The sequence below is a fragment of the Triturus cristatus genome, chromosome 9 (genome assembly GCF_964204655.1).
Source record: "Triturus cristatus chromosome 9, aTriCri1.1, whole genome shotgun sequence".
Taxonomy (NCBI): domain Eukaryota; kingdom Metazoa; phylum Chordata; class Amphibia; order Caudata; family Salamandridae; genus Triturus; species Triturus cristatus.
In genome coordinates this window covers 1,290,130,260-1,290,418,617 of record NC_140592.1, presented here as the reverse complement: position 1 = coordinate 1,290,418,617, position 288,358 = coordinate 1,290,130,260, and the positions used below count along the sequence as shown (strand labels likewise).

At 49.1% G+C, this 288,358-nt stretch overlaps 2 long non-coding RNA genes across 5 annotated transcripts; one reads left to right on the top strand and one right to left on the bottom strand.

Moving 5' to 3' along the window:
• Positions 1–69,396: 69,396 nt before the first annotated feature.
• LOC146799793 (uncharacterized) lies at positions 69,397–210,392 on the bottom strand. Of its 4 annotated transcripts, XR_014969315.1 has the most exons (7): positions 210,280–210,392; positions 210,074–210,185; positions 209,846–209,979; positions 205,885–205,914; positions 205,722–205,783; positions 200,124–200,153; positions 199,800–200,013 (listed from the first exon to the last, which is right to left on the bottom strand). It is a non-coding gene; the product is annotated as an uncharacterized LOC146799793 (long non-coding RNA). The 4 variants fall into 4 exon arrangements; XR_014969317.1 differs by lacking the exons at positions 199,800–200,013; positions 200,124–200,153; positions 205,722–205,783; positions 205,885–205,914 and adding exons at positions 69,397–69,735; positions 104,050–104,136; XR_014969316.1 differs by lacking the exons at positions 199,800–200,013; positions 200,124–200,153; positions 205,722–205,783; positions 205,885–205,914 and adding an exon at positions 69,397–69,735.
• A 5,082-nt stretch (positions 210,393–215,474) lies between these two features.
• On the top strand, positions 215,475–215,889 carry LOC146799792 (uncharacterized). The gene is made up of 3 exons (XR_014969314.1): positions 215,475–215,536; positions 215,631–215,743; positions 215,838–215,889. It is a non-coding gene; the product is annotated as an uncharacterized LOC146799792 (long non-coding RNA).
• The last annotated feature ends 72,469 nt before the right edge of the window (positions 215,890–288,358 follow it).

The window sequence follows — 288,358 nt, the reverse complement described above, 5'->3', positions numbered from 1 at the left end:
CACTCATGTGTGCCTGACACCTTACACGTACCATGTGCCAGGCAGTGCATGTACCAGTAAGAAGGCATCTGTCATGTGCACCTGGCACCTTACACAAACCACGTGCCAGGCAGTGTATGTACCAGTAAGAAGACATCCCTCATGTGTGCCTGACACCTTACACATGCCAGGCAGTGCATCTACCAGTAAGAAGACACCCGTCATGTGTGCCTGACACCTTACACGTACCACGTAGCAGGCAGTGCATGCACCAGTAAGAAGACACCCCTCATGTGTGCCTGACACCTTACACTTACCTCGTGCCAGGCAGTGCACGTACCAGTAAGAAGACATCCCTCATGCACCTGGCACCTTATACGTACTTCGTGCCAGGCAGTGCACGTACCAGTAAGAAGCCATCCCTCGCGCACCTGGCACCTTACACGTACCGCGTGCCAGGCAGTGCATGTACCAGTAAGAAGACATCCCTCGTGCACCTGGAACCTTACACGTACCTCGTGTCAGGCAGTGATTGTACCAGTGAGAAGACGTCATTCATGTGCACCTGGCTCCTTACATGTACTTTAAGCTCCCAGTGCATGTACCAGCTTGAAGACTTCCATCCTGTGGGTGAGGCACCTTGTGCGTACTGTAAGAAGTTGGATTATGGGGTCCGATTCACAAAGGTAAACTGAGACGAAGTCTAACTTTACAACTTTCAGAATTCACAAAGGGCATTTAAGAGTAGAGACGTTACACTTTTGTCTCACTTAAACTTAAGTTTTGGTCTTAAGTTTAACTGAGACCATAAATGTAACTTTACTACTTGTAAATGTCTTTTGTAAATACCAAAAGTCATGACTTTCGTCTTAGTTTAACTTTGTGAATGGGCCCTTAGGGCCCGAATTACAAAGGTAAACTTAGACGTTTGCTCTAAACTTAAACCAAACATCTAAGTTTACGTCTTTGGGAATTCATAAAGGGCATTTCCCAGTACTATCTTTACGTCCACACTCAGGGTGGAGACCTCCCCCGAGTGTGGACGTAAAAATACTACTCATAAATGCCCTTTGTGAAGTCCCAAAATCATAAACTTAGGCGTTTGGTCTAATTTTAAACCAAACATCTATGTTTACCTTTGTGATTCGGGCCCTAAGGACTTTTGGTCTCGGTTAAACTTAAGACTAATACTTAAGTTTAACTGAGACCAACACCTAACTTTACTTGTCGTAAATACCTTTTGTGAATATCGAAAGTCATAAAGTTAGACTTTCATCTCAGTTTGCCTTTGTGAATCGGGCCCATTATTTGGGGTGGGTGACTGCCCAGCTCAAGTTATGATCACCACCCTTGTCAAAGCAAACCCTTGAAGTCACTACTTTAATCTGAGCTCAACCCTCTGATAGCTGTAGCATGGAGCAGACAGCCTTGGCTTAGGGCAATGTGGAAAGTATGTATGAAGCACCAAGCAGTAATAAAGTCGAAAGCCACAAAAAAAGTCCAAAACGAATTAGAAAAGAATAGAGTTAAATGAAACAAACCAAATTACACCATAATGACAACAAATCCAATGAGAGGTACCTTAGACATGATTTTTTTAAGTTTTAATTAGGAATAGAGCAAAGAAGCATACAGTGCCATTGATAGTCAATGCTTGCGGTTCACTGGGACCTAAGTTAGATGTGACGCTGACTGAGATGGCGTGCGGGTGGGATTCACCAATCAGGTTCGTTCGTGTTTAAGATTTTACTTTCCACCTTAGGGCCTGATTAGGATGGCGGGAGGAACCTAACGGAGATGGGGACCGCCCGACATAGTGTCGGGGGTCCCACAGGCCATATTACAATGTGACCGCCACTGTCACGGTCCATGCGGTGCCTGTCACTTGGTACAGGGATCTGTTGGGGGGCACCCTAGTTGCCCCCCACTTCAAAAGAGAAGGGCCCAGGCTGAAGGGGGGCCCGCTACAGTCCCCCAATGTCCATTTTTATGCAGATGAACCAGCATGAAAAGGCTGGCGGGGAGGGACCATCCTAATCCCTACAGCGTGCCTGGTAGGCACCACCACAATTGTAGGAATAGGAAGGCCTCCGACAAACCGGCGGGCTCTAGGAGCCAGTCGGATGCTTGGTGGTCAGGCTTTCGCCCACCTGCACACTACCTGCCATCAAGATCTGGCGAGTGGAAAAGCTGCTTAGGATGGAGCGGAGACCGCTCTGACAGCCTGTCGGTGGCGATCTCCCCGCCATCCTAATCAGTGCCTTAGTCCTTTGAAGCCTCCAGCACCCAGGGAAGGCACTTGGGGAGAAATTTACTAAGATTTTACGCCTTGTTTGCGTCACGAAAGTTACGCAAATAGGCGCAAAATCTTTCTTTTCCGATTAACTTTCCAGCTCTAAACTTGTTTAGCATTGGAAATAACTTAAAAGTAACGCAAAGTAGCGCATAATGCTGCTTTGCATTACTTAGCACCAAGGGGGCATACCATGGGTGGAGCACATGCGCTCCCATGCAACCCCCCAAGGTTTGTCACCCTAAACCCAACGTACTACATAAAGTAGACAGGGTTTAGTGTCAGAAAACTGTGCCCTTTTGAAGTAGGCACAAGGAGGGAGAAATGCTTTCATTTCTCGTTTCTTTTCCGGCTTTGCATATGCGCTGCACTGCACAGCACACGTACACAGAGGTGAAATGGTTTAAGTCAGTCTATGCATAGTATTTAGTACTGGAAGGCGATCTTTCCAGTACTAAACCTATGCTAGACTCACAGAGACACCCTTGCACCGTGCCTTTGTGGCGCACGGCAGCTGATTTCGCGCTAGGGAAAGGGGAGGAGAGTGCAGTATTTCAGTAAATTCTGTGCTCACGTCTCTCTTTTTCACTCAACGCAGTGCAGCATTTGAGGGTGCTGCACTGCGCTGCATACAAAAGTGGTAAATCAGCCCCTAAGAGACTCGCAGGGTGTTAGGATGAGCCTAAACGGTAGCATCATTTCCAGTGCCAATGGTCAGCTGGGCAGTGGTAGGAAAGGCCTCTTGTGGCTTGTTGTATCCCTGTAGCTTGAGCAGGAGGGCAGCCTTATGACCCCTGGAGTTCACTTATTTGTCCTCAGTTCGAGAGGGAGAGCAGGTCCAGCCCTTTAGGGCTCTTCTCAGTTGTGAGACAGCAGCTTCAGACCGGTCCTGATCTTCCACAGATACAATAGTGTTCTGAAGTGGCTGCCTAGAGATGCCACATTTATCCCTGGCATGAGCTGGTGCGTGGACATAATTCCTGGATACCCCCTGACCTATTGGATAAAAGTTCCCACTTTGGGCATTTCCAAAATGGTGAAAGACTTCGCCCACACTAAACTTGGGTTGCGAGGGCTGGGGTGTGAATTTGAAGTATACTATGGTAAACCTAGTGTCCTCCCACACCTAACACTAAAATCCAGTTTGGGGCGATCTCTGGCCCTTCACTAAACCCAGAGGCAGATATTTGTTAGAACGAAGCAGGGTTTTCCAGTAACCAGATAATGGATGCACAAGAATTGTTTTGGTATCCTGTTCCCTGCCTTTCAAGTGCAGTTCCTTTTTTAGATGCATACTCTAGCAAACCTGTCGAGTCGGATTTGATACTCCAGCAAGATTTGACACTGTAATGCCAAGAAGAGGCTGATTCTGATTGGACCCTGTCTGACTGGAGGGGAGGGGAAAATGGAAGGATCCAGGTGTCAGCTAACCTTTGCCTTTAATGGGAGAGGCCTCTTTGAAGTTAATACATTTCCTGGACCCAACCCCGCTAGTCATACTGTTAAAGGAACAACAACACTGCCCCACACTGCAGCCTTTGTTCTCCGCTCTTGGGTCAGTTGTCAGACCTCTTCAAGAGCTAATTATTGGATGGCAGTGGGAGATCAAATGTCAATTTCACCTCCTGGAACTTCTGGTAGGGAAAAGCTAACTTTCTGAAAGTTACATTTCCTTAATATTTATTAAAAGATCCAACTTCTCCATTGAACTGAATTTTTAATAACTACTAAAAATAGTTGTTTAATTATTTTTCTAGCTAGTCCCATTCTTGAGATACCATTTTAGGATTTTTGATCTGTACTCCGGTTTTCTTCATTGAACAGGAAGGCCTGCCACAGTGATAAAAAGCTTTTGGGTGATAGTCACTGTAAGGACATGCTAACATTACATTTCTACATGTCCTATTTTTCAATACCATTCTCCATGCCTTTATGGGCAACAGGGCCTACATAGTGAGGAGTTACTAATGTTTAAGAGGGAGGTTTTGACCTTTTAAAAGGGTTTATTTTGACAGTTCGAACTGCAGTATTTAAACTTGTTCCGTCCAAACGCAACCTACTTATAGTTGAATGGTTACGCTAATAAATCTTGTAGAAGTGAGATGAGTCTTCAGAAGCCAATTTCCAGTGTCTCCCAAATCCCAAACCCTGCTGTCACCAAGAGAACATATATTACACTCTAAGTCACAACTACCCTCAGGAGAAAGGGGAACTGAAGAGGACAAAAGACACATATGAAAAAGCCTGGTCTGTGTAGGGGATCCAGAGACTTTGGATAGATTCACAATCACCTAAGCATCAGTGATCTAAAAGGAAATATATAGTTAACAGTATTATTCTTCCTTGTTATACCTGACTTCAACTATCAAATAGTTCACACATGATTATGCATTCTTATCCAGAATTCCCTCAATCCCGGCTGACACTCAGTGCACCCTTTTTTTCATAGTTTTATATAGCGCGAGCTTGACCCAAATCCAATCAGGTATCAGAGCACTTTACATAGCACCAGTTACGTTACATTAGGACACACATTCATTCTTTGTTAGGCACGGGGAGATTAAGGGCCATATATAGGTAGCAACACATTTACCGATTCATAAATACCGAATTTTACCGATTCGGTATTTATGAATCGGTAAATGTGATGTAGGTAATGATTCGGTAAATTTTACAGAATCGGAAAAATTCGGTAAATATGAATCGGTATTTACCGATTCGGTAATGAGGCATACCTTCCCATTGATTCCTATGGGCCTGGAGGCCCATAGGAATCAATGGGAAGGCAGTCACCATTACCGATTCGGTAAATACCGATTCGGTAATGGGGAAGCATATACAAGGGTGGCAGGGTGTCACATTGACACCCTGTTGCACCCCTGATTCTTGCATGTGTGCACATGTGGCGCACATACATGCCCTAAGGGCATGTATGTCTGCCACATGGCACTCTTACATCTGCAAAATATTGCGTTTTGCAAGGTATTCGTTATTTATCACCAACCTGTATTTGGTGGTAAATAACGAATTCTTAATTCTAATTTGCACTCTTGAGAGTGCTCCCTACATTCAGGATTCGGTATTTACCGATTCGGTATTTTACCGATTCGGTATTTTACCGATTCGGTAATTTACCGAATCCTGAATTATGCCTCCTACATCCCAAATAGCTAAATACCGATCGGTAACGGGATATTTACCGAATTTCATCCGTTACCGACCGGTATTTAGCTACCTACATGAGGCCCTAAGTGATTTGCCCAGAATCAAAGGATGTTCAGCGTCATTACCGAGACTCAAACCCAGTTCCCCAGGTCTGAGGTCGAGCGCCATAGCCGTTAGGCCAACTCCTCTCCCCTGTGTCCGGGGATTCAAGAGCGAGGACCCTGGGGGACAAAAGTGAACGTCAGCCATATTATATGTTGGAAATGCACATCCCTTTTTACCAAACCTCCCCTTGCAAAACCACAATACCTTGAATGGTCGCCTTTCACAAGGAATTACATCATTCCTAAAGAACAAATAAAGACAAACCAACAAAAATAATTAACAAATATGAACTCATGTGAGTATCCAAGAAGTCCATATGTAAAGTCTCTTAGAATTACTCAATTTTATAACAGCCTCGGTATTTACATAAAGTTTATTTTTTGTGTGTCAGTTTCCTTAAGGTTTTCAAATACAAATATCCGGGGAGGAATTTAATTACCAAAGAATTCCAAACAAAGCTGTACAAAGGACTATAAATAAATTTTAATAATAATAATAATAATAATAATAATATGTGTCTTAACAGGATTGGGGGAATTGTTTGCTGCTGGTGAATATTCTCTTTTCTCTTAAGAGGATTGGGGGAATCGTTTGCTGCTGGTAAATATGCTCTTTTGTCTTAACAGGATTGGGGGAATCGTTTTCTGCTGGTGAATGTGCTATTTTGTCTTAACTGGATTGGGTGAATCGTTTGCTGCTGGGGAATGTACTCTTTTGTCGTAACAGGTTTGGGTGAATCGTTTGCTGCTGGTGAATATTCTCTTTTGTCTTAACAGGATTGGAGGAATCGTTTGCTGCTGGTGAATGTTCTCTTTTGTCTTAACAGAATTGGGGGAGTTGTTTGCTGCTTTTGAATATTCTCTTTTGTCTTAACAGGATTGGGGGAATCATTTGCTGCTGGTGAATATTCTCTTTTGTCTGAAGAGGATTGGGGGAATCGTTTGCTGCTGGTGAATGTGCTCTTTTCTCCTAACAGGATTGGGTGAATCGTTTGCTGCTGTCGAATGTACTCTTTTGTTTTAACAGGATTGGGTGAATCGTTTGCTGCTGGTGAATATTCTCTTTTGTCTTAACAGGATTGGGGGAATCGTTTGCTGCTGGTGAATGTTCTCTTTTGTCTTAACAGAATTGAGGGAGTCGTTTTCTGCTGTTGAATGTTCTCTTTTGCCTTAACAGGATTGAGGGAATCGTTTGCTGCTGGTGAATGTTCTCTTTTGTCTTAACAGGATTGGGGGAATCTTTGCTGCTGGTGAATGTTCTCTTTTGTCTAAACAGAATTGGGGGAATCATTTGCTGCTGGTGAATGTTCTCTTTTATCTTAACAGGACTGGTGAAATTGTTTGCTGCTGGTGAATGTTCTCTTTTGTCTTAACAGGTCTGGTTTGCTACTAGTGAATGTTCTCTTTTTTGTCTTAACAGGATTGGGGGAATCGTTTGCTGCTGGTGAATATTCTCTTTTGTCTTAACAGGACTGGTGGAATCGTTTGCTGCTGGTGAATATTCTGTTTAGACTTACAGGATTGGGGGAATCGTTTGCTGCTGGTGAATATGCACTTTTGTCTTAACAGGATTGGGTGAGTCGTTTACTGCTGGTGAATATTCTCATTTGTCTTAAGAGGATTGGGGGAATCGTTTGCTGCTGGTGAATGTGCTCTTTTGTCTTAAAAGGATTGGGTGAATCGTTTGCTGCTGGGGAATGTACTCTTTTGTCTTAACAGGATTGGGTGAATCGTTTGCTGCTGGTGAATATTCTCTTTTGTCTTAACAGGATTGAAGGAATCGTTTGCTGCTGATGAATGTTTACTTTTGTCTTAACAGAATTGGGGGAGTTGTTTGCTGCTGTTGAATATTCTCTTTTGTCTTAACAGGATTGGGGGAATCGTTTGCTGCTGGTGAATATTCTCTTTTGTCTGAAGAGGATTAGGGGAATCGTTTGCTACTGGTGAATGTGCTCTTTTCTCTTAACAGGATTGGGTGAATCGTTTGCTGCTGGGGAATGTGCTCTTTTGTCTTAACAGGATTGGGGGAATCGTTTGCTGCTGGTGAATGTTCTCTTTTGTCTTAACAGAATTAGGGGAGTCATTTTCTGCTGTTGAATGTTCTCTTTTGTCTTAACAGGATTGAGGGAATCATTTGCTGCTGGTGAATGTTCTCTTTTGTCTTAACAGGATTGGGGGAATCATTTGCTGCTGGTGAATGTTCTCTTTTGTCTTAACAGGACTGGTGAAATCGTTTGCTGCTGGTGAATGTTCTCTTTTGTCTTAACAGGACTGGTTTGCTGCTGGTGAATGTTCTCTAATGTCTTAACAGGATTGGGGGAATCGTTTGCTGCTGGTGAAGGTTCTCTTTTGTCTTAACAGGATTGGGGGAATCGTTTGCTGCTGGTGAATATTCTCTTTTGTCTTAAAAGGACTGGTGGAATCGCTTACTGCTGGTGAATATTCTCTTTTGACTTACAGGATTGGGGGAATCGTTAGCTGCTGGTCAATATGCTCTTTTGTCTTAACAGGATCGATGGATTTGTTTGCTGCCGGTGAATAATCTCTTTTGTTTTAACAGGATCGATGGATTCGTTTGCTGCTGGTGAATAATCCCTTTTGTCTTAACAGGACTGGGGGAATCGTTTGCTGCTGGTGAATGTGCTCTTTTGTCTTAACAGGACTGGGGGAATCGTTTGCAGCTGGTGAATGTGCTCTTTTGTCTTACCAGGACTGGGGGAATCGTTTGCTGCTGGTGAATATTCTCTTTTGTCTTCACAGGACAAGCTGTACAAAAGCACATGAGCCAGGAGGAGGAGCTGCCTGAAGCCCCCGTCAGCATGAGGGACGTTCAGAGATATAAAATGGGCCTCAGGTACCAAGGGAGGATACAGGAAAAAGAGAAAAAGCCTCTTGAATAAACCGCGCCCGAATGCATCCCAAAAATAGCAGAACGCCTTGCTAATTTTTTAATTGCAGTCAAAAGGTGCGGGCTCCCCAGCGCACTCTTTATCCTAAACCTTGGGAGCCCGTAATGCAGCCAATGTGGTCTTTAGGAAGGGGGAGGGGTCAACACGGGAGGCCGGGGAGCATTAGACGCGTCCCCAGCATACCAGCCGCACATGCTGACAGCCATTTCTGCTGTGTCCCCAGTGTCCGAGCGGCACATGCTGGCAGCCATGTCTGCTGGTCCTCAGCATCCCAGCGGCACATGTTGGCAGCCATTTCTGCTGCGTCCCCAGTGTCCCAGTGGCACATGCTGGGAGCCATGTCTGCTGCATCCCCAGCGTCCCAGCCGCACATACTGGCAGCCATGTCTGCTGCGTCCCCAGCGTCCCAGCCGCACATGCTGGCAGCCATGTCTGCTGCGTCCCCAGCGTCCCAGCAAAACATGCTGACAGCCATGTCTGCTGCGTCCCCAACATCCCAGCCGCACATGCTGGTAGCCATGTCTGCTGCGTCCCCCGCGTCCCAGCCTCACATGCTGGCAGCCATGTCTGCTGGACCCCCAGCATCCCAGCGGCACACGCTGGCAGCCATGTCTGCTGCGTCCCCAGCATCCCAGCGGCACATGCTGGCAGCCATGTCTGCTGGTCCCCAGCGTCCTAGCGGCATATGCTGGCAGCAATGTCTGCTGCGTCCCCAGCAACCCAGCCGCACATCCTGGCAGCCATGCCTGCTGGTCCCCAGCATCCCAGCGGCACATGATGGGAGCCATGTCTGCTGCGTCCCCAGCTTCTTAGCGGTACATGCTGGCAGCCATGTCTGCTACGTCCCCTGCCGCACATGCTGGGAACCATGTCTACTGCGTCCCCAGCTTCCCAGCGGCACAAGCTGGGAGCCATGTCTGCTGCGTCCCCAGCGTACCAGTGGCACATGCTGGGAGGCATGTCTGCTGCATCCCCAGCATCCCAGCCGCACATGCTGGCAGCCATGCTAGGGCTGAAGTCATGTTTTGTATCGTCACTGTAGTGGTTGGCACCACAGGTGATGCAGTCTACTAGCGTCTTTTATCATAGAGGCCCAGGGTACATCTCGTACCATAGACTCAGCACTTGTAGGTAAGTTAAACATACCAATTCAATCATGTTTGAGGGGGAGAGCAGGCCCTTTATTTTTGTAGCTTGTAGAGCGCGACAGCTACCCCAAACAGGGGTGTCCCGGCGCTGACTGTAGCGGGAGCTAGATAGCATACAAAAGTGAGATGGCCGGCCTCCAAGGGAAACCGGTTAAGCAGAGCCAGAGAGCCAAGTTTTCAGGGCTTTCCGAAAACAGGATTCTGAAATTGCCAGTCGAAGATGGCTGGGCAAGTGATTCCAGAGTGAGGTCGTATTGACCGTGAAGGATCTTCCGCCCCGTCGAGATTTTCTAAACCGGGATGGATGAAGTAAGTTGAGCAAGTTGGAGCGTAGCGACCGCTCCTGCTTGTAGGGACATAATCTGTCCTTCAGATATCGTGGACAGTTTCCATGTAGGGCCCTGTAGGCCAAGGTCAGGGCCTTAAAGATAATTCCCTTTTCCACCGGCAGCCAATGGAGCAGACGGAGGTGCGGAGAGACATGATGTCGGAAAGGAATCCGGCGGACCAGTCTCGCAGCCGCATTCTGAACCAGCTGCAGGCGTTGTATAGCATATTTAGGGAGGCCCAGTTTACTGCTGGTTAGCAGGCGTAAGGTGCAGAGAATTATAAAACCAGAAAAAATGTAGGGTCCGGCAAAAGCTGAAAAATAGGAGGTGACCAACCAGACTTGTGAAGCTTTCTCATTAAGTGTTCGTATTTCCCGTCATGACACTTTCAAAGCTATTCTCCTGTACCACCCTCCAGGTGTCAGAGGCGCGCTTCTAGAGTCGGCGGGAATGCTTCTAGAGGAGGAGCTCTGCGCTAAGTCTTCCACGATTTTAGGAGATTTTAATTTCTACCTTGAGGACCCGACTGATCCGACAATATAAAGTTACAACAAACTTTAAGTGGGGGGACCTTAAGCAACTCGTTGTAGATCCCACTCACACTGCAGGTCATACCTTAGATGGCATCTTTTCAAATCACCCCAATATTCATTACTTAGGGGCACTGCCACTTTCCTGGTCTGATCATGCCGCCGTTTTCTTCGAAATTATACAAGCTAGGCATCACAGACCCAAACCTGAGCCCAAATCCAAGGTGGAAACAAGAGCCTGGAAAAACATCAACAGTTCAGAGTTAGATAATCGTTTGAAAGCAACTGCTCGCGCCCTGCCTGCTTCCGCAGGAGAGGCTTTGGCGGGATACACTGAATGGCTAGATTCAGCTTGTAGGACCTTAGCCCCTGTTAAAATGCGGGCCCCTAAGAGGGCACTCCCACCAGCCCCCTGGTACTCTGACAGCCTAAAATTGCTCAAACTTGAATGCAAACGGCTGGAACGAGTCTGGAGGAGAGGCTGCACCAATATCACCAACGAGGCCTATAAAGAAAGTCTCTCCTGCTATAAAAAAGTGCTTCTTGATACAAAAAAGAAGTGCTTCGGGGAACAGATTAGCAAAGCTAAATCCTCCACAAAGGAACTTTTCAAAACCATATCAAAACTTGCGACTCCTATTAGCCCCAAAACACAGAGTGGCCCCGAAATTTGTGACACCCTCGCCTCCTTTTTTCGGCAAAAATTGGACACTATTTTCTCCTCCTTTTGCAATCTGCGCAAAGAGGGCTTCAAGATTGGAGCCTGGGGGCCGTCGATGGACACCAAATCAATTCCTACTGTAGACAGCTTCACGACACTGGAGGCTCAAGATGTCATCAAGCTCCTGTCGGCAATTCAATCTGGTTCCCCTTTAGACCCGTATCCAGTATCAGTGGTCAAACTTGTCTCGAACACTATCGGATTTACTCTTGCCCCAGTGTTTAACACTATCTTTAACTCGGGTCATTTTCCCAAATCCAGGAAAAGAGCTTCAATTCTTCCACTCCTGAAGAAATCCAACTTAGACCCCAAAGAGCCAAACAACTACAGACCCATATCTCATCTTCCGCTGCCGGCTAAGATGATTGAAAAGGAAATGAACTCTCAATTAAGTTCCTTTCTGCAGACAAATTGCCTACTAGATTCAACGCAATTTGGCTTCCGTGCTGAACACAGCACCGAGCTAGCTCTGATTAAATCAACAGAAGAGGTCAGAGAGGCATTAGATCAGGGAGGTGCAGCAATACTGATTATGCTAGATCTCTCGGCGGCCTTCGACACGGTCCACCACGAAGTGTTGATGGACCGGATAGTCGAAAGGGGGGTTGAAGGCAAGGCCTACGACCTCCTAAAATCTTCTCTTACTGACAGGACTCAACGGTGGACCTGGGCAAAGATCGATCAAGGCCCTTCTCCCTGCCTTGCGGGGTACCACAGGGGTCTGCGCTTAGCCCTACACTGTTTAATATGTACGTGTCTCTGCTGGCATCCCTTATAAGATCATTTGGGCTCCGGCTGACCTCTTATGCCGACGACACGCAAATTGTGCTGTCAATCGAGAAGGGCAAAGAGGCTGAGATAGGACAAGGCTGCCATGACTGCATGCAAGCCATCGCGAGCTGGATGCCAGCAAACTGCCTTAAGCTAAACGCAGGGAAAACTGAGGTTATCATCTGTGGTAACTCCACTAATCTCTGGACACCCGACTGGTGGCCTGATGCCATGGGCATGCCCCCAGCCCCCACTGATAAGGTGAAGAATTTGGGGGTGATCGTGGACTCAAAACTTTCCTTTGGGGACCAGATTAGCTGGGTCGTATCCTCTTGCTTCCATCTCCTTAGGATCCTGAAAAAAATAAAATTTATTCTTCCTGAATATAGCCTCAGGACAGTAGTCACAGCTCTCATTTTGTCTCGACTGGATTACTGCAACAGCCTCTATCGTACCATCCAAAAGAAACATCTCAATCGACTCCAGGCCGTACAAAATGCAGCAGCCAGGGTGCTCTTGGTCACCCCAAGGTTCGTTTCAGTGAGGAAGGGACTCCGAAAACTTCACTGGCTTCCGGTGAAACAACGCATAGAATTCAAGGCTCTCTGTTGGTTTTTAAGGTCCGTGAGGGGTCGGGTCCGGCTTACATGAGACAACACCTACAATGGTATGTTCCTGGCAGAGCACTGCGCTCGGCCGAGGCAAAACAAATAATAATTCCATGCGTCAAAAAGGCCAGCTGGGGGGGTAGGAGTTTCTTCAGCTCTGCCGCAAAGGCCTGGAACGGCCTACCCATCCACCTCAGAAGTTCAAGTGAGCTCCTCTCATTCCGAAGGGGGCTGAAAACCTGGCCTTTTCCCTGTCAGTCATCTCTTCGCAGCAGCCAAGCAGGCAGCTTTCCAGCCCCAGGACACCCTCGGGCAGCAGTGCGCTTTACAAGCATCATTAACATAACATAACCAAGCAGTTAAGGTGGATTTCCTACACCTACCTCAAGCCGGGCAATGCATGTACCAGTCTGAAGACATGTGCCATGTGGTCCAGGCAGCTTGCATGTACCTCAAGCCGTGCATGGCATGTACTAGTAAGAAGACATTCGTGATGCGGACCTGGAACCTCACCCATTCCTCATGCAAGGCAGAGCATGTACCAGTCCTTCAGATGGCACGCGGCAACTCAGAGGGGAGAGGTGTGGCGCAGCAGCCAGGGCGGCTGACTCCAGAGCACGGGACTCATGGTTCAAGCACCAGCACCAGCGGCAGCCCAGCTCAGCACCATGTGACTCTGAGCAATAGCTCACTTCGGGGCATATCAGCAACAACCGGCGATAATTATCGCTCAGCGCTCTTAGCGTGAGGATAATTATCGCCGGGTAACGTGGATTTTTATCGCTGAGATAGTGTGCTATTAGCAACGCTTATCTCCTCAGCGATAAAAATCCTAGCGCTAACTGCCTAACGTGAGATTATCGCTGGAAACCCAGCGATAATCTCACGTAGTGTGGCGTTAGCTTGCTGATAGGGACTCACAAACTTAGCCATGATATCCACCTTCCATAGGAAATCATGGCTAAGTCAGTCCTGAAGCAGGCGTAAGGAAAGTAGCGTTAACAGGGGTTATCGCAACTTTTCCTGCCGCTATGCTTCATAGCGTGGGGCTTGATGATAGGAGAAATGTCGCTTAGCAACATTTCTCCTGTCATGTTAGGTCAGGAACGCCCACTTTGCATCTCATTAGAGATGCAAAGCTGGGCGTTAGGAATCCCGACGCTAAAGCAAGGTTTCACGCGTTAGCGTGGCCTTGCTAATTAGACGATAAAATTATCGCCTCTTTTCGGCCGAAAACGGCCGCAAAAGCGGCGATAATTTTTTATCGCCAGCTTGTAAATATGCCCCTTAATCTCTCCGACGCCTACCAGTGCCTTGAGACCCTTAATGGTGATAAGTTTGTGCTTTATGAATACCGGGTTTATCAGTGCGATGCCACTCAGACCAGACACCTCTCCCAGCGTCTCTTCCACTGGGACAGGGAGGAGGTATCACCGAGTACTTGTCAGACTTTGGGCTTTTCCTAGAATGACGGGCAGGCTTTGAGACCCCTTGTTTCATATGGACAGGAGTTTTTGTACTCAACCCCCCTCTAGGGCAGTATTTCTCAAACTGTGGAGTCACAAGCCCATTTTTGGAAGGTCACAAAAGTCTGAGCAATAACTAAAGATGCTTTTAAATTCTGAACGCTGCGTGTCAAAGACAATCAATCAATCAATCATGGCACTTATAAAGCACACTACTTACCTGTGAGGGTGTTGGACAGGCCACATGAAGGGCTTGCTCCCTCCCCACATGACAGGGCCCAAGCCCCGGACTCCCAGGTGTTACCCACAAGAGCAACCCGCACCCCGTCTCCCGACGGAACTCCTGCCCCCAGACATCCATGTATCATGGGGCCGAACCACTACCGGCTCCCCCGGCCGGATCAGCCGCCATCTTGGACACTGCACCACGAGGCCGAGTGGCCTCAGCTCGACCCTAACCCTGGGCCTGGCCCGGCCCCGACATCCCGGCATCACCATCCACCCAGGAGGTGAACGGACCACTTGGCAGGTCAATGGGAGAAAGAAGTGTCGATGGCTCTCCCCCGCCAGGTGCCGATCGCCCTCCAGCTCCCCCGGGCGCTGGCTCCACCCCCCTGCTGGGTGTCTGGACTCCCTCATCCCGGACCCCCCGACCTCCAAGTGCGAGGGTCCGGACATCAAAGGGCGCTAGACCTATAACTAGGGCAGCTCCAGAGCAGGAAGGCAGTTGTATCCTGGAGTCGAGAGACACCGAGAAGAACTCAGCCTTGACGGACTACCGGCGCTGCCGTAGCCCTGCCTTGTGAACTATCGTCCTGCCTGCTGGCGCTGCCGCGGCCTTCTGCATCCTCCATCCTCGTCGGGACCTGCTGGCGCTGCCGCGGACCGTTGTAACAACACCTTCATCGGGACCTGCTGGCGCTGCCGCGGACCGTGTAACGACCACCTTCACCGGGACCTGCTGGCGCTGCCGCGGACCGTGTAACGACCACCTTCACCGGGACCTGCTGGCGCTGCCGCGGCCCGTCCAAGCTAGAACACCGAGCTCGAGGATTGTGAGCTATCCACCATACCATCTCAGCTACCAGATTGGTAACCAGACTGTCCCGCTACCTCCTTTCCCAAACCAAGAGACTAGAATCGAGGGGACCCCTGAGTCCAGACCTCCTTGTACCATTCCATCGTACCTTAAGAAATCGCTTATAAAGAACGTTAAATCCTATCCTTGTGTGGTGTATATCTGTGGGGGGGAAGTTACTCATCTGTACGATCGCTGGAGATGGCTCTCCCCGGAGACCTCTCCCCTTGTCCTCGGCCGACCCTCCCGGCCCGTCTAACAGAGGGTCTCAAGGCGCTGGGGGGGTGCTGCTACTGCTCGAATAGCCAGGTCTTGAGTAGCCTCCTGAAGGTTAGTAGCTCCTGGGTCTGCCGTAGTAGGATGGGGAGGGTGTTCCAGGTCTTGGTGGCGAGGTGGGAGAACGATTTACTGCCGGAGGTTGTTCTTCGGATGTGTGGGACGGTGGCGAGAGCGAGGTCGGCGGAGCGGAGTTGGAGGTTCGGGGTGTAGAAGGTGAGTTGACTGTTGAGGTATGCTGGTCCTGTGTCGTGAAGTGCCTTGAGCGCATGGGTGAGGAGCTTGAAGGTGATCCTCTTGTTGACGGGGAGCCAGTGCAGGTGGGGTGTGATGTGGCTGTGCAGAGGGATGTTGAGGATCAGGTGGGTGGAGGCGTTCTGTATGCGTTGTAGTCGTTTCAGCAGTTTGGTCGGTGCTCCCGTGTAGAGGGTGTTTCTGTAGTCCAGCCTGCTGCTGACGAGGACCTGGGTGACCGTTCTTCTTGTGTTGGTGGGGATCCACTTGAAGATCCTGCCAAGCATGCGGAGGGTGTTGAAGCAGGAGGAGGAGATGGCGTTGACTTGCTTGGTCATGGAGAGTGTTGAGTCGAGGATGAACCCCAGGTTCCGAGCATGGTCGGTGGGTGTCGGTGCAGCTCCCAGGGCGGTCGGCCACCAGGAGTCGTCCCAGGCTGAGGGGGTGCAGCCGAGGATGAGTACCTCCGACTTGTCTGAGTTCAGCTTCAGACGGCTGTTCTTCATCCATTCGGCGACGGCTTTCATCCCTTCGTGGAGGTTAGTTTGGGCGGTGAGGGGGTCCTTGGTGAGGGAGAGGATCAGCTGTGTGTCATTGGCCTAGGAGATGATGTTGAGGTCGTGCAGTCTGGTGACGTGGGTGAGCGGGGCCATGTAGATTTTGAACAGTGTCGGGCTGAGGGATGATCCTTGGGGTACGCCGCAGATGATCTCGGTGGCTTCGGAGCGGAAGGGGGGAAGGCGGATGCTCTGGGTTCTGCCGGAGAGGAAGGAGGTGGTCCAGTCCAGAGCCTTGTCTCGGATCCCTGCGTTGTGGAGGCACAGGTCATATGTCAAGCTATGAATTCTGACCAATTGCTGCTTATGTTTTAACATGTGATTGGTGTTTACAAACTCCTCTCACTCTGCAATCACAGACAGAAGAGTAAAGTGAATTATGTGACAATCTTTCTGCAGTACAGGGAGTGTTAGAAGAATTACCTCTAAATGAACCGTTCACATTCAGCAGAAATGAAACACATTTCTTGTAATTCTGAAGTGTGATGGATACAAATATTGTAACAGGATCAAAACAAATCAAGACACGTTACTTTGTGCTGCACAAATGACAAACATTCGCTGAAGGCCCGCTCCACACATGATCTTTTATGTGTAGTGTCCATTGCAATAGAATACGTGCTGGTGGTAAATGCAGAGCTCTACCACTCCATGCTTTATTTAGCACGTTGCTCATTAAAACGAGGTGGGTCGCGAACGTTTGCCATTGTAACAATCGAGTGTGCTTTTTCAAAGTTTGGGGCGCAGTGGCCTGGGAGGAGCAAGCTTTCATCCTCTCAGAAAAGCCCGATGAACCCTCCTGTCAGCCGGATCCAAGCGGGTCCCCAGATCCCTTCTCCTCCCAGGGACAAGGAGATCCCTGGAACCCCTGATGTGAGGGGCCCCAGCCTTCAAGGGGCCCCATGCAGTCTGAGGGTACAGGATCCCGCGGGTCCCCTGCTCCCTTCTCCTCCCAGGGACAAGGAGATCCTGGAACCCCTGATGTGAGGGACCCTAGCCTTCAAGGGGCCCCATGCAGTCTGAGGGTACAGGAACCCGCGGGTCCCCTGCTCCCTTCTCCTCCCAGGGACAAGGAGATCCCTGGAACCCCTGATGTGAGGGGCCCCAGCCTTCAAGGGGCCCCATGCAGTCTGAGGGTACAGGATCCCACGGGTCCCCTGCTCCCTTCTCCTCCCAGGGACAAGGAGATCCCTGGAACCCCTGATGTGAGGGGCCCCAGCCTTCAAGGGGCCCCATGCAGTCTGAGTGTACAGGATCCAGAGGGTCCCCAGCTCCCTTCTCCTCCCAGGGACAAGGAGATCCTGGAACCCCTGATGTGAGGGACCCTAGCCTTCAAGGGGCCCCATGCAGTCTGAGGGTACAGGAACCTGCGGGTCCCCTGCTCCCTTCTCCTCCCAGGGACAAGGAGATCCCTGGAACCCCTGATGTGAGGGGCCCCAGCCTTCAAGGGGCCCCATGCAGCCTGAGTGTACAGGATCCAGAGGGTCCCCAGCTCCCTTCTCCTCCCAGGGACAATGGTGATCCCTGGCGTCGACCGCCTCACCATGGACACGTAATGTACCTCATTTATGGATGTAGTACCTCTGGTTTGTACAGTGCTCAGACCTCTCACAGCTCTACTACACTTTAGAAAGACCTGAAATGAACCCAAATAGACATCAATTCGGACCAGAGTTTACTGAATATTTCAATTGGCTGCCTTATTGCACCTGCAAATTTGATCAGCGGGACCACCAGAATTATGCGGCAGGGAGGACAGTATCATGAAGTAGGATTCAATAAATTACGTGGCTAGAAAAAGAACAAGCATTGACATGGCCAATAGGTCTCGCCTTTGGGACCTTATAAGTGTTTAGCCAGTTTAGTTTCGACTAGAATTTATTTTTGAATTTTTCATGTAGTGCACACTCGACCCGAATGTATTGCAGCGCTTTACATGAGCACCAGTTACATTACACAAAGTCACATATATACAGGAACGGGGCAAGTAAGTGATTTGCCCTGGATCACAGGATGTTGACCTGACGCCGAGACTGGAACCTCGTACAAGCGCCTTGAGACCTTTGCGGGTGAGTAGTGCGCTATACAAGTATCAAATTTACATTTACCTCGTTCCCCAGGTCCAAAGTACCAGCTCTGACCGTTATGCCACATCCTCTCATTTCCAACAGCAAAAAGTGCCTGAGACGTGCCTTTTTCACAACCCATGACTGCCCCCTCGTCTGCCGAAAGCGCCTTGAGTCGGCCAGTACGCTAGCGGTTTATGAATCAATTAATTCCATGGCAATACTGTTTAATGTGGCAGTGCATTAACCCACTGAGTTATCGCTCTTTTTTAGCTGGTCGGGGGAAAGTTGGTCTCAAAATTAGTTTTTTTCACACACACATATGCACAAGGGGAAACCTGATCACTTGGTTACAAGGAGTGCCATGACAGACAGACCTATACCCACAAAGCATACCAGACCTACGAGCGGGTCAGCACGAAGCCTCTAAGCGCTAGACGAATTTAGCTCTGATTTATACAGAGGGTTGCGCTGGCGATATCTAGTAGAAGTGCTCAACACGCACAAGGCACCCCGCCTCTTATCTTTCCATTATGTAAGAATCGTGAGTGAATGAAGACAATGCAGGGAACAGATACCTTCGGGTCGAGTTCACGCTATATAAGTGTGCAAAAAAAACAAAAAACAGAGGCAAATCTTGAATTACACGTACTATTTGCAGCCAAAGATGATTTCCAGATCCTTGTTAATTAATGTTTATGTTCGTGAGTGTTGTAAAGCTCTTTACCGCCATTTGAGGCTTCTTGGTGCTACTAGGAAACAACTTGCATAGTGCAAAAGCAGATAGACGGATCACCCGAACAGGAGAGTTGTAAATCTTTTATCAAAGTCAGTTACCTTCTGCTTCTATAGTGTCACTCCTAATTTATTTTCATCAACAGCAAAGGGCGCACAATTATTAGAATGAAAAAAACATATGTTTTGTGAATTCTGCTAAAAGTGAAAGGTTGAGGAGAGGTCACACAACAGAAAGAGTACAGTGAGCACATATTTTCCCTAGCTGCAGAAATCCCCGGGCCGCGAGTTTACAGAAGCATGCTGCAGAGTGTGAGAAATGCGCGCGCCTCGGCCCTGGGACGGCAGCTCTCAGCCCGGGACTGGGTGCGAGTTGTGGAGGTCACCAGCGTCACTCAGCGTGAACTCTGCGTGAACCCGAGATTAGACAGGGGCTTCGCTGACGAGCAGTTTATTGTTAGCTGCCTTTTTAACAGCCCTATCAGACTGAGTAAATATTGATCGCTTTCAATCTGATCGCCCCCGAGGAGAACAGCCGAACACCTCAATGGGCCGAAAGAGTGAAGTTTGAAGGTGAGCAGACACAGTAAGCGCTCAGGGAGCACAGGAGACGAAAGTGTAGCAAAAATTTGGAGCCTGTCTATGAAAGCACAACTTTTTAAAGGAGGCAGACAGCCGGTGAAAAGCATGACTACTCAATATCTAAGAAGCCAGTCCTGCATTGTCACTAAAATAAAATTCCAGAATTAAACAAGCGCTGAAACACACCCGCAACGGCCACAAAAGAACACATGGTCCCTGCGCGCCTGCGCCTGTAACGCTCGGTAAACAAGTGGGTGGGGTGGAGGGAGTGCGGCCGAGAGCACACACAGCGTTTCCCTTGCAGGAGCGAGCAATGGGCATCATCTGTTTGAAAGTTAATTACAAACAGATGTCGCCAATGCTTGCTCCCGCAAGGGAATCGCCAAACGTGCACACGTTGCCATTGAAAGCAATGCAAAGCGCGTACTTTTTTGGGCGAAAAAACGAATCGATTTTAAGAGGTCTCCTCCTATTCAGCGCATGCGCGCTACGTAGGCGAGACCTAAAAACATGCGGCTTAATAGTTTGTAATAGTATTGAATAGAAAGAAGGCCGTAGATAACTCCTAACTATGATCGCTAGACTGCGAGTAAAACTTAAATGGCTGTCGAGTGTCCGCCTCCTCCTTTTTACACCCGGGATATTGACTGATGCTGTATTTCTACAGAACTGTGTTTAGATTGACATATGAATGTGTTGTATATTTATAATAGGACTTCCTTTCTTCTTAGACTGTTTGTTGTACAGGAGGATACATTCTCATTTTTATAAGGAAAAAGAATTATCACATAGCAACGACGTGGCCAAGATCGACTGCATTAAGGATGATGCGTTAGCCGCTGTATTTTCTTTTTAAGATGGTTTTATCTGTATCTCCCCGCATCCAATAATTCTGTATGTGTGATGAACTTTTATTATTGTTGTTATTCATGCCAACTTTTTATGGCTTGGTGCCGAAATAAAAGATATCTATCTATCTATCTATCTATCTATCTATCTATCTATCTATCTATCTATCTATCTATCTATCTATCTATCTATCTATCTTTCTATCTATCTTTCTATCTATCATTATTTTGTTATTTTTACACGTTAACACTGTCTGGCAAAGTTTTCACCTCATTAGTGACAGTTTAACACCCAGATAGAGCTCTAAGCAACTAAAAGGGCCGTCAACCGTTCCATAGGCCTTGAACTGAGCAGCAACAGTTATCACTGAGTTTATATTAACTTTTGATCTGTTGGAGCTACAAACAAAAATAGTTTTCGTTAAAATCTGCAGATTATGCAACAGATGATGGATTATGTGGCATATATAGAAAATCCATAATGATGCGGAGAACGCGGCAGCCGCAAAATTACATAATTGCAGTGGCCCTGATTATCATTTCAACATATAGAGCATCTCGGCGAGGAGATGGACCCCCCTATCAGTATGAAAGGTGAAAGCACAAGCCCCGCCCACTGCTCCGGACCAGGCCTGTGCCTGAGGTGGGAAGGCACCTCCAAAGCCTCCATCGCTCTTCTTGGAGCTAGACCGAACTCATGGAATGTGGCGAGAAGGAGGGGTCTGACACTACTATAGAAGTCCACAATCTGAGGGGCACATCCGTACATGCAGTGCAGCAAGCCTGGAGAGGAGGGGTGGACTGCGTCTCCAGCCCCAACCATGTGGGATGTTCAGTGTATGTTTCGGGGTGATGGCCGGATCCACGGTCCGCGGTTAGTTCGCGGTGCCCGGACTGGAGATCACTTGGGGTGACTGTCCACGCTTCGCAGAGTGGTGTGGGTTCCTGCTCCTCATCCATTCAGGTGAATGACATTCTCTCCAGAGCTGCACTGAAGTCCGAGTGACGGAGAGCTACAAAGAATAGCTAGCTCTCCTGTCCGGCGTACAGTGACCTGCCCTGGAAGAAGAGCTGGCTGTACTGCCCGGTGTACACTGACCTGTACTGGAGGAGGAGCTAGCTGTACTGCCCAGTGTACAGTGACCTGCCCTGGAAGAGGTGTTAGCTGTACTGCCCGGTGTACAATGCCCTCCCCTGGAAGAACAGATAATGGTGCTGCCCAGTGGACAGTGACCTGCCCTGGAAGAAGAGTTGACTGTACTGCCCGGCGTACAGTGAGCTACCATGGAAGAAGACCTGGCTGTACTGCCCGGTGTACAGTGAGCTGCCCTGGAAGAAGAGCTGGCTGTACTGCCCGGCGTACAGTGACCTGCCCTGGAAGAAGAGATAGCTGTACTGCCCAGTGTACAGTGACCTGCCCTGGAAGAGGTGTTAGCTGTACTGCCCGGTGTACAATGACCTCCCCTGGAAGAACAGTTAATGGTATTGCCCAGTGGACAGTGCCCTGCCCTGGAAGAAGAGCTGACTGTACTGCCCGGCGTACAGTGACCTGCTCTGAAAGAATAGCTAGCTCTCCTGCCCGGTGTACAGTGAGCTGCCCTGGAAGAATAGCTAACTGTACTGCCCGGTGTACAGTGGCCTGCCCTGGAAGAAGAGCTGGCTGTACTGCCCGGCGTACAGTGATCTGCCCTGGAAGAATAGCTAACTGTACTGCCCGGTGTACAGTGAGCTGCCCTGGAAGGATAGCTAACTGTACTGCCCGGTGTACAGTGGCCTGCCCTAGAAGAAGAGCTGGCTGTACTGCCCGGTGTACAGTGATCTGCCCTGGAAGAAGAGCTGGCTGTACTGCCCGGTGTACATTGACCTGCCCTGGAAGAAGAGCTGGCTGTACTGCCCGGCGTACAGTGAGCTGCCCTGGAAGAAGAGATAGCTCTCCTGTCCGGCGTACAGTGACCTGCCCTGGAAGAAGAGCTGGCTGTACTGCCCGGTGTACACTGACCTGTACTGGAGGAGGAGCTAGCTGTACTGCCCAGTGTACAGTGACCTGCCCTGGAAGAGGTGTTAGCTGTACTGCCCGGTGTACAATACCCTCCCCTGGAAGAACAGATAATGGTGCTGCCCAGTGGACAGTGACCTGCCCTGGAAGAACAACTAGCTGTACTGCCCAGTGGACAGTGCCCTGCCCTGGAAGAAGAGCTGACTGTACTTCCCAGTGTACAGTGAGCTGCCCTGGAAGAAGAGCTGGCTGTACTGCCCGGCGTACAGTGATCTGCCCTGGAAGAATAGCTAACTGTACTGCCCGGTGTACAGTGAGCTGCCCTGGAAGAATAGCTAACTGTACTGCCCGGTGTACAGTGGCCTGCCCTAGAAGAAGAGCTGGCTGTACTGTCCGGTGTACAGTGATCTGCCCTGGAAGAATAGCTAACTGTACTGCCCGGTGTACAGTGATCTGCCCTGGAAGAATAGCTAACTGTACTGTCCGGTGTACAGTGGCCTGCCTTAGAAGAATAGCTAACTGTACTGCCCAGTGTACAGTGACCTGCTCTGAAAGAATAGCTAGCTCTCCTGTCCGGTGTACAGTGACCTGCCCTGGAAGAAGACCTGGCTGTGCTGCCCGGTGTACAGTGACCTGCCCTGGAAGAATAGCTAACTGTACTGCCCGGTGTACAGTGACCTGCCCTGGAAGAGGAGCTAGCTCTCCTGTCCGGCGTACAGTGACCTGCCCTGGAAGTGGAGCTAGCTGTACTGCCCGGTGTACAGTGACCTGCCCTGGAAGAATAGCTAACTGTACTGCCCGGTGTACAGTGACCTGCCCTGGAAGAAGAGCTGGCTGTACTGCCCGGTGTACAGTGACCTGCCCTGGAAGAGGAGCTAGCTGTACTGCCCGGTGTACAGTGACCTGCCCTGGAAGAATAGCTAACTCTACTGCCCGGTGTACAGTGACCTGCCCTGGAAGAAGAGCTGGCTGTACTGCCCGGTGTACAGTGACCTGCCCTAGAAGAAGAGCTGGCTGTACTGCCCGGTGTACAGTGACCTGCCCTGGAAGAGGAGCTAGCTGTACTGCCCGGTGTACAGTGACCTGCCCTGGAAGAGGAGCTAGCTCTCCTGTCCGGCGTACAGTGACCTGCCCTGGAAGTGGAGCTAGCTGTACGGCCTGGTGTACACTGACCTGTACTGGAGGAGGAGCTAGCTGTACTGCCCAGTGTACAGTGACCTGCCCTGGAAGAGGAGCTAGCTGTACTGCCCAGTGTACAGTGACCTGCCCTGGAAGAGGAGCTAGCTGTACTGCCCGGCGTACAGTGATCTGCCCTGGAAGAATAGCTAACTGTACTGCCCGGTGTACAGTGATCTGCCCTGGAAGAATAGCTAACTGTACTGCCCGGTGTACAGTGATCTGCCCTGGAAGAATAGCTAACTGTACTGTCCGGTGTACAGTGGCCTGCCTTAGAAGAATAGCTAACTGTACTGCCCAGTGTACAGTGACCTGCTCTGAAAGAATAGCTAGCTCTCCTGTCCGGTGTACAGTGACCTGCCCTGGAAGAAGACCTGGCTGTACTGCCCGGTGTACAGTGACCTGCCCTGGAAGAATAGCTAACTGTACTGCCCGGTGTACAGTGACCTGCCCTGGAAGAAGAGCTGGCTGTACTGCCCGGTGTACAGTGACCTGCCCTAGAAGAAGAGCTGGCTGTACTGCCCGGTGTACAGTGACCTGCCCTGGAAGAGGAGCTAGCTGTACTGCCCGGTGTACAGTGACCTGCCCTGGAAGAGGAGCTAGCTCTCCTGTCCGGCGTACAGTGACCTGCCCTGGAAGTGGAGCTAGCTGTACTGCCCGGTGTACAGTGACCTGCCCTAGAAGAAGAGCTGGCTGTACTGCCCGGTGTACAGTGACCTGCCCTGGAAGAGGAGCTAGCTGTACTGCCCGGTGTACAGTGACCTGCCCTGGAAGAGGAGCTAGCTCTCCTGTCCGGCGTACAGTGACCTGCCCTGGAAGTGGAGCTAGCTGTACGGCCCGGTGTACACTGACCTGTACTGGAGGAGGAGCTAGCTGTACTGCCCAGTGTACAGTGACCTGCCCTGGAAGAGGAGCTAGCTGTACTGCCCAGTGTACAGTGGCCTGCCCTGGAAGAAGAGCTGGCTGTACTGCCCAGGGTACAGTGACTTGCCCTGGAAGAGGAGCTAGCTCTCCTGTCCGGCGTACAGTGACCTGCCCTGGAAGTGGAGCTAGCTGTACGGCCTGGTGTACACTGACCTGTACTGGAGGAGGAGCTAGCTGTACTGCCCAGTGTACAGTGACCTGCCCTGGAAGAAGAGCTGGCTGTACTGCCCGGTGTACAGTGACCTGCCCTAGAAGAAGAGCTGGCTGTACTGCCCGGTGTACAGTGACCTGCCCTGGAAGAGGAGCTAGCTGTACTGCCCGGTGTACAGTGACCTGCCCTGGAAGAGGAGCTAGCTCTCCTGTCCGGCGTACAGTGACCTGCCCTGGAAGTGGAGCTAGCTGTACTGCCCGGTGTACAGTGACCTGCCCTAGAAGAAGAGCTGGCTGTACTGCCCGGTGTACAGTGACCTGCCCTGGAAGAGGAGCTAACTGTACTGCCCGGTGTACAGTGACCTGCCCTGGAAGAGGAGCTAGCTCTCCTGTCCGGCGTACAGTGACCTGCCCTGGAAGTGGAGCTAGCTGTACGGCCCGGTGTACACTGACCTGTACTGGAGGAGGAGCTAGCTGTACTGCCCAGTGTACAGTGACCTGCCCTGGAAGAGGAGCTAGCTGTACTGCCCAGTGTACAGTGGCCTGCCCTGGAAGAAGAGCTGGCTGTACTGCCCAGGGTACAGTGACTTGCCCTGGAAGAAGAGCTGGCTGTACTGCCCAGTGTACAGTGACCTGCCCTGGAAGAGGAGCTAGCTGTACTGCCCAGTGTACAGTGACTTGCCCTGGAAGAGGTGGAAGTTGTACTGTCCAGTGAGGACCTGTCTCCTAACTAGGAATATGTTCATATCTCACAAGACACATTCAGCACTTTCTCTGCAATCTTAAAATGTTTGCAGCCCCTGGCAGGCAGCCCAAATCTCCGAAGTACAGCTCGTCATGCAGTTATACTTTTCTCAAGGTTGTGATAGATTAATTTCCTGCCAAGCATAGTTTCCTCAGCAAATAGGCGCATTCTAATCTTCATTGAAGTTTTTTCATGTCATGTCAGTACAAAACCGTTCCCTCATGCAATAACATCAGTCCCATGAGAGTCGGTGAGAACAGAGGGATGGGAGGATGTGGGGAGGCCTACTCCGAGGAGCAGCGCCCCCTACTGGTGCAGGTGCAGCCTTTGTCGTTTCTGGGACCCCTGGTGGCAGCCCTCCCTCTGGGGGATGTCAGTCTTTCTAGAGCAGTGTTTGTGGATCTGCTGTTTGTGAATGAGTTGGCCGCTCAGTAGCCGGTGGCCATCCCCTTCCTTTCTACCGTCTCCAGCTGGCTGCTGAATTCGCCCCATTGTCAAGGAGTTCCCCTGGGTATTTGTAGCTTGTTGTTGCCATAACATATTTACTTCCAAGAAGTTATCTTTTGAGTATTTATGGAGCGTATTTAGGAGCCGCTGCATTGCCACGTGCGTGTAGCTGATTAGCGCTACATCCTCGGCGTAAAAGATACTCGATGGCGTCTTCCCGCCAGTCCCTGGGACATGTGCAGTGCATGAGTCGAGTCCGCATCCGGTCAGCCATGTAGAGATTGAACAGCGTGCAGTGGAAAGGGGTCTCCTGCGCCCTGCTAGCCTGATAACGTGATGCCCCATGCCTTAAAGGTATCTTGATTGCCCAGTGCCGGTGAACCCCACGTGGCCTTGGTAATCTCCCGCTCAGAAGGCGGGTCTGGCTGGATGAACTCTGGAGAGCGGGTCAGTTGTGCTTCTGTCCCTTAACTGCAGAATGTTCCTTCTGTTCAGGGCGTCATAAGACCCCTTAGACTTCAATTCAGGCTTCAGGAGCGCGATGCATTTGTCAGCATGGGAGCCGGTGGGATTTTCCCCTAAGCTCAGCGATGACCCTCCTCCGGGGTGACAGTTTCTTGCCCCATCGCCGAAGTTAGTTGGGAGTGTCAGATCCGGTAAGGGTCGCTGCGGTAGCGCCCGGCGTCCACTGGCCGGTGACATAAAGGTGTTCCTGTTGCTTCCATTTTTGGGGTTTGCTCCCTTGGGCCGGTTTGCCGGTCTGAGGCATCACAGGTTGACACATAGTTGTCCGTATGCCCTATGACACCGCTCCTGTGAATGACCTGTGCTATTGTGGTGACCATGCTGCCCCTGTTTCCATCTGTTACTGGTGCTCTCGGTTCTTCTAAACCTCTTATAAGGTCTCCCCGCGTAATAAGAGCTGGAGCCTTGAATAGGCTGCTGGGAGAGGTGTGTAGGGTTCTGAGCGGTGTGGCTTGCGCTCTGGTCCTGCTGGGAGAGGTGTGTAGGGTTCTGAGCGGTGTGGCTTGCGCTCTGGTCCTGCTGGGAGAGGTGTGTAGGGTTCTGAGCGGTGAGGCTTGCGCTCTGGTCCTGCTGGGAGAGCTGTGTAGGGTTCTGAGTGGTGTGGCATGCGCTCTGGTCCTGCTGGGAGAGGTGTGTAGGGTTCTGAGCGGTGTGGCGTGCGCTCTGGTCCTGCTGGGAGAGGTGTGTAGGGTTCTGAGCGGTGTGGCGTGCGCTCTGGTCCTGCTGGGAGAGGTGTGTAGGGTTCTGAGCGGTGAGGCTTGCGCTCTGGTCCTGCTGGGAGAGCTGTGTAGGGTTCTGAGCGGTGTGGCGTGCGCTCTGGTCCTGCTGGGAGAGGTGTGTAGGGTTCTGAGCGGTGTGGCGTGCGCTCTGGTCCTGCTGGGAGAGGTGTGTAGGGTTCTGAGTGGTGAGGCTTGCGCTCTGGTCCTGCTGGGAGAGGTGTGTAGGGTTCTGAGCGGTGTGGCGTGCGCTCTGGTCCTGCTGGGAGAGCTGTGTAGGGTGCTGAGCGGTGAGGCTTGCGCTCTGGTCCTGCTGGGAGAGGTGTGTAGGGTTCTGAGCGGTGTGGCGTGCGCTCTGGTCCTGCTGGGAGAGGTGTGTAGGGTTGTGAGTGGTGTGGCTTGCGCTCTGGTCCTGCTGGGAGAGGTGTGTAGGGTTCTGAGCGGTGTGGCTTGCGCTCTGGTCCTGCTGGGAGAGGTGTGTAGGGTTCTGAGCGGTGTGGCTTGCGCTCTGGTCCTGCTGGGAGAGGTGTGTAGGGTTCTGAGCGGTGTGGCTTGCGCTCTGGTCCTGCTGGGAGAGCTGTGTAGGGTTCTGAGCGGTGTGGCGTGCGCTCTGGTCCTGCTGGGAGAGGTGTGTAGGGTTGTGAGTGGTGTGGCTTGCGCTCTGGTCCTGCTGGGAGAGGTGTGTAGGGTTCTGAGTGGTGAGGCTTGCGCTCTGGTCCTGCTGGGAGAGCTGTGTAGGGTTCTGAGCGGTGTGGCTTGCGCTCTGGTCCTGCTGGGAGAGGTGTGTAGGGTTCTGAGTGGTGAGGCTTGCGCTCTGGTCCTGCTGGGAGAGGTGTGTAGGGTTCTGAGCGGTGTGGCGTGCGCTCTGGTCCTGCTGGGAGAGCTGTGTAGGGTGCTGAGCGGTGTGGCTTGCGCTCTGGTCCTGCTGGGAGAGCTGTGTAGGGTTCTGAGCGGTGTGGCTGGCGCTCTGGTCCTGCTGGGAGAGGTGTGTAGGGTTCTGAGTGGTGTGGCGTGCGCTCTGGTCCTGCTGGGAGAGCTGTGTAGGGTTCTGAGCGGTGTGGCGTGCGCTCTGGTCCTGCTGGGAGAGGTGTGTAGGGTTCTGAGTGGTGTGGCGTGCGCTCTGGTCCTGCTGGGAGAGGTGTGTAGGGTTCTGAGCGGTGAGGCTTGCTCTCTGGTCCTGCTGGGAGAGCTGTGTAGGGTTCTGAGCGGTGTGGCGTGCGCTCTGGTCCTGCTGGGAGAGGTGTGTAGGGTTCTGAGCGGTGTGGCGTGCGCTCTGGTCCTGCTGGGAGAGGTGTGTAGGGTTCTGAGTGGTGAGGCTTGCGCTCTGGTCCTGCTGGGAGAGGTGTGTAGGGTTCTGAGCGGTGTGGCGTGCGCTCTGGTCCTGCTGGGAGAGCTGTGTAGGGTGCTGAGCGGTGAGGCTTGCGCTCTGGTCCTGCTGGGAGAGGTGTGTAGGGTTCTGAGCGGTGTGGCGTGCGCTCTGGTCCTGCTGGGAGAGGTGTGTAGGGTTGTGAGTGGTGTGGCTTGCGCTCTGGTCCTGCTGGGAGAGGTGTGTAGGGTTCTGAGCGGTGTGGCTTGCGCTCTGGTCCTGCTGGGAGAGGTGTGTAGGGTTCTGAGCGGTGTGGCTTGCGCTCTGGTCCTGCTGGGAGAGGTGTGTAGGGTTCTGAGCGGTGTGGCTTGCGCTCTGGTCCTGCTGGGAGAGCTGTGTAGGGTTCTGAGCGGTGTGGCGTGCGCTCTGGTCCTGCTGGGAGAGGTGTGTAGGGTTGTGAGTGGTGTGGCTTGCGCTCTGGTCCTGCTGGGAGAGGTGTGTAGGGTTCTGAGTGGTGAGGCTTGCGCTCTGGTCCTGCTGGGAGAGCTGTGTAGGGTTCTGAGCGGTGTGGCTTGCGCTCTGGTCCTGCTGGGAGAGGTGTGTAGGGTTCTGAGTGGTGAGGCTTGCGCTCTGGTCCTGCTGGGAGAGGTGTGTAGGGTTCTGAGCGGTGTGGCGTGCGCTCTGGTCCTGCTGGGAGAGCTGTGTAGGGTGCTGAGCGGTGTGGCTTGCGCTCTGGTCCTGCTGGGAGAGCTGTGTAGGGTTCTGAGCGGTGTGGCTGGCGCTCTGGTCCTGCTGGGAGAGGTGTGTAGGGTTCTGAGTGGTGTGGCGTGCGCTCTGGTCCTGCTGGGAGAGGTGTGTAGGGTTGTGAGTGGTGTGGCTTGCGCTCTGGTCCTGCTGGGAGAGGTGTGTAGGGTTCTGAGCGGTGTGGCGTGCGCTCTGGTCCTGCTGGGAGAGGTGTGTAGGGTTCTGAGCGGTGTGGCGTGCGCTCTGGTCCTGCTGGGAGAGGTGTGTAGGGTTCTGAGTGGTGAGGCTTGCGCTCTGTTCCTGCTGGGAGAGGTGTGTAGGGTTCTGAGCGGTGTGGCTTGTGCTCTGGTCCTGCTGGGAGAGCTGTGTAGGGTGCTGAGCGGTGTGGCTTGCGCTCTGGTCCTGCTGGGAGAGGTGTGTAGGGTTCTGAGCGGTGTGGCTGGCGCTCTGGTCCTGCTGTGAGAGGTGTGTAGGGTTCTGAGCGGTGTGGCGTGCGCTCTGGTCCTGCTGGGAGAGGTGTGTAGGGTTCTGAGCGGTGTGGCTTGCGCTCTGGTCCTGCTGGGAGAGCTGTGTAGGGTTCTGAGCGGTGTGGCTTGCGCTCTGGTCCTGCTGGGAGAGGTGTGTAGGGTTCTGAGCGGTGTGGCTTGCGCTCTGGTCCTGCTGGGAGAGGTGTGTAGGGTTCTGAGCGGTGTGGCGTGCGCTCTGGTCCTGCTGGGAGAGGTGTGTAGGGTTCTGAGCGGTGAGGCTTGCGCTCTGGTCCTGCTGGGAGAGCTGTGTAGAGTTCTGAGTGGTGAGGCTTGCGCTCTGGTCCTGCTGGGAGAGGTGTGTAAGGTTCTGAGTGGTGAGGCTTGCGCTCTGGTCCTGCTGGGAGAGGTGTGTAGGGTTCTGAGCGGTGTGGTTTGCGCTCTGGTCCTGCTGGCAGAGGTGTGTAGGGTTCTGAGTGGTGAGGCTTGCGCTCTGGTCCTGCTGGGGGAGCTGTGTAGGGTTCTGAGCGGTGTGGCTTGCACTCTGGTCCTGCTGGGAGAGGTGTGTAGGGTTCTGAGCGGTGTGGCTTGCGCTCTGGTCCTGCTGGGAGAGGTGTGTAGGGTTCTGAGTGGTGAGGCTTGCGCTCTGGTCCTGCTGGGAGGGGTGTGTATGGTTCTGAGCGGTGTGGCTTGCACTCTGGTCCTGCTGGGAGAGGTGTGTAGGGTGCTGAGCGGTGTGGCTTGCGCTCTGGTCCTGCTGGGAGAGGTGTGTAGGGTTCTGAGTGGTGTGGCGTGCGCTCTGGTCCTGCTGGGAGAGGTGTGTAGGGTTCTGAGCGGTGTGGCTTGCGCTCTGGTCCTGCTGGGAGAGCTGTGTAGGGTTCTGAGCGGTGTGGCGTGCGCTCTGGTCCTGCTGGGAGAGGTGTGTAGGGTTCTGAGTGGTGAGGCTTGCGCTCTGGTCCTGCTGGGAGAGGTGTGTAGGGTTCTGAGCGGTGTGGCGTGCGCTCTGGTCCTGCTGGGAGAGGTGTGTAGAGTTCTGAGTGGTGTGGCGTGCGCTCTGGTCCTGCTGGGAGAGGTGTGTAGGGTTGTGAGTGGTGTGGCTTGCGCTCTGGTCCTGCTGGGAGAGGTGTGTAGGGTTCTGAGCGGTGTGGCGTGCGCTCTGGCCCTGCTGGGAGAGGTGTGTAGGGTTCTGAGCGGTGTGGCGTGCGCTCTGGTCCTGCTGGGAGAGGTGTGTAGGGTTCTGAGTGGTGAGGCTTGCGCTCTGGTCCTGCTGGGAGAGGTGTGTAGGGTTCTGAGCGGTGTGGCTTGCGCTTTGGTCCTGCTGGGAGAGGTGTGTAGGGTGCTGAGCGGTGTGGCTTGCGCTCTGGTCCTGCTGGGAGAGGTGTGTAGGGTTCTGAGTGGTGTGGCGTGCGCTCTGGTCCTGCTGGGAGAGGTGTGTAGGGTTGTGAGTGGTGTGGCTTGCGCTCTGGTCCTGCTGGGAGAGGTGTGTAGGGTTCTGAGCGGTGTGGCGTGCGCTCTGGTCCTGCTGGGAGAGGTGTGTAGGGTTCTGAGCGGTGTGGCGTGCGCTCTGGTCCTGCTGGGAGAGGTGTGTAGGGTTCTGAGCGGTGTGGCTTGCGCTCTGGTCCTGCTGGGAGAGGTGTGTAGGGTTGTGAGTGGTGTGGCTTGCGCTCTGGTCCTGCTGGGAGAGGTGTGTAGGGTGCTGAGCGGTGTGGCTTGCGCTCTGGTCCTGCTGGGAGAGGTGTGTAGGGTTCTGAGTGGTGTGGCGTGCGCTCTGGTCCTGCTGGGAGAGGTGTGTAGGGTTGTGAGTGGTGTGGCTTGCGCTCTGGTCCTGCTGGGAGAGGTGTGTAGGGTTCTGAGCGGTGTGGCTTGCGCTCTGGTCCTGCTGGGAGAGGTGTGTAGGGTTGTGAGTGGTGTGGCTTGCGCTCTGGTCCTGCTGGGAGAGCTGTGTAGGGCTGTGAGTGGTGTGGCTTGCGCTCTGGTCAGGGGGGTTGGGTCCTCTTGGTGAATATCTTTGATTGGGCAGTTTGCTTCAGTGTTTGCTGTACTTTGTGTAGTGATCTCCATTGGGTCTCTGTTCATGCAGTTGGCCCCCTGACTCAGGATTGTTTGGCTGCTCGTCGTTTGAGGAGATCAGCTTGGATGCTTCCGGGCATGTCTTTTCCTTGGGCCAAAAAGAAGTATCTGGTTGGTTGTGTTGATTCTGATCTTGTACGGTGACCCTTCCTCCTGAGTGGTCTCTTTTGTTTGGCGTTCAGGGCAGTCACGTCTCCGGCTTGAGATTGCCTGGTTTCTCGCTTATGCTTCCAACGCATAGGGCTAAGGTGTTTAAAAGGGTCAGTGGTATGTCCGTCTTCTCAGATTGCTACTCAAGTGCTTCTACTGGTCGTTGCATGGTGCTTAACATGAAGGCGTACACGCTTTCCCTTTGCGACAGGGCTGGATTGCTCGGATGGACTCTGCTGTCCCTTTCTGATTCGCCTTCGCTGTCTCTGTTGGAGCCGGTTGAGGGTGATCTGGGCAAGGGGCTTTTTGGCGAGTCCAGCGAGTACGAAGCCAGCCTATCAGTCCATTCCTGGGTGCTGAGGTAGGAGAGGCCTTCCTGCTCGTCGTCCTGTTTCTCTTTTGGACTCGGCTTCTTGAAGGGACGTGATGCTTTTAACTGGCAGTGTGGTGAGTGAAGAGGGGCCTGTGATGGACCGGGCCGTGTGTTTGTGGTTCTTTCTTGTGCCGTGGCTCCCACCTCTACCTCCTTGTTGCTATCATTCACTGAGGCCACACAAATGGATTCTAGGTTGTGGGGAAGAAGCTGTGGTTGTTGGAGAGATTCGAATGACTGGTCCATCTCGTGGTCAGCTGCTGTCTTCTCAGATGGTAACAGGCTGTGGCTGTGGAGGTGCTTTGGTGATGGTGTTACGTAGGGTCCCTCTGCCCTTGGATCTGCTGAGCTCGCCCCTGTGGTATGATTCATGGAGTCCTGAACCGTCGCGTTGGCCGGCTCCGCTATAGTTGGAGTTTGTAAAAGGTACTCCTCAGGTGGCTTGAGATGTTATAGACTACAGGCTAATGGGTTCCTGAAGTCCATGTATTCCGCTGCAGGAAGAAAATATGGTGGAAGCTGCGTCCTTTAAAAAGAAAAATGTAGAATAGATTTTGGGTTGCAAAAGGGTCTCCCCTCTTGGTCCTCTTGGCTCTTTAATAGTGAATCCTGTGTGGATGGGTCGGATAGGATTAGTGGTGTTTGCGTCTGTGCTCCCTCGCCTGTGTTTTTCAGTGCCTTCTTCTTGCCATTCCCCCCTCCAGGATCTATGGGGTGGCCCCCTTGTCTTCTCTGACCTCATGTCCTGGCCGCCCTTGGCTCGACCTTGTGCTTCCTTGGCTGCCCTGTAGCCTGGATTTATAGTTAATGTTTGTAGGAGAGGTGGATCTGCTTCTTATAGTTACCCCCACTTTTTGCAGATGTTTCACTGTTTGTCACTTAGTCTGGCTGGGATTCTGCTATCCAGGACCCCAGTCTAGCTGCTTCCTCTCTAAAGTGATTGCATGTACTTTAGGTGCACCACAGATAGGATTCTGGGGTACCCTTATAAGTCCCTAGTATATGGTATACTATATACCCAGGGCATAGGTACCCCAGAGGCGTCCCAGGGGCTGCAGCATGTGTTATTACAACAAACAAATGAAGGACGGAATGCTGACAATGCATACATTCTCCCCCAGTCAAGAGATCTGGGTTAAATCCATCGTTCTTTTGCCCACTACACCACCCCAGTTTAGACATGGCCATATGCAAATCAGTCTTGACCCTGTGCCTCATGGGACCAGTCCAGCCCGAACTGCCAAGCCATGTCTTCCCTGGACCGGAATCAAGCATCCTAGGACCGGTTTCTGGCTATCAGCCGTCATCAGCCAGGATAGCTTGACTCCAGTGGCGTAGTGAGCACGGGTCCCACGTCTGGGAATACCCATGCCACTTAGGGCGAAAAGCGTTACAACAAACAAATGATGGACGGAATGCTGACAATGCATACATTCTCCCCCAGTCAAGAGATCTGGGTTAAATCCATCGTTCTTTTGTCCACTACACCACCCCAGTTTAGACATGGCCATATGCAAATCCGTCTTGACCCTGTGCCTCATGGGAACAGTCCAGCCCGAACTGCCAAGCCATGTCTTCCCTGGACCGGAATCAAGCATCCTAGGACCGGTTTCTGGCTATCAGCCGTCATCAGCCAGGATAGCTTGACTCCAGTGGCATAGTGTTACAACAAACAAATGATGGACGGAATGCTGACAATGCATACATTCTCCCCCAGTCAAGAGATCTGGGTTAAATCCATCGTTCTTTTGCCCACTACACCACCCCAGTTTAGACATGGCCATATTCAAATCAGTCTTGACCCTGTGCCTCATGGGAACAATCCAGCCCGAACTGCCAAGCCATGTCTTCCCTGGACCGGAATAAAGCATCCTAGGACCGGTTTCTGGCTATCAGCCGTCATCAGCCAGGATAGCTTGACTCCAGTGGCGTAGTGAGCACGGGTCCCACGTCTCAGGCTATCCTGGCTGACGAGGGCTGAAAGCCCGTAACCGGTCCTAGGATGCTTGTTTCCAGTCCAGGGAGGACCTGGCTTGGCAGTTCGGGCTGGACTGTTCCCATGGGGCACAGGGTCAAGACTGATTTGCATATGGCTGGGTTCAAACTGGAATGGCATGGTGAGCAAAAAAACGATGGATTTAGGCCCAGATCTCTGTACTGGGGTGAATGTATGACATTGTTCTGCATTCTGTCCATCAATTGTTGTTTTTGCATTTGTCACCCCGAGTGGGAAGGGTATACTCAGACGTGAGTCACTTGCTCTTGCTGGAGCAGAGTTTTCATTTAGAAAATTCAGGGGCTTTTGAAGCTCTAGTATGTCTGTGTGTTTTATTAATTATTAATAAATAACAAATTAATTATTTGTCTTGTGCAAGTGTGTTTTAATTAATCAATTCGTTTGTCTTAACATAAGAGAAGGATTACACGAGGGTTAGCATGTGTGTGCTGTTTCTGTTTTCTAAAAAATAACGTGCAAGTTTTCATGTTTAAACGTTGCTGTGTGCTGTTTATTTTGAGCACAAAACGCTGTCCGAATTAATGCTTTTTTATGTCACGAGAGCTAGATAAATGCATACACATAAGGGTATTAGTGGGGTTAACACTGTTTAATCACTATGCTGTGGTAAATAAATTAATTACCGGGACTTAATTTGATACAGAAACATAATAAAACAGCTCAGTAAATAAGAGGCAGAATCCGTGGTATTAGAGGTTCGGAATGGGCTTTATTCCAATGGTCGATTATAATCGGTTGCTCCAAGTTCCGTCACCACGAAGGTTCAGGAAGTGAAGTACATACATTATTGACAAGAAATCGCTTTTATAGAACATACATTACAATGAAACAAATGCGGGAGGCGTAACAATTGATAAGGAAGATAATAATTCACATGCGTAACCGGAAATGGGCGTAATGAGGAGTAAAAAGGAACATAATTGGTTATGACGTCATATATAGGTGGATCTATAAGATTATACTTGGCATAGATGCGCGCGCAGCAGCATGACGTGTGATTGACGTGCAACTAGGGGGTGAAGGGGACTTGACATTTAGCTCTACATGTGGCGACAGAAGTCTGGAGGGTCAAGTCAACCTAATCCAAATCATATCTAACATCCTATGTTTAAAGAACTAAGTTATCCAAAAGAGAGGTCTTCTTCGAGTAGAATCTTATTCTATACTGACTATACTGACTGTTAGTGCGTGTACAAGCGTCTAAGTGTCTACACTAGATGCGAGGGCGGAAATCTTCCATAGCAATAGGGCTATGAATTACTTTCATAAAGACAGAGAAGCCGAGCCTTTGCTCGGTAGCTGGAAGAATGTTTACTTAAACTGCTAGACAGGAATGCATCGGGCAGGGAACGAAGCAGATAACTCGAAGGTGGAATACAGTTTTTGGCAGGCAGCAGGCTGATGTCATGCTTCGTGAGCCGCGCAGAGAATGAGACAAAGTTCATGGTCACGGATGCAGGCTCAGACTGGAGCTTTCAGAGGCAGAAGGCAAGAAGAGTTCGATGACAGGATCAGGGCCTACTTGTCTGGACTGTAAAAATGGCATAAGTGAACCATATAAAACCGGTGGCCTTTCATACTTAGGAATGGAATATCCGGCCTATTCATGGCGGATCTGACAGAGGACATGTTGACGGTGGACGCACAGGTGTTTGCGTCTTCATAACTGGAACTGGAGGGAACATACATGTATTTGTGATTCATACATGAAACCGTTGGGGTCCAAGATAGGGGACATAACTGATCAGAAAAATCCATATTTCCACATTCCCTCCTTGTCCCCTACTTGCCCGTTAAGAGATATCAATCTTCATCAATCCATTGATCTGTTCATATAACATCATTTGTTCTTCTTTCTTCTTCCGTGACGAATGAAATCTTGGTGGTGGAATACACGATGTGGCACACAGACCACAGATCGCTGGTCCACATTGTAGACATAGACAGCAACTGAATAATATGAGAAGGCCAATACCTAGGAAAGATAGGACCTTCCATCCAAAGGTAGATAATACACTCCAAAACCAACCGGACCAAGTCCAGGTGCCTGGGTTCTGGTGTATCTGGCTTACAATCTTATGAAGGCGAGTTATGGCTTTATATACAGATGGCGAATTTTCTGGTATGAAAATGCAACAGCTTGATCCGATGACCCTACAAGCTCCGCCCCTATCGGCTAGGATGACGTCAAGGACAAGACGATTTTGAAGCACAACAATCCGCATAGCAGACTGCTCTTCTGTTAAATTGCCTAAGGCGGAAATAGTTTCATTCACTACTGCTTCAAGGGTTCTAGTTAATCTACGTATCAGTTTACTATTAGTAACGGTACCTATATAGGGGAAGAGACCTTTATTGAAATCTGTGTATTTTTCCCATGCTGTTTCAGTGTAATCGACTATTGGGAGATCTCTCCTTACTCTATTATTTACTAAATGAGTGTTTCTGTGATAATCAGGAGGAGCTAGAAAAACAGGTGGCAAAAGGAATCCAATATAGCAAGTACCATCCCAATCTAGAGGCAAACGTACATATGCCGTCTGACCACATATGAAATAAGAATGGCGGAAAGCTCTAAATGTAGACTTGCCTTGATCACTAAATTCTACTACAGTGGTGCATTTACTATGGTAATTACTAGAAGGCACTGTTCCAGGGTCGGTATGGTTGAAAGTCAACCAAGACCGTACCTCAACAAGGCGTCTGGACAGGGCAGGTTTCCAGTGCCGTCACCTGAGCAACCCCCCTAGATGGTGTGGGCCTCCTACGCCGCTTTTTAACTCAAGGAGCAATTCCAGCTCTTATCTTAGGTCTAACATAAAGGGGGCACAACAGACTCCTCTCTGCACACACTACCTGTTTAGGAGACACTTTACCTCCCCCCCCCTTTATCTGCCGAGTGAGAGGGTAATATCTTTACCCCCCCACTACACATAGTCTGGGCATCTCTCCCCACACTCTTCACCTCTGCTGGTCCTGATGAAGCGCCATGGATCACTCTGACCACTAATAGGCGCGAAACATGTCGACCATTTGACCTGTACTTTCAGTTACTATTAAACACATCACGTTTTGATTAGTAACATTTTTTCCACGTATTTTAGTGTACCAAGGGTGCCTTCTTATTAAATTAGTTCCCCAGGTAACCCTTAGGTATTTTTATTCCTGCACACACCACAGCCACCACCGACCCTTGTACTCCCCCTCCACATACCCGCATGCACCAATCGGCAGCTCTCTTAAAAGATCTCCGCTAAAGAGACCCTTTGGGGGACCCGTAGGGCATTGCACCGCCGGCCCGACGAGGAGCACCGCCCGATGATGAAGCATGACATCCCTCGGGGTGTGTGAGGGCAACAAGAGACACTTATGCTGTCTCCCCCCCATCCTGAGTACCCCATCCTAGACCTCTAACACATAGACCCTTCTCTTTACTTTCCCCTTGTTGAGGTACGGTCTTGGTTGACTTTCAACCATACCGACCCTGGAACAGTGCCTTCTAGTAATTACCCTATTGACTTCTCGGAGCACAGGCACTGGACCATTAACCAGCTCCTGGTCCCCCCCCTCCCTTTGTTTGGATACAGCATTTACTATGGCCCATATGTATGGAACCATTTTTTCTTACACATAGTTCACCCTTTACTGGAAATATTGACATAGCGGGCAAAATTGGAGTAGCTTCGGAGTCGACATTTAGGATCATAAGATTAAGTGTAAAATTACCTAATCCATACACTTCATTTTCTAGATCCGTTCCTGTTCTCTGGGGAAGTCCCTCCTTGTTAGGGTAGCAGACCTTAAGCAAAACTAGGTTCAAATTTCCCCATACCCAGTTATCTTGGTAAACTGCAGAATTCGAATCTAGAGAATTAATTAAACTAAACCATGCTCCACAGGAGCCGTTGTGTGTGAACGGGTATGGAAAGAGAGGTAGAATTCCTTTATAATTCTGATAGGGAGGGAGTCGGCCACATATCCAGCAATTTGTAGCATTGCTAACCTGATGGGAATGATGTAACATACTGATAAACGTGTTATTGCGCAGCGCAAATCTATAAGACAACTCAAGCGGAGGTAATTCACTAAAAGAATGTTCAGCAGTAACATTGTAAACATGTCTAGAAATAGGGTAATATATGTGCAACAATATACTTGCAGTAATTATTAAAAGATTTAAGAAAAACAAGATTAATAATGTCACTATGCAATGACTACGCAGTGATTTACAGTACGCCTGTCGTTTCAACATTTTCCGGGTGTTTTCTCTACTCAGGTCCAAGGGATACATGTCAGAGACAATTCAACCGCTTCACCTTGGAGAGGACTTAAACAATCAAATTGCTTGACTGATTGGGCCTAAGCTTTAGTTTATAGTGTTCGGAATTACTTTGTTCAACAAAAGGAAGTTTTGAGTCAATGGGTGAAGTCACACGAGGTGGGGTATTCACATCTGCTGGTAGTCCATGAAATTTCTTGATATGACTTGAATGAATCCATCCTTTTCTGCCCTCGATCTTTACGGCTGTTCTTGTGGTGAGCAACACCAGCTGAGGCGACTTCCACCTAGGTTCCAGCTGAGTCTTTCGATCAAAGTTCCTCACGAGGACCAAGTCTCCCGGAACTACGTCATGGGGTTTCACCTCAGTGTTGTCAGGAAAAGCTGCAGCTACCTGTGAACGACAAGATTGTAGTGCAGACATCAAGGAAGCCAAGTAATCTGTCAGCATATTACAGTCAATATCAGTTATTTTGCGTGGTATAGGCGTCCCCCACATATTTGGTGGTCTGCCGAAGATCACTTCATACGGGGATAGCCCTGTTCGAGAATGTGCTACCATTCTCATGTAAAAGAGTGCAACTGGTAATGCTACTACCCAGTCGACACCTTTCTCTTTTGGACAATCTGATTTTCAGTATCTGATTATGTCTTTCTACGAGACCTGCTGCCCCGGGGTGTCGAACACAGTGGAATTTCCACTGATAGCCTAACAAAAGTGAAACATGTTTCATTAATTCGGATGAGAACGGCTGGCCGTTATCTGAGTGAACAACACGTGGTAAACCGTATCGTGGGAAGAATTCTCGAACCAACTGTTTGGCAGTAGTCTGGGCAGTGTAATCTGAAACCGGGTATGCCTCCGTCCAACGGGAAAGAGCACAAATAACTACGAGAACATATTTGAATCCTCGACATCGTTCCATCTGGATATAATCCATCTGGAGGACTTCAAAAGGGTGATCAGGAGGATGAAATCCACCCTGTTCTACGGGAACGCTTTTTCCTGGGTTGAACTGGCAACAGATCATACAGGTACGAACTTTTTGTTTGGCTGCTGCTCGCAAATGTTTATTGAACCAAATGTGTTGAATGCTGTCTAGCATAGCTTTTTCTCCTAGATGTGCTGGACTATGTATAGTGTTGATTATAACTTGGACCATTGAATCAGGAAGGAACCACACAGACTTTTCCTTCATCATCCATCCTTGGTCCGTTTGGATCCCTCCTAATTCAGTCCATTTCTTTATTTCGTCTGGTGTAGCATGTGTCTGGATGTCAATTACGTCAAGAGTAGGATCTTTAACCGTCATACAATGTGTTGGCGTCGGGACTATTGTCTTTGTCATGTCGGGAGTTTGAGTTTGAGCAGTCTGTTTAGCTGTTCTGTCGGCTAGATCATTGCCTTGAGAAATGATATCAGTAACTTTCGTATGAGCTTTACATTTCATGATTGATATTGCAGTGGGTAGATGTATCGCATCTAATAAGGCATGAATGAGGGGTCCGTGCTGAATGTGGGCACCGTGGGAAGTTAAATAACCTCTCTCTCGCCACAGCACGCCGAAGTCATGTACAACTCCGAATGCATAACGTGAATCCGTGTATATGTTGACTTTTTTATTTGTGGCTTGAATACAGGCCTGTGTCAGAGCGATGAGCTCTGCGGCTTGAGCTGACAAGGTATTTATGCGATTTGTTTCAATGATTTCAGTGTCTGTTGTGACTGCGTAAGCGGCCACTAACTCTCCTGTACTTGTTCTCATACATGAACCATCTACATACAACGTCAGGTCTGGGTCTGATAATGGGACATCGGTTAAGTCTTGTCTGGGTTTCGTCGTGATTGTAATGACTTCAATACAGTCATGTGCTAGTGGGTCTGTTCCGTTTACTGGTAACAGTGTGGCAGGATTCAGTGTGTTACAACGTCTGATTTCTATATGTGGCTGAAACAATGTCAGTTCGTACCCAGTGAGTCGCGCAATAGTTAAGTGTTGTGTTTGTGTTCTATTCACAAGAACCTCTACTGCATGTGGTACTTGAACTGTCAATGGATGTCCTAACACTATGGCGTCGCTCTGTCTTATTGCTAAAGCTGTCGCTGCCACTGATTTCAGGCACGCAGGCAAAGCCTGAGCTACGGGATCTAATGTACTAGAAAAATAAGCACATGGTTTGTGTGCTCCTGCTTGTTCCTGTGTGAGTACTGACAAGGCAGTACCTTCGCGTTCTGTAACGAAAAGTGTAAACTGTTTACTGTAACATGGTGTTGCTAAAACAGGTGCCTGACATAAAGCTTTCTTTAGGCTTTCAAAAGCTTGTGTATGTTCCTGTGTCCAAGGGAGAACAGTCGATGTGGCTGCCTCCTGTGTTGTCAACTGAATGAGTGGTTTTGCTAGAAATGCATACTGAGGGATCCACTGCCTACAATATGAAGTGAGGCCTATGAAAGCTCGTACCTCCTTTTGTGTCTTGGGTATTGGCATGTTAGCTATTAACTGAATGCGGTCAGGTGTAAGCTGCCTTCCCTCCTTGGACAGCGAGTGTCCAAGATAAACAACTCGCTGGACACAGAATTGCAGCTTAGAAGGGGACACCTTGTGCCCCTTTTCGGCTAGAAATTGTAAAACTGTCAGTGATGCTTTCTCACATTCGGGTTTGCTTCTCGCGGTGATCAGCAGATCATCGACATATTGAAGCAAGGCAGTGTTAACTGGCATGTGGATACTGTCGAGTTCTCGTTTCAGTGCTTGGCTATAGATGCTGGGGCTTTCTGTAAATCCTTGAGGTGCGCGTGAGAATTTAAAGCTACGTCCATTTAAACTAAATCCGAACAAATATTGGCTTTCCGGATCTATTGGGACGCTGAAAAAGGCATTCTTGAGATCAATTACAGTAAAGAATGTTGCTTCGGAATCAATAGCTGTCAGTAATGACGAGATATCTGGGACCACAGGGAATTGTGGCACAATGCATTTGTTTAATTCGCGCAGATCAATAACCAGTCGATATACTGGCGGGGCCTTTGGATCTGTTCGTTTAAGAATCGGAATTATCGGTGAATTACATACATTGGAGTCTGTTTCCACAACCACTCCTTGGGCAATGAGCTCGTCAATGATTTGTAGTAAAGCCACTACAGCATCTGGTGGTAACTTGTATTGTTGCATTCGTGGTAGTACCACTCCTGCCTTTAGTGTGACTCGATATGGTGTAATGTTCATGCAACCAACATCCGTAGGGCCTTGTGCCCATAGATGTGTAGGTAAAGTCTGCAGTCGGGGATCCATGTCTCTAGACACATAGTGACCTTTAAAATCACGTAAAAACAATCTTACTCCTTCCGGAGAACAACATATTATAGCTCCTAGAGCTTTCAGTGTTTTTATTCCTAACAAGTTTTCTGGACATGATTTAGTAAGCAATAAATCTGTAGTTCTGGTCAAAGGTCCTATCGTAAGTGGAAGAGGCTGTGACACTTCATTAACAATAGGTTTTCCTGAAAAACCAAGGGAAATATTCTGTGAGCCTGAGAGGGGTGCCCCTGGAACTTCACTACGTTTTATGGTTGTTCGACTTGCCCCTGTATCGAGTAAAAATTTTCTGTCTTGGCCTAATAATTCACTATGTACGTAAGGTCCGTCTTGATCTACAGGGATCTCGATAAGGGGTAAGTCAACTTCCCTCTCTAGGCTGGTTCATGCGTATCGTTGGTAGTCAGGATAGTCGTACTGTGCGGTCTGGTACAGTTGTCGCGTCGTGGTTTGTGTGGCAGCAACAGGCAGCGCTGGTGCAGCCGGCACAAACTGTATAGACTGTGGTGGAGCTGGCATGGCCTGTGCATGCTGCGAGGCTCCTTGTTCATTCTGATCCTGTCTAGGTGGCCGCGGTCTTTCTTTAGTATTACCTATGGCGATATTATGTTTCAAAACTGGACAATCGTGTACGTAATGGCCTGGCTTTTTACAATAGTTGCATGTCCCTTTTACAGGTCCTGTTGAATCCCTGGAATGTGTCGTACCCTTTTTATGTCCTTCAGCTGGAACTGTCTGGGAAACTAGCATTTTCATTTTCGTGTCTTTCATACGCCTATGTTCATGTTCTTGTTCCTCTCTAATTCTATTGTGATGGTACTGTAACATTTGTAACATTTGTGATGGGGTGTTACCTTGCCAGGTACTCTCGAATTTTAATACTCTGTTCTTCACTTGAGGCAGGGCATTTTCTACTAATTTTGTTACAAACAGATGTGGGTATGATTCGCTACTTGCTTTTATGCCACTATTTATACCAAAACATTTTTCAAATCGGGCATAGTAATCGCTAGTGTCTTCATCTTGCTTCTGTTTACAGGCTGAAATTGTACCCCAGTCTTCCTTTTTCGTAGTTAATAAACGTGGCAGTACCTGTACTAATAAACCTGGTAGTGCTTTAGTTTTATCCCCAAGTCCTGCTCCTGCAGTTCGGGCCTTTTCTTCTGCTTCTAATACTGACCATTCTATCTTTTGGTCTCCTACCTCCCACTCTTTTTCCCTGAGTTTCTCATAAATGCCAGCAGGCATTAATACCTTTAATATTGTCATGATGTCGGGATAGGTATACTCTCCCATGAGTAACATGTCTTTAATTTCTCGGTGAAAACCCGCTGGATCTTTGTCATGACTGGGTACCACTTTCTTCATTTCTAACAATTCTATTTTCGATATGGGCGTATATACAAACACGCGTTTAAACTCATTGTCCTCGCCTTTTATTGGGTGTACTTCTCGTAAGGGATTCTGTCTGTCCATGTAATACGTGGTTCTTTCCTTGATGGGCAATGAGACATGTTCTGAACATACAAAAAGAATATACTGCTTTCTTGATTCTAGAATTTCTTTAATTAATTTAGTACCTGAACCTCTCCATCTATTCATGAGCAATTCAGTCAATATGTCAGGTAAGGGACCAGGGTCCGAATGCTGACTCTGATATAGTATAAGGAGTTGTTGAATCATATAAATCCCAGCTAAACGCTGTTCATCTGGGGTGAGATTCAAAAATGTGCGTGCTACTGTATCGTCACTATACTTTCCGGGACTGTCAACCCAATGAACGGCTGACCTGGCTAATTCTTGTTCATCCATAGAATCGAGAAAATGATAACCCCTTCGTTCTCGGAGTAATTTGTCAGCTGCTTGGAATGAATGCTCGTTAGACCTTATATCAATTATAGGTGTTTGGAAATTCCTGTTATTATCTGGACATATCGGACGTATCGGGTCAATAAGACATCTATTATTATTACAAGATCTTCCTCTACCTACATAGGCTATGGTGTCTGACTGTCCTGTGGACAGTCCTGATCCTTCTTCCTCGTTTTGTTCGGACTGGTCTACCGCTAATCTCTCTTCATGTGAACGTTCTATTTCTTTACGGATCTTTCGGCACATGGCTACTATACAATTTTGCTTATCATGTCTACCTTCTGATATATTCTGGCTCCATCTAGTAAGAATTTGCATTGCTTCCGGGTCTACCCCCGGTCGGTCTTGATTTCTGATCACACAATTTATGAGGAAACGTAACAGTTCCCCCTGTATCTCCACTTTCTGATATTCCATAGCTCTGTTAATACATTCAGAATCTCGCCCTGTTTGGACAAAATGGTATATATTATCTAGATGCGCAGTCATTCCTGGTAACTTCCCTAAATACACCGCGGCTCGTCTGATACGTAATGATGCCATGATCATTTCGTCCTCTTTGCCGGGCACAGGGTCATATCTACAATCTACAAGAAGTTCCTTAAGCGTACGGGCATTTATGAGTTTGGGGGTACGTGAATGTGCTGACTCTTGAAAGGTAAGTTTATTTATTCTGGGTGGCGTAGAAAAAATGTTGCTAGTACCTCCCGTAGCCCCGTCTGGGGTGTCGGGCGTGAAAGGATTCGTTGAACGCGACACAGCAACTATAGGTGTGGACACAGCTATAGAAGTAGCAGTAGGAACAGATGCAGAAACAGATGTGCTTGCCGGAATTTGTTGCTGTAGAGATACGGGTACTGGATCTTGGCGTTGAACCTCCCTGGCAGGCGGTCTATGTGGGGCGGAATTAGCATACTCGGGAGCTGCGTCATCTAAATATGAGGAAAGAAAAACATCTTCTGCGGTTCTAGGATGCCCCTTAGGATGTACCTTTATTGGAAACAATGGGGGTGGCAAGTCTTTTGGTATCTCTGGAGTAGCCTTAGGTAATCCTTCGGCCAGAAGGGGATACATACCATTCATAAGGGCATTTCTTTGTCTGTCTACTTGTTCTGATTTCACTCGGGTACCTTCTTCAATTAATAGATTTTCTCGAACTTTATTTGAATTCTCTCTATTTCTCTCTTCCTGTCGGAGTGCTTTTTCTGTACGTCTATGAGATTCTTTACGCCATAACTCAACGGCGTCTTTCTGTGACTGTCTGACTTTCCTTTTCCATAACTCTTCCTCGACTTTCATGATGCACTCTGCATCCCAGGTCCCCGCTGTGGGCCACCTCTGACTTTCTGGTAATTCCTTGGTGTAGTCTACCCATAAATCAAGAAATAATATAGCGTCTAAGCCATGTTTATGATACATGAAGTACCCTGGAGTGTCCCTAGGAGGAATAGGAACGGCTTCTTCGAGTACCCCTTTTCTTGTTGTGATCTGTCTTAATTTTGAAAAGAGCGGCATATTGAAAACTGATCTGATACTTGATTCTAAACAAACTTAATACAGTAAACACGATAATGAACAGTCATTCACTCCACAACATGCAGAACGTACTTAAAACATTTAACATTTAACATTTAACTGAGCAACGATGATGATGACGATCTTAGGAAAATTTAATCACTAAACATAATATTCGACATTAACTGAATCATTCTGAATTATATACTTGATATACTAGATATACTGCTAAACAGTACAGATACACTGCTAAAACAGTACAGATACACTGCTAAAACAGTGCAGACCGGATTTGTGTACCCAAACCCGTCTTGACCGGCACAACCTATGTGCACGTCAGAATGCCTCCCCAGTAATGGTACTCACCGGGTAGCTCGGAAACGGAAGGCCTCGGAAACTGAACTGAACTTGAACCGGACTGGACTCGACTCGAACACTGCGGAGACTGGACTCGACTTGGGACTTCGGAAACTGGTGGGCCTCTGTATACCTCGGATCTTGCTCTCTCAGCTAGGCTCTGGTCGGGATACTTCGCACTTCTCACCGCCTCGTCTGGGTGTTGATCGCAGCCTCAGTCGCCCCCGCTTGACCGGAGGGAGATACAGGAAATCCTGCTGGTACGCGTTATTGTCCGTCCAGCTGTGGCAGGAGACCGGGCCTGCAACTCACCGCCGGCGCGTGAGATGAGAAAGTGTCCCTGTTCGGGCGCCATTCATGTGGTAAATAAATTAATTACCGGGACTTAATTTGATACAGAAACATAATAAAACAGCTCAGTAAATAAGAGGCAGAATCCGTGGTATTAGAGGTTCGGAATGGGCTTTATTCCAATGGTCGATTATAATCGGTTGCTCCAAGTTCCGTCACCACGAAGGTTCAGGAAGTGAAGTACATACATTATTGACAAGAAATCGCTTTTATAGAACATACATTACAATGAAACAAATGCGGGAGGCGTAACAATTGATAAGGAAGATAATAATTCACATGCGTAACCGGAAATGGGCGTAATGAGGAGTAAAAAGGAACATAATTGGTTATGACGTCATATATAGGTGGATCTATAAGATTATACTTGGCATAGATGCGCGCGCAGCAGCATGACGTGTGATTGACGTGCAACTAGGGGGTGAAGGGGACTTGACATTTAGCTCTACATGTGGCGACAGAAGTCTGGAGGGTCAAGTCAACCTAATCCAAATCATATCTAACATCCTATGTTTAAAGAACTAAGTTATCCAAAAGAGAGGTCTTCTTCGAGTAGAATCTTATTCTATACTGACTATACTGACTGTTAGTGCGTGTACAAGCGTCTAAGTGTCTACACTAGATGCGAGGGCGGAAATCTTCCATAGCAATAGGGCTATGAATTACTTTCATAAAGACAGAGAAGCCGAGCCTTTGCTCGGTAGCTGGAAGAATGTTTACTTAAACTGCTAGACAGGAATGCATCGGGCAGGGAACGAAGCAGATAACTCGAAGGTGGAATACAGTTTTTGGCAGGCAGCAGGCTGATGTCATGCTTCGTGAGCCGCGCAGAGAATGAGACAAAGTTCATGGTCACGGATGCAGGCTCAGACTGGAGCTTTCAGAGGCAGAAGGCAAGAAGAGTTCGATGACAGGATCAGGGCCTACTTGTCTGGACTGTAAAAATGGCATAAGTGAACCATATAAAACCGGTGGCCTTTCATACTTAGGAATGGAATATCCAGCCTATTCATGGCGGATCTGACAGAGGACATGTTGACGGTGGACGCACAGGTGTTTGCGTCTTCATAACTGGAACTGGAGGGAACATACATGTATTTGTGATTCATACATGAAACCGTTGGGGTCCAAGATAGGGGACATAACTGATCAGAAAAATCCATATTTCCACAATGCTGTAGTAACGTTTATTTTGTCTCTTTAATTAAAGATGGTCTATTGTGGCCTATGGAGGCCTAGTCCATGATGGCTGATTTTGTGAGCCTGGCCTCGAGTGAATATGTGAAAGACGAGACGAGGGAGACCCCTGCTGGAAATGGTCTTGAAGCTAACTGACCATGGTCCTTGTTTGCTGATTTGAAAAACTTTCCATGAGGACAGCAGCAGTTTTGGGAGTTCTCCAAGAGAAGTGAAAGTGTCCTTGGCAATCTTGAAAAACAAAGGAGCCTTAGAGGAAAACTCTGAACTGTGGCTCGATGGCCGAGGAGAAGCCGGATTAAATGTGATACATGTTTTATTTTCTTGGTTCCTGTTCCGTAGTTCCGTCCTGTGACTTTCCCTGAGCGGAGATTTTCAGATGTAGCAATGTTACATTTCTTCCTTCTCGCTCTGCTCAGTGATTCAGTGTATTTTGCAAACTTTGTGTGTGTTTCCATTGTAATTTTTACTATAAAAATTGTTAGCTTAGGGAGGGCTTTGCCACTTGCCATTTTGCCTTTGCCGCGTGAGTTTGCGTTGCTGAGGATCGATGCTGAGGACTTCGTCTTGAGAGACTTTACCGAGAGACTTGTCCTGACCCGTTCTGACATTTAGTTAGAATAGGTAACTATGAGAAATGATTTATTCTGAGTGATTTACTTTGACTAATTTTAGATAAAGCAATATAATTTTAAACATGGTGTTGAATTTTCTTTCTTGTCAATTATTGGGTTTATATTTTTGATCATTATTGTATATGTTGTGTAGATTATGTTGTTGATTAGGACAGTCACAAAACCAGATCTGATCGACCTGATATCGATGCAGGGTGTTTAGGTGTTTTCTTTCCACAGGTTTATTGCTGGTAGAGTATTTGAGCGTGTGTTAGTGAAATGGGCCCTAGCGTATGATGAATGTATGTGCGTGTAACTGTGTGATTACTCTATCCATGGTAGTGGGCATATTTTAGATACCCTGATCTCTATCACTCGAGTGGGAAGGGTATGTTCATACGTGAGTCCCTTGCTCTCCATGCCACTGGAATCAGGCTATCCTGGCTGACGAGGGCTGAAAGCCCGAAACCGGTCCTAGAATGCTTGTTTCCAGTCCAGGGAGAACCTGACTTGGCAGTTTGGGCTGGACTGTTCCCATGGGGCACAGGGTCAAGACTGATTTGCATATGGCTGGGTTCAAACTGGAATGGCATGGTGAGCAAAAAAACGATGGATTTAGGCCCAGATCTCTGTACTGGGGTGAATGTATGACATTGTTCTGCATTCTGTCCATCAATTGTTGTTTTTGCATTTGTCACCCCGAGTGGGAAGGGTATGCTCAGACGTGAGTCCCTTGCTCTCCATGCCACTGGAATCAGGCTATCCTGGCTGACGAGGGCTGAAAGCCCGAAACCGGTCCTAGGATGCTTGTTTCCAGTCCAGGGAGGACCTGGCTTGGCAGTTCGGGCTGGACTGTTCCCATGGGGCACAGGGTCAAGACTGATTTGCATATGGCTGGGTTCAAACTGGAATGGCATGGTGAGCAAAAAAACGATGGATTTAGGCCCAGATCTCTGTACTGGGGTGAATGTATGACATTGTTCTGCATTCTGTCCATCAATTGTTGTTTTTGCATTTGTCACCCCGAGTGGGAAGGGTAGGCTCAGATGTGAGTCCCTTGCTCTCCATGCCACTGGAATCAGGCTATCCTGGCTGACGAGGGCTGAAAGCCCGAAACCGGTCCTAGGATGCTTGTTTCCAGTCCAGGGAGGACCTGGCTTGGCAGTTCGGGCTGGACTGTTCCCATGGGGCACAGGGTCAAGACTGATTTGCGTATGGCTGGGTTCAAACTGGAATGGCATGGTGAGCAAAAAAACGATGGATTTAGGCCCAGATCTCTGTACTGGGGTGAATGTATGACATTGTTCTGCATTCTGTCCATCAATTGTTGTTTTTGCAGCATGTATTATGCCATCCCTGGGAGACCAATCAAAATGACACCACAGGTCTGCTACAGCAACCTGTGTAAGGTGGTGCATGCACCCCTTACTTAGAAATAGGTTCACCATAGCTATCCTTATCACTGCACATATAAACCTATCAGTCACCCCTATTGCAGGCCTTATCAATCCTGAAGGCAGGGTGCTGGGTTTTATGTGAGAGGGTGCACCTGCATGAGCAGAACCCCTCTGCAGCTTTCGAAACCTTTATTCCGGGGTTGTTTGTGATGCAGCTAACCATATACTCTGAAGTGCATTATAACCTCGCGGTAAATGCTAACTTTAAAACGGCTGCATGGAAACATGTCGTGTTTGGTGTTAAATAACTTGGAATCATACACCCACACCAGTAACTGGTGTGGGAGATATGATTCCACCCTACTAGAGGGAGAAATATGACTACACCGGTACACCCGGTACCAGCTTTACACACCCTGGCATTACAAAATGGATGCTGCCAGCCACAGACACGGGTCTGCCCTCCTGCTGCTGGACGAAACTCCGGCAGGGTAGGCCTGGACAATAGGTTTCCTGTCACAGGGAGGTGTGACCACCTCCCAGACAGGCTTTAGTGTATTGGGGCTGGGTGGGTGCACTCCAAGAGTGCTTTGATGTCTGCACTGGGGGCACATTTGGTGTCCCTGTGCATAGTCCAGCTCAAACCGGTTGCAGGGGCTATCAGCCCCTGCTGTGTCATGAAACTGAACAAAGGACAAGGGTGTAGCCACCCCTCTGTCCTGACCCTCCCATAGGTGGGTCCCCAGAGTTTTTTCACCCCTTCCTTGGGTATAAAGTAGGAACCCCTGGCTACAGAACTTTAGATTTACCTGGACGAAACACTGCTACAGAAAGCAAGTACTTCAACTATCTACATTACGTTGGATGACCGAAGAATCTCCCTTGGAGTAAAGGAGTTACTCCCCTGCAAGGCAGGCACCAAAGACGCATCTGGCCGGTTTGCATCTACTCAGCTCCTGAAGGACTCCGAAGATTTTGCAACACAGGAGGTGGATTCTTAAGCTTCTCCGAGGCTGACCAGTGCTCTCAGCAAACCTGAGACCCGCAGCCCTCGTAGGGCCGTGCAACCTGTATCCCTGGACACCGTGCACATTTGCAGCAGCATATGCTTTTTGGCAATCCCTGAGGCTGTGCTTTGGGATACTGGTAGTCCAGACCCCAAGCAGTGATTCTACCAAAGATGTCTGGCCTACACTCCACGAGTGTTGTGTGGGCTGGTATTTTGTGATTCAGCTTGAGGTCCTTTCGCGATCCCTGGTCCGTCGACCTGTGGGTCACTGTGAATGTAACTTTAACTTTCAGTGGGCTTTCCTGGTTGCTCCAGATGTGCCCTTACTCTCCATCACATGGGGAGTCCCCAGGACCTTGCTGGTTCCCATCGAAGCATCTTTTCTCTGACAGCGTGGGTTGCAGTTGCCAAGGCTTGTTGGTCTCCAATCCAGACACTGACCCCCCAGCATTCGACATCCTTTGTGGGACAGCTCGCCTGCGGACTTTAGTCATCGTAGACGTCTCCTGGTCCCCGTGGCTGCAGATTCAAGCTTCACCTCATCTCACCTGAAACACCCGACATCGGTGGGCATTCATCTACTGAGCCCCTGGTCACCCTGAAGTGACCCAGACTCTGTCCCCTCTGCTTTCAGGTTCTTCTCAGCTGCAATCCAGGCTTGGATCACACCGGACACTTCTCATCTTCCCGGCAGCAGCTCTTTGCAGCATCACGCCATTGAAAACGACGAAGATTCCCGACACCATTTGACACCTATGCACTCTGCTTCCCTGGGTTAGGTAACACGAGTACTCCGGTGTTCTCATTGGTGCTGGCTTTAGAACCTTCTAAGTTTCAAAGCGTTTGCTCAAAGTCCTCTCCTAAGTGTCCTTAATCTTTAAAATTCCAACTGCGACTTTCCCATAGGATTGTACGGGGCTCGCAGCTGTGTTCTCACACTGCACGCGTCCCCCCTGGGTCCCCTGTGTCACTACCTTGGGTGGTTCCTTGGGGTCCCAGCGATTCTAAGTGCTCTAGGCACTGTGTCTAGTCAAGTCGTGGTTGCTATACCACTTTCTTAATATATGGTTTGGTCTCCCCCGGGGCCCACTGTGTATTGTGCTATTTACTGTCGTTCTAGTGCTTTAATGCTGTGTATCTTGTTCTCTAATCAAATAAAGAGGTTAGTAGAGAGTGTTTAGAAATAAATACATATATTTTATATATACCTTGTGTGGTTCTCTTTTCATTTGGTCATTCAGGAGGTTATAATCTGGTAAACCAAGCTGCTTTACATTCTTTCGGGACTTAGCCTGAAGGCTGCTCTCCATAGCTACCACTAGGATAGCTTTCAATAAAGGTTGTCTTTAACCTAATCATCAATAAGGGTAATTTGGACTGGTGCAAGGTGCCTACTATAACTAGTGGACAGCATATACCAGGCCAACGTCTCACATTGGTGTGCGGCGGTTGGGATTCAAGCTTGCTATTGCTTTACCAAATAAACTCATTGAGTGACTGACTGAAAACCACTATAGGTACATAGGGACATATAATCAAGACTAGAATAAAGTAAGTTCTACTGAACTTAGAGTTGGGTAAGTCAAGGGTCTAGCACACACTTTCTACAACTCAAGAGAGTTTAGTAGTTCCCACTAGGTTAGGTAGGTGCAACACCACATAACACTAGTATGTCTTCTAGGGCAGAAGCCAGTGGTGCTCTGACCACTAAGTATGACCATATCCCATTCCAAGAATTGAGGAGTATGTGTACTGCAAGGAAACTTAAGACAGGGAAAACCCCCAGAACTCAACGCCTCATAGAGGCTCTGCTTTTCGATTATCTCAAAAAGACCACAGGGTCTGATGAGGCAGGCAAGTTGGGTGGGACAGCAGAAGAGGAAAGGACAGGAGGTGAAAACCTCTATGACCTGGACTCTGATGCTGGCCAGGAGGATCAAGATGATTCTAACCTGGACAATCCAATTCTTCCTGAAGGTGAGGGAGAAGACCTCAGTGGCCCTCTCTATACCCCACCTGGAAGGGTTAAAAGTTTGCCAAGAAGATCAATATCTCCTTCTCAGGAATCTAATCATTCTGGTACTTCTGTAGGGACCTCTATTTCTCATAGGACTTCTTCTCATAAAAGGGAGTCCTCTTATGAGAAGAAATGCCAACTGCTTGAGCTTGAGAAAGCTAAGCTCAGAATCAAGAGGGAGCAATTGACCTTAGACAGGGAATCTCTAGAACTCCAGAAAGCTTCCAGAAGGTTGGGGCTAGAGTCCCATGATGGCAGCAACAATATCCCTAGAGGTAGAGAAAATACTCATGACTATAGATGGTCCCTCAAGAACATTGGGCAGCAATCTTGTGGCTCTCCTTTGCAGACAAAGGTAGAGACAAGATCCTCGCTGTTAGAGAAGAGGATGCTGATAATTACAAAGTCTTGAAGAGTGCTCTCATTGATGGGTTTGGCCAAACCACTGAACAATACAGGTTAATGCTCAGAGACACCCAAAAGGCACAGACTCAGCAAGACTGGGTTGACTTTGTAGATTGTGCTACTAAGGCTCTGGAAGGCTGGTTAATTGGTAGTAAAGTGTGTGATTTTAAAGGATTGTACAATTTAATTGTGAGGGAGCAGATCCTTAATAATTGTCAAAATCAGCTATTGCATCAGTACCTGGTGGACTCTGATCTGACCTCTCCCCAAGAATTGGACCAGAAGGCAGACACATGGGTCAGAACCAGGGTGAGGTAGAAGGTTCAGAACCAAGGAGGTGACTCCAAGAAGCAGGATTCTAAAAACTCTGATAAGGGTGGGGACAAGGGTAAAGACCAGAAATCTTCTCAATGGCCCCAAAAATCTGCATCTGGTGGGGAGTCACACTCCAATAAGAGAAAAGGCAGGAAGAAACCATGGTGTCAAATCTGTAAACAGAAGACCCATTGGACAAGTGATTGTACCAAGTCCAAGGACTAAACTCCAGCCACCATTGCCCCTAAGGCATCTGTTCCCCGTAGTTCAGCTCCAAGTGGTGGTACTCAGAAGAAGGGTGTAGTAGGGTTAACCCTGGGATATGAGATGGACTCTGGCCTAGTCAGAGTTCCTACTCGGGCTGTACTGATCTGTGATGGAGGCATGGTTATGGCCTCCTTATTTGTCAGTCCCAGTAATCTGGGCAAATGCAGATAGTAGCCTTTGATAAATGGAAAAGAGGCCTTGGCATTCGGGGACACAGGAGCAAGTGTCACCATGGTGACAAAAGATCTTGTGGCTCCTGAGCAAATCATACTTGGCAAGATGTACCAAGTGACCAATGCTAGCAATTTCAGGACAGTCCATTCCTTGGCAGTTGTTCATTTCACCTGGGGAGGGGTAACTGGCCCTAAGAAGGTTGTGGTAAGTGCAGACATCCCTGTTGAATGCTTGTTGGGCAATGATTTAGAAATGTCAGCTTGGGCTGAAGTGGAACTCAGGACTCATGCGGAAATGTTGGGACTCCATGCAGATGTGTTTGCTATGACTAGGTTGTAGGAGAGTAGGGTCTGCAATCCTATGATCACCCAGATTTTTTGCTTTTGCTTCATTGGTTTACGACTTTCTCCGGCTGGGGGCCTGCCAATCAGACCCACAGCCTAGCTGTTCTCTCTCGAAATTAACACACATGTACATTAGGTGCATCCACTAATTAGAACTGGGCCGCCTTGTCAGTCCCTGTCTCAGCATACCACAGGTATCCAGGGCATCGGTGTACCCAGGGCCTACCAGGGGCTGAAGCATGTATTATGCCACCCCTGGAATGGCCGCCCAAATCTGACACAACTGGCTGCACGACAGCTGGGGCCACGTGGTGTAATCACCCGTTGCTGTAGGTGTAGTATTCCTACACCTAAACCCTAACATGGACACATGGGTTCCTATCAGTCACTCCTATGGCAGGCCTTATCAATCCTGAAGGCAGAGTGCAGGGGATCATGTGGGACGGTGCTCTGGCGCGAGCTGAGCCCGTCGACGGCTTGTGGAACCAAGTCCTAATAGCCGTCCCATGGTGACGCGGGCCAACTACTTTTAATGCATTATAACCCTTGCGGTTATTTGCTAACTTTGGCATCGCATCACCTATACATGTCGAGTAAGGTGTCATACGAATGGGAATACGAACCCCTCGCCAGTCCTGGTGACGGGGTTAGCATTCCCCCCTTTTAGAGGGACACGACATGGAAGTAACCTTGAACCCCGGTTAAAGTTGACTCAAGCCTCAGCATCACAAAATGGATGCTGCCACCAGACACAAGTCTGACCTCCTGCTGCTGGGGGACCTTCCAGCAAAGGGAGCTTGGACAAAGGGTTTCCTGTCGAGGGCGGTGTTAGCACCATCCCAGACAGGGTTTGTGTATCCCAGGTAGGCAGGGCTGAAAGGAAGGTGATTGCCAGTGGCACCCCGGTGCTCACTGTGCATAGCCCGGCTCAAACCAGTTTCGGGGGCACACCAGCCCCTGAGCTGGCGCGAAGCCGGACAAAGGATAGGGGTGTAACCACCCCCCTCCTGGCTCCACCCATAGGTAGAACCTAGTCACGGGCCAGCCCCTTTTCTTAGAATAAAGGTAGGAGCGAGTCCCCTTCCCAAATTGGATAATCAGATAATCGGATACCTCCGAATCACGAACCACTTTCCACGAAAGGAACTCTTGACTATTTCTGAAGACTCTCCCTTGTGGCTAAGGAGTAGCCACCCTGCACCAGCAGGCACCACCTAAGCGCTTGCGGTTTGCTGTAAGTCTCTCCTACGGATCAAGACTGCCCAGCTCGACGAAACCCGAGTTCCCTGCCATCTCTGACCTTTTACCTCCCTCATCAGCTCAGCTGAGAGTCGTAGGTGTGACGAGACCTGCGGGACCGGCTATCTTCAGGACCTGCACGACGCTTATCTAGCACGCCCACCGAGGGACCCTCGAGTGAGTGCACCTAGGGTTTGAGAAACCCTAAACCCTGAGCAGCTCCAGCATCGAAGTCTGTCTCCCCAGCATCCACGAGATCTGCGTGGGGGGCCCTTCCGCTCCTTGTTGTTCACCGCGTTGTCCGACCACTTGCCGACCGGCTTGTGGCCCTCTTCACGACGCACCACGATTGTTTCATCACTAGTCTGGTTGCTCCAGACTGGCTCTTGCTCCCCTTCAACAGAGGAGTACCACGGACCCTCCTGGTCCACTCCCGACGCCATCTTGACTCCCCCGCTTGGGTTGCCACTGCCAAGATCCGCTGCCCCTGCCTGGGCCCAGCATCATCGACAGCAGACACCTTCGTGGGACAGCTCGCCCTCCATCCTGGTCGCCGCCGCGCCTCCTGGTCCGAGGAACAGCCGAGTCCGACGTCACCCACTCACCTGGTCGAGGTGACTTCAGCCGGTACCCTCCTGGTACCCACACGATCGCTGGCTAGCGGTTGAGAACTGAGTCCCCTCTGCTTTCAGGTTTCCTTCATCACCGATCCAGGCTTGGATCGCTCCGAACATCGTCACTGGTCGCCTGCCAGCAACTTCTTCTTTCAGGCTCCTGAGACTACACGAGGACTCCCGACATCTTGACGAACTTCACGCAGCCGCAGCCTCCGGGCTAGGTAACTCGAGCATCTCGGTGCTCCATCGCAGGTTCGCTCTACAAGTGTCCAGTTCCTTTTTCGTTTAGTCCCACTGATCGGATCACTCCGGGATCAGTATCTCCAGACTCTAACCATTCGCATTTCACTGTTAGTGTAGGTGGTTTCTCGTGCCCCTCGGGCATTTGTGTAAATTGTGCAACTGAAGTATTTTCCTAAGAGTTTTGTAGTGTGCTTAGCTCCCTGACTCATAAAGAGCCAGGGTAGTCCTGTTATAAATAAATATCCTTTTATTTTCATAACAACTTGTGTGGTGTCCTTTCACTTGGTGTTCAAGGGGTATATGTGATGGTAAACAGCTGGCTTAACACGCCCTCTAGAGTTTAGCCTAAGACTGCTCGTATCCACGCTACTAGGATAGCTGGTCTAAAAGGTTGACTTACAACCAATCATCAATAAGGGTCGTTTGGAATGATACACAGTGATCACTAGAACAGTGAGCACTACATATCAGGCCAACTTCTCACATTGGTGAGCAGCGGTTGGGATTTGAGCTTGCTGTTGTTTTACCACACACGTATCCTAAGAATATCGCAGTGAAAGATCACATAAGTACCCAGGTACATATAACTTAACTTAGAATACTCCGAGTTCTACTGAACCGGCTGTTGTAGTGTAACAGGGCTTAGCACACCCTGACTACAACTCTTAGCAAGGGATCAGTAGGTAAACCCATAGTGTAGGTAGGTGCAACACTTACACCTCACTAGAAAAGCATGTCGATCCACGGAGAGTCTTCGCAGACTCCCTTAGTGGTCAGTGACCCTCCACAGGTCGTGTCACGATATGCAACTCTTAGCTTCAAGGAGATGAGACAACTGTGTGCCTCCAGGAAGCTAAACCAGGGTTCTAACCCTACCATCGCAATACTGATAGGTCTCTTAGAGGCGTACGATGCTAGGAGGTCCTCTAACCCAGGTCCCCCCAGTGCAGATGGGAACATGCCTCCCTTAGAGGGAACCCTCGGTGACCCAGACCTCGACCTCCACACAGAGGAGGAGGACGAGGACGAGTTATCGGGAGACGAGGCAGACAAAGGTCCAGTGGTAGTCGGCAGGCTTACAAGGACCAACTTAAGCAGGCATGAGAATGGAACTGGGGGAGCCCCGGGCCCACGCTCAAGCAGGCTTAACCTTGGGAACGGACGAGCTAGGTCTCTCTCCAGAGGCTCTGGCAGATCGGTTCATACACATGTCTCTCAGGCATCCTCTCAGAGAGGAATGACTTCCCCTCAGAGGAGGGAGCATGAAGCGAAGATGCGGGAGGTCAATCTGAGGATCGAGCGGGAAGAACTTGCCCTCGCCAAAGAAAGACTTGCCTTGGCCCGAGAACAGAAATTAAGTGGGTTAGATCCCACTGGTGGCAGCATTCTCAATAGAGAGAAAGACAGGGGTATAGACACTAGACACCTGAGTAAAATAGTGCCCCCCTTTAAACAAGGGGACGACATCCACAAGTGGATAACTGCCTTGGAGAGGGCCTGCACTGTCCAGTGCGTCCCCCCAAGTCAGTGGGCAGCTATACTGTGGCTTTCCTTTGAAGGTAAAGGAAGGGACAAGCTCCTCACTACAAGAGCTGAGGATGCTAACAACTACCAAGTCCTGAAGAACACACTGATTGATGGGTTCGGCTTAACCACGGAACAGTACCGGGTGCTGTTCCGGGACACCCAGATAATTCAGTCTCAGGATTGGGCTGACTTTGTCGATTGTGCCACTAAGGCTTTGGAAGGCTGGTTGCTGGGTAGCAAGGTTACTGATTACACAGGATTGTACAATCTTATCATGCGAGAACAGATTTTAAACAACTGTCAGAACCAATTGTTGCATCAGCACCTTGTCGACTCGGATCTGACCTCTCCCCAAGAATTGGGAAAGAAGGCAGACAGATGGGTCAGAACAAGGGTCAAGCAGAACAAGAATCAGAACCAGGGTGGTCAGAAGAAAGCAGACCAAAAGGGTAACAAGAACGAACAAAATGACCAGAAGTCTTCGACAGGTCCCCAACAAACCAAAGAGGGTGGGGGTCAGGCTTCACAGAAGAAGAAGACTCAAGAAGGCCAGTCAAAAAGGTGGTGCCAATACTGTAAAAGTAAGACTCACTGGTTTAGTGAGTGCACCAAGAAAGGAGGGCAAACTCCTACCACTGCAGCCCCTAAGGCACCTGCGCCCCCTAGTACAGTCAGCAGTGGTAGTGCGCCTCCCAAGGCATTAGTTGGGTTAACCTTGGGAACCGAGGGGAGTGACGACTTAGTCGGCACGCTCACTCAGGCCGTCCTTGTCTGTACAGGGGATATGGATATGTCCCCTGATGCCAGTCCCAATACTTTGGGCAAATACAGGCAGACACCTTTGATAAATGGAAGAGTGGCTCAGGCCTACAGGGACACGTGTGCCAGTGTCACCATGGTGACGCCTAACTTCGTGGACCCTGGACAGATCATGCTAGGTACCAGTTACCTAGTGACCAATGCCAGCAACGTCACTACCAATCACAGTATGGCAGTTGTTGATTTCTCCTGGGGAGGGGTAAGTGGCCCGAAAAAGGTTGTGGTTAGTTCAGACCTCCCCGTAGAATGTCTGTTGGGCAATGATTTGGAAACGTCACAATGGTCAGAGGTGGAGCAGAGGACTCACATGGAGATGTTAGGCTTGCCAGCACATGTCCTTGCTGTGACCAGGTCACAGGCCAAAAGATGCCCCACTGAACAGGTGCTGGATCCTGGAAGAACGGACCAGGCACCTTCCAAGAAAAGGAGCAGTAAGGGTAAGGCGTCGCCTTCCCCCTTGCCCCAGGTCGTGGATCAAGTCTCCGAGGAGGCTGACCTTAAAGAACTGAGGGAAACTGAGCCGCAAGAGCTTGAACCTGGTCAGGTTGAGTTTCTGGGCTCAGGGGGACCCTCCAGGGAAGACCTGGGGAAGGCACAGTTAGACTGCCCCTCCCTTGAACCCCTCAGACAGCAGGCCGCTGCTGAGGCTGCAGGGAACGCCACAGGTACCCACAAAGTGTACTGGGACGATGGACTCCTGTACTCCGAGGCAAGAGACCCCAAACCTGGTGCGACCAGGAGGTTGGTCATCCCCTTGTCTCTGAGAGGTTTCCTTCTCACCTTGGCCCACGAGATTCCCCTTGCAGGTCACTTAGGCCAGAATAAGACTTGGGACAGAATTGTTCCACACTTTCACTGGCCCCACATGTCCGAAGATACGAAGGAGTTTTGCCGCTCCTGTGTCACTTGCCAAGCCAGTGGTAAGTCAGGTGGCACGACAAAGGCCCCCCTCATACCACTGCCAGTGGTGGGGGTACCCTTTGAACGAGTAGGGATCGACATTGTCGGACCAATGGAACCCCAGACAGCCTCAGGGCACAAGTTCATACTGGTGGTGGTGGACCACGCCACCAGGTATCCTGAAGCTATTCCCCTTAGGACCACTACAGCACCTGTGGTGGCACGGGCCCTACTTGGAGTGTTCTCCAGAGTGGGCTTCCCTAAGGAGGTCGTCTCAGACAGAGGTGCAAACTTCATGTCGGGATATCTGACTGCTATGTGGAAGGAATGTGGTGTCAACTACAAGTTCACCACACCCTATCACCCACAATGCAATGGGCTGGTTGAGAGATTCAACCGGACCCTAAAAGGGATGATTCACGGACTACCTGAAAAGCTTCGGCGGAGATGGGATGTCCTGATACCCTGCCTCTTGTTCGCCTACAGAGAGGTCCCACAGAAGGGGGTTGGCTACAGCCCTTTCGAGCTTCTGTTCGGACATCCTGTAAGGGGACCCCTTTGTTTGGTAAAGGAAGGATGGGAGAGACCTCTCAGAAAGCCAGCATCAAACATTGTGGACTATGTGCTCGGTCTCCGCTCGCGGATGGCGGAGTACATGGAAAAGGCGTCTAAAAACCTGGAGGCGAGCCAAGAATTACAGAAAGCTTGGCACGACCAAAAGGCTGTCCTGACTGTGTACCAGCCTGGACAGAAGGTGTGGGTGCTGGAGCCAGTGGCCCCAGCAGCACTCAAAGACAAATGGTCTGGGCCCCACACGATCATTGAGCAAAAGGGAGAGGTCACCTACTTGGTAGACCTGGGAACTCCTCGGAGCCCCCACAGGGTGCTCCATGTAAACAGGCTCAAGGCATATGTCGACAGGGAGGGCATGGGCTTGCTCATGGCCACAGATGAGGGACAGGAGGAGGAGAGTGACCCTCTCCCAGACCTGCTCTCTCAGAACCCTGACGATGGATCAGTAGATGGTGTTGTCTTTTGTGGCAGCCTCTCTGGACATCAACAAGAGGATTGTAAACAGGTTCTTCAATCCTTTCGACATATGTTCTCTCTGACACCCAGGCAGACCAAGTGGTGTACCCATGAGGTCGACACTGGGGACAGTCTGCCCGTCAAGAGTAAAATCTATCGGCAACCTGATCATGTCAGAGACTGCATCAAGACAGAGGTGCAGAAAATGTTGGAGCTGGGAGTCATTGAACCCTCGGACAGCCCCTGGGCTAGTCCCGTAGTGCTCGTGCCGAAACCTCACACCCAGGGCGGTAAGAAAGAGATGAGGTTCTGCGTGGACTACAGAGGTCTCAATGCAGTCACTAAGACTGACGCCCACCCGATACCAAGAGCAGACGAACTTATCGACCGGTTGGCCTCGGCCAGCTACTTAAGTACGTTTGACCTGACAGCTGGGTATTGGCAAATCAGGTTAGCTGAGGAGGCCAAGCCCAAAACAGCATTTTCTACCCCGGGTGGGCACTATCAGTTCGTGGTAATGCCCTTTGGGTTGAAAAATGCACCTGCCACCTTCCAAAGGCTGGTGAATCGAGTTCTCACTGGGTTGGACGACTTCTGTGCGGCGTATCTGGACGATATCGCTGTCTTTAGCTCCACCTGGGAGGATCACCTGGTCCACCTGAGGAAAGTGTTAGAGGCCCTGCAGAAGGCAGGCCTCACTATCAAGGCCACCAAGTGCCAGATAGGGCAGACACAGGTTGTATACCTGGGCCACCTTGTAGGTGGAGGCCAGGTTCAACCATTGGAGAGCAAAATACAGGCCATCCAGGACTGGGCTCCTCCAACCACCCAGACTCAGGTTCGAGCTTTCTTGGGCCTGACTGGTTATTACCGGAAATTTGTCAGAAATTATGGATCCATTGTGACCCCGCTAAACGACCTGACAAGTAAAAAGATGCCAAAAAAAGTTCAGTGGACAGCAAGCTGTCAGAAGGCATTCGATGACCTAAAGCAGGCCATGTGCACAGCACCTATCCTAAAGAGTCCAGACTACTCCAAACCATTTATTGTCCAAACAGACGCTTCGGAGCTGGGTGTGGGAGCTGTTCTATCGCAACAGAATTTTGATGGTCATGACCAGCCCATAGCTTTTATTAGCAGGAGGCTGACCCCCAGAGAGAAGAATTGGTCAGCTATTGAGAGGGAGGCCTTTGCTGTGGTTTGGGCCCTGAAGAAGTTGAGGCCATACTTGTTTGGCACTCACTTCAAGATTCAGACCGACCATAAGCCCCTCTTGTGGCTAAATCAAATGAAGGGTGAAAACCCCAAACTACTTAGGTGGTCCATTTCCCTACAGGGGATGGACTTCACAGTGGAGCATAGACCTGGCACTGATCATGGCAATGCAGATGGGCTCTCCAGGTATTTCCACTTAGAGCAAGAAGACTCACCTGGTCAAGGTTAGCTTATTGTCCCAAAGTTTGGGGGGGGGTCATGTAGGAGAGTAGGGTCTGCAATCCTATGATCACCCAGATTTTTTGCTTTTGCTTCATTGGTTTACGACTTTCTCCGGCTGGGGGCCTGCCAATCAGACCCACAGCCTAGCTGTTCTCTCCCGAAATTAACACACATGTACATTAGGTGCATCCACTAATTAGAACTGGGCCGCCTTGTCAGTCCCTGTCTCAGCATACCACAGGTATCCAGGGCATCGGTGTACCCAGGGCCTACCAGGGGCTGAAGCATGTATTATGCCACCCCTGGAATGGCCGCCCAAATCTGACACAACTGGCTGCACGACAGCTGGGGCCACGTGGTGTAATCACCCGTTGCTGTAGGTGTAGTATTCCTACACCTAAACCCTAACATGGACACATGGGTTCCTATCAGTCACTCCTATGGCAGGCCTTATCAATCCTGAAGGCAGAGTGCAGGGGATCATGTGGGACGGTGCTCTGGCGCGAGCTGAGCCCGTCGACGGCTTGTGGAACCAAGTCCTAATAGCCGTCCCATGGTGACGCGGGCCAACTACTTTTAATGCATTATAACCCTTGCGGTTATTTGCTAACTTTGGCATCGCATCACCTATACATGTCGAGTAAGGTGTCATACGAATGGGAATACGAACCCCTCGCCAGTCCTGGTGACGGGGTTAGCATTCCCCCCTTTTAGAGGGACACGACATGGAAGTAACCTTGAACCCCGGTTAAAGTTGACTCAAGCCTCAGCATCACAAAATGGATGCTGCCACCAGACACAAGTCTGACCTCCTGCTGCTGGGGGACCTTCCAGCAAAGGGAGCTTGGACAAAGGGTTTCCTGTCGAGGGCGGTGTTAGCACCATCCCAGACAGGGTTTGTGTATCCCAGGTAGGCAGGGCTGAAAGGAAGGTGATTGCCAGTGGCACCCCGGTGCTCACTGTGCATAGCCCGGCTCAAACCAGTTTCGGGGGCACACCAGCCCCTGAGCTGGCGCGAAGCCGGACAAAGGATAGGGGTGTAACCACCCCCCTCCTGGCTCCACCCATAGGTAGAACCTAGTCACGGGCCAGCCCCTTTTCTTAGAATAAAGGTAGGAGCGAGTCCCCTTCCCAAATTGGATAATCAGATAATCGGATACCTCCGAATCACGAACCACTTTCCACGAAAGGAACTCTTGACTATTTCTGAAGACTCTCCCTTGTGGCTAAGGAGTAGCCACCCTGCACCAGCAGGCACCACCTAAGCGCTTGCGGTTTGCTGTAAGTCTCTCCTACGGATCAAGACTGCCCAGCTCGACGAAACCCGAGTTCCCTGCCATCTCTGACCTTTTACCTCCCTCATCAGCTCAGCTGAGAGTCGTAGGTGTGACGAGACCTGCGGGACCGGCTATCTTCAGGACCTGCACGACGCTTATCTAGCACGCCCACCGAGGGACCCTCGAGTGAGTGCACCTAGGGTTTGAGAAACCCTAAACCCTGAGCAGCTCCAGCATCGAAGTCTGTCTCCCCAGCATCCACGAGATCTGCGTGGGGGGCCCTTCCGCTCCTTGTTGTTCACCGCGTTGTCCGACCACTTGCCGACCGGCTTGTGGCCCTCTTCACGACGCACCACGATTGTTTCATCACTAGTCTGGTTGCTCCAGACTGGCTCTTGCTCCCCTTCAACAGAGGAGTACCACGGACCCTCCTGGTCCACTCCCGACGCCATCTTGACTCCCCCGCTTGGGTTGCCACTGCCAAGATCCGCTGCCCCTGCCTGGGCCCAGCATCATCGACAGCAGACACCTTCGTGGGACAGCTCGCCCTCCATCCTGGTCGCCGCCGCGCCTCCTGGTCCGAGGAACAGCCGAGTCCGACGTCACCCACTCACCTGGTCGAGGTGACTTCAGCCGGTACCCTCCTGGTACCCACACGATCGCTGGCTAGCGGTTGAGAACTGAGTCCCCTCTGCTTTCAGGTTTCCTTCATCACCGATCCAGGCTTGGATCGCTCCGAACATCGTCACTGGTCGCCTGCCAGCAACTTCTTCTTTCAGGCTCCTGAGACTACACGAGGACTCCCGACATCTTGACGAACTTCACGCAGCCGCAGCCTCCGGGCTAGGTAACTCGAGCATCTCGGTGCTCCATCGCAGGTTCGCTCTACAAGTGTCCAGTTCCTTTTTCGTTTAGTCCCACTGATCGGATCACTCCGGGATCAGTATCTCCAGACTCTAACCATTCGCATTTCACTGTTAGTGTAGGTGGTTTCTCGTGCCCCTCGGGCATTTGTGTAAATTGTGCAACTGAAGTATTTTCCTAAGAGTTTTGTAGTGTGCTTAGCTCCCTGACTCATAAAGAGCCAGGGTAGTCCTGTTATAAATAAATATCCTTTTATTTTCATAACAACTTGTGTGGTGTCCTTTCACTTGGTGTTCAAGGGGTATATGTGATGGTAAACAGCTGGCTTAACACGCCCTCTAGAGTTTAGCCTAAGACTGCTCGTATCCACGCTACTAGGATAGCTGGTCTAAAAGGTTGACTTAAAACCAATCATCAATAAGGGTCGTTTGGAATGATACACAGTGATCACTAGAACAGTGAGCACTACATATCAGGCCAACTTCTCACATAGGTCACAGGCAAAAATGTCTAACACTGAACAGGCCCTGGATCCTGGAAGAATGGACCAGGTGCCTGCAGGGGTAAGGCAGTGTCTCTTGAGGGAGATGATCTTAGTTCTGAAGAAGTAACTGTCCTAGATGAGCTTGAAACTGATCAGGTTGAGTTCTTCGGGACAGGGTGCCCTTCCAGGCAAGATCTGAGCCAGGAGCAGCTAAGCTGCCCCCTCTTGAACCCCTCAGACAGCAAGCTGCTGCTGAGGCTGCTGGGAGTGCTAGTGGGTCCCATAGAATCTACTGGGACGATGGACTCCTTTACTCAGAGAGTAGAGACCCCAAGTCTGGTGCCACCAGGAGGTTGGTTATACCTCTGAAGTTTAGGGGCTTCCTATTGACACTAGCACATGACATCCCCTTAGCAGGTCACCTAGGCCAAAACAAGACTTGGGACAAAATTGTCCCTCACTTTCTTTGGCCTCAAATTTTTAAGACACCAAGGAGTTGTGTCGCTCCTGTGTCAGCTGTCAAGCCAGTGGTAAGGTAGGTGGTACAACAAAGGTCCCCCTGATACCACTACCTATGGTGGGGGTTCTCTTTGAGAGGGTTGGGACTGATATAGTTGGTCCCATGAATCCTCAAACTGCATCTTGGCACAGATTTATGCTGGTGGTGGTGGACCATTCCACTAGGTATCCAGAAGCAATTCCCCTTAAAACCACCACAGCTCCATGTCTTGTTACTTGACTGCTATGTGGAAGGATTGTGGCGTAAATTACAAATTTACCACCCCTTATCACCCACAATGCAATGGGTTAGTTGAGAGGTTCAACAAAACCCTCATGGTCAGGATTAAAGGTCTCCCAGAAAATCTTAGGCGCAGATGGGACATACTTTTGCCTTGCCTTCTCTTTGCCTACAGAGAGGTTCCACAGAAGAGGGTTGGTTACAGCCCATTTGAACTTCTGTTTGAATATCCAGTTAGGGGGCCATTGTGTCAAGTGAAGGAGGGATGGGAGTTACCTCTCTAACCCCCTAAACAGGATATTGTGGACTATGTACTTGGTCTCCGCTCCAGGATGGCTGAGTACATGAAGAAGGCAACTAAAAACCTTGAGGCTAGCCAGTAATTGCAAAAGGCCTGGCATGACCAAAACGTCTGTACTGACTGTTTATCAGCCAGGGCAGAAAGTATGGGTGTTGAGCCAGTGGCCCCAGCAGCCCTCCAAGACAAGTGGAGTGGCCCTCATACAATAATTGAGCAGAAGGGAGAGGTTACCTACTTGGTGGACCTTGGAACTCCCAGTAACCCCCATAGGGTGCTCCATGTCAACAGGCTCAAACCATATGTTGACAGGGCTGACATGGTCTTGCTCATGACTATTGATGAGGGACAGGAGGAGGAGAGTGACCCACTCCCTGACCTCCTCTCACAGAACCCTGATGATGGGTCAGTAGATGGTGTAGCCTTGGCAGGCAGCCTCACTGACCAGCAGCAAACTGATTGCAGAAAAGTTCTCAATCAGTTGAGACATATGTTTTCACTGACTCCAAGTCAGACCACCTGGTGCACTCATGAAGTGGACACTGGGGACAGTCTGCCTGTTAAAAATAAATTTTACAGGCAACCTGACCAGGTCAGGGACTGCATCAGGGCTGAAGTCCAGAACATGTTGGAATTGGGAGTTAATGAACCCTCAGATAGCCCTTGGGCTAGTCCAGTAGTCTTAGTACCTAAACCTCACACCCAGAATCGCACGAGAGAGAGATGAGGTTTTGTGTTGACAACAGGGGTCTCAATGCAGTCACTAGGATTGATGCCCATCCAATCCCTGTGGCAGATGAGCTTATAGATACTTTGGCCTCAGCCAGGTTTCTGACCTAACAGCTGGCTACTGGCAGATCAGACTAGCTGATGATGCAAAGCCGAAGACAGCATTTTCTACCCCTAGTGGGCACTACCAATTTGTGGTGATGCCCTTTGGTTTGAAGAATGCACCTGCCACTTTTCAAAGGTTGGTGAACAAAGTCCTTACAGGCCTGGAAGCCTATAGTGCAGCATATCTAGATGATATTGCTGTCTTTAGCTCCACCTGGACGATCACCTGGTCCACCTAAGGAATGTTTTGGAGGCCCTGCAAAAAGCAGGCCTAACTATCAAGGCTACCAAGTTACAGATAAGGCAGAGTCAGGATAGCTTTCAATAAATGTGGTCTTTAACCTATCATCAATAAGGGTTGGTTGGACTGGTGCAAGGTGCCCACTATAACCAGTGGACAGCATATACCAGGCCAACTTCTCACAATGTTATTATTGAGGCTTCTCTTCCCAATGCCTTGGGGCTGATCCTAAGCTTACCAAAGGGCTGACAGGGCACTTCTAGCACTTCTGGGACCGCTCCCTGCCTGAGGGTGGCTTCCCTGCTTACCCTCTTTAGAAGGTGATGGGGAAAGTGAAGTGGCGTGGCTGGAGGAGACGACCGTGGGTTTGGAATGCTGAAATGCCAGCGTGCGGCTTGCTGGAGTCAGAGCTGAACAGGTGCAGCCCTTGTGGGGGTGAGTAGCTGCCTAGACACTATAGCAGGGCGAGGTCACCTCGAGGGGTGCAAGCCGCACCTGCCTACCACTGGCCGCTTCTGCCCCTCCGCCCCCCCGTGACCTCCGCAGCTCTGAGCTTTACCTGCTGTGCTGGGTTGCAGCAGCTGCAGCCTCTCCCTTCTCCCCTGCTGGTCACAGGTCAGCAGCTACATCAGTGGTGGTCAGGCCACACCACTACCAGTGACCGGGGAGGCAAGACATATGTGCCAAGGGTATGCATGGAGGGCTGAGACTGGGACAGGAAGAGGCTGTTATTTGCAATGCAGGGATCTTTTTAAGTTGACTGAAACACAAAGGGAGTGTCATAACTGCTCCGTTTCCGCGGCCACGCGTAGAGGGGGTGGGGCTCCACCCACTTAAATGTCCTGACGTTGCTTGGAAGGGCGCTTCACGTTCTAGCCTTCCAGTCACAGTTCCCTCACTTCCGGGGCAGCTGTGGCACTTCCGGGTCACGTTGCTCTGCTCACTGTCGCCCGATCACAGCTTCCTCCACGGCGAGCTCTTGCCCAGCTCCAGAACTTCGCCGGTCTGTATCGGTGGGGGAGGGGCTGCATCTCCTTCTCATTCCTGTTACGCTACAGCTATTCTGAAGGGCCCCGTTCTCTACACCGCTGCTCCTCAGACATACGGCGGTAACGCGCTTGCGCCAGATTGCAAACTGCTAGCCAGCTATAGCGGCTTGTGTGTTTATTGAAGGGTATTGTGGCACGCATATGGGCATCTGCCTTTCTTCTTGCTGCTGATTACATTATGATTGTTAAATGAGAGTTCGATGGTCACGAGCGCCTGAGGTTAAGGAGACACGCGACATCACAGTATTCTTGTTTTGTTCACCTCATAGTTATGATCCTCGAAAAACTCCTGAAGTAAGGAGTATCCTGGCATTATCCTTCCCGTGGCTGCACTTTGCTATAGATTCACTCATTCCCTCGTGAGTGACTAAGCTACGCTGACATGGTAGCCCACTGTTCCTGCATATTTTGTTTAACGTTCTGTGACTGCACTGAGCAGTCAGTCCTGATTCTGTTGGGCTACAATTTACTCTGACATTAACCTACACTGGGAAGCACGTTCATCTACACATTCATCATAGAGATACGGTAGCACTTGCCACTGTTGATTTGTTGATCTCTTCTATATTTATCGAGGTCGATTGAGTGTTGATTCCTGCGACTCATTGTTTTTTATTGGACACAAGTGGAAGAGGGGAGTAAAACAGGTAGATCCTTGCTATTTTCACATGATAGTGTATTATCTTGTTTCATTCGTTTCGGTAGAGTAGTGTATTGACGAAGCTTTTGTCCACAGGATCGCAGAAGTCTCCAGTGACGTAAACCTAGATGCCAGGCCGTGCAGAGGGACCGTCTTCAGTTTTCTCTTCCCCTTCTCTCCCCTCTTCCCCCCACGCGCTGATACTGCTTAGACTCTGTTGGGCGGATTGGCGGTGGAGGGAAGGCTGGGAACTTTCTTCAGTCTCCTGTCTCTCGTTCCTGCGGAATCCTCAGGTGAGCTCCGATAGGGAGTCAGCAAAAGTAGAACATTCTGGCTTAGATTCACAAGGGTTTAGAACCGGGGTTGCGTTACTTTTGTAGTGCTAGCCCAATGCTAAACCTCTTTGGGGATTAACAAACCAACGCTAACTGGTATTTGTGTTGGTTTGTATGAAAAAGTTACGCAATGCAGCGCAAAATGCTGCTTTGCATCAGTCTGCGTCAAGGGGGATTTACATGGGTGGTACGTGGGCGTTCCCATGCAACCACCCGTGCTCTTTGACGCTAAACCCTGTCTACTGACATTAGCGGACATAGTTTATTGCCAAAAATTAACACCGATGGAAAGCAGGCGTTAAAAGGAGAAATGCTTTCATACAAAGTAGGAAAAGGTTTTTAATTTGCCTTGGTGTAGTATTTTGTGAAGGAAGGGAACCCTTCCTGTGCAATACCTATGCTAGACTCCGGCACGCACCTTAGCGCCGCAGCGCTCAGGTGTGTGCCTGGTGCGCGGCAGCTGAAATCAGCGCCGGCTCTTGGGAGAGGGGAGGAGAGGGCCATATCTCTGAATATGGAGCTCTCCTGCCCCCTCTCTGTTACGCAATGCAGCCTCTTGCGGTGCTGCGCTGCGTGGCGTGACACCTTTCAGAATCGGGCCTCCATCTTTGGTGAAGCCCATTTGACCCCACAATGAGGACCAGGGTTCAGGAACGGAGGTCGAGTAGTTTTATTACAAACGAATAATCAAAGCAGGATCGATGCATGTCAAGAGAATATTAAAAAGACAGAGAATTGTAGCTGGCACGCTGAACTATCGCAACAGGTTCAGTCTCAGCAGAATCAGGTATGAAATAATCACAGTAAAAGCAATACAAAAACAGAGAAATAGGGATAGATGCTCCGTAAAGATACTCCGATTTTCCCTCGTAAACATGAATACGTTCAAAGTCATCTACTCTAGGCTCTAAGTTTAGAATAAGGATGTTTCAGGGACTCAGGGAACTTTGGAAATACGAGACGGTGTCAGCATCGCGAAGCCTCCAGTCGAAGGATTTCCGAACTGGAATAAGTGTTTAGACTGAAGCGTTACACTTGCAAGAATAAAGGAAGCAGAGAGGTCCGTACCCCTCGAGGTCTATGGGAATCTGCCTTAGCTCCTGACAGTGTGTGCGCTAAGTAAAACCAGTAAAACTTCAACAACAATCGTATCGCTTCCCATACCACCAGGAACCAATCAACACTCTGATAGCACTCTGCAATTTTTTTTATTTAATGCAATTTTATATAGCGTGAACATTACCCAAAGGTGTCAGAGCGCTTTACAAAAGAACCAGTTGTGTTACATAAGGACTTTGGATGACATGAGTTACATAAGAGATACACACAGAAAAAAATAAAAAAATTGTAAGGTGGACAGTTACTGCAACCGTGAACGTCCCTCCGTTCCTGAGACGCAATGACGAGGATTCATCTGCTCAGGAGGGGCGCACGTTTCGAGCCGAGATCTCTCTTCTCAGACCTTATTATCAAGAATCCAGTACAGACAGCAATTCTACTCTTCTCGGCTAATGAAGCCTGGAGCCCACACCTGCAAAGGAAAAGAACAGACTGGTAAAACTAATTACCTTTCAATTAAGGCCTTAGTCAGGCTAACTTTAACGAAGCGTTGAACTGTGATCTTCAAATGCCTGGTTATACTTGTGCACAAGTAACTCGAAAACAAATGCGATACGCGAGTAAAAGCATACATGATTACACTTTCAAAAATGACTTTAGGAATATATGCGAATGTGACAAAGTGTAAATGCAAACGTGACTACAGAATACCTCTTCATGTTAAACTGAACATTAAAGCGCACGCTTATAAAACTCTAGTTTCTACAATGAATACATTTCATTAATGTTTTTTAACTGTTCAGTTGTAGCAGTCAGTAAATATCGTATCACGTACACGTTCATTTTAAAAAAAACATATTTTATTCATTTTCTTCAAGTTGACAAAAGATACATTTATAGAGCAGGGTGTTATATATGTATATTCAGATGGCATAATGTGCCTAAGGTGTAACATTGTATCCATGATGGGCGACTACAATCAGGAATTATCCCAGACATTGTCAGTTCCCGCCCTGCGCAGGTGGGCAGTGGGTGTGGTCTCTGCTGCTGCATTTAAATGCTTACAACTCTTGATGAGAAGGATATAAAAAGAAAAAAGAAAACCTTCAAACTACCCCCCCTCCCCCAGCTGACGGGCATCGAATCCAAAGAAGAAAGAGAAGGAAAGACTGGATCGAGGGGCTTCTCACAGCGACACCTGGGGATGAGCTGCCGTGAAACCATTTGAACTTTGCCTGTTGTTCTTCGATATCCGAAGGTTGGGGATGGTGAATACGTGAATTCTGTCAACATCCCGTTGGATATCTTCACAGGGTCTTTTGAATTTGTTTCCTGCGTAAAATATTCAGGGGCATATTTACAAGCAGGCAATAAAAAATTATCGCCGCTTTTGCGGCCGTTTTCGGCCGAAAAGCGGCGATAATTTTATCGCCTAATTAGCAAGGACACGCTAACGCGTGAAACCTTGCCTTAGCATCGGGATTCCTAACGCCCAGCTTTGCATCTCTAATGAGATGCAAAGTGGGCGTTCCTGACCTGACATGACAGGAGAAATGTCCCTAAGCGACATTTCTCCTATCATCAAGCCCCACGCTATGAAGCATAGCGGCAAGAAAAGTAACGATAACCCCTGTTATCGCTACTTTCCTTACGCCTGCTTCAGGACTGACTTAGCCATGATATCCTATGGAAGGTGGATATCATGGCTGTGGGGCATATTATCAACGGCCAGCGATAATTATCGCTGGCCGTTCATAGCGATAGAAAAGTTATCGCCAGCTATTGCTGAATATTATCGCCATGATAACGCTATATTTACAACGCATAGCGCTATGGCGATAATATTTCAGCGATAGCGGTGTTTTCAATGGAACATCGCTGGTTTTCCAGCGATGTTCCATTGAAAACAGCTATAACATTGCTGATAGGACCCTGTGGTCGTATCAGCATAATCCATCTCCCATTAAAAGTATGCCTTAGTCAGTAATTTAACAGGTGTTAAATTCTTGAGTTAAGGCTGAGGTAGCGCGATTTTTTTTATCGCTGCACCTCCTTGTTAATATCGCAAAGCTGCCTTCACGATATTAACATGTGTTGTTTTCACAGCCACGCCTCTTTTGCATCTCATTAGCGATGCGAGGCGAGGCTGTGTAAAAACAGGCTCTACATCAAGGAAACACGCGCTAGCGTGTCCTTGATGATATTGCGATATAATTATCGCCGCTTTTCGCCCAAAAACAGACGCTAAAGCGGCGATAATTATATCGCCAGCCCTTGCTAATATGCCCCTAAGTTTGGGGCATATTAACAAGGCGGCGATATGAAATTATCGCCGCTTTTGCGTCCGTTTTCGGGCGAAAAGCGGCGATAATTTCATCGCCTTATCAGCAAAGACACGCTATCGCCTGTCTTGCTGACTTAGCGCCCGTTTGCAGCACGCCTCCGATCGCATCTCTAATGAGATGCAAAGGAGGCGTGCCTGACAAGACTCCCTTGGGAAAATATCGCAAAGGCAGCTTCACGATATTAACAAGGGAGGGTAGCGATTTTTAAAATCGCGTTAAGTATGCCTTAACGCAGGAATTTAACGTCTGTTAAATTCCTGACTAAGGCATACTTACCATGGTGGGTGGATTTTGTGGCTAAGACCACAGGCCCTATCATCTAGGATATCGCCGTTTTCCACCATGGAAAACGGCGATATCCCAACTATCTCTGGAATTTTTATCGCCTCGGCAATGCGCGTTGTTAATAACGCGCAAACCGGGTGATAAATTCCAGAGATAGCCGGCGATAAGTATGCAAGCGCTAAGCGCGCTTTACGATATTTATCGCCGGCCCTTGTTAATATGCATCTGAGTGAGTCCCCATCATCAATCTAACGCCACATTTTGTGAGATTATTGCTGGGTTTCCAGCGATAATCTCACGTTAGGCAGTTAGCGTGAGAATTTTTATCGCTTTTGAGATAAGCGTTGCTAATAGCACGCTATCTCAGCGATAAAAATCCACGCTAGCCGGCGATAATTATCCTAGCGTTAATTGCGCTTTTCGATATTTATCGCTGGTTGTTGCTGATATGCCCCTTTGTGTTGACAGGCATGCGCTTCGGAGCGAAATCTCCGTTAAGCGGGTTTGGTTTCACTGAGTGACCTCGGCAGGATTACTGAATCCGTCACGTACAGCAGTCCTATTTCCTTCTCTGCGAATAGTTTCACTTCCTGCGAGACCCCATCATTCAACTTCTCCCCCCCACTCTGTAACCTGGGGGTGATGATGAGTTCCATCTCCTCGTGATACCCCGTTTTTCAAATATAAGAGCCGGGTCTGCGAACTTGGCCTGCACTTCATGACCTTTTCGCCTTCCATATAGTCCTAATACGCATGCCTCTGCTGTCCGCACGTCTATGCCCCCCAACACTTCCTCTAGGCAGTGGTTACCCCCCCTCAGTAACGCGCAGTCCAGCGCACGACCAAATTATATGAACGAGGTCTGCGTCCTGTGCAGGGCATCTGGGGCATAACGCAGTGGCATGGGGTGAATGGCGTGGAATGTATGTGGTGTTGGGTATGCCCTTTGCGTTATCATATATTGAATTAATTTGAAACGCGTGTTTCGTGACACTGGTTCAGGATATCCCAGCGTTGTTTTCCACTCCTTATCAAGGAGTGGTCTGTAAGGTCTTGTTCCCATTTGAACTCAGTGGTGATGGCTGGTGAGTGTGTATCCCGAGATAGAACCAGCGCGTGAGATGGGCACCCGTTCCCATAAGGTACATCAAATGGACTCATTCATTCGTTGTGGGCTCTGCTCTTTGGGGAGCCCAGTTTCTCCTTATAGAGGCCACTAGGTGTGTTAAAAATAGTGTACCCGTTACCCCTTTCTCATTTATGACATCTGTGTAAGTTAAGAGTGTCCCTTCTCCACAAAGGTCTCCCACTGTGTTAACTCCAAATTGTGTCCAAGGCTCTAACTGCGGGTTTGTTAAAGGTCCTGTATGGGTAGGGATGCCCAGCAAGGGTATGTCGGGGCGTATGCTAGGGTGCTTCTAGTGTATTTAAGTGCACGTTTCCAATATATTATTACAATCTTAAGCAACGTTTGTGACGGAGGCGGAATCGGGCCACCAGGACAAAGTCATTTACGTAATCTACCACGAACAAGCATTTGCTGTGTATGAGCAATTTCCTGTAAATCTCGACCTGTCGGCCAATATGAGCGCCACTGCCGTTGAGGCGCAGAAGTCTGGGGCTCCCATCCCTCCTGCGGACGGTACCTCCAGGTTTATCAAACTCAATCGTCATCGACCAGCGCCCATATTAAACTAATTAGCAATGTGTTGAATGTTTAAAAAATACTTTGGGAAACACTACTGGAAGTTTCGGGAAGAAATAGAGTAAGCGCAGAAGCATTACCGTTTTTAGGTCTCGCTGAGACAGCGAAAGCTGTCTTTTTTAGGTCTCGCTGAGACAGCGAAAGCTGTCTCTGAGACATTTTGTAAGTGGGTTTTAAAAGTGCTTCCCCTGGCATAGAGCTACAGTGCACGAGGCGTGCACGCGCGCAAAGCAGCCATATGGCTTCACGTCGCTCTCCCTCGTAGCCCCTCTCCGCCCCCTTCCCTGCTGCTATTTCACACCAGTTTTCATCAGAACTCCCGCTTCTCTCCCCCACCCCCCCACCATAGCGTCTCGCGCATCCAATGCTTCTTCATTCTCCCCGCCCCCCCATCGCGTTTTGCGCGGCCAATGCTTGTTGAGACTTGCTTCATGAAAGGGAGAAACGTTGCCGTGAAAAAAATTCTAAAAGGTCGGAACACGGGCAGCCGCCCCAAATAAAGGAACATTGTACGGTATGTGGAGGGCTTTCTTCTTCGTTTTATACAGAAATGTTGGCATATACGTATATTTTGAGAATACAGCTCCCAGTGTGCTTCAGGTTCATGCATGCCAACATTTCAGAAGAGCAAAGTGGGAGATTTTTTAGAAAAAAATCGGGAGTATGTGGTCGTGAATCGGGTTACTGTCATGTATGGGCTTTGGGAGTGTGCCGCTGCAGGATCGGACATTTGAAACGCAAATGAAAATTTTTTTCTTCATGGAGCGCAATGGCAGGCAGAGAGGGGGTGATGCAAGCAAGTGTTGTGCACTGGCCTGGCAGTGCATACACCAACACCACCCCCCCCCACCCCGTGTGTGGCAGCCCGGGCTGAAAGAGCTTCCCGGGCACCACACAGCGCCCCTGGGTACTTCACAGGTCTTTTAAAGACCATTCGCTTGTTAATGAGGCTTTGTTGGTTTTTAACCCCCTCTAGAGCCCCTGCACCCCACTCTAACTATTGCTGGAAGAATTAGCACCTTACACAACACCAAGCCCTGTCAGCTGAAACCCTGAGGAATCGGGTTTCTGGACGCTTGAATCGGGACGCGGGAGACTAGACTTGAAATCGGTAGTCTCCCGCCTGAATCGGGAGGGTTGGCATGTCTGCAGGTTGTCAACTGAATCCCGGGAGTAGAAACAAGGGGGCAGAATTATGAGGCCCTTGCGCCTCATTTATGCCGCCGTTGCGTCACTTTTGTGACGCAGCGGCGGCGCAAATCCTGCGCCATGCTGCGGGGCATTTACAACGTGACGCATCTGGGAGATGCGTCACATTGTAAAGCCCTGCGCCAGCAGTAGGCGTACCTGTGCAGGGGGGGTGCAGGGGGGGGCGAGAAATGCGCATGCGCGGGTGTCCGCGCATGCGCATTTGCCAGAAGAAATTAGAAACAGAAAGAAGGAGCCCCGGAGACGCCGCGCTTACGGGTAAGTCGACTTATTTTAATTTCTTTTTTAATGCTTATATTATTTAAAAGAAGGGCGGGCGGGAGGTGGGTGGCGGGTGGCAAGCAGCTACGCTTCGCCCTCGGCGTGTGCGTAGCGCTGCCCTGCTTCGCCTACTTCGGAAAGTGCGAAGCAGGCAGCGCTACGTACACTACGTGGGCGAAGCGTAGTGCTACGCCCGGGGTTAGGGGTAATGTGCCCATCTCGTATGCTTCCTCATATAGGTTTTTGAGGCGGGGTCAGATGTTGCCTGGGGTTTTATTTTTAGGAAGGCCCTCAATTGCTGCATTTATTTCCGCTGTTGTGATAGGGTTAGCCAAAGTTTTTCGGGCCTCTTTGGGTATTTGGGGTACTTCCACTGCATCCAGAAAAGCGTGGATCACCTGCGGATCTACTGGTTGTGGGGCAGTGTAGAGTGCGTGGTAGTGGTTATGAATCCTCCAGCTCATCTTACACCAGACCAGGTGAAAGTTTTTGAGCAAGCGGTTATACACGATATCACTCTATTCGATTTCAAGAGTGATCGAGTATATCAGAATTTACCCAGTATTGAGAAACAGGCAATGCAAAGTGTCCAGCAAGATGATAGTATCACCATCAAGCCCGCTGAAAAAGGCGGTGCTATAGTCATCCTGGATACTAGCACCTATCGAGATGAGTGCCTCAGACAACTCAATGATACGAAATCATACCGGGTACTTACAGAGGATCCTACTCCAAGACTATCCATTGAGATCCGTGATCTTGTTAATGAGGCGAGAGATTCAGGGTGGATTACCTCACAAGAATCTGAGTTTCTCATTACCAAATTTCCAGTCATGCCGTATTTTTACATACTGCCAAAAATACATAAAACAACCAGACCACCACCTGGCCGTCCTATCATATCTGGGATTGGTTCACTGTTGGAACCCTTGTCGACGTTCGTCGATTTTTTTCTAAGACCTATGGTCAAGGAAATGCCCACGTTTCTACAAGACACCAAAGATGTCTTACGACTATTGCCACAGATTGCTTTCAATATCGAGACTGACCTCCTGGTCAGTTTCGATGTTGAATCATTGTACACTTGCATACCCCAAGAGGAGACTCTTGAGGCTATCAGGGGCCAACTAGATAATAGAGACCGTGATACTATAACGCCTACACACTTTATCATGGAATGTGCCAGACTGGCGATGACGGAGAATTTCTTCAGATTTGAAGAAACCATCTTTCTCCAAATCTCCGGAACATCTGTGGGGAGTATTTTTGCACCCAGTCTGGCCAACCTCTATGTCCATTGTTTTGAACAAAACATTGTGCTGACTGACCAGAATCCCTTCCGAGGGCAGATTGCCTGTTGGAAGAGATATATAGATGACATCCTGGTGGTCTGGCATGGCACCGTGGCTACCCTTTTGGATTTCCATTCTTGGTTGAATTCCCAAAACAATTTCCTGAGATTCACAGTCACGCATGACAAGACCAGCCTTCCCTTCCTAGACATCAGTATTTACCCAACATCAGGTACATTAGGGAGTGAGCTGTACAAGAAACCTCAGACGAAGGACTCTCTTCTGAGCTTACATAGTCACCATCCTAGATCGCTTTGACAAAATCTGCCTATAGGACAGTTCCTGCGTATCCGCAGGAATTGTTCCACCAAAGACAGCTTTCTATCTCATGCTGACGATCTGTCTAAACAACTTAGAGCGAGACAATATCCGACCTACTTGGTAAAACAAGCTTTCAAACGGGCATCCAATAATAATAGAGAGGCCTTGCTTGAACCCCCAGGTCCCAAGGTACCATTAGCCAGAATGACTCTGGTCACCACTTTCAGCACACTATCCAATAGTGTACAGAAGTCAGTACGCAAACACTGGCATAAGATTCCAACTCCTTTGTTTTCTTTTAAACGAGGTTCCAGTTTGCGTGACAATTTTATCCATACTAGACCCAAAGCAAAACCGGCTTTGAAGGCTCCTACACTCTGGGATTTGCCACCTGTACAGGGCCACTATCCTTGTGGTTCTTGTTCTGCATGTCCTCAGACTCAACAAACGAAGTCTGTTGATGTAGGATCGGATAAACCATGGGTCTTACGTAACCACACCAATTGCAATTCAGAGAAAGTGATCTACCAAATAACATGCCCTTGTTCACTCAGATACATTGGAATGACAACACGTAAGATCAAAATCCGTATCGGTGAACATAAGAGCACTATAAGACGCAACAAACAGGCTACCAGACTAACTAGTCATTTTCTCACCCTAAACCATAAACCTGAGGATTTGAGGTGGCTTATTCTTGAACAGCCGTTCATTCCACCCCATATCACTGACATAAAGAAATTTATTTTTCTCCGTGAGCAGAAATGGGTTTTTAGACTTAAAAGCGATGTCCATGGACTGAATGATCAAATACCATGGACATCACTGTGATAACTGTGGAGTTGCAGGCATGGCGAATCATTAGAATATGCTATGCTGTCGTTCCCCTATTTTGGTGCACTCCATTAGAGTCTAATCCTCCTAGCTACGGTTACCCAGTTTGGGGCTACAATGTAACCTTTGTTCGTTTTCATTGATACGTCATCGATACTGATGATGTTAAAAAACTCACTTGGTCGTCCCTCATGACATCTTTACTTTTGAATATTAAGGAATTTTCAAATGTGTCATTGTTATGGCCGCGACGTTCTCCAGTGATTGATTGTGAGACTACTGCGATTAAGTCGTTTTATTTTCCAGCAGATGGCGAGTCATTTCAATCATAGGTGGTTTCCACTTTCATGCATTATCACACTTGCAATTTCGACTTTCTTGACCACCATGAATCGTCTTAACGATTTTTCGGGGCTTGATTCTAACTGTAACACCCCGTATAGTCAACATTGGGTCCATATCGTACGATTAGTCTGGTAATATATTTTTCCACACCATATATTCATTTGTTACGCACTTAGAAAGAAGTACTATACTTCCCACGATCACTTAGTCTACCTAGTACGACACTGTTTTGGCACCGGCCCTTTCCCAGGCTATTTGCTTACGTACTAGATGGTGACTACTACAACTCCCATGACTACCGGGGGCATACGTAATGACGTAATGACGTAATGATGTGGTTTCGTCATTAGGACGTCCCGGTACACGTCGTTTTGAGAACAGAGTTCCCGGGTAAATAAAAGGTCGCCACCACCTCTTTCGAGTACCTCCCCTACTGGCTCGGCAGCCGTTTGAGGTACCGACGGATAGGTAAGACGTGGAGCGTCCATTTGATTACCATGGGAACCCTTGGCCAAACTTTACAAATTTTTAAGGCAGCATGCTTGTTCGTCTATGTATTTTTGTATTTTTGTTTGATTTGGCTACGGGGAATTGCTACTGACCTAGTTTCACGGCTTGGTCGTTCGTTTGACTTATTCGACATATGTCGGTTCCCTGCATTAACAATACCAACCTTATCCAATACTCCTCTATATTCTGTGAAAGACAACTCTCTGCATATGTGCATTGAACTCATAAACTAAGTGTTTCTACTTTCATAAACACCTTTGATAGTACTGTCCATGTTGGCCCAGTCTAGTGCGATTTTTACAAAGTCACCATTATGCCGGCCTGGATACTGCACTCACATAGGGCAGAGTTTCTATTTGGTAGGTTGACCCCCTTCTGTTTTCTTAGCCTTGGTTTTTAGGAAAAGCGTATTTCACTTTGAGGTATTGTTTAAATCTTAACTCTGGACTATACCTCTTATTTTCCTCAGAGCGGTGCCTCCTTTAGCCTGAGCAGTTGCCAGGTGAGGTGAGGCTCATACCCAGAATTATTCGGGTAAGTGCTAAACAATAAGCATCTTAAGTTCTTGATACGATGCATTTACAAATATGTGTTTTTGCATAATTGAATAATATTTCTTCTGCGTCTTGTGACCTATAATACATTGCTGTACTTTCCTGTTTACTTTTCATTGTGTTTTGTTTTCACTTTAATAGGTAATTTCTCCTAGACCTAGTAAAGGTTCAGGTTGCATGATTTACCTTTTTTCACTTAATATGCAGTAGCTTGTCGTGGTCCTGACGAAAGCTGGGGTACAAATTACCTATAAGCTGAAACATGTAGACCAGATCCAACACAGTTATTTGTTTAAAACTGTCACAGCACTGTTTTTAATTTGGCATCAAGGCAGCACCTAAATAAAATTCTTTTTGTGCCTTGTTTTCCAATTTTATTTATCACATTTACTTCACTTGCACTGCACACATCACCCCATATCATTGTATAGATTGGTTCCTTTCATTGGAGTAACACATCTATGGTTGCATCTGGGATAATCTCTTAACCTCTATCAATGTTCATCTGGTGATGGATGGTTTTTTGAGAAATCCCTGGTTTCCCAAATGATGAAGCGAGCCACTCTTAAGTGGGTGATGGGAACCTTTTTATGCATATATAAATCTTTAATGCATATGTATCCACTGTGATATTTTGACACAAACATTCTGTTATAGTAATTGGGGTACAGCACTTCTTTAGGTCTTTTGATTTGGCAGACTCACAGTTCTTTTTTGTGCTAGTTATGTAGAATTGGGGATTATGCACTGTTTGAGTCTTTAAACCTTTATCCCTCAGACCCTTACTCTTATTAGAGATACTTTATTATTGTAGTTCCACTGCATCCAGAAAAGCGTGGATCACCTGCGGATCTACTGGTTGTGGGGCAGTGTAGAGTGCGTGGTAGTGGTTATAAAAGGCCTCATTAATATCCGCTTGTGTGGTTACTCGGTGTTGTGTAGAGTTGTGTAGAGTTGTGATTTCTATTATTGGTGTTGAAAGGGGGCATTTCTGAGGATACGTGCCAGCAGTGTGCCTGGTCTGTCCGCTTCCGTGTGCACTTTGTGGATATAGGCTCGATGGTCTATTATGCATAGTTGAGCCAATAGTTCCGCATATTTTATGCGGGCTTCTTGGAGCTCTAGTTTTGCAACAGGATCTAGGATGGCCTTGGTCTCGAGTGTACCTAATTTTTCTTCAATCTGTTTTTTAATTCTCTTTTAGTCTGTTGACGCATTCCTGTATTAGTATTGATGGCTGCACCACGCAGCACTACCTTAAAAGCCTCCCATTCCGTTCCAACCGAAGAGGCCGTGCCGCCGTCCTCAGTAAAATATATTTTGATGGTGGAAGCCAGTGCATCCCTGAGTACCCCATCCTCTAGATGTTGAGGGCTCAATTTCCACATGGGTACCGGAGAACGAACTCGTCCCTACGCCATTGTAATTACTAGTGCGCTATGATCCGATATCGTTTTGCCTACATAGGTGGCGCATGTGGTTTATGTTAATAGTAATGCACTACAAAAGATATGGTCAATCCTAGTATCTAGGTCATGTTCAGGTGAATAAAAAGAATATTCTTGCATCTTTGTATTGTGACTGACCCATATTTCCTTCAGTGACCAACCTTGTATCCAATTTTGCAACAGTTTGGATAATCATGTTGTGTGAGCTCCAACGAGGGGAGGGTGAGATCGGTCCAGTGTGGTGTCTAGGACTGAATTGTAATTTCCACCTAATATCAAGGGATAGTCAGTCCAGTCTGCTAGTGCGGAATTCACCTGGGCGTGATCTGAGTTAGGGGTGTACAAACTTCCTATTACTACGGGGCCACCATCCGCTGTACCCAGCAGGACAACATATCTACCTTCTATGTCTATTCGCTTTTCATGCAGTGCAAATGGAACTCCTGCTCGTGTCCACACAGCCGCTCCCGGGGCAAAAGCGGAATAGTTTGTGCTATATATCTGTCCTCTCCATTTCTTTTGTAACTTAGTGGCCTCTACCGTTGTTAAATGTGTCTCTTGTAGTAGCACTATTTGTGCTTTAAGTCGGATCAACTGAGCATGTGTTCTATTTTGTGTGGTGACCCCATTCCCCGAATATTCCATGTGAGACAATTATAGTGTTGTATCGATTCCATGAGTATTGCCAGTGTGAGACAATATTGCCCAGTCGATTCTAAAATTATACAATTTAAGGCCCAACAGCTTCCCAGCGAAACTACCCAATACTCAGTCCAAACTCTGAAATATGTTCGACTAAACTTTATAAACAATTCCTGTTAACTGTACATATATAAGAGTGCTATTGCAATAGGGGTCATGGTTGATTTGCGTTAAATGGGGCTCTTGAAAGGTCCCAATAGGTTTTCTCAAGAGGGGTGCAGGTCCCCGCCCCAGGTACCCGTCCAACCCCCGCCAGATACCAGTGTTCAAGTCTTTGGACCTCTGAATACAGTTCCTCTGTGAGGGGCCAATTTAGTCCTCATATTACATGTGGTCCTCTTGCGGTCTATTTTAGTGACAGTCTGACCTTGGTCCCCATCGGCCCAGTTTGTCCCATCAGGTCACAGCGCACAGCAGGTTCATGCATGCGTGTTTCCCCCCTCTCAGCTCCTTGAGGCTGTGATCTCGTGGCGATAGTCAGGGCCATATGAGTTCTCATTTGTCAGGTTCTCAGTTAAGCTAGTCGTTCAACGGCTGTGAAGATACAGATGAAAAAAGCAATTGGCTGTTGTCCGGTTGCGATTGTACTGTGTCGCCAGTGGAGGATTCATCATCTGTAATCACTATGGTCTCTCTGAATGTGGCTACGGATATGTTAGCCCGCCGCTGCCCTTTTAGCACTTGTTCTGGTTTCCGAGTCGAGTCTTCATCTTGTCTTTTGGTTCTCTGTCGTCGTTGTTGTGACTGCCTTCTCCTTGGCTCTGTTGCTTCATGTTGTCGATGAGCAGAACTGATGGGTAGGTCAGGGAAAGTATGTTCGAGCCATTCCCACACTTCATCTGGAGTGTCAAAAAGACACTTTTCTGGTCGTGTAGAATTCTGAGTTTGGCTGGATCCAGAAGGGCAGACTTCAGGTTTATAGTTTGAAGATGTCTCTTGATCCCTTGATATGATGCTCTTGTCTTCTGTGCTTGGAGCGTGAAATCGGGAAACAGCAAGATTCGTATGTTGTCCTTCATGATCGGTGCTTTTTCTCGTGCCACTTGTAGGATCTGCTCACAGTGTCTATAGTTAAATACTCTGCTACCATAGTGCACGGTGGTACTCCGTGTGGGGACTCTGTGGGCCCTCTCAATGCAGGAGGTTTCTGTTAACCTTCCAGCTGGCATCAGGGATCGTAGCCATGATTCCATGAACAGCGTTGCGTTTTGACCTTCCGCTCATCCCAATAATGCGAACATTATTGCGGCACGATCGTCCTTCCGCGTCCTCCACCCGTTCCTGAAAGATTGTGATCTGATGCTGTAAGCGTTCCAGTGAAGCAGAGTGCTCTTTCTGCTTTCGGACCCCCTCTTGGACTGCTATTTTATTGTCATTCACTTTGTTTGCAAGTTTTTTGTGGTCATCCCTGATTAGTGCGGCTTCTGCGGTTAGTGATCCCAGCTGTTGTTCCATTAATGTACGGATTGCCATATTTCTTGTAGAATAAGATCTCATTTGTTCTGATGTGAGTTCTCCATGGTAGGGGGCACTGCATTCATGGATGCGGTGGTGGCGGGGGCATTAGTGTCTTCGGTGCCTTGATATTTCCCCTTAGTGCGCCCCATCGTCATCCAACACTTGTGAGTGATCGTGATGCAGCTGTTGGTTAATGCAATGGAGTTGGGGGGAGGTCGTTAACTGGCAATCGTCGTTTCCAGGAGGCAGCAGTGTCGTTTTTGTGCCCCAGATCTCACAATAAAAGTATGTTTTCAGTAATGCCGTCTAATTCACTCCGCCCCAAGGATCAGCAACGCCGCACATCCCCGGAGGGATCTTTTCTGGCGCGTCTGGTAGTCTTCAGCATTTCCCATATGTTCCCCAATGCACCCAGCCACAGTTCCTTCCCGGTACGGCGAATGCAGGGCCTATAGTCAGTGGTGGATAAGAAGAGTCACTACAAACACAGCTGATCCCTGGAGGTGTCGGAGTGACCAGGGAGAATCAACACAGTACCTGCTTCTCGAAGAAAACCCCTTCCCCACAGCCAATGGACAGCCCTTTTAAGGTCTCGCCTGAGCTAGCGCTTTAGCGCTGCTCTGGCGAGAGCTTTAGTAAGCGGGGATTTGGAAGTGCAGACTAGTGCTTTTCAGGCCTCCAAATACAGTGCATGTGCGCCGGGCGCGCGCACCATTTGTCAGCCTGCCTGATCACTTTCGCGGCCGCTTTGATGTTCTCAGTGAGCCGCGCGGCCACTGAGAACATCAAAGCGGCCGTCGAAAGTGCTCACCATTTGCCACCCCCTCCCTTATCCCACTTCCTGCTTGTTTTTTTTGGCTTACACTCTCCATGCCCTCTGGCTCCTTTGTGCTGTTTTACCCTTCCCTCTGCTTGTGCTTCTTATCTCCTCCCACTCCTGCTGTTCTTTCTTTTTTTTAAAGTAATTTTACTAAGCACCAACGCGAACTGAAGGTATCGGAGCGCTTTACATGAGCACCAGTTGCATTACAGACGGACGCATTCATTTTCATGGATGTACAGCCAGTAGGTGTGCAGGGGCGGGGATCTCATAGCAGAGGTGCTCAGAATACTGTACAGTCAGTACAGTGAGGCTCAGTTCTGCAAGCCTCTCGCCCTGTTGCTCATCTTGCTGCCAGCCTTTCTTGGAGGGTGGCCTTCAGGCTCACACACCTCGCACCTAGCCACAAACCACAGAGGTCGAGCATCCTTTGAACTGGCCTCTAATTAAAGAAATGACCTAGAAACCAAAGGCATTTCACAAGTCATCGTGCCGCAGACCATGCGCACGTAGAGTACTGTAAGCACACGGCTCCCAAGCTGGGAACTTTATTATGAGATCCGCCTTATATTAGAAGGATTCAATTCAGACCTCTCAGTTTCGGACCGGGTGAATGTTTTAGCGATTTAGCAGACAGACATTTGCATTTCTTCAATAAAACGAGAGCGAAATGGGCTTTGACTCATTAAACTAGGGAGGTCCGTCCCTTAACAAGAAAATCCATGCTTTAAATGGACAGTTATTAGGTAGCTGCACTTTTTAATTTGAAAGGCACAGTTTCGTATTTTTAACTAGCAAACTTTTAATGATAGCGTATCTGCACTGCTACGTTACAACCAGGTATCCTGGGAGCCAGAGTACCCGCACTTTAATATTTTAATTTTGAATCAATGACTGAATTGATGACGTGTATGCCCAGGTGTGCCACACTTGTTGTGTTGACACCAAAAGCTCCGGGGGGACAATGCAAACAGTATTCAAGCATTAAAAACATTTAATGCATGAAATGTTAGACAAGTAGCAGGAGACAAAATATGCAAAAAGGCCGTGATGCAAACAAAATGAAAACGTGAGAATGACATCTATCCAGGAAATGATGCATGGCTGTAGAGGGAGTTTTGTTATGATTTGACTGATTTATACGTTTTTCCAACGCACAATTCATATAAGGGTCTCTTGGCGGGGGCTTCGTACTTCCTGGAAATAACATTTCAAAGGAGCCAGAATTACCGGGTTTTCTCTAAAACATATCAAACCAGTCAGGGTCGAGGTTTAGTGCTTCAGTGAACGCTGAACCTCATTTGCCAGAAAATCACCGATTGCGAGTAACCCTTCTAAGAAAGGGAAATTACAGGATCCTATTGCACAAGCCATCTGTGTTGTCAGGTTTTGCCGGCACAGCGCTTGCGCAGTACCCATGGCAAAACAGACGGTTTATGTGTGCAGGTCCGTCATGCTCCTTTTCCGAGAAGGACATAAATAAGCAAATTTGTGTACATGCATGTTAGTCTGTGTATGTCCGAAGCACATATACGTTTATTAAGTCGTTTATTCCTCTGAAAAACTCCTTTTAAAAACAGAGCTCCTTTCAGGGCGAGGTCCTTGGACTGTCAGATCCAATCTGCACTCTAAAGGATCCTTTGTTACACCCCCTCATCCCCTCTCCCTGTCGCCGAGCCAACTTTCACACTCCTGGGCGACATGAAACTTTAGCAGACACCGTGGACCACACAACATCCCAAAAATTAACAAGCATTGGCATAGCCAATAGGTCTCATTTTTGGGACCTTATAAGTATTTACTTATGCAGCAGAATAACCTTGGTGCAACAACATGAACTGCTGCATGGCTAAACACTTATAAGGTCCCAAAGGCGAGACCTATTGGCTATGCCAATGCTTGTTATCCTTTGTTGCCCAACAGTCTTCGGAGGAGGCCCCAGAGTCTAGGCCCCTCATATATCAATTGGGCCCCATGCACACTCACCAATCGGCAAGCCCAGTGCGGTTACATCAATCTAGTTCAGCGCAAATCAACAGTCCGAACATGCAGCGAGCCTGGTCCTCGTCTGCACACTCACCGTCAGAGGCATCCCCCTCCCGGTGTTACAATGTCTCTCCAGTCTGCCCGTTTGAATGAGCCTGATCCCGCCTCAGAAGCCACCCGCCTGCAGAGGTCTGCTGTGAACGACTCGTCGCCCTGCAATTTCTCCTGGGATTACGTGCTCCGCAGGTATGTGCGTCGGGTGGGAGGACAGCAATTCATGGGTCTCTCAGCTGTTTAGGTATGGAGCCCGCGCGTTCTCAGTATCTGCAGGAGAGGGGATCCGCCATTTTGAGTCCTTCTCGGCTTGTATTTCTTACAGTGGGAGCGGGTGTGAGGGTTTGACACCGCCAATGAGTATATACATTTCTCCAAGTCTAGTATATGTCAATGCTGATTAGTAGCGGCCGATGACGTGCATTTTCGAGAGTTATTGCAGAGGTGTTGGGTCCAGGTACAGGAGCTCTGCAGTTATGCATCCGCCATGATCTGAGGCCAGCCACACCCCCATCACAAATACGTGCATAATGGCATTTCTATGACGTGCCGAGGTGGAGGGGTGGAGTCTAAATTCGAAAGTCCAGACTATAAATTTGGATCAGTAAAATGTTCAAGCAACAGCCACAATCCCGGTCAGGGTGAACCACAAAAGTCACCAAATGACCATGTGCTTAAGTATTTGGTAACTTGGCAGAAACGCAGGTAGGCTTAACTAAGAGGCAATGTATCGAATATTATACATCACTCAAGCAGTAATAAAGTGAAAATACAACACAAGGAAAGTCCTACACCAATTTAGAAAAATAGAGTACATTTTAATAATTATTTGACATGAAAACAGCAACATTCGAATCAGTAGAACCAGAGTTATACATTTTTAAAGTTTAAGGCAAAAACTAGCACCTAAAATATCAAAGCGTCATCCGTGGACACCTAATCACAAAAGATCGGGTCAAAGTAAAAGAATATGGCCTACCGCGATAGAGTGCAAGTCGGATACAAAATATTTGGTTGGGCCTGGTCGGCGCTTACCTTCAGACTTAGAAACAAATTCAAAGAGAAGTGATCTGAGAAGGTAAAGTTCAGATGCCAAGGCTGCAAGTGGTGTCTGAGGAGGAGGCATCGTCATCGAGGCACCTCTGGCCAAAGTTGGGTCGAAAATTCCTACTTTCAGACTTGGCTCCTTTTTGGAAGTCAAAAATCTCCAGCATGATGACGTTGGAGGCTGTAGTCAACGAGTTTCATGAGCCCAGTTACCCCTTTGGCCAAGGACTGCTGAGGAGTATTTGCTGCTGCAGAGACGAACATAGAGGTAGCTGCCGCGAAGACAGGGCTCCTTGGGTGATTAGATAAGCAGGTTATTCCGGTCTTCTCTCAGAACAATTTTTAGCCAACATTTTTTAAGTCCCAAGTTTTGGATCTTGGCTACCTGTGCACCTTTAGCACCACCACTAGGATCTAGGAGTGGAGGGGCACCACTTGGGGGGGTTAGGACTCACTGAAGCTGGGTCCAAAGAGCGGGCTCAAGATGATGGGAGGCTTTTCTGTCTCTGTTGCTCTGATCAGGAGGCCAGACAACTAGCCCTTGGAGTCCCTCTGGTAGTCCTGGGTTCATGAGATAAAACAGTGCTCAAGCAGCAAGGCAGGCCTCTGTGTGTTCAAAACAGACTCCAGGCAGCAAAGCAGTCCTCCCAGGTGCGGCAAACCATTCTTGTGGAGTACAGAGCAGGCCACAGCAGCAGGCAGTCCTCTAAGATTCCTTCAGTAGCTCCAGAAAGTGAACTTAAGAGTGGGTCTGAGGGTCCTAGTTTTATACCTGGTGCCTTCTTTGAAGCTGGAGAAGTTTCTAAAGAGTTCCCTTTGAAGTGCTTGAAGTTTCCCGACTCCCATGGCCCCTAGCTTGCTGCATGAACAATGCAGGGGTGTCAAGTCCTTTGTGTGAAAGCAGAGCACATTCTATTCAGTTACAAATGGGGCTGTGCCCAGCTCTGCCCCCACTCCTGCCAGTTGATGCCCCATTCAGGCACACCTAGGGGCATATTATCAAGCACGGCGTTAACATTATCGCCGCTTTAGCGGCAGAAAACTGCCGCTAAAGCGGCGATAATGGGCTTGATAATATGCCGCAGAAAATTCCAATAGAAGCCCATGTTGACACCAGAGCATGGGCGTCTATGGGAATTCTCAAGTGCATATTATCAAGCCCATTATCGCCGCTTAACGCCGTTTCTTGATAATATGCCCCTTAATGCCTTAATTATGTGGCTTTCTGGGAGGAATAAACAAAGTCCAAATGCAACCTACACCTCATGTGACCTAGGACTGTTGAGGAGGAGGGGTAGGTGTTCCAGGAGAGGCCCGTCCTTGAGCAATGGGTATAATCAAAAGCATGCAGATATGCTTTACAAATGGGAAACCCCTAACCATTTAAAGCGTGATTCACAAAAGGGGACAAGGACAGAGTTGAATCGTTATATGATATATTGTTTATATTCTAATTGATTTAACCCCTTCTGTGCCACGCCCTTTCCCCCTCCTGTGCCGGGCGTTACATTAGTGGGTGGGGTTCATGACGAGATAGTCTCGTCATGGGCACAGCGCGATCGTGCTCCATGACGAGACTATCTCGTCATGGGCACAGAAGAGGTTAAGAAATCAGATTTCTTTATTTTGCTTGTTGTAATCAGTTTTTTTAGACTCTTGTAGTAAAGATTGCGAGATCTGATAAAATAACGAACACGTGTTTTACCCCCTTGTTGGCGCCCAAATCTGAAAACTTAGATTTGTGCAGGAATGCTTTCTGACTGCTACATAGACTGTGACGGACTTTTCTTATGACTTTAAGAGACTTTTAGCACCATTCTGTTCACAGCACCCTTCACAACTCCTGATAGATATATGATCGTCCTGTCAAGCACACTATTTCTCATGCCATAGCTCAATCGGTAGCGACACCCCTGTTTCTTAAATTACCGCCATTAGAAAGCCCCAGTCTTACGCGCCAACAATGGGTGAAACACTTGTTGGCTGTTCTGTCAGATCTCTCAATCCTTACTGCAAGAGTCTAAAAAAAAAAAAAGAAGACAACAAGCAAAATAACGAAACCTGAGGCACCAATTTAGGACTACAGATTCCTTTTACAAACAATATATCATATAACAACTCAGCCCTGTCCTGTTTAGGTCTCGGCTAGCGTTGCAGCGCATGCGCTGCATCGGCGAGACTTATATTGAGAGAGGACAATTCAGAAGGGGACTTAAAGCCCCGCCCCTCATTTCCATTGGCTGGCGTCACCGTTTGTGCTAAACGGTGGGCTGCCATTGGTAATGAGTGTTTTTTTGTTGGTGCCCTTTCGCCTTTTTTTCTGGCCCATCCGGACTGGCTTGTCTACTTTGTGTCTGTCGCAAAGCAATTTCTTATCTTTGTCGGGGCCATCTGTTTATAATTAGCAGTCTCAGGTTACTTGTTTTCGTTCCGAGTCTGCGCGAGTCTGTGTTTTCGCGTCCATCCGTGTAATGGTTGTTTTGGGTAGGCAGCGCGGCAGCTTGTTTTTAAATGGAAGTGTTTAGGGTTTCACGATTGTTACTAGAATGATCTTGTAAAATAAAAGCTTGTTATCTCTTTGTCTACTCTTGTTAAACCAGGGCGCCGTTTATCCACGGAAATGAGGTGAAATGGGCAATCACAGAATTGTGTTTCCCTAGGTGTGCAAACGCGATGTAAATGTCACAAATAATAATAGTTTGCACTGAAATATGTGTATTGTCCAAGCATACGCTGATGGACATGAGTGCAACATGGACATGTGTACACATGGTACATGCAAACACAAGTAGCAAAGCGGGCCCCCCTTAGCGATGGACAGATCACGAAGTTTCAACCCCGACAAGCCTAATTTACAGCCTTTCATCGCGTCCTACCGATACCTCGAGTATCATTAAGTCGGGTGATAGTAACACCTGATATTTATAGCGCTTAGAAAAGTATGAAATGAAACGCGATATAAGAAAGTGAGTTGTTATAATCCCATATCAGCTTCCCATGCGAAATTGCCAGTTGCGAATGTTTTCAAAGTAAATTGCCTTTCAGTTTATATGCTTTTCGATGTAGATCTGCACGTGCCACTCAGAAAAAACAAAGAAAAAAATTAGTGAAACCATTAAACAACATGCAAGTGTCATCGAGTCGAGTTTTCTTCCTAGGATGTTATTCCGAAAATCCATGTGGCGGAACATGAATCGACTGAAAGTCACGTTTGCGGGACAGACGACATTTCTAAAACATATTTTCATTAAATACCAGTGACTCGCTTTCATAACGAAACTACGTAATGGTGATAGAAAGATCATAAAAATGAACAGAACAACATTAGCGCGATTTGCATTACTAATGTCATCTAAATTCTTATCATAATTGTAGTGTATTTTAGTGATTGCAGCATTAATCGCCAGTAAACTTGTTTCTTACAAGTTCTTTATCATAGTTAATTATTTCATGCAGCAGCTTTATTTTGTTTTTAAATCTGAATTATGGGTATTATCGAACAGAGCTCAATGTCGAGCCCTGATAATGGACTGTTTTGCATCTATTTAGCACTATCGGCTATTATGGCGATATAAACATCTCTGTTAACATAACATGTTCTCCATAAGCTTTTTAGGCGCACGGATTGGCATAGGGCTGCTTCTGTGCCAAATAAAGTGTAATAATGTGTAATAACGTAATATTTCATGGGTTTTTGGGGGTGGGTGGATGCATGCTCTTGTCCATCGATCTGCACACTAAATCACACTTCGTGTTGCGTACAGCACTGATGGCGGGTTCACAGTCACGTGAGCTTTACGCAAACAGCTTAGCGCGTTATTTTCTATAGATACGGTACTTTTCTGACTATGTCCCTTCAGCATGGTCCCCAGGATTAACACCAGTTCATTTTTGCTTTACATACTGATGCAATTTTCCTAGAAAACTGCCAGTCATGTTCAGAGAAGTTCACAAAGAAAAATCTGAAGATGTACGTTTGTAAATTCGGAGAGAATATTGAGGGGTGACCTCTTTCATGGGCATTCTCCTCTTTCACCGTGACTTTTTAAGCACTTCTATTTTGCATATGCCGGCAATGAAGTTTGAATTGTCCTTGTCAACCTTCCATTTCCTGAAGCTGGGCAGATCATAATTCATGCATCATTTCTTAACAACATATGTGATCCTGGATCTGGAAGAGTAGAAACATTTTCTCTTCGGAGCGGAGATCTACATATACATTCAGGATACATTCTTAATCGTTTTGCAAACATAAGTTATGCAAGGGAGCATCAAAAATGTATTTGCGAGGGTAGATTCCCAGAACTCTGTGAAAAAGAACTATTATTTCAAACACTGCTTACTCCATAACACATGGTTAAAAGACATTGGGCCCGATTCACAGAACTAACTTAAGACAAAATCCTAAACTTACTACCATTTTCGTATTCACAAAAGGCACTTACTCATTTTGGTATTCACAGAAGACACTTACTCACTTCGGTATTCACAGAAGTTAGGAGTCCTAACTTTAGGACTCCTAAATGCCTTCTGTGAATATGAAAAGTCTTAAAATTAGGATTTTTCTCAGTTTAGGAGTCCTAAAGTTAGGACTCCTAACTTTACTCCTACTAAACTGAGAAAAATCCTAATTTTAAGGCTTTCAGTATTCACAGAAGGCATTTAGGAGTCCTAAAGTTAGGAGTCCTAACTTTACTACTCCTAAACTGAGAAAAATCCTAATTTTAAGACTTTCGGTATTCACAGAAGGCATTTAGGAGTCCTAAAGTTAGGACTCCTAACTTCTGTGAATACCGAAATGAGTAAGTGCCTTCTGTGAATACCAAAATGAGTAAGTGCCTTCTGTGAATACCAAAATGGTAGTAAGCTTAGGATTTTGTCTTAAGTTAGTTCTGTGAATCGGGCCCATTGTCATTTACAACGCCATTTACAACGCCAATGGCTCTAACTTAAGCAAATGCAAGGCCTATTACATTTCCAATGCTTGTTCTCTTATTTGACTTAGGACAGTCTGCAGACACCAAAATGTTAAGGCAGAAAATTGCCCACTTTCAAAAAGTGACATTTTCAAAATTATAACTAATAATCCGAGTGTCCCATTAAGGATGATTGCAATTTACATACACCAAACACAAAATATTCACCTGTTCCCAATCAAAAGTTAGCACTTATCAAATGTAATAAGGCAACCAAATGTCATACTTCAATATGTCTCTTGTATCAGTCCCACTCTTGTGCCAGTCTGTCTCATGCATCAGTCTGGTGATTATGCCAGTCTTTCACTTATATCAGTCCAGCTCTTGTGCCAGTCTGCCATGTGTACCAGTCCAGTTCCTGTGCTAGTCTGTCACTTGCATTAGTCCAGCCCTCGTGCAAGTCTGTGACATGCCTCAGTCTGGCTCTCATACCAGCCCAGTTCTTGTACCAGCCAGTCACTTGCACTAGTCTGGCACTTGCACCATTCGGGCTCTTGTAGCAGTCCGACTGTTGTGCCAGTCTGTCACTTTCATCAGTCAAGCTCTTCTGCCAGTCTAGCCTTTGTACCAGGACCCGTGTCCTGCGGGCCTTGCCAATCCTACGCTGAGTGGAGGTTACATGCTTGCAGCAGTAAGGGGCCACCTCCCCAGACCCTCTCTTACATGTCTTGTAGACTTTGCATTCTTTGCAGAACAAGTTAAGGCCGGAGCTCAGCACACCTTCATTAGGCAGGCACACCTGGCTTGTACCAGGCCTGGCCGGCTGCCAGGGAGTTGTGTCCATCCAGAGAGTTACAGTTGAGATATAATTACAGCACCTGCCATCAAACTTCAAAGAAAAAAGCTGGGCGAACAGGAAGCATGCCAGCTTAACCCATCGGAGAGGAGCAGCGCACCTCTCTTCACGCTGCAGGTGCTCTCTGTGATGAGGGCATCTCAGCCGCACAGGGAGCCGGTGCCATGTCTGCCCTCAGAGGACCATCCACAGAGGGAGCTGATGCCACCTCCACCTCTGAGGGCCAACCACAGAGGGAGCTGATGCCACTTCCACCCTCAGAGGACCATCCACAGAGGGATATGGTGTACTCTCCACCCTCAGAGGACATTCCACAGAGGGAGCTGGTGTCGCCTCCACCCCCAGAAGACCATCTAGAGAGGGAGCTGGTGCACCCTCCACCCTTAGAGGACATTCCACACAGGGAGGTGGTGCACCCTCCACCCTTAAAGGACCATCCACAGAGGGAGCTGGTGCAACCTCCACAGTCAGAAGAACATCCACACAGGGGGCTGGTGCCCCTACAACCCCAGAGGACCATCCATAGAGGGAGATGGTGCCTCGCTACCCTCAGAGGACCATCTACAGAGGGAGCTGGCCCACCCTCCACCCTCAGAGAACTATCCACAGAGGGAGCTAGTGCACCCTCCACCCTCTGACCATCTACAGAGGGAGCTGGTGCACCCTCCACCCTCAGAGGACCATCCACAGAGGGAGCTGGTGCACCCTCCGCCCTCAGAGGACCATCCACAGATTGAGCTGGTGCACACTCCACCCTCAGACCATCCACAGAGGGAGCTGGTGCACACTCCACCCTCAGAGGACCATCTACAGAGAGAGCTGGTGCATCCTCCACACTTACAGGACTATCCAAGCAGGGTGCTGGTGCATCCTCCACCCTCAAGAACCATCCACAGAGGGAGTTGGTGCCTATCTACCTCAGAGAACCATCTACAGAGGGAGCTGGTGCACCCTCAGAAGACTATCCACACAAGAATCTGGTGTATCTTCAGAGGCCCATCTACAGATGGAGCTTGTGCACCCTCCACCCTCAGAGGGCCATCCACACAGGGAGCTGGTGCAACCTCCACTGTCAGAAGACCATCCACACAGGGAGTTGGTGCCCCTACAACTCCAGATGACCCTCCACAGAGGGAGCTGGTGACTCGCTACCCTCAGAGGACCATCTACAGAGGGAGCTGGCCCGCCTTCCACCCTCAGAGGACTATCCACAAAGGGAGCTAGTGCACCCTTCACCCTCAGACAATCCACAGAGGGAGCTGGTGCACCCTCCACCCTCAGAGGACCATCCACAGAGGGAGCTGGTGCCTCGCTACCCTCAGAGCACCATCTACAGAGGGTGCTGGCCCACCCTCCACCCTCAGAGGACTATCCACAGAGGGAGCTAGTGCACCCTCTACCCTCAGCCATACACAAAGGGAGCTGGTGCACCCTCCACCCTCAGAGGACCATCCACAGAGGGAGCTGGTGCACACTCCACCCTTAGACCATGCACAGAGGGAGCTGGTGCACACTCCACCCTCAGGGGACCATCTACAGAGAGAGCTGGTGCACCCTCCACACTTACAGGACTATCCAAGCAGGGTGCTGGTGCATCCACAACCCTCAAGAACAATCCACAGAGGGAGTTGGTGCCTCTCTACCTCAGAAAACCATCTACAGAGGGAGCTGGTGCACCCTCAGAGGACTATCCATACAAGAATCTGGTGTATCTTCAGAGGCCCGTCTACAGATGGAGCTTGTGCACCCTCCACCCTCAGAGGACCATCCACACAGGGAGCTGGTGCAACCTCCACCGTCAGAAGACCATCCACACAGGGAGCTGGTGCACCCTCCACCATTACAGGACTATCCAAACAGGCAGCTGGTGCTTCCTCAACCCTCAAGGACCAACCATATAGGGAGCTGGTGCCCCTCCACCCTCAGTGGACCATCCACAGAGATACCTGGTGCCCCTTCACCCTCAGAAGACCAATCACACATGGAGCTGGTGTCACCTCTGCCCTCAGAGGACCAACCATAGTGGGAGCTGCTGCATCCTCCACCCATAAGGACCAACCATATAGGGAGCAGGTGCCCCTCCACCCTCAGAGGACCATTCACAGAGGGACCTGGTGCCCCTCCACCCTCAGAGGACCATCCACAGAGGGACCTGGTGCCCCTTCACCCTCAGAGGACCATCCACAGAGGGACCTGGTACCCCTCCACCCTCAGAGGACCATTCACACATGGAGTTGGTGCATCCTCCACCCACAAGGACCAACCACAGAGGGAGCTGGTGCACCCTCCTACCTCAGAGGGCCATCCACAGAGGGAGCTGATACATCCTCCACCCTAAAGGACCATCGATATAGGGAGCTGGTACCCCTCCACCCTTAAAGGAACATCCACACAGGGAGCTGATGCATCCTCCACCCTAAAGGACCATCTACAGAGGGAGCTTGGACCCCTCCACCCTCAGAGGACCAATCACACAGGCAGCTTATGAACCCTCCAACCTCAGAGGACCATCCACAGAGGGAGCTGATGCACCCTCCACCCTTAGAGGAACATCCACACACGGAGCTGATGCATCCTCCACCCTGAAGGACCATCTACAGAGGGAGCTTGGGCCCCTCCACCCCCAGAGGACCATCCACAGAGGGAGCTGGTGCACCCTCCACCCTGAAGGACCATTCATATAGGGAGCTGGTGCCTCTCTACCCTCAGGGGGCCATCCACAGAGAGAGCTGGTGCACTGTCCGCCCTCAGAGGGCCATCCTGTAGGAAAGTGTCTCTTGTAGCATGGTTAGCCACACTTTACTTTTTTTTGCCTGGTGTATGATGTGATTTCAAACTGTAAGTGCACTGGGTCCCTGCCAACCAGGCTCCCAGTGCAATATCTCTTTCCCAAAACTGTACCACAATTGGCACTACTTCAGTAACCCCTCTACCGAAGAGGGTCCACTAAAGCTGCAGCACTAGTTGTGCCACCCTAGGGATCCCTCACCAAGACCATGCACACTGCCATTGTAGGTTGTGTGCCATGCCCCCATACACTGCATGAGTAATAGGTAAGTCACCCTTACTGCAGGCCTTTTAGCCCTAAGGCAGGGTGCACTATATCCCATTTGTGGACATATCTGCATGAGCAGACATGACCCTACAATATCAAGTCCTTTTTGGATATTGTAAGTGCACAGGGAAGCCAGGGGCTGGATACTTGTCACTACGAGTTTCCTGGCTCCATGGTGGCTTCACTGTACCCTAAGATGTTTGGTACCAAACATCTCATCTTAATAAATCCTCACTGATGCCAGTGTTGTATGTATTAATAAATGCACATTAAAGACCCTTTAGAGGGTCGCCTAGAAAACTACCGATCATTAGTGTGGTCTCCGACTTGTTTTAGCCAGCCTGCCACCACCGACATGTTTCTGAACTCAGAGGCCATGAAAAAAGCGTGATCCGAACAGAGGTGCTTCACATCTCCCCCAGGGCGGAATGGCCTTCCAAGGCTGGAAGCTTCAAAGGCGATGGCACCTTTGTAATGCAACCCAGGCCCCTCCAGATAGTGGAGGATGCCAAAGTCCCTTTTCTGCTCCACATTTGGTGGGAGGACAGGCTAGAAGATTAGTTAAATTAGGAGTGCCTACATTCAGCCAGCACCACCTCTAAGATGGGGCAGGTGATGTAGACATGACTTTTCCAATTCCACCATCTTGAGATGGTAGGCATTAGCCTATCAGGGCTAAAGGAGTGCCCCTTCCCACAGGAAGTGGCCACTAGAGGGTGTAGACACCCTAAAGGTAGGTAGCGCATTGGCTACTACCTGTCACTCCCTTTAATACCCCTACATTCAGTATTCAGGTGGCATCCCTGGATCTTGCAACTCAAATTCGATGGACTCCAAGAAGATTTAGATCCAGAAGAGCTGCTGCTCGAGAACTGAAGCCCTGCTGCAGAGAAATTGGTGCCAAACCCTACCTGCTGCCTTAAGGACTCGAAAATCATGGTGTGCTGCCTTGTCCTCCAACTGTGAGGCCTCCAAGAACCCTGGAGCTTGTCCAGCCTTCTACAAATCACCAGAGAACTCCCTTGGAGTCAAGGTATTACTACCCTGCAGACCACAGACACTAAACCCACGTAGTTGGGCTTGTCAACTTGCTGAACCCCAGCGACTCCAAAGCAGCACCCAAACCAAAAGAGGCACATCATCTTCCGAGGGTTAGGACTGTCTCCCCACCAAGTTTGGAGACACCAGGACCTACCAGACCCGTGCTTTACCAATACTCGGGGTACCAGACCCCTATAGCAAACAGTGAGATGAAGAGTCCTTTCTGGACTCCAACTGCCCAGGAAGCAGGCACCCATTGAGGAATATTGAGACCCCTGAGACCCACTTCATGAGTGGCCCAGCTCTCCTGAAATTACTACTCCAAGCTGCCTGCTCCTGACTGCGAGGACATCCTGACGCACAATGCCCGCCTGGACTATATGCTCTGCACCCGGCCTGACCGGCCCTTGTAACAACAATCCAGATGTGCTCCTGTGGTTCTGAGGCCCTTGCAACTTGCTCTCTTGAGTGGGAGCCCTCAGACTTACATTTAAGTTCTTTTGTGCAGAATGTATACAAGTGGCCTCTTTCTTCGTAGTGCACCAGCTACCATTGACCTCAGCACCCTGCTCCCAGCAAGTTCCAGGATGCTCCAGAGAATCCGCTAGTGGAACGTTGGCCCTGGCCTTGCTGCTTACTTAAATTCCGAAGATGAACCTTAAGAGTCAACTGTGTGTTTTTCTATGCATTTTTCTGTTTTCTCTCGTTGAATTTAATGATGCGCAAATGTGCACAAAAGTAAAACATTCTGCAAACTTTAAAATTGTTATCTTAAAAAAGTACTTACTGTAGATCGAAGTTCTTGTTTTCAAAAATTATATAAAATCGATGTGTTTTTGCAAATTGTCTTGGATTTATTCTTGAGTGTGTGTCTCATTTATTGCCTCTGAGTACAACAAATGCTCAACACTGCCCTCTGATAAGCCTGCGTCCCACACTACCCCAAATCGAGTGTTAGTCTTATCTGCTTTTGCCTCTGTGAACCAATCTGGGTCTCACTGGACTCTGCACAGTGTACTTCATTTTAGTGCATTATATAGCGAGCCAGAGTCCTACACATCCACAATGAGAACTCGTGCCATCTCCACCCTCAGAAGACGATCCACACATGGAGCTGGTGCCCCTCCACTGTCCGTGGACCATCCACACATGGAGCTGGTGCCCCTCCACTCTCAGTGGACCATCCACAGATGGAGCCGGTGCCCCTCCACTGTCCGTAGACCATCCACACATGGAGCTGGCGCCCCTCCACTGTCCGTGGACCATCCACACATGGAGCTGGTGCCCCTCCACTCTCAGTGGACCATCCACAGATGGAGCCAGTGCCCCTCCACTGTCCGTAGACCATCCACACATGGAGCTGGTGCCCCTCCACTGTCCGTGGACCATCCACACATGGAGCTGGTGCCCCTCCACTCTCAGTGGACCATCCACAGATGGAGCCGGTGCCCCTCCACTGTCCGTAGACCATCCACACATGGAGCTGGTGCCCCTCCACTGTCCGTGGACCATCCACACATGGAGCTGGTGCCCCTCCACTCTCAGTGGAGCATCCACAGATGGAGCCGGTGCCCCTCCACTGTCCGTAGACCATCCACACATGGAGCTGGTGCCCCTCCACTGTCCGTGGACCATCCACACATGGAGCTGGTGCCCCTCCACTCTCAGTGGACCATCCACAGATGGAGCCGGTGCCCCTCCACTGTCCGTAGACCATCCACACATGGAGCTGGTGCCCCTCCACTGTCCGTGGACCATCCACACATGGAGCTGGTGCCCCTCCACTCTCAGTGGACCATCCACAGATGGAGCCGGTGCCCCTCCACTGTCCGTAGACCATCCACACATGGAGCTGGTGCCCCTCCACTGTCCGTGGACCATCCACACATGGAGCTGGTGCCCCTCCACTCTCAGTGGACCATCCACAGATGGAGCCGGTGCCCCTCCACTGTCCGTAGACCATCCACACATGGAGCTGGTGCCCCTCCACTGTCCGTGGACCATCCACACATGGAGCTGGTGCCCCTCCACTCTCAGTGGACCATCCACAGATGGAGCCGGTGCCCCTTCACTGTCCGTAGACCATCCACACATGGAGCTGGTGCACCCTCCCCCTTGAAAGGATAATCCACAGGATGTTGGGAGAGTCCCCTTGACAGCTCCCTCCATACAGGGAGGTGCTATGCCCTCTACCCTAACAGGCCCATCCACATTGGGATTCCATGCATGCCCCCTCAATGGAGTAATAGAAAATGGTGAGGCCCCGAATAGGATGGAAAGCAGGGCCTCTATGTCTCCCATATCTCAGAGATATTCACTGGCCTTGGCCTGAATGTGGGCCCCCAGAATAGTGGGGGTGGGGGCCTGCACCACAGGCCCTGCAGATGCCTGTGTTACCCCACTGACATCCCCGACATCTCCATCCACCCTGGGGGTAGTTTCTCCTCTACTATAAAAGATCCTGTTGTATATGATTTCATAGAAAACCCATTTCATGGAATAGCATCACTCATAAAAGACTTCATCCGAACGGGCTCATAGAAATATGCGGATGAATGACATTTACAGTTTCATATAAACCAATTCCTAGAATTGTCTTTCTTTCAAAATTGCCTTTTCTTTGCTTATTTATAAGGTGGAAATAGATTGCTTGCAGAAACATTGTCGGTTGTGTTTATTTCTGTGCCTTACTTCGGGGTATAGTACTTCGGAGTCGAGCAATTACTCAGAATGCTTTTATTTCATGGACCCCCACCACCCCTAAACATCATCCATCCTTGCCCCCTAACAACCCTTGAACACCATACATCCTGCCCCTATAAACCCCTCACCGCACCTAAACTCCACCCATCCCTGACCCTAAAAGCCCTTTCTAATGCTCAGCTCCACCAAGCCTGTACCCCTAAATCCCTCATCAAACCAAAACCACACCCATCTTGACCCCTAAACTCCACTCATCCCTGAACCCTAAAGGCCCTTACTACCTCTAAACTCCACACATCCCTGAACTCTAAAAGACCCCATTAACCCTAAGCTGCAGAATTTCCTGAACCCTAAATCCCCCTCCCTATGCCCAAACCCCATCTATCCCTGAACCCTCAAGAAACCCTCACCACCCCTTAACACAACCCACCCCTGACCCCTAAACACTTCTCACACCCCTAAAGAACACTCATCACAGATCCCTTAAAACCTCTTACCACTTCTCAACAACACCCATCCCAGATCCCCAAAAAAGCCCTTATCACCCCTGATTTCCACCCAATCCTGAACCCTCAAAATATTTCATCCCAATAACATCCACCCATCCCTGACTCATAAAACCCCTTACCACCCTTAAACACTGTAATTGTAATTTGTAGATTTATATAGCACGGCTTCTCACCCATGAGGGTATCCAGGCGCTGTCCATGGGCATGGGGGAGATTCAGTCATTTGCCCTCAATCACAGGATGTTGAGCCAATGTTGAGATGCGGACCTGAGACTCAACGTTCATGTCATTTTGGATTTTTCCTTAAATTTATGTTTAATTTAAAATGTTTGTTTTCATTTTTTTTGTTTTTTAATTTCCTAAAACTGTCTTTCACTAAAACTGTTTTTTATGATTTTTTTTCGTCAAATGTGGTTTCTCTGTTTTTCTTTTTGTATTAATTCACATACACCAAACAAGTCCATTCACACGGGGGGGGGGGCTTGCAGACCCCACCCCATGACAGTTTTATCAACAGACGAGGCCCGGCACCGCAGAGAGATCCATCTAGACTTGGGGGCTGGCAGCCTATTGCTCCTGCTATGTTTAAGGTAAGGACCCCTAGTTTGGAAACTGAAGACACCGTCCCATCCTGGCCGTCCCATCCTTGGCTCCATTAGGTTGGATAAATTGTTATTAGAATGAGGATTCTTTCATCATCTCTTCGATAGAGTTCCAAGTTCCAGCTCAGGGGTGTTGTTCAGGTATCTTTTAGGACTAATATCCTCTTCTAAGGTAGGGGAAAACCAGACACAACCGGAAAAAAAAATCATAAGAATGGGGCGGGTTTCTTGCTTCCGGTTGTATTTCTGATCCTCCCCCTCATAGTGAGGGTAACTCACTTCATTTTTGCCAAGTGTGATGTTGGCCATGTTTGTTGAGGAGACTGACTTCTCTCCTCCGCTGCCCCTACATGCTCTTTACCCCACCTTTTTCTTACCTGTCCCGCCTTCGCATGCTTGCATGGGATACAATCAGCAGGGGGATGTCTTGTGGGAGGGCTCTGAACAGGACATTTTAGGCACTGGGAGAGCACATGTGGCACCATGAGCCCTTTTCCCTTCGAACGCGATGCACAAACCAATGGTGCTCTTACCCTGATGACAACGTTTGGACCAATGGCGATCCTTCCCTGATCAGGGCACTCAACCAATAGTGATCCTACCCTGAACATGATTCCAAGACCAATGGTGACTATCACAATGCACAAACCAATGGTGAACATATTGTCATGACAACGCCCAGATGTATTTATTTTTTTATTAAAGTTTTGTCTAGCGCGAACAAGACCCAGATAGGTATCAGAGCGCTTCACAATTTGGAATGTCGGAGATACGAAAGGTGAAAAAAAAAGAACGTCATTTGAGAATGCATGCAAGGATCAGTGAAAAGGGGGTATCAAATAACATCACATTTAGATAATAAAAAAGCGTGCTCGGAAAGAACAAACATAACTTAAGAGAGTATAACCGAACAACATTGTGCTTCACAAGTGATAGACTCATATTGTAGTTAATCCAAGGGTGGTGAGTGAGACAGACGAGCCATGGCCATTTAAGGCAAGAACTTGTTCATAGGGATTATTTTCACTTCCTTTTTGAACGCAGCTGTTGACGAGATTCTGCGGACTTCCGTTGGGAGAGAGTTCCAGATCTTCGGGGTAGAACCTGAGAAAGCTCTGGGCCTCATTCTCTTTTTTCATATGATTATCCTACGTGATTATGATACCCAGACCAATGATGATCCCACCATGGTGATTACACCTGGAGCAATGATGATCCTACCTGAGTGACAACACCTGGACCAATGATGATCCTACCAAGGTGACAATACAGGGACCAATGATGATCCTACGATGATAACAACACCTGGAACAATGGGTGACCCTACCATGGTGACAATGCCCAGACCAATGATGAGCCTACCCATGTGACAACTCCTGCATCAATGATGATCCTACCATCGTTACAACACCGAGACCAATGACTATCCTCCATGGTGACCTCACATGGACCAATGATGATCCTTCCAGGGTGACAACACCTGGACCAATGATGATCCTTCCATGGTGACAACACCTGGACCAATGATGATCCTACCACGGTGACAGTATGGGGACCAATGATGACCTTACCATGATAACAACACCTGGAACAATGGGTGACCCTACCATGGTGACAATTCCCAGACCAATGATGAGCCTACCAAGGTGACAATACGGGGACCAATGATGAGCCTACCAAGGTGACAACACCCAGAGCAATGGTGAGCCTACCACAGTGACAACACCTGGAGCAATGATGATCCTACCATGATAACAACACCTGGAACAATGGGTGATCCTACCATGGTGACAATTCCCAGACTAATGATGAGCCTACCCATGTGACAACTCCTGCATCAATGATGATCCTACCATCGTACAAAACCGAGACCAATGAATATCCTCCATGGTGACCTCACCTGGACCAATGATGATCCTATCAGGGTGACAACATCTGTACCAATGATGATCCTTCCATGGTGACAACACCTGGACCAATGATGATCCTACCAGGGTGACAATACGGGGACCAATGATGGCCCTACCATGGTGACAATGCCCAGGCCAATGATGATTCTACCAATGTGACAACACCTAAATAAATGGTGATCCTACCATGGTGACATCACCCAGACCAATGATGATCCTACCATAGTGACCTCACCTGGACCAACGATGATCCTACCATGATAACAACTCCTGGAGCAATGATGATCCTACCATGATGGCAATGCCCAGACCAATGATGATCCTACCAATGCGACAACTCCTGGATCAATAATGATCCTACCATCGTTACAACACCCAGACCAATGAATATCCTCCACAGTGACCTCACTTGGACCAATGATGATCCTTCCATGGTGACAACACCTGGACCAATGATGATACTACCACAGTAAAAACACCAGGACCAATGATGATCTTACCATGGAAACAAGACCCGAACCAATGATGATCCTACCAATGTGACAACACCTGGACCAATGATGATCCTACCATGGTGACAACACCTGAACCGAATCCTACCATGGTGACAACACCCAGACCAATGGTGATCCTACCATGGTGACAAAACCCGCACCGAACCATACCACGGTGACAACACCCAGATCAATGATGATACTACCACGGTGACAACACCCGGACCAATGATGATCCTACCATGGTGACCATGCTTGGACCAATGCTGATCCTATCATGGTGACAATACCCGGACTAATGTTGAGCCGAGCACAGTGACAACACCCAAACCACTGGGGATCCTACCATGATGACAATTCCCAGACTAATGGTGAACCTACCACGATGACAATATCCAGATCAATGGTGATCCTACCACGGTGACAACACCCTGACCAGTGATGATCCTACCACGGTGACAACACCTGGAGCAATGATGATCCTGCCACGGTGACAACACCTGGACTAATGATGATCCTACATTGTGACCTCACCTGGACCTATGATGATCCTACCATGATGACAACGCCCAAACCAATGATGATCTTGCCAAGGTGACAACACCTGGACCAATGATGATCCTACCATGGTGATCATGCTGGAACCAATGGTGATCCTACTGTGATGGAGCTACCCAGAGCAATAATGATCCTACCACGATAACAACACCAGGACCAATGGTGATCTTACCATGGTGACAACACCCGGACTAATGAGGATATTACCTTGGTGACAAGGTTTGGACCGATGATGAGCCTACTATGGTGACCATGCAGGGACCAATGGTGATCCTACTGCGATGATGATCCTATCACAGTGACAACGGCCGGACCACTGGTGATGCTGCTCTGATTCTGATTCTTGAACCAATAGTGATCCTACCTTGCTATAGTCTCCAAGACCAATGGTGATTCTATCACAATTCACAAACCAATGATGACCCTACACTGACCACCATGCCTCAACAAATGGTGATTGTATCATTAGTATAAGTATAAGTTTAAAGAAACTTATTAAGCGCTCGAATGCCATAAGGCGTCTTGGCGCTGGAGTGTGTGAACGTTGACGGAGTGGAGGGCTGATAACTGGTGGAGATTGAACAACCGGAACTTCAAGGCTTTCCTGAAAGAGGGAAGATTCTGTTGAAGTCGCAAGGCCACTGGAAGATCGTTCCATAATTGGGTTGCACAGCTGGCAAATGAACGACCCCCCCATCTGGCCCGTCTATGTCTCGAGGTACATATAAAGCCAAGATTGGCCGAACGTAGATCCCGGGAAGGGGTGTAAAGCCTGAACCTATCCTGACAGTCCACCGAACCCCCTCCGTACCGTTCCTTGTGCACCAAGCAGAGCGCCTTAAACTTGATTCTCTGCTGAACAGGAAGCCAATGTAATGACCTTCTTCCTTTGGAGGTAGGGTGACCCTTGGGTAATTTTAAGATAACACGGACGGTGGCGTTCTGAAATGACTGTATTTTACTGACCTGATGCTTGTCAATGCCCAGGAACATTTCATTACAATAGTCCAATCTGGACATGAAGAGGGCAGCCATTACCGTCTTCTGCAGTGCCTGGGGAATGAAGGGGAAGATTTTACGCAGAGTTTTAAGCAAGAGAAAACATGCTGAGGTTAAACTGTTTACCTGGGCTGACATGTTCAGTTTATCATCGAAAATCACCCCAAGATTCCTCACCTTTCTGGCAGGTAGAGGACACTCCTCAGCCTCTGGTGGCCATCACAAGGTGCTCCATAGTGGGGGACTGTTACCAAATTCAATGACTTCTGTTTTCTCAGTGTTTATCTTTAGAAAGCTCAGGCTCATCCACTCCATAACGTCCTTCAGACAGGCGTGGAATCTTGTTGCTGTTAGCTCCGGTCTATCGGATACTGATATCACCAGCAGTGAATCGTCTGCATAGGACACGAGGGTGAAACCGTGTTTCCTCACTACTCTAGCAAGCGGCCTAACATAAACATTAAACAGGGTAGGGGACAGAGCTGAGCCTTGTGGGACGCCACAGGGCAGGTTGAAATTACCCGATTGTAAACCCGCCCAGTTCAGGCTCTGCTTTCTGTCATCCAAGAATGAGGAAAGGGGGGATCATGATACCCAGACCAGTAGCGATCCTACCCTGACGCCCCACCTAGATCAATGATCATCCTATTACGACTGCTGAACCAATGGTGACCCTTCTGTGATGCCAATACCCAAACTCATGACGTTTTTTCCACAGTGACAACACCCAGATGAATGGTGATCCTTCCCTGACCAATGCACCTGGGCCATTGTTCACCTAATCACGATGCCCGAACCAACATTGATCCTACCATGAGGACGATGCCCGGACCAATGGTGGTCCTACCCTGGCCACAACATCTGGATCAGTGCTGATTCTTCCCTGATGTTGATGCTCAGAATAATCTTATCACCAAAGGTTACAGGAGGGTGGTGCTTGTATAGGGTGATGGCGACCCTAGGAAAAATTCACGAGCTAATAAGCTCTGTGCCTAATGTTAACAGCGGTGCTGAAGGGAAGAGAGAACCACCCTTCTCCCTATAATGTGGCCTCGTCCAACCAAACAACAACACAGTCCCCAGCACACGTAGGAATTACAATCCACATGTAATTCAATGCCAATGTAGACCCACCATATTGTTGGATTCTTTTTTACTTTTTCTGTTTTTACTTTCACGCTGTATGAATCACGTCGTTGTTTAATTTGGTTTAATCTCCTAATGATGAAATATAATGATGATATATGGAAACGCGTGAATTTTGACCATGAGATTTAACGGAAAGAAATCCCCAATCTGTGATTTTTTGCAGTCACTGTGAAGTAATTTAAAATGTGCAAAATAACAGTCAGTGGGCGCACAATGGCTTGTGTGTTTTTGTTATTCACTTAGCCTTGAAGAAGTCGCAGGACAGCGTGTCCACCAGGCAACGAAACACGTGTTGGCTAAGACATTAATACAACGAAAAAAGAAATATAAGGAGAGAAGAACAAAAGAAGATGAATCGATTGTCTGCATTGGCATTTAATCATATGTGGCTTGTAACTCCTGCGTGTGCTGTTAATCTTATCACGATGCCCGGTCCAGGCCGAAGAAAGACTCATTCATGATCTGTCATCGCCCCAGTCAGATCTCCTATGAACCTCTTCCTAACCCTTGAGGTTGTGCTGTGAAATGTTTGCCTGTCATGCGCCCTGATACCTCCTGGTCTCAGTGGGCTTTAACAAGGTGTCAGATTCTATCAATATTGGCTGGAAGGCTCTAGGTGTTGCAGGGAGATCTGAGGGGAACTAATGAGATGTTCCAATATATCCTGGTCCTCAAGACCCCACAGCAATAACATTTCTCCAAAGTACCCACATCTGATAGGGTGTGCTACCAGCAGGTCGGGGTATTCATCACACAGGCCCAGGCCGGCGGCATTAGAAGTAAACATCGGTTCACAGGGATTTTTGAAGAAAAATGGAGGCGGTACCAGGAAAGAAGTCACGAACCAAAAGACTGCTTCCTTATTTCCCGGATTGTGGGCACGGAATTTTGTGATATGTGCGTTGACCATAACGCCTTCTTAAATATATTGAATTACACTCACCGCTTTTTGGTTACTATCGGATGACCTTCGTTCTGGCTACTACTAGTTAAAATCTTATTGAAATCGATACTATACTATGCCCTGAGGAAGTTCCATTAAAAGGATCGAAACGCGTTGGCTGTTGTCCTGTGTGTTTCCATATTTTAGAAGAAGAAGAATTAAAAGGACTATTTGTGAATAAGCTTAAGTCTGTTGGTTCGTGACTTCTTTCCTGGTGCCGCCTCCATTTTTCTTCAAAAGTTGGTCTTTGGGTTTCCAATTGAGATCTTTCCGCAGCAGGTCTTGGAGACATTTGGCACAGGAACATCAAACTTATGGGACTTTGATACAGATGTGCACGACATTAGTCGGCTGTGGGATCTTTTGTTTTTCAAGAATTTGTATTGGTTCACAGGGATGGCTACGACACCAGTGGCTACTGTGCACCAGCACCGAACTGGCCACTGCCATGCCACAAGCCACACTGTGGGGATATTGCATCCCACTGCCATTGCACAGATCACACAGTGGTGTTATGTGCAGCACTGCTGTGTCACCAATCCCACTGTGGGGATATTGCATCCCACTGCCATTGCACAGATCACACAGTGGTGTTATGTACAGCAGCACTGCTGTGTCACCAACCCCACTGTGGGGATATTGCATCCCACTGCCATTGCACAGATCACACGGTGGTGTTATGTACGGCAGCACTGCCGTGTCACCAACCCCACTGTGGGGATATTGCATCCCACTGCCATTGCACAGATCACACAGTGGTGTTATGTACAGCAGCACTGCTGTGTCACCAACCCCACTGTGGGGACATTGCATCCCACAGGCATTGCACAGATCACACGGTGGTGTTATGTGCAGCACTGTCATGCCATAGACCACATTGTGGGGATAGGTAAAGCAGCATTATCACGCCACAAACCACAATGTGGGGATCTGTAAACAAAACACTATCACACCACAAACCACACAGTGTGGCTATCTAAAACACCACTGGCATGCCACCATTCACACTGTGGGGATCAGTAAAACACCAGTCATACCACAAACCCCACTGTGGTGATATGTAAAACACTACTGTCATGAGACAAACCACACTGTGGTGACAGGTAAAGCACCACTCTCATGACACAAACCACACTGTGGCGATATATACAGCACCACTGTCATGACACAAGCCACACTGTGGTGACAGGTAAAGCACCGCTGTCATGACACAAGCCACACTGTGGTGACAGGTAAAGCAGCGCTGTCATGACACAAGCCACACTGTGGTGATATATACAGCACCACTGTCATGACACAAGCCACACTGTGGTGACAGGTAAAGCACCGCTGTCATGACACAAGCCACACTGTGGTGACAGGTAAAGCAGCACTGTCATGACACAAGCCACACTGTGGTGACAGGTAAAGCACCGCTGTCATGACACAAGCCACACTGTGGTGACAGGTAAAGCAGCACTGTCATGACACAAGCCACACTGTGGTGACAGGTAAAGCACCACTCTCATGACACAAGCCACACTGTGGTGACAGGTAAAGCACCACTCTAATGACACAAACCACACTGTGGGGACAGGTAAAGCACCCTGTCATGGCACAAGCCACACTGTGGGGACAGGTAAAGCACCCTGTCATGACACAAGCCATTTTGGTGTTTGCAGTTGGTAAAATTCTTTCCCTGATCTATTCGCAGGCGCGAGCTGTCGGCGTCCCTTCCAAATACTGAATCGGAATCTCACGTAATAACATTTTGCGATCGAAATCCAGTCTCAATTCTTGGACATTTTCTGCCACCTCAAAGGAGGTGGTCACCTGCCTGCAGAAGGGAAGGGGTCCCCTCAGATATCTCCCCTTCGTGAAGGTTTAAAAAAAAGTGTGTGGGCGGGTAGGCCGTGGTCCCAGGGACTACTGCCAATGCTTAAACAAACAATAAAGAAAAAAACTTTTCTTTTTTTTTTTAAATGGAGCCCTATTGTATTTATTTATGACCTTTCATTGGAATTACTTGTGTCTCTTCTGTGATCTTGTACAAGTATGTTCTTTTATACAGTTGGTGTCTCCATCCCCTCCCCCTCTCCCTCAGCCATAGGTTCTCCCTCGTAGAAGGCTCTGTGTGAATTCAGTGGCGTAACGAAAGATTAAGGGACCCCCCTGCAGTGTACAGGGAGGGGCCCCTGCTTCGGATTCAATAGGAGCGCTCAGCCCTTAGTACTGTGCTGAGGGGGCCCCATGCAGCTGCCCCCCCCCCCCCCGCACCGCGGGGGCCTGTGTTACGCCCCTGTGTGAATTCCAGGTGCACAGTTATGGCAGTCTTTCCATTTGGAGTTATTTATTTATCCATTTTATTCTAAAGGTTTTATATAGCGCTGGCTAGACCCAGAGGTATCAGAGGCTTTACAGAAGTAAGGGAAAGGCACCTATCCAGAGCGAGGGATACAAACAAAACGCAATAAGGGACGTGAGACAAAGAATAACGAATCCGGATCAAGGCAAACTCTAAGGATCAAAGGTTACATATAGTTAAAAAAACAAGCATTTGCAATGCAACAGGTCTCGCATTTACACGAGCTTAAGCTATTGGCATTGTAAATAACAATGCCTTTTATTTATGTTTTCGTTTTTGAAACATAAATAAAACGCACAGTCATTTACAATGCCAATAGCTTAAACTCGCGTAAATGCGAGACCTATTGCATTGCAAATGCTTGTTTGTCAAATGCACCTTGGCCAAATAAAGAATTTCTTCTGCCCATTCATCAACCGTACGATAAAAACCCGCCATTTCTTAGAGTCTCTCCTCAGCCTAACGCTATCTCCCTGTGGCCACTCAAGGACAGTCCTGACCATGTGATGCTATTGAACAGGATGGATGGCTGGTTGGACAGATGGACGGATTGATGGGTTCGATGGATGGACGGGCTATGTATGGATGATGCAACTGAAAACAATGGATGGATGGTTGGATGGTCTATGAAGAGCGTATGTATGAATGATGCTACTGAACACAATGGATGGATGAATGGATGGATGAAAGGAGCGCGCTTGTCACCAGCTGCTGCTTCCTCTGTGCACATCTGCAGGCAGTGTCTTCTGGACGCAAGACAACTCCATGGTACAGACGGGGCTTTTTGTTACAGTATTGATGTGTAATAAAAAAGAAAATGTTGTAAACATATTTTTTCGTGCCAGGGGCAGTTTTGCAAGCATGTTTGCAGAGTGACACTTTTCTGCCCATCGGTGCGCTCCCTCCTAGCAACACCATTGTGAAAAGTGGATATATGAGTACACATTTGCCGGTTTCACAAACACTCTGCCTCTCAAATTATTGCACACACCCTCTAAACTGTGACACTAACATTGAAGAAGGAACTGTCCGAAAGCTCCTGCTAAAAACGATCGATAAATTAAATCTTTAGGGGGCCGTATTTCTGATTATACATGTCGCAACAAGCTTCCTCAAAACTAACTTTTTTCAAATGACTTGACGTTTCCTTTTTAGGAAGAAACGTGCACGTATATCGTATTTTAGCAATTGATCGACTTTAATTCAGCAATGATTCATTTGAATCAGAAACTAATACCAGATATCCCATTTTAGTCGGCTGTGTGTGATCATGTCCACCCGACACTCAGTCTCAAATCTTGAGCTCTACTTAAATATGTGGACTTCTGCTGCAAAACACTAAGTTTTGGGATCTTACCATTACTCTACGTATAGTTACGCTAAGATTCCTGAACTTAAACACAAAAGCATGCTTTTATTGATGTTGACGTTGGTTAGTCTAAATGTGTTGTCATATAGTCTTTAGATTAAGCCAAAAAAGATTTTAATACATCGAATCGAAATCAGTGGAAACTCAAAAGCTGGCTCGGGTTGTAAGAGTTAAAGTTTTGTAAGTTAAGTCATCAAAGTTACACACACAATCTCTCATTGTTAAATGCACACAGTCCCACACAATTTCAGAACCGTGAGCATTCTGCACGTTTCAGGTTGGAAACACAGCAGTACTGATTCACCCTTTCAACCCCACAGCTGAAAAACTCACTTCACAACCAGAACGGAATTTTGCACATAAACAGGTGGTAAAAAATGTCGGCTCAGTGAGCAGTCTGCAAGTCACAGGTTCGAATCCTTGTAATTTAGATTCTCCCTTTCGACAGCACAGTCAAGAGGCCGACTACAAAAGCATAACAATATGTTGCACATCGGAAAGGTGACGACAATATATTGGACAGTAGCCTGTAAATCCCAGGTTAATACCCCAGAAGATTTCCTCTTTCAACGACCAAGGTGGGGTAAATACGAGTAACAATTAAGGCGAGTGGGAACATAGCTACACCTTTTATTTACGGAGCTTACATGTGGCAGAATGTACTGAAAAAATACACTATTCTTTCTAAATAAAGCGCACATAATCCAGCTGCTATGTATGATCTTGGCCAACTCATTTTATGCTCAACCGTAGTTCCATAACGTTATCTGCCTACATCGGTAAAGATTGTGAAAAGCAACAATTCAACATAAAGCGCTTCGAAAACAATCAACAGTTTATGAAGAGAGCAAGAATATACAGGGAGGCTAAAGCAGGAGGCGAGAGGAACAAAGGTGCAAAATAGAAGGCGAGAAAGGAAAACAAGTACAACTGCGCAGCCGGGAGGAGGGACAGTGACGTCTCTATGGAGAGAATGCGACGTGAAGGCAGCGTGATTTGTGATACATGCCCAATCACAGAGCCAGACTGGTGCATGCAGGCAGCATGATGGAGAGCCGTCCTGAAGACTTTTCTTATCTGCTTGTTAAATAAACAAGCAGATAAGTAAAGTCTTCACGACAGCCGTGAATCCGGCGAGCCAATCCGGCAAAAAGCTAAAGAGAGGAAACGAAAAACCCTCCTTTCCAATGGGAAGCCAGCGTTTACCATAAATGCTGACGCTACCCAATGGAAATGAGGGGCGGGTCTTGAGTCCCCTTCTCGAAACTGACTTTTACTATAGCTCTCGCAGGTGAGGAGCGCATGCGCGCTCCAATGCCAGGCGAGACCTAAAAAGGGGAGTGCGACTGAAGGATACACAATTAAATATACAAAGAAACATTTGAGAAATGAGGTCAAAACTAATTAACAAAGTTGGGGGATAAAAAGTGCAGGCTCGGTTGCAGCCATCAATAATAGAACACTGTCCAGACATTTACAACAATGTGGTTAGAACAGAAAATAACTGAGGGACTGTGAGGAGCAAGGTTAGTGGAAACAAGAAGGAGAGCAAAGGGAGGAGCGAGGCTAGTGGAAACAAGAAGGAGAGCAAAGGGAGGAGCGAGGCTAGTGGAAACAAGAAGGAGAGCAAAGAGTGGAGCGAGGCTAGTGGAAACAAGAAGGAGAGCAAAGAGTGGAGCGAGGCTAGTGGAAACAAGAAGGAGAGCAAAGAGTGGAGCGAGGCTAGTGGAAACAATAAGGAGAGCAAAGAGAGGAGCAAGGCTAGTGGAAACAAGAAGGAGGGCAAAGAGTGGAGCGAGGCTAGTGGAAACAAGAAGGAGAGCAAAGAGTGGAGCGAGGCTAGTGGAAACAATAAGGAGAGCAAAGAGTGGAGCGAGGCTAGTGGAAACAAGAAGGAGAGCAAAGAGTGGAGCGAGGCTAGTGGAAACAATAAGGAGAGCAGAGAGTGGAGCGAGGCTAGTGGAAACAAGAAGGAGGGCAAAGAGTGGAGCGAGGCTAGTGGAAACAATAAGGAGAGCAAAGAGTGGAGCGAGGCTAGTGGAAACAATAAGGAGAGCAAAGAGTGGAGCGAGGCTAGTGGAAACAAGAAGGAGGGCAAAGAGTGGAGCGAGGCTAGTGGAAACAAGAAGGAGAGCAAAGAGTGGAGCGAGGCTAGTGGAAACAATAAGGAGAGCAAAGGGAGGAGCAAGGCCAGTGGAAACAAGAAGGAGAGCAAAGAGTGGAGCGAGGCTAGTGGAAACAATAAGGAGAGCAAAGGGAGGAGCAAGGCCAGTGGAAACAAGAAGGAGAGCAAAGAGTGGAGCGAGGCTAGTGGAAACAATAAGGAGAGCAAAGGGAGGAGCAAGGCTAGTGGAAACAAGAAGGAGAGCAAAGAGTGGAGCGAGGCTAGTGGAAACAATAAGGAGAGCAAAGAGTGGAGCGAGGCTAGTGGAAACAAGAAGGAGAGCAAAGAGTGGAGCGAGGCTAGTGGAAACAAGAAGGAGAGCAAAGAGTGGAGCGAGGCTAGTGGAAACAATAAGGAGAGCAAAGAGAGGAGCAAGGCTAGTGGAAACAAGAAGGAGGGCAAAGAGTGGAGCGAGGCTAGTGGAAACAAGAAGGAGAGCAAAGAGTGGAGCGAGGCTAGTGGAAACAATAAGGAGAGCAAAGAGTGGAGCGAGGCTAGTGGAAACAAGAAGGAGAGCAAAGAGTGGAGCGAGGCTAGTGGAAACAAGAAGGAGAGCAAAGAGTGGAGCGAGGCTAGTGGAAACAAGAAGGAGGGCAAAGAGTGGAGCGAGGCTAGTGGAAACAATAAGGAGAGCAAAGAGAGGAGCAAGGCTAGTGGAAACAAGAAGGAGGGCAAAGAGTGGAGCGAGGCTAGTGGAAACAAGAAGGAGAGCAAAGAGTGGAGCGAGGCTAGTGGAAACAAGAAGGAGAGCAAAGAGTGGAGCGAGGCTAGTGGAAACAATAAGGAGAGCAAAGGGAGGAGCGAGGCCAGTGGAAACAAGAAGGAGAGCAAAGAGTGGAGCGAGGCTAGTGGAAACAATAAGGAGAGCAAAGAGTGGAGCGAGGCTAGTGGAAACAAGAAGGAGGGCAAAGAGTGGAGCGAGGCTAGTGGAAACAAGAAGGAGGGCAAAGAGTGGAGCGAGGCTAGTGGAAACAAGAAGGAGGGCAAAGGGAGGAGCAAGGCTAGTGGGAACAAGAAGGAGGGCAAAGGGAGGAGCGAGGCTAGTGGAAACAAGAAGGAGAGCAAAGAGTGGAGCGAGGCTAGTGGAAACAATAAGGAGGGCAAAGAGTGGAGCGAGGCTAGTGGAAACAATAAGGAGAGCAAAGAGTGGAGCGAGGCTAGTGGAAACAAGAAGGAGGGCAAAGAGTGGAGCGAGGCTAGTGGAAACAATAAGGAGAGCAAAGAGTGGAGCGAGGCTAGTGGAAACAAGAAGGAGGTGAAAGGGAGGAGCGAGGCTAGTGGAAACAAGAAGGAGGGCAAAGGGAGGAGCGAGGCTAGTGGAAACAAGAAGGAGAGCAAAGGGAGGAGCAAGGCTAGTGGAAACAAGAAGGAGAGCAAAGAGTGGAGCGAGGCTAGTGGAAACAATAAGGAGAGCAAAGAGTGGAGCGAGGCTAGTGGAAACAAGAAGGAGGGCAAAGAGTGGAGCGAGGCTAGTGGAAACAAGAAGGAGGGCAAAGAGTGGAGCGAGGCTAGTGGAAACAAGAAGGAGGGCAAAGGGAGGAGCAAGGCTAGTGGGAACAAGAAGGAGGGCAAAGGGAGGAGCGAGGCTAGTGGAAACAAGAAGGAGAGCAAAGAGTGGAGCGAGGCTAGTGGAAACAATAAGGAGAGCAAAGAGTGGAGCGAGGCTAGTGGAAACAAGAAGGAGAGCAAAGAGTGGAGCGAGGCTAGTGGAAACAAGAAGGAGGGCAAAGAGTGGAGCGAGGCTAGTGGAAACAATAAGGAGGTCAAAGGGAGGAGCGAGGCTAGTGGAAACAAGAAGGAGGGCAAAGGGAGGAGCGAGGCTAGTGGAAACAAGAAGGAGAGCAAAGGGAGGAGCAAGGCTAGTGGAAACAAGAAGGAGAGCAAAGAGTGGAGCGAGGCTAGTGGAAACAATAAGGAGAGCAAAGAGTGGAGCGAGGCTAGTGGAAACAAGAAGGAGAGCAAAGGGAGGAGCAAGGCCAGTGGAAACAAGAAGGAGAGCAAAGAGTGGAGCGAGGCTAGTGGAAACAAGAAGGAGAGCAAAGGGAGGAGCAAGGCTAGTGGAAACAAGAAGGAGAGCAAAGAGTGGAGCGAGGCTAGTGGAAACAATAAGGAGAGCAAAGAGTGGAGCGAGGCTAGTGGAAACAAGAAGGAGGGCAAAGAGTGGAGCAAGGCTAGTGGAAACAAGAAGGAGAGCAAAGAGTGGAGCGAGGCTAGTGGAAACAAGAAGGAGGTCAAAGGGAGGAGCGAGGCTAGTGGAAACAAGAAGGAGGGCAAAGGGAGGAGCGAGGCTAGTGGAAACAAGAAGGAGAGCAAAGGGAGGAGCAAGGCTAGTGGAAACAAGAAGGAGAGCAAAGGGAGGAGCAAGGCTAGTGGAAACAAGAAGGAGGGCAAAGGGAGGAGCGAGGCTAGTGGAAACAAGAAAGAGGGCAAAGGGAGGAGCGAGGCTAGTGGAAACAAGAAGGAGGGCAAAGGGAGGAGCGAGGCTAGTGGAAACAAGAAAGAGGGCAAAGGGAGGAGCGAGGCTAGTGGAAACAATAAGGAGAGCAAAGGGAGGAGCGAGGCCAGCAGGGCGATGATCTGAAACACAGGAGCCAAAAGAGAACAGGTTCAGAAAGATTCATGGGCTCCAGTATTTTTCAAGAGATGGCGTTTCAGGTCTCTTTTGAAGCCATGGCAAGAGGGGTTACAACGAAGGTTTCTCGGTAGGGCGCCCAGATGCTAGGCGCATTTCCTGAGAAGGAGCGAGTGGGTGGATTTCTTTTTTAGTAGCAGGGAAACAAGAAGGAGAACATTGGAGCTTCTCAACAGCCTGGTACTTCCTGCTCTAGTGAGTTTGTTGTTTATGTAGTCCGGGGATAGAGAGTGAAGGGCTTTGTGGGTGATGCGGGCGGTCTTGTAGATGCATCTTCCTTCGATGGGGAGCCAGTTACGAAGTAATCATAGGGGATGAAGGGTTTGATTTTTTAAGGTGTTTAAGTGTGTAGAGCGCTCCTTTGGCTGAGTTATTGATATGGTCGTTCAGTGACATATCTTTGTCCAGGGTGAAACCTAAGGAATTAGCCATGTTGGATAGAGTGAGCGGACAGTTCAGGGCTTTGAAGTCACTAATCCAGCCTTGAATAGGGAGGTGGTTACTTTTGGGGGAGAAAAGAATGATTTCCGTTTTGTTGGGGTTCAATTTAAGATGGTTGGGGTAAAACCAGGATTGAATCTTACTCAGTGAGGCGTTGAGATGGAGGATGTCAGTTATTCCTTGTCTTTCAACCTGTGGAGATTACACATGAATGTTGTTGGCAATGAAAACTTCTTATCCTACCGGCATCGTACTTTATTAAAAGAGAGAACAGACTGCATTGAGAAAACAAACAAACAATTTACAAAACTACAACCTTGAAAATCAATGGCAGCGATGGCGGCCTCCTGAGCCTCGCGACCCGCCTCATGAATATTAATTAGGTAGGTCGGTTGCGAGTCAATTCGATTTTGTTTTTTACAAAGCGACCTACGGGTACATAATTTGGTTCATAAAAATATTTACTGGGTGCAAAAAATACTGGGGCAGATTTATGTTCCCTGGCGCATCCCTGCAAATCAGCATGGATGCGCCAGGGAAGATGCGTCACGCAAGTTTTCCCTTGCGCCACCGCAGATGCGCCGCATTTACAATGCGGTGCATCGTGGCGCAAGGACAAGCAGATACGTGACGCATCTGCCGGCGTAAGGTTGGCGCAGTGCTGAAGTTGCATCGCAAGCGCGACGCAACTCCAGCACTGTTCCAACCTACCCTATCCCTAACATGGTGCGTCAAGCCTTACGCCTGCTTCAAGCAGGCTCAGGGTTTTGACGCATCAGCGTTGGGAAAGTGACTCAGTGAAATCTTATAGATTTCACTGAGTCACTTTTCAGGGGCGTTCCTGCGACGGAACGCCCCCCCTGAGTAGAAACGCCCACATGAAACCTGACGCAGGTTTCATGTGGCGCAGGGCGTTACACCGTGACGCATCTCCATAGATGCGTCACGATGTAAATGGGGCGCAACATGGCGCAGGGTTTACGCCGCCGCTGCGTCACAAAAGTGACGCAACGGCGGCGTAAAAGTGGCGCAAGTCTGATATAAATCTGCCCCACTATGTGCAAATTGCGTCCAGTATTCGCCACCAGTAAATAGCACATCTGACCCTTGGTTCTTGACTCCCGAGGACCGTCTGCGTCAAGCCGGACTCCGCGCCTCACTGGGCTCAGACCAGGTGTAAATCATGAGAAACCGTCCTCTGCGTCTTAACGGGGACATTCGTGAAGGCAGCCGTCCACCTGAGGGGTTTTCATGTTTTTGTTGAGTTTAACTTAGTGCCAATATCAGCAACACACTCCACCCGCAAACACAGCAACACCAGAATAAAGAACACACAAGACACATTGGTTGTTGGAGAAAACATTGCTGCAGGTTTATTTTGCATAAGAAATATGCCAACATGGTGGGTCAACTTACGGGCGATCAAAGGGCAGGCAGCTCCTCTGCTGGCTGCCCACCTGATGAGCCAAGTTGCACCGTGGCATAACCAATCGGTGCGCACCATTTTGGGGGATTACCCCTTACAGCCTGTGGACCACCAGTCCACCTATTTATTCACGCCCCTTGAGGGGCGGAGCGTATACAGGCAAGCTCCCGATTGCTAGGGTTTACAACCGCCCGAAAGACTAACGGGGTGCCGTCGTTCCTCCAGGGTCCTGCCGTAAGGACTTCCTGGTGCTATTTGGCATTTGCACCCCTATGTACCATTCAGCCCCTAAGCGCACAACAGCATCGCCAGCTGGGCGGCGAAGGTAGATATACCTGACCCACCGCCCGCTGGAGCACCGGAAATGACAGAGTAGTGCTTGGACATTCAGGAGGTCCAAACACTAGTCCTGTTGTGTTTGTGCCATCATGTGGCACTAAGGAGGCCGCCCTCCTACGGGGGCCCCCTGCGTGTGCCGCGGACAGCCTCATTTGATCAAGTCGAATGGGCCCGCCTGACGCAAGAGTGACCCTTAGATCTGTGAGGGGCCACCTCCTGAACTCTACATCGCTAATCCCACTCTGAGACCCTCACTACTTCTCTGTGTGCTGCCCCTTGCACTAGCTGTTCACAATCGTGGGGGTCGTGAGTGCCGCCTGTGGTAGGGCCCCCCAGGGACGGACTGACTGACCTATAGGGCGAGCCGGCTGCGGCAGAAGCGCGGCCACTGGTGGCCTTGTTTGATGTCCGCTGGGTGGGGGTTCTGTTGGTACCACAAACATTGCACGAGCCGCACACACGCATGGGGGGGGGCACACGTTCACCCACAGCCGCCCCACGGCCCGGTGGAGAGTCCCGGAGACACCCCCGCGGCTCTGGGACAGGGGGGCCCGGTGCGCACACGCGCGCGCCGCCTCCCTGTGTGCGCGCGGAGGTTTTGCCACCGATGTCTGTGTCTTTCATGACGTTTTCAGGGAGGGAATATTAATCTTCATTATTACTGTTAATGCTCTAGGCCCCGCCCCGCCCTTCGGCACAAGGACTGCTGTACAATAACCAGGTTGTAATTTAGGCGGTAGAGCTTTGGTATTCGGATAAATCAATAGGTAATGACGTGGCAGAGATATGACACCGCAGGCTGAGGGCGTCGACGATTAATCTGGGCGCACTGCATGTGTGCTCTTGGGCGGAACCGGCCCGCGGATGCCAGCACTCACATTACACACAGGAGGGGCCTGACTTCAAAGAGAGATTGCGTTCACCCTTAAGACCCCATTAGCATAAGAACGAAGCACTTTTATGTGAAGAGAACTTCGAAACGCCAAATTAAGTTTTAACCGCGTGCATGTCTGATGTGTTGTTGAAGCTGAGGACATACGGCGACGGAGCCTCACTCTGGCGAAAGATCTCTGGAAAGGTCAAAACTCCCTACTATTCTTATTGGAAGCTACTTGTTTGTCATTTTTAGGTCTCGCCTGAGACAGCGCTTTAGCGCTGCTCTGGCGAGACTTATAGTAAGCACTTTTGGAAGTGCAAACGAGTGCTTTCAGGCCGCCAACTACTGTGCATGTGTGCCGGGCGCGCGCACCATTTGGCAGCCTGAAAGCACTCGTCTTTCACTTTCGCCTGTCACACAGAGACTTATAGTAAGCACTTTTGGAAGTGCAAACGAGTGCTTTCAGGCCGCCAACTACTGTGCATGTGTGCCGGGCGCGCGCACCATTTGGCAGCCTGAAAGCACTCGTCTTTCACTTTCGCCTGTCACACAGCCGATCACTTACATTTCGAGGGCGCTTTGATGTTTTCAGTGAGCCGCGCGGCCACTGAGGACATCAAAGCGCCCGTGAACACCATTTGCCACCCCCACCTCTTCAGCCAACTTACTCGCCATGTCTGCTCTGGATTCTTGTGCCTCTTTTTGTAACTCAGGAGCAGTAACATTGTCGTGGTGTCACTAGGGCTTCAAGTGGATGCTTTTTTCAATATTATATACAAGCCACAGTTACTGCTAATTTATCTAATGCAACTAACAACGATTGACAAAGCCAATAGTCCTAACTTGTTGTAGGTATCATGTTACTTGTTGTGTGTAGCTGTAAACACGTAGCTACAGCCGCCCACCTAGTGCTTAATTTGTAACAAATAAGTGCTGGTGTTTTAATGAGGCAGAAGCTTTACACTTTATACTTTTTTTTAATTTTGCGTAACACAGAGGACATCAACTGAAATTTAATAGTGGCTTGGCTACAGCCACTTTCCCAGTGCTTAATTTGTAACAGAAGAGGTGCCGGGGCTCTGATTAGGTGGCAACTTTACACAGCATGTTGTTTTGTTTAGCCTGCCTAACACAGAGCACACAAACCGGAAAAATGGGGAGGGGATGTTCTTTAAAGGCCACTACTGCTAACTTACGAGTTTTGAAACCAGGTTTTAATGTCTGAATATGCTTAATAGCCTGTGATTGTGGACAAATTAGTTGATATTTCTATAGACACAAACATAAATATGACCTAAAGTGGAGCTACGTTATTATTTTATTTGTGTGTAGGTGCAAACACGTAGCTACAGCCACCCTCCTAGTGCTTAATTTGTAACAAAGGAAGTGCCGGTGTTTTGATGAGGCAGCAGCTTTACACTGTATATGTCTTTATTTAGTTTGCGTAACACAGAGCATATAAACTAAAATTCAATAGTGTCTTGGCTACAGCCACTTTCCTAGTGCTTAATTTGTAACCAAAGAGGTGCCGGGGCTTTTATCATGTTGAAGCTTTACAGAGCATGTTTGAATGGTTAGCCTGCCTAACACAGAGCACAGAAACCCTACAAATGGGGAGGACATGTTGTTTAAAGGCCAAAACTGCTACATGCCACACACTGATGCACGCCACACACTGCTGCACGCCACACACTGTTGCATGCCGCTGCACACCACACACTGCTGCACGCCACACACTGCTGCACGCGTAACACTGCTACACGCCACACACTGCTGCACGACACACACTGCTGCACGCCACACACTACTGCATGCCACACACTGCTGCATGCCACACACTGCTGCACGCCACACACTGCTGCACGCCACACACTGCTGCACGCCACACACTGCTGCATGCCGCCACACACTGCTGCACGCCACACACTGCTGCACGCCACACACTGCTGCACACCGCACACTGCTGCAACCGTGACACTGCTACATGCCACACACTGCTGCACGCCACACACTGCTGCACGCCACACACTGCTGCACGCCACACACTGCTGCATGCCACACACTACTGCATGCCACACACTGCTGCACGCCACACACTGCTGCACGCCACACACTGCTGCACGCCACACACTGCTGCATGCCGCCACACACTGCTGCACGCCACACACTGCTGCACGCCACACACTGCTGCACACCGCACACTGCTGCAACCGTGACACTGCTACATGCCACACACTGATGCACGCCACACACTGCTGCACGCCATACTTTTTTTTTATTGTGCGTAACACAGAGGACATAAACTGTAATTTAATAGTGGCTTGGCTACAGCCACTTTCCCAGTGCTTAATTTGTAACAGAGGAGGTGCCGGGGCTCTGATTAGGTGGCAACTTTACACAGCATGTTTTGTTTAGCCTGCCTTACACAGAGCACACAAACCGGAAAAATGGGGAGGGGATGTTCTTTAAAGTCCACTACTGCTAACCTACGAGTTTTGAAACCAGGTTTTAATGTCTGAATATGCTTAATAGCCTGTGATTGTGGACAAATTAGTTGATATTTCTATAGACACAAACATAAATATGACCTAAAGTGGAGCTACGTTATTATTTTTATTTGTGTGTAGCTGCAAACACGTAGCTACAGCCACCCTCCTAGTGCTTAATTTGTAACAAAGGAAGTGCCGGTGTTTTGATCAGGCAGCAGCTTTACACTGTATATGTATTTATTTAGTTTGCGTAACACAGAGCATATAAACTAAAATTCAATAGTGTCTTGGCTACAGCCACTTTCCTAGTGCTTAATTTGTAACCAAAGAGGTGCCGGGGCTTTTATCATGTTGAAGCTTTACAGAGCAGGTTTGAATGGTTAGCCTGCCTAACACAGAGCACAGAAACCCTACAAATGGGGAGGACATGTTGTTTAAAGGCCAAAACTGCTACATGCCACACACTGATGCACGCCACACACTGCTGCATGCCGCTGCACACCACACACTGCTGCACGCCACACACTGCTGCACGCGTAACACTGCTACACGCCACACACTGCTGCACGCCACACACTGCTGCACGCCACACACTGCTGCACGCCACACACTGCTGCACGCCACACACTGCTGCACGCCATACACTGCTGCACGCCACACACTGCTGCATGCCACACACTGCTGCATGCCGCCACACACTGCTGCATGCCACACACTGCTGCATGCCGCCACACACTGCTGCATGCCGCCACACACTGCTGCATGCCGCCACACACTGCTGCATGCCACCACACACTGCTGCACGCCACACACTGCTGCACGCCACACACTGCTGCACGCCACACACTGCTGCACACCACACACTGCTGCATGCCACATACTGCTGCACGCCGCACACTGCTGCAACCGTGACACTGCTACATGCCACACACTGATGCACGCCACACACTGCTGCATGCCACACACTGCTGCACGCCACACACTGCTGCATGCCGCTGCACGCCACACACTGCTGCACGCCACACACTGCTGCACGCCACACACTGCTGCACGCCACACACTTCTGCACGCCACACACTGCTGCATGCCGCTGCACGCCACACACTGCTGCACGCCACACACTGCTGCACGCCGCACACTGCTGCATGCCGCACAATGCTGCACACCGCACACTGCTACACGAAACACTGCTGCACGTCTCACACTGCTGCACGCCGCACACTGCTGCACGCCGCACACTGCTGCACGCCGCACACTGCTGCACGCCGCACACTGCTGCACGCCGCACACTGCTGCACGCCACACACTGCAGCACGCCACACACTGCAGCACGCCACACACTGCTGCAAGCCACACACTGCTGCATGACGCTGCACGCCACACACTGCTGCCCGCCGCACACTGCTGCCCGCCGCACACTGCTGCCCGCCGCACACTGCTGCACGCCGCACACTGCCCACATCTGCTGCACGCCGCACAATGCTGCACGCCGCACACTGCTGCACTCCCCACACTGCTTTTATGCGAGTTTATGCTACTGACATTGTAAATGACAATGCCTTTTGTTTGTTTTAAGACCAAAACATAAATAAAAGGAATTGTAATTTTACAATGCCAATAGCTCAAACTCTTATAATTGCGAGACCTATTGCATTGCAAATGCTTGTTTGTATTATAAACAGTTTAATTTGTTTCAGTCCTAGCGGGTGGCACAGACTCTGCTGCAGCCCCGCCCGCAATCCACAGCTCCCGGGTCTGCTTGTCCTTGTGTTAGCAGTTCATCCACTCCAAGGTGTGATTTGCACTCTGGGACCTGTGGTCCTCATTCGGGAAGGAGCTCACCAGGACTACAACCCCCAGAATTCCCCCAAAAAACGAAACCGGTGGAGCTCTTCACGCATGGAACCGGAACATTTAGAAATTCCATTCACGTTCCGGGTTTGTGCAGAGCAGGACACCAGCTGCCTCCACCCACGGGCTCCACCCACAGTTCCATCTAGAATACGAGGACAACAGCCTCCACCCACAGCTCCACCCACAGCTCCATCCACACCAGGGAACCGGTAGCCTCCACCCACGGCCTCCACCCACACCAGGACACCATCAACCTCCACCCACGGCCTCCACCCACACCAGGACAGCAGCAGCCTCCACCCACGGCCTCCACCCACACTAGGACACCAGCAACCTCCACCCACGGCCTCCACCCACAACAGGACACCAGCAGCCTCCAACCACACCAGGACACCAGCAGCCTCCACCCACAGCGTTATCCACACCAGGACACCAGCAGCCTCCACCCCCTGCCTCCACACACAGTGCTATCCACACCAGGGCACCAGCAGCCTCCACCCACGGCCTCCACCCACACCAGGACACCAGCAACCTCCACCCACGGCCTCCAACCACACCAGGACACCATCAGCCTCCACCCACAACCTCCAACCACATCAGGACACCAGCAGCCTCCACCCACGGCCTCCAACCACACCAGGACACCAGCAGCCTCCACCCACAGCGTTATCCACACCAGGACACCAGCAGCCTCCACCCCCTGCCTCCACACACAGTGCTATCCACACCAGGACACCAGCAGCCTCCACCCACGGCCTCCACCCACACCAGGACACCAGCAACCTCCACCCACGGCCTCCACCCACACCAGGACACCAGCAGCCTCCACCCACGGCCTCCAACCACACCAGGACACCTGCAGCCTCCACCCACAGTGTTATCCACACGAGGACAGCAACAGCCTCCGCCCACGGGCTCCACCCACAGCTCCATCCACACCAGGGAACCAGCAGCCTCCACCCATGGCCTCCACCCACACCAGGACACCAGCAACCTCCACCCACAGCTCCACTCACACCAGGACACCAGCATCCTCCACCCACAGAATCCACCCACAGCTCCACTCAAACCGTGAGACCAGCAACCTCCACCCACGGGCTCCACCCACAGCGCTATCAACATTAGGACACCAGCAGCCTCCACCCAGGGGCTCCACCCACAGCGCTATCCACACCAGGACACCAGCAGCCTCCACCCACAGGCTCCACCCACAGCACTATCCACACCAGGACACCAACAGCCTCCACCCACGGCCTCCACCGACAGCGCTATCCACACCAGGACACCAGCAGCCTCCACCCCCGGGCTCCACCCACAGTGCTATCCACACCAGGACATCAGCATCCCCTGCCCATGGGCTCTACCCACAGCGCTATCCACACCAGGACACCAACAGTCTCCACCCACGGCCTCCACCCACAGCACTATCCACACCAGGACACCAGCATCCTCCACCCACGGCCTCCACCCACAATACAAGGACAGCAGCCTCCACCAACAACTCCACTCACACCGTGAGACCAGCAGCCTCCACCCACATCAGGACACCAGCAGTCTCCACCCACAGCTCAATCCACACCAGGGGCCTGACAACCTCCACCCAGAACTCCATCCACACCAGGGGACCAGCATTCTCCACCCACAACATCAACAACACCACCACACCAGCAACCACCACCCACAGCTCCATCCACACCAGGGGACCGGCAACCTCCACCCACAGCTCCATCCCTCTGCTTCCTTTCCAGACGAGGAGAATCATGGTTCAGGCCCTGATACTCTCCCGCCTGGACTATGGAAACGCGCTATATCTGGGTGCCCCGGCTTCAGTGACCAACAGGCTCCAAGTCACGCAAAACAGCGCCGCCCGATTATTATTCAACATCCCCCGCTGGCAGTCAGCCAAGAAAGCTCTAAAAGAATTGCACTGGCTCCCGATGGCTGCTAGAGCACAGTTTACGGCTATGTGCATTGTGCACAAATCTTTCCATCGAACAGGCCCTGCCATCCTGTCCCCCTTAGTTGTGCCCTACGCTCCATCCAGAGCCCTTCGCTCGGGATCATTGCACCTAGTTACCACTTCTAAAATCAACAAAGCACGTTGGGGCGGCCGTTCCTTCTCCCATACTGCTGCGAGACTTTGGAACTCCCTCCCCTTAGCCCTCAGAGAAAATAATAACCGGCTGGCTTTTAGGAAAGCTTTGAAAACCCACCTGTTTGCAAAAACGTGCTAGTCTCACCCTGCGGCCCGCCACAGTGATCAATTAAAGCGCTGCGAGGCCTCCGGGTAGTCTATGCGCTATATAAATATAATTTTTCATTTCATTTCATCCACACCAAGGGAACAGCAGCCTCCACCCACAGCTCCATCCACACCAGCAGTCCCCATCCACAGCTCCATCTACACCAGGGGCCTGACAACCTCTATCCACAGCACCATCCAAGTCAGGGGACCAGCATCCTCCACCCAGAGCTTCAGCCGCACCAGGAGAACAGGAGCTACCACCCACAACTCCATCCACATTAAGGGACCAGCACTCACCACCCACAGCTCCATCCACACCAGAAAACCAGCAGCCTCCATCCACATCTCCATCCAATCCAGGTGACCACCAGCCTACACCCACAGCTCTATCCACACCAGGGGACCAGCAGCCTCGACCCTCAGCTCTATCAACACAAGGGACTGCAGCCTCTACCCACAGCTCCATCCACACCAAGGGAACAGCAGCCTCCACCCACAGCTTAATCCACACCAGGGGGCCAGCAGCCTCCACCCACAGCTCCATCCACACCACGGAACCAGCAGCCTCCATCCATAGTTCATCCACACCAGAAAACCAGCAGCCTCCATCCACAGCTCCATCCACACCAGGGGACTGGCATCCTCCACCCACAGCTCCATCCACACCAAGGGAACAGCAGCCTCCACCCACAGCTCCATCCACACCAGCAGTCCCCATCCACAGCTCCATCTACACCAGGGGCCTGACAACCTCTATCCACAGCACCATCCAAGTCAGGGGACCAGCATCCTCCACCCAGAGCTTCAGCCGCACCAGGAGAACAGGAGCTACCACGCACAACTCCATCCACATTAAGGGACCAGCACTCACCACCCACAGCTCCATCCACACCAGAAAACCAGCAGCCTCCATCCACATCTCCATCCAATCCAGGTGACCACCAGCCTACACCCACAGCTCTATCCACACCAGGGGACCAGCAGCCTCGACCCTCAGCTCTATCAACACAAGGGACTGCAGCCTCCACCCACAGCTCCATCCACACCAAGGGAACAGCAGCCTCCACCCCCAGCTCCATCCACACCAAGGGAACAGCAGCCTCCACCCACAGCTCCATCCACACCACGGAACCAGCAGCCTCCATCCACAGCTTCATCCACACCAGGGGACTAATGGCCTCCACGCACAGCTCCATCCACACAAAAGCCTCACAACCCCCACCCACAGTATCATCCACACCAGAAGACCAGCAGTCCCCACCCACAGCTCCATCTACATCAGGGGCCTGACAACCTCCATCCACTGCTCCATGCACACAAGGGACTCACAACCTCCACCCACAGTTCCATCCACCCGGTACCAGCAGCCTTCACCCACAGCTTCATCCACACCAGGGGACAGCAGCTTCCACCCACAGCTTCATCCACACCAGGGGCCTGATAACCTCCACCCACAGCTGCATCCACACCAAGGGCCTTTCAACCTCCATTCACAGCTGCATCCACACCAAGGGCCTTACAACCTCCATTCACAGCTGCATCCACACCAAGGGCCTTACAACCTCCATTCACAGCTCCATCCAACAGCCAGCGATCAGATCCTTAAAGAAATGCTATAAGAAAAGTGAAGTCATTCAACCAGACGGATGGAGCATCTTGATTTATTCATGCCAATCTCCCCCAAACCTTAAGATTAAGCCATAGACGTTTACATATAATATAAAGAATCCGTCCCTCTCTGCATGTGGAGCCTTCGAGCACGAGCTTGCTCGCTCCACCCCACGGCTAGGTGGACCAAGGGTGCCCCTATGGTCCTGATGAAGACCCTCTTGTAAGGAGTGAAATTGCCTACACCAACCCAGGGTCGAAACGCCAACAGCTCTGTATTCTCTGTATTGAATGTGGACAACAATGATAGATTCACCGTGTCCTGTTTTGACATTCTGTTCTTTTAAATAATTTAGCCTTGGTTAAGGCCGGTTAGGCCTTTTTTGCGCTTTTGATGTGCACACTGTTCACTGCCCTGCCTCCATCACTCACCCTCACTTTTGCACATTGATACACCTATTCCTCCCTCTCCCTTTCTGGGGCACCTATGCAGAAACCCGTGTGATAAATGTGCTATGTTTGAACATGAGGCATTATATGTTCAATGTGATTAAATATTTTCAATATGCTTAAAAACTTGTTATAATTGATTTATCAGTTGATGTTGATGTCCATTTAATATTGCACTACCACTGCGACCACCCCCATTATTGTACCCAATCCACACCAGGGGCCTGACAACCTCCAACCTCAGCTCCATCCGCACCACGGAACCAGCAGCCTCCACCCACAGCTTCACCTGCACCACGGGACCAGCAGCATCCACCCACAGCTTCACCTGCACCACGGGACCAGCAGTCACCACCCACAGCTTATTCCACACCAGGGGACAGCAGCTTCCACCCACAGCTCCATCCACACCAGGGGACTAATGGCCTCCACCCACAGCTCCATCCACACAAGGGCCTGCAGCCTCCATCCACAGCACTATTCACACCAGGGATCAGCAGCCATCACCCACAGCTCTATCCAGACCAGGGAAGCAGCAGCTTCAATCCACAGTTCCATCCACACCCGGAGACCAACAGCCACCACCCACAGCTCCATCCAATCCAGGTGACCATCAGCCTCCACCCACAGCTCCATCCACACCAGGAGACCAGCAGTCTTGATCCACAGCTCCATCCACATCAAGGGACCAGAAGCCTACTACACCCTCCATCCACACAAGTGACTCACAACCTCCACCCACAGTTCCATCCACACAAGACCAGCAGCCTCCACCCACAGCTCCATCTACACCAGGGGCCTGACAACCTCCACCGACAGCTCCTTCCACACCAGGGGCCTGACAACCTCCGCCCACAGCTCATTCACACCAGGGGAACAGCAGCCTCCATCCGAAGCTTCATCCGCACCGGGGGACAGCAGCCTACACCCACAGCTCCATCCACACCATGGGACTAATGGCCTCCACCCCCAGCTCCATCCACACAAGGGCCTGCAACCTCCATCCACAGCTCCATCCACACTGGGGGAGCAGCAGCCTCGATCCACAGCTCCATCCACACCAGGAGACAAGCAGCCACCACCCACAGCCCCATCCACACCAGGGGCCTGACAACCTCCACCCACAGCTCCATCCACACCACGGAACCAGCAGCCTTCATCCACACCAGGGGACCAGCAGCCTCCACCCACAGCTCCATCCACACAAGGGCCTGCAACCTCCACCCACAGCTCCATCCACACCAGGGGATAAGCAGCCATCACCCACAGCTCCATCCACACCGGGGAAGCATCAGCCTCGACCCACAGCTCCATCCACACCAGGGGATCAGCAGCCAGCACCCTAAGCTCCATCTACACCAGGCGAGCAGCAGCCTACACCCACAGATCCATCCACACCACGGATCCAGCAGCCTCCACCCACAGCTCCATCCACACCAGGACACCAGCAGCCTCCATCCACAGTTCCATCCACACCAGGGGCCTGCCAACCTCCACTCACAGATCCATCCACACCACGGATCCAGCAGCCTCCATCCACAGCTCCATCCACACCAAGGGCAGCAGCCTCGATCCACAGCTCCATCCGCAACAGGGACCTAACAATCTCCACCCATAGTTGCATCGACACTAGAGCTCAAAATCTGACCCTCAGGGCCCGGAATGTCACTTTGAGGATGGACCTACTGGTGCTGTTGTGAAGCGAGTACTGACATTGCTGAAGATTTCACTTGCAGGTTTCTAATGAAAGTTTGAAATAATGGTATTTATTACTGATAAAATGATGTCATGATTGGTATTTGTAAGCAAGCTTTTTGCAGGTTTCCCCCCACTTTTTGCCCTCATTTGGACTACTAGCTTCTGTTTTTTTGAGTCTGAGAGTGCACTAGAGGCTTGCCAACCAGACCTCAGTGCCTGTGTTCTCACACATCACAAAGTGAATGTTGAGTTGGCGTTTCCCCAATTGGCAAGGACTGACTTACTTATAAGTCCCTAGTATATGGTGCCCAGGGTACCAAGGGCATGTAAGTCAGTGTCCACCCAGGGCTGCTGCACTTATTGTGTCACCCTGTGTGTGACCAACTACAAAATGGCACCCAGCCTGCCACTGCAGACTGGAAGGGCAGTTGTCACACTGCCAGTTCAACTGTGCCATTACCGTTAATGGCAAAGCCACCCTTTCCCTTAACAATATATGCAAGTCTCCCCTAAGGAAGGCTTGTGGAACCCTAAGGCAGGGAGCTGTATATTTTCAATTGCTACATGTATGTTTATATCTGTTCTTGCAGCAAAACCCCTCAAATTGTTGTTTTGCTGTGAGAAAGTTAGTAGCCCCATTGGCTAATACAGGGTTTCAGACTGGCACCCCAGCCTGGCTAACGTCTGAATGGGACTACCTAACTGGGTACTGTAAGGTATCAAATTAATATAGTCATTAAACCCGACCTGATGCCCAGGCCTAATTTAATGTCACTATTAAAGTAAGCAACTTTTAGAAAGTTGCTACTCTGTGACGCAGCTGGTCAATTAGCCCCACATGGGCACTGGCCACAGCCAGCATTCTGCCTATCTGGGGAGTAGTGTGAAGGCCACTGCAGGGAGAGGTGTCACCTCCCTTTTCCAGGAAACCACTCAGGGTATTAGCCCAAAAGGAGAACTTCAAAGACAATGCCGCCTTCGGTGGGCAAGTGGTGGTAATACTCCTGAGGAACTGCTCTTTGTTTAGGTAGAGAGGTTGGAGACAGGACCAGAGAGGGAAGACCAGTGCCCAAGCTTTTTTTTCCATGGGCGTGTAGCCCCCAGGTAGCCACACCTCTGAGGTAGGCTACGAAGCTTCTCAAAGTCAAGGAGAGGTCCAGACATCTTGAGAGTGGCCAGAATATGGCACTCTCGGATTGCTAGATACCACACATTGCCAAAAAATAGCCACCAAGAGGGGACCTGGTAGTCCATTGGCTAGTGACCACATTGTCCCCTTAGGGCTTTTTCCCAGGTTAAATATGGTACCCCTGGCACCCTGAACCTCAGATCACATCAGAATTGGAACACAGACCAAAGAAATACTGACTTGCTATTCCTGGACTACACAAAGAGAGGCTGCACCATCTGCTGGACTGCACCTGCTGAAGTTTTGGGCTAGCAAAGTTAGGACTGTTCCTGTGGTTCCTGGCTCAGCAAAAAGCTGCTCCTTAGCCCCAGATCGAAGCAGTAACTCCAAACCTCAGTCGGCTGGCCCTCTGGAATGGCACCAGGGACATTTAAGCTGAAGAAGCCCAAACTGACTAGTTGGCAGACACTTCATGGTAACCGCCTCTGACTGCTACTTGTTGCCCCAAGAGGCTGGTCCTCGATGGTCTAAAGTTGCACCCAAGTCTGCTGGACCCGGGAGTGTCGTCAGAGTCGAGATTGGTTACCCAAGAGGGACACCAGCCTCCACTAAATGATTTCTCTCCAACTGCAATGTACTGAGACTGGTAGCCCAGATGCAGCTGCTTTCCAAGGTCTCAAAGAATACTTTGAGGGACTCCGACTTCTGTTGCCAAAGTCACTACACATGACCGCTGGATTGATGAATATCCACAAAGGCACCCTCCTCAGCCACACTGTAACCAGAGCATCTTCGAGCATCTTTTCTTCCTGTATCCTCATCATCAGAACCACTACTTTAAAGTCTATGGCAGTTGTGCCATAAAGTTTGGAACTAGACTGGAAAATGTTCTGGTGTCAAGGTAACTGTCCAAATTTACTCCATTTGCCCCCCTCCCCCCAAGACCTTCATCCTATTGGTGTTGGTCACCCAAGCCGGGCCTGAGTATCCAAACTAAATTTCACAAACTTTTGAAAAGTTTGTAATCATTTTCTTGGCCAATGCTTCTTTGTAGTTAAAGTTAAAGTGATAAAACCTGTGAAAATGTCTATCTAGGTAACCCTTTGGTGGATGTTGCTCATTAAGGTCTCTACAAATTCATAAAAATAAAATATATGTTTATAAATTGGTGTCATGTTTCTTTTGTGTTGTGTGGCTTTCTCATGTCGTTGTGTAGTACTGTTAAATGTTAAGGTGCATATTTATGAAAAAACCATGCAGCGCAGCACTCTCATCTCCACCCATTGAATGCCTCCCTGGGGCAGAGTAACGCAACGCAGTGATTTGCGCTGTGTTGCGTTACCCTAGATTTATCAAGACACTCATGGCAATGCAAGGTGGCCTTGTGTGGCGTGATAAATATAACTTAAGAGTTGCAGCACTCTTGCAGCCCGTTGTGTGGCACAAGGGGGTTGCAACTCTTTGATGAATTTGGCCCTAGGTGCCGTTGTTCAAGCCTTGCTGCTCAAAGCCATAGCTACCCAGGTTTGAACGAGCCTGACTGGCCCCAAGACAGTTTTTGCGAGTGCATTCCACGGTATGACCCCACAACCATACCACATAATACACCCACATCCTCACAGTCTTATCAAACACACATTCATTTCTTTGACCTCTCTCAGGGCACCAGCCAGGGGGATTCTCAGCATCACTGAGGGTGGCCAGAGCGACTCAACTCTCAAATACAGAGTAATCAGAGAAATGGATATTGTGTCTTTGCAAGTTTCTTGAAGGGACACTACTTGATGTTCGTGTAAGAAGTTGGCCAGTCCTGTTTCACTCTGTTTAAACTGCCTGTGTGACTGTTATGTGCCAGGAGTAGGGGGCATATCTACAAGGCAGCGATATAAAATTATCGCCGCTTTTGCGGCTGTTTTCGGCCGAAAAGCGGCGATAATTTTATCGCTATATTAGCAAGGTCACGCTATTGCGTGAAACCTTGCCTTAGCGCCTGAATTCCTAACGCCCATCTTTGCATTTCTAATGAGATGCAAAGTGGGCGTTCCTCCCCAGGATAACGGGAGACATGTCGCTAAGCGACATTTCTCCTATTATCAAGCCTCACGCAAAGCAGCATAGCGACAAGAAAAGTAGCGATAACCTCTGTTATCGCTACTTTCCTTAGGCCTGCTTTGAAACTGACTTAGCCATGATATCCTATGTAAGGTGGATATCATGGCTAAGTATGTGAGGCCCTATCAGCAAGCTTTCGCCAAACTTCGTGGGATTATCGCTGGGTTTCCAGCGATAATCTCACGTTTGGTAGTTAGCGCTAGGATTTTTATCGCTTTTGAGATAAGCGTTGCTAATAGCACGTTATCTCAGCGATAAAAATCCACGCTAGCCGGCGATAATTATCATAGCGCGAAGTGCGCTTAGCGATAATTATCGCCGGTTGTTGCTGATATGCCCCTAGGTGTTTAAAGAGTCCTGCGTATATTCTCTCAAACCTGCGGTGGTGTCAAGAATGTTGCTAGTGATTGTCAGCTACTGACGTACCCACTTCCTTTCTTATTAGATATTTTTCAGCGGTATCGTTGTCAGGTATCACTGGCAGGTATTTACCTGTAATTACCAGTGGCTTAAAATAGTTCAAGTATTCCATCCATCACTTTTTTGTATACCTTATTTTGTTGCCCTAAGTGGGGTGAGTATGCCCAAACATGGGTTGTGTGCACGCTGTGTCACTGGAACCAAGCTGGACCCAGCTGATGAGCCCATAGCTAGAGTAGAACTGGTTCTGAGTTGCTTATGTTCTGTTTCAGAGAGGACCTGTCTTGGCATTTCGAGCTGGACAGTTCTGAATGAAGCAGGGCCAAGACTGATCTGCATTTAGCTGGGTCTAAACTGAGGTGACATAGTGTGCAAAATAATGATGGATTACGATGAGGCCTGAGTATACCCGTGGAGGAGATAAATTCATGTGTTCCACCCATCATTTTTTTGTATACTTTTCAGGTATCGTTGGTGGGTATCTCTGGAAGGTATTACTGAAAGGTGTCAGTGTTAGAAGTCATGGTAGGTGTTTGTGGCAGGTGTCGCTGCCAGGTGTAACTAGCAGGTATCGCTGGCAAGTGGTACTGGCAGGTGTTGCTGATGGGTATCTCTGGCAGGTGTCGCTGACAGGTACTGCTGACCGGTGTCGCTGGCAAGTATCGCTGGCAGTTGTCTTTGGAAGGTATCGCTGGCAGGTGTTTCTCTCAGGTATTGCTGGAAGGTATCATTGGCAGGTTTCACTGGCAAGTGTTTCTGGCAGGTATCTCTGGCAGGTGCCGCTGGCAGGTATCTCTGGCAGGTGCACTGGCAGGTATCTCTGGAAGGGGCCACTGGCAGGTGTCTTTGGCAGGTATTGCTGGTACCTGTCGCTAGCAGATATCACTGGCAGATGTCTCTGGCAGGTGTCGCTGGCAGGTGTTGCTGGCAGGTGTCACTAGCAGGTATCTATGGCAGGTGTCACTGGCAGGTATCACTGGCAGGTATCTGTGGCAGGTATCACTGGCAAATACTGCTGGCAGGTGTCTCTGGCAGGTGTCCCTGGCAGGTGTCTTTGGCAGGTATTGTTGGCAGGTGTCGCTGGCAGATATCGCTTGCAGGTGTCGCTGGCAGGTGTCTCTGGCAGGTGGCACTGGCGGGTGGCACTGGCGGGTTTCCCTGGCAGGTATGGCTGACAGGTGTCTTTGGCAGGTATCACTGGCAGGTGTCGCTGGCAGATATCGCTGGCAGGCGTCGCTATAAGGTATCGCTGGCAGGTGTCGCTATAAGGTATTGTTTCAGAGATTCTGCACATACACAGACATATGTGCAGGAATATGAGAACTTGGTGTATAGGGGCTAAGCCTTCCTACTGCCTCAGTACCCACAATCTCAGGACCGACAAGCTATAGAGTCTCACTCGCTCTCCTAAACAATTATGAAGATGCAAATGATTAGACACCCCAGAACACAACACTCCTGACTCTCTTAGGAATCGCGGTAACAAGACGTACACTTTCACTCACCCCCTTCTACCTGTCCACGATAAGAATTGACAGAGGCACTGATATAGTATAAAATGTTTATATTAACTATTGTGCTCTATAACGCAGTATACGAGCCACTACCAGCAGCAAAACGCATAAACCTAAAACAGCATTGTAGCAAGTCCATATATTATAAAGGGAGATGTCATCTTATAAAGACAGTGGATAAAGGACTATAAGGCCTTCCCACCCTCCCTTGGTAAGAAGAATTGTTATTATATAATAGAAGATCTCTGGGCTTTGTCAGCAGACCCCATACCTTAGTGCCTAGATGGTATATATACATCATAGCAACCGCATGGCTCTTCTCCCTGTAAAGGTCCCTCTCCATGTGTGTGGTAAATCAACACACATCCCATTAATATCAAAGCACAAGTTTTCCAGCAGAAGTGTCCCTGGACAGTATCGCTGGCAGGTGTCTTTGGCAGGTGTCGCTGGCAGGTATCGCTGACAGGTGTCACTAGCAGGTGTCCCTGGCCGGTGTTGAAGGCAGGTGTCACTGGCAGGTTTGCACATCTCTCTCAGAGTTGTATTGTCTGTGAATAATGTTATGTTTAGTTTGTCCACCTTGTGAGTTATAAGTTTATCCAGACATTTTTGGTACCTTATTGTGCTGTTATAAGAAGTTACTGGTGTGAGGTCACTACTGCGGCTAAGATTTCTGAGCATTAATGGGTACTCAGCTTGTACGACTATTGTGAGATCAATCCCTAATCAGACAAGTGTTTTTCTTGGACCAAGGTGCATATTTACTTTGCTAAACTGCATTGCATGAAAGGGAGGGAGCAGAAATGTGTAATATTTGGTAGGATATGGCGCCTTTCTACTGTCTTCTAGCGCTGGTGCACTGTGCACTACCTCGTGCCACCACAGACATCCTTGTGCCATGGTGTGAGGGAGTCTGTGGATCGGGCAGGATTGCTTTTGTGCAGGAAGAGACCATTTTGCTGCACAAAAGCATTCCTTAGAGGCAATTTCGTCTTTCTATGTGTGCAGAACATTTTTACACATGTGCAAAAAGGAAATAAGAAGGAGAAGTAAAGATATTTCTTCGTGTTACACCTGCTTCAGGGAGGTAAAGCTTTTGACACAAACCTAGGCTACTCACCCTAGTACATCTGGGATTACATCAAAATCCATGGGTGTATGCACGGGAATGCCCAAGCTCCTCCCATGGAACGCCCATGCTCCTCCTATGGAACGCCCATGCTCCGCCCATGGAACGCCCATGCTCCGCCCATGGAACGCCTATCAGACGCAAAGTAATGCACGGCTGCTCTGAGCACTGCCTTGCATTACTTTATATTTATTAAAACATGCAGAGCCAATTTGCATGGCGTAGTAAATGCCAGAATGGATTTAGAGTCGGGGCTGTGGCATAAAAGTGGCACTGTCCAGACGCAAATTCTTAGTAAATCTGGCCCCACACGCTGTTCATGAGGTAAATTGGCCCACAGGTGGTACGAGTCATCTCATGTTTGGCACAAGGCAGGAGGGAGCACACTGCCTCTCATCCAAGCGCTGTTCACCCCATTGCATTCTGGTAAATGCAGTGCGCCTACTTCAAAGTTGCTGTAGTCTGTCACCAAAGATGATACAGGTAGTGCTCTTTTCTCTAGACATGTGTTTCTGGGTTTAGTCCTTCATCAGTAGAGAAAAGAAGTAGTAGAGAGCAGGGAAAAGCCATCTGGGGTTGCTGAAACGCTGCCCAAGACTTCACAGGACACAGTACCACTCCACAGGCACACAGGTGCATCCCAGGGGATCTGATCAGCTCGTTAGCTCAAGGGAGTCTTTTTAACACAAGGGGGGATGAAGCACACTGCCTCTCATCCCAGCACCCCCTTTGCATTCTGGTACTTTTAATATTTAAGTGCTAATTGTGAACTGCATACACCATCATGCAAAGATGCAAACTCTGCTGGTATGTGAAGTAGTTTGTTCCCATCCCCCTTCTATTTAAAAAGGCCCCTGGCGACAGTGAGCTGATAAGCTTCTGGAGGTGCACCTGTGGGAGGTACTGAGACCTGAGAGGACTGTAGCAACATTCCCAGCAACCCCATATAAAATGTGTTGATGGATACAATCCAGAAACAGGTCCCCAGAGATGAGCAACACTGCCTGCACCAACTTTGGTGAAATACTGCAGCTAATATTCAAGTAGGCACTAATTGTGAACTGCATTCGCCATAATGCGAAGGAGCGCACTCTGCTGGGATGTGAGGTAGTGTGCTCCCATTCCCATTCTCACCTTATTTTTGGTTTGATGGTCCAGTGTAAATTCAGGGGCAGATTTACGACGATTTTGTGGTGGGTTGCATTACTTTTGTGGCACAGCCCCAACGCAAAATCATTTTTGTTATTTACTAAGCCACGCATAGTAACTTTGTGTGGCTCTACACGGTTTAGTAAATACAAAGTAACACAAGGCAGCACATGCACTGCCTTGCATTACTTTGCGTTGGATAGACATTTCTTAGGTGGAGCATGGACGTTCCCATGCAACCACCCATGGATTTTGGCATAGACCGGTAAACCTGGGGATGTGCGAAAATGCAATGCCTTTTGTAGAAAATATCTTTATTTCTCCTCGTTATTTCTATATTCCACAAGTGCTGCATTTTGCAGAGCACATCAGAAGAGGAAAATGCTCAAAGGATTGTTTTTGTGCAGGAAGGTGTTCTTTTCTACACAAAAACAATCCTTCCGCTAATGCAGACACCCTTGCACCATGGAGCATATCTTAGTAGATGTGGGGCATTTCTGCTCTCTCCATTTCACGCAATGCCGTGCAGCAACTTTATTAAATAGGTAAATCTGCCCGTCAGTGTTCACTAGGCTTCTGAAGTAACTTACTTTAGGTCACCGATCAATGTTAGTAGCTTTAATAGCCGATTTCCATTTGGAGTAAGATCCTGTGCTTGGAGCCTATCTTCATTACTATGATTGGTTTCCCCCTGCTGTTTTTCAGGATTAATCTGGTGTTGTTGCTATTTCATTAAACCCTTTTGTGATTTCATGATTCTTAATTTGATTTCAGTGCTAGGATGATGCCTTGTGTTTTTATTGTTGTTAGTTGGGACAACTCAGGAGATGGGCGAATGTATGACGTTACAATGCAAACATTTACAACGCATGCCTTTACAACGCAGTTTTTACTTTGCAACATCCATTACAATGCATGATTTTACATCGCATGTCATCACAAAGTATTTTTAGAAACTACATTTACAACGCAATCCATTACAATGCATACCATTACAACGCACACCATTACAACGCATATTACTTTTAGGGCAACAGTAGGGTAAGTGTTGGATAGTGTAGGGGTAAAAATTACTATTCCCACTCCAGTGAGTGCAACAGTAGGGTAAGTGTTGGAAAGTGTAGGGGTAAAAATTACTATTCCCACTCCAGTGAGTGCAACAGTAGGGTAAGTGTTGGATAGTGTAGGGGTATAAATTACTATTCCCACTCCAGTGAGTGCAACAGTAGGGTAAGTGTTAGATAGTGTAGGGGTAAAAATTACTATTCCCCATTAATTACCTTATATTACGTTGTAATGGCATGCATTGTAGTGACATGTGTTGTAATGACATGCGTCGTAGTGACATGCGATGTAATGGCTGGGTTGTATTGGCATGCGATGTAAAGGATTTTGCGTTGTAATGACTACGTTGTAAAGGTAGTGCGTGGTAATGACTGCGTTGTAAAGGTTGTTTCCTAAGATGGGCTACTAATTTCTTGACTGAAGCCATTTAAATCTGCAGAATTCTCAATGGCAGTTTTTTTAAATAGCCAGTTCTTTGGTTTGATATGGTTCGTTTATGATTTATAGGTCTTTGCATTGTTCAATACCCTCAAAAATAGGAACTAATCTCTGATTACCATTTTTGCAATGATGGTGTTACTTGATAGAGGTTAATATTTTTTATTTAATTCATTGGTTTTTGTTCCTTGATAGGGGCTGTTTTAGTCATTATATTCACAGGCTCTGAACCTGCAGCTCAGTCTCTGTCATTTGTTTGTTGTTAGTTAAACTGGGCTCTGTTCTTCCTGGGTTGTTTGTAAGGAGTTTCGAACTGCACAAGTTTTACTCAGCATTGCCGCTGGTGAGATGATGCCGAGTACAACTAATGCTGGTTCAGTGTGCCACCCCTCCCTCACTTCGCCACAAGCCCCCATTATCAGAATGTTTTGAGTCTGGGCAGTATCCTTAGAGAGACTTATAACATGATTCGGTTGTAATTCTACTGCTATTTTAGGCCGTTGTAGATGCATGAAATCAATAAAGTTGTGAATTCTCAATAATGTCTGCAATTGTCCAAGCAACACTTCTGTGCCTTCTTGTAGGAATATGCTTCAGCATGTCTCAGTCAGGGTTGCCTTAAGTATGGTAGATTGTTCTATCAGTACAATAGTTTGTTCTACAAGTACGTAGATTGTTCCATAAGTATAGCAGTTTGTTCTTTAAGTGCAATTGTTTGTTTTATAATTACAGTAGATTGTTCTCTAAGCAAAATAGTTTGTTCTACAAGTACGGTATATTGTTCCATAATTACAATAGTTTTTTCTATAAGTACAGCAATTTGTTCCATAAGTACAAACGTTTGTTTCATAAGTACGGGAGATTGTTCTATATGTTAAAAAGTTTGTTCTATAGGTACAGTGGATTGTTCTATAAGTACAAATGTCTGTTTTATAAGTACAATAGATTGTTCTATAAGTCCAATAGTTTGTTATACAAGTACAGTAGATTGTTCTATAAGTATAGCAGCTTGTTCTATAACTATAGCAGTTTGTTCTATAAGTATGATAGATTGTTCTGTAAGTACAGTAGTTTGTTCTACAGGTACAGAAGATTGTTCCATAAGTACAATAGTTTGTTCTATAAGTACTGTTGATGGCTCTATACATACAGTAGTTTGTTCTATATTTACAGAAGATTGTTCCTCAAGTAAAATAGTTTGTTCTACAACTACTGTAGATTGTTCTATAAGTATAGGAGTTCCTTCAATAAGGACCGTAGTTTGTTCTGTTCAGACAATAGTTTGCTCTACAAGTACGGTAGACTGTTTGATAAGTATAGTAGTTTGTTCTATAAGTATGGCAGATTGTTCCGTACGATAGATTGTTCCAATAGTTAAATGGCATATTCTATAAGTATGGCAGTTTATTCTATAAGTACGGTAGATTGTCCCGTAAGTACAGTAGTTTGCTCTACAAGCATGGTAGATTGTTCTATTAGTATAGCCATTTGTTCTTTAAGTATAGTAGGTTGTTCTATGAGTACAGTAAATTGTTCCATATGATACATTGTTCCATAAGTTCAATAGTTTGTTCTAAAAGTATTGTAGATTGTTCCATAAGTACAGTCGTTTGTTCTACAAGTGCAGTAGATTGTTCTATAAGTATAGCAATTTGTTTTATATGTACAGTAGATTGGTCAAAAAGTACAGTAGTTTATTCTACAAGTAAGGTAGATTGTTCTTTAAGTTTAGTAGTTTGTTCTAAAAGTATGGTCGATTGTTCCGTAAGTACAGTATTTTGTTCTACAAGTATGGAAGATTGTTCCATAAGTACAATCATTTGCTCTATAAGTATGGTAGATTGTTCTATACATACATTAGTTTTGTCTATAAGTACAGTAGATTGTTCCTCAAATACAGTAGTTTGTTATACAAGTACAGTAGATTGTTCCATAAGTATAATAGTTTGTTCTATAAGTATAGTAGATTGGTCTATACATACAGTAGTTTGTTCTATAAGTACAGTAGATCGTTCCTCAAGTACAACAGTTTTGTGGTAGATTGTTCTATTAGTATGGTAGTTTGTTCTATAAGTATGGCAGATTCTTCGGTAAGGACAATAGTTTGTTCTACAAGTACAGTAGACTGTTTGATAAGTATAGTAGTTTGTACTATAAGTATGGTAGATTGTTCCATATGGTAGATTGTTCCAATAGTTAAATGGTATTTTCTATAAGTACTGTTGAGTGTTCCATAAGTACAGTACTTTGTTTAACATGTATGGTAGATTGACCTATAAGTACAGCAGTTTGTTTTTAAGTATGATAGATTGTTCCGTAAATACAGTAGTTTGTTCTACAAGTACAGTAGATTGTTCGATAAGTATAGTAGTTTGTTCTGTGAGTACGGTAAATTGTTCCATTCAGTACATTGCTCCATAATTTCAATAGTTTGTTCTATAAGTATGGTAGATTGTTCCGTAAGTACAGTTGTTTGTTCTACAAGTGCAGTAGATTGTTCTATAAGTATAGTAGTTTGTTCTAAAAGTATGGTAGATTGTTCTGTAAGTACAGTATTTTGTTCTATAGGTACGGTAAAATGTTCTATAAGTATATTAGTTTGTTTTATAAGTATGGTAGATTGCTCCATAAGTACAGTAGTTTGTTCCACAAGTATGATAGATTGTTCCTAAAGTAGGGTAGTTTGTTCTACAAGTAGGGTAGATTGTTCTATAAGTACAATAGTTTGCTCTGCAAGGAAAGTAGATTACTTTATAAGTACAGTAGTTTGTTCTACAATTTCAATAGATTGTTACATAAGCACAGTATTTTGTTCTATAAATATAGTAGATTGTTCCATAAGTATAGCAGTTTGTTCTATAAGAACAATAGATTGTTCCATAAGTGCTATAGTTTGTTCTACAAGTACAATAGAGTGTTCCATAAGTACTGTAGTTTGTTCTATAAGTACAATAGATTGTTTTGTAAGTATAATAGTTTGTTCTACAAGTATGGTAGATTGTTCCATAAGTACAATAGTTTAATCTATAAGTATATTAGATCACTGTACAAGTACTTTCGTTTTTTCTTACAGTATGGTAGATTTTTCCTTAAGTACAGTAGTTTTTTCTACAAATACAGTAGATTGTTTCATAAGTACAATCGTTTGATCTATAACTATGCTAGATTATTCTTTAAATGTAGTATTTCTATCTATAATTACTGTAGATTATTTTAGAAGTATGGTAGTTTGTTCTACAAGTACAGTAGTTTGTTCCATAAGTACAGTAATTTCTTTCATAATTACAGTAGATTGTGCTGTAAGTGCTGTAGCTTGTTCCATAAGTAAAGTTGTTTGTTCTATTAGAACGGTAGATGGTTCTATAAGTACAGTAGTTTGTTCCATAATACAGCAGATTGTTCTATAAGTACTTTAGTTTTTTTCTCTAAGTTTGGTAGATAGGTTCACAAGAGAGTCACAGCGTCACTAATAGTTCGCAGTGGAAATAAAGGTGGTGTGTTGTCCTCGTTTTTTTCTAGTTTTTTTCTCTGCCTTTTACAGTCTAATGGTTATTGCTCCTTCACTTTGTCTCTTAACTTTTTCTATCTCTAATAGAATATCGGATCACTCAAAAGCTGAAGTTACGAATGTAGACTGCTGGTGTTTAATATACAATCATCTGTGCTGTATATTAAATCTGAGCCTTAGTCAGATTGTAGTGATTGTTCAAACTTTGGTAGGGGATTTCTTCCTGCTGTAAAACCTACAGTGGTATTGTGTCCGATGGGACATCCTGACACTCCCATATGCCATGGGATGCCTAGGTGCCCCGGACATTGATCTCTATTATTACGCTGCACAATGTCTGTCTGCATTTTATTGGCTACATCAACAAACCCCCCTCCACATCTGCATATTGAGAAGGTCATGGTGGCGCCCTCCCCATTGGTTACATTCTGGTTTCGAGCCCCACATAGACGCGCTGGCACATTTGATTCAATGAATGCCACTGCACATGCATGGAATAATATTTTGAAGCGACAGGCAGCCTCTATCCTCTACTCTCCACTTACACCAGTCGATCTGTGTTTTTGGCTACTGGTGCTTGTCAAACCAGAGGTACTACGAGCACTTTCTACACTTAAAATATTTAGCATAGGTGATTTCTTCGAGGACGGTGTGGGGCGGGGATCAGAAGACTTGGTCTTGGTGGGGCAGGAGGTTACCACACTGGTGATGTTTCATTACTATAGGGTTAGACACGCGTTACGCGATATGTTGGGCGACGGACTGATGGAACCGCCCGAGGTGGCCCCCTTCTCCCTCCTGCTGCAGGCAGAGTCCCCCCGGAAGGTTATTTCCAGTATTTACTCGCTAGCGCAGGACTACAGGAAGAACCACTTCACTAAAGCCAGGTTCGTTTGGCAAACAAATCTAGACTTATTGCTGTGAAGCCACACGCTGAGTTTCGCTAAACGGGCGACACCGTCTAATTCACTTCAAATTTATAAACAGAGTGTATTATACCCAGATCCGTCTACATAAATACGGACTTCGAGACACGGCGAAATGCGACAGATGCGGTATGGAGCCAGCAGGGGTTATCTACATGGCATGTCTGTGCCCAGACATAGCCAACTATTGGATTGCTTTTTTTCAGAAACGTAGTGACATTATCCGGGAGCCCCTGAATCCAGACCCATTGTTGGCTCTATTGGGCTTTACCCAACATATACGCAAAGGCGTAAGGTGGTAGCAATACATTGGGCCAGAGGACCTCCCCCACCATAGCACAATGGTCCCGGGACATGTTATACTGTAACATACAGTCTGAGTTATACAGTGAATTACTTTCCCAGAAAAGCTGTGCCAAGAATTTTTGGAGTCTATACCAGGATTATATAGCGGGTAAAGAGTGAAAAGGAGTACTGTGGTAATAACTCCCCCATCTCATAGCCGGGATGCGTCATGGGGCAATAGCGAGGCAATATTGTTTAATTCATCAGGGATTTGTTTCTGAGTATTGACTAGATATAAGATAACTGTGGGTCGCTACTGGGCCCCACCCTGGAATTGGTCTCCACAAATGTAAGCCTGTATTATTATCGGACCACTCCAGACACAATTGTAAAAGACCTTCAGGAAGCCGTTTGCCCCCCTTTATTGTATAGAACCACGCCTCTGTACACTAATTTGTAGGAAGTTCCCCTGCATCAGATATATGTACACTGTGATGGAATTTCTTTTATTGTTTCTTCCTTTTATTGCAATTGTAATTGTTTGAATGTTTTTGTTGTTGTCTGGAAATTCAATAAATAATTCAATAAAAAAAATACCTACAGTAGTATTGAGACCTGTCAAATAATTCTCTTTTATTGTGCCCTGTTTGTCAGCCCTCCACTCGCCAGTTAGAAATTGATTAGACAATATCGTACTTTGGTCAAAATTGTTGGAAAGGCTCTTCAGAACCTGTCTTACTACAAATACCATCACTCCCTCTTGGCAAGGTTCAATTTTACAACCCATCTATAAAAAAGGCCCAGTGGTGAACACAGAAAGTTATTGCCTCATCACCCTTTTAGATGTTGAGGGTGAATACTTTGCTTATTTATCACTGAAGGACCTAGAAGCATGGGTAAGCTCAATTCACCTGCTCTCACTAAATCAACCCGGTTTTATGCCCATGCTGGTCACCACTGACAATCTGTTGGCAATCAGGATGCTAGTCTCAAAATCGATATGGAAAAATCAACTCCTTAACAGCCGTTTCAAAGACTTCAGCAAGGCCTTTGATCATATCCAACGCGAACTTCTATGGTAAAGATTAAAACACTGGTGTATCCCGGAGCCTTTACTCTGAGGCATTCAATTACTCTATTCTGAAACATGGACTAGAGTCAAATTAGATAATCATTCAACGGTCTCTAACAAGATCAGAATAGAACAAGTGGTCAAACAAGGATGCATCTTGGCACCAGCCCTCTTCAACCTATTTTTGAGCGAGTTGGTCCCTGTTCTTGATGCAATTGTCAGAGATCCACCAACGCTGGGGCATCGACACCTTACTTCCCTACTTTACGCGGACAACGTTGTTCTTCTCAGCCAAACAGCCAGGGGGCACCACGAACGGCTTGACAGTGAATCTCGAGAAGACCAATGTTGTGATATTTGAACAGAAAAGGAAAACACTAGGACCATGCTATCTTAACAATCACAGACTGTCCAGAGCCCCCAGCTACAAGTACCTTGGATATTGGCTCGACGACAAGGGAAGGCATTTAACCCATGAGAATGCACTTAACCCAAAGGTTGCAGCATTTCAATTCGCTTTCCAAACCATCCTTAATCATACGAAGACTCCCACTCTAGAGCCATTGCTGAAGATAGTAAAAACCAAACTAATCCCCACATTGGCTTAATGCTTGGAAGCCTTCCCCGGGAAGCTGCCCTCCTTTCTCAACAGATTGCAGATCCAAGTCTTTAGGGCATTGTTCAAACTGCCCAATTATTCCTCAGCCACACAGATTTGGCTAGAATTCAGGTTACATGATTAAGTCCTTGCACAAAAGGCCTGTATTCTTAAATACTTACAAGCCACGCGCGCTGCTAAAGAAGAAACCCTGAAAAATGGAAGTTTGCCAAAGATATCTGAAACCATTTCCCCTGTCCATCAAAAGCCTTGGTTCTTCGCCCAGCACAAAGCACTAAAACTGAAAACAGCCACTGCACTTTGGACCCAAAATCTTTCACACCAAACTCTTAAGAAGGCGCTAAACAGAACAATTGTAATAGCTTTGTTTCTGCAAGACCGCCAGACCCTGATGCCTCGAAAGCATGCTTGCCTCATACAGATATAACAAAAACAAGATGCAAAAATATGTCACTGACACTTTCGCGGGGCATTTTAAAATCAAGTATGGCTACTTCAAGATGGGAGTTTTCGCATCCCTGGACCTATTACTGTCTTGGGCCCTGAGCCCAGTTTCAAATGAGTGTCGGCTGTGCTGTCAATCATGAGACAATTTGTCTCTTCTACTCTGCATCTGCCTAGTTTTGATTGCCTTCCACTGGAAAGTTCTCTGTCAAGCATGGATCAAACAAGGGACCCGCACATTTCAGAGAGCCATAGATATTTTGCTAAATGTCCCTCATCCTCAAGCCATCTGTGGCCTAGTTACATTTCTGAGTAAAGTTGACAAAATGCTAAGAGCTGTCTTTCCTGGAACTTGAAATTCCTTTTATTAGATTCTCCTGCACTATAATGTATAGACGCACAAAGAACTGACTCACAAGTAACAACGACGTGTGCCCACTAAAAGTGTAATTCTTCATCGGAATGCTCCAAATCTGTCCTTAGGGCTCCATGCCAGAAACATAGGAAAGACCAGGGTAAAACTGTTTCAGTGCGAAAAGACCTCATCGGTCAACGCGTCAGCACTTTAACTTTCGTAATAATGGAAGAAATTGCTGTCCGAGCTCCAAATGTACAAAATTACCCACGGCTTAATTTATTACAGAGACTAAAATTGTTTGGGGTAACACATTGATCGAAGGTTGTCTGAACTATTTTTAATAAGGACGAACTTGATTCTAGTGTTTATTATCTTGTTTGTTTATTAACTACTGCTTTGAAAGATGCATTTAAACCTTGAATGTTATCATGCAACGAGATATTTTATAACTACCTGGGCACTTGATCTAAGTTGGCTGTTCCCTTTCCTAGTTTGAAATGTTTTATACATTTTTGTAACAGTTCTCATCGCAAACTTTCAATGGCTTTTATTAGCTGAGCATGAATAAAATAAACTTGAAACTTGAGTACTTGGTACTTCTCCGGCCACAGTAGCAACATTGCTTGTTGAAATGCAGTCAACTATGAAACTGTTTATTACTTTTTTTCTCATTTGCACCTTTCACTACAGGGTGATGAAAGGTAAACCATGTCCCGGTTATGGATCGGATGGGAGACAGATGGTCCCCTTTTCAGCTAAAATTATATTTCCATTATTTTGTGGTCCAAAGTAGAGCTTTGTGACCTAGTTTTCATTTCCCAATAAAATCTAGATCAACTCTTAATAAGTTCAGATAAAAGTTTCTAAAGTTTAATTTCCTGTAAATCAGTTGAGTCTTCCCACAGTGTGTATGTCGGGTTTGACTTGCTGAAGACCAGATGGCAGTTACATACCACTAATGGTATTAAACAGGTGATTGATGGAGGACTTAGAAGAAGCAGAATGAGTTCCACAAAACATATCAGTCGGAGCCTGTTGCTTTATTGTTGGAGGTCCTCGGTGCACTTAATCAACACAGGTATTTCACCAGACCAAATTGGTTAGTAAGGGAATGTACCTTGTGGTGAGTAAGGTGGTGTACCTTGTGGTGTGTAAGGTGGCGTACCTTGTGGTTAGTTAGCTAGTATACCATGTGGTGAGTAAGGTGTTGTACCTTGTGGTTAGTTAGCTAGTATACCATGTGGTGAGTAAGGTGTTGTACCTTGTGGTTAGTTAGCTAGTAAACCATGTGGTGAGTAAGGTGGTAAACTGGTGGGTAGTAAGGAAGTCTACCTTTGGCATAGCCCCTGTGTACTATCCCTATGTCGTTCTCGTTACCCTGCCCCAGGACCTAGTTTCGATGTCACTCTCTGGCTGAGAGCTGGAATTGAAAGCCAGATCTGGCTAACACTGCATCTGGCATGCCAACTCGGCTCATGTTCTTATCAGCAAATATCCGCATGTATATTTGCTCGTTCGAACATGGAATTCACAAACATGTGCAAGGAGTAGAGAAGGAAACCTGCAACTGTAGCAGATTTCTAGACCTACATTTGTAGACACTTCTGAATCCACTTGGTTACCTTCTAACAAATAGGGCCTATATGGTTTTACATTGACGTTCCATATAATTGTTTTTATATTTTCATGCATCAAACAAATCTAATTAAATCATTCTTAACCTTTCACATTTTTTTAGGTGACATGTTTTTGGGGGACATATACTTTTAAAATCAAAATTGCACATGATTTTAGCAAAACTGACTGCAACCTTTGTCCATTTTTCAAGTTGAAAATATGTTTTTTTGGGGTACATTTTTTATTTTCAGAATGAAATCACCAACCTTGCTTCCCTCTCTATTTCTGAATGTATTTGCATAAAATTAAGGAGCATTCCATGAACGGTATAAATAGTCACAAACTGTTACATTTTGCCAAAGCGCACACATTTTTATATTGGAGCCACTGTTATTAAAGCATGGTGAGCTCACTGTATTTCCTTACGGTGCTCACCCTAACTGTAATGGGTTTGCATTGATGAACCCTGTACACCATTCTTAACACCCCAGGCACATCTTAGTGTAAAAGTAGAGACTCTTCTTTCCCACAACTGTACTCTGAAAGGGCATCCAAGGGTTTGTGCTGTTGTCCTAGACCCCAAACAATGTGTTTTGGCTGATAGGAAATCCATCCGCATGTGACTGCCTCAGTGCTGACATGTGGCTGTGTCTCCCCTGCCAGCCCTCTGTCCCCACACTGACATGTGGATCTGTCTTCCCTGTCAGCCCTCTGTCTCCACACTGACATGTGGCTGTGTCTTCCCTGCCAGCCCTCTGTCCACACACTGAGACGTGGCTGTGTCTTCCCCAATCCTCTGTCCCCACACTGACATGTGGCTGCATCTTCTCCAATCCTCTGTCCCCACACTGACATGTGGCTGTGTCTTCCCCAAGACTCTGTCCCCAAACTGACATGTGGCTGTGTCTTCCCTGTCAGCCCTCTGTCCCCACACTGACATGTGGCTGTGTCTTCCCCAATCCTCTATTCCAAAACTGACATGTGGCTGTGTCTTCCCTTTCAGCCCTCTGTCGCCACACTGCCATGTGGCTGTGCATTCCCTGCCACTCCTCTGTCCCCACATTGACATGTGGATGTGTCTTCCCTGTCAGCCCTCTGTCCCCACACTGACATGTGGCTGTGTATTCCTTGCCACTCCTCTGTCCCCACATTGACATGTGGCTGTGTCTTCCCTGCCAGCCCTCTGTCCCCACACTGACATGTGGCTGTGTCTTCCCTAGTCCTCTGTCTCCACACTGACATGTGGCTGTGTCTTCCTTGCTAGCTCTCTGCCCCACACTGACATGTGGCTGTGTCTTCCCCAATCCTGTATCCCCACAGTGACATGTATCTGTGTCTTCCCTGTCAGCCCTCTGTCCCCACGCTGACATGTGTCTGTGTCTTCTCTGCCAGCCCTCTGTCTCCACACTGACATGTGGCTGTGCCTTCCCCAATCCTCTGTCCCCACACTGACATGTGGCTGTGTCTTCCCTGCCAGCCCTCTGCCCCACACTGACATGTGGCAGTGTCTTCCCCAATCCTCTGTCCCCACACTGACATGTGTCTGTGTCTTCCCTCTCAGCCCTCTGTCCCCACACTGACTTGTGGCTGTGTCTTCCCTGTCAGCCATTTGCCCCCACACTGATATGTTGCTGCGTCTTCCCCGTCAGCCCTCGGTCCCCACACTGACATGTGGCTGTGTCTTCCTTATCAGCCCTCTTGCTCCAACACTGACATGCGCCTGTGTCGTCCCTGCCAGCCCACTGTCCACACACTGACATGTGGCTGTGTCTTCCTTGCCAGGCCTCTGTCCACACACTAATATGGGGCTGTGTCTTCCCTAGCTCTCTGCCCCTACACTGACATGTGGCTGTGTCTTCCCTGACAGTCCCCTGTCCACACACTGACATGTATGTGGCTGTTGCTTCACTGCCAGTCCTCTGTCCCCACACTGACATGTATGTGGCTGTTGCTTCCCTGCCAGTACCCTGTCCCCACACTGACATGTGGCTGTGTCTTCCTTGCCAGTCCTCTTTCCCCACACTGACATGTGGCTATGTCTTCCCTAGTCCTCTGCTCCCAAAGTGACATGTGGCTGTGTCTTCCTAGTCCTCTGTCCTCACACTGACATGTGGCTGTGTCTTCCCTGTCAGCACTCTGTTCCCACACCAACATGTGGCTGTGTCTTCCTTGCCAGCCCTCTGTCCCCACACTGACATGTTGCTGTGTCTTCCTTGCCAGCCCTCTGTCCCCCCACTGACATGTGGCTGTGTCTTCCCAAGCTCTCTGCCCCCACACTGACGGGTGACCGTGTCTTCCCTGCCACACGTCTGTCCCCACACTGACATGTGGCTGTGTCTTTCCTGCCAGTCCTCTGTCCACACACTGACATGTGGCTGTGTCTTCCTAGTCCTCTATCCCCACACTGACATGTGGCTGTGTCTTCCCTGTCAGCACTCTGTCCCCACACTAACACGTGGCTGTGTCTTCCTTGCCAGCCCTCTGTCCCCACACTGACATGTGGCTGTGTCTTCCTTGCCAGCCCTCTGTCCCCCCACTGACATGTGGCTGTGTCTTCCAAGCTCTCTGCCCCCACACTGATGGGTGACTGTGTCTTCCCTCCCACTCATCTGTCCCCACACTGACATGTGGCTGTGTCTTTCCTGCCAGTCCTCTGTCCCAACACTGACATGTGGCTGTGTCTTCCCTAGTCCTCTGCCCCCATGGTGAAATGTGGCTGTGTCTTTCCTGTCAGCCCTCTCCCCACACACTGACATGTGGCTGTGTCTTCCTAGTCCTCTGCTCCCACATGGACATGTGGCTGTGTCTTCCTTGCCAGCCCTCTGTCCACACACTGGCATGTGGCTGTGTCTTCCCTAGGCCTCTGCCCCCACAGTGACATGTGGCTGTGTCTTGCATGCCAGCCCTCTGCCCCACACTGACATGTGGCTTTGTCTTCCCTGTCAGCCCTCTGTCCCCAAAGTGACATGTGGCTGTGTCTTCTCTGTTAGTCCTCTGGCCACACACTGACAGGTGGCTGTGTCTTCCCTAGCTCTCTGCCCCCACACTTACATGTGACTGTGTCTTCGCTGACACTCCTCTGTCCCCGCACTGACATGTGGCTGTGTCTTCCCTGTCACTCCTCTGTCCCCACATTGACATGTGGCCGTGTCTTCCTTGCCAGTCCTCTGTCCCCACACTGACATGTGGCTGTGTCTTCCCTAGTTCTCTGTCCCCACACTGACATGTGGCTGTGTCTTCCTTGCCAGTCCTCTGTCCACACACTGACATGTGGCTGTTTCTGCCTTGGCAGCCCTCTGTCCACACACTGACATGTGGCTGTGTCTTCCTTGCTAGCTCTCTGCCCCCACACTGACATGTGGCTTTGTCTTCCCTGTCAGCCCTCTGTCCCCAAAGTGACATGTGGCTGTGTCTTCTCTGTCAGTCCTCTGTCCACACACTGACATGTTACTGTGTCTTTGCTAGCTCTATGCCCCCATACTTACATGTGACTGTGTCTTCCCTGCCACTCCTCTGTCCCCACACTGACATGTGGCTGTGTATTCCTTGCCACTCCTCTGTCCCCACATTGACATGTGGCTGTGTCTTCCTTGCCAGTCCTCTGTCCCCACACTGACATGTGGCTGTGTCTTCCCTAGTCCTCTGTCCCCACACTGACATGTGGCTGTGTCTTCCTTGCTAGCTCTCTGCCCCACACTGACATGTGGCTGTGTCTTCCCCAATCCTGTGTCCCCACAGTGACATGTATCTGTGTCTTCCCTATTAGCCCTCTGTCCCCACACTGACATGTGTCTGTGTCTTCCCTGCCAGCCCTCTGTCCCCACACTGAGATGTGGCTGTGTCTTCCCCAATCCTCTGTCCCCACACTGACATGTGGCTGTGTCTTCCCTGCCAGCCCTCTGCCCCACATTGACATGTGGCTGTGTCTTCTCCAATCCTCTGTCCCCACACTGACATGTGGCTGTGTCTTCCCTGTCAGCCCTTTGTCCCCACACTGACTTGTGGCTGTGTCTTCCCTGACAGCCATTTGCCCCCACACTGATATGTCGCTGCGTCTTCCCCGTCAGCCCTCTGTCCCCACACTGACATGTGGCTGTGTCTTCCTTATCAACCCTCTTGCCCCAACACTGACATGCGCCTGTGTCGTCCCTGCCAGCCCTCTGTCCACACACTGACATGTGGCTGTGTCTTCCTTGCCAGGCCTCTGTCCACACACTAATATGGGGCTGTGTCTTCCCTAGCTCTCTGCCCCTACACTGACATGTGGCTGTGTCTTCCCTGACAGTCCTCTGTCCACACACTGACATGTATGTGGCTGTTGCTTCACTGCCAGTCCTCTGTCCCCACAGTGACATGTATGTGGCTGTTGCTTCCCTGCCAGTCCCCTGTCCCCACACTGACATGTGGCTGTGTCTTCCTTGCCAGTCCTCTTTCCCCACACTGACATGTGGCTATGTCTTCCCTTGTCCTCTGCTCCCAAAGTGACATGTGGCTGTGTCTTCCTAGTCCTCTGTCCCCACACTGACATGTGGCTGTGTCTTCCCTGTCAGCACTCTGTTCCCACACTAACATGTGGCTGTGTCTTCCTTGCCAGCCCTCTGTCCCCCCACTGACATGTGGCTGTGTCCTCCCAAGCTCTCTGCCCCCACACTGACGGGTGACTGTGTCTTCCCTGTCAGCCCTTTGTCCCCACACTGACATGTGGCTGTGTCTTTCCTGCCAGTCCTCTGTCCCAACACTGACATGTGGCTGTGTCTTCCCTAGTCCTCTGTCCCCACACTGACATGTGGCTGTGTCTTCCTTGCCAGTCCTCTGTCCACACACTGACATGTGGCTGTTTCTTCCTTGCTAGCTCTCTGCCCCCACAATGACATGTGACTGTGTCTTCCCTGTGACTCTTGTGTCCCTCCACTGACATGCGACTGTGTCTTCTCTGTCAGTCCTCTGTGCACACACTGACATGTGACTGTGTCTTCCCAGCTCTATGCCCCCACACTTACATGTGACTGTGTCTTCCCTGCCACTCGTCTGTCCCCACACTGACATGTGGCTGTGTCTTCCTTGCCAGTCCTCTGTCCCCACACTGACATGTGGCTGTATCTTCCCTAGTCCTCTGTCCCCACACTGACATTTGACTGTGTCTTCCCTGCCAGTCCTCTATCCCCACACTGACATGTGGCTGTGTCTTCTCTAGTCCTCTGCCACACAGTGACACATGGCTGCGTCTTCCCTGACAGCCCTCTGTCCCTCGAAGTGACACATGACTGTGTCTTCCCCGTCAGCCCTCTGTCCCCACACTGACACGTGACCATGACTGTGTCTTCCCTGTCAGCCCTCTGTCCACACACTGACATGTGGCTGTGTCTTCCTTGCCAGCTCTCTGCCCCCACACTGACATTTGACTGTGTTTTCCCTGCCAGTCCTCTGTCCCCGCACTGACACGTGACCGTGTCTTTCCTGCCAGCTCTCTGTTCCCACAGTGACACATGGCTGTGTCTTCCCTGACAGCCCTCTGTCCCCACACTGGCATGTGGCAGCCTCTTCCCCCATCCCAGCTCTCACAACACTGAAGTAAACCTAAGAGTGATGGATGGAATGCTTGAATTAATCTCAGCCACTCATAATTACTGGGACCACATTCCAGTTCATTGCTGTTTGCCTATCACGTCACCTCAGTTGGGACCCAGGTATATGCAAATCAGCCTCGGCCCTGCTCCAATTGGAACATTCCAGCCCGAACTTCCAGGTGAGGTCCTCCTTGAGCTAACTGGAATACATGCCACCCAAGACCAATGTCACCCTTATTGGGACTCATGGAACCTACGTCTGGGCATATCCATCGCACTTAGGGTGTCTCTTTGAAGTAAACAAAATAAGAGATGGATGGAATGCTTGAAATATTCTCAATCACTGGTAATTAACTACTTGGGCTTCATTCCAGTCCATCATTTTTTACCCACCATGCCATTTCAGATTAGACACAGCCGTATGCAAATCCTGACGTGCTCCAATAGAATAAGTCCAGCCCCAACTGCTAAGCCAGGTCTTCCATGAACCGGAACACATGCACCCTGAGGTTCCACAACACTGACATTCGCTAATCTCACTCCATGTTGCAGACTCTTTTCTCTCCTGCTAATATCCAACACACTGACGTGGCAGCATCCTTTACCCGCTGTCAACTCCTCCAACACTGAGATGTGGAGTCCTCTTACCACGACAGTTCCTGACACACTGACATAGCAGCCTCTTCCCAGACACCACCAGCTCCCTCCACATTGACATGAATGTGGCTGCGTCTTCCCCCATCCATCAGATCCCTCCACACTGACTGAATGTGGCTGTGTTTCCCCCATGCCATTGAAGACTCACCCCCATAGATAGGCATCTCAAGCCTGCACCCTTCTTGCCACCAGCTGGCAAAACTTCCAGTCCCAGTGTTTGCTTATTGACAGACAGGGCACATGCCAAGCGTCTGCCAATCAGGGGTAATAAAACAGGTCTCCGGCACCCTTACTATAAAGGATTAAGCACGCTTAGGTGTGCAGGATAGGCCACTAAAGCGAGTCTGGCTCCTGGCCCTCACTAAAACCACAGGACAAGTAGATTAGAACCAGAGACTAGGGGGCATATCAGCAACAACCGGCGATAATTATCGCTGAGCGCTCTTAGCGTGAGGATAATTATCGCCGGGTAACGTGGATTTTTATCGCTGAGATAGCGTACTATTAGCAACGCTTATCTCAAAAGCGATAAAAATCCTCACGCTAACTGCCTAACGTGAGATTATCGTTGGAAACCCAGTGATAATCTCACGTAGTGTGGCGTTAGCTTGCTGATAGGGACTCACAAACTTAGCAATGATATCCACCTTCCATAGGATATCATGGCTAAGTCAGTCCTGAAGCAGGCGTAAGGAAAGTAGCGATAACAGGGGTTATCGCTACTTTTCTTGCCGCTATGCTTCATAGCGTGGGGCTTGATGATAGGAGAAATGTCGCTTAGCGACATTTCTCCTGTCATGTCAGGTCAGGAACGCCCATTTTGCATCTCATTAGAGATGCAAAGCTGGGCGTTAGGAATTCCTACGCTAACGCAAGTTTTCACGCGCTAGCGTGGCCTTGCTAATTAGGCGATAAAATTTTCGCCGCTTTTCGGCCGAAAACGGACGCAAAAGCGGCGATAATTCTATTGCCTCGCCTTGCTGATATGCCCCCAAATACCATCACTGGTCCCGAGTGACCCTCACCAACTGAACAGACTTTGAAAAACTGACCAGGTCTGCTGCATGCCAGTGGTCAACGGAGGACTCTAGCCTAGTCCACCTCTGCAGTTACCCACTGCTACATATTCCAACAGCTTCATGATGTTTCATGATATCAATCAGATGTTAGATGATAACAAAGCCCCCCAGCAGATCTCCTGACCATCTCTCCCTCCAATCTAAGCCTGCTCAGGACCATAAACATTGGACAACCAAGCGTGAATCCTGCCTTAATGCACGATGGTCATCAGAAGTACCTTCAAGGGACCTGAAGAGCTGCTCAAAGCTAAGGGATTACTGAAAACTACACTGTGAGCCTCTCTCACACTTCTTCATCCATGACATTAACAAAGGTTGCGTCCCATAACATGAAAACTGCACATCCGCGGTCCTCATGCACAACATGGAACAACTTCCCACATAGAATCGAAACAACACCCTCTACACATGATGAAGGTTGCTACCCATATTGGCAAGCGTTTCAATGCCCCACGTATTTGTAGAATTAACCTCGTCGCCAAAATATGTTGTAGCGGGAGCAGTTGAGAGAGGACTGGCAGCAGATGGGGTTGAGTCCAATAAAGAAGATACAGGGGCATATCAGCAACACCCGGAGATAATTATCGCTCAGCGCTCTTAGCGTGAGGATAATTATCGCCGGGTAACGTGGATTTTTATCGCTGAGATAGCGTGCTATTAGCAACGCTTATCTCCTCAGCGATAAAAATCCTCACGCTAACTGCCTAACGTGAGATTATCGCTGGAAACCCAGCGATAATTTCACCAAATGTGGCGATAGCTTGCTGATAGGGACTCGCAAACGTAGCCATGATATCCACCGTCCATAGGATGTCATGGCTAAGTCAGTCCTGAAGCAGGCGTAAGGAAAGTAGCGATAACAGGGGTTATCGCTACTTTTCCTGCCGCTATCCTTCATAGTGTGGGGCTTGATGATAGGAGAAATGTCGCTTAGCGACATTTCTCCTGTCATGTCAGGTCAGGAACGCCCACTTTGCATCTCATTAGAGAAGCAAAGCTGGGTGTTAGGAATCCCCATGCTAAAGCAAGGTTTCACGCGTTAGCGTGGCCTTGCTAATTAGGCGATAAAATTATCGCCGCTTTTCGGCCGAGATAAGTTTTTATCGCCAGCTTGTAAATATGCCCCTTAGTGTATATAAGTTGGAGACAAGAAGCCCACCAAGGGATGCAGAAGAACTGTGGGTCAGGCTGCTGGCTGCCCAGTCAGGAGTCCGCTGAGGAGTGGCCAGCTTGGCAACCGTCCAATCGGAATCAAAGAACGCAATGACGCACAGGTGTCAAAGGTAAACATGTTCAGCTCCTTGCTCTGGTCCAATCCAGCTCAGAGCAGGACAGGCAGATGGAGAGAGACTTGCATCCTCTCTCCGCCGTGCTCATACGTGGCTCAGCGTTCTTGGAAGTGCACTCCTTTTGTGTTCGTTGCCTATCTGGTGTATAACACAATATTATAACAAGCATTGGCAAAGCCAATAGGTCTCGCCTTTCTGGTTCGCCAGAAAAGACCTATTGCCTGTATCAGTGGTTTTTACTGAGACTGTTCCGCATCAACCAAAAAAAAAAAAGTGAAGAAAAACGGGCTTAGGCAGTTATGACCCGATTTGATGTTGGAATGAACATGAATTGCAGACAGCGACTGTGCTTGATAGAAGGCCAGCGTCCACATCTGCATGGGTTTGAAAATACCAACAGCATGCTGAGTATCTAAATTTCATACGTACTGGTCAACTGGTGCAAAAGTTGTAAGCAAATAAAAATATATATTTTCTACTGTCGAGACATACAAAGTATTCTTTGAAGCCCACCCAGCACCCTTTTTAAATTCAGTTATCTCAAAAAGCAGTATGTGGATTTAAACAAAACCAAGAAATAAAGTTTGAATTGATTGGTGCAGATCCAGGCATGGGGATACTTTCAAACATGGACCAAAACCCATATAACTATCTAGGACTGAGGTAATGCTGATACATATATGGAAAGCTGTCCTGCGAAATTCATTCAAAGATTAACATACAGAGATTGTACCTTGTAAATGAAGACATCAAGCTCTCAATTCAACAAGCAATGTATTAAAAAACAGAGACAAGGCCTCTCTTTTCAAACCAATGTAAAGCAGGCAACAGGTAAATATTCACAGTGCAGACGGCACAGTGTTCATAGTTGTGCAATTTTTCATATAAAACTATATAATCACATAAGCATCAAGGGTTATGAAGCCAGTTTCTTATAGGACATCTTTTTGAATATTTTTCAATCCTCCAGATTAATTCCAAGGTGAATCCTAACCACCCAACACCCTAGATGTTGCAGGCTACTGTTCGGCTTTGTATGGCTGTCTGCTGCTGTCGTCATTTGGAATGCTTTCCCCGTGTCTTGCATCTTCCACTGTCCAACGCGCCGCTGGCACTGGGACTAGAGCATCTCTGGTCCCCCAGGCTGGAGGAGACTTGGAGGGCTGGCTGCAGGCAGCCGGAGGGGCTGCAGCGTTGTGTTCAGTGATGGGCACTGAGCTGCAGCCTTGCTTGGCGTTCAGCAAGGAGAGGCACATGTTAAACTCAGACCTTATACCTGAGTTCAGGGCTCGGCTCTGCAGGTACGCAACGGCGCGTGAGAGGTTAAAAGTCACCATTTACACTCTGCAAAGGAACCAATACGCCTTCCCTCACTTTCAACCGCTTGGGATGTGCGGTAGTGAACAGCCGACGAGAATTGTGTAGACATTCTCTGAGGCTGGGGATGTATATCAGGGTCCTAGGAGTGCAAACCAAGCCAATATTCAGATCTGATATAGGGTTTTGAAACTGTGTGTAGACTTGACTATTGTGTATGAAATATTGTGGAGTGTTGTTTACCCAGTGATTGACATGTTTCTCAAGGCCGCTAGTAGATACTTCCTGTCACAGACATGGCGACGCTGCTCAGAATGTTTATACACGTCCAATGTACCGTGCGTGGACTGGTGTCACGCACACCCCAGGGCTGGGGCACATATTGCAGTATTCCACCAGCCACTAGTAAGTCACTAGGACCCGCGCCTGTAATAGATGCATATGTTGGAATGATTTCTCCAGGACTTCAGGAGAACGCAAGCCAGTATCATTGATATGCAAATGAAGAGCTTCTTGTAGAGAGGTCCTTAATTGAGGCCTTCTGAGACATTGTGTGTCAGGGATCCCCCACCTTCTAAGGGGGCAGCGATGGGGGTACCAAAGGTGGCAGTGCAATTAGTGGAGCAATTGTTTGCATTTCTTTGTGGAACTGGAATAAAGAAGCGCTTGCCGGGCTGGGGAGGAGAGCGCTGCTCGCCTGGAACCAGTGACATGACGCACGCAGCTGTTCGCTGATATTGCTGTCAGTGGGACTTTAATAAATAGACGTCATTACAGACAATTCCCTCTTCATTGTCAAGACGTTAGTCTCGATTATCCCGTTTGGGGCGTGCCTGGCTGGATTGTGGGATTGTACAGTAGTTTCGTGCTGCAGCAGTGTATGAAACTATAAACCAGACCATGCTTAACCTAAATTAAAGAACAGCGTCCCGCGTCACAGGTCCTGCGAGTGGTGTGTGTGATATGCACGAGCTGTAAGGGTGAAACAATCAAAAGCCGAAGAGCAGCGCCTTGTGTGTAACCTGACACACGAGGAATGCAGTTGCCACCTTGCGCGCCCCTGCTCGCTCCCGCACGGAATACGCTGTGGGAGTGAACATTTGCAAAAGAGGAGGGACATGCACCCGCCTTTGGCCATTTGCGTGCTTTCATTATTGAAAGACACACGCAAAGGCCAATCCAATATGTGGGAGGAGTCAAACCCACACGAACAAGTTTAAAGTGATCACAAGAAGCCTCCCATAGAGCTACGCATGCGTGCTGCGCCAGGCTTGACCTAAACAGTATACCCCAAGTGCCCATATCAAAAAAAGGGCCTCGTGCAGGAGTTGTTTAATTTATGTTGAAATGCATTCACAAGGCATAAGTTCAGACGGAGGGACTGCGCATGCTAGTTGAAACAATTTACTTTACTATGGGATTCCTGGTGGTTCACTCACTTATTGACATTTCAAAGCGTTAATAGAATGATTGACGTCAGTCTGATGTGTCTATTTCACCTTCCCATCGGTGCACATTTTGAATTTGTGAAAGGGTGCACATTATCCGGTTTTGAGGTTCACCTTGTGCTATTAAATTGCCAGGGTGTAGGATTCACCAAGATAAATCAGAGATCTGCGATGGTTAGAAACTTCCTCTTCAGTGGAGTCTTGGGAAAGCGGCTTTACTGGCTGCCATTTCACTCCACACGATGAATTTTGGGATTTACTAGATTGAATTTAAGTCTCGTGAATAAAACAGGAGAAACCAGCTCTTTAAGATGAAGTCTGACTGGGATTTTTGGGGACTCTTATGCCCTCGTGTATAACACAATTTTACAATGGCAGGGGTCAAGTTGGAGCCTTTGCGAACACAAAATGTAATTTTTAAATGTACAAAACCCAAATTGCAATTTGGTAATACGTTATTGATTCCTTAAGTCATGTGTTAATACACAATAACCAAAATCTGACTGCAAAACATGAATCGTTTACCACCAATTCAAAGGCGGTGGTAACTATCCGCAGTTAGAAAGAGGTTCGTAAAAGACCCCTGCCACTTTCTGAATGCGGACAAAACATTTTTAGGAACAGGCAGTGATCTCAAATGGTTGTAAAAATCTTTTTAAGTGCACCCTTTTTTTCCTCTACAGGAAACAGGCTGCATTAAAAAAAGATCGCTTTATTTAAAAGTAGTCACAGACATGCTGGTCTGCTGACGCAGACGGCGACCACGCCTGTGACTCTAGCCAACCCCTGTGGGGCGTACTCTGTGACCCTCATCATGCATATTAATGAGGTGGGGCAGATTGCTACCCACTACAATTCTGTATGTTGAGAGCCAACCTGTTAGTACATTGTTGATTCGCAAAATACCAACGCATTTAGTAGAAGCCAGTAGGTACATAGAGACCACTTCAAATGAATCCATTATGCTATATTGAAAATAAGAAATCGCAAACTGTGGTTTATTATTTGTTGCAATTTGTAATTTCTTATTTGGAATTTTAACACAAGGGTCATAATTCTCCCAATTGTAGGTTTCCGGCGTGGAGGAGGGAGTGTCTCATAGCAGTGTGAGGGGCGAGGAGTGACAATGAGAGTAGGGGGGAGTGTCCCTGTAGCAGTGTGAGGGGTGCGGAGTAACAACGAGTGGAGGAGGGAGTGTCCTGTAGCAGTGTGAGGGGCGAGGAGTGACAATGAGAGTAGGGGGGAGTGTCCCTGTAGCAGTGTGAGGGGTGAGGAGTAACAACGAGTGGAGGAGGGAGTGTCCTGTAGCAGTGTGAGGGGTGAGGAGTAACAATGCGTGGAGGAGGGAGTGTCCCGTAGCAGTGTGAGGGGTGAGGAGTAACAACGAGTGGAGGAGGGAGTGTCCTGTAGCAGTGTGAAGGGTGAGGAGTAACACTGCGTGGAGGAGGGAGTGTCCCTGTAGCAGTGTGAGGAGTAAACAACGAGAGGAAGAGGGGGTGTCCCGTAGCAGTGTGAGGTGCGAGGAGTGTAATGTTGCCCCTTTCTTCCTGTACAATGCCCCACCACAGATGACTAAGACAGCTGGCAAGGTTTGAGGGGTTTATTCATGTACTACACACTCCAGCAGGAGCGCCGGCACGGAGCTCCTTATCCTATTCGAATCGGCGCGCTAATGCGCCCCTAAGATGGCCGCCGCCGGAAGTCCGGTGACGTCACGCCTAGCGTGCCGTCGACTAGATCGCAACACCACAAGGAGTAACAACGAGTGGAGGAGGGAGTGTCCCGTAGCAGTGTAAAGGGTGAGGAGTAACAATGAGAGTAGGGGGAGTGTCCTTGTAGCAGTGTGAGGGTCGAGGAGTAACAACGAGTGGAGGAGGGAGTGTCCCGTAGCAGTGTAAAGGGTGAGGAGTAACAATGAGAGTAGGGGGAGTGTCCCTGTAGCAGTGTGAGGGGTGAGGAATAACAACGAGTGGAGATGGGAGTGTCCTGTAGCAGTGTGATGGGCGAGGAGTAACAACGAGTGGAGGAGGGAGTGTCCTGTAGCACTGTGAGGGGTGAGGAGTAACAATGAGAGTAGGGGGAGTGTCCCTGTAGCAGTGTGAGGGGTGAGGTGTAACAATGAGTGGAGGAGGGAGTGTCCTGTAGCAGTGTGAGGGGTGAGGAGTAACAACGAGTGGAGGAGGGAGTGTCCTGTAGCACTGTGAGGGGTGAGGAGTAACAATGAGAGTAGGGGGAGTGTCCCTGTAGCAGTGTGAGGGGCGAGGAGTAACAATGAGTGGAGGAGGGAGTGTCCCATAGTAATGTGAGGGGTGAGGAGTAACAATGAGTGGAGGAGGAAGTATCCCGTAGCAGTGTGGGGGGCGAGGAGGAACAACGAGTAGAGGAGGGAGTGTCCCTGTAGCAGTGTGAGGGGTGAGGAGTAACAATGCGTGGAGGAGGGAGTGTCCCGTAGCAGTGTGAGGGGTGAGGAGTAACAACGAGTGGAGGAGGGAGTATCCTGTAGCAGTGTGAAGGGTGAGGAGTAACACTGCGTGGAGGAGGGAGTGTCCCTGCAGCAGTGTGAGGGGTGAGGAGTAAACAACGAGAGGAAGAGGGGGTGTCCCGTAGCAGTGTGAGGTGCGAGGAGTAACAACGAGTGGAGGAGGGAGTGTCCCGTAGCAGTGTAAAGGGTGAGGAGTAACAATGAGAGTAGGGGGAGTGTCCCTGTAGCAGTGTGAGGGTCGAGGAGTAACAACGAGTGGAGGAGGGAGTGTCCCGTAGCAGTGTAAAGGGTGAGGAGTAACAATGAGTGGAGGAGGGAGTGTCCCGTAGCAGTGTGAGGGGTGAGGAGTAACAATGAGTGGAGGAGGGAGTGTCCCGTAGCAGTGTGAGGGGTGAGGAGTAACAACGAGTGGAGGAGGGAGTGTCTCGTAGCAGTGTAAAGGGTGAGGAGTAACAATGAGTGGAGGAGGGAGTGTCCCGTAGCAGTGTGAGGGGCGAGGAGTAACAACGAGTGGAGGAGGGAGTGTCCTGTAGCAGTGTGAGGGGCGAGGAGTAACAATGAGTGGAGGAGGGAGTGTCCCGTAGCAGTGTGAGGGGTGAGGAGTAACAATGAGTGGAGGAGGGAGTGTCCCGTAGCAGTGTGAGGGGTGAGGAGTAACAATGAGTGGAGGAGGGAGTGTCCCGTAGCAGTGTGAGGGGTGAGGTGTAACAACGAGTGGAGGAGGGAGTGTCCCGTAGCAGTGTGAGGGGTGAGGAGTAACAATGAGTGTAGGGGGAAGTGTCCTGTAGCACTGTGAGGGGCGAGGAGTAACAATGAGTGGAGGAGGGAGTGTCCCGTAGCAGTGTGAGGGGTGAGGAGTAACAATGAGTGGAGGAGGGAGTGTCCCGTAGCAGTGTGAGGGGTGAGGAGTAACAATGAGTGTAGGGGGAAGTGTCCTGTAGCACTGTGAGGGGTGAGGAGGAACAATGAGAGTAGGGGGAGTGTTCCTGTAACAGTGTGAGGGGTGAGGAGTAACAATGAGTGTAGGGGGAAGTGTCCTGTAGCACTGTGAGGGGTGAGGAGTAACAATGAGAGTAGGAGGAGTGTCCCTGTAGCAGTGTGAGGCATGAGGAGTAACAATGAGTGGAGAAGGGAGTGTCATATAGCTGTGTGAAGCTGCCAGGCCCTCACACACAGTTTAAAAAATAAAAAGAAGGTAATAAATTGTGGGGTGGAAAGGGACAAGGGAGCAATCGATGAGTGGGGAAGGGTGTTGGAGCCGTGCCGAGCTTACACAGACATTGGAATACAGAGAGCAGCACAGAGAAAAAGAGAGTGAAAGAGTGAATAAGTGAGTACGTGGATGAATGAGTGAATGGAAAATTGTACTAAATAAGTTTCTTATAAAAATAATTACAATAAAATAGTGATCAGACACAATTTAAACAAAACTTAGATGAATATCTTACAATTGGCAAGCAGGCAAAAAAATCATTTAAATAAAAATCAACATGTTTCGAATACAATAGTAGCTTTTTAGTTAATGAGACCTGTCCCTTGACAGTAATTCTCTTAAAGAATACTCTGCCATACCTATGGATTTCACAGTGTAACTGATACATTTTAAAGAGGTCCTTTAAAAGATACCAAGAGAGCGTTGTCAGTTGTTCTTACTCCAGTTTTCCAGAATATTGGCCTCGGATACTTAGGGCCCGATTACAAGTTTGGCGGTCCGACTGCCTGACCACCACAGCTGCGGCTTCTTGAAGACCGCCATGCCGGTGATCTTCCGACTGCTGTATTATGAGTTGACCACGGAGGTCCTGTGGCGGTGGTGATTGGTTTTTCATGTACATTGATGGCTGTGAGAACATTCCGACTGCACATGTGTTGATTGCACATATATGTATGATACATGTGGAAAAATATCACTTACCTATTGCCGGAGTTCGGCTGGTATGTGGGCAGTCCAGGCAATGTGTATATGGTACAAAAAGTACTCACCTGTATATCGGCGCACACAGGCTCATGTTCCTCTGGGTGAAGATGCTGCTGTGAAGGGGGAACCTGGAGAAGGGATCCTGGTCAAACTCTTATGGGAAGAACAGGAAAGCGGTGAGGATACCCCCCAAATTCTTTGTTTATGCCACCCATTAGATGGCGGTCGTATCACAGCGGTCGGCCCCTCGAAAAGCCAACTTGTAATACGGATGGGGGTGAGAATCCTCACTACTGCCCTATGGCAGCTGCTTTTCCCTGACCGCAGCCCCAGATGTCAGCTGATGGCTGGTGGTGTCGGCGGTTCGGCCACAGTCTTTGCAAAGGCAATCCGACAATCTTGTAATGCGGCAGTCGGACCGCTGAGCTCACGGCGAATATATCCCTTTAGATCGAATGTTCTACAACGCATTCAGTTACAATGCGGTCGTTACAACGACTGTGTTGTTACAACATGAACCATTACATTGCAAGTCGTTACAACGACTTGCTGTAGGGGGCACACTGGACGTAGGAATAGTATAAATGTACTATTCCTCCTCCAGTTTGTGCAACAGCAAGGTGTTGGATTGCAAATCCAACTCCTTCTGCCCCCTACAGCACGTCATTGTAACGACTTGCGATGTAATGGTTCACGTTGTAACAACACGGTCGTTGTACCAACTGCACTGTAATGGAATGCGTTGTAGCGCATGCAATGTAAGCGTGTCTCTCCTCACAGCAGTTGGACCGTGGGCACAGCAGTTCGCATACCGCCAAACTCGTGAGCAGGACCTTATTGCGTAGCTCCCATGAGAAGCAACACCTGCCCAGAATATGTTCTATTGACTCTTCGCTGGAAACAGAAATGATGCCTCTTTTCACAGCGATGGTATGATCCTTCAAATTAAAATATGGAATATAAACAAGTCTAAACCTTATAGACGGTTTTTACATGCAAATCTATATTTTAATCCCGATATGACTGTTTTTTCATTATATAGCTGCAAATATATTACGTTTTTGCACGTTAACCAGCTGGCAAAGTGATTTCAAGCGTCTACAGTCCTCATCATTATGATCTTAATAGGTTTCTTAGTTAGAAGTTTGCGCTGAGACCGCTTAATTATTGAAAGTGGCAACAAAAAGGGTAATTTATGCCGTATTGTAAGATGCTGATAAATCAGAGACTGGGTTCTTTAACACAATCCCTTCTGAAGATAGGGAGTCACAAAATAATTAATCGGATTGCAAGATTGATCATTTTGAGAGCAGACAAGGAGTATATTCCCGATTCTAATCGACAGCGGTGGGAGATTTCTTAAATTCAATATCCTCCAGATATTCCTAATAATTTGTTGTGTATGTACAGCTTGTTGCTGAAGGCCAACGCCCCATATAAACTCCAAGGAGTTAACTTGGTGGCAGCTGTTGTGGGCGGGACCAATGGCTGCCACTCCAGGTTTCCTGGAGAAATGTTATGGTGCTCAGAGCCCTCATTGATCCTAATAGTCAAATAGGTAATATTGCCAGATTTCACTATTGCGAGCCGCTGACAGCTCCTGTGGTCCTGTCCCTGGACTGATGGACGAGATAGAAAGTATCGCGAGACGCCGAAAGAGCGGGAGAAGCGGGAGGGGGGTGAGAGAGAAGTCCCGGACTGGAGCCCACCCTCAGAGGTCTCCTCTGTTTCAGGGCAGGGCGCCCCTCAGTCTGGATGTTATGGTGATCAGTTGATCTGACCACCTGGAAAAAGAGGGAATTCGGTAAGAAGGACACCAGCTGAGCAGCAAGGAACGAATACCAACTGAAGCAAACACTCAGGGGTGTAACTCTAGAAAGAAGTGAGACTAGAGACAGCACAACCAACAACACAAGGATAGGAAGAGAGTAATGGACCCGAGGGAACCATCAAGAAACAAGCATTTGCAATGCAATAGGTCTCGCATTAGTAAAAGTTTGAGTTTTTGGCGTAGCAAATATTAATGCAACATTACGGTATTGCATGTTATAAAAGTAAAAATAAGTGTATGGAAGAGGGAAAAAACGAAAGGGCAGTTGGGTGGGTATTTTATCATGTAAATGGTCCGGTATTGAATTAAAAAAGAGAAGAAGCTTGTAGGACACAACGAGAGAGGAGCGCGCTAGACGGAAAGCAAATAGCGCCAGCAGGAGGCAACACTCCCCACCCCCCACAGTAGCATGCATGTTCTACGCATAAATAAAACACACCACACAAATTTTCTTTTGGGTAAGAAACTGCTGCAGGTTAATTACATACACCGTTATGTAATATGGTGGGTTATCATACGGGCGATCCAAGGGCAGGCAACCATCTGGGCCGCCTGCCCACCTGATGAGCCAAGCAGCACTGGGGTGAACCCCATCTGTGCTGCCCCTTCGGTGATCCTCTTCCCGGATCACGGTCCCTTATTACTCACGCCCCTTTCAGGGCGTAGCGTAGCAAGGCAAGCCTCCGGTTGTTCAGGCCCCCAACCGCCCGAAGGACTAACGGAGCGCCGACACGGTTTTCCAGGAACCTCCCATGAGGCTCCTGGGCTCTGGCACCCCCTATGGTGCCGCGCAGAGGTACCCTTCGGTACCCATTTGCTTCCAGATCGCCCTGTAACTCTGCCACAGCTCTGGAGGCGGCAGAGTCCCCCACCAAAATAGCTATAGTCTAACTCTCCTGTCTAGCGCCTCCTGCAAATCTAGATGAAAGGGAAGATCCCTACAGGTTAATGATGCCCCATCTATATCCCAGTAGCCCTAGACGTTAGCATGGATCAGCTAGGTCTGAAAAAACAAAAACGCCCTTTATGCCTGTGAAGTTGTGCCAAGCACTATAAACCACACGCCGCAAAGTTCCACTGCGTCACAAGGGCGGGACAGTTTCAGACACCCTGGCTCACGATGCCCCACCTATTTGCTGATCACACTGCATGCCGCCCTTCTGGCACCGTGTGTGACTGGACACATGTGTCTCCGATCTCTGGGACAGCAGCTCACTTGTTAGGAGACCGTTACTACCCCCACTAGCCACTTAGGCTATTAGGGCGGGAAGGATTATACTTCACCTTGGCACTGTCACTTTCCTTGCTAAATCAATGCGCACATGGATGTCCATAACGGCCTATGAACATTGAGCACGGCTGCACCCCAGTACTTGCCCTGCATCCCATATTCTTTATAGGAATTTCGACCGCTCAGCACCCTCTGGGAAGCCCCCTAGGCATACCCGCTTAGAGAATCTGCTGATTTGGTACAGGGCGCACTGTCTGTAGTATAGTGCCTAACCTTTGAAGTGGGAGATGCCACCCACCGCCTAGGTCATGGAGATCTAAAGGAGAACACCATTATCCCCCGGGCGTACCTCTAAGTGGGACTGGCTTCACCCAGCTATAACCCCAGAGACACACCTCTTAAACATCTTTACTCGTTATGCACTTGGCACCCTTCTGGTTGCAGCTTTGTGTATTTGTAAAGCGTGCATGCCCCCGGGGCACAATGACGCTGACTAGCCAGTGTATGTTACCCACTCGCTGATACTTATCTATCCTAACCACCCTTACTTGGATTGAAGGGTTGCTGGATGCTACCTCATGACTGAAGACTTAATGCTCCAACCCACTTTGACCCCAGAACTTGGGGACAACCCCAGTGGTGACTATGCCTTACATGGTACATCTACCCCAGCGCTTGACTATCAATGTGTTAGGGACCCCAATCCCAAAAGATGCCCTTTCTATTGTCTGGTTCTAGCCTGCAGAAGGATAACCCTGGGGGGGCAGACAAGTCTGCGGAACCAGGGGGGAATGTTGTGTGCAAATACCTGCCCTTTCCTGAATTCTGGGATGCCAAAAGGTTGAAAATACCCTGTCGCCATTTGGCACTAACGCATTGTTTACCAAACATTTCCGCGCCACAGCACACTTGTTAGCTGACAACTACCACCCGCCTGCTGCCCTGGTTAAAGCGCGGGTGAATGTCTTACTGAAGCTACCTGATACCGGCCCTTGGCTGCCGGGGAATGCCCACCCAGTGTACATGGTACCTGATTCTATATGGTGCCCGCAGGTGTTCCCCATGAAGGCCCTCGTAGCCAATTGCGCAATGCAGTCCCAGTATTTCGCAGTGCGTCTCTTTGCGTTGAAACTAATTGAGTAAGTGGAAAATTATACTTTCCCACCCTTGGGCTGTTAACCGGTGGCAAAGCAGACTTTTATTTTGTGGCTTCTGATTACCACAGAAAGCTGCTCCTAACAAAGTGTGACCCTACTACAGTTAAAGACCTATTGTGAGTTAGGGCATCTCACAAAAAGTGACGGACTGATCTCACACACCACCTGGTGTCATGCTTCATCATCGGCCAGTCCTCGCCCTCCAAAACCTTTGTTTGATGGAGGGCGGGCATACACCTGGAGACAGGGATGCACTTCTAAACTAAAGAGTGGGGGCCCGTGAGGTGGAACGTGAAGTTAAAAATCATTATAGTTACCAGAGAAGTTTTTAATGTGGCCAATAACTATATGATACTAAAAACAAAAGGACGGTTAGTTGGGTATTTAGTGTCCCCTAACCGTCTTGTGCAAGGTCGACATGTTTCTGCCTAGTTGGCCCGAACGGGTCCAGGGCATTCATCAGGACCTAAGTTTAGAATTGGGGCTCCGTTCTTACCAACAGGTAGCAAGAAAGTACCACTGTGCAGGTGTGGCGAGGGCCGCACTCCGCTTTCTACTTGGCTTCCAATCGTCAAGCCTAAAGGGAGGAGTCAACAAACATTTGTGTAAATAACTGTAGAAATGGGTCAAAAACACAAAACATTAAAGACAAAAAATAAATAATAAATAAATGGAAAGAAACAACGCATGCGTAAATTCCTTAGTGTGAGTGACTATTCACGTGACTTGTGCCACTCTATGTGTGTACACAAACAGATCGAGAGTCAGGTGCTCTCATGGGTCTTACCCTAGTTGGAACAACTACTTGCCACATGGGGGGAGGGGGAGGGGGCACTCCTGTTCATTCTGGAGGGAGAGAAGGTAAATCACAGTTTTCATCAGATGAAAATCATCCGGTGTCAGGAACCTAGAAATTCCACATGCCAGTAAAGTACACGCTCATTCACACAGTAACGAACCCGAGGGGTCCAGTTACAAACTAGCTTGCATTCATACTCTTACTGTCTCAGGGAAAGTGTCCCGTGTTCAGCCTACGGTGTTGTTCCCGGTCCTCCCGAAGGTAGAAGTGAGGCTGCGGGGTTGGTGTTTAAGTAGTGAGCTTGAGGCTTAGATTGGATTCAGCGGAGTGGAACTGCGGCTGAGAAATTGTGCCCGGTGTGTTGTATCCGGTGTCCCGAGCGGATGTGAGGACGATGCATGCAGCGCAGTGCCTGATTGTGTCATGGCCGCTCCGACAGGCCAATGGTATAGCCCCAACAACAGCGTCTGCCAAAATAAGGCGGACGAGTCAACGGACCTGCCCGTAGTTGGTAGCACGTGTGTGGAAGCGTTTCCAGGGTCGCCTAGGAAACGCGAGGCTGGTGTTGTGAGGATGAAAGGTGATATGCTCTCCGTAGACCAATACGGAGTGTAGCAGTGGGCGTGGACAACCATGCAGGAACAATCATGCTCTTGTGATCGAGATGGTGAAAGCGTCAAGGGTTGCCTTGGTGACGCGGGGATAGCGTAGAGCGCCGGCAGCGATCCGCCAAGTGTTTGCCCAAGCAGCAGTCGCCTAAATCACGGCTGGGCATGCTAAGGCGAGCGACAAAACAGTGTGCCAAAAAGGGGGAGGCGCGCGTGTGACGCTAGTATAGTAAAAGGGGGGTGCGCACGTGACGCTAGTAAGTTAAAGCGGCTCTATCCCACGGATCGTATGCAGGAAGCGGGAGGTGGGCACTTGCAGTGCCAAAGGGACACGAGTTTTCACCAAGTTGAGGGTGGGTTTTATGGTTCAGGTGGTCAACGAAGGTGTCAAAAATCGGTGTAGGGGCAAAAATTTTTTATGGCACTGGAGGCAAGATTGACCAGGTTCAGGCCATGGAGATGAAGATGGACAGGGAAGGAAATTATCTGCTCAGTTGGAGCCAGGGAATGTCGTCATTTAGGCCCCTCTCATGAGAGCGCAGACGGAAGACCCAACGTTGTTCCCTTACGTGAAGGGCTTTTGAAAGGTCAAATCTACTCTTATTCATGACTTCAAGGATAGTCCATCGAAGGTCGGTGTCCTTGTGACGTTTTTCCAGGAAGTGGCTTGTGAGTTTCGTATTCGTTTTTTTGCATCTTATGGTGCTGCAGTGTTCGTTGATGCGTATCCTGATTTTTCTGGTGGTCATGCCAACATACTGAAGACCACATGGGCATGTCAGGAGGAAAACAACATTCTCGGTGTTACAATTGCTGAATTTTCGGAGTTGCCACGGAATGCCTGTACCTATGTTGACTTCTTTGGTGTTAGTGGGAAGATTGCAGGATGTGCATCCCCCACATGTAAAGTGTCCAATCACTCGAGGTTGGTCCCAGAGTCTCTGTTGTTCTGTGCCATCTGTGGTTGGCATACTTGCGTGAACAAGTTGGTCTCGCAGGTTTTTGTTGTGTTTGAACGCAAACAGTGGGGAATCCCACTGTTTTCCCGCGCTGTTCAGAATGTTCCATCTTTTCTTGATAATCTTCTGCACTGTGTTTGAAACAGGGGTGAACGTGGTAACGCATACTGTTCTTTCGGTGTTCTCTTTCACCACATCCTCTAAAAGTGCTTCCCTTGGGTTATTTCTTGCTCGTTTCTTAGCCTTGCGTACCATTTTTTTGGGGTAGTGGCGGTCAACAAGTTTTGTTTCAAGGTGGGAAGCTTGTTCTTCGAAAGTATCGGTGTCAGAGCAGTTCCTTCTAACCCGAAGAAATTGTCCAACCGGGAGGTTTTGTCTCAGGGCCTTAGGATGGTAGCTCTCATATAAAAGAAGGCTGTTCTTGTCGGTGGGCTTGTTGTGCACCTTGGTGGTAATCCCTTCGTTAGTCATAGAGATGTCTAGATCCAGGAAGATGGCATGATTTTTATTGATTGTGTGGGTGAATCTGAGGTGTGCATCTTTGGTATTAACCCATTGGACAAATCTTATTGCCTCTTCTTCAGTCCCATTCCATACTATAAGCACGTCATCTATGTAACGTTTCCAAATCCTGAGATGTTGTAGGAATGGATTGTGTGGATTGTGGATGAAGTCGTCCTCGAATTGCTGAACGTACAGGCAGGCCATACTGGGAGCAAAGGTGCTCCCCATCGAAGTTCCAGTGATCTGGTGATAGATGACTTTTTCGAACTCGAAGAAGTTCTCGGTGAGTGCAAGTTCCGCACACTCCATCACGAAATGTTGTGGGGTTAAAAAGTCCCACTCTCTATTGAGGATGATGTTTTCCACAACTTCCAAGGTGCGCCTCTGAGGTATGCTCGTGTACAGAGCTTCTATGTCCATAGTTATTAGCCAATCATTGGTTGTATCCACCGTGAGGTCTCTGAGGAGGCAAAGGACATCCTTCGTGTCCCTGAGGTAAGACAAAGATCCTTTAACAATGGGGCGAAGAAACCAGTCACAAAACTGTGACAGTGGTTCTAAAGCTGATCCGATACCGGACACAATTGGTCTGCCCGGTGGAGGCATGCGGTTTTTATGGATCTTCGGGAGTGTGTAGAATTTGGGCATTCTGGGTTCCTCATTGATGAGGAAGTCGGCCTCTTGTTTAGTGATCCAGTCGTTGCCGAGTGCTCCTGTGACCATGCTTTTGATCCTAGTCATCAGTGGACCTGTGGGGTCAGTTCTATGTACGGTGTAGCTGTTTGAGTCAGAGAGTAATCTCAAGCATTCCTCTCGGTACATATCCTTATCCATAACGACTATGGCACCCCCTTTGTCAGCTGGTTTTATGATTAAGTCTCTGTTATTACTTAGACTATTAAGGGCCGTACGTTCTTTCCCAGTAAGGTTGTCAAACCCTTGAGTGTTCCGGAAGTTAATGTCTTCAATGTCTTTTAGCACGGCCTGTTCAAATGCAAGACTGTGACATGAAATATTTTGATTAGGTGGTTGGAAAGTGGACTTGGTTCTGAGCCCAGTGGACTTCTTTTCTTCCGTACCTTCTTCTGTGTCTCCGAAAAAATCACGGAGTATGATTTTACGGAAGAATTGGGCCAATTCCGTAGGCAAGAGATAAGGGTCGTTCTTGGGTGTGGGAACAAATCCCAGACCCTTAGACAGGACGGTTGTCTCATCGTGCGAGAGTATGTGTTTGCTGATATTAACTATGTTAGTTGCTCCCTGCTCGTTGAGGGTGTTTCCACTCTCCCTCTGCTCCTGGTTACTACTACATGGGGTGGTTGTGGTTGATCTTCCCATTGGACCCTCGTGTTTCTTCGTTTTTGTCGTCCTCTCCCTCTGCCACGGCCTTGGAATAAAAAAGGCGGTTGGCCTTGCGGGAATCCAAACCCTGGTTGGTAGTATGGTTGTGGCCAGTACCCGAAAGGAGGGGGTTGTGGCTGTGGGGCTTGCATCATCGGATGGTGGTAACCCATTGGTTTTCGAAACTGTGGTCCTGAACCCTCATCACTGCTACTGTCGCTTCTTTCCTCTCCAGAGCTGAATGTCCAGTTCTGGGGGGTGGGTCTGAACCGTTGTCTTCTCCCTGGCTGTTGAGGGGCAGGTTTGTCGTAGTGTTCGTCCGTGACATATGGGTACACAGTTTCTTTACTGAATTTTTGTACATCCTTCCGGAGTTTCGTGAGTTTTGACTGTGTTAGATACTCTTTATAATCTGAGTGATCTTTGTTGATTTCCTCGAGTTTCTTCTTAAAGGCTGACAGTTGGACCGTTGTCTTTAGTCTGCCCTCACTCTGTTGTATCTCGATAAGGAGGGCGTCTGCCAGTTGTCTGGCGGTGTTAATGATCAGAATGAGCCAGTCTTTCGTGCACTTCCAAGCGATGCTAGACCAATTGATTCTGAACTCCTTATTGTTAAGAAACAGTCTTGGTTCGTTGGTAACAATAAGGCCTCTCAGAGCCGTGTTTTTCCGGAGGTACTCCGTCATAAATGCCCCATGGAGTGTAGTACGTATTTGTTCCTTTTTCTTGGAAGAGAGAGCTTCCCATTCATCCAAGTTTTTTACCGTGTTGGTGACTATGGTTTCTGCTAGTAGAGATGGTGTGTTGAGGATCTCTGCTAGAATCTCATCCCCGAACGAAAGTTCGGTATCCATGTTGCAAGTTGGGTAAGTGGAGTGTGAATTTTCTTCACACCTAGAATTAGCTATTTTAATTGGGGGGGGCAGCTATAGGTCTGTCCTCTTGTTCTGGTCAGAGAGATTGTGCGACTCAGAACAAAACCCTATCCATAGGGAAAAATACCCCTAATTACGTTCCCACAGCCGGCAGCTGTACGTAAATGCAATCACAAGGGAAACTCCACAGTGTATGGAGGGGGGAACGGGAGGCGTGGGGTTTTAGGAGCTAGCGGCCTCCATTACTGAATGATTACCACAGAAAGCTGCTCCTAACAAAGTGTGACCCTACTACAGTTAAAGACCTATTGTGAGTTAGGGCATCTCACAAAAAGTGACGGACTGATCTCACACACCACCTGGTGTCATGCTTCATCATCGGCCAGTCCTCGCCCTCCAAAACCTTTGTTTGATGGAGGGCGGGCATACACCTGGAGACAGGGATGCACTTCTAAACTAAAGAGTGGGGGCCCGTGAGGTGGAACGTGAAGTTAAAAATCATTATAGTTACCAGAGAAGTTTTTAATGTGGCCAATAACTATATGATACTAAAAACAAAAGGACGGTAAGTGGGGTATTTAGTGTCCCCTAACCGTCTTGTGCAAGGTCGACATGTTTTTGCCTAGTTGGCCCGAACGGGTCCAGGGCATTCATCAGGACCTAAGTTTAGAATTGGGGCTCCGTTCTTACCAACAGGTAGCAAGAAAGTACCACTGTGCGGGTGTGGCGAGGGCCGCACTCCGCTTTCTACTTGGCTTCCAATCGTCAAGCCTATAGGGAGGAGTCAACAAACATTTGTGTAAATAACTGTAGAAATGGGTCAAAAACACACAACATTAAAGACAAAAAATAAATAATAAATAAATGGAAAGAAACAACGCATGCGTAAATTCCTTAGTGTGAGTGACTATTCACGTGACTTGTGCCACTCTATGTGTGTACACAAACAGATCGAGAGTCAGGTGCTCTCATGGGTCTTACCCTAGTTGGAACAACTACTTGCCACATGGGGGGAGGGGGAGGGGGCACTCCTGTTCATTCTGGAGGGAGAGAAGGTAAATCACAGTTTTCATCAGATGAAAATCAACCGGTGTCAGGAACCTAGAAATTCCACATGCCAGTAAAGTACACGCTCATTCACACAGTAACGAACCCGAGGGGTCCAGTTACAAACTAGCTTGCATTCATACTCTTACTGTCTCAGTGAAAGTGTCCCGTGTTCAGCCTACGGTGTTGTTCCCGGTCCTCCCGAAGGTAGAAGTGAGGCTGCGGGGTTGGTGTTTAAGTAGTGAGCTTGAGGCTTAGATTGGATTCAGCGGAGTGGAACTGCGGCTGAGAAATGGTGCCCGGTGTGTTGTATCCGGTGTCCCGAGCGGACGTGAGGACGATGCATGCAGCGCAGTGCCTGATTGTGTCCTGGCCGCTCCGACAGGCCAATGGTATAGCCCCAACAACAGCGTCTGCCCAAATAAGGCGGACGAGTCAACGGACCCGCCCGTAGTTGGTAGCACGTGTGTGGAAGCGTTTCCAGGGTTGCCTAGGAAACGCGAGGCTGGTGTTGTGAGGATGAAAGGTGATACGCTCTCCGTAGACCAATACGGAGTGTAGCAGTGGGCGTGGACAACCATGCAGGAACAATCATGCTCTTGTGATCGAGATGGTGAAAGTGTCAAGGGTTGCCTTGGTGACGCGGGGATAGCGTAGAGCGCCGGCAGCGATCCGCCAAGTGTTTGCCCAAGCAGCAGTCGCCTAAATCACGGCTGGGCATGCTAAGGCGAGCGACAAAACAGTGTGCCAAAAAGGGGGAGGCGCGCGTGTGACGCTAGTATAGTAAAAGGGGGGTGCGCACGTGACGCTAGTAAGTTAAAGCGGCTCTATCCCACGGATCGTATGCAGGAAGCGGGAGGTGGGCACTTGCAGTGCCAAAGGGACACGAGTTTTCACCAAGTTGAGGGTGGGTTTTATGGTTCAGGTGGTCAACGAAGGTGTCAAAAATCGGTGTAGGGGCAAAAATGTTTGCCCCTACACCGACTGGATCACTAAACAAGAGGCCAACTTCCTCATCAATGAGGAACCCAGAATGCCCAAATTCTACACACTCCCGAAGATCCATAAAAACCGCATGCCTCCACCGGGCAGACCAATTGTGTCCGGTATCGGATCAGCTTTAGAACCACTGTCACAGTTTTGTGACTGGTTTCTTCGCCCCATTGTTAAAGAATCTTTGTCTTACCTCAGGGACACGAAGGATGTCCTTTGCCTCCTCAGAGACCTCACGGTGGATACAACCAATGATTGGCTAATAACTATGGACATAGAAGCTCTGTACACGAGCATACCTCAGAGGCGCACCTTGGAAGTTGTGGAAAACATCATCCTCAATAGAGAGTGGGACTTTTTAACCCCACAACATTTCGTGATGGAATGTGCGGAACTTGCACTCACCGAGAACTTCTTCGAGTTCGAAAAAGTCATCTATCACCAGATCACTGGAACTTCGATGGGGAGCACCTTTGCTCCCAGTATGGCCTGCCTGTACGTTCAGCAATTCGAGGACGACTTCATCCACAATCCACACAATCCATTCCTACAACATCAATGGATTTGGAAACGTTACATAGATGACGTGCTTATAGTATGGAATGGGACTGAAGAAGAGGCAATAAGATTTGTCCAATGGGTTAATACCAAAGATGCACACCTCAGATTCACCCACACAATCAATAAAAATCATGCCATCTTCCTGGATCTAGACAGCTCTATGACTAACGAAGGGATTACCACCAAGGTGCACAACAAGCCCACCGACAAGAACAGCCTTCTTTTATATGAGAGCTACCATCCTAAGGCCCTGAGACAAAACCTCCCGGTTGGACAATTTCTTCGGGTTAGAAGGAACTGCTCTGACACCGATACTTTCGAAGAACAAGCTTCCCACCTTGAAACAAAACTTGTTGACCGCCACTACCCCAAAAAAATGGTACGCAAGGCTAAGAAACGAGCAAGAAATAACCCAAGGGAAGCACTTTTAGAGGATGTGGTGAAAGAGAACACCGAAAGAACAGTATGCGTTACCACGTTCACCCCTGTTTCAAACACAGTGCAGAAGATTATCAAGAAAAGATGGAACATTCTGAACAGCGCGGGAAAACAGTGGGATTCCCCACTGTTTGCGTTCAAACGCAACAAAAACCTGCGAGACCAACTTGTTCACGCAAGTATGCCAACCACAGATGGCACAGAACAACAGAGACTCTGGGACCAACCTCGAGTGATTGGACACTTTACATGTGGGGGATGCACATCCTGCAATCTTACCACTAACACCAAAGAAGTCAACATAGGTACAGGCATTCCGTGGCAACTCCGAAAATTCAGCAATTGTAACACCGAGAATGTTGTTATCCTCCTGACATGCCCATGTGGTCTTCAGTATGTTGGCATGACCACCAGAAAAATCAGGATACGCATCAACGAACACTGCAGCACCATAAGATGCAAAAAAACGAATACGAAACTCACACGCCACTTCCTGGAAAAACGTCACAAGGACACCGACCTTCGATGGACTATCCTTGAAGTCATGAATAAGAGTAGATTTGACCTTTCAAAAGCCCTTCACGTAAGGGAACAGCGTTGGGTCTTCCGTCTGCGCTCTCATGAGAGGGGCCTAAATGACGACATTCCCTGGCTCCAACTGAGCAGATAATTTCCTTCCCTGTCCATCTTCATCTCCATGGCCTGAACCTGGTCAATCTTGCCTCCAGTGCCATAAAATTTTTACACCGATTTTTGACACCTTCGTTGACCACCTGAACCATAAAACCCACCCTCAACTTGGTGAAAACTCGTGTCCCTTTGGCACTGCAAGTGCCCACCTCCCGCTTCCTGCATACGATCCGTGGGATAGAGCCGCTTTAACTTACTAGCGTCACGTGCGCACCCCCCTTTTACTATACTAGCGTCACACGCGCGCCTCCCCCTTTTTGGCACACTGTTTTGTCGCTCGCCTTAGCATGCTCAGCCGTGATTTAGGCGACTGCTGCTTGGGCAAACACTTGGCGGATCGCTGCCGGCGCTCTACGCTATCCCCGCGTCACCAAGGCAACCCTTGACGCTTTCACCATCTCGATCACAAGAGCATGATTGTTCCTGCATGGTTGTCCACGCCCACTGCTACACTCCGTATTGGTTTACGGAGAGCGTATCACCTTTCATCCTCACAACACCAGCCTCGCGTTTCCTAGGCGACCCTGGAAACGCTTCCACACACGTGCTACCAACTACGGGCGGGTCCGTTGACTCGTCTGCCTTATTTGGGCAGACGCTGTTGTTGGGGCTATACCATTGGCCTGTCGGAGCGGCCAGGACACAATCAGGCACTGCGCTGCATGCATCATCCTCACGTCCACTCGGGACACCGGATACAACACACCGGGCACCATTTCTCAGCCGCAGTTCCACTCCGCTGAATCCAATCTAAGCCTCAAGCTCACTACTTAAACACCAACCCCACAGCCTCACTTCTACCTTCGGGAGGACCGGGAACAACACCGTAGGCTGAACACGGGACACTTTCCCTGAGACAGTAAGAGTATGAATGCAAGCTAGTTTGTAACTGGACCCCTCGGGTTCGTTACTGTGTGAATGAGCGTGTACTTTACTGGCATGTGGAATTTCTAGGTTCCTGACACCGGATGATTTTCATCTGATGAAAACTGTGATTTACCTTCTCTCCCTCCAGAATGAACAGGAGTGCCCCCTCCCCCTCCCCCCATGTGGCAAGTAGTTGTTCCAACTAGGGTAAGACCCATGAGAGCACCTGACTCTCGATCTGTTTGTGTACACACATAGAGAGGCACAAGTCACGTGAATAGTCACTCACACTAAGGAATTTACGCATGCGTTGTTTCTTTCCATTTATTTATTATTTATTTTTTGTCTTTAATGTTGTGTGTTTTTGACCCATTTCTACAGTTATTTACACAAATGTTTGTTGACTCCTCCCTATAGGCTTGACGATTGGAAGCCAAGTAGAAAGCGGAGTGCGGCCCTCGCCACACCCGCACAGTGGTACTTTCTTGCTACCTGTTGGTAAGAACTGAGCCCCAATTCTAAACTTAGGTCCTGATGAATGCCCTGGACCCGTTCGGGCCAACTAGGCAGAAACATGTCGACCTTGCACAAGACGGTTAGGGGACACTAAATACCCAACTAACCGTCCTTTTGTTTTTAGTATCATATAGTTATTGGCCACATTAAAAACTTCTCTGGTAACTATAATGATTTTTAACTTCACGTTCCACCTCACGGGCCCCCACTCTTTAGTTTAGAAGTGCATCCCTGTCTCCAGGTGTATGCCCGCCCTCCATCAAACGAAGGTTTTGGAGGGCGAGGACTGGCCGATGATGAAGCATGACACCAGGTGGTGTGTGAGATCAGTCCGTCACTTTTTGTGAGATGCCCTAACTCCAGTGGTCGAAGTGGGGGGGAACGGCAGGGCACGGCGTGCCCCTACTTCTTCATTTCCAGCGATTCCATTCCCCTACTTTTTTATTTTCAAAATGCGTCCCGGGACGCAAGAAATCACCATCGCCTATAAAGCTCGACGTTCGAGCATGGGCATAGGAAGTGTGGGGGAGGCGGGGGACAAGGGTGGGGGGGGACGAGGGGACAAAGGAATTTCCCCTCTCCCTTCTGTTATCGCAGGGCCATTAGCACGCGAAAGCGCTCCCTAATGGCCCTGCACTTGACCTGCCTGGAGTCAGAGGCCCCCGCCCTCGGCCTCTTGTTCTGCTGCAGGAAGGCTCAGCCGTTCTGGGAAGGGCAGAGAACGGAGAAAAAATAAACGCTGTCTCTTTTCCTTCATGGCAAGGACCGTGTCCACTCCTCCTGACCTGCCTCTGGCGGCTGCCCTCCTCTCTTTATTCCTCCATCTCTTTCTGTCTCTGTCTCGCTCCTGCTCACGCGCTGATTTCAAGAGGCAGCTCTTAAGGTACTCTCTCTCGCCTCTCCTTTTCTTTATTTGTTCCCCTGTGAAATTGATCCAAAAAAGGCTGAACACTTTGGCTGTAAATGTCCTCATTTTCTGACCGTTTTCTATTGAAAAGAAAAACCTCGGAATGGAGAGAAAACATAGTTAAATACCTAAATAAAGCAATACAGAGTGGACAGCAGACAGGCCAGACTGTTATTTACACCCACACACATTAGCGCCACTTTACAGAGATTGCCAGTGAAAGCGCTACTTTCTTTTTATCGTCTTTCTTTGAACAACATTGTTTTCCCAGGGTGGGTAAGTGCGCCATTCCTAAAGGGACTGCAATACCTGGTTGATGGGTAGAGTGGAAACGTTTAATATGATCGTTTTCAACTTTTTAATTAATTTAGCTTATAAAATGCGGCTCTGTGTTTGGGGATGTGGTCTTTTTGAAACCAAACTGCATACATTTTGAAAGGATATAAGCAATGGACATTGAAAGGGGTCCCTTCCTGGTCCTGTAGCCATGTCTTGAACTTTTCAGGCAAAATCACTTACTGATTTCTGAATAATGAGTTTAAAACCGTTAAGGTAACCATGTTTTTTTCTGATTACAGTTCACATGTTTTGCTTATTCTTGCATTCCCTATGAGGGTTTGCTTTTTCCAGGGTGTTATTCATTTTTTTTCAGGCAGCATTTTACTGTTGTCTAGTGCATAATTTGAATTTAGTCGCAGCACAATTGAGTTGTGCTGAAGGCAGTGCGAGTTTCTCTCAGTGGGGCAGTATGGTGTTCAGTGTGGGAGAGAATGTGGCACTCTGGCCAGAGCTGCTGAATTTGGAACTGGAGAACCATGTTCAGACCTTCATGACCAGTTCACCATACCACACTCCTGACGGAACTTATTCCGATGCTACACCTTAGAAGGCCCGATAGACCTTAGAAGCCCAGGTGTCTTAGCACCTGCAGGTGGACCTGTCCACCACAATCCATACTGCAGTTCACTTCCAGTCTTACGGGTAGGCATATGAAGAAGCACATCCTAGATCGACAGTGAATCTGTCACTGAGGTCACAAGACCATTGAGGCCAGTCCACCTCACCCATTGGTACCTCCATTGGCCTTTTTCCAGCACTAGCAGTGCAACTTGCCAGGGGTTGGCAATGTAGGATTTGCATGCACACCAAACTTAGGGGGTGATTATAGTGGCAGTGGGACCACGTCGGTGGCGGTCCCACCGCCATTGGTGACTGCATCACAGCCCGCCATATTACAATGGCGGGTGGTTACCTGGCGGTCGGAAAGACCAACCACCACGCACCCGACGGGCTTCTTGAGCCCGCCGGTGTGGTGGAGGGGCCCGTGGTTCCTACAATGCTGGTGGTGCCTACCATGCACCGCAGCAGGGATTACGATGTCCCTTACCCGCCAGCTTATCAATGGCGGTTCACCTGCCATGGAAATGCTGGCGAAAGGGACATTGGGGGCCCGTAGCAGGCCCCTTTACCCCTGGCCCCCAGATATGGGTCCTGGGGGGCATCTATGATGCCCCACAACATATCACTGGACCATGTGACAGGCACCGATATATTTAACATGTTCCTTTTTTTTTACTTTGCGGCGGATGATGCAGCCAACAGCACCTGCTGCAATGTAAAAGATAGGCACTGCGAACACCGTAGTGGCAGTCACATTGTAATGCCTATCGTGGGGCCTCCACCTTGAAGGCCAGCGGTCCCATTCCCCGATTCGATGGCGGTGGTACTGAAGTCCGCCTGCCATCGCAGTCAGCCCATAAGTTTGCATTTTATGAATATGATTCAGCGGGAAATAAATTGATGTTTGCAATTTAATTGACTTTGGTTGGCCTCTTATCTATGAGATTTCCCTGTTGAATGTGCCCTTACATTATACATTTTTGGTTGTATGAATTGATTGCCTACTACACTCTCCTACAGGTATTAACTTGAGTGTCATTAGGAGTGTCTGGGACCATTTGTTTTCTTAGGAATTGTTTTCTTTACTAACCATTGCAAAGGGCCCTAAACTTCACAGCAACACAAGTCACATTTCTTTTAGTAATTTGGGATCCGTTTGAGCTACAAAATTGTTTTGGAGGAAATCGTTAGATTATGCAGCAGATGATGTATTATGTGGCAAATATGATACAGCCATAGTTAAGTGGAAAATATTTTTCCACTTAATTTTGCCCCAACATTGTAGTTGATCAATTTGTAAGTTCCCCAAACCCAAAAGTCGAGTTTGGGCACAATTTGCATTTTAAAAGCAGCCCTACGACACAGGGCTACTTTTAAACTGACCTCAGGCTTCAGCAGTGCACACATGCAAGCGCAGAAGGGGCTGCTGGCCTCTAAACTGCCATGCCTTATTATATTCTAGGGACTTAAAAGTAGTTCTAATCCCCCTGCCCTATTATGTACTAGGGCCTTATAGGAGAGGTCATGCCAATCATAGGGGTACCCTAACCCATGGTGCACCCTAGTGTATGTAGGTGTTTTCACTGTATTTTTAAGTGCCTCTTTCAGAATAGCACTGGCTGTTTAGGCAGAGGCCAGGGTCAGTCAGTCAGGTACCACCAGTACCAGTCAGCAAAAAGTTGGGGAGTGCCCAGGGCGGCTTTGCAACACTAGAGAAACACAAACTCAGAATGTAAAACAAAACACCATGGTTGGGGGCTTCTCTTCAATAATCAGAATTGATTTCTATCCTAATTAACCCATTTTCCAACATTAGGATAGGGAAAGACTGGGGAAAAATCATAACGTTCTAATCTATACATTGAAGTTTTTATGCAGCTCTTTGATGACGGTTAATAGCTCACTGTTCAATGTTAGGATTTTAACTTATAAACTTCAAATACCAAAAGAATATCTCAGACAAAAGCAGTAACTCACTGACCTTTTGAATTAAAACTTTCACTAGACAAGCCTTCGATCTCTCTCAAAAAAAGAACATTAATCACCAAAGTTATCTTCACATTTTTATTGTTGCCTGAAAATTGCTGGAGACCAGGAATGCAGCAGCAGGTACTTTTCAAACCATAATGCACTTGCAAACACGACGCCCCCACCCTAAGTCAGCGGCCTTTGTTTGCTTTGTGCATTAAGATGCAAGATTCATATATATGTTTTTTTTAAACATTTGGTCTCATTACTATATGAATGTAAATAACAATAAAGCATACATGCAAACTGTGACTACATGCCTGCTTTTCTCAATATTTCACTTCAAAAGTATGCAATTGTATTTGTGTAACGGGCGGTGATTTGTATAGGGTCACTGGAAAGTGCACAAGGTTGTCCCTGTCCCCCCCAGAATTTTAGTGTCTCCTACGCCCCTGCGTTCGAGGACGGGCGGCAGAGAAGTAACAGGACTCTGTCTTTTTCTTCTTACCCAGAGAAGCAAAATACAGTGTCCGCTTTTGCTCTGTAGCTTCAGCTGCCTTCCCCCCCTCCCCCCAACTCTTTCCCTCTCTTTCTGTCTAGCAGTTCTTCTCTTACAGAAAACCGAGATTTCAAGACGGGGTTTTCACTCTCTTTCCTCTCCTTTCTTTTATTTCCTTCCCTATGAAATGGATCCAAAAAAGGAAATAATTTTTGCTGGAAATGTCCAGCATCTGGAATAAAAGGTTAAAAATAGGAAAAATAACTAAGTAAAGTAAGACAGACTGGTAGCCAGAGGCGCTACTAGAGCCAACTTTCGGGGGGGGGGGGTGGCTTAATCTTTAAGCAATAGGCAGAGTGGAGCTGCAGGGGCTCCTGGAGGGGTGAAACAACAGCAAGGCCTCGTTAACATGCAAATGGTCTTTAAAAGACCTGTGAAGTGCTCGGGTGCGGCTGTGTGTGTGCCAATGGGCTGCTGGTAGCAATTAGGTAAGCCTAATTAGAGGTAAAGTTGCCTTCACAGGGACCCACCAGTCGACGGACTAGGGATCGCGAAGGGACCTCGAGAGAAAACACAAAGGGCCAGCTCACGGAACACTCATGGAGTGTAGGCGGGCAATCTTCAGTGCAAATGCTGCTCGGGGTCAGCGCTATAAGTAATCCAAAGCTTAGCTGCAGGAGTTGTTGGAAAGCGGATGCTTCTGCAAAGTGACGTGGTGTCCAGGGGTTCGGTTTGCACAGTCGCCACGAGGGATACGGGCCTCAGACTTGCTGTGGGCACTGTTCGACCTCTAAGACCACGGAAACCCACCTCCTATGTTACAAAATTCTTCGGAGTCTGGCGGGAGCTTCGGAGCTGCAAACCGTTCAGATCTGTCTTTGGTGCCTGCCTTGCAGGGGAGTAACTCCTTTACTCCAAGGGAGATTCTTTACTTATCTAGTTCAATGTAGATCGTTGAAGTTCCAGGATTCAGTATCAGAGTTTCGTCCAGGTGTAATCTAAAGTCCTGGAGCCAGGGGTTCCTTTCTTATACCCAAGGAAGGGGTGGGACAAACTCTAGCGACCCACCTATGGGAGGGTCAGGAAAGAGGGGTGGCTACACCCATTTGCTTTGTCCAGTTTCGCGCCATTGCAGGGGCTGGACTATGTACAGGGACACCAAATGTGCCCCCAGTGCTGAACTTCAAAGCACTCTTGGAGTGCATCCAACCAGCCCCAATACACTAAAGTCTTTCTGGGAGGTGATGACACCTCCCTGTGACAGGAAACCTATTGTCCAGGCCTCCCCTGCCGGAGTTTCGTCCAGCAACAGGAGGGCAGACTCGTGTCTGTGGCTGGCAGCATCCATTTTGTGATGCCAGGGCTCTGTTAGCTGGTGCCGGGTATACCGGTGCTGTCATGTCTCTCCCTCTAGAAGGGTGGGATCATACTCTCACACCAGTTACTGGTGTGGGGGTATGATTCCAAAGTGTTTGACACCAAATACCACATGTTTCCGTGCAGCCATTCCAAAGTTAGCATTTACCGTTTGGTTATAATGCACTTAAGAGTGTATGGTTTAGCAGCATCACAAACAACCCCAGAATAAAGGTTCTGAAGGCTGCTGAGGGGCTCTGCTCATGCTTGGGCACCCTCTCACATAAAACCCAGCACCCTGCCTTCAGGATTGGTAATGCCTGCCATAGGGGTGACTGATAGGTTTGTATGTGCAGTGATATGGAGAGATATAGTGAACCTATATCTCAGTAAGGGGTGCATGCACCACCTTACCCAGGCTGCAGTAGCAGACCTGTGGTGTCATTTTGGAAGGCTTCCCAGGGGTGACACAATACATGCTGCAGCCCCTGGTAGGCCTATGGGGGTACCTATGCTCATGGTACATAGTATACCATATACTAGGGACTTATAAGGGTACCCCAGAATCCAATCTGGAGTGTACTTATAGTACTTGTAATCAATTTAAGGGAGAAAGCAGAATAGCAGGATCCGAGGCAGACTAAGTCAAAAACCAGCAAAACACCAGGAAAAAAGTGGGGCAACCATGTAGTCAGATTCCACCTTCCTACACAGATCACAAAGTGCACATAATGTAAATAGGTCAGTCGACTGCTGCTTTTGTCAGAGAGCTCCTTTTGTTACTTGCAGTTTAGAAGTTAAAATCCTAACATACAACAGTGAGCTATTAACTTTCATCTAAGAGCTGCATACAACCTGCAAGGTATAAATTAGAGCGTTATGTTTCCCCCCCCCCAGTCTTTGATTATCCTAATGTTGCAAAAAGTGTTCTTTTGGACAGAAATCAATTCTGATTATTAAAGAGTACCCCCAACCATGGTATTAAGTTTTAAAATTCTGAGTTTATGTTTCTCCAGACCAATCACTATTAAACTATACCGCCTTGTAGTATGGTTGTCATGTGACTCCTACACCTTGTAGTCCTTAGTCTTATGTAACATTTTTTATACAGTGATTTACACACATATTGATTGTCTCTGAGTAATGTGTGTGATGTAAAGTGCTCTGACACCCTACACTGGTACGAGTGGCGCTGTAAATCAAATTAAATGCATCTGAGAGAGAGTGTGGTTATGGAGACTTGATGGGCACTGTTAAAGGGTGGTAGTGAGGGAATCCATGACAGAGGTGGCCATTAGAGGGTAATAACAAACATTAATGCACAGGGCACTGCCAGTGCCCTTGAGGCCAGTCTGCCTCACCCATAGTTAGCTCCATTGGACTTGTTTCAGAAGTAGTAGCTGCAACTCACCAGGGATTGGCAATGCAGAATTTGGCACGCACACCAAACTAAGTTCGCAAACTTCACAGTCTCTCTGCTTCACTCACAAGCACTTTAAACATGTGCTGCTTGCTGTGGGGCCACTGGAATTAAATATGCAGCAGAGGAGGACACAATTATGCCACAGTGTTGACTAAATTATGCATTTAAAAAAAGGCTGCAGCGTAATGCAGTATATTTTCTGATATTTTATTATTTTGACGTGTACACATGCTAACAGTCTTTGGAAAGATTTTGCCTGATTAGTACCAGTGTAACATACAAATGCAACAGTGAGAAAGATGATCAGTCAACCTTTGCAATAAGCCATCCACTCCGCAGCAAAACAAGTCACATTTTTTGTTAACTTTTGATACATTTGAGCTATAAACAATTTATTAGTTTAAATGATCAGATCATGCAGCAGATCTTGCATTAGGAGGCAAATATGGCAGACCCAGAGTTATATAGAAAACATTTGCAAACTAGGATATTTTGCCATTCATGTTTGAACTGCTGTTGTGGAAAAAGGGAGAAGTGCTGATGATAAACACCATGGCTCTGCGACAAATGGCTTGTGCTTCCACATTTTATCGTATTTGGGACATTCTGTGATTAGAAGCATATCCCACTTTGTGAATGTGTTTTACTGTCAATAACTCATTATAACCTTATATAATCATGTGTATCCATTGGTTGATTAAACTGGGCAGTGAAATGCCAAATAAATACTAAAAATTGGGATATTTGCGCATTCTGGCCACACCTCTGGCTCCGCCCACTGAGCCAATCCTTGGGTTATTCCCGCCCTCTGATTCTCCGCCCACAGTTCCCCTACTTTTTTTCCCCCACTTCGACCACTGCCTAACTCACAATAGGTCTTTAACTGTAGTAGGGTCACACTTTGTTAGGAGCAGCTTTCTGTGGTAATCATTCAGTAATGGAGGCCGCTAGCTCCTAAAACCCCACGCCTCCCGTTCCCCCCTCCATACACTGTGGAGTTTCCCTTGTGATTGCATTTTGTGGCTTCTGACATTGTCTCCGGATATATACTACAAACCACAGTACCTTACTACACGCCAGTACCCTTGGCTTTAACAATGCTTGTTAGTTGTATAAGATAACTGAAGCCACAATTCTGGTTTCCCTGCGTAGCATATTGAGAATGCTTCCATTCTGAACTTGTGGGACTGTCACCTTAACGTGTTGAACATTAATTAAATGTCTCCCTACGATGAATAGCGAGCTCAACCGCAAATGGGACCAATACACTAATCAACTTCCGCAACAACCAGACAGGTCACCTGCACGTAATCTAGGTCCCGAAAGCGGAAACCCTTTGGAAACAGAATAGTGGCGCACAATCCCCGCGTTGGAGACAAAATTGACCTCGCCGTACTGCGAGAGAGGCACATGTGGAGACAACATAACTATTCTTTGCCAAAACAGAGCCTGTCCGTAACTTTTGTCTATATTGGGACAAAGGATGAACCATGATCCTATCGCTGATCAAGTCTGTGATGTCATATACGCTGCCACTGGCATATTTCTCATAATTCCCAAATACGGCTGACACCGCACTCTCCCCCTGTGCTTTGGGTGATCTTGGCCCACCTTGGTGTGAGCAGAGCCCCGTGAAGTATACTTGGGTTCTAGGCCGATGATGCACAAGTGTTAGGTGAGAAAGGTGAAACCATACTTGCCGAGCCCCGGACAAAATCGACAACCATTTTACCATCTGTCATCAGTAGCACATTCATCAATGGGACTTTGAGAAGGGCCACATGCATAACTCCTGGTGGCAAAAGGGCCATGTTGGCCAAGCAGCGAAATCTGCTCTCAATGCAATACTACGAAACAGATTTCACACGGCGCACGCCACCCAGGCGCCAACATCCCATACTCCAAAAAAAAAGGCACCACAAACCCAACCCACTGCGCAAGTCACTCACCAAGGCACTGCTGAAGGAGCCACCCCTGAACAGCGCCTTCAAAGAATAGCAAGCGCAAGTGGGACCGTTACACTAAGCAACACCCCCATCAACGGCAATCAACCATGCCCCCCTGCAAAGCCAGTAGTGTGTGTGAAACCCAGCCAACCAAACGAAACCATAGAAGCAGTATATCTGGGGCATTGTAGAGACGTAACCTATAGCAGACAACCTGTCCCTTCTATCTGAAGCTCGATAATCATTAACAGAATGCCAGGTGACTTAAAAGGAGGCATATCAACAGTAACAGCTCCCCGCGCTGCAAAGGCTCTTGCTATAAGAAGGAACCTCAAATAAGGTGCTTTCTTTACCTGCCTTCGCATGATCTGCGGTCATGTGACCTTGGCTGGTGGAGAGCTATCCCTGAACCTAACGGAAATTGAAAACTCTAGAACAAAGCTAATTCACTGAAGACCAGTGACCGCGGTAACTCCTCAGGAGTTTATACTCGCAAAGCTGAAGAACCTCCTTCACAGACCGCCTTGACAACAATGCATACAACAGCAAGGAACTCTTCACCATCGTGAAGGAACTCTCCAACCCCAACCCCAACGCCAATGACATCCCACCATCGCAAGCCCTGTGCGACTCCCTCGCCACCTTCTTTCATCGGAAAATCACCGACATCCACGACAGCTTCAGACCGCGGACGACTCCTGCCGACCACACCGCACCGAACCCACCGCACCCCACCGCCCATGACACCCTGACAACCTGGGCCAACGTGAGCATCGAGGACACAATCAAGACCATGGGAACAATCCACTCCGGATCCCCATCCGACCCTCTCCCGCACCACATCTTTAACAAAGCCAGCAAGTCCATCGCTCCCCACCTGCACAAAATCATCAACCTCTCCTTCGAGACTGCCACCTTCCCTGAGGGTTGGAAGCACACAGAAATCAACGCCCTACTGAAGAAACCCAAGGCGGACCCGAGCGACCTCAAGAACTTCCGGCCCATCTCCTTGCTTCCGTTCCCAGCAACGGTCATCGAGAAAATAGTAAACACCCAGCTCACCCGGCACCTCGAAGACAACAACATCCTAGACCCGTCCCAATCAGGATTCCGCAGCAACCAGAGCACCGAGACCGCCCTCATAACCGCCACAGACGACATCAGGATCCTGCTGGACAACGGCGAGACGGTGGCCCTCATCCTCCAGGACCTCTCCGCCGCCTTCGACACCGTCTGCCACCACACACTACGCACACGCCTCCACGACGCAGGGATCCGTAACAAAGCCCTGGACTGGACCACCTCCTTCCTCTCCTTCAGAACTCAGAGTCCGCCTCCCCCCGTTCTGATCCGAGGCCTCCAAGATCATTTGTGGCGTCCCTCAAGGATCCTCCCTCAGCCCGACACTGTTCAACGTCTACATGGCACCTCTAGCACGCATCGCCCGACAGCACGATCTCAACATAATCTCCTACGCTGACGACACTCAGCTGATCCTCTCCCTCACAAAGGACGCCCTCACCGCCAAATCCAACCTCCACCAGGGAATGAAGGCCGTCGCCGACTGGATGGAGGACAGCCGCCTCAAACTGAACACAGACAAGACAGAAATCCTCATCCTCGGATCCAACCCCTCCGCATGGGACGACTCCTGGTGGCCCACATCACTGGGGTCCCCCCGGCCCCCACCGACCACGCACGCAACCTGGGTGTCATCCTCGACTTAAAACTCCTCTCCATGACCAAACAAGTCAACGCAGTCTCCTCCACCTGTTTCAACACCCTCCACTTGCTCCGCAAGATCTACAGATGGATTCCAACTAACATGAGAAAAACAGTCACCCAGGCCCTAGTCAGCAGCAGACTCGACTACGGAAACGCTCTCTACGCTGGAACCCCGTCCAAGCTCATCAGTAAACTACAGAGAGTCCAGAATGCCTCCGCACGCCTGATCCTCGACGTCCCGTGCCGCGACCACATCACCCCCCACCTGAGGAACCTGCACTGGCTCCCAGTCGACAAAAGAATCTCCTTCAAGCTCCTGATCCACGCACACAAGGCACTCCACAAAACCGGCCCAGCCTTTCTCAACAGTCGACTCTCCTTCTACGTACCCAACAGGAATCTCCGCTCCACTGACCGAGTTATGGCCACGGTCCCACACAGCCGGAGAACCACTTCCGGAGGCAGGTCCTTCTCCCATCGTGCCGCCAAGACCTGGAACACCCTCCCCCTCGACCTGCGACAAACCAAAGACCTGCTGACTTTCAGGAGACAACTCAAGACCTGGCTCTTCGACCAGTAACAGCACCCCCCCCCCCACACCCACCCCAGCGCCTTGAAACCCTACCGGGTATGTAGTGCGCTTTACAAATAATGTGATTGATTGATTGATTGATTGATTGAAGCCATGAGGCAATCGACACGTTTAGGATACCAGAGCATGTCCACAATGATCCCTTAATATCCTTCTTGAATGCTTTAAACCTATGATGCATAAGGCTGCTTAGACCACCTTTGGAATTGCCCACATTAGTGAAAGGTCCCTAGATTGTATGTTAGCCACCCACCGGTTAGCCAACTCCATGTGCTTGCAAAGAACACAGTCCCTTATCAAACTGGTTTCTTTTTAATCCTCTCAACCTGTGGGAGCAAAACTAACATCAATGGTCGCACTACCGACCCACAGCGCTCCGATTACCGACCCCGGTATGCCTACCTGCAACGCTTCACCATGCGCTGCTTGGGCCATGTGGTCCACACTTACAACATCACTACAAGGTTTCTCTGATAAACCAGAACCTCCTATATGCTAAGGTAGAGTCACCTATTATTTCAGTAATATATGTGAGCTGCTGCTGTGTTACCGTGTTGAAAACAAGCCACCATCCCTGAATATTGTGTGCAAACTCTTTTAGAAATTGGATGAGTGTGTCCGTGCACTGTCAGTAACTTTCCCAAAGTGGACATAAAAGAGCTGAACTGTATCAAATCCAACGCTGTTCCAAACAGGGGCCCTCAAATGAGTGTCTACCAAGGGCAGCTGCTGATACTACCGCATGTGCTGCTGTGCACGAGTAGGCATTCCTGACCTCAAACCTTAAAATGCCGTGTTAAACGCGCCAGAGCCAAAGGCACACGTTTTTATTTTCTTTATATATTGCCCAAGTAACTGCCTTTAGTCTTTCTTTGCACCTTGGTGAATGGCCAGTGCAAAGCTGCAGCACACATGAAGCACACATGAAGGTCCCTGACTGGAACCATAAACCCCCTGCATTTCATCGGCAGCCTGTATCCACTGTGTGCTAGCTCTGCCTTTCATGTGGGCAGATGGGTCGCTGGATCGCTGCATGCCTTCAGGGCTGGACTAAGAATATTTACTTATTTAATTTCTTTCTAGAGTTTTTATATAGCGCGAACTATGACCCGAGACGTCGGGCATCCGAGCGCTTTACATGAGCAGCAGTTCCGTAACCTGAGGACTCTACAAACTGTAAGGCACGGGGAGGTTAAGTGATTTGCCCAGAATTCCTGGATGTTGAGCATCGTTGCTGAGACTACAAATTGTGTGCTAGATTCTAGCCCCAAACAATGTAAGTATTCTTTCCTGTCATCCTTGGAGCATCACGGTGGCCTTCAATGACAGAGACCCTCCCGGGAACTTCCCTAGCCCTGTGTCGGCCCGCTACAGCCAGATGTGCAACTATATGCCTGCACACACCTCAGGCGGCCCCCTCCGTTGCCCCACACCTATCTCCTGCCGTGCTGCCAAGAAAAGTAGCATCCCTGCTATTAACCCTGGGCATGTGCAAGTGGACATTCAGACTATGCCAGGCACATGACGCTGTGAGCGTGGCTTGTGCAGCAGGCAATCGGAATTTAATGCATAGTAAGTTGATCGATGCCTGTTGGTGTGGACATGTCTAAAATGGATAGCGCCCTTGTGGCAGGCAGACCGGGTGCCAATGGTGGGAAACCGAGGCGGTGCCGCGCACCCAGACCCCCCGTCAAGATGTAACCAGGTAAACTTGCTGCTGGGTATAACATTAGAGGGCCGTGCAATGAATCCTTGTTTTGGCCACACACGCCTATGGTCCCCAGTGATGGCAGTCACTGACAATGCACAACATAGGTGCAGGACCCTGAAACAGCACCTAAACGCTTGGCATTAGCTGCACACTTATCTAACACAATGATTGCAGGCACTGAACCTGCACACTTATCCTGCCCACCGCATTACATAGCACCTAGGCATGGGAGGTAAGTGATTTGCCCAGAAGCACTAATGGTATTGGCGCGCTAACGTGCGTGACCACATTACAATGCACAATCAGGCACAGTCAGTATGCCCAACAGCACAGTACGGCTTAGGAGCGCTAGCAGTGCCCCGCTTCCATTGCACAAGAGGCCCGGAAGATAAGTGAATTGCCCGGAAGCACAAAACGACATGGGAACACTAGCATGCGCCCAGCTTTACACTGCCCGCACAGGCACGGGAGAAATTGATTTGCTCAAAAGCACAGGTCAGTATAGGTGCGCACCGCCTTACACAACATTCAGGCACGGGAGATAGGTGCCTCGCCCCAGAGCACAGCACGGTATTGGAGCGCTTGCCTGCACAGCGCTTGCATAGTACATTCAGGCATGGGAGATAAGCATTTGCCCAGAAGCACCGGATGTGGGCACGATGCGCCTCTTTCCCTACAAAGACCACGCTCATAGAGCCTCGCCTACTGCTCCTAGTAACCCGCGAGCAATCGCGTCGCCCGCATCCATCCCGCAGCGAGGAAAATTAATTGAATCGCTACCCTCACTGGATAGGGGGTGCACCCACAACTCGCCGCACTCAAGCTATTCTGAGTTATGGCGGCGGGCAAAATCCAGCACACGGGCACTCATCGCCCCACCCCCCACCTTGCGGGCCAAGCCCACGACATAGCTTAAAACGTATAGCGATGCAGGTCACGCTGATTTTAAATAAGGCAAGAGTGCCGGAAATATTCAAATAAAAGCAGACTACTGCGTGCGACATGGAGCTCGAAACCCCCACCTTCCGGGCCAAGCAGGCAACATTGCTTAAGGCATATATCAATGCATGCCCCGCCGAATTAAATAAGGCAAAAAATGCCCGTCATGGGGGACTGCAAGGGCCTCCAGGACCAACCTTCTTCCTTCGGGACAGACTCATCCAAACAGCGGAACAGGACGCGACTCCCGCGGGCAGAACCCAATGAAATCCAAGTTCCCAGGAGCGGGCCTTGCATCCAAAGCCATGAGAGGCATAGACCAAGTGCCGCACCCCGCTCTGGATCGACAGCACATGGGCCGATCCGCTTATGCTGTTCCCCCCTGCAACGCAGGACCAGCATCAGCACCAGAAACTGAAACCCTCGCCCCGCTCGTACCCGTCCCCGGGCTCAGCCTGGAGCGTATGCTTTGGGCACCACTACAAAGACTCGCCCAGGGGCACACCTTGATGGAGTTAGGCACATTGTGCTGTGAGTGATCTCTGCGAGCGTGCTCCATAGCAAATGGAGGGGGGGCAGTGCCACTACGCAGGCCCATGACCCCCCAGCCCGTGGGGAACATGAATTCCCTAGCCTGATCCCCCGTTGGTACCCCCAGTATGTCATGCACACTCAGGGCCAGTAGGCCGCGAACGCCGTGGAGGAAGGGGCAGAAGTTCCCGTAGGGGGACGGAGCCTGCACACACCCCAGCCGAGACAGGTAGCATCTCTGCTGGTAAATGACCCTACCCCTCCGTGCATTGCCCGTGCCATGCTGTTCCCTGGTCACCGCCGCTGGCGGCTGGCTGGCTCCAAAACGCTCACCCTTTCCCGTGGCAGCCCGCGCCATGGCCCAGCTGGGCCGCCCGGGACTGCCCCTGAGACGGGAAATGAGGGGGGGGTGGCATGGCGCACTCAACGTGACGGACGTCATGGGAGGCGCATGAAGAACGACCAGAAACACGCCGAGCCACTTACTCGCCACGGGCGGAAACGATTGGGCAACCCTGCAAGAGGTGGGTGCAGGCCTTGGGCATGGGGGTGGGGAGCCAAGGTGGGGATGGATACGCTCTCTTATGACCTGGGAAGGCAGGCCCGTGCAGACAGAGAGCGGGCACCGGCGAACGGGCCACCACAGGTGCATCGCCTGCTCTCCCCGTCACAATTGCGCCAGAGAAAGATTACCTTGCCACCCCGAGGGCGAGAGCAGCCCCCTTCCTGTGGGCCACCCGATGGTCAGCAAGCGTGCACCTTTAATCACCCCATGAGCCTAAATATGGCATGCATGCCCAAGCCGGGAGCTCTTGGTCTGTCTTTCGCTCCATGTCCCCTCGCCTCCCCCCCCCTCCGGACGGCCCCGTGCTGCCCTCCGGACGGGAGGGTGCCGCTATCAAAGCCCACTCGGAGCTGCCAGTTCCCCCCCCTAGGAGCGGACCACCACCAAGCGAGGGCTGGTCACGCATCCCCGCCTCGATGAAGGACGGGGAAGTGGGGCGGATCACACTCACCACAGATGGAAGCAGCTCCAAGAATCACCGTGAAGACGACAGAGGGGACAACCACCAGACGGCATGTCTGGGGCGCAAAAGAGGAAGGACCGAGGGTGGGGGAGGCCTATATACCCTCCCCGTTCCGCGCGCCTCGGAAATGACGCGCCCTGCGCGCCGCTGCCCCTGGCTTCCTGAGTAGGGGGACTCCTCCTCGAGGGTTCCCCATAATCAGAGGAAGGGGGGTGGGCTGGTGCCATGCTGGCACTAGAGGCCCGCCCTTCTAGGGCACCCTGCCGGCGCCAGGGCAGCCGCATAGTAGTGTGATGTAGGCAAAGCAGGCAGGGCCTTAGAGACAGGGAGGAAGGGAGCGAGCAGGAGCAGTTGTAGTATAGTAAAGCGCTATTGTGTGGTCATGGGGTTATAACTATATACGCAAGAATAAAAAAAAGTGTGAAAGGGGATGTGTGTGAGTGTGTAAGAGAGAAAGGTTGGATGTTATATTGAAAAGGGTGTCGGGTCGCGATGCTGTTTTCAATGGAGATCACTGAAGACTTGCTGCTTGTGACGACTGGAGAGGTGTCTGCTGGAATCCGAAGATGGATTGGAGTTGAAGAGGACCTGAAAATTGAGGGGACAGTGTTCAAAGTCACTTGCCAGTTACCGGTGGCCAGCAGGATGGATGACCACTGATGTCGTGTCGCTTCAGGTCGTCGATGGTGAATTGTCTCTTCACTCACGAGGTCCAGGAGAGATCGACGATGACCAGCAGCTGGATTCGGAGGGTCCCACAACGTCTGCAGCTGATGACGGTATCGGCAACTGGATTGGAGCCAACAAACCTTGGCAACTGCAAGTCTCGTGTGGAGTGAAGATTGATGGTGATGCAGACCAGTAAGGTCTGATGGACTTACCCAGTGAGGGTAAGTGAGGGCATGGGTCACTAGCCAACAGGCAAGCAACCGCGAAGATGCCTTTGCAGGAAAAGTTCCACAGGAGCCCACGGTCACTCGGGATGGGGTAGGCCGCTAATTTTCGGTACCAGACCTGCTAGGGACGTGGAATATAGATGGTCCAAAGCACAAGTTCGTAGAACGTTGTTTAGGGTTTGCACTCGAAATCAGTGCACGGTTCCCTGGTATTGCTGTTCCTCGTCACTCGTGGGGTCCAGATGCCACAGCTTCACTGGGGACTCAAAATGGCCGTGGAGAGGTCAGGAAATCTGCTTCAGGAGATGCAGGGACTTCGGACTCCGGTGGGAGCGGTGAAGTTTGCAACCGTTGATCAAAGTTACTGGTGCCTGCCAAGCAGGGGAGTCACTCCTTGACTCCAAGGGAGATTCTTCAGTCTTCCAGAGATAGTGGAACGTCGAAGGGCCAGGATTCTTCTTTGTAGAGCGTCGTCCAGGGTTAATCTGAATTGCATTGGCAATGCTTGGTATCTTATAGTGGAGATAGGGGAGGGACTAGCTCTATGACCACTCCTCTAGGAGGGTCAGGGTAGTGGGTGGTTACAGTTTCGCGCCAGAGCAGGGGCAGGTAGCCCCTGAACCGGTTTGAGCTGGCATATGCACAGAGGAGCCTACTGCTCCCCCAGTGCAGGACTTCAAAGCACTCTAAGAGTGCACCCATCCAGCTCCAATACACTAAATCCTGTCTGGGAGGTGGTGACACCTCCCTGTGACAGGATACCCTTTGTAGGGCTTCCTCCACTGCGAGTTTCGGTCAGCAGCAGGAGGGCAGCCCAGTGTCTGTGCTGGTGGCATCCATTTTGTGATGCCAGGGCTCTAGAAGATTTCTACCGTTTAGTACAGTGGGTACATGTCGTCCCCTCTAGAAGGGTGGGATCATACTCCCACACCAGTTACTGGTGTGGGGGTATGATTCCAAGTTGTTTGACACCAAACACGACATGTTTTGATGCAGTCATTCCAAAAGTTAGCATTTACCGCGAGGTTATAATGCACTTAAGAGTATATGGTTTAACCGCATCCACAAACAGCAGCAGAGAATAGACTCTGCCAGCTGCAGAGGGGTCCTACTCATGCAGAAGCACCCCCTCACATAGTAAACCAAGCACCCTGCCCTCAGGATTGTTAGGGCCTGCAATAGGGGTGACTGATAGGTTTATATGTGTGTGTATGGTGAGATATAGGAACCTATACCTCAGTGAGGAGTGCTAACACTACCTCACACAGCTTGCAGTAGCAGGCCTGTGGTGTCAGATTGTGAATGCTTCCCAGGGGTGGCATAATACATGCTGCAGCCCCTGGTAGGCCTGTGAAGTACCAACGCCCTAGGTACCTAAGGTACCATATACTAGGGGCTCATAAGGTACCACAGTATCCAATCACTAGTGCATCTAATATGCACACCAAGTTGTTTTAGAGAGAACAGTGAGACTGGGGCCTTGATTAGCAGGGACCCAGCCAGACTCTAGCCAGAAACCAGTGTATACATCAGAAAAAAAGTGGGGGCAACATAAGTGCAGATCCTACTCTCCTACAACGAGCAAGTATCAGTTTGGTGATAGTAAGGCTTTATATTGTGTAGAAATGGGATGGTGTATAACTAAAGAAAACTACGTAGGGGTCTGATGGTATGAGTAAAGGAAGGAGCGCGCAATGTAATTAAAGCAGAACATGCCTTAAAAAGAGGGAGCGAAGGAGTGAGTAAAAGGAGCGGCACTGAGATAGCGAGCGAGCCAGCAGGACGTATTAGAAGACGTATTACAACACACGTGCACATCTGCTGTCCTGTAAATTATGCTAACGCCGCTGTACGCGTGCAAGCAAGCAAGAAGGAGGCCTATTAACGTGCCACGAGCCGTACGCGTGCACATCTTCTGTCCTCCCAAGTTCTGCTGACGGCGCCATACGCATGCACGACTGCTGTCCTTTCTATGCATGCATATATCCTGTCCCCCTTCGTAAACAAAGTCGACAACAATAGATCTCGCCAAGGCAATCAGCGCATGCGCTGTGTCGCTAGGCGAGTGTGAGTAGTTGGCCTGATATATGCTGTCCACTAGTTATAGTGGGCACCTTGTATCAGTCCAAACAACCCCTTATTGGTTATAGGTTAAAGACAACCTTTATTGAAAGCTATCCTAGTGGTAGCTATGTAGAGCAGCCTTCAGGCTACGTCTTGAAGGAATGTAAAGCAGCTTGTTTTACCAGTCTATGATCTCTTGAGTCACTAAATGAAAGATATCCACACCAGGTATATATATAAAATATATGTATTTATTACTAAACACACCCTCCGAGTCTCTTTATGAGACTAGAGGTCAAAACACATAAGTTACACTTCAATAATCACAGTAAAATAGCACAAATACACGTCAGGCACAGGGGCAAGCCAAACCATATACTAAAATAGTGGTATAAGAACCACAACTTAACTAGACACAAGGCCTAGAGCCTGTAGAATAGCTGGGACTTCAAGGAACCACCCAAGGTAGTGACACAGGGGACTGTGTGCAGTGTGTGAACACAGCCGCGAGCTCCCGTTAGCTTCTATGGGGAAAGTCGCGGTTAGATTTTTAAAGATTAGGGACACTTAGAATTGAGTCAGGACCAAACCCTTTTGGACTTAGGAAGTTCTAGGGCTAACACCCACGGGAGCACTGGAGTACTCGTGATACCCATTGGGTGACAGCCGCGCTATACAAAAGATCTATACAATACAATACAATACCTCACCCAGGGAAGCCGGGTGCATAGGTATCTTTTGGTGTCGGGTCGCGTCGTCGATTTCAATGGGAGCTGGCGAAGAAGTGCTGCTGCCCAGAAGATGCGAAGTGTCCGAAGAGAACCAAGCCTGGATCAAAGATGAGAAGAACCTGAAAGCAGAGAGGACAGAGTCTGGGTCACTAGCCAGTGACCAGGAAGGCGATGGACAAATCGGGTGATTTCAGGAGAAAGAGGTGAAGCTTGACTCTTCAGCCATAAGGACCAGGAGGCGTCAAAGATGACCAGGAACTGGATTCAAGCTGTCCCACAAAGGATGTTGAGTGCTGCAGCATCGGTGCCCAGATTGGACACAACAAGCCTTGGCAACAGCAACCCATGCAGAAACCAGAAAGATGCTTCGGTGCAGACCAGCAAGGTCTGTGGGACTCACCACTTGGTCGGGAGTCAGGGCACGTCTGGAGCAACCAGAAAAGCCCAAGGAAATACAAAGTTACCCCCTCAGGGACCCACCAGTCAACGGACCAGGGATCGCAAAGGTACCTCAAGACAAAACACAAAATGGTGGCCCACGGGTCACATGGAATGACCAGGCTGACAATCTTCAGTGAATTTAGTGCTTGAGGGGGGGGGGGGCTACAAGTCAGCCCAAGCACGACTTCAAGAGACGTCGAGAAGTCAATGCACTTGCAGAAATGCACGATGACCAGGGGTTCCGGTTCCACACTACTCACAAGGGCTGCGGGTCTCAGCTTTATTGGGGACTCGGGTCGACCTCTGAGATGTCTGGAAATACTCTTCCTGGGCTGCAAATACTTTGGAGGCCGGCGGGAGCTTCGATAATGCAGACTGGCAAATTGCTTCGTTGGTGCCTGCCAAGCAGGGGAGTCACTCCTTGACCCCAAGGGAGATTTCTTCAGTCCTCTGGTCTTTAGCAGAGTGTCGAAGGTCCAGGATTTGGCTTCAGAGTTTCGTCCAGGGTAATCTCAAGTTCTGGTTACAGAGGTTCCTTACTTTTACCTAAGGAAGGGGTTGGACTAGATCTGGGGACCCACCTATGGGAGGGTTTGGAAAGTGGGGTGACTGCACCCATTTCCTTTGTCCAGTTTCGCACCAGAACAGGGGATGGAAGCCCCTGAACCGGTCTGAGCTGGACCATGCACAGGGACACCAAATGTGTCCCCAGTGCAGGACTTCAAAGCACTCAGAGAGTGCTCCCACCCAGCCCCAATACACATAATCCTGTCTGGGAAGTGGTTACACCTTCCTGTGACAGGAAACCTATTGTCCAGGCCTCCCCTGCAGGAGTTTCGGTCAGCAGTAGGAGGCCAGACTTGTGTCTGTGGCTGCAGCATCCATTTTGTGATGCCAGGGCTCTATTAAGTTTCTACCGGGTATACCAGTGCTGCCATGTCCCTCCCTCTAGAAGGGTGGGATCATACTCCCACACCAGTTACTGGTGTGGGGGTATGATTCCAAGGTGTTTGACACCAAACACGACATGTTTCCGTGCAGCCAGTCCAAAGTTAGCATTTACCGTTTGGTTATAATGCTCTTAAGAGTATATGGTCAGGCTGCACTACAAACAGCATCGGAGAAGGGTCTCCGAATGCTGCAGAGGGGCTCTGCTCATGCAGTGGAACCCTCTCATATAAGAACCAAGCACTCTGCCTTCAGGATTGATAAGGCCTGCCGTATGAGTGACTTATATGTTTATATGTGTGTATATATATAGTCATATAGGTAACCTATATCACAGTAAGGGGTGCATGCACCATCTTACCCAGGCTGCAGTAGCATATCTGTGGTGTCAATTTGGGTGGCTTTCCAGGGGTGGCATAATACATGCTTCAGCCCCTGGTAGACCTCTGGGGTACCTATGCCCTGGGTACATAGTATACCATATACTAGGGACTTATAAAGGCACCTCAGATACAATCTGAACTGTACCTAAAGTACATGGAATCATTTTAGAGAGGAAGCAGCTTGGCTGGGTCCCTGAATAGCAGGGTCCCAGCCAGACTAAAGTCGAAAAACAGTGAAACACCAGCAAAAAGTGGGGGTACACATGTGAAGCAGATCCTACTCTCCTACACAGAGACCTAAAAAACAACTGTTGATGCACGCTAATGAGCGCGAACTACAGCAAGCGTTGGAAAGCCAAGGCAACCACCCAACACCCTACCAGGCACTGGACTAAGGGACTGGCGTGTAGTCCATCCATTAGGGTGGTGGAGGCCATTGGGCCATCGACCCTGACAGACTGCCATCCATCAAATCTAGAGACCACCCCATACGAAGCGCTGATCTCTGTGTCTTGACAGGAACCTCACATCATGACGGTTCCCGTGAAGGAACAAAATGTTTGTTGGATGGCCATCGTCGGTTTTGTGGGCTGCCCACCAAACATTACCAAATTTTTTGTCTTTCAAAATAAATTCCCAAAGTCCGTGTTTGTTATCTTGTTCTTGAAAACCTATAAACTGATGACCCCCAGGGAGTTTTTTCCCTGGCTGTCGGGGGTCATTAATTGGGGGTTTTCTGGTCCTCAGCTCCAGAATTCATCAGCCAGTGAGAGACAGAAAACAAGACATTACACTGCCCACCATAGGTAGAGTGGGTGCTGTGAATCCCTTCCTCCGATGCTCCCTACTACGCTGGGCCATCAGAGTTAGCTTTTCGCCGACTGACCCAACGGGGCCTCTGTTGTCCTCCTGACCGTGAATAGGGCAGACTCCTATGGGGTCTAAATATGGCTCTACCCTCTTTGACCTGGAAATCACCCCAAGCCAGTAGGGGAGTATATGTGTCACTAATAGTTAGCGGTGTAGTGTTCCCATCTCACCCTCCATCAACTCCAGCACCCAGGGCCCCCGTTCTTCAAATGACATGATTTGCCAGTTTGCCTGGGCTAGGGAGAGGAGCTGCGCAGCGGCCAGGGCGGCTGCATCTGGAGCATGGTTCGATCCCTGGCGCCGGCAGCAGCTCAGCACCATGTGACTCTGGGCAGTAGCTCACTTAATTTCCCTGACAGCCCCAGCACCTTGAGACCCTCAGGGGTGAGTAGTTTGCAGTTTACAAATACCAGATTTGGAATTGGGCTCCTGAGTAAGTGTCACATTTGAACTATTTTCCGGTGGTTGGATAGCCCCGGAATGACAGGTATCATTTTGTCGCCCAGATGTCCTGAGTCGTTATTGTGCATCGATCCGCAGTGTTCATTCACTTTACGTTAGAATGTGGTCAGTTGGTTCATTGCTAGTCACAAGGAGGCTTCAAATCCTCTCTGACTCCTTTATAAAAGGCTGCTGCTACTGACCGTGAGTCAGACAGAGCTGCAAATGCAAAGACGGAGCTTCAAATGCAAAGACAGGGCTGCAGATGCAAAGACAGGGCTGCAGATGCAAAGACAGGGCTGCAGATGCAAAGACAGGGCTGCAAATGCAAAGACAGAGCTGCAAATGGAAAGACAGGGCTGCAAATGCAAAGACAGGGCTGCAAATGCAAAGACAGGGCTGCAAATCAAAGACAGGGCTGCAAATGCAAAGACAGAGCTGCAAATGCAAAGACAGGGCTGCAGATGCAAAGACAGGGCTGCAGATGCAAAGACAGGGCTGCAAATGCAAAGACAGAGCTGCAAATGGAAAGACAGGGCTGCAAATGGAAAGACAGAGCTGCAAATGCAAAGACAGGGCTGCAGATGCAAAGACAGAGCTGCAAATGCAAAGACAGAGCTGCAAATGCAAAGACAGAGCTGCAAATGGAAAGACAGGGCTGCAAATGCAAAGACAGAGCTGCAAATGCAAAGACAGGGCTGCAGATGCAAAGACAGGGCTGCAGATGCAAAGACAGAGCTGCAGATGCAAAGACAGAGCTGCAAATGCAAAGACAGGGCTGCAGATGCAAAGACAGGGCTGCAAATGCAAAGACAGAGCTGCAAATGCAAAAACAGGGCTGCAAATGCAAAGACAGAGCTGCAAATGCAAAGACAGAGCTGCAAATGCAAAGACAGGGCTGCAGATGCAAAGACAGGGTTGACAATGCAAAGACAGGGTTGCAAATGCAAAGACAGGGCTGCAAATGCAAAGACAGGGCTGCAAATGCAAAGACAGGGCTGCAAATGCAAAGACAGGGTTGCAGATGCAAAGACAGGGCCACCCCAGCATATCCATGCGGACGAACACGATAGGACATAGCACTGGACACAGGAACTGGAGGAAGGATATAGGGTAGGGAGAGAGATTACCTGGGCTCGGCCCACTCTCTGAGGTGTCATCGGTTTCGAGGGACAGCGCCCCCTGCCGAGATGGCATGGTAACAGATGGATCCATCTGACCAGCAGGTGTCAGGATCCCTAATGTGAGTTCCAAAACGAAGCGCAAGGGATTAAGTTCTATGGGCGCTTCAGTCTTGAATGGGTTTCAATGGTCGAGTTTGTGGCATGCCCGCATTTCCAAGATGACCGCGCAGACGCTGGGGTCAGCGGTCTAGTTGCTAACAGATCTAGAGGGAGACGATGTGACGCGCGCGCGCCTGAGGTAGTGCGCACTTCACCAAGATTTTTCCTCAGAGAAGACGTGTTAGAGAGAGTTCCCAGTTCTGAAGAGAATACCTTGTCGAAGAAGTTTTCCAGAGTGACGCAACAGAGTTGTGTCGATACTTACCGAAGAGAACAGAAAAAGCTGCAGAGTCCGTAGAGGCAACTTACTGAGAGTAGAGTACGGAGTTTTCCTCGTCGCTCCAGGAAACGAGATACGACTTCTACAGAACCATAAGAGAAGACAGAAGAAAGCTAAGTGAATTATTGATAGATTATCTAAGGTCACATAAATGATAAATAGAGTTGGGTGACGCAATAAGTAAAGACTTACCTGGGACAGCAGAGATCAGTATACCGAGTCCTGAAAAGAAAAGAAGTATATTGCAGTGTTACTGAAGTGGTTACTAAGGGAAAAAAGTATAAAAGACTATAAGAACAGCCAACTAAGAAAGTAAGGAGTAAGACTTACCAGAGCCATAACTATTCGCAGGAACCATAGGAGAGGAAGCAACTGGAGAAGTTAAAGCACTAAGAATCATCTAGAAGTCAACAGTTAATAGTATAGCTAGAAGCAAGAAAAGAAAGAAGAGAAACCACGAGAAGAAAGATTGATGGTAGGTCAAAAGAGAGAGTTAAAAGATATTAAGACTTCAAGATAAATAGGTATAATAAAACGAATATATGTTTTACAGATAATTAGTGACATCAATAACAAGAAAGAAGAAAAAGGCAGAGTTGAACAAGAAGAGAGGCACAGAGTTCAGGATACTTGGGTAGGTAGGAAACACCATTAGAGAAAAGAAGAAAAGAGACAGAATAGAGTAGAGGAGGAATTAATAATAATATAATGTTGTGTGCTTAGTTACCTCAGGCATCTTCAGTAGCGGAGAGATAGCTGAAGAAGAATTCCAGATAGGAAAACCAGAAGGTCCAGAACCAGTCTCTTCTCTCGTTTGTTATTTTATCCAATTCCCCCTTCCCCCTTGCTGATCAGTTAGAGCCAAAGACATTTCTTGGGGCTGAGTGATTAGTAGTGGGAGTCGGGAAACTAGCAGCTTCTGTTCCTGTGCAAGACAACGGCAACCAGCGGGAAGCTGAAGGTGAGCCTTGACAGAGTGAAGTGCCCACGTATTAATCTTGCACCCGAACAGAAAAGAAATGGTTGAGGGAATACATTTACAGACTTTAGGGTCAGTCCTAGAGGCGATACAAAAGGAATTGGTAGGAGTTAAGGAAGAGAATCAAAGTCTAAGGCAGGAGGTCATGAATTCTAGGAAAGAGACGGCAGAATTAGCACAGAGGATAAGACAACCGTATTCAACTCGAAGGGAGGGTCCCACCACTTCAATGGGAGAGACAAATAAGCTAACAACACAAGTAATACATTCCTTGTCGCCAGTAATACCGTTGGCAGCGCCAGAGAGGTTTAGTGGGGACCCACAAAAAGCGCAGGTGTTTATTACACAATGTTCACTACATTTCTTGTGTCGCCCTTCTATCTTTCCTGATGCGCAGTCAAAACTAGCCTTCATTTTGTCATATTTAAGTGGAGATGCAGCAGCATGGTCGATGCCGATAGTCTCACGAGATGATCCATTATTGCAGAATTTTGATGAGTTCAAGAAGGAATTTTTGAGAATCTTTGACCGAAGACGGATCTCTCAAGCAGTAGATAACGAGCTCTTGGAATTGAAGCAGGGAAATAGAGACTTAGTGGCTTATCTAGCTCAATTCAACAAACTTGTAATGGAGACTGATTGGCCGGAGAACAAGAGGACAGCAATATTTTATCGAGGTTTGCGAGATGAATTAAAAGATGGCTTGGCTCAAATACCGAATCGTCCAACTGAAATTTCCGCCCTGATAGACCTAGTGCTAGAACTGGATTTCCGGCAGGGAGAGAGAAGACGAGAGTACAGAAGTACGGTTCCACGATTCGATCGAGCTAAGGCTGAAACAGGAAGGAGTACGGAAGGAACCACAGGATCTGAACCTATGCAAATAGGAACGATTCGAGGACCGCTCACAAAGGAGGAGAAGGAGAAGAGGCGAGCCAACAACTTATGCATGTATTGTGGATCTAGTGGGCATTTTGTGCGAAATTGTCCAAAAAAGCCAAAGGGTTCATTTAAGCCGAAGGAAAACTCGCAGCACCACCTGTAGAAGGAGTTGTGCAGGTGGATGCGAATCAGAAATCAACTCCTCAGGAACATCGGCTGGCGAATACTTTACAGTCGTCTTCGCCTCATTTGATTTTATCTTTGACAATCCGTTTTCGTGAAAAAATAATGAAAGGAGTGACCGTGATGGTGGACTCAGGAGCCACAGGTAATTTCTGCGATCAGAAATTCGCGACTAAGATTGGGCTGCAAGCAATTGCCAAGGCTAAAAGTGAACCAGTTCGAGCAATCGATGGTACCAATCTATCCTCAGGGCCAATCACGAGTCACACAGAGTTGATAGAGCTGATTCAAGAAGATGGGCACAGAGAAGCTATGCACTTTAATTTAATTGATGCCCCCCAATTTCAACTTATATTGAGGCTTCCTTGGCTCACAGAGCACAATCCTTCAATCAATTGGAGCAACAGAACAATTGAAATTAACTCGGCATATTGTAGAGAGAACTGTTTTGGGGCCTACGAGGCAACGAGTAAACAGAACCCGGCTCATGCCTTATGTTCAGCGGAAGTCTCTGTGTGCGTAATAAATACTAAAACAATTCCACAAGAATATCAAGATTTCGAGGACGTTTTCAACGAACAGGAAGCAGAGCAACTGCCGCCTCATCGTGTTTACGACTGCAAAATAGACTTGGAGCCAGGGGCAAATTTGCCTTGCAGCCGAGTGTACGCCTTGACGGAACAAGAGAATCATCACCTAAAGGAGTATATCGACAAGTATCTGGCCAATGGATTTATACGTCCTTCCCAATCGCCGGTGTCCTCGCCACTATTTTTTGTGCCTAAGAAGGAGCAGGGCGAGTTGAGAACGTGCATTGATTATAGAGCCATAAATCGAATAACAAAGAAGAACAGGTATCCTCTTCCCCTTATCTCCGTCTTGTTTGACCAGATCAAAGGAGCACAGATGTTCACGAAGTTGGATTTAAGGGGAGCTTATCACCTTATTCGAGTTAGAGAGGGAGACGGGTGGAAGACGGCCTTCAGAACACGCTTGGGGCTATTTGAATACCAGGTGATGCCCTATGGGTTGTGTAATGCGCCTGCAGCGTTCCAACACTTCATAAATGATGTGCTCAGTGAATTCATTGATCAATGTGTAATTGTGTATATAGACGATATACTAATCTACTCAACGAATACGCAGGAGCATCAAACACAAGTTCGAGGAGTTTTGCAGAAATTGCGAGAGAACAAACTATTTGTCAAGTTGGAGAAATGTGCTTTTGGAGTTCCACAGGTAGAGTTCTTGGGCTTTGTAATCTCGCCAGCAGGCATTCATATGGACAAACGAAAGATTCAGGCCGTACAAGAATGGAAGTCGCCCACTTGTGTGAAAGAAGTCCAAGCGTTTATTGGGTTCGCCAATTTCTATCGGAGATTTATTGGAGAATTTTCCCGACGAATACTACCTTTGACGCGACTACTGAAGAAGGGAACACGATTCGAATGGTCGGAGGAAGCAGAGCAAGCCTTTAAAGATTTGAAGATTGAGTTCACCACTGCGCCAATCCTCCTTCATGCCGATCCGATGGAGCCCTTTTATGTCGAGACAGATGCTTCGGACCTTGCGATTGGTGGGGTTCTATCTCAAAGGAATAAGGAAACGGGCCAGTTACACCCGGTGGCTTATCGGTCCAGGAAGTTGACACCAGCAGAAATCAATTATACGATTACGGAAAAAGAGTTGCTGACGATAAAAGACGCCTTCAAGGAGTGGAGACATTATCTAATGGGGGCCCACCACGCGGTAACAGTCTACACGGACCATCGGAACTTAAAATTCCTGAAGTCAGCCAGAACATGGACACCTCGCCAACTCCGTTGGTCTCTGTACTTTGCCGATTACGATTTTGTGATAACCTATCGGCCGGGGGCACAGAATGGAAAGGCGGATGCCTTGTCTAGGTTGGGAACCGGAGAAGAAAGAAGTCCACTAAGCGCTCAAGTGATCATACCTGATACCAAGATTATAGGCGCCACTGATATATTGAACTTTAAGGAAAAGGTAATCCAAGCTCTAACCCCAGAAGAAATGCAGAGATGGGCGCAACTAGAACCTGGAAGAGAAGTTCGCGATGAATTACCATTTAAAGAAGGTGCATTGTATTTGCCGACTACAGCATTGCAGAAGCAAGTCTTGCAGGAATGCCATGATCATCTGTTGGCTGGCCACAAGGGAGAGTCCAAGACAGCCGACTTAATTAAAAGAAAGTATTGGTGGCCACAGATGAGTAAAGACATAGAACAATATGTAAAGACTTGTGAGATATGCGCTCAGGGAAAATCAGAACGGCACGCACCACATGGGCTGTTGCAACCCCTTCCCATTCCTCCTCATCCTTGGCATACTATCACCCTAGACTTAATTACAGACTTACCATCTTGTCAAGGGACAAATACAATACTAGTAATAGTAGATGCATACACGAAAATGACACACTTCTTGGCCTTAAAGGGAATCCCTACAGCAAAACAGTTAGCAAGACACTTTAGTACACAGATTGTCAGATTACATGGAATACCCAAGATCGTAATATCAGACCGGGAAACCCAATTTGTTTCACATTTCTGGAAGGCTTTTATGAAAGGGTTAGGAGTAGAAACTCATTTTTCCACCAGTTTCCATCCGGAGACGGATGGACAAACGGAAAGGGTGCAATATTTACGATTGTTCTTGCTGAAACAGGAGGGAGAATGGCCGGACTACTTGTGGACAGCAGAATTCGCTCATAATAACGCGAAGAATGTGTCCACTGGATATTCCCCGTTCTACTTAAACTATGGTAGACATCCAAATTCCGCAGTACAAGATGTGGAGCTCACAGTCCCAGCAGCCAAGGATTTGGTAGCTCATTTAAGGTCAGTGCATGAAGAAGCGTCAAAGAATCTAGTACAGGAAATACGCAGATAAGAAAAGAAAGAAACCCCCTTTACTAGGAATTGGAGATAAAGTCTGGTTGAATACAAAAAATTTAAGGTTAAAAGGGAACCGAAAATTTCAGCCACGATTTATCGGCCCTTACCCAATTGCAGAGCAGATCGGTCCAGTGACCTATAAATTGACCTTACCCTCCCAATTCCAAATTCACCCAGTATTTCATGTTTCCCTTTTGATGAAGGCAGTTTCTGATTTGAGAAAAGAACCAATTCCAAAACCAATCCAGCTAGATACAGGACTAGAGTTTGAGGTGAAAGAAATTCTGGACTCAAAATTAGTCAGAGGTAAACTGTACTATTTGGTAGATTGGAAAGGCTACGGTCCAGAGGAGCGGTCTTGGGAATCAGATTCAGATGTTCATGCTCCTAGGCTAATAAGACTTTTTTATCAGCGCAATCCAACCAAGCCCAGAGTGGAAGGACCATCCTTGGTGGGGGGTACTGTCAGGATCCCTAATGTGAGTTCCAAAACGAAGCGCAAGGGATTGAGTTCTATGGGCGCTTCAGTCTTGAATGGGTTTCAATGGTCGCGTTTGTGGCATGCCCGCATTTCCAAGATGGCCGTGCAGACGCTGGGGTCGGCGGTCTAGTTGCTAACAGATCTAGAGGGAGACGATGTGACGCGCGCGCGCCTGAGGTAGTGCGCACTTCACCAAGATTTTTCCTCAGAGAAGACGTGTTAGAGAGAGTTCCCAGTTCTGAAGAGAATACCTTGTCGAAGAAGTTTTCCAGAGTGACGCAACAGAGTTGTGTCGATACTTACCGAAGAGAACAGAAAAAGCCGCAGAGTCCATAGAGGCAACTTACTGAGAGTAGAGTACGGAGTTTTCCTCGTCGCTCCAGGAAACGAGATACGACTTCTACAGAACCTGAAGAGAAGACAGAAGAAAGCTAAGTGAATTATTGATAGATTATCTAAGGTCACATAAATGATAAATAGAGTTGGGTGACGCAATAAGTAAAGACTTACCTGGGACAGCAGAGATCAGTATACCGAGTCCTGAAAAGAAAAGAAGTATATTGCAGTGTTACTGAAGTGGTTACTAAGGGAAAAAAGTATAAAAGACTATAAGAACAGCCAACTAAGAAAGTAAGGAGTAAGACTTACCAGAGCCATAACTATTCGCAGTAACCATAGGAGAGGAAGCAACTGGAGAAGTTAAAGCACTAAGAATCATCTAGAAGTCAACAGTTAATAGTATAGCTAGAAGCAAGAAAAGAAAGAAGAGAAACCACGAGAAGAAAGATTGATGGTAGGTCAAAAGAGAGGTAAAAGATATTAAGACTTCAAGATAAATAGGTATAATAAAACGAATATATGTTTTACAGATAATTAGTGACATCAATAACAAGAAAGAAGAAAAAGGCAGAGTTGAACAAGAAGAGAGGCACAGATTTCAGGATACTTGGGTAGGTAGGAAACACCATTAGAGAAAAGAAGAAAACAGACAGAATAGAGTAGAGGAGGAATTAATAATAATATAATGTTGTGTGCTTAGTTACCTCAGGAATCTTCAGTAGCAGAGTGATAGCTGAAGAAGAATTCCAGATAGGAAAACCAGAAGGTCCAGAACCAGTCTCTTCTCTCGTTTGTTATTTTATCCAATTCCCCCTTCCCCCTTGCTGATCAGTTAGAGCCAAAGACATTTCTTGGGGATGAGTGATTAGTAGTGGGAGTCGGGAAACTAGCAGCTTCTGTTCCTGTGCAAGACAACGGCAACCAGCGGGAAGCTGAAGGTGAGCCTTGACAGCAGGAGACCTGGAATCAGGCAAGGCCCCCAGCTGAACCCCTAGAGGTAACACTCCACAAAGACACGGGCAAGGTAGGAAAGGAGCTACGGAAACCGAGAGAGCCAAAAAGGGAAACACAGCAAACAGTGAAAGGACGCAACATGAGCGTATAGGGAGGCTCTGAAAGCGGAAGCAACCACACAAGATGTTACCAGGCACAGGGATGACTTCCTATGGCCTTCATGCCAAGAAAGCCAATCCAGACGGGAGACTCATGAATTTTTAAGCCAAAATTTGGGTGACAGGTTCTGTCCTAGATTGGGTGATATGTTTCGGCCCTAATTTTAATTATATGTTTCGGCCCTAGTTTGAGTGATATGGTCCTGCCCTAGATTGGGTGCTATGGTACTGTCCTAGTTTGAATGACATTGTCCTGCCCTAGATTGGGTGATATGGTACTGTCCTAGTTTGGGTGATATGTTTCGGCCTTAGTTTAAATTATATGGTTCTGCCCATGATTGGGTGATATGGTTCAGTCCTAGTTTGGGTGATATGTTTCGGCCTTAGTTGAAATTATATGGTTCTGCCCATGATTGGGTGATATGGTTCTGCCCTAGATTGGGTGATATGTTTCGGCCCTAGTTCGAATGATATGGTTCTGCCCTAGATTGAATGATATGGTTCTGCCCTAGATTGGGTGATGTTTTTCTGCCCTAGTGTGAATGATATGGTTCTGTTCTAGGTCGGGTGATATGGTTCTGTCCTACTTTGGGGGTAACGACTCTGTCCTAGATTCAGGGGGGTATTCATCAATGCATTGTGTGACCCCTTGCGCCATGCCCTGGTTTCTCATGAGCGACGCAACACTAAAGTCAGATTTGTCAAGTCCCACGAGGCCATCTTTCATGTCCCTGCGCGGATTGATATATCTGCAGTAAAGCAACGCAGCACAAATCGCTGCATCGAGTTACTGCACCCCAGGGATACGTTCCATAGGAGGAGCGTGGGTGTTCTCATGCATCCACCCATGGACTCTGAAGCAATCCCACATTTACGGACACTGGTAAACCGGGGAATGCATCATAATGCTTTGCTTCCCCAGGGAGGCACACCAGGACAGCAGCACACTTAGAAAGAGGAAAGAGCCCCAGAGGATTGTTTTTATGCAGGAAGACGCCCCCTCCTGCACGAAAACAGTCATACCTACAACACAGCCATCCTTGCCCCATGGCGAAAAGGTGCCCGCACTGGTGCTAGGCAGCCAAAAGAGTGCCAACACAAGGAAAGGACAGGAATTTTAAATATAGTGCATTCCTGCCTTTTTACAGTGCACAAACAACAGTTGATGGACAGAATGCAGAACAATGTCATACATTCACCCCAATACAGAGATCTGGGCCTAATTCCATCGTTTTTTTGCTCACCATGCCTTTCCAGTTTGAACCCAGCCATATGCAAATCAGTCTTGACCCTGTGCCCCATGGGAACATTCCAGCCCGAATTGCCAAGCCAGGTCCTCCCTGGACTGGAAAAAAGCATCCTAGGACCGGTTTTGGGGTTTCGCCCCTCGTCAGCCAGGACAGCTTGACTCCAGTGGCATGGAGAGCACGGGACCCATGTCTGGGCATACCCGTCCCACTCGTGGTGACAAATACCAAAATAACAGTTGATGGACAGAATGCAGAACAATGTCATACATTCACCCCAGTACAGAGATCTGGGCAGTTCGGGCTGGACTGTTCCCATGAGGCACAGGGTCAGACTGATTTGCATATGGCCATGTCTGAACTGGGGTGGCGGAATGAGCTAAAGAATGATGATGGATTAAACCCAGATCAGTTGACTGGGGATGAGTGCTTGCAATGTTCAACACTCCGTCCGTCATACCCTTTGGTTTTGCCTTTTACAGTGCACAGCGCAGCAAGGTGGCTTTCTTCATTGCGTTGCATGAAAGTTTGATAAAACTTCCCCTGTGTGTTTCAGGCTCGGCCACAATATAAAGCAAAATCAGGAGTGGCCAGAACACATCCGTGCGTGGCCCCAACCCTTCCAACACTGCCCTGAACACAGCATCCGTGCGTGGCCCCAGCCCTTCTGACACTGCCCTGAACCCAGCATCCGTGCTTGGCCCCGGCCCTTCCGACACTGCCCTGAACCCAGCATCAGGGCGTGGCCCTTCCGACACTGCCCTGAACCCAGCATCCGTGCGTGACCCCGGCCCTTCCGGCACTTCCCTGAACCCAGCATCCGTTCATGGCCCCGGCCCATCTGACACTGCCCTGAACCCAGCATCTGAGCGTGGCCCCGGCCCTTCCGACACTGCCCTGAAGCCTGCATCCGTGCGTGAATCAATACTGTTGGGTGTAAAAGGTAATAGCGCTCATATGGTAATCACCTATTTTTCATCTGCTATATTATTCAGCCTTCTGGTGCATCCAAAAAGATTTTGGGGAAGGGAACACCCTACTTCCCTAATCTCAATCCTAAGGATTGATTTAAACAATTAGGCAAACTTTGCGGAGCACACAGCTTATACGACGCTATTCAGCAATATCAAAAACACCAATCCAAACACAGATCAATTGAATTCTAATAATCGTCTTCTTTTAATTCCGTTAATTCCAATCCCTTATGCCAACACGTTTCATCGTGGTCGGGATAAAACCTACGGCTTCTTCAGGGCTGGAAATAATACAAAATACATATTTGAAATCACACAGTATGGCATTAATACAGCTGCCATAATACCCAACTTATGACAACCATGTGCAGAGGACTATTCAAACCTCTGTTTGTGCAAAGCAAATTCTATATACATGGTCATTTACAATACTTTTCAAGTGTAAGTTATATCAATCAGATAAAAAAACATTTCAGTTCACTAAGCTTGAGGACTTGAGTCACTTATTTCGAAATCCAGTAGTGCACGAACTATTGTGACCCATTCTAAATCCCTGGCCTGAACCCAAGGGCATGTTATGTTTATATAACCCATGTGTAGATAAAAAGAGAATTCATTTGCGTCATGTTGGCGCCAATACCTTTGATTTCTCAAACGCTTGTCTGTGTTTAGAATAAAAATGTAAAAAAAGGAACATTGTAAGGAATGATTATTCTGATGTTAAAGGATACACGAGGCAAGAATATGCTGATTAACAAGTATAAATATCAACCAATAATTTTATCGACAAGAATCCTACCTCTGAAAGTATCCGTCCATGTAGTATAATTATCAACGTTTCAGCTCTAAGCAAGAGCAATAATCAGGTATTAAGTATCCAACCGTGTGTTCTCCACCATCGAAAGGTGTCCAAATATCAACGACACGTCCACTCTAGGCAAACCAATAATCAACTCTTTAGTATCAATGAATCACTTATTATTCAATCTCTTATTCAAGTACAAATGCATCTTTTGTGTTTATTTACCTTTTCATCAAATCAGCCTGAGCTCATCCTTCCCAAATATTACTATATCAGTTACTATGGCGTCCCATTCATAGCGCCCCAATCTAATACTCCAATTAAAGTATCCAGACACCTAAAAATAAACAAAAGAGATATCACTCATTGCTCCGTCAATTTGTAAGCCTCCTACTATGAAACCCACACCTGATAAGCTAACTGCATCTTACCTGTTCGTGCCTTCATGTAAACGAACCCGAGTACAGGTGAAGAACACCGTCTTCCGGGTTTACGGAGTTCTTATCAGCCTAAACACAAAGGAAGGACTAAGCCATTGCCATTTTAAGCGCCATCTTAGCCTGGTATTACCCGCTCTTCATTATATCTCCTAGTATTCCTTACTGCCTATACTTTAAACTCATATTTCAGTAAAGAAGAACTTAGATTAGGCTCCACAAATCGGTCGAACGTATATATTCTTATATCTCATACATTAACAGCACTGATATCAGTGATTGAGTTTGCCGGAATTACGGAGCTCTTATCAGTCTAAACACCAAGAAAGGACTAAGTTAATCCATTTTAAGTGCCATCTTTGCCTAGTATTACCTGTTCTTCACTAAGTCTCACTGTGTTCCTTATTACCTATATTTCGAAAGCCATACTTACGTAAAGAAAAACTCCATTTGTGCACCACATCTCGATCAGACAAATATATTTTTTATATCTAATGTACTCTCAGCAATATCTTCTTTACAACAATCGAAAAGGGACTAAGTCAGTCCATAACTCGGGCGCCATCTTACTCTAGTGTTCGTCAGATCACTTCAAATGATTCCTGCGTTTATAATATATGCTTATCAGCTCCTCCTGCCTCACAATATAGTCTATGTTGATTACGCCCATCAAATTTCAAATATACCCACCTCTGTCACTGCCAATCGGAGGGTCAGATTGCATAACATAAAATAAAATAAAACTCAAAATTAATCTTTCAGATACCTAATTTCGTCCATTGTATCAATCACCTAAGAAATACTGTAATTCACGATCATGATATAATCCATCCTCTACCGCTCGCAAGCGCATAATCCATCTTGCCTCGTGTCTCCGCAGCATCAGTTCCCGATTTCCTCCCCGTGGGTCCATTTTGATGTGCTCAATCCCCAAAAATTTGAAACTTTTGTTTTTATCTTGAGTAGAGCATTTGTGTATATGTTCCGCTATGGGGTATCGTATATCATTTTGCTTAATTGCTCGCCAGTGTTCACTTACTCTTTCTTTTAGCATCCTTACAGTGCTACCTATATACACCTTTGAACATTTACATTCAATTACATAGATTACATATTTAGTAGTACATGTCATATGGGTTAGCACATCATACACTTTACCATCATTTATTCGGAATTGCTTTGTCTTATCTTTTGCACATTTGCACATCCCACAGTGACCGAATTTAAAAAACCCTTGGAATGCTGATCCAACCATGTCTCTGTCTGCTGTTTATATGGGTAGCTTGGGCTCAGCATTGAACCTAAGGTTTTGCCTCTACGGAACGTAATTTGAGGTTGCACACCAATATGATTTTCCAGGGCCTTATCCAATTTCAGTATGCGCCAATGCTTATTCATACTCTTTAGTAGGATACTCCCGATTGGTGTAAAGTCAGTAACCATCCTAATGCATTGTGTAGCGCCAGTATTCTTTTTAGGAGGTTTCAAAGTAGAAGTGCGAGTAGTTTTCAATATCCTCTCCTTAGCCATTGATACATCCTTTTCACAATAGCTTCTTTGTAGAAACCTCCTTTCTATATCATTAATACATTCTTCGAACTGAAAATTTTCACTACAATTCCTCCTGGCCCTCGTCATTTCCCCAAAGGGGATTGCCCTTATTTGGTGCCTTGGATGGGCACTCTTAGCATGCAAGATAGTGTTACATGAAGTCGGTTTGCGGTACAGTCTACTTTGAATACAGTTATCTTTTATACACAGTTCTACATCAAGAAAAACTATTTTTGTGGTACTATGACTAGTGGTGAACCTGATATTCATTTCATTGCTATTTAAATAGTCAAAAAATTCAAACAACAATGATTCCGTTCCTGTCCATATCATCAAACAATCATCAATAAACCTCCCCCAATAAAGGATATACTCATTCCATCGATTGGCGCCAGGGCCCCAGATAAATACTTCCTCTAACCAGCCCATGAATATATTCGCATACGCTGGCGAAATTCTGGGGCCCATGGCTACGCCCCGAATCTGTTTATACCATTCTTCTTTGAACAAAAAGAAGTTAATCGATAGTATAAGTTCCGTCATAGCCATTACCATTCGTGTATGCTCCCAATGACTTGCAGGTCTTCTGGACATAAAATGGTTAAGTGCCTTTAAGCCAAGTTCATTCTTAATGCTTGTGTATAGTGAGACCACATCTAGGGTTACTAATGTCATCCCTGGGTCCCAACTGATATCTCCCAAAATATTCAGAACATGACCAGTGTCTTTTATGTAAGAAGTAAGCCTGGGCAAAGCACTACGCTACGCTCGCGTAGTTTGCGAAGTTCGCGCTACTTCGCACTACGCGACATGCACGTAGCACAGTGCGAACACGCGTAGCGTAGTGTTCCGTAGTGCTGCGGTCATTTTTTGCTTGCTCGCGCTCAGCAACATCAAGTTGGCGATCGCGAGCATGGAAAATAAACCTCTCGGCGAGATTCCCAACGCGAGGAGGTCAGGTTTCTCATTGCGAGTGGTCGCGTATGCTCGCGACCGCTCACGATGAGAAACTACCAGTTCGCGTTGAGAAAGCTGGCGCTCGAGTAAAAATCTACTCGAGCAGCAGAAAACTTCAGCTCGCACTGTGCAAGATGCCATTTTCAATGATTGCACAGTGCCGGTTGCTTGTCCGCACTGTGCAATCATTGAAAACGACATCTGGCACAGTGCGAACAAGGTACTACGCAGTTCGCGAAGTGCTACGCATAGCTCGCGTAGTGCGAACTGCACTTTGCGTAGCTTCGCGAAGTGCTACTTCGCGAACTACGCCCAGGGTTAGTAAGAAGGCAAATTAGTCATTATCGGTTGTAGAAAAATGTCTACAAACTGTGACAGGTGTTCTGTAGGTCCCCCAATGCCCGATACTATCGGCCTCCCCGGTGGAAAGGGGAGGTTTTTATGGATTTTAGGCAAAGTGTACAAGCAGGGGTATCTTGGACGGTTTACCTTTAAATAGAGGTACTCATCATCATCCAAAAGTCCTTTCTCATGCCATGTTTTGAGGTGACCATTAATCAAATTAGTTAGTGTAAACATAGGATTATTGACAGTTCTCTCATAACAGCAGGTATCACTCAATTGAGAATGTATTTCCTGCTCATAATCCTCCCTGTTCATCAGCACAATATTGCCCCCTTTATCAGCCTTTCGAATAGTTGATTCCGTATTGCCCATTAGTTCTTTGAGAGCAGACCTTTCGTGCGGTGTTAAATTATCCCTCAGGTGGCCCCCAAGTGTGTCCTTCTCATGCTATCATCTAAATCAGAGATGACTAGTTGATGAAATATTTCTATATTGTTACCACTGATCAGGTTGGGCGACCATCTGGACTTGCTTTTAAGCCCGCTAGATATTGTCAGGTCAGGTCCAATGTCTAAGTCCTGTAACACCCTGGCTATTGTTACTGGGTCCTCCTCTAATTCTGTGATTGAGAGCAAATCCACTGTATCATGGATATCATTAATGGTGTGGAAATTAGACAAATTATTACACATTTGCATGATATTCTCTTTATTTTGTTTAGGGTTTTGCTCAAAGTACTTTTTCAATTTCAATCGTCTAACATATTTAAACAGATCTATTTTGGTGTTACACAAATCACCTCTTGCACTTGGACAGAATCCTAAACCTTTTTTTAATAAATCCTGCATATCTTTCATCAATGAAACGTTGGACAGATTCACCACCTCAACCTCCCCATCATTTTCAGTATTCACTCCTTCTTGTCCCAGGACCGAGTTTTCATTCCTGCCCTGTCTCCTCCTCCCACCTCCCTTCTTTCCCCTTCTTGTTTTCTTGCGATTGGAGCCCCCATGCGTCTGACCTGTTCCCGGTCCCCCCTCTTTATGCGGTTTACCTCTTGCAAGAAAGAGGAGTTCCCCAAAGGGTACGGTTGTCTTGTTATTGGCCCGGAGATTCCTTCAGTCTCACTTCCACTCGTAGGAATAGTACTCAAGGAGGTGTTACTAGAGCTGTTTGAAGCTAGTTCTTGTGATTTCTTTCCCTTATCCATTTGCATCAAATAATCATATTTCTTGGAAAAGGTAAAAACCCTCCCACTGTTGTAATCTATTTCATCACGTTTCAGTTTTCTGGCTTTCCTCTGTCTTACGTCATTTTGATGATTACTCAGAACACCTTTCAAGATTTCATAATTTTTTGCCGTCGGGTCGGGCAAATTGAGTGCTGCAATCTCTCCCTCCAATTGTGCAATCTCAATCAAAATTTTGCTACTTTCCTGTCTGCGTTTTCTATTAAAATTTCCATCAGTTTCATAGAGCTAGATATAAGCTCCTTTTCCCACACCTCTAACAAGCCCTCGTCAAGGTCATCATAAGTTGGCATGGTCTGAGAACGGAGCCCCCTAGGTATTCTTTTGAGCTTTACATATTGCTTTAGGGTGGCACCGTCCCACCATTTGGACATTTCTAACTTTCTCAATCTGTCAAGTTTTATAAACTTGTCTTTTAACCCCTCATTTCTCTGCTGGTTGCCACTCTTAATAGCTTCAGTGACTGTACTTCCCTTACACAAATTATCAAATAATTCAGCTGCCATTTTGTCTCGGTCTAGATTGTCATTCATTTTTACCCAGTTTGTTGGTACCTATAGAGCTGCCCACCTGATCCGCTGAATCAATACTGTTGGGTGTAAAAGGTAATAGCGCTCATATGGTAATCACCTATTTTTCTTCTGCTATATTATTCAGCCTTCTGGTGCATCCCAAAAAAATTTGGGGAAGGGAACACCCTACTTCCCTAAACTTAATGCTAAGGATTGATTTAGACAATTAAGCAAACTTTGCGGAGCACACAGCTTATACAACGCTATTCAGCAATATCAAAAACACCAATCCAAACACAGTTCAATTGAATTCTAATAATCGTCTTCTTTTAATTCCGTTAATTCCAATCCCTTATGCCAACGCGTTTCACCGTGGTCGGGATAAAACTTACGGCTTCTTCAGGGCTGGAAATAATACAAAATACATATTTGAAATCACTGAAATATGAGTTTAAAGTATAGGCAGTAAGGAATACTAGGAGATATAATGAAGAGCGGGTAATACCAGGCTAAGATGGCGCTTAAAATGGCAATGGCTTAGTCCTTCCTTTGTGTTTAGGCTGATAAGAACTCCGTAAACCCGGAAGACGGTGTTCTTCACCTGTACTCGGGTTCGTTTACATGAAGGCACGAACAGGTAAGATGCAGTTAGCTTATCAGGTGTGGGTTTCATAGTAGGAGGCTTACAAATTGACGGAGCAATGAGTGATATCTCTTTTGTTTATTTTTAGGTGTCTGGATACTTTAATTGGAGTATTAGATTGGGGCGCTATGAATGGGACGCCATAGTAACTGAATATAGTAATATTTGGGAAGGATGAGCTCAGGCTGATTTGATGAAAAGGTAAATAAACACAAAAGATGCATTTGTACTTGAATAAGAGATTGAATAATAAGTGATTCATTGATACTAAAGAGTTGATTATTGGTTTGCCTAGAGTGGACGTGTCGTTGATATTTGGACACCTTTCGATGGTGGAGAACACACGGCTGGATACTTAATACCTGATTATTGCTCTTGCTTAGAGCTGAAACGTTGATAATTATACTACATGGACGGATACTTTCAGAGGTAGGATTCTTGTCGATAAAATTATTGGTTGATATTTATACTTGTTAATCAGCATATTCTTGCCTCGTGTATCCTTTAACGTCAGAATAATCATTCCTTACAATGTTCCTTTTTTTACATTTTTATTCTAAAGACAGACAAGCGTTTGAGAAATCAAAGGTATTGGCGCCAACATGACGCAAATGAATTCTTTTTTTATCTACACATGGGTTATATAAACATAACATGCACTTGGGTTCAGGCCAGGGATTTAGAATGGTTCACAATAGTTTGTGCACTACTGGATTTCGAAATAAGTGACTCAAGTCCTCAAGCTTAGTGAACTGAAATGTTTTTTTATCTGATTGATATAACTTACACTTGAAAAGTATTGTAAATGACCATGTATATAGAATTTGCTTTGCACAAACAGAGGTTTGAATAGTCCTCTGCACATGGTTGTCATAAGTTGGGTATTATGGCAGCTGTATTAATGCCATACTGTGTGATTTCAAATATGTATTTTGTATTGTTTCCAGCCCTGAAGAAGCCGTAGGTTTTATCCCGACCACGGTGAAACGCGTTGGCATAAGGGATTGGAATTAACCGAATTAAAAGAAAACGATTATTAGAATTCAATTGAACTGTGTTTGGATTGGTGTTTTTGATATTGCTGAATAGCGTTGTATAAGCTGTGTGCTCCGCAAAGTTTGCTTAATTGCATCCGTGCGTGGCCCCGGCCCTTCCGACAAAGCCCTGAACCCAGCATCTGGGCGTGGCCCTTCCGAAACTGCCCTGAACCTAGAATCCGTGCATGGCCCCAGCCCTTCCAACACTGCCCTGAACCAAGCATCGGTGCATGGCCCCGGCCCTTCCGACACTGCCCTGAACCCAGCATCCGTGCGTGGCCCCAGCCCTTCCGACACTGCCCTGAACCCAGCATCCTTGCGTGGCCCCAGCCCTTCCGACACTGCCCTGAACCCAGCATCCGTGTGTGGCCTCGGCCCTTCCGACACTGCCCTGAACCCAGCATCCGTGCATGGCCCCAGCCCTCCGACACTGCCCTGAACCCAGCATCCGTGCGTGGCCCCAGCCCTTCCGACACTGCCCTGAACCCAGAATCCGTGCGTGGCCCCGGCCCTTCCGACACTGCCCTGAACCCAGCATTCGTGTATGGACCCAGCATCCGTGCGTGGCCCCGGACCTTCCGACACTGCCCTGCACCCAGCATCCATGCATGGACCCAGCATCCATGTGTGGCCCCGGCCCTTCCGACACTGCCCTGAACCCAGCATTCAAGCATGGGCCCGGCCCCTCAGACACTGCCCTGAAGCCAGCATCCGTGCTTGGCCCCGGCCCTTCCGACACTGCCCTGAACCCAGCATCCGTGCGTGGACCCAGCATCCGTGGGAGGCCCCGGCCCATCTGACACTGCCCTGAACCCAGTATCCGTGCATGGACTCAGCATCCGTGCGTGGCCCCGGCCCATCTGACACTGCCCTGAACCCAGCATCCGTGCGTGGCCCTGGCCCTTCCGACACTGCCCTGAACCCAGCATCCGTACGTGGACCCAGCATCCGTGCATGGTCCCGGCCCTTCCGACACTGCCCTAAATCCAGCATCCGTGCGTGACCCCGGCTGTGAGAAGTTGGCCTGGTATATGCTGTCCACTAGTTATAGTGGGCACCTTGCACCAGTCCAAACAACCCCTTATGGTGATAGGTTAAAGACAAACTTTATTGAAAGCTATCCTAGTGGTAGCTATGGAGACCAGCCTTCAGGCTAAGTCTTGAAGGAGTGTAAAACAGCTTGTTTTACCAGTCTATAATCCCTTGAGTCACTAAATGAAAGATATCCACACCAGTTTTATATATAATATATATGTATTTATTACTAAACACACTCTACTAACCTCTTTATGAGATTAGAGCCCAAGATACACAATAACACAGTTATTAAACGATAGTAAATAGCACAATACACAATGGGCCCCTGGGGAGGCCAAACCATATATTAAGTAAGTGATATAAGAACCACGACTTGACTAGACACAGTGCCTAGAGCACGTAGAATCGCTGGGACCGCAAGGAACCACCCAAGGTAGTTACACAGGGGACCCACGGGGGATGCGTGCAGTGTTAGAACACAGCAGCGAGCTCCGTACAATCCTATGGAAAGTCGCGGTTGGAATTTTAAAGATTAAGGACACTTAGGAGAGGACTTGGAGCAATCCCTTGGAGACTTAGAAGGTTCTATGTCCAGCAGCCATGTGAGCACCGGAGTACTCGTTTTACCTAACCCAGCGAAGCCGGGTGCATAGGTGTCAAATGATGTCGCAAATCTTCGTTGTTTACAATGGAGAGTTGCTGCAAAGTGCTGCTGCCGTGGAAAGGAAAAGTGTCCGGTGTGATCCAAGCCTGGATCGGAGCTGTGAAGAACCTGAACGCAGAGGGGACAGAGTCTGGGTCTCTTCAGGGTGACCAGGGGCACGATAGACCAATGCCCACCAATGTCGGATGTTTCAGGTGCGAAGAGGTGAAGCTTGATTCCCCTGCCACGGGGACCAGGAGACGTCGACAATGACCACAGTCCACAGGCGAGCTGTCCCACGAAGGATGTTGAGTGCTGGGGGGTCAGTGTCTGGATTGGAAACCAACAAGCCTTGGCAACCCACACAGTGAGAGTAGAAAGGCTTCGTTGTGGATCAGCAAGGTCCTGTGGACTCCCCAAGCAATGGAGAGTCAGGGCACATCTGGAGCAACCAGGTAAGCCCACTTAAAGGTAAAGTACCCTTCTCAGGGACCCACAAGTTGATGGACAAGGGATCGCGAAGGGACCTCGAGAGGAATCACTAAATACCAGCCCACGAGACACTCGAGGAGTGTAGGCCAGTAATGTTCGGTGGAATCACTGCTCGGGGTCTGGACTACAAGTAGCCCAAAGCACAGCCTCAGGGATTGCCGAAAAGCATATGCTGCTGCAAATGTGCACGCTGTCCAGGGGTTTGGGTTGCACGGTCCCCACGAGGGTTTTGGATCTCAGGTTTGCTGAGAGCACGGATCGGCCTCGGGGAAGCTTGGAAACCCACCTCCCAGAGTTTTGACCAGGTAAATCTAAAGTCCTGTAGCCAGGGGTACCTACTTTATACACAAGGAAGGGGTGGGACAAACTCTGGGGACCCACCTATGGGAGGGTCAGGACAGAGGGGTGGCTACACCCATGTCCTTTGTCCAGTTTTATGCCAGAGCAGGGGCTGATAGCCCCTGTAACCGGTTTGAGCTGGACTATGCACAGGGACACTAAATGTGCCCCCAGTGCAGACATCAAAGCACTCTTGGAGTGCACCCACCCAGCCCCAATACACTAAAGCCTGTCTGGGAGGTGGTCACACCTCCCTGTGACAGGAAATCTATTGTCCAGCCGTCCCCTGCCGGAGTTTCGCCCAGCAGCAGGAGGGCAGACTGGTGTCTGTGGCTGGCAGCATCCATTTTGTGATGCCAGGGTCTGTGGAGCTGGTACCGGGTGTACCGGTGCTGTCATGTTTCTCCCTCTAGTAGGGTTGAATCATACCTCTCACACCAGTTACTGGTGTGGAGGTATGATTCCAAGGTGTTTGACACTAAACACAACATGTTTCCATGCAGCCGTTTTAAAGTTAGCATTTACCGCGAGGTTATAATGCACTTAAGAATATATGGTATGGCTGCATCACACACAACCCCGGAATAGAGGTTCCAACGGCTGCAGAGGGGCTCTGCTCATGCATGGGCACCCTCTCACATAAAACCCAGCACCCTGCCTTCAGGATTGATAAGGCCTGCCATAGGGGTCACTGATAGGTTTATATGTGCAGTGATATGGATAGATATACTGAACCTATATCTAAGTAAGGGGTGCAAGCACACCCTTACACAGGCTGCTTTAGCAGACCTGTGGTGTCATTTTGAGTGGTCTCCCTGGGGTGGCACAATACATGCTGCAGCCCCTGAGAGGCCTCTGGGGTACCTATGCCATGGGTATATAATATACCATATACTATGGACTCATAAGGGTACCCCAGAATCCAATCTGAAGTGTGCCTAAAGTACATGCAATCAATTTAGAGAGGAAGCAGCTAGATGGGGGTCCTGAATAGCAGGATCCCAGCCAGACTAAGTCGAAAACCAGTGGAGCACCAGCAAAAAGTGGGGGTACCCATAAGAAGCAGATCCTACTCTCCTACACCGGCCCTTTAGACACTGCCCTGAACCCATCATCCTTGAGTGGCCCCAGCCCTTCCGGCACTGTCCTGAACCCATGCTCCTGAGGGGAGCTCCATCGCTGAGTAGAACAGGGTTCGGCCGCTTCCCAGGGCCGCAGTCTGTGTTTGTCGAAGGCTGTTGAGTAGTCGATGTAGCGCGTGAACTCCCTCTGGTCCTTTCACGTCACGATATTAAGCGCTGGTGCATTATCCAGGGTCGAGTCCTGGCATCTAAAGCCCCCTTTGTGACTCCCAATGATATGACTTCCCACGGAGACAACTGGGATATAAGATGTGTGGTCCCCCTCTCCTCTGGGTGAGTCTGGCTGCCGGGTGAAGCGCCCCTGGTGGGATCTGGGACCCTGCTTGCCCATTGGCTGAGGGGTCGGCCCTTCCCATGTGACGCTGCGAAGCCCTTTCTGGAACAGATCCGCGAGCTTCTTTCTTCGAGACTGTGACTCAGGAATCCTTGGGGTCGCGGATCTCTCTATTCACATTCTTTCATTGGCCTCAGATGTTGAGGTCACTTCCTAGTTTCTTGTGTATCCTGGTCTGCTGCCAAATCACTTGGTAAGAAAAATGTTCCATTTGCAGAATGAAATGTCGCACTTACAGTTTTTTAATAGCTGTGAGCCTAGGCCTGAAATATTCCCTCATTTGCGAGCGTCGCAGGGGTCATGACCTCCTGCAGTTCGTCTAAGGCTGGATTTCACATCTCTGACCTCATCCTCCCTCAAGGCCAATTCAGATTTCACAGCCTGCCTCGGCGCCTTCTGGCTTCTGTGTCCAAAAGTGCTTGTTTTTTACATGTCATAGTGATATCTGCTGAACCTTTAATCCTCTTGTTGTGGAAAAGAAATCAAATATTTTCTATAGTGAGGCTCCCCAAGTGAGTACCAGAGGTTGGACCCACAGTCTTAGTTTATTATTGTATCGACAGAGAGAGAGAAACAGAGAGAGAGGGGGGGGGGGGAAGGAAGGAGGGAAGGAGAGAGCATGAGAGAGAGAGGAAAAGACAGGAAGTGAGAGAGTGAGAGAGGTAGCGAGAGAGAGGGGAGTGACACCGAGAGAGAGAGAGAGAGATAGAGAAACATAGAAAGAGAGAGGGGGAGGGAGAAAGAGAGACAGAGAGAGAGACAGAGAGAAACATACAGAGAGAGAGAAACATAAAGCGGGAGAGAGAGAGAAACAGAGAGAGAGAAACATGGAGAGAGAGAGAGAGAGAGAGAGAGCGGGAGGGAGAGAAACAGAGAGAGAGACAGAGAGAGAGACAGAGAGATAGAGAGACAGTGAGAAACATAGAGAGAGAGAAACATGCACAGAGAGAGAGACAGATGCAGAGAGAGGGATAGCAACATAGAGAGAGCCAGGGAGAGAAACAGAGAGAGAAAGAGAGTGAGAGAGAGGGAGGGAGAAAGAGAGAGAGGGAAAAGGAGGGCAGGAGGGAGAGGGCAAGAGAGAAAGAGAGAGAAACAGAGAGAGGGAGGGAGGGAGAGAGAAAGACAGAGAGGGGAGAAGGAGTGCGGAAGAGAGGGAGAGAAAGAGAGGAAAAGAGTCAGGAAGAGGGAGAGTGAGAGAGAGAGAGAGAGAGACAGAGATAAACATAGAGAGAGAGAGCGAGAGAGAGAGGGAAACACAGAGAGAGAGAGAAAGAGAGAATGACAGGAAGAGAGAGGGGGAGCAAGAGAGAAAAAGTGAGGGAGAGTGAAAGAGAGAGCGAGAGAGAGAGTGAGTGAGTGAGTGACAGAGACACATAGAGAGAGAGACAGATAGAGAGAGAGGGAGAAGGAGGTAGGGAGAGAGAGCGAGAGAGAGAGGAAAAGAGACAGGAAGAGAGAGAGTCAGAGAGACAGAGAGAAACATAGAGGGATAGAGAGAAACAGAGAGAAAGAGAGGAGAGAAAGACAGAGAGGAAGAGACAAAGGGGTATATTCACAGGTAAATGGCGTGGTGCTGCAGCAAATTTTGAAGCGCCGCACTGTCTCATTTCAAAATGTAAGCGCTAAAAATAGCTGCCTAGTCCCAACACAGACACCCTTGCTCCCTAATGCAAGAGTGCCTGTGTTGCAGGGAATGATTGTTTATGTAAAAATGAAAAAGGGGGTGGGAGCACACTGACTTCACATCGCAGCGTCATTACCTCTAAGCATTGTGGTAGATGTAGTTCATTGTTTTTGGCACAGGACAAAGTTCGAAAAGTTTCTTGGCTCAATACCATAATTTTCAAAGCGTATCCCTAGACACGTGTTTCTGGATTTCTCCGTCATCAGTAGGGAAAAAATAGTAGGTTGCTGGACATGCTGCCGCTTAATTTTCTCATAGAAAACCAAAAAGGGGGTTCTGGCTCGTGTGGCAGCAAGGCCAAACCAATTATAATATAGGAACAAAAAGACGAGCCAATGCTACGTGTAGATTTACCTAAAATTTTTCTGTTCCCAGAATAAAACAAGGGCCCAGACAACCAATTATTCCGTTGGATTTAATCTTGTGACTAATTTTTAGTTCACATTTAGAAACATTTTGAGTCTTAGCAATACATATACCTTACAAAAACATGAAAAGCACATAACTTAATAATGACAATATTAGAAACAATTAGACACCACTATATTCATTCAAACAATCACCCATGAGGACAACATTCATACTACTCATACTGCTCATCCAACCAAACTAACGTACAACATGAGACAAAAAATCTTCATTCAATAAATCTTTTACAAAAAAGGGCCATCGAATCAATGCTGTGCATAATAATGAAACTTAAAGCTGTTTTTTCGCACGATTGGCCGTAGCAAACACCAGGGTCTACGCGTTTCGAATCCCTTTGTTGAGGGGATTCTCGTCAGGACCAACACTTGACTGCAAATAAAGCAGAGAAACAAAAATTTACTAAGCTGGCCCACCATGTGAGTGAAAGGCCGCATAGTCGAAAAAATCTTACCTTAAACTAAGGCACAGGGAACTCTGCCCAACCCTAAAGAAAGGGAAAGCCAAAATTGTTATCTATTTCTATAGCAACACTAGTTTCAAAGAACCACTAGTCTAATGACAACCACTAATCGAAAACACCTTTCTACATCCGTTTTAACCAACATATTCACGCAACATAGAAACGACATGAATACACAGTCTAGTTTTGATTTGTCAGACTTACGGGTGTGTGGAACGGTGTCAGGGTGTCTGAAGGGATTTATTTTCAAAAAAACAGGACGACCACAGGGTGTTCCGACTGCAAATGGATACTAACGAATATCTGAAAGCATGAATGGAGGGGAATCAAGGCGCGTTCTTTCGCCTACCATGTTTAGCCTGCAGTGGTTTAAAAAGGTTGCGCAGTGTTCTCAGGGCGCTTACCTCCGGAGAAAGGAATCAATCCACTGCTCGATCGTCTCCTGCCCGTAGCAGGAGCTGGCGCGGCGTAAACTCAGTCGGCCGATTTGGAGACAGCTAAAGGAGAGAATAGGTTCCGTCAGATTACTGAATGCCTGAACGCTCCAACCGCTTGTGCGAGCTATGTTTGGAAAGCGAGGAGCGGTTACCTGCAGAGTCGGCGTGGTCCGTGTGTCTGTTCTCGGATGGTTGATCACCCATAAGGTACCTGTTTGCCTATTGGAGCACCTTTAACCCATGCGCGGGAAGCGCGGCTATGAGGCTTCTGGGATTCGTAGTCTGCCAGAAGGTGTTTAGCAGAAGCAGTTGATAGACGCGGCAAGGCTGACGCTTTTGTCTTTTGTAAAGTGCTATTGGAACGGGATGAAGATGTGTTTGGCTAAAATTGGTCACCAAAGCGCCATAACATGCAATATATTATATTATATTATATTACATCAGTGAAAACGGCAGAAGGCAAGTACTTACTTGCTGTTAGTTGGCAGTCATAGGTTATATATCTCAGAAAGTTCATTCAGTCCATCTACCGACGTGTTGAATTTAATAATGAGCATAGCTTCTCTCTGAAGTAATTTAGTGTCCAAGTCTCCACCTCTCTGATCTTGTTCCACTCGGGATATCACTGTCCATTTGACATCCATTTCGGTATGTTTTTGCAGCGTCCAATGATTCACCAGCGGTGCATTTGGAACATTTCTACGAATCCGGGATTTATGTTGTTGGATACGAAACCTTATCTCCTGGTTGGTTTTACCGATGTAGAGTTTATTGCATGGGCAACTGATGCCGTAGATTACGAACTTGGATTTACAATTCGTGAAACTCTCATGTTTCCAATAGATCCCTTTGTGGGCGAAAAGGTTTCCTTCAACGGTGGAATCACAGCATATGCATGTACCACATCTGTGATGGCCTTTTATGGGTGGTAGGCCCAACATATTTCTTACGTCGGTACTTTTTGTGGTGGGTAGTGCAGCTCGCACTATATGGTTGGCAATATTTTTGTCTTTCCTGAATGCAAATAACGGAATCTCATTGAGTGTTTTGTCCAGGTTTTTTAACAGGTGCCAGTTTTGATTGATAATTTTCTTGAACCAATTGGATGTTGGATTGAATGTGGAGACACAAACAATTCTCTCTGTTTGTGATTTTTCACGTCTTTCCAGCAATGTTTCACGTGGTGTCCACCATGCTCTTTTTATTGCTCTTTTCAACAGTTTTTTCGGATAGCCTCTAGCCAACAAGTTGGCCTTGAGCTTCTCTGCATGACAAAAATATTCATCTTTGAAAGAGCAATTTCTGCGGATTCGCAGAAATTGCCCATAGGGCAAGTTCTCTCTTAAACTACGTGGGTGGTTGCTAGAATAATGTAGTGCTCGATTTCGGTCAGTTTCTTTCTTGTATAGCGTCGTCATGAGACGTCCATTAGTAGGGTAAACCTCAACGTCCAAGAAAGGCATTTTGGTTTTAGAACAATTCATGCTGAATTTTATATCAGGAGTCCTGTTGTTGAGCCAATTGACAAAGGATTGTAGTTTTTGCTCGTCCCCTGACCACACCATGAAAACATCGTCGATGTATCGGACCCAGCTACTGATACAATCGGCAAATGGATTGTTGTTGTGAACGAATTTGTCCTCATATTTGGACATATAGAGGACCGCTAGCTCAGGGGCAAAGGGACAGCCCATCGCCACGCCTTTTATTTGGTAGTAAAAGTCCTCTTTAAAACAAAAGTAGTTGTTCTTTAGGGCGAACGTGGCTAGCTCCATGATGAATTCTGTCGGAATTTTTTCAGGTTTGGGTCTGCTGTCTAAGAATGTTTTAATCACTGCTAGGCCTTCATCTTGCGGAATCTCCGTATACAATGATGTGACATCAAGTGTCACTAAAAATTGGGAGTCTTCTTCAAATTCCATTGTCTCAAGTTTGATTAGAAAATCGGTGGTATCCTTCAGATAAGATTTGACATCTGACATGAATGGTTTCAAGAAAAAGTCCACAAATTTTGAGATGGGCTCTGTTAGTGACTCGCAACCGGAGACTATTGGTCTCCCCGGTGGATGATGTTGATCTTTGTGTACTTTTGGGAGTACATAAAACACCGGGGTCCGGGGGTGGATATTTTTTAGGTACTCAAATTCTTTTTTGCCCAAAAATCCTTGGTCAAAGCCTTGTTGCAATATGTGAAAGAGTTTGTTTTGTAGTTCACATGTGGGATCTTTTGTTATCCTCCTGTAGCAGAATTGATTGGAAAGTTGTCTATTTACTTCGGTGGTATATCGCTCGGTTGCCCATACAACGATGGAACCCCCCTTGTCTGCTTGTTTTATTATTATTGAAGGGTCGCTTTTTAGGTCAAGTAATGCTTCTTTTTGAGCCTTGGTAATATTCGGTTTGACATATTTCTTTTTGTGTTTTTCAACTTCAGCTATTGCTGAGAGGATCACTTTTTCAAAAATAATAACCTCTTTGGGGACTTTTGATGCTGGAGGGCAGAACCTTGATTTTTTCTTTAATCCAGTTGTCTCTGTGCTAACTTGTATGGGGTTTTCCAAAAAGAAGGTTTTTAGTCGAATTTTACGGCAGAATTCGATGAACTCTGTCTTAAGTTGTACAAAGTTGAACAGAAGAGGGAATTTACAACAAAACTATCAACAACAACCGCCTTTTTTAGGGAGAGGTCAACGGAAACCTCGAGGGAGATCCAGATACACAAATCAACCATGGGAAATGTCAACAAGACGTCAGAACTACAAAAACTAAATGTTTCACCTATCTTTAATCTATCAGAAAAAGTCTTAACAGATGCAGAACTCAGCATTTTAGAACTGGGATTATCCTTCGTACCAACTAAAGGGACCAACTTTGTACAACTTAAGACAGAGTTCAAAAGTCCCCAAAGAGGTTATTATTTTTGAAAAAGTGATCCTCTCAGCAATAGCTGAAGTTGAAAAACACAAAAAGAAATATGTCAAACCGAATATTACCAAGGCTCAAAAAGAAGCATTACTTGACCTAAAAAGCGACCCTTCAATAATAATAAAACAAGCAGACAAGGGGGGTTCCATCGTTGTATGGGCAACCGAGCGATATACCACCGAAGTAAATAGACAACTTTCCAATCAATTCTGCTACAGGAGGATAACAAAAGATCCCACATGTGAACTACAAAACAAACTCTTTCACATATTGCAACAAGGCTTTGACCAAGGATTTTTGGGCAAAAAAGAATTTGAGTACCTAAAAAATATCCACCCCCGGACCCCGGTGTTTTATGTACTCCCAAAAGTACACAAAGATCAACATCATCCACCGGGGAGACCAATAGTCTCCGGTTGCGAGTCACTAACAGAGCCCATCTCAAAATTTGTGGACTTTTTCTTGAAACCATTCATGTCAGATGTCAAATCTTATCTGAAGGATACCACCGATTTTCTAATCAAACTTGAGACAATGGAATTTGAAGAAGACTCCCAATTTTTAGTGACACTTGATGTCACATCATTGTATACGGAGATTCCGCAAGATGAAGGCCTAGCAGTGATTAAAACATTCTTAGACAGCAGACCCAAACCTGAAAAAATTCCGACAGAATTCATCATGGAGCTAGCCACGTTCGCCCTAAAGAACAACTACTTTTGTTTTAAAGAGGACTTTTACTACCAAATAAAAGGCGTGGCGATGGGCTGTCCCTTTGCCCCTGAGCTAGCGGTCCTCTATATGTCCAAATATGAGGACAAATTCGTTCACAACAACAATCCATTTGCCGATTGTATCAGTAGCTGGGTCCGATACATCGACGATGTTTTCATGGTGTGGTCAGGGGACGAGCAAAAACTACAATCCTTTGTCAATTGGCTCAACAACAGGACTCCTGATATAAAATTCAGCATGAATTGTTCTAAAACCAAAATGCCTTTCTTGGACGTTGAGGTTTACCCTACTAATGGACGTCTCATGACGACGCTATACAAGAAAGAAACTGACCGAAATCGAGCACTACATTATTCTAGCAACCACCCACGTAGTTTAAGAGAGAACTTGCCCTATGGGCAATTTCTGCGAATCCGCAGAAATTGCTCTTTCAAAGATGAATATTTTTGTCATGCAGAGAAGCTCAAGGCCAACTTGTTGGCTAGAGGCTATCCGAAAAAACTGTTGAAAAGAGCAATAAAAAGAGCATGGTGGACACCACGTGAAACATTGCTGGAAAGACGTGAAAAATCACAAACAGAGAGAATTGTTTGTGTCTCCACATTCAATCCAACATCCAATTGGTTCAAGAAAATTATCAATCAAAACTGGCACCTGTTAAAAAACCTGGACAAAACACTCAATGAGATTCCGTTATTTGCATTCAGGAAAGACAAAAATATTGCCAACCATATAGTGCGAGCTGCACTACCCACCACAAAAAGTACCGACGTAAGAAATATGTTGGGCCTACCACCCATAAAAGGCCATCACAGATGTGGTACATGCATATGCTGTGATTCCACCGTTGAAGGAAACCTTTTCGCCCACAAAGGGATCTATTGGAAACATGAGAGTTTCACGAATTGTAAATCCAAGTTCGTAATCTACGGCATCAGTTGCCCATGCAATAAACTCTACATCGGTAAAACCAACCAGGAGATAAGGTTTCGTATCCAACAACATAAATCCCGGATTCGTAGAAATGTTCCAAATGCACCGCTGGTGAATCATTGGACGCTGCAAAAACATACCGAAATGGATGTCAAATGGACAGTGATATCCCGAGTGGAACAAGATCAGAGAGGTGGAGACTTGGACACTAAATTACTTCAGAGAGAAGCTATGCTCATTATTAAATTCAACACGTCGGTAGATGGACTGAATGAACTTTCTGAGATATATAACCTATGACTGCCAACTAACAGCAAGTAAGTACTTGCCTTCTGCCGTTTTCACTGATGTAATATAATATAATATAATATATTGCATGTTATGGCGCTTTGGTGACCAATTTTAGCCAAACACATCTTCATCCCGTTCCAATAGCACTTTACAAAAGACAAAAGCGTCAGCCTTGCCGCGTCTATCAACTGCTTCTGCTAAACACCTTCTGGCAGACTACGAATCCCAGAAGCCTCATAGCCGCGCTTCCCGCGCATGGGTTAAAGGTGCTCCAATAGGCAAACAGGTACCTTATGGGTGATCAACCATCCGAGAACAGACACACGGACCACGCCGACTCTGCAGGTAACCGCTCCTCGCTTTCCAAACATAGCTCGCACAAGCGGTTGGAGCGTTCAGGCATTCAGTAATCTGACGGAACCTATTCTCTCCTTTAGCTGTCTCCAAATCGGCCGACTGAGTTTACGCCGCGCCAGCTCCTGCTACGGGCAGGAGACGATCGAGCAGTGGATTGATTCCTTTCTCCGGAGGTAAGCGCCCTGAGAACACTGCGCAACCTTTTTAAACCACTGCAGGCTAAACATGGTAGGCGAAAGAACGCGCCTTGATTCCCCTCCATTCATGCTTTCAGATATTCGTTAGTATCCATTTGCAGTCGGAACACCCTGTGGTCGTCCTGTTTTTTTGAAAATAAATCCCTTCAGACACCCTGACACCGTTCCACACACCCGTAAGTCTGACAAATCAAAACTAGACTGTGTATTCATGTCGTTTCTATGTTGCGTGAATATGTTGGTTAAAACGGATGTAGAAAGGTGTTTTCGATTAGTGGTTGTCATTAGACTAGTGGTTCTTTGAAACTAGTGTTGCTATAGAAATAGATAACAATTTTGGCTTTCCCTTTCTTTAGGGTTGGGCAGAGTTCCCTGTGCCTTAGTTTAAGGTAAGATTTTTTCGACTATGCGGCCTTTCACTCACATGGTGGGCCAGCTTAGTAAATTTTTGTTTCTCTGCTTTATTTGCAGTCAAGTGTTGGTCCTGACGAGAATCCCCTCAACAAAGGGATTCGAAACGCGTAGACCCTGGTGTTTGCTACGGCCAATCGTGCGAAAAAACAGCTTTAAGTTTCATTATTATGCACAGCATTGATTCGATGGCCCTTTTTTGTAAAAGATTTATTGAATGAAGATTTTTTGTCTCATGTTGTACGTTAGTTTGGTTGGATGAGCAGTATGAGTAGTATGAATGTTGTCCTCATGGGTGATTGTTTGAATGAATATAGTGGTGTCTAATTGTTTCTAATATTGTCATTATTAAGTTATGTGCTTTTCATGTTTTTGTAAGGTATATGTATTGCTAAGACTCAAAATGTTTCTAAATGTGAACTAAAAATTAGTCACAAGATTAAATCCAACGGAATAATTGGTTGTCTGGGCCCTTGTTTTATTCTGGGAACAGAAAAATTTTAGGTAAATCTACACGTAGCATTGGCTCGTCTTTTTGTGCTTAATTTTCTCAGGCACAATTCCACTCTGGGCATGCAGGCGCTCCCAACCTACTATTTTTTCCCTACTGATGACGGAGAAATCCAGAAACACGTGTCTAGGGATACGCTTTGAAAATTATGGTATTGAGCCAAGAAACTTTTCGAACTTTGTCCTGTGCCAAAAACAATGAACTACATCTACCACAATGCTTAGAGGTAATGACGCTGCGATGTGAAGTCAGTGTGCTCCCACCCCCTTTTTCATTTTTTTAATGATTGTTTATGTGCCGGAAAGGACACCTTCCTGCATATAAACCATATTTAACAGCAATTTGCTCCTTCTATGTGTGCTGCAGGATGCAGCGCACATAGAAAGAGCAAAAACAAGGAGACATAAAAGCATTTCTCCTCGTTGCGCCAACCTAGCACCTGCTATTCAGTGGCGTTCGATTTTGGCGCTGCCTCAGAATCATAGATCCTTGTAAATATGGGGCAGTGTCAAAAAGCAATGGGTGTTGCGGTGGAACGCCCACAGCCACACCCATTGCACTCCCCTTTCACGCAGATCAATCAATCAATCAGGGGAATTGTAAGCACGCCGGGTCTTGAGTGTCTTCCTGAAGATGTTCAGGGAGGGGGCGCATCTGATGTCGATCGGGAGCTCATTCCAGGTCTTGACCACGATGTATGAGGAGGCTCTTCCACCTGTTCTGGCTTTCCGGATTCGTGTGTTGTCCCATGCAGAGGGAGGTTGGTCCGAGTATGAGGTCCTCTGTCTTCTCTGAGTTGAGCTTCAGGCAGCTGCTGCTCATCCAGGATGTGACGTCCTACATTCCTTCCTGGAAGTTGAGCCTGGTGTTGATGGGGTCCTTGGTGAGGTAGAGGATGAGCTGTGTGTCGTTGTCGTAGGATACTATGCTGCCCATGCTGTCTAACGATGGCGGTGAGGGGGGCCATGTAGATGTTGAAGAGCATGGGGCTGAGCTATGATACTTGGGGGACTCTGCAGTTGATTTCCCTGGGTTCGGGGGAGGGAGGGTGGCAGTCTGATTCTTTGGGTTCTGCCGGTGAGGAAGGAGCGGATCCAGTCGAGGGCAGTTCCCCGTATGCCGGCATTGTGGAGTCTGGGGGTGAGTGTGCGGTGAGAGACGGTGTTGAACGCTGCAGAGAGGTCGAGAAGGATCAGGGCTACGTTGTGTCCTTGGTTGAGGATGGCACGGATGTTGTCTGTGCCTGTGAGTAGAGCGGTCTCGGTGCTGTGGTTGTTGCGGAATCCGGATTGGGATGGGTTGAGGATGGAGTTTTCTTCGATGAATTTTGTTAGCTGGGCATTGACAGTCACTTTGTCCTCGAAGGGGAGAAGGGAGATGGGTCGGTAGTTCTTGAGGTCCGTGGGATCTGCTGCGGGCTTCTTGAGCAGGGTTCTGACTTCTGCATGTTTCCAGTTGTCGGGCAAAATGCCGGTCTTGAAGGTGGCGTTGATGGTGCTTTGTAGTTCTGGAGTGATGGCAGTAGAGGCTCTGTGAAAGATGTGCAGTGGGCAGGGGTCCGTGGGGGCTCCTGAGTGGATGCCTGTCATGGTCGAAGTGGTGTCTTTGGTGATGACTGGGGTCCAGGCGGAGATGAGGGCTGGCTGGCGTTGCTGGAGAAGGAAGTTGTTTCGGAGTCAGGTGTCTGGTCGTTAAAGTTGTCATAGAGGCCTTGATTTTCAGATGGAAGTAGGATCTGAGTTTGTTGCAGAGGGCCTGGTATGGGGTGATGTCCGAGGTTTCGCTGGGGGATTGGTGACCTCCTGGATGACGTTGAAGAGTTCCTTAGCGTTGGTGTAGTTGGCGAGGATCTTGCTTTGGATGAAGGTCCTTTTGGTGGATCTGATGAGTTTGTGGTGTTCCGTCATAGTGTTCTTGTAGATGGTGCAATCTTCTGATGTTTTGCTGTTTCTCCAGTTCTTCTTGAGATGTCTGCAGGCGCGTCTGGATTCTTGGAAGTCGGCGGTGAGACAGGTGGCCTCCCTAGGGTGCTGTCTGTCGGGGTTGCGTAGGGGTGCTATCTCATCTGTGCAGTTGGAGATCCATCTGTGGAGTTCCTAGGCTGCGAGGTTGGCATCGGTCGAGGTTGTGGGGGCATCGCGGTTGAGGCTTTTCTCAGTGGCTTTGCTCCAGTTCCTTCGTGGAGGGTGATGTGCCAGTTTGGGCAGCGTGGGATTGTCGACGTGGAAGTGTACGCAGAGGTGGTCACTCCATGGGGGTTGCGTGATATGGCTGAAGTGGATGTTGTTACCTCCGGCGAAGATGGGGTCCAGGCTGTGCACAGCCTTGTGAGTGGGTGTGGTGACTAGCTGTTTCAGTCTGATGTTGGCGAGGTTGTCCAGGAGGGTGATGCAGTTGGGGTCACTGGGGTTGTTGAGATGGAAATTCAGGTCTCCGATGAGTATGTAGTCGCTGGAGGTGATGGTGTGGGGTGTGATGAGGTCGGTGATGGTAGTGGCGACCGAAGCGCAGGGTCTGAGGGGTCTGTAGGCGAGGGTGCCGCGGAGTGTGGTTCTAGGGCTGGTCTGGATCTGAAAGTGATGGTGTTTGGTGGTGGAAAAGGAGTCGCAAGTGGTGGAGGTAGAGAGTCGGAGGGAAGTCTTGTGTGCGAAGGCGAGTCCTCCCCCTGGGCAGTTGGGGCAGTCCTTCCTCTGGATCTTGTATCCGTCAGGAATGGCAGTGGTGATGTCGGGGGCCGAGGAGGCGTTGGTCCATGTTTCTGTAAAGAATGTGACATCTGGGGAGAGGGTGTCGAGGAGGTCCCAGCTCTCTATGGCATGTCTGTGCAGGGAGTGCACGTTGAGGGAGATGCACTTCAGTGCTTCGGTGGTGTTGGTGCTGCAGATCAGGGCATACAAATTCTCCCTACTTCCACGGATAGAGTAATTTCAAGATACACACACATGCACTCATCACACACTTGGGCCCATTTCTCTAACACACGCTCGATTACTCTATTATCACTGGTCATGAGTGAAACTCCTGAAACACCCTGTATCTACAGTAAGGTCAATGCGATCAGATTGATACTATCCTGAGTCATGATTTAAACAACAATAATCACATTAGAGTATTCAATAAACGACAAGAAATAACCACCAACACTGTATTTGAAATAATGGTACTTTATCTAAAATTAGTTCAAATGAAAATCAATCAATAGCAAAATCATTATTCTCATAGTTACCTATTCTAGCTAGATGTCATAAATGGGTCAGGACAAGTCTCTCAGTAAAGTCTCCCGAGTCGCCGTCCTCACAGCATCGATCCTCACCAACGCAGGTTTGGGAAGAAGTGGCCTTAGACCCTCTCTAGTCTAACAATATTTATAATAAAATTTGCAAAATGATAGCAACAAATAAGTTCTGAATATACGTTGAGTCACTGAGCAGAGCGAGCAGGAAAGGATGTAGCATCGCTACATTTGAAAAATCTCCGCTCAGAAAAATCACAAAAATAAAAAGACGGAAGAAGGAAACTCGAGTTTGCAAATGTTACTTTTGTAAATGCTCTTCCTCGGAACCATAGCGAAACCACCGCTGTAATCACAAAGTTCATTGTGGCTTTCTTTCCCTCCAAGGTTATTTGGATGCTTGCCTGGAGTCGCTGTCATCACGGAAACTTTCAAAACTCCAGCAGAAGCCATGGTCAGGTGACTGTCAACCATGTTCAGCAAGGCCTTCTCATCAAAATTCGATCACTCGAGTGCAGGCTGTAAATGGCAGCCATCTTTTCTTAGGCCAAAACAGACCATCTTAATTAAAAGAGACAAAAACAACGTTACCACAGCATAGTGATTAAACAGTGTTAACCCCACTAATACCCTTATGTGTATGTAATTATCTAGCCTTTTGCAACACAATAAAGCATTAGTACACGTTATTTCAAAAGCGTTTTGTGCTTTAAAACAAACAGCACTTAGCAACATTCATTTAATTAAACCTGCACATTATTATTAAGCAACATATATGCATTCCCACGTGTAATTTCTCTTGTTAGTTGTGTTGGTTAGTCAAAGTTTTCACACAAAACCAATAATTATCGATTATAGATTAGTAATTTTAATCACGACTTATAGACAAAACTGGAGCTTAAAACCTGATTAATTTTCAACAGAAAACCCTGCTCCAGCATTGGCGTTCGGTGTGTTGGCAGTGGCCGTGGGGGTGCAGACGATGGTGAAGGTATGGCAGCAGTGACATCAGGAGAACTGTCCTTGGGTGTTGCTCTGCATGGACATCTGGCAGTTGTTCCTTTCGGGGTTGAGTGTGAGGCGGGCAGCTGAGTCGTAGCGGTGGCTGGTTGGAGATTCAGAGTCCCTAGCGCTGGTCATGGTCGGGTCGCGGACGGGCGCAGAGGGGCTTGCTTTTGGTGCGCCTTTGGCGCCCCAGCATTGCGGCCGCTATTAAGTATATATATATATATATATTTTTTTTTTATTTTACAGAGTTTTATGTAGCGCGAACTTGACCCGAATCGGGTATCAGAGCGCTTTACATAGCACCAGTTATGTTACATGAGGAAACGCATTTATTTTTGTTAGGCACGGGGAGATTAAGTGATTTGCCCAGAATCACAGGATATTAAGCGTCATTGCTGAGACTTGAACCCAGTTCCCCAGATTCGAGGTCGACCGCCCTAGCTGTTAGGCCAACTCCTCTCCTCTACGGGAGGAGGGAGGGAAGTGGTTCTGGGAGGCGGGGGAGAGAATGGCAGGGGGGAGGGGCCGTGTGGGCAGCAGCGGCAGGAACGGGGTAGAGGTCCAGAAAAATGCTGGGCACAGGCACAACCCCGAGAGAAGGGGCAAAATGAAAAAATAACACACTTTAAACAGCTGTGAGATAAAACGAACAGTAGCAGAATAGCACAATTTGAACGGATTCACAATTCACAAGAATGCACAACAATGCAAGGGCAGAGGTCAGGGGCACAACACGCGACGGCATACAGCGGGCCTTGAAAACCTACGGGCGAGGTGTAGGCGGCAGTGGCAGACCAGCAGAGCTGCTGGGGTAGAAAGCAGGGGGTCCTTGCCAGGCCAAAGATACCTGCTTGAAAGAGTACCATGGCCTCATATAGAAGGCCATTTCACCGCCGGTACGTCACTTTTTTTTATGTAGTGGTGGCGCAGTGTGCCTGCCCATATTTACAAAGCCACGTAAAGGCACCCTGCATTACTCTGCGTGAAAGGGGCGTTCCATGTGTGTTGCTGTGGGTGTTCCCACGCAGCATCCATGGAACCAGACATTTCCAGATTTAGAAAGTGTCGTAAACTTGGGAATGCTTCAGATTCCTACGCCTCCCAGGAATGGTGCAGCGAGGAGAAATACTTTTATTTCTCATCATTTTTTCCTTTTTTATGCGTGCTGCATTCTGCATGTCCAAAGCAGTGACCACCCAAGTGATGGGGCGCCACTCAAGGCCAGAGTGAATTCAGGGCGGAATTATGGTTGCCACCCGTTTGCATGCAGTGACTGTAGATCATGCAACTAGGGGGGAAAAATGGATGCACGAGCACAGCCTGAAACCGGGAGAAGCGGTGGCTATTCTCACAGTGATGTAGTGATGTGCGACCGCGTGCCGGCAAGTAAAACATATGCGTTGGTGTTTAAATCATATCCATCATACTTATCTTCACCAAGTATCGGTACACCATTTTTTGATTGCAAATGCCTACCCAAGTAAAACACGGATCTTTATTGAAGTGCACAATTTAGGGGCATATCAGCAACAACCGGCGATAATTATCGCTAAGCGCACTTAGCGCTAGGATAATTCTCGCCGGCTAGCATGGATTTTTATCGCTGAGATAGCGTGCTATTAGCAACGCTTATCTCAAAAGCAATAAAAATCCTAGCGCTAACTGCCAAACTTGAGATTATCGCTGAGTCTAAGCCGGGTCTAGGCCGGGTCTCAGCCGGGTCTAAGCTGGGTCTCAGCCGGGTCTAAGCTGGGTCTCAGCCGGGTCCAAGGCGGATCTCAGCCGGGTCTAAGCCGGGTCTCAGCCGGGTCTAAGCCGTGTCTAAGCCGGGTCTCAGCCGGGTCTAAGGCGGATCTCAGCCGGGTCTCAGCTGGGTCTCAGCCGGGTCTCAGCCGGGTCTAAGCCGGGTCTCAGCCGGGTCTAAGCCGGGTCTAAGCCGGGTCTCAGTCGGGTCTAAGCCGGGTCTCAGCCGGGACTAAGGCTGATCTCAGCCGGGTCTAAGCCGGGTCTCAGCCGGGTCTAAGGCGGATCTCAGCCGGGTCTAAGCTGGGTCTCAGCCGGGCCTAAGGTGGATCTCAGCCGGGTCTAAGCCGGGTGTAGGAGAGTGGAATCTGACTAATGGTTGCCCCCAACTTTTTGCCTGGTATTTGAGTGGTTTTTGACTAGTCTGGCTGGGATCCTGCTATCCAGGACCCCAGCCTATCTGCTTTCTCCCTAAAACTGATGTGAGTACTCTAGGTACAAACCTAATTGGATGCTGGGCATGCCCTACCAGTCCTTGTAGATGGTACCCTAGGTACCCAGGGCATGGGTCCCCCAGTAGGCCTACAAGGGCTGCAGCACTGATTGTGCCACCCTGGGACAGCCATTCAAACTGACACCACCAGACCACTACTGTAGTCTGGGTAAGGTGGTGCTAGCACCCCTTACAGGGATATAGGTACCCTATATCCCACCCCATTAGAACACATATACTCTCATAGGTCACCCCTATAGCAGGCCTTGGTAATCCTACAAGGCAGGGTGCTGGGGTATGTGTGAGGGGGGACCCCTACATGAGTAGGGCCTCTTTGCAACCTTCATAAAATCGTTACTGGGTTGTTTGTAGTGTAGCCATACCATATACTCTTAACCGCATTATAAGTCTATTGCGATATCGCGATAACTTGAGAATGGCTACACAGAACCATATCGTGTTTGGTGTCAAACATGTAGGAATCATACCCCCAGTCCAGCCATGGGCATGAGGGTACGATTCCCCCTTGCTAGAAGGGCGATATGGGAAAAGCAGTAGAATTTAGACACCAATTTAAAAGTGCACAAGTTTCACAAAATGGCTACTGCCCGCCACCTACACGACCCTGGCTGGCTGTTGCTGGGGAAAACCCCAGCCTCGCCAGCTGGACAATAGGGCTCCTGTGGCAGGGAGGTGCTAGCATCTCCCCAGACAGGATAATGTGGATTGGAACAGGGTGGGTGCACCAAATGTCCTTTCAGAGTTGCACGTAGGCAGCTGCAGAGACCTAATTCTGCATACACCGCTTGGAACCGGTTCAGGGGCATCCTGCCCCTCTCCCAGGTGGGAAACACACAAAGGGGAGAGGGTGTAGCCACCCTTTCCCGCCTCACCAGCCATTGGTGGACACTACTCTGGACACTCCCCTAATCTTGGGGATAAAGGTGAATAACGTGGCCCCAGAGCCTCAGATTAATTTGGAACTTCACAGAACCGACCTTCAACGAGCTGCTGCCCAGCTGACTGAAGAAATCTCCCTTGGGATAAAGGAGTTATCCCCCTGCTTGGCAGGCACCTGAAACATTGCAAGTGACCCGGTTGGAACCTCGCTGCTCCAACGAATTTCGACGACTTCCAGCACCCTTGAGGTGGGTTTCCAGCGCATCCCAGAGGCCAGTGAATGTGCTCAACGAGTTTGGGCACCGTGGACCACGTGGGTGCCGAGATCCCCAATACCCCAGGATACCGGCCACCTCTTGCATAGCACACGACCCTGACCAGTGGGGAAGTTGTGCTTTAGCCCGTTTTTGAGCCAACCACTCTACAGCAATTGTGCCAAAGACCAGCACCCTAGCCCCCTCCGGTGGCCCGTGGGTGCCCTTTTATGCACGCCAAATTGCCGCCTCCTGCGGTCCCTTGTCTCTCAACTTGTGGGCCCTAGCGGAGGTCTATCTTTGAAAACAAGAGTTCCCCTGGTTGCTCCAGGCCTGCTCTACAGTATCCTTGAAGGAGACCTCTCCCAGACCTCGTGGGTCTGCACTGTAGCAGATTTGTGCATTCTTCGTGGGTTGCAGTTGCCAAGGCTTAGTGGATCCATTCCAGACACTAACACCGCAGCGACCCACATCCGACATGGGACAGTCGCCCTCCTGAAGCTGGCCTTCCTTGAAGCCTCCCGGAGCCCGTGGCTGCAGATCCAAGCTACACCCCTTTCCACCTGAAGCACCCGACATCGAAGGGCTCTTTGCTTTGAGCCTCCTGGTCACTTTGCCGTGACCCAGACTCTGTCCCCTCTGCTTTCAGGTTCTTCTCTACATTCTTCACATCTTTGATCTTCACGGCATCATCGACGCTTTTGGCTAGCAGAACTTTTGACTATTTTCCCATTGAAAATCAGCCCGCGACCCGACAGCAGAAACGACCTATGCACCCGGCTTCCCTGGGGCAGGTAACAGTGGTACCTCGGTACTCTCGGGGTTGTGGGCATCTCAAAAGCTTAAGTCTAAAGTTTTAACTTTGTACTCCTGCTAGAAGTATTTTTAAACTGTTTATTTCAAACCGCGACATTCTCCATAGGCTAACATTGAGATCCCGATAGCAGCTCTTTGCACTATATGCGTCTCCCGTGGGTCCCCTTTCTCATAACTGTGGGTGGATTCTGAAGGGGCAAGCGATCCTGAATGCCCTAGGCATTGCCTGTAGAATTGTCGTGGTTCTTATACCACTATTTTAGTATATGGTTTGGTCCCCCCCTGGGGCCCATTAATTTCTGTGCTATTTATTGTGTTTATAAATGCTTGTTTGAAGTGTAACTTTGCCACTAGTCACATAAAGCGACTGTGAGATTCTGTCTAGAATAAATACATATATTTTATATATATACCTGTGTGGGCTACTCTTTCATTTGGTTAATTAAGAGGTTATAATGGTAAAACAATAAGCTTAACACTCCTTCAAGACTTAGCCTGAAGGCTGCTCTCCACAGCTACCACTAGGATAGCTTTCTTTAAAGGTTGTCTTAAACCTATCATCAATAAGAGTCGAATTGGACTGGTGCAAGGTGTCCCTATAACTAGGAACAGCATATGCCAGGCCAACTTCTCACACCGGGTCTCAGCCGGGCGACAGCCGGGTCTAAGCCGGGTCTCAGCCGGGTCTAAGGCGGATCTCAGACAGGTCTAAGCCGGGTCTAAGCCATGAATGGGCTGCAGACACCCTGAACTAAGCTCCTACAGGTGCGCGTCACCGCTCAGCTGGACCCTATGTATTCTAGCTTCCGCTTCCAGTTCCCGAGCAGCGCCAGAGAGGTAAGATGCTGTTGCGGTGGCTGCTTTTCCCTTCACCACTTTAAACCTCCGTGAGTGGTGATCCACAGAGCCGCTTCCTCCCACCCTTAGCCGGTTCATGAGATTTCACTAGATACAGCCCTTAAACCAGACGCTTTAGGTTTCTTAGCTGGTCCGTGCACTTTAACAAGCACCCTTCGCTTTTCTCACGTGTACTGAATAATCGGACGCTTTTAGTTTCACCACTTGCTTGTGCACTGAGCGCACATTCCGAGCCGATATATGATATTTAACCCGATACGGCGCACTTACAGACGCCTCAGTTACCTTGGCCTGCTCTTAATAGCACCTTCGCGCCTCTCAGGGTAACTGGTAGACCGGACTCTCACATTGTCACCATTATAGAGCGCACACACCCAGCCGATGTATGCAATATAGTCCCATTATAGGCACAACACCCCACCCACACCACTACAGAGTAGGCATACATGAATAAATACACAACACAACTTTTGTTTGGAGAAATTATTGCTGCAGGTTTATTCCATACAAAAGTATGCAGATATGGTGTGTTATCTTACGGGCGATCCAAGGGCAGGCAGCTTTACCAACCTATGCTGCCCTGCTCGACTGATGAGCCAAGCACTGTGGAGAAACCAATCAGCGCTACCCTTATGGGGGTGATCCCCTTACTGGATCACGTGACACATTGGTCCCTTATTACTCACGCCCCTTTCAGTGCGGAGCGTAGTAAGGCAAGACTCCGGTTGTTCAGGCTCACAACCGCCCGAAGGACTAATGGGGCACTGACATAACTGTTCCAGGACCCTCCCCCAAGGTTCCTGGGATTTGGCTCTGGCACCCCTCTTGTGCTCTTGCAGAGGTACCTTTCTGTACCCATATTGCTTCCAGATCGCCCTGTAACTCCGCCACAGCTCTGGAGGCGGCCCCCATCACATAAAGAGCCCCCCCACCAAACAGCAACTTCTCACTTGCAACCTGCTAATTCCAGGGCCTCTTGCATGTTCAAGAGGAACAGGTCAATACCAACCTGTGACAAGTGTACCCCGTCAGCATCAAAATAGCCCTTTACCTTCGATTGGATCAGCTCATGTCTGATAAAGGCAAGTACTCTTTGGTCTGTGAATTTGCGCATCGCACTATTCACCCTTTTGCGTGAATGTTCCACTGCTTCATTTGACTTTGCTCCATGCCGAGCCAGGTGCGGCACAATTTCAGACCAGAAGAGTTCGCAGTGTCCCATGTACTTGCTGATCTCCCCCAAGTCGGTCTTCATTGCTTGTAGGAGAGCACCCCTGCCCAAGGTGGTGAGGTCGTTGCCTCCCAAGTGGATTATTAAGATGTTAGGGAAACCTTTTTGCCCAGTCAGCCCTGTTCCAGCCTGTTCAGGAGGCTGCTCCATCTCATCCCAGGGAAACCCCACCAGACAAACTTAGTTTGTGTGAACCCTTGCATCCACTTCCTGCGTGTGGCCCACCGAGCCAGTCTGGAGACGAACGAGTGGCCGATCACCCACACTTGGAATCCTGGCAAAATAAACGGATGCAATTTCACGTACTAATTTTAATATTCTGTTGTTCACACGATGCACTACACGTTATGCTACTGACATACACTGCACACATATATACAATTGACACCTCTTGATGCCACTGAAATAAACACAGCACATAACTGCAATTGGCAATTTCCACTTGACAGGGGGATGTGGTCTCAGTTTACATTTGCCTGTCCCATCAAGGACGAATGTAGCGTTCAAAGCAACAGGACTTCCAGCGTCCCAGTTTCTTTATGCTTTCCTGACCCATACCTGCCTTGAATGCTGCAGTGGCCGCCCCGATCCGAAAAGAGTGACTTGAATACTTCCTGTCAGGACGGGCGAGGCCAGCCCGCGCGAGGCAAGCCCCCATGACCTTGTCTATTTGGAATTTGGAGAGTGGCACTGATCTGCGTGCATCAGGAAGTACCCCGGGACATTGGGGCGAACCTCCAAGTACTCTTTGACTGTAGCAACTGGGCAGTATCTCTGATCCCCCAGCGGCATCAGTACTATGTCAGTCCCCCACCCTGCTTGGTCCGATTTGAACCTCCTGAGATGGATCACCAACCTACCTGTCACTCTTATATCCTGGCTGCATAGGGCGTCCCCTGACAGGTCGGTCTTGGCCCTTGACACCAGTTCGCTAATCCGGAATGCCCCAAAAAACGCTAGGCAGAAAGCAGCCGCAAAGAGTCGGGCCTCAAATTGTCATTGAGTGACCTGGTCCACCACCTCTAGAATGCCCTGGAGTGTGTGGAACTCAATGGGCGCCCAGTTATCCGGAAGTCTGACTTCCTCCCTATCCCACCCTTTCAGGACCACCCTAATCAAGAAAGCCCTGGCCGGATCTTGCTCTCCTCTCAGCTTGGCATCGTGGCTTACTGCCGCCAAATGCCCACGCACCCAGGAATGACTCCTCCCGTGCTTTTTTGCCCATAACATGAAGCCTTGCACCCTCTGCTCTAGGGGATGGGATGCTTGGCCCAGCATCCTTGAAATGTTCTGAAAGGTGGTGAGCTGAGTTTTGTATCTTTTCCTGGTCCCCGGTGCCAGAGAACGTTCCCCCATCACTCTCAGTTGCTGTTCCATTGCAGAAGTCGCCATAGATGCGCTGGGAAAGGGGTCATCGCCGCTCTCGCTCGTGACCAGGCCTCCCAGAAACGGAGCCACTGTAATCGAGAGAGAGCGTCAGCAGCTACATTCTTGACCCCTTCAATGGGTCTTGCCGTAAACTCTACATTAGGGTGCATGCCCGCCCTGATTAGTTCCCTCAGCACCAGGGGGCATTTGGCTGGCTGCCCGTTGATGGCTTGTACCACTGCCATATTGTCTGACCAGAATTCCACCCTTCTGTCTGACAACACCTCAAGCCACAAATGTAGGGCAACCGCTATGGGGAGCAGCTCTAGTACCGTTATTTTTGCTGTTATATTCTTTTTACGCCAATAATTCGACCACTTTTGCGCGCACCATTCGCAGTGCATTATCGCGCCAAAGCCCTCTCTGCCTGACGCATCAGTGAAAAGACAGATTTCTGTGCCACACGCCCCGGGGGATCTCCAAATGACTGTTCCATTAAAACTCAGCAGAAACTCATGCCACATCAGGAGGTCTTCCTTCAGGCCCTTCCCTATTCTGACCATGTGATATTTTTTGTGCACATTGGCTGTGGCCCTCGCTAGTCTCCTTGCAAAGGCTCTGCCCGCTGGAATTACCCTGGCAGTGAAATTCAGCTTCCCCAAGAGGCACTGAATGACACCCAGGGCTGCTTTGTCCTTGCCCAGGAGGGCATGGATATCCGTCCGTAATGCCTGCACCTTCTCGTCCGGGAGCCTGGACACCCCATTGACGGTGTCCATCTCAATACCCAGAAAAGTGAGGCCCTGCGCCGGACCCTCGGTTTTCTCCGGTGCCAACGGAACCCCTAAGTGTCCTGCCAGCTCCTGGAAGTGACTCAGAGCTTTACTGCAGTCCGGTGTCCCTGCTTCACCTATGAAGAGGAAATCGTCCAGGTAATGCGTCACTCCCCTTGTGTCGTATGACCAGGTGAGTGCCCACTGCAAAAAAACTGCTGAACGCCTCAAAGTAAGCGCAGGACACTGCGCAACCCATCGGCATGCACTTATCAAAATAAAACTTGCTCTGCCACTTAAACCCCAATAGGTGGTGACTCGCTGGGTGGACTGGAAGCAGGCAGAAGGTAGACTCGATGCCTGCCTTTGCCAGCCATGCCCCTCTCCCTGCTCTTCTGACCCTATCCACTGCCATATCGAATGAACAGTACGAGACAGAGCACGATCTGTCCTCCAGCCAGTGGTTGACTGAATTGCCCTCTGGGTAAGAAAGGTGGTGTATCAAGCGGAAGGACCCTGGTTCTTTTTTGGGTACAACCCCCAGGGAAGATACTCAATTTTTTTTAGGGGTGGGTGATCAAATGGCCCAGCTACCCTCCCCAGCACAATCTCCTTCCTCGGCTTATCCTGCACCACGTTTGGGAGCTCTCTCGCTGACTTCAGGTTGTCTGCATCCTTGCTAACCAATGGGCCTTGGTAAGGGATGTTGAAACCCTCTATGAAACCCTCCGCCAGGATCTCACTGTCTTTTGTGTTGGGGTAAGCCCTGAGCAGGGGGAGGAGGTTATCGATAATGATCGGTGAGGGTCCTTTTACTGAGAAAACTTTAACTTGGGTAGTGGCCGATGAGGGGAAGGGAACTGGGCCGCTGGAGCGCGGGGAGGCTGGAGGCGGGCAGGTGGGAGGGAGGGGTTCCATTCTCATACTCATGTTAGCTGTCTTGCGTGCTGGCAGCTGTGGAATGGCCCTCCCGCTTGCTGCTACAAGACACTGCCGGGTGACCGGCCCCGCACTTGCTGCAGATGTGCCCAAACTTGCAAGCTTTTCCCCATGTGCAGGACCCTGCGTTGTACAATCTGCACGAGCCTGAGTTAAATCGCTTGCCCCCTCTTCTCTGATTGCCGCCTCCATGGCCACCCCGAAAGGACTGCTTGAAAGGACTCTTGCCTGATTGCTTTTGCCCTTTGGAGAAGCCCTGCCCCTTCTGTCCTTTTGTGGTACCTTTGGAGTCTGCAGTAAACTTACCCATATGCTCTACCCAGAGCTGGATCTCCTTTTGATCTCAAGTCAGATCTGGACACATTGCCATTTTCTTTCTGAATTCACGGTCATAGTTATACCACCCAATGCCCCCTGTCTTTTCAGCCTCATCATGGATTAAACAAGAATACTGCCACATTGGGTGCGCTAGGTGGCGCACAAACGGAATGGCTGCTCTATAGTGAGGCTCCCGTAGCCCGGCACTTGCATCCTTCAATTATCCTGCTCGCATACTGAGGTGGCAGGTCAAGACTCTTTCCGACGCAGCGGGAACCCTTTGGGAAGCCTCGAGGAAAGTTTAGTGACGTTTGGGCCACGACCTTCGAAGATAGATGGCCGGGAAGTGTGGCCGGGACGCTGCGGGTGCGCATACGGAGAGCGATGATCGGCGGCCGCGCGTACTTGAGGCCGCGGCTGCACATGTGACGCTGGGCCTCGGGGAGTGCCCTGCATTCCGGACGATCCCGGAGCAGGAGAAGTCGGTGCGGGATCGCACCCTGACGGCGGCATTTGCAGGTCTCTGTCAGCGAGAGAGGGGCTGAGAGCGCATTTTGACCAGGAGATGAGAGGACCTCAGCGGTGAGAGCGCTTGAGAAGCGGCTGAGGAGCGGAGTTTGACGGAGGTGCGGGGCGGCGAAGGACCCCCTCCCCCCCCCTCCCAGCACCGAGGAAGAGTACCGGCGGGGAGCAGAGCTGTGTACTGGGACCGGCCTGGTGGCGGGGCATTTATAGAATGGGAGCTGAATGCCTGTGAGGACCCCTGAACAGGACGAGCTAAATACGACAGTGAGTCCGGGCTGGGCGTGCTGCTGGGGACACCTTGGCTGTGAAAGGGGATCGGTTTGAGGGGACACCGCATGATTCAGGCGCTGATGCTCCCTGGGTGAAGGATCTGGAGCTCTCGTCGGCGGAGATAGCGCGGTGGTTGCAGCTGCACTTACAGTGAGCCTGGTGGGAGCAGGACTTGCCATGCGGATTGAGGGCTTGAGGGGCTGACCTGCGCTTAACCCACTGAGGGGCCATTGAAAATTTGACCATCAGGACGGTTGAGATATTGGTGGGAGCGGAGGAAGCAGAGTGCGGTGAGAGCCGAAGAGGCTACAGAGCGGCAGGGAACAGCGGTTGACCGGGAAACAGGAGTGCGACCTGGCGCATGGTGTAGCTCGACGCTAGGCCTATACCACCGCTTCGGGGTCAGTATGGGGAAAGCGGATGCCAAACAACCAAAACTGAATTTTGAGACGGTGCGGCACGGAACACAGGCCTCGCAAGCAGCACCACCCCACGAGGGTCGGAATGGGGCACAAGAAGGAGCTACGGCACCAGATACGGACGTTCAGAGTATCTTACAGGAGATCCGCAAGGGCTTTGCCACTGTGGTTGAGAAAGTAGACCGCATGTCGACCAGAATGGATGCCATAGTCCACAAACTTGAAGGGCACGAGGAGCGCCTAACGGAAGCTGAGCGGCGCATATCGGATGTGGATGATGTGACCTCCAGCCATACCGCGCGGCTTGCCCGGATGGACAATCTGTTGAGAGTAATTGCCGCAAAGACTGAGGATTTGGAAGCGCGCAGTCGGCGCAACAATATACGCGTACTGGGAATTCCGGAATCAACCAATGTTGGAAGGATGGAAGAATATATAGAAAAGCTTCTCTTATCCTCGGTGGGCACGGAGGCATTCTCCAGCCAGTTCATTGTGGAACGTGCCCATAGAGCTCTTGGCCCGAGGCCGCCGCCGGGGGGGAGCCCGCGTCCGATAATAGCAAGACTATTAAACTACAGAGACCGCGACGTGGCACTGCGTGCTGCCAGAGGCAAACAGACTCTGACATATGATGGGAACTCCTTCTCCATTTATCCTGACTTTACACCCATGGTACAAGAGGAGAGGCGAAAATTTCTAGAGGTTAAGGCTAAACTGCGAAAGGCACAAATTGACTATGCGTTGCTCTATCCGGCACGCCTCAGGGTGACATATCAGGGAAGACAACACTTCTTTACCGCGCCAACCCAAGTGGAAGAATTTCTTAAGCAGCTGAAGAGGCCGAACCGTGCAGGCGGCGGAGAATCATCGGCGAAGCGGATGATCTCTGAAAGAGCGGCAGAGGGTTCCCAGATGGTGGCTGCGACCGGACCCGGAGGGGCCACGCTAGAGACCTAATGGACACAGCTATAGCAGTGGCAGACGGCGTGACTGAGCTGAGTACTGTTGATAATTGCTGATTTAAGCGAGCGAATGACTTGTAGTGCCCTCTGGCCCCTGGAGCCAGAGTGTTTCCTTTGGGGGGGAGCTTCGTCTGGCTTTGGGGGCGAGAGGTGATTGTGCGGCTACCTAGTGAAAGCCCTGGGACAGTTCGCTGCACATCCGAGATGGATGTTGTGGCATATGCGATTGTCATGTTGGGGTCGGGGAGGGAAGGGGGGGCTACATCGCTGGCAAGTTTGGGTTGCTTCAGTGGGTGGGGGGGGAACACGAGGGACAGTTGCTGGTTACCATATGTTTACCTTCCAGAAGGATGCTATTGGGAATAGTACAGGGGGGAGTTGGGTTGAGTTCACAGATGTGCATCTCGGATTGTCAAAGAGCTTAGGTGATCCAATAGGAGGTTTGGCGCTTTATCATGCTAGAACAGTGCGGGAGGACATGTATGGTGCTTGGGAATATGGCTGAGAGTTCGGTTGGCAGTCTGAATATTGTCTCATGGAATGTTCGGGGGCTGGGAGACGCGCGGAAGAGGCGACAACTGCTTGCGTACCTAGACAGGCATCACACACATATTGCCATGTTGCAGGAAACACATTTTGCGCCTCAGGGGGCTGGAAGTTTTGCGACCAAGTGGGCAGAACACAGGGTTTTCTCCTCCTATTCTTCTTATGCGCGCGGGACAGCTATCCTTATAAAAAGGCAGGTTCCCTTCCATCTCATGGGTTCAGTGGGGGATGAACAGGGACGATATTGTATAGTGTGGGGGCGGATGGGCTCGATATCAGTGACCTTGGCCTGTTGTTACGGGCCAAATGTGGATGACCTGGCGTTTTTTACTGCACTATGGGCCAGGATTTTTGAGACAGGCTCCCGGCACATTATTTGGGGTGAGGACTTCAACGTCATGTATAACCCGGGGTGGGATAGGTCACACCCGGCCCCCCATCACTACACCAGGGCGGCTGGGGTTATCAGGGACACAATCGAAGCACACCAACTGCTGGACGCTTGGAGGCACGCACACCCGGGCTTGCACGAAGGCACACACTTCATGGCGCAGGCAGCCTCATGGGCGAGGCTTGATTATTGGCTGGTGTCTAGGGGGTTGGGACCAGCGATCTCGAAGGTGCTACATCTGCCCAGAACATACTCAGATCATGCCCCAGTTCTGCTCACGCTGTCCTCCGTGGACCTCGGGGTACCGAGAGGTGCCTGGCGATTGCAGGCCACTATGTTGCTTGATGAGGTCTTCCGAGAGGAATTGCTGGAGGAAATACAGGACTTCTTTGCTCGTAATAAAGGCTCAGTGGACAGTGTAGAAATTATTTGGGAGGCATTTAAAGTAACGATGCGAGGGTACTGCATGTCCAAGGGGTTCGGGGTACTGAAGGATCTTACTAACACACTAACTAGGCAGGAGAGGGAGCTAAAAGTGATGGAGGAGGAGATGGCCCATACACCCTCAGCCGCGCTTCAGGCGCGATTCAGAGACACACTCACAGAGTATATGACTGCAGCGGAGCGGGAGTCGCGTTTTCGGGGGAAATACTGGAGGGCTCGCTGCTATGGGGAGGGGGACCGACCGGGGAGGATGCTGGCAACTTCAGTTAGGAAACCTCACTATTCAAATTATATCCTGGAGATTGAAGACTCTGAGGGCGAGGTGTACCGGGACACAGCTAACATTCTTAACACATTCACGAAACATTACGGGCACTTGTATACCACCACCAGAAAGGATGAGCTAGATCTGGAGGGATTTTTGGGGGACGTGGCGCTGGGATGGCTTAGTGATAGGCAAAGGGAGTTTCTATGTGCACCGTTTGAATTGGACGAGGTTCGGGAAGCTATTATGGGTATGCAGTCCGGGAAAGCCACTGGAACGGATGGCCTCCCTATAGAATTTTACAAGACGTATATAGATATTATGGCCCCTGTACTGAGAGAAGTCTATGAGGAATCGCTGGAGGTAGGCACCCTTCCTGCGTCTATGAGGGAGGCACTGATAGTCTCGCTACAAAAGCCTGGGAAGCCGCCCCGACATTGTGACTCCTATAGGCCACTATCCCTCCTTAATTGCGATGCCAAAATACTGGCCAAGTTGCTTGCTAATCGTCTGAGTTTGCTCCTTGAAAATTTGGTACTCCCGGACCAATCAGGCTTTGTGCTGGGTAGGGCAACATCCCATAACTTGCGGACCCTGTTTGCGATTCTTAATAATGTCTCACCTGACCTGCCTCTGGCGGCCGTCTTCCTTGATGCCACTAAAGCATTCGATTCGGTAGAGTGGGATTATGTTTTTGGTGTAATGCTGAGAATGGGATTTCCCCCTCTATTTTTGTCGTGGATTAGACTACTGTATAATGAACCAGTCGCCAAGATACTTATAAATGGACACGCGTCGCCACCGCTCACTATCACGAGAGGTACCCGACAGGGGTGTCCACTCTCTCCACTTCTCTTTGCTATTGCAGTTGAACCATTAGCAGCGAAACTGAGGCAGCATCATAATGATAAGGCATTGAGATGCAATTTGCGGCAGATCCTAATCTCCTTATATGCAGATGACATTACATTATATATCCGAAATCCCCACGACAACTTGAACCCGATACTGCGGGAGTTTATAGTGTTTGGGAAACTGTCGGGGATCCATATCAACTGGAGCAAATCTAATATATTCCCATTAACGCAGTCGATGCATACATTTACGTTGGATTACCCCTTGGACTGGTGTGATGAGGAGTTGCGCTACCTGGGGATTAGAGTGACGAGAGACAAAGACGAGCTTTTGAGGCTGAATTATGGCACGGCAATAACGCGCATAGCAGACTGTGTGACCCGCTGGATCGCATTCCCCCTGTCCATGGCGGGGCGGGTCTCTCTGATTAAAATGGTGCTCCTGCCTCAGCTGCTTTACTTATTTCTGAATATCCCGTTTTACCCAGGGAGACATTTCTTTACGACACTTAGGTCGGAACTGACGCGCCTGGTCTGGGGAGGTCGGCAGCCACGGCTGCAGTGGGAGGTACTTACTAGGCCATATGCCCAAGGAGGATTTGGGGTGCCACACTGCTACTACCTCAGTGCACAGGCCCACTACGCTTGGTACTGGGTGACGCGGCCCAGGTATATGCCGCAGGTGGCGGCTGAACATTGGCTTGCACATCCGATACCGCTAGATGGAGTTTTGTTTGAGCCGGTTGCACCTAGAGATAAGTCACCAAATACGGTCACTTGTACGATCGAGGCGTGGCGCCGAATTAGGCACATGTTACAGACACCCATGCAGTACGCGGCTTTGTTGCCACTCACGTACCACCCGAATATGCCTTTGTTACAGGAGGCACTGTTCCATAAGTTCAGGGTACGTATGAATATACAGAACCTGGGGGACTTGTATCACGAGGGGAGGTTTCGCTCTGCAGATCAGATGTTGCAGGGTTCGCATCAAACCCCACTTGATCTCTTTCTGTACACCAGGTTGAGACAGGGGATTCAAGCTATTACTCCGGACTTCCCGAGTGAGCCAGAGACATGCGCTCCGCTGCAGGTAATGTTGAAATGCAAGACGGCCACACGATTGGTCTCTTTAGTTTATAGAACAGTGCACACTCAAAGGGGAATGGCTGATCCGCTCTCTCGCACGCGATGGGACGCGGAGCTTACTGAGGAACTTTCGGATGAGCAATGGGAGTATTGCTGTTTTCAGACAGAGAGAGTGATGGCCAGCAGCAGACTCCACATGATACATTACAAGTACCTACACAGACTATATTATACGCCGGTTAAAATGCACAGGTATTGGCTGAGAGAGACGGATGGCTGTGAACTATGTGGGTCCCCTGGGGTGGATTTTCTACACCTGGCGTGGGAGTGCCCAGAGGTGAATACCTACTGGCGATGGGTCTTCGAAGGGCTGACTTGTATGGTGCATACGCGGCTCGAACCCACACCATTACTGGCGCTGCTGGGGTATACCAAGCCGATACAGGCAGCACATAGGAAATTTGTGGCGCTGGGGCTCTTGATGGCAAAGAGGAGGGTGGCATGTCGATGGGGCCGGGGTCGAGCCCCGAAATTTAAGGAGTGGATCACTGATCTTGTCACATGCCAAGAGCAACTTGACATATACTCTGAGTTATTGCCTAGCGCTTCTAGGCCACGGAACATATGGTCCCCCTTGACCTGCTATTTGCTTGAACATCCGCAGGAGGCGTCGGTACCAGAGACAGAAGGGTTGCCACACTAGATGGTCGGAGGCTGCGCGTGGGGATGTGGAAGAGTACTGGAGCACAGGGTTGAGGGATTGAGGGGTACTGTGGTGTCGGTCACATACCGGTGGGATGCCGAACTGGTCAGTGCACTGTGAACAATATTGAGTGATTGACCTTCGTGGTTGTAAATGATGATTGCAGGGAGAGTGGCGACACTGAGTACAAGGGGCGGGCTACTTGGCCCTCGATGGTTTAGCTGAACTACAGCCATGTTGGGGAAGGGAGTATTACTATGGTGACTGCGCTTCTGAGGACACTATGTATGTATTGCCAAAACAATGTAAGTGAATATGACATTTCTGATGATGCTATTGTCTGTAACAAACTTAATAAAAAGAAATAAAAAAAATAAAAAAAAAAGAATACTGCCACATTGCGGGACCCTTTTCTGGGAATTTCTCCAACACCACCACTGCTAATATCGCAAACGCGTCACCCCAATTTTACCTTTTTCTCATCGTCCCCCCCCCCCATCTTTCTAGTGTCCTGTCCATCCACCCCATGCATTAGCAAGGTAAATTTGTGCACAAGTTCCCGTCTTCAGATCCCTTCCTTAGCCGCCAATGGTACTTCCCAAGCGAGAGAGCAGCGACCTGATGCTAGCGGCACAATTGTGACAAGAGGCGGCGGTGTTGCTGCCGCCGTGCCCGCCTTAGCTGCCTCTGCTGGTGTGGCGGGTTTGAGGGCATCCGGGGAGCCGCAGACCGGGGGGACAGCCATGTCTGCCGTACTGGTGCTGGGGAGGGGGTGGGCTGCAATTACCTGTGTACTGGGTGCAGCCAGTGATTGCCCGCTGTCCGCTGTATGGCCGCTCCTGGCCGGGGTGCTCCTATGTTCTGCTGAAGCTTGTGTTGTAAGTCCCTGCTGAGCCCCTGCCATAACCCCGGCGGCCGCTGCGCCCGGGCGTGTCTGTGCATTAGCTCTGCCAGCCATATCCCCCCACACCTGCACAACGGATGGTGGACCCTCCCCGCTAGGTGCAGCGGCTACAGGCGTGGGTGTTTGAACAGTATTACAAAAACGTGATTTAGTCATCTAAGATGCTCAACAGATGGCCCGATTCACAGAACTAACTTAAGACAAAATCCTAAACTTACTACCATTTTGGTAATCACAGAAGGCACTTACTCATTTTGGTATTCACAGAAGGCACTTACTCATTTCGGTATGAAATACCAAAATTAGTAGGTGCCTTCTGTGAATACCAAACTGGTAGTAAGTTTAGGATTTTGACTTAAGTTAGTTCTGTGAATCGGGCCCATAGAGTCCATCATCTTACCGAATTTATTAGAGTTCGTGTTGCTAACTGTGATAGGGGGTGGCGGGGCAGCCCAGATTACGGCAGGCATCGCTGCTCGTGGAGGGGAAGTTGCCCTGACCTTCTGCGCTGGAGGCCCTGCTGGAAATTTTTTGTTTGTCGGCCGGCGAGCACGCTTCAACCTCCCGAGTGCTGCCTCAAATGGCGCTGCTGTCGATGCAGCAGGCTCATCTTCAACTACACCAGAGTCTGCTTGTCCACAGGCGTCCAGCATCCCTTTGGCCCAACAGACTCCTCTAGCCTTCGCCATTTCCCAAAAGGCTGCCCAGATTGCCTCCTACGACGTGCTGGGCTGGGACTCTTCCACTGTGGTGATTTGGGAGAACAGAGGGTGCGGGGATCCTTGGCTATCCATGCCTCTGGTTTGTAGTGCAGAAACCTCTACGCGGGTCCTGCAGAGATAAAGGATCATGAATATCGGACCCACTGGGCCTTACCGCTGGTCTGCAGGCACATCTCCCCAGATCTGTTTGGCCAGAGTCCATCCCCCCTGCGTACGGCAGTACTAACTTCTGTCTTTGCTTCCTGGCTCACCCTAGCCTGGCTCACTTTCCTGCCCGCGGGCTGTCAAGCTTAGCTGGCGACGCTCGGGGGGTTCTTCGATGAATTCTGCATACGGATATGAAGACAGAAGGTTAAGTAGCTCTCCCCATACCTTCCCTTGTACCAAGCCTTCAGGGGCCACCCGCCCCACCAGGCTCCTGGAGCGGGCAAAAGCCCCCAGTATCATGAGCGCTACCCCTGCCGGGTGTTCAGCCACCCTTCTAAAAGGACAGGATTGCTCCCTCTCCCTGCCTGTTAGGCTTTGCTTACGCTGCAGCATGTGCCTCCGGGGTACCCGTGCACACATACCTGTTGCGTGGTCATGGTCAAGAGGCAATCCGTCGATAGCCGTGCTGAACGTCCGATCCTGACCTGCTAGTGGAGACAAAACATGAATGAGGAACGTTCTGGTTCGCTACCGCCCTTCCAACACTGTTCGCAGGACAGTGTCACTCCCTGGCATAGGGGACTGGAGGTTCCCATCCCTCCGCCCTTTCCCATTATGGCTTCCCTTCCTAGAGGGCAACTTAGCATGCCTCTGCGCCCGGTCTTTGTTACCTTCAATTTCACGTCTCCTGTTGTGCTTGCCTGCGCGTGTACCCTAATGTCTAGTGAAGTGCCTCAGGGGGGCGAGGGGTCGTCCTCTGAAAAGAACAACAGCGCAGTGAGACATGGCCAACAAGTGTGCACTAATCCAATGCAGGGAGCCCTGCGGGCTAAATTGCAGGACCCGGCAACATTTGAGACAGAGAGAAGGGCCAACCTCGGTCCCCTTTGGGCCACAGGCGCCCCCCCCCCTATGTTCGGCAAGGACCGCCTCCAGCCACGCAACTTTCTGAGCCTACCTGTCCCCGAGCTGTCGGCATGTTCGCACCAAAAGGAAAACTACAGGACATAAGGAAAACAAAGGCGTTATACTGGTGCCACCATACAGGTCAACGTAACCCAACAACAGCTTTGAAATAAGCATTTACACATTGCAGTGGCACATAACAATATGGGAGCCACCAACTCACTACCGTGTGCTGGCTCCCGCACTCATGGGCATCGTACCCCTCGCTACAGCCCGTGCACCAAGTATGCTTTCAAACAATTTCTAGTTTTATGCGCAAGCTAGACCAGGGAAAGCATGTATCGGAGCGCTTACATGAGCACCAGTCTTGCCACAAACGGACACATTCATTGTTCTTGTTAAGCAACAAGAAGACCAAGTGATTTGTCGACCATCACCTGGCGGAGACACGAGATGGCCAGGGGCGGCCCTACCCGCCCTGGGGGAGCGGCTCACTCATTAAGGGGTTGGAGGCGGCAGGGCCGTGCGTGAAAAGATAGTGCCTCAAATACACAATTGGCCAATAGCTGAAATCTGTGCTTTGCATAGCGCGCTGGCCGACCTGTATTTTGCTGTTTCAGTCATGGATTTCCCACATATGATACACGCAACATCACACCCCCAACCAGTCAGCACCCCTGGCTTCGTCAATGGCCGTCAGCTGCCTAAGCTAAATACGCAGTAACTATGGCTCGTATATAATATTGTAAAGCTTCCACTTAAAGCTCCGGTGACACCATGACCCTGTTGCTTCTCCTGAGCTGTAAAAGAGAAGGGCAATCCCAGGGAGAAATTGACTCTCTAAAGGATTATCCTTGCCTTAAAAGGCTCACTTAGCCTGACGTCAGAATTGAACTGCACGAGCTCAAAGGGGGAGAAGCAAGTCGCATGCTCAGCTTCAGTGTCGCGAGGCTCTTTGAAGTACATGATACACCTTCATTGAAGCCCGCACGTGGAGCAGCCGAAGAAGCAGTGTGCGCCGCGACGCTTGCAACAATGCCCACCAGGTAAGGATGGTCTGCACCGAAAGCGACACATGCGCTGGCCTGCGCCCATGCCAACCCACTCCCGAGAGTTGGCTGACAAGACCCCAGTACCTTTACTAACCCTCTCAAAGATGTAACATTTGTTTGAAAGCGCGCCTCCCACTGCGCAACATAGTGACCACACCGTCATCCGCTCCACTCAACACGTATGCACAGACATCACCCAATGATTACACTGACACATTAGTTATGGGTGAAGAACTGCTGCAGGTTTATTTCATACAACATAAGTATGACGGTAGAGTGGGTTATCTTACGAGCGATCCAGGGCAAGCAGCCCCTCGCTGCTCCGCCCGCCTTGCGAGCCAGCACGCACGGTGGGTCGATGCCCGGCAGTGCGGCACATTTTTCAGATCCTCCTTTGGATCACGTGATCTGTCTAATACTCCCGCCCCTTTAACGGGGGTGGAGCGTGTTATGGCACACCCCCGGTTGGTTAGGCCCCCCAACCGCCCGAAGGACTAACGGGGCGCCGTCGCGGTCTTCCCAGAACCTCCTTCGGCTCCCGGACCTTGGCTCGGGCACCCTTACTGTGCCGGACAGGGGTACCCTTACTGTACCGACTGTCGCAGAGGTACCCTTACTGTACCCTTCTGCCTCCAGATCGCCCTGTAACTCCGCCTGCAACACAAGAAAAAACATTATAACATTCGAGTTGCGCGCTGCTTACGCCGCGCAGGGTAAGCGGAAAGGGTGGGAACTCGCGCGGCACAGGAGTGTACCCCAGGAAGCAGAGGGCGATCTGCGGGGGCGGCGGGCTTAAGTAGGGCCTAGCCCCGCCCCGCCCAGCACCAGTGGCCCGCCTCCCCCAGCATATACCTATTGAGGCCTCCCCTCCCCAAGGCGCGGCCTCTCGGGCGAGGTGGAACAGGGGGTGGGGGGGGAGGAGGCTCCGACGGGTGGCCACTAGAGAGCTGCCCTGCTGAGGTCCCTCTGCGTGGGACGCGGGCAGCGGCATAGTGACCACACCGTCATCCGCTCCACTCAACACGTATGCACAGACATCACCCAATGATTACACTGACACATTAGTTATGGGTGATGAACTGCTGCAGGTTTATTTCATACAACATAAGTATGACGGTAGAGTGGGTTATCTTACGGGCGATCCAGGGCAAGCAGCCACTCGCTGCTCCGCCCGCCTTGCGAGCCAGCACGCACGGTGGGTCGATGCCCGGCAGTGCGGCACATTTTTCAGATCCTCCTTTGGATCACGTGATCTGTCTAATACTCCCGCCCCTTTAACGGGGGCAGAGCGTGTTATGGCACACCCCCGGTTGGTTAGGCCCCCCAACCGCCCGAAGGACTAACGGGGCGCCGTCGCGGTCTTCCCAGAACCTCCTTCGGCTCCCGGACCTTGGCTCGGGCACCCTTACTGTGCCGGACAGGGGTACCCTTACTGTACCGACTGTCGCAGAGTTACCCTTACTGTACCCTTCTGCCTCCAGATTGCCCTGTAACTCCGCCACAGCTCTGGGGAGGCTCCCGTCGCTGCAAGAGCCCCCCTTCCTCCCTTCGCTGTTATAGGTGCCCTGCCCCTGCGAGCTAGCTTTAGTGGGCTAAATTATGGGTCCTGTTCTGTAACCCGTAAATCACAGCAATAATTTGCAACTTTACTCAGAAGCCAAGGCAGACTAACAAAAGAGATTTCTACAAGAAGCGAATTGACGCAAGGATGTCTTTTGGCCCCACTGCTGTACAGCTTAGACGTGAATGGTGTTCCTAACTTTCTTTGCGATGCGACTGCAGATCTTCCTAACGTAATTATGTGAAGATCTAAAACCTACATATGGAGCCAGAACTGAAACATAGCATTTTTTTTTTAATTCTTCAATCCATCTATACCCTTCATATCCTAGCACGAAGAAGGTTTTTAATTTCCACTTTGTCTACAAAGGTGATGTATTGATAGTGTTATGGTTCCTGAATTGCTGCTGCTGCGAGGTTTGCATGATTTCTAGGCAGGGCAAAATATTTAACGCTGACTGCTATATGGACGCCTTTTATCATGACTCCGGATAAAGCCAATATGACTGACTGACTAAAAGATGAGAATATGCTTCTGAAGAATACATATCTTTCAGCTCGAGGACCAAAATTTGTGAACGTTTCAAACTCCCTAGGCTCCAAGGAACGACTGAGCGAAGAAGAGCAACACCTAAATCTGTTTCTCAGGCTGGAAAATATGGCATGGGTAACAAGGCAATGAAATTGGCGTTTATGGACATGAAATCCTATTGTGATTTTCAATTGGGCCAAATTAGGGTCTTTCCTGGCTTAGAAGTGTGTTTCCAATGGCTACAGCACAATAAAGCAAGATGAAGGTAACGTGTGGGTTAACCACCTTCCCTACGTATATAAACACAAGCTGACATCACGGGTATCTAATGAGGGGATGGGCACTTAAAAGCTGTGAACATCAGACAGTATGGGGGGAACAGCCTCTGTCTTTGTACTCTCACCCAGCACACGGGAAACATATGCTCACTGCCCCTGGCTGCTTCATGTCACTGTCTCTGAATGGTTAATGCCACAAACCTTAGCTGGTGACAGCATTGTTGGCAAATGAGTCGTTGAGACAATCTCACCTTCCAACAGCATGCCAGTACAAATAAATGAAAAATCGATAAAAACTGCTAACTCTGCCGTATTTACCTTTCCGGCCATAAACTCCCTACTTTTGCTTCCTTTCACGTTGTATTATACTTCAAATTGACCAATATCTCATCAACATCTCCTTGTTTTAGCCTTTCTACTGACAATAATGACCTAGCATTCTGGGGATCTATCTTAACTAACCAGGTAATACAGGCTTTAATGAATATTTTTGCAAATTTAGTTACAGTAAATTAGATGACGGGGTCTTATTCTAGCCTTGTTGTTCAATAGTTCATATAAACTCAAACTAAGATAAATATTATTGAAATATGTCGGTACATTCCTACTGTTTAATTTACTTAAAATTAAAGTTTATTACCTGAAGACGACACGTAATTAGAACTAATATTTATAGAAATCAATCAGTTTCAATAATTAAATTGGCTCAGCCCCCCCTTCCCTAATTCAAAACCTAATGCTAACCACAACAATTATGAACCTATGTGCAAGTGCCTTTTTTTTTTTTGTTTATATTCCAAAACAAAATTACTTTCGAGATTTTCCACCATAACCACTTGGTGTGCCATTGGCTTGGCTATTTGGCAATGTCCTTTTCGAAGGAGTACAGCTCTCAGATATCATTCACCCAACACCGGGCATCTATGAGCGACACCAAATATTTACAGCTCCTTGTGCTTATTAAAATGGACCAGATCCTTAGTTTCCAGGACACACTGCACATTAATGTCATCTGGCCCTGGTGCCTCTCAAACAACTGTGATAGCATCTGTCACCGTCATAAAAATACATAAACGAACTTCAAAAGGTCGCAGGAGAGGCAAGCCGGGCTAAGTCTCGGCAGACCATGTCACTCTGGGCTTTACCTTGCCTCCCTGTGGAACAGGGAGAATAACTTTAAAGATGTCATGTTTGACACACAAACCCCAGGCCTTCCGCTTGTCTCATCACAGCTCAGGCTGCTGACTTTCCTGTATAGACTAGGCTGCCACTATGACTGTGAGTTGAAGAAAACATTACCCCAGCTGTTTCCGAATAGCAAGGCTAAAGATGAAGGCAGCAGCATCTCTTGACTTAAGCGTGGAACTCACAATAACAAATCAGTATTCCGAATCCAAACCTTTAACCAATATTTGATCTCATGTGACTATCTTAAACCCCATCAGCCTAGGCCTACTTCCTTATTCAAATCGCGAGTGGCTGGCAAAGAGTACGTTTGAAATATCAAAGCCATGCATATTCAACATGAAGCCAGGAATCGAAGGAAAGCTTGGGGACGATAGTGTGAATAGCGATGGTGGCATCTGGTTCAGGGCTTCCAAGAATGAAACATCCTTCAAGTTAAGAGAGACCACTAACTCAACCCGAGCTTGGGAACTGCCCCATAGGTTGCTTGCATGGATTGTAGTTCCACCAGTAGGTGGGCTGCAATAAGAATTACAGTATAGGGGCCAATATGAGCATGGTGTTTGGACAACAATCGGAGAGGTAACCCGCAGCAGCTGGTCCGCATGCCACCCCCGCACGGCGCCGCCACCCAGAGCATCCACCCCGCAAGGGGGAATGACCCAACTCCACCAGCGCTCAAAGGCCACGCGATCGCCACACACCCAAAATCAACGCAAAGAAATGTACGGTAAACAGTGCACGCAGCTGAGCCGGTGCCAGCTCAGGCGCCCCACCGCCTGCCCCGAGGGAACAAAGGGAATCCGAATGCCACAAACCCTGAATTCCAGGAGCTTAGTGTAGGAGAGTAGGGTCTGCTATCCTATGGTCACCCCAAATTTTTGCTTTTTGCTTCACTGGTTTTTTACATATTGAGGCTGTGGGCCTGCTAATCAGACCCCCAGCCTGCTGTTCTCTCTAACTAAATTGACACTATGCACCCTAGGTGCATAACCAATTGGAATTTGATCACCCTGTGAGCCCCTGTACCAGTGTACACTAGGTACCCAGGGCATTGGTGTATCTAAGGCCTACCAGGGGCTGAAGCATGTATTATGCCACCCCTGGACTGGCCTAACAAATGTGACACAACTGGTTGATCACTCAGCTGGGGTAAGTTGGTGTAACCACCTCTTACTTAGGTGTAGTATACCTATACCTAACCTTAAATGGGACACATGTTAACCTATAAGTCACTCCTATGGCAGGCCTTGACAATCCTGAAGGCAGAGTGCTTGGTTCCATGTGAGATGGTGCTCTGGCATGAGCTGAGCCTGTCTGCAGTGGTCGGAACAACTTCCTTCTACCGTTTCCAGATATCGTCATACCATATACTCTTAAGTGCATTATGAACCTCGCGGTTAAATGCTATCTTTGGTTTGGCTTTATCAAAACATGTCGAGTAAGGTGTCATACGAATTGGAATACTAACCCCTCGCCAATTCTGGCGACGGGGTTAGCATTCCACCCTTCTAGAGGGACACGACATGTACAGTACCTGAAACCCGGGTAAAAATCAGACATAGCCTCAGCTCCACAAAATGGATGCTGCCACCACAGACACAAGTCTGCCCTCCTGCTGCTGGGAGTCCTTCCAGCTTGTGAGACGTGGACAAAGGGTTTCCTGCCAGGGGAGGTGCGTGCACCACCCCAGACAGGATTTTGTGTATTGGTCAGGTAGGGCTTGAAAGGAATCAGACATGCCTGAGGCTCACAAGGAGCCTCGGTGCATATGCCAGTTCAAACCGGTCCTGGGGCACACCAGCCCCGGATCTGGGGCGAGCTGGACAAAGGATTGGGGGTGTAACCACCCCCCTTCCTGGTCCCACCCTTAGGGAGGGACCTAGCAGGTAGTCCGGCCCCTAGAATCCGCTTAAAGGTAGGAGCTGTGTCCTAAGACTTCAGACATCCTGGAATCAACTTACTACAAAGAAGAAGACGGGAACTTCGACGCTCTGCTGCACAGAGGACTGAAGGAAATCTCCCCTATGGTCAGGGAGTGACCATCTTGCTAACGCAAGCACCAACCAGCTATTCGACGTCTGCTTTGCTTCCGCCTCCCGCCGGAGCCCGAGCCCAGAGCCCAACAAGACCTGGACCTCCAGACCTCTCACCGCCCGATCCACAGTCCCTGAAAAGAAGGAACCCGTGGAGGCACCGAGACACGTGGAGCCAGCCATCTTGAAAGACCGACGACAAGCTGCAAGCGCGACAACAGAGGCTCCCTCCAAGTTGTGCTTTGGGTCCTGAGAAGCCCAACACCCGAGCAGCATCTGCACGAAAGGTGAGCCCTCCAGCATCTCCACGATCTCCGTGGGGTGCCTCTGCACTTTGCATCTCGACGCGCCTGCCCGGTCCCTGGCCCGTTGGCTAGTGGCCATTTTGGCGACCTATTTTGAAATCAACGAAGCTGGTCTGGTTGCTCGAGACTGGCCCCAGCTGCTCTCCAAAAGAGCAGCCCCTCTGACCTTGCTGGTCAGAACAATCAGCTTTCTTGAATTTCCACGACTCCTGCCTTTGCCAAGGCTTGTTTGCTTCTTTCGAGTCGCTGACACCGCCGACAGCGAGAGCCTGCATGGGACAGCTCGTGACTCGACTCCTGGACGTCGTCGACCTTCAGGGACCACGTGGCTGCGGAGACAAGCTACACCTAACCACCTGTTTGCACCCGACATCGCCTGGTACCTACCTGGTGCCACGCCGGTCACTGGCTAGTGACTGTGAACACTGTCCCCTCTGCTTTCAGGTCTTCTACAACTCCGATCCACTCTTGGATCCACCGCATCTCTTCTGGACCGACCGCCTGCAGCATCTTTGTCATCAGGCTCCATTGAATCGATAGAAGAAACCCGACGCACTTCGAGACCTATGCACCCGCTTCCTGTGGGTGAGGTAAAGCTGGCACTCCGGTGCCCAAGTGTAGAGAAACATCTCTAGTGTCTGTGTTTTGAATCTTAAGATCGTAGTCCATCCAGAAGACCCTTTCTGCAGTAACTTTTAAACTTTTACGCACCCATTGAAAACCTATGGGAGCCCGCGTGTAACTTTCCTCACTGCACACGCGACCCGTGGACCTCCTGGTCACTAACTGAAGTTAGCTCCTTGTAGGCCCAGCGATTCTAGAGGCCCTAGGCCTTTTCACTTTCCTGTTCATGGTACTTATACCACTATTTTAGTATATGGTTTGAGTGGCCACCAGGGCTGTTAGACTCGGGGGTCTCTGGTTGGCACAAGGTTGCCCTTGTGTCAAGCAGGAACCCTCTCCTCTACGTCAGGGTGCAGGATAACCCCTTGTGAATGACCCTTGCTCACCCTCTAGGTGCGTGGCGTGAGCAGCCAAGGCGATTCCTCAGGCGTTGTTGGTTAAGCACTTACAATCATACACACAGTAAATACCTCAATCCCCCCAGAAACGGACACCAGACTTGGATATGTAGAAAAATACGCTTCTTTATGTAAAAATAGGTATATATATCTCAGCAGACTTATCACAAGACCAATAACGTTTTCGCTATGCCACCAGGTTGTAAAGCAGGCAAATGTTCTTTGTTCGTAGTTTCAAATGGATACTTTGTAGTCTCTTGCAAATGTTACTTGTGGTTCCAGTACTCACAGAGATCGGCTCCTGCGAACGGGGAAATAAGGCGTTGCGGGCCCCGAGCCCGGTACTGGAACTTCCTTAGTGATGTGGAGAGTCGGCACAGGTCTGTGCGACTCTCAGCTTGGGAAGTGTTCTTGGGTCCTCAATCAGCAGGTGTGGGCACGTAGGTAGGCGCGGCCAGCGACCCTTTAGCACGGCGGTGCAGGGGGGGTCTCCACAGCGGGGGCGGCGCGGCCTGAGGTGTCCGGGGATAGCGAAGCGGGGTCACAGGGCACGGTCAGTGCAGCTGGATGACCCGGCGTAGATCACAGTCGTCGGACGGTTTCCGGCGGGAGGGGTGATAGCGCGGTCAGCGCGCTCCAGTAGCAGGCGGTGACAGGGATGCAGGCGGCCTGGCCCGGGGACAGAGAGCGGCTCTGGGCGGAGCGGGGCTCTCACGGGTTTGAGGCAGGCAAGCTTCTGAGTGTCACGGCCCTAGGAGGGGCGATGAGGGGCGCAGTCTCTTCCCAGCGGGATGCACACACGGCTCGAATTGGAGGACGAGCAAAAGCACAGAGAACCCACTGGTCCTGGGGTTCAGTTCAGGGGGCAAGCTCAGATCAAGCCCTTGGAGAATGTTCAAGCACAAAGTAGCGAAGTCTTTTCAGTAAGTCTCTTCCTCTCCTTTCTCAGCAAGGCAAGCAGCAGGCCAGCTCCTCCAGCGTCTTCTTCTCCTTCTAGTCGGGCAGAGGTTCTTTGTGGTAAACAGGATTCTGATTTCTTAGGAGCCAGGCTCCTACTTTTATACCGTGATTCTTTTGTTCTTTAGCGCCAGGGGACCTGGGCCTGGCTCAGTCCAGTTCTGGAGCACTTTGTTATGGTGACTCTGCTCTTTCCTTTCAGCATCAGGGCAGAGACATCAGCCGCTCCACAGGGGGCGGCGCCGGCTTTGTGGTGGCAGAGCACAGGTCTATCCAAGAGTCAAGGGGTACTCCTCCCACCCATCCAGGTGTCACCTCTCTACCCACCACCTGGCAGCCAACCTGTCTCTGGGGATTCCCCAACCCTGCTCCTTACTGTTGCCAGGCAGAACACATACACACAGCAGAGGAGGACTGAATGGCCAGGTCAGTAAATACTAACTTTCTAAAAGTAGTTTTTACAAACCCAGGATATTAAAATAAACTTGACTACAAGAAGTATTTTATTATTCTGAGTTCAGGCATACTAAACTTGACATTCTACCATGCTCTCTGAGTCCACTGGGGTCACAGCGTTGGCGTGATCCCAGCAGCCCATTCTGGCCTATGGAGAGCAGGTAGCCTTCAATAGTGAAAAACGAAAAGGGCTGTAATTCACCACTAAGACATGCCACACACATCAGGGCATGTCCTACCTTATGCCTACAATGCACCCTGCCCTTGGGCCTACCAGAGGGGTGGCTAATATGTAGGTAAGGGAAGGTTTAGGGACTGGCAAGTGGGGGCACTTGCGCAGTCAGCGCGACAGTCCCAGACTGCACGCAGGGTCTGCGGTGGCAGACCCTAGACACATTTAACAAAGCCGCTTCCCGTGGGTGGCGCAACCAGCGCTGCAAGCCCACCAGCAGCATTGGCATTCACAAGCCCGGGCACCCCTGGTGCACTTTACTGGGGACTGACAGTGAATCCAATAAACCAATCAGGAACATCAATTACAGGTACACTTTACCTAGGGAGCACTTGCACTGCGGCACGGATTAGCCGTGGCGCAGTGCCCTGAGCGGACAACACCAGCAAAACAATCGAGGCACACCATCAAAAAGTGGAAGGGAAACTCACGCCAAGGTGCCAGGTCTAACACGTGTCCCCTCCAGCTGAAATGTGGGGAGAACTACCCTTGCCCAGGGGGTTCCTCGTCACTAATGCGGAAATACCTGGACAGACCGTCAGCGTTGGCGTGATCTGTACCAGGACGGTGTTCCACCGTAAAGTCCATACCCTGTAGGGAGATGGACCACCTCAACAGCTTCGGGTTCTCACCCCTCATTTGCATCAACCATCTGAGGGGCCTGTGGTCCGTCTGAACCCGGAAGTGAGACCCAAACAAGTAGGGTCTTAGCTTCTTCAGCGCCCAGACCACAGCAAATGCTTCTCGCTCAATTGCACTCCACCTACTTTCCCGTGGAAGTAACCTCCTACTGATGAAGGCTACGGGTTGGTCCCAGCCCTCCTCAGTCATCTGTGAGAGAACAGCCCCTACACCATGCTCTGAAGCGTCTGTCTGTACTAGGAATTCCTTGGAGAAGTCAGGGGCCAAGAGCACGGGCGCCGTGCACATGGCAGTCTTCAGGGTGTCGAAAGCTTTCTGACAGGTGTCAGTCCAAATCACGTTCCTGGGCTGCTTCTTGGAAGTCAGCTCTGTCAAGGGGGCAACGATTGTTCCATAGCCCTTGACAAACCTCCTGTAGTACCCAGTGAGCCCCAGGAAGGCCCTCACTGCGGTCTGCGTCTTGGGGGGTTCCCAAGCCAGGATGGTCTCAATTTTGGGTTGCAAGGGTGCCACCTTGCCACTCCCCACTTGGTGTCCCAAGTACACCACGGAACCCTGCCCGATCTGGCATTTGCTTGCCTTGATCGTGAGGCCTGCTCGGCGCAGAGCCATCAACACTTCCCAGAGGTGGCGCAGGTGTTCGGGCCAGGTGGCACTGAACACTGCGATGTCATCCAGGTAGGCGGCACTGAACGCATCCAGCCCAACCAGTACCTGGTTGACCAACCTCTGAAAGGTGGCAGGGGCATTCTTCATCCCAAATGGCATGACTCGGAACTGGAAGTGCCCATCTGGTGTAGAGAATGCTGACCTCTCTTTGGCCCCATCGGTCAAGGCGATCTGCCAGTACCCAGACGTTAAATCAAACGTGCTGAGGAACTGGGCAGCCCCCAGCCGATCAATGAGCTCATCAGCTCTGGGGATGGGGTGCGCGTCAGTCTTCGTTACTGAATTGAGTCCTCTGTAGTCCACACAGAACCGGAGTTCAGGTCTGGCTCCCGGCGCAGCAGCCTTGGGGACCAAGACCACGGGGCTGGACCAAGGACTGCTGGAGGACTCAACCACCCCTAGCGCAAGCATTTTGGAGACCTCCTCCTTGATGCAAGCTCTGACCCTGTCAGTTACCCTGTAAGCCTTGTGCTTCACAGGTAAGCTGTCTCCTGTGTCCACATCATGGACGCACCAATCTGTGACACCAGGAACCAGGGAGAATCTGTCGGAAAACTGCCCCAGCAAGTGGCGGCAATCTTCCTGTTGTTCGGGCGTCAGGGTGGGTGAGAGGTTAACTCCATCCACTGACCCATCTTTCTCAGAGGCCACTAAGAGGTCAGGAAGAGGCTCGGTCTCCTCTTCCATTCCATCATCAGTGGCCAGCAGCATGCCCACTTCGGTCCTCTCTAAGTGGGGCTTAAGGCGGTTAACATGTAGGACCCTCAAAGGGTTCCTGGGAGACTGCATGTCCACCAAGTAGGTGATAGGACTTTTGCGCTCCACAACCTCAAATGGACCTGTCCACTTATCCTGAAGTGCACAAGCCTCCACTGGGGCCAAGACCCACACCTTTTGTCCAGGTTGAAGCTCTACCAGAGTGGCATTCCGGTCGTACCACCGCTTCATCTCCTCCTGGCTGGCTTCCAGATTTGCCTCAGCAAGTTGCCTGAAACGCCGAGTCTGGTTTCGGAAGGCCAGCATGTAGCTGTATGCATTCTGGGGAGGTTTCCTGGGAGATTGCTCCCAGCCTTCCTTTACCAAACTCAGAGGTCCTCTTACCGGGTGACCATACAGAAGCTCAAAGGGGCTGAATCCTAGAGACTTCTGTGGCACCTCTCGGTAAGCGAAGAGCAGGCATGGCAAGAGGACGTCCCACTTACGCCTCATTGGACCGTCCAGGCCCATGATCATGCCTTTGAGGGTTCGGTTGAATCTCTCAACCAACCCATTTCCTTGGGGGTGGTAAGGAGTGGTGAACTTGTAAGTTACCCCACACTCCTTCCACAGGGATTTCATATATGTGGATATGAAATTGGTCCCCCTGTCGCTCACCACCTCTAGAGGGAATCCCACTCAGGAGAAAATTCCCATCAGTGCCCGTCCCACCACGGGGGCCGTCACTGTCCTCAGAGGGATGGCTTCAGGGTACCGGGTGGCATGGTCCACCAAGACCAGGATGAACCTGTTGCCCAGGGCTGTCTTGGGGTCCAGAGGCCCCACAATATCAATACCCACTCGTTGGAATGGCGTACCGACCACAGGAAAAGGTTGCAGAGGAGCCTTGTGCTTCCCTCCGCTCTTACCACTTGCCTGGCAAGTCTGACAGGTTCGGCAGTAGGAATCTGAATTCTTGTGCATTTGGGGCCAGTAAAAGTGGGTGACAAGCCTGTCATAGGTCTTTTCCATCCCCAAATGTCCTGCTAACGGCACATCGTGAGCCAGCCCCAGTAGGAAGGTTCTGAACTTCTGGGGTACCACCAGCACACGGGCTGACCCAGGTTCAGCAGCCTTAGGCTCGGAATACAGGAGGTCACTCTCCCAGTACACGTAGTGTGTTTTGGCCTGAACACCATTGGCCTGGTCTGCAGCCTGCTGCCGCATACCCACGAGAGAAGGGCATTCTTTCTGCTCCCTGCAGAATTCCTCCCTGGAGGGACCTCCTTCTTGCTGCCAATGGGTCAGCTCAGGCAAGTCTCCCAGTTCGGCAATCTGTTCCCCGGTAGGCTCCAGAGCATCCCCCTCAGGGTCTACTTCCTCCTGGGCCGTGGGAACTTCGGGGGCCGGTTTCCCGCGCCTCCTGCGCCTTCTCCCTAAGGCCGGTTCCTGGACCTCTCCCTCAGGCTCCAGGACCCTCTCAACACCCCTACTGGCTGCCATGGACCGGGTGGTCACGCACACGCCCAGTCGGGTAAACCCACCATCCTCAGATGCGTGGTCTTCTCCACCTTTTCCCAAGGGGAGCTCTCCAGGTCGTTCCCTAGCAGATAGTCTACAGGCATGTCAGTTCTCACAGCGACTTGTAGAGTACCAGAGACCTCCCCCCACTCAAAGGGAACTTGAGCCATTGGACAACGACTCTCTATGTTGTCAGCATTGACAACCCTACAGTAGGCATTGGGTACAATCTGCTCTTGAGACACCAGGTGTTGCCTCACCGAGGTCACGCTGGCTCCTGTATCTCTAAGAGCCTCAACCTTCCTTCCATTGATGGTCACTACTTGCCCATATTTCTTAGTGTTAGAGGGCAAGTAAGTTTCGGGGACCATCTCACTGTCTCCTAGCGAGACTAGGGTCATCTGCCCGGGACCCCCACCCTCCTGGACGGCTACCTCCTCCCCAAAGTTAACACTAGCTACTTGCCGGGGTGGAGCACCAGTGGGTGCGGTCTTACCAAACAGACGACACTTAGGATCAGAGGCAATGTGACCCGGGTCACCACACCTATAACAATTGAAGGGCCCCTTTGGAACAGGTCTACCTGTCGGGGCCCCGTTCTGCTGCGGGGGTGGGGGAGGCTGAGAACCCTTCTGCTGGTTCCCTTGGGAATTACTTTGGGGGCCTTTTTGGAACCCCTTCTGTTTACCCCTGTCCCCCCCACTCTTCTGCTGGGGACCCTGCCCACCTTTGGCGGAGTCTCCCACTTGACCCTTGTGGACCCTGGTGCTGAGCCAGCGGTCCGCCTCCTCAGCAAGCTTCCTCGGGTTGGACAGCTTGCTATCAATCAGGTGCTGGCGTAGCTCAGGAAAACATTGACTGGACAAGTGCTCCCATGCAATTAAATCAAGCAGCCCTTGATAATCATTCACTTTGCTACCCTTTACCCAACCATCCAGTGCTCTGCAGAAAAAGGTTACATACTCCACATACGTACTCTCAGGGATCTTCTTAGTCTCCCTGAACCGCTGTCTATATAGCTCAGGAGTTAACCCATACCTGGTCATTAAAGCTTCCTTCATATGGGGGTACGAGGTTTGGAGATCTAAGGGTAAATCTAACAGTGTGTCACGCCCTTCAGCAAGGAACCTTCCCCACAACCCCGCTCCCCAGTCTTTCTCAGGGACCCGGTGTGAGGACATGGCCACCTCGTAGGCCCTAAACCACTGCCCTATGTCATCCTTTCTGAAATACTCCTTTACTACATCTTTGGGGATGTACACCTTGGACTCTACCTGCACTGGTGGAGTGCTGCCACCAGAAGGAGCGGTGTCCAAACTTTTCGCCTTCAGCTCCAACTCCTTCAATCTGATATCATGATCCATTTGGCGTTGTTGTGCCTCCAGGACCAACTTCTGCTTTTCCATTTCCATTTGTCTTGCCAACTTTGCCATCTCCATTGCATGCGCCCTGTCTGCTGCCCTGTCTGCCAGCTCCTCTGGCGACCGGACTCTGCTGGGCTCCTCAAGGTTGTCGGGTGGAACGATGTCCCCCGCATTCCGTGGGTCTCGTGACTCCTTCCAGGCTCTCAACGCCTTGGTGTACTGGGTCTTCCTCTTGAATCCAGCATGGGGGACTCTGAATTTTACACTGTAGCCTTTCAATTGCTCCATCGTGTAGCCTTCCAGTCTCTCCCAATCCACCTCATCCATTCCAGAAATCACAGAGAGTACTCTTCCAGCGGAGAGTGAGCTAGGCATGGTTGCAGTAATGGCAGATGTCTCAACAAAGTTCAAAAATGAAAACCTGTGGCTGCGTTACTTGGTCTGCTCTCACTATCTGGTGATTAATAATTCACTGTATGCAAATTACAAATGCAAATCCGAAATCCCAGCCGCTGCCAACAATGTTAGACTCGGGGGTCTCTGGTTGGCGCAAGGTTGCCCTTGTGTCAAGCAGGAACCCTCTCCTCTACGTCAGGGTGCAGGATAACCCCTTGTGAATGACCCTTGCTCACCCTCTAGGTGCGTGGCGTGAGCAGCCAAGGCGATTCCTCAGGCGTTGTTGGTTAAGCACTTACAATCATACACACAGTAAATACCTCAATCCCCCCAGAAACGGACACCAGACTTGGATATGTAGAAAAATACGCTTCTTTATGTAAAAATAGGTATATATATCTCAGCAGACTTATCACAAGACCAATAACGTTTTCGCTATGCCACCAGGTTGTAAAGCAGGCAAATGTTCTTTGTTCGTAGTTTCAAATGGATACTTTGTAGTCTCTTGCAAATGTTACTTGTGGTTCCAGTACTCACAGAGATCGGCTCCTGCGAACGGGGAAATAAGGCGTTGCGGGCCCCGAGCCCGGTACTGGAACTTCCTTAGTGATGTGGAGAGTCGGCACAGGTCGGTGCGACTCTCAGCTTGGGAAGTGTTCTTGGGTCCTCAATCAGCAGGTGTGGGCACGTAGGCAGGCGCGGCCAGCGACCCTTTAGCACGGCGGTGCAGGGGGGTCTCCACAGCGGGGGCGGCGCGGCCTGAGGTGTCCAGGGATAGCGAAGCGGGGTCGCAGGGCACAGTCAGTGCAGCTGGATGATCCGGCGTAGATCACAGTCGTCGGACGGTTTCCGGCGGGAGGGGTGATAGCGCGGTCAGCGCGCTCCAGTAGCAGGCGGTGACAGGGATGCAGGCGGCCTGGCCCGGGGACAGAGAGCGGCTCTGGGCGGAGCGGGGCTCTCACGGGTTTGAGGCAGGCAAGCTTCTGAGTGTCACGGCCCTAGGAGGGGCGATGAGGGGCGCAGTCTCTTCCCAGCGGGATGCACACACGGCTCGAATTGGAGGACGAGCAAAAGCACAGAGAACCCACTGGTCCTGGGGTTCAGTTCAGGGGGCAAGCTCAGATCAAGCCCTTGGAGAATGTTCAAGCACAAAGTAGCGAAGTTTTTTCAGTAAGTCTCTTCCTCTCCTTTCTCAGCAAGGCAAGCAGCAGGCCAGCTCCTCCAGCGTCTTCTTCTCCTTTTAGACGGGCAGAGGTTCTTTGTGGTAAAACAGGATTCTGATTTCTTAGGAGCCAGGCTCCTACTTTTATACCGTGATTCTTTTGTTCTTTAGCGCCAGGGGACCTGGGCCTGGCTCAGTCCAGTTCTGGAGCACTTTGTTATGGTGACTCTGCTCTTTCCTTTCAGCAGCAGGGCAGAGACATCAGCCGCCCCACAGGGGGCGGCGCCGGCTTTGTGGTGGCAGAGCACAGGTCTATTCAAGAGTCAAGGTGTACTCCTCCCACCCATCCAGGTGTCACCTCTCTACCCACCACCTGGCAGCCAACCTGTCTCTGGGGATTCCCCAACCCTGCTCCTTACTGTTGCCAGGCAGAACACACACACACAGCAGAGGCGGACTGAATGGCCAGGTCAGTAAATGCTAACTTTCTAAAAGTAGTTTTTACAAACCCAGGATATTAAAATAAACTTGACTACAAGAAGTATTTTATTATTCTGAGTTCAGGCATACTAAACTTGACATTCTACCATGCTCTCTGAGTCCACTGGGGTCACAGCGTTGGCGTGATCCCAGCAGCCCATTCTGGCCTATGGAGAGCAGGTAGCCTTCAATAGTGAAAAACGAAAAGGGCTGTAATTCACCACTAAGACATGCCACACACATCAGGGCATGTCCTACCTTATGCCTACAATGCACCCTGCCCTTGGGCCTACCAGAGGGGTGGCTAATATGTAGGTAAGGGAAGGTTTAGGGACTGGCAAGTGGGGGCACTTGCGCAGTCAGCGCGACAGTCCCAGACTGCACGCAGGGTCTGCGGTGGCAGACCCTAGACACATTTTACAAAGCCGCTTCCCGTGGGTGGCGCAACCAGCGCTGCAAGCCCACCAGCAGCATTGGCATTCACAAGCCCGGGCACCCCTGGTGCACTTTACTGGGGACTGACAGTGAATCCAATAAACCAATCAGGAACATCAATTACAGGTACACTTTACCTAGGGAGCTCTTGCACTGCGGCACGGATTAGCCGTGGCGCAGTGCCCTGAGCGGACAACACCAGCAAAACAATCGAGGCACACCATCAAAAAGTGGAAGGGAAACTCACGCCAAGGTGCCAGGTCTAACAAGGGCCCATCCATATAAAGTGCAACTTCTGTATATTATAACATTGTCTTGTTTAACGATTTGTGCTCATAAAGAGTCTAGGGGATACTTTGAGTAATAAATACATATATATTTTGAATATATATCTGTGTGGTGTCCTTTCATTGGTATAAAGGGGGGTTACATTTGGTAAAACAACCTGCTTAACACGCTTTAACGAGTTTAGCCTCAAAGACTGCTTAGCCTACGCTACCACTAGGGCAGCTAGTCCGAAAAGGTTGACTTACAACCACACCATAAGGGTTGCTTGGCATGGTACAAGGTGGTCACTTTAACTAGTGAACATCATATACCAGGCCAACTTCTCACATTGGTGAGCAGCGGCTGGATTTGAGCTTGCTGTGTTTTACCTCTGTAATCTCTTTGTTACCAATTGAAAGATCATACAGGTACCTTTAGGTACATATAAAACACGATTAGATATACTTAAGTTCTACTGAACTTAGTTGTTGTAGAGCAAAGGGAGTAGCACACCCTGACTACAACTACTAGATAGGTTTAGTAGGAAAACCCAAGTGTAGGTAGATTGCAACACATCCACCCACACTTAAGAGCAATGGAGGGGGCAGAGGGGTCCAAGGTACCCATCTCTGTCGAGAGTGACCCCCAGAGGGCACCAACTCTCTTTGCTACCCTAAATCAAAATGAGCTCAGGCAGTTGGCAAATATCAGGGGCCTTAAACAGCCCAAGAACCCTACCTCTGCTGAACTCAGAGAGCTTTTACAAGCTGATGAAGATCAGAAAGCTCTCAAGAAAGCCTCCCAGTTAGGCCCCTTAGGGACTGGAACAGGAGGCCCCCCTTCTGAAGATGCTACTGAGGTACCCCTTTCCAATAGTCACCCCTTAGATGCGAATCATACTACAGAGGATGAAAGTGATAAGGGTACTGATACAGAAGGTAGTGGGGATGAAGGGAGAACTAGCCCAGTGCCAAGTGTTATACGTGGCCCAGCTAACCCAAGGCTATTGGGGACTGACAATGGGATCATCCCATTGGATCTCCCTAGTGGACTTAACCAGGGGCTTGGGAGGCAAAGGAATCACTCAGGTGAATCTAATGCTTCTCATGCCTCTAGAGGCTCTCAAGGTCACTCCAGAAGAAGGATGACCACCCCTCAGAGGAGGGAGCATGAGGCCAGAATGCAGGAAGCCCAGCTGAGGATCAGGAAGCAGGAGCTAGAGGTAGCCCTGATGGAAGAGAAACTGAACAAGGCTAGGCAACCTAGAGAGAGTGGGTCTATACCCACTGGTGGCAGCATTGTTCCTAAGGACAAAGATAGGGTCTTTGACAATAGGAACCTGTCCAAGGTTGTGCCCCCCTACAAAAGTGGGGATGACATCCACAAATGGATGACTGCTCTTGAGAGAGCCTGCAAAGTGCAGCAGGTTCCTGAAGACCAGTGGGCAGCAATCTTATGGCTCTCCTTTGAAGGAAGAGGCAGAGATAGACTCCTCACTGTTAGGGAGGAGGATGTCAGAAACTACAGAGCCCTGAAGAGTGTCCTAGTTGATGGGTTAGGCTTAACCACTGAACAATACAGGTTAATGTTCAGAGACACCCAGAAGACACAGACTCAGGACTGGTCTGAATACATTGAATGTGCCACTAAGGCTTTGGAGGGTTGGTTGCTGGGAAGTAAGGTGTCTGATTATACAGGATTGTACAATTTGATGATGAGAGAACATATTTTAAATAACTGTCAGAACCAGCAACTGCATCAACACTTGGTTGACTCAGATCTGACCTCTCCCCAAGAATTGGGAAAGAAGGCAGACAAATGGGTCAGAACCAGGGTTAAGCAAAAGAACCAGAACCAGGGCCAAGGGGGTGATCAGAAGAAAACAGACCAAAAGGGTGGAGATCAGAAATCTAAAGACCAGAAGTCTTCAACAGGGCCCCAAACTAGTACTAATGAGGGTGGGTCCCAGCCTAAAGGGAAGAAGAAAGAAGGTCCAAAGAAACCCTGGTGCAAATCTTGCAAGAATACAACTCATTAGACTAGTGATTGTAAGAAGGGTGGAGCCCCCAACACTGTTGCCCCTAAGGCACCTGCTCCCAGTACTACTGTTAGCAGTGTTGGTCCCCAGACAAAGGGTGTAGTGGGAATCACTATGGGAACTGAAGGAGATTCTGACTTAGACAGAACCCTGACACAGGCAGTCTTGATCTGTGATGGGGACATGGATTTGTCCCCGACTGTGAGCCCCAGTAACCTGGGCAAGTACAGACAGACTCCTTTAATAAATGAAAAAGTGGCTCAAGCCTACAGGGACACATGTGCCAGTGTCACTATGGTGACACCAGGCTTTGTGGATCCTGGATAGTACATACCAGGTGAGAATTACCTGGTGACCAATGCCAGCAATGCCACTACTTCACATAGTGTGGCAGTTGTTAACTTCTCATGGGGAGGGGTAACTGGCCTCAAAAGGGTTGTGGTTAGTGCAGACCTCCTAGTAGAATGTTTGTTGGGCAATGACCTAGAGAGTTCTCTATGGTCAGAAGTGGAGTACAGGACACATGCAGAGATGTTAGGTATATCACCACATGTCCTTGCTGTGACCAGGTCACAGGCCAAAAACTGCCTTACTGAACCACAGGTCTTGGATCCTGGAACAATGGACCAAGCACCTACCAAGAAGAAGAACAGGAGGGTTAAGGCTGTGTCTTCCCCCCTGCCTCCAAGTGATGATCAGCCTTCCCAGGAAGATGATCTAGAGAACCCTGAAGGAACTGTCCCTGAAGAGCTTGAACCTGATCAGGTTGAGTTTCTGGGGACAGGGGGACCTTCCAGGGCTGACTTGGGGCAGGCTCAGTTAACCTGTCTATCTCTTGAACCCCTCAGACAGCTGGCTGCTGCTGAGGCTGCTGGGAATGCTCAAGGTACCCATAAAGTGTATTGGGATGATGGGCTCCTTTATTCAGAGGCTAGAGACCCAAAACCTGGTGCTACCAGGAGGTTGGTTATACCTCTGCAATTTAGGGGCTTCCTTCTTACCTTGGCCCATGATATTCCTCTAGCAGGACATTTAGGCCAGAACAAGACTTGGGACAGGCTTGTCCCTCACTTTCACTGGCCTCACATGAATGAAGATACCAAGGAGTTTTGTCGCTCCTGTGTGACCTGCCAAGCCAGTGGCAAATCAGGTGGCACAACAAAGGCCCCCCTAATACCACTACCTGTGGTGGGGGTCCCCTTTGAAAGAGTGGGAATAGATATAGTGGGTCCCATGGATCCTCCCACTGCATCTGGGCACAGATTTATACTGGTGGTAGTGGATCATGCCACCAGGTATCCAGAGGCAATTCCCCTTAGGACCACTACAGCTCCTGTTGTGGCCAGGGCCCTGCTTGGAGTATTCTCCAGAGTGGGGTTTCCTAAGGAGGTGGTTTCTGACAGAGGTACCAACTTCATGTCAGGATACTTGACAGCTATGCGGAAGGAATGTGGTGTCAACTACAAGTTCACCACTCCTTATCACCCACAATGCAATGGGCTTGTTGAGAGATTCAACAAGACCCTAAAGGGTATGATCATAGGATTACCTGAAAAGCTCAGGCGAAGATGGGACATCCTTCTACCCTGCCTTCTGTTTGCTTACAGAGAGGTCCCACAAAAAGGAGTTGGCTACAGCCCCTTTGAATTGTTGTTTGGGCACCCTGTGAGAGGCCCACTGTGTTTAGTGAAGGAAGGATGGGAGTTACCTCTCAAAAAGCCTAAACAAGACATAGTGGACTATGTACTTGGTCTCCGCTCCAGGATGGCTGAGTATATGGAGAAGGCATCCAAAAACCTTGAGGCAAGCCAGGCCTTACAGAAAGCTTGGCATGACCAAAAGGCTGTCTGGTTGAGTTTCAGCCAGGACAGAAGGTATGGGTGTTGGAGCCAGTGGCCCCAGCAGCACTCCAAGACAAATGGTCTGGACCCCATACAATCCTGGAAAAGAAGGGAGAGGTTACCTACTTGGTGGAGCTAGGAACTCCCAGGAGTCCCCACAGGGTACTCCATGTTAACAGGTTAAAAGCATATGTTGACAGGGCAGACATGGGCTTCCTCTGGGCTACAGATGAGGGACAGGAGGAAGAGAGTGACCCTCTCCCAGACCTGTTGTCTCAGAACCCTGAGGATGGTTCATTTGAAGGAGTGACCATTGGAGGCAACCTCACTGAGCATCAGCAGATTGCATGTAGACAGGTTCTACAATCATTTCAACACATGTTTTCCTTGATACCTAGTCAAACTGACTGGTGTACCCATGTGGTGGACACTGGTGACAGTCTGCCTGTAAAGAACAAACTTTACAGACAACCAGACCACGTCAGGGATAGTATAAAGGCTGAGGTACACAAAATGCTGGAATTAGGTGTCATTGAACCCTCAGAGAGCCCCTGGGCTAGCCTACTGGTTCTGGTCCCCAAACTTCACACCAAAGATGGCAAGAGAGAGATGAGGTTCTGTGTGGATTACAGAGGACTCAATGCTATCACTAGGACAGATGCACATCCTATTCTAAGGGCAGATGAGCTCATAGATAAACTGGCTTCTGCTAAGTTTTTGAGCACATTTGATTTGACAGCTGGCTATTGGCAAATCAGATTAGCTGAGGAGTCTAAGGCCAAAACAGCATTCTCAACCCCAGGTGGGCACTACCAATTTTTGGTGATGCCCTTTGGTCTGAAGAATGCACCTGCCACCTTCCAAAGGTTGGTGAATCAAGTCCTTACTGGGTTGGATGACTTTTGTGCAGCATATCTTGATGACATTGCTGTCTTTAGCTCCACCTGGGAGGATCACCTGATCCACCTGAAGAAGGTACTTGAGGCTCTGCAAAAGGCAGGCCTCACTATCAAGGCTACTAAGTGCCAGATAGGGCAGAGTAAGGTTGTGTATTTGGGCCACCTTGTAGGTGGAGGCCAAGTTCAACCACTGGAGAGTAAGATACAATCCATCAAGGACTGGTCCCCTCCAACCACCCAGACTCAAGTTCGAGCTTTCTTGGGCTTGACTGGGTACTACAGGAAGTTTGTTAAGAACTATGGGTCCATTGTGACTCCTCTTAATGATCTGACATCCAAGAAGATGCCCAAAAAGGTTCAGTGGACAGTAAGCTGTCAAAAGGCATTTGATGACCTGAAGAAGGCCATGTGCTCTGCACCTATCCTAAAAAGTCCTGACTACTCCAAAGAGTTTATTGTCCAAACAGATGCTTCTGAGTTGGGTGTGGGAGCTGTGCTGTCACAACTTAATCTAGATGGTCAAGACCAACCCATTGCTTTTATTAGCAGAAGGTTGACCCCCAGAGAGAAGAATTGGTCAGCTATTGAGAGGGAGGCCTTTGCTGTGGTGTGGGCCCTGAAGAAGCTGAGGCCATACTTGTTTGGCACTCACTTCAAGATTCAGACCAACCATAAGCCCCTCTTGTGGCTAAATCAGATGAAGGGTGAAAACCCCAAACTGCTTAGGTGGTCTATTTCCCTACAGGGGATGGACTTTACAGTGGAGCACCGGCCAGGTACAGACCATGGGAATGCAGATGGTCTCTCCAGGTACTTCCACTTAGGACATGAAGACGATACTGGTCAAGGCTAGTTTAATGTCCCTGCGTTTGGGGGGGGGGGGTTGTGTAGGAGAGTAGGGTCTGCTATCCTATGGTCACCCCAAATTTTTGCTTTTTGCTTCACTGGTTTTTTACATATTGAGGCTGTGGGCCTGCTAATCAGACCCCCAGCCTGCTGTTCTCTCTAACTAAATTGACACTATGCACCCTAGGTGCATAACCAATTGGAATTTGATCACCCTGTGAGCCCCTGTACCAGTGTACACTAGGTACCCAGGGCATTGGTGTATCTAAGGCCTACCAGGGGCTGAAGCATGTATTATGCCACCCCTTGACTGGCCTAACAAATTTGACACAACTGGCTGATCAGTCAGCTGGGGTAAGTTGGTGTAACCACCTCTTACTTAGGTGTAGTATACCTATACCCAACCTTAAATGGGACACATGTTAACCTATAAGTCACTCCTATGGCAGGCCTTGACAATCCTGAAGGCAGAGTGCTTGGTTCCATGTGAGATGGTGCTCTGGCATGAGCTGAGCCTGTCTGCAGTGGTCGGAACAACTTCCTTCTACCGTTTCCAGATATCGTCATACCATATACTCTTAAGTGCATTATGAACCTCGCGATTAAATGCTATCTTTGGTTTGGCTTTATCAAAATATGTCGAGTAAGGTGTCATACGAATTGGAATATTAACCCCTCGCCAATTCTGGCGAAGGGGTTAGCATTCCACCCTTCTAGAGGGACACGACATGTACAGTACCTGAAACCCGGGTAAAATCAGACATAGCCTCAGCTCCACAAAATGGATGCTGCCACCACAGACACAAGTCTGCCCTCCTGCTGCTGGGAGTCCTTCCAGCTTGGGAGACGTGGACAAAGGGTTTCCTGCCAGGAGAGGTGCGTGCACCACCCCAGACAGGATTTTGTGTATTGGTCAGGTAGGGCTTGAAAGGAATCAGACATGCCTGAGGCTCACAAGGAGCCTCGGTGCATATGCCAGTTCAAACCGGTCCTGGGGCGCACCAGCCCCGGACCTGGGGCGAGCTGGACAAAGGATTGGGGGTGTAACCACCCCCCTTCCTGGTCCCACCCTTAGGGAGGGACTTAGCAGGTAGTCCGGCCCCTAGAATCCGCTTAAAGGTAGGAGCTGTGTCCTAAGACTTCAGACATCCTGGAATCAACTTACTACAAAGAAGAAGACAGGAACTTCGATGCTCTGCTGCACAGAGGACTGAAGGAAATCTCCCCTATGGTCAGGGAGTGACCATCTTGCTAACGCAAGCACCAACCAGCTATTCGATGTCTGCTTTGCCGCCTCCTCCTGCCGGAGCCCGAGCCCAGAGCCCAACAAGACCTGGACCTCCAGACCTCTCACCGCCCGATCCACAGTCCCTGAAAAGAAGGAACCCGTGGAGGCACCGAGACACGTGGAGCCAGCCATCTTGAAAGACCGACGACAAGCTGCAAGCGCGACAACAGAGGCTCCCTCCAAGTTGTGCTTTGGGTCCTGAGAAGCCCAACACCCGAGCAGCATCTGCACGAAAGGTGAGCCCTCCAGCATCTCCACGATCTGCGTGGGGCCCCTCTGCACTTTGCATCTCCATGCGCCTGCCCGGTCCCTGGTCCGTTGACTAGTGGCCATTTTGGCGACCTATTTTGAAATCAACTATGCTGGTCTCTTTGCTCCAGACTGGCCCCAGATGCTCTCCAAAAGAGCAGCCCCTCTGACCTTGCTGGTCAGAACAATCAGCTTTCTTGAATTTCCATGACTCCTGCCTTTGCCAAGGCTTGTTTGCTTCTTTTGAGTCACCGACACCGCCGACAGCGAGAACCTGCGTGGGACAGCTCGTGACTTGACTCCTGGACGTCGTCGACCTTCAGGGACCACGTGGCTGCGGAGACAAGCTACACCTAACCACCTGTTTGCACCCGACATCGCCTGGTACCTACCTGGTGCCACGCCGGTCACTGGCTAGTGACTGTGAACACTGTCCCCTCTGCTTTCAGGTCTTCTACAACTCCGATCCACTCTTGGATCCACCGCATCTCTTCTGGACCGACCGCCTGCAGCATCTTTGTCATCAGGCTCCATTGAATCGATAGAAGAAACCCGACGCACTTCGAGAACTATGCACCCGCTTCCTGTGGGTAAGGTAAAGCTGGCACTCCAGTGCCCAAGTGTAGAGAAACATCTCTAGTGTCTGTGTTTTGAATCTTAAGATCATAGTCCATCCAGAAGACCCTTTCTGCAGTAACTTTTAAACTTTTACGCACCCATTGAAAACCTATGGGAGCCCGCGTGTAACTTTCCTCACTGCACACGCGACCCGTGGACCTCCTGGTCACTAACTGAAGTTAGCTCCTTGTAGGCCCAGCGATTCTAGAGGCCCTAGGCCTTTTCCCTTTCCTGTTCGTGGTACTTATACCACTATTTTAGTATATGGTTTGAGTGGCCACCAGGGCCCATCCATATAAAGTGCAACTTCTGTATATTATAACGTTGTCTTGTTTAACGATTTGTGCTCCTGTGCTCATAAAGAGTCTAGGGGATACTTTGAGTAATAAATACATATATATTTTGAATATATATCTGTGTGGTGTCCTTTCATTGGTATAAAGGGGGGTTACATTTGGTAAAACAGCCTGCTTAACACGCTTTAACGAGTTTAGCCTCAAAGACTGCTTAGCCTACGCTACCACTAGGGCAGCTAGTCCGAAAAGGTTGACTTACAACCACACCATAAGGGTTGCTTGGCATGGTACAAGGTGGTCACTTTAACTAGTGAACATCATATACCAGGCCAACTTCTCACACTTAGCATACCCGAAAATGTAAAACAGAAATTCAATTCTCGTGGTATCCACAGGAGGGGGCTGGCAGTCAATGAATTTAAGCCTCGTGGCTCAGGACGCGAGCCTGCCCAGGGTGACACACTGGGATCGAGAAATATTCTGAGTAAATAAATGAGCCTACGCGAGTAACATCCACTAACATGTAACGGCCTGTGATGAAGCGAGAGTGAAACTCCAGATTGTGGCACGGAACCTGAGGACATCGTAACATCTATAGCCCCTTCACAACAAACTGAACTACCGTAGCAAGACCTGAGCAGAGGCTCCTATAGACCCCACCGAATCGAAAAGGTAACATTTGTTTACGGAAAGCAACTCACTCCTGGTGGACGACGCAATCAACTAAAGTTTCATAGAAGGGATGCATCATTAGACAATCGTGGCATGTTTTCGAAAACAGTAAAGCACCACTTCACTTCCACCTCTATCTCATACAAACTGCTCATGTGAAGGTGGAAAGACACTGGCGGCGGCCCACCCCATCGAGCACGCGAGCGAGCTTCCCGAGCAGGAGCAGGCCCCCAAATCTGCGGCCATGTAAACAGTGCACAGGAAATCAGTGCGCCATGGGCCCGAAGGCATAGGAGCGCTTTACATATCGCCGCATTTGCACTTACACTCATTGGCGAGGAGAGGAATATAATTGCCCCTAACAATCGTGCGCCCAACATAGTTACAACATAACAGCATCAAACACGCTCCGCTGCGCATTGTGCTTGCTGTGTGTGGAATGACTCAAGTGTTGTAGAACTCACGCACTCTCGCGGTAAACGGCGATGCCGGCCTGGTGATGTTGGCGCCCTGTGCAACAATGCTTGTTGGCGCCCCCCCAAAGCCGCCTCCACCACAGATTCTCTCACTATCCCCCTCTAACAGTGACCAAGTCTTCATAACCACACTCTCAGATGCATTGAATTAGTTATATAGTGCCCCTCCTACCAGTGTAGGGTGTCCGAGCACTTTGCATCTTACACATAATCCGCCGAGCCAATCAATCATATGCATGTGAATCAGTGTATAGGAATGTTACCTGAGCCAAAGGACTCAACGTGTAGGAGACACATGTCATCCCTACTGGCAGGCAGTGTATTTTAAGGTTGCTAGGTGTGGAGAAGCACAAGCTCAGTCGATTTCTAGCCAAATGAACCCGTTGTGCAACATTAATCAATGTTCTAATAATGTATGCTTAGCGGCGTGTATGCAGCTCTAGGATGAACGTTCGTAGCTCACTGTTGACTATTAGGGCTTTAAGATATACATTGCAAGTCACAAAAGGATGCCTCTTCTGAACACAGTAACCTGCTGACCTATTTACTTCATACGCACTCTGCAATCTACTTGGCACACGTTCTTTGCAGCAGGCCCATTAACCCTCTGCACTAACTGCACCGAAGCCAAAACTTCAACTATACAAAATCCTGATCTCTCTCCAGGAAGATAATGAATCACACGAGTTATCTTGACATTTATTAAGGCCTGGTACTTGCCGAGGAAAGAAACGCAGCATCCGGTGCTTCAAAGTATAATAGACTTCCAAACCCGGTGCCCCAAGAAGCCCGCACTCGGTGCGATGGCCCCGGTCGCACCGCCCATATTCACTGCGCGACTTGACCCGAAGGCATTGGAGCGCAGTACATGAGCTCCGTATTTACACACATATCCAGGCACGGGGAAGATTAAGTGATTTGCCCAGAGTGCAGTACATAGCGAACTCGGGATTTAATAGATTTACACACATATCCAGGCACGGGGCAGATTAAGTGATTTGCCCCAGGTGCAGTACATAGCGAATTTGGGATTTAATAGATTAGCCCCGGGTCACAGCGCGACTCTCCCAAAGTTATTGGACCGCAGTACACAGAGAATGGCAGCCCTCTCTGTTCGCCGCCAGCTATTGGCCTTGCCCCCCCTCCGTCCATGACAATCCGTGCCACAGGGCCCCGCATCAGCAACCCCCACTTTGACCCAACTCGAGGCGGAGGAGGGGGGGGGCGATTAATTTGCCAGGATCACGCGGCGCGGGGATACTGAATGACTAGCCACAGGGTGGGTGGGCGGCTTCGAAGCCAACCTCACCCGAGGGATTACCTGCTTGCACAACGTGGGGTGCGGGCATCGATCCCTTTTAGCACGCCATCAGGAGCTCTACCAATCGGGGCTATGTCCCTCACTACACCGATAAATTCGGCCGGCGGACCGCGTCACTGCCCTTTAAAGTCGCCACCCTCGCCCTAATCTTGCGCCCCCTCCGCCCGTGGCCATCCGCGCCACAGGGCCCTGTCGACCTGGAACTGCCCAGGGACAGGGCCGGGGCGGAGTGGGTGCAGCAAGACGCACCGCAATCTGGAGACCCGACGACGACCGATCGAAAAGATGGGAGCTGCACCTCTTTGAAAGGTTGTGAAGATTGTTGCCTATTTATATAGCGTGAACTGGACTCGAATGTATTGGAGCGCTTTACACGAGCACCGTATTTACATTACGCCTTCAGGCGTGGGGAGCTTAAATGATTTGGCCGGAATCACAGGATGTGGACGCGACCCGAGATGGTTGAACCCTGGTTACCAGCACCAAAATCGGCAGTCCATCCGAGGCCCATCCCTCCGGCTTTCTACCTGACCTGCTCGTTCAAATCCCATGCTAACTGCACTCCCAAACCAATGAACTCTCCATTGGACGATAGGTGCACCCATTTGAAAAGCTGCAAAATTTGCTGCAAATTTATATAGCGCGAGCTTCGACCCGACGGTATTGGAGCGCTATACACGCGCACCGTATTTAACATACGCATTCAGCCATGGGGAGCTTAAATGATTGGGCCGGAATCACAGGATGTGGACGCGACCCGAGCTGATTGAACCCTGGGTTCCAGCACTAAAGCCGGCAGTCTAGCCTAGGCACACCATCCCTTCAACTCTCAATCAGTGCGAGTTCGCCCGAGGGTGTGAAACCGTATTTATGAGCACCGTATGAGCACCGTATTTATCTATACATCCCGGCACTAAGGCGCCCCTACCATAAGACTGCCTGACTTCGCGTTTGCACGCACGCACCCTCCCCCTGCCTCTTTCCTCGGGCTAACGTTGCATGGGGGGGCGGGGGGGAGGCGGTGCCGGCAACAGTAGCCTGCGAGCGCTGAGGCGCACGCACGCATCCCCGCACATCGGCTGTACACCGGACCAAGCGGCCCGCACCGCACCCTCGGCGGCACCCGTTGCCCAGGACCACGCGGCCCGCTGAGTGCCCCCCCCCTGCCTGCCGCCCCCCTGCTTGCACGATGTCCGCCGGACCTTAGTGAAAAGTAAGGGAATGCCTGTCACGCTCTACAGAGCACCAGTTGCCATACAGCAGACACAGTATTCGTTAAGCGCGAACTTATCACGCCTAGGGGTTTCTACGCGCTGGGGGCCGTCGGGGACATCAAGCGAGCAATTGCCCAAATTCGCACGGTGCTGGGCTGTGCAGCCCGCCTGTGTTGGAGATCGAACCCCGATCCCCGCGCTCGGGAGTCGGCCGCTACGAATGGGGCACAGCAAAGCCACTGTGCGAGCCTTTGACTCACATGCTTCTGAGTTTTCGCGCCCCTCGCAGTCTCAGCGGGGCGCGGGCTTTATGGCTTTCTAGGGCCTGGGGGGTGCTACGCTCACCGGGTGAATACATTAGTCAGTGTCAGCGGAGGCCTGGTAGTGATACAAATCACGGCGCCTACCGAAAACGAGCTTTGAAACCGTGGCTTTAACGCTGACGAAGCGTCCTACCGAGCCACAATGGCCCAACTTGCGCCCCCCCCGCCCGTGGCCATCCGAGCCACAGGGCCCCGTCGACCTGGTACTGCCCAGGGACGGGGCCGGGGCAGGAAGGGTAGAGCAAGACTCACCGTTGTTCAAGATGGTGGAAGGGCCGGGATCGCAGCGACGAGGCGAGGACGACGACCGGAGACTGCGACCGATAAAAAGGCGAGGTGGGCGAACTTGCGCGGCACAGGAGTGTACCCCAGGAAGCAGAGGGCGATCTGCGGGGGCGGCGGGCTTAAGTAGGGCCTAGCCCACCCCGCCCAGCACCAATGGCCCGCCTCCCCCAGCATATACCTATTGAGGCCTCCCCTCCCCAAGGCGCGGCCTCTCGGGAGAGGTGGAACAGGGGGGGGGGGGAGGAGGCTCCGACGGGTGGCCACAAGAGAGCTGCCCTGCTGATGTCCCTCTGCGTGGGACGCGGGCAGCGGCAACCTTCATGTCACCGCGACTCCCGCTCGAAGAGGCCATGACATGCAGCCGCAAGGTCACTTCACCACTGTGCGTTGCACAGTGTGCCACACGCGACCTCAGCACGTGCCGAGGGCGTACTGGCAACCGGCTCCTGACCAGCTGCTGTATGCTCCCGGTGATGTGCGCGCCTAGGACTCCCAACTAATTCGTTCTCTGGGGATAGTTACGCCAGCATGGCCCCAGCGATCACTCGAAGATGAAGCGCCTCTGCCCTGCGCTGTATTAAGTACAGTAGGGGAGGGGCGGCAGGGATAATCATTGACTCGATGGCCACCGCGCTGCTCGCACCCTCCCCCGCACGAATGATGGGGTGGGTGTGGGGGGCAAAAGGCCCAACGGCACCGCAAGCACACCATGAGTACCTCCCCCGCACGACAGGGGGGAGGGGAGAGAAACAAGCAAAAGGCCATGACAGCACCGCCAGTGGTGCCTCCGGAGTCAGCCACAAGGCCCGCTAGGTTCCCGGTGCCTCGCCACCATACGGCCACCTTGCGGCTGCCCACGCGGGCCCTGCAAGCTGGGAAATTCAACCCCCCCCCACAGGCCAGACACCAGGAGCCATGTTGGCCACAGCAACCCGGGACCCTCTTACGCCACCCAGCCGGAAAGAGGCCCGGGCGTGCAGGAAGCGGAGTAGTACAGAGTGGGGGAGGGTCTACCGCAGCACGGGCTGCTCTCCCGGCTAACGCCCGAGGTCGCCCTTCACCCCTGCTATGAACACCAGGGCCAGCACGCGGGGAACACATCACCGGCACTCCCCCTGCGCCCCTTTTGCACCGGCACTGCCAAGCCCCGCACTACACTCAAGGGGCATTCGCTTAACATCCGCTGTAAGCCCCCTCCCCGGTCAGTACAACACTGGCCCAGGTCAGGGAAGGGCACCGCAGACATGACCCACGCGACGCTGCCCATCCCCCCTCCCACTGGTGGGCTGACCCATCCGGAGCCGATCGAGCCTCCAACCAACGGGTGGTGGATAGGACACTGTGGCGCTTTGTAGATACTGCAGGGGGTGAGGCTGTGGCAAAATGGGCACCGTCACTTGTGCCTTGTAATTGGCAAATGCGTCTATGTGACGATAGCGCCAACGCTGCTATCACCCTTCCTGGGCCACGGCTGTGCCTGGGTCCGCCAACGCCTAGACATTGAATGAAACGTGGTGAGACGGGCGGCCCTGCTGTGTGGCCCACTGCCCCACCTGCCGCCCCAGCAGCATCGCCTCTATGGCGCTGTGTGTGCCAATGCCGGAAGGGACTGTGCGAGGCTGACAACGGGAGGAGTTAGCACACTCCCTGGTTTGGCGGCATGAAAACCTCCCCTCTGACTTGCCCCCGTCCCAATCCCTCACCACTGCCCCCCACCGTGGGCCCAACATCTGGCCTCCGCGGGGCAAGCATGATAAATTGCAATTGGGACCTGTCCCACCCGGGCAAAGGCCAGCGTGGTGGGACCAAAGGGGGGGTATAGCCAGCACTCACCTCGCTTTCCAAAGCGATCTAACGCAAGACCTCCGGGCACTGAAACCGCACGACCCGCCTCACCCGCCTGTGGGGAAGTGCCCAAATGCCACTAAAGGGGCCGCCCTTTTAGGGTGGCCCTCTTTGGGGGCCGCGGGCAGCCGCATTTCACCCGATACGGCGCTTAAATCAGACGCCTCAGTTACTTGTCCTGCCCGTTCAATTTTCACAGCATCTTTCACATTAAAATGGAAGATCAGACACTCACAATTCCACGACTTGCCTGTGTCTCCCATTTAATTGCCGCCTCGCGTGGTCATACCACCAGGAAATTTCCGATCACACCCAATCCTATTTGGTTCTGCACCAGGGCAGGAAATTTTACTTGCCGCCACGCGGTCGCACATCACTACATCACCGTGAGAATGCCGCTGCCCGCGTCCCACGCAGGGGGACATCAGCAGGGCATCTCTCTAGTGGCCACCCGTCGGAGCCTCCTCCCCCCCCCCCTTTGGTCCATCTCCCTTGAGAGGCCGCGCCTTGGGGAGGGGAGGCCCCAATGGGCAGTGCTGGGGGAGGCGGGCTACTGGGTTGGGCGGGGCCAGGCCCTATTTATGCCTCCCGCCCCCATAGATCGCCCTCTGCTTCCTGTTACGCTCCTGGCCACGCGAGTGCATTGTGTTCTGGGAACTAAGGATTGGGTCCATTTTAGTAAGCACAAGGAGCGGAAAAAAATTTGGTGTCGCTCATAAGATGCCCTGTGTTGGGTGAATGATATCTGAGATCTGTACTCCTTCGAAAAAGACATTGCCAAATAGGCAAGCCAATGGCACATCAAGTGGTCATGGTGCAAAATCTCGAAAGTCATTTTGTTATGGAATCAATAGCTCTCGGGGCCATGCAACTGAGCTATAATGGGGGAATTATTTCACTATATGCAATTAGCAGCACTGATTAACCAATAGAGGGGCTTGTTGCATGTTGTGCCCAGTGTGTAGTAAATATAGGGATGCGATGACGTGCTTAGTATGGTACGTAACTGGAGCTCATTACTGCTACTACTGTCATTATTATTAAACACAACTAGTACTCGTGGTACTGCTATGTGCACCCACACAATAGGTACTCTAGGACGCATGTCCCCCATTACACACATCTCCAGACAGGACTGCCCCTCCTCCCCCCTCCAATTCTTGGAGCAATAGGGGTCCAAATACTTGTGGGGTTGGCAGGCTTGGACAGAGGTTGGTGGCGAGCTCCCACATCATTCGGTAGGAGGATTTCGTAGAGTCTTGGGGCAGGTCACCGGCCGCTTCCTCTCGCTGTGTTTGTTCTTTTAGGTGTGGTCGGGTCAAGTGACGGAAGAGAGCAATCATCGCATGGTATATCTGGGCATGAAGGAACGCCAGACAAGATTGTAGCGTGGGTAGATAGGGGTACTTATCGGGGACTGGAGGTTGGTCTCAATGGCATGCCGCCATGCAAGGGGACCATGTACCTATGTCACGTACATCAGGCAGTGACAGGTGAACTGGGACCATATGTACTAGAATATACAGGAGTGGTTCCCACCACGGTTGGTCAGATGGAAGCGGTCATCTTTATTCTCGCTGGATACCCTTACTCCATCACTCTTATTGTAAGCTGAGGATGCCTGTTGACGCTGTTAGACCTGCTATTAGTTATTACATTCACCTGCGTGCCTTGGCATGGTTTGTCTCGCATTTGGGCCAGTTTGGGGTTACTGGCGAATTGTTTGCTCTAGGGCTGAAGCGGGCGCTACTAGAACAGGGCAAGATTGATCAGGCCAGGCAGCATGACAAAGGTATTTTCGGCACTGGCTGAATGGTGCAGGCTGCGAAGTAGTGCCATTGCAGAACATAGATTTGTCAACATTCTGCTAGGAAATGATTAGCAGCAGGAGGTATTGAACCATGGTGAGCAATTGGTTGTGGGTTTGTGCTCAACAGGAGCAAGGGAATTGCTTTCTGTTCCATCAGGCTACGGGTACCGTCTATAGCACCAGAAACTTTATAGCTGCTAATTTCACCTGGGGCTGGCAATGTCCGGTAACTTTGCGGCCAGACACGGAATAGGCAAAGACAGACTTGCGTTGGTGCTACGGGCACTCAGCAGTAGTCAGCGGAGTATCATCACGCCCTGGTATCTGTCTGTGATAAAACGCAAGGTTGTGTCTACACTCGAACAGGCACTCTAGGGCAGCTGGGGCGGGAGTGTGCCAGTGCCCGGAGGGTGCGGGTTGCCTGGTTAGGACTGCCTGTTTGGAGGGAGCACTAATACGGATAGCCGCAAGAGCGCGTTTGCAGGCAGAGAAGGCTAAATTGATACTTTTATGGCAGGGTGCCAGTTGCTTCAGTTATGCGCGTGTTCCTTGGCAGTGTCAGGAACATCCAGAATGCAATGCTGGTGGTCAGCCTGTTGTCCTGCTTTTCGGAGGTGTCTTAAGCTCAGGCATGGCCAAGCATGGGTCAGAGGCCGGGGTCTGCCCTGGGGATTCGTGTTAACAGGCAGGTGAAGCAGCAGAGCTTAGAGGGGCTAGGGTCGGACCCCTGGTTTCAAGGGCGAGCCTGGTCAGCTCACTTAGTAGCCTGTCCTTTAGTTCGACAATACAGGTACATTTATAGTGAGTAACGGTAAGGGGTGACTTCTCCCGCCCTCTAGCACTGCCTGGGAAATATGCAGGCTGTGGAAGTGGCCTTCCCACGGGGGCGATTGGGTCCATATGTTTGGGGCAAACTCCTAGGAGGCATATTTGGGCTGCAAAGTAGCAGGAGTACCGCTGGCATTCCCAGTATTAACATAGTGAGGCATTTATGCTTTGGTTCCCCCCTGGGTCACGCTGTCATGTCTGCCCATTGGTATGCGGGCAGAAGTTTGGGAGGGCTAGGCTTCACATAGGGTGCTGACTGTCAGAAGGTGATGGTCATACTCCGACTAGGGCTAGACTCAGATAACAGAGGTAAGAGGAAGTAGAGCGGGTTTGTCAACTCTTACCTCCACCCGCGGGCACTTCCTGGCAGGAGTGGCTTGTCATAGGTATTGTTCTTCAGCCATGCAAAGGATTACATTGGACCAACACCTATTTTTAGGTTTCGGGTCACTTCGGTCAAAATCCACGGGGAGTTTTGATAGAATGGGGGCACTTGCCTGAGGGGGCATGCCGGCTCCGGGCCTGCATGGGCTAAGACTGGTTTGGCTGGACCTGGGGAAGCCCGGTTATCAGTTGCAAATTATTGCCGTTATTTACGGGTTACAGAACAGGATCCATAATTTAGCCCACTAAAGCTAGCTCGCAAGGGCAGGGCACCTATAACAGCGAAGGGATGAAGGGGGGGCTCTGGCAGCGACGGGAGCCTCCCCAGAGCTGTGGCGGAGTTACAGGGCGATCTGGAGGCAGAAGGGTACAGTAAGGGTACCTCTGCGACAGTCGGTACAGTAAGGGTACCCCTGTCCGGCACAGTAAGGGTGCCCGAGCCAAGGTCCGGGAGCCGAAGGAGGTTCTGGGAAGACCGCGACGGCGCCCCGTTAGTCCTTCGGGCAGTTGGGGGGCCTGACCAACCGGGGGTGTGCCATAACACGCTCCGCCTCCGTTAAAAGGGGGCGGGAGTATTAGACAGATCACGTGATCCAAAGGAGGATCTGAAAAAAATGGGCCGCACTGCCGGGCATCGACCCACCGTGCGTGCTGGCTCGCAAGGCGGGCGGAGCAGCGAGGGGCTGCTTGCCCTGGATCGCCCGTAAAATAACCCACTCTATCGTCATACTTATGTTGTATGAAATAAACCTGCAGCAGTTCTTCACCCATAACAAATGTGTCAGTGTAATCTTTGGGTGACGTCTGTGCATACGTGTTGAGTGGAGCGGATGACGGTGTGGTCACTATGCCGCTGCC